The sequence below is a fragment of the Prinia subflava genome, chromosome 1 (genome assembly GCF_021018805.1).
Source record: "Prinia subflava isolate CZ2003 ecotype Zambia chromosome 1, Cam_Psub_1.2, whole genome shotgun sequence".
Lineage (NCBI taxonomy): Eukaryota > Metazoa > Chordata > Aves > Passeriformes > Cisticolidae > Prinia > Prinia subflava.
The window spans coordinates 23,585,183-23,851,068 of NC_086247.1; the positions used below are offsets into that span (position 1 = coordinate 23,585,183).

A 265,886-nucleotide genomic window follows, 5' to 3' on the forward strand; every position below is an offset into this window, starting at 1 on the left:
AGGGAGCAGATCTCACCTTCCAGCACATACTGCAGAAGTCCAATGGGAATCCGGTCAGGCTCAAGGACACCGCAAAAAGTGATTACATGGGCTTTGGTGGGACTTGACAGCAGGTGGATTTGGGGATGGGGTTCATCCAGGTTTGATGGACATGGTCTCCTCTACCTTCAGACAAGTGAGTCCGTTCCCCAGGAGTGGGACAGATTCTGCTGGAGTGGGCTGCATCATCCCATAAATGCAGCAGGATGGCATCTCTGGCCTGGAGATCTGGATTGTATTTACTCTGTTTTTTCAATGTTCAGGTTAGTCTCGCTGGATGTTTTAAATTCAGCAGCTCCAGGTTTTAATCCTTGGTGCAGTAATCCCACCTGCTTTGTGAAGTCCCAGCAGTCTGTCTGTGAAAGGCACCTGGTCATCTTCAAAATGTTGTCCCAGTGCTTACAAAGAGGGTATTGTACTCATGTGATCCTAGACTCTTGAGTTTTCCATCCTGGATTTTCCAACCTTGCCTTTACCTTTTGTTTTGCCCACATTTTTCTGCTCTCTCTACAACTAAAGTGACATGGAAATTCTTATGGATAAATATTCAGGACACTATTTAAATAGGCGGCTATATCTTGCAGATCATCGGCTTTGCTGTGTTGCAAATGTTGCATTTGTTATTGTGTAGTGTGGATATGTGTTGTACATAGTCTGGGATAGGCCCATACTTGTCAATAGATGGCAAGATATAATCAAACTGGGCCAGATTCACATTTCTTTCAATTCCTCAGCAGGGCTTACTTCTTTCTGAAAGCAATATATTGGCACATTATTCCCAGTTATGGGGATATCTGACCTTGCAAGAGAAGCACTTAGATGGCTGTAGCACACCTTATTCCTTATCACTTGTTCAGCTGTATTGGTAAATTAACCAGATGGACCCAAACTATCCTTCAGCCTAGTGTGAAGGAACATGCAAAACTCCAAATCCAGATTCCAGTCTGTTAGCAAACAACAAATTTGTGTGGTAAAATGCCAAACTAAACCCATGTCTTCAAAGCAGTCTTCCACTTGGATGTTCCAAAACCTTGGCCAAGTTGGGGCTGAGTGCTGGGACACTGAGCAGTGCTGTGATGTGTCCAGAAGCTGCTCATGGAAGCTTCCTCCAGAGACTGAACCCACGAGGTGCCAGACGATGCTGGGATCTGCATCTCTTCAGCCAACTCTTGGTGTAAACGCCCGTGTGGTGGGATGAATTAGGCCCTTAATGGCTACAGAAAGACATTGGAAATAAGAGTATATATTTACATAGTACATTTCATCCCAAAGGACCCTAAATCACACTGCACAAACTTTACATAAACAGCAGAACTGAAATGCAGCTGTGTCAGGAATGGAGGGTGGCAGCCAGCTGGCATGTGTTAGCAGGACAAAAATAAGCCACTATTTTTGGACAAGGACATCAGGGCAAACCCCTCTATTGCGAAAGGGCCTTCCAAACTTCAAAGTGCAGTTTTACTCTAAATAGTGATTGTGGATAAATAGATCTTTTGTAGTCAGTTGACTTGTTCCCAGGCACATCTGGGGAATTCACTCACTAAAATAAGGATTTGCTACATTTTATGCCAGCTAAGGCTGCAGAACTTCCTCACTCAAGATAGCACATTTCTATTCCAACTCCAGTCACATTTGCAGAATTGGAAGCCTTTTTTACACAGGCCTTACTACTGAGGGTGGGACACAGAAAAAGCTGCTCTGGCTTTCTCTGCTGAACTTACCCTGAACTGGCACATCTGGAAATTAACATTTTCAGTTATTAGCTGGGCAGATTTGTTGATTAGCAAGACAAATTTTCGCTATGCCTAACAAGGTAGCTTTTCAAGATACAACTGACCTTTAAATATCAGCGTGGAGAGGCCAAGGACATTTGAAGATCTTGCTATGAAGGCCCTCACAGAGCAGGCTGAGCACCAACTCTCAGGTCTCTGGGCTATCCAAACACTGCACAACACTGAAGGCATGGTTCCTTACAGCAATGTCATCTAGGAAATGCACAGTATTTTTACAGATACATATTTACTTTGGGGCCAGGAGAGTATCTATACTTACTGAGTGCAATACATCTTAGAGAACCCTGAATAACCCTCCAGGATAAGTTGCCCTGTGCCAGCTGGTGGTTCTCTGTGGGCCTCCTCCCATAGCTCATTTTGTGTTGCAGCTGAATCTACACTCTGGCATCCACCCTCCTGTGCCATCTCATTGCCCTGTCATGCCATTTAATTGCTATTAGAGCACTCTCCAGCATGATTTTGGTTCCATACTACAGTCCAGTCCAGTCTGGGGATATGAAAAATCCAGGGATCATTCCCCAAGAGGAATGATGGATAAGGAGAGGTTAGCCATGCCACCTGCCCTTAGGGCCAAGGAAGAAGCCCCCAGCCATTTGATTTATTAGCATGCCTGTGGCCTTTGAGCACCCCTTTGGCACTGCTCTGTGCATTGGATGGACAAGGAAGGAAGGAGCTGGCCAGCAGCCTGATGTCTTTCAAGGAGCCTTCCAAGCTGGGGCACAACCCTGCTGGGTTTGATGCTCCAGCCACCCTCGCTGTGTCCCAACCCAGCACTAACACTGGCACCAGTGCAATGACACAGTGACTGGGTGGGGGAGCTTGTTTTTCTGAAGACACATGGTGTTAGCTTTCAGCCAGCTCAGCTCCCTGCCAGCCCTGGCTGTGCAAGGCCAGTACAGCTGTGGCTGGAGAGGAGGATGCACCCCATGGCAGCTCCAGCTCAGACTGGTTTGTGGCACTGAGGAACAACTCCACATTGCAGTCTCCCCCGCTACAAACATGGAACGCAGGAGGGACCCTGCATGCTTCAGAGCCAGCCCTTCATCCTCTTCCCTGCCTCTCTCCCAGCACCTCATCACCATCCACAATCCTCATACAGTCCATTTTCCTGTCATCCAGCACACCTTGGCCAGTGTAAAACCCTATAATACTCACACAAGCATTTCCTATTGCTGACAATTTTAAGTGGCATTTCTGTCTCAGAAGAACTGTAGGGAGTCCAAGGACATAAATAGCAGAATCCTGTTAGTAAGGCTTTGATAAGGTTATTTCACAAGCCTTCAGATTCATTGAAAAGCAGCATTAAAGGCCATTTGGACTCAGAGCAGGGCTGCAAGGGAGGTAGGCAGCATTTCAGGTGCCCAAAGCACACTGCCTCTTCTGGGATCCCAAATCTATGACTATCTCCTACTATCTGGGGCAGAACATCAGCCTGTCTTTGTAGTAGAGGTACTCCATTCCTCTGACCATATTCATGGCCCTTCTCTAGACCCACTCTAACAGGTCCACACCTTACACTGTAAAGCTAAACAACTGGTATTTCCCCCAAGCAGACTTGCATCCATGGCAGTGTGAAAAATTAATAAAGGAGTACAAAGTGCATTAACAAAGGCTGACATATTTCCCACAGTTAATTGACATCCCCCATTTTATTTAAAATTAATAAAAGCTTTCCAAGCGTGCAGAACTTGCACATCATAGCAAAGGAGATGTCTTACACAGCTCATCAGGTCATGTCACTGTATCAGTGATACTGCATACCATAAATCATGACAAATTTTCCTAGTATTATGTCAGGCCTGTATCCAAGGTGTTGCTCGCAGCATCAGTGTAGGAGGGCTGTCTGACACATGCTCTGGAAATTTCCACTCTGATGGATGAACAACACAGGCTGCTAAGCCAGCCTTATAACATCTAAACCCTGGTCTCTAGCTGAAGCTAGTCCTTCTCTCTGGTGCCGTGAGGGGACTGATCGCCCTTAGCTCATGGATCCTGGCTGGTGTCTCCACACAGCTTGTGGTGATGGGAAACAGCACTGAGCTGCTGGCCTGTCACTGCTCCTGCAGCCATTAAATGGATTTTTCTATGGTCCAGATGTCCCACCAATATCTTACTGAGCCACACACAGAGGGTGCTCACAGAACCTTCTATAAACTAAAGAATAAAGCCTGGCAGTGCTAATGACACTCTTAAGTGGGATGGCAGTCCTCTTTTTTTCAGTAGTGGAGTCAGGTGACAATCTGGTGAATTGCATACACTGTAAATCTAAGACCTCTGTGAGGTTTCCAGAAGGCCTGAAGTAGTGCAGACAACTCCTAGATGAAGTTTTACTGGAAAACTGTGGGGCTTAAGCTACCATCAGTGACAAAGTTCAGGATGGGACTGGTCCAGGTAAGCAGGAGTGATCCTGTTCCTGGGTGGTCTGCCCCATGGAGGCCAGGGCTGCATGCAGTTACCCGTACATTGTGTTTGTTATGTGCAAGCCTTGGCTCAGAGATAACAACAGCGAGGGCTGTGTCAAGCCAGTGGAATTAGGGACCCTCATAGGTGACACTAACAACACTCCAAGACCTGGGGATTTCCACATGCTGCCCTGACAACGTTTCTGGATGGTGATGACTGTGTCCTTTTGAGTAGGAAGTCTGATGCAATATCTCTCAGGTAACTGGGGAAAAGTGCCTTTTCACACTTTGAAGCATGTTCAGTGGTGTCCCTCAGCATACTCCTCTCCACTCTCCCAAGCTCATGACAAGGAGGGAAGGTGTATGAAATGCAGTTCTATGAGAAGAACACCGTATTGAACTCCTTCTGCTTCTCCTCTGCATCCTTGTACTTGTGGCACTGCTGCTGGGTGAGGAAGAGGAAGCTGGGAAAATGGCAGCCAAAATTACATGGAAGAATTCTGCCTGTCTGGAAAACTTGAAGCTGTCTGACACTGGCATGCCAAGTATCCCCACAGTGATGGCCACCTTCGCTCAGTTACTTTGGGGAGAGCTGGTTTCTTCATTTGTTGGTAACTTGAACAATGATAACACCCAAAAGGTGAATCACAGAGATTTGATGGTGTGAACATCTGGGTGGAAATTCCTGACTTCTGGCTGTGCTCTGTCACCTGTCCCACTGGGTGCCACTAGAGCTATCCCACAGCCTAGCAACTCCACCAGGCACCCTGGTGTCCAGCTGAAGCATCCTCACTCTTTTTCTCCAAGCAGAAACAATTACTCAGGAAGAAGCTCTGTGTTCATTTGGAGACTGCTCCTGCACACTGTTGTAAATGAAGCAATTACATTGCAGCAGCACACATTTCAAAGTAAGCTTCTTTGTGTGACCAGCTCTGAAAAGAGAAAAGAGCTTCTCACATCTCAGCTGAGAATTGTACCTGCACTTCTGTGGGAGCTACTATCTCTTTTCATTTAGGCTGTGGTGAATTGGCTCCTTTAAAAAGGTACCAAGCTCCACTTTGATTTTCAGTTTCTAGTCTCTACACAGGGGCTGAATCAAAGTAACTTAAACTGTGACTTTGATTCCTGTTCCCAGAGCTGGCTTGTGATGTATTTTCATGGGCTTCCTGCTATTTGTTATCATCTGGCTGCTGGAGATTCATACCTGCCTGGTAGAGCTGGTGGACCTGGATGTGTGTGTATGTCTGGGCTTTGATGTTCACAGCTTCCCAAGAGAGTATTGAAACACAAGCACTTCTGATCAAGAATAATGGTGAGAGCTGATGAATTAACTTTATGCCTTGAAATGCTCCCAGTCTGTTCTCCAGGGTAACATGCTCAGTATTCTAATTTAGCAGTATTTACCTGTACTCTGATCCAGTTGTTTACCTCATACTTGGTAATTACCTTGATGGGGCTATTTGGTTGTTTCTGGCAATGATGTAATCTTTGCTTGTACTGCTTGCCTACATAGTTGGCTGTATTGAAGGGTTTTGGAGTACTTCCTCTGGTGATTTTATTTCACTGTCTCTTTAGAAAAAGCTGTAGTTATTTTCTCATCTAGCCCAGAACTTTTGTCTCAGGGAAGAATATGAGCTCAGCTGACTTCCTCCCATTATAACAGCTTCTCATTGTACAACTGGAGTTGATTTATTAAATCTACAAAATAGGCTGGATCTTGAGCTGTGCTCATGCTCTACTTAGTCTGAAAAAATGTCAGGACAAAGGTTTAAACAAACCTTTAGGCCCCTCTTCAGCCATTTTATTTCCCAGAGGTCATGGGGGTTTTTTGTTGTAGCCTATGTGTAATGTCTCATCAATTTAACCAGGAGGCAAGGTTGGTCTGGGATGAATAAACTGGTGTGTCTCAAAGCACAAACATGTCCCATCCCACTCCTCCAGTGTGTATGAGGGTGGGTGCAGTCATGCAAGGCCCTCTGTGTGTGATCTGGGTGGTGGAAGGGGGTCTAGGCAGGGATAGGACGGGTTTGGTTAAAATCTGACGCCTGGATAGGGGATAGGAGGAAGATGCAAGCATTAAACTATGGTGTGTCTGTGCCAGAGGAGTTCATAGTTGGAGGCACTGTGAAGTATGTGGATTGGTGGAAAGGGTCTAAGGTAACATTTTTTCCCAATTCTGCCACTTGCTTTCTAGATGACCTTCCTCATATCAACCACCTGCTCAATGCTATTGGTGCAGTGTCTATGAAATGGGTTTAAAACTATCTACCCCCAAAACCCCTTTGAGATCCACCAGTGGGAAGCGATACCTAAAGCCTCACTTTGCTCCTCCTGCCTAAATCTCGATTTCTTTCTTTTCAGCAGTTAAAAAATCATGGGATGAGACAGAGACAGCATTCCCTTCCTCCCTAGCTATCCCGCAGTCATGTGGCTTGGGCATAACGCTGGGGTGTGGGAGAGGAAGGGTTTGGAGTCCCTGGGGCTGTGGAGCAGCTGTGCTGACTGACCAAGTCTGACAACCCTTGCTGCTACGTTGGAGGAGTCCCCTCCTCAGGTGTTTACTCAGCGCTTGTGCTATCCTCATCATCCTGTGAGCTGGCAGAAACAAGCCTCCCTGTGCCCCAGTTCCTGCAGGGCAAAAGTTCAGTGTCCTCCCACAAGTGGCTGATGAAGGCAGGTAAGTGGGAAGGTGTGTGGGGTTTTTTTTTGCACAAAACCAGCTGTGACGAGCACCCAGGGCATGGGCCACCAGTTCTGCTGGGAGAGACAGACCTCTGGCAAGGGAATGGGAACAGAGACCTAGGAACCTGTGAAACCACACCGTGAACTGGCTCTGAGAATGCAAATCAAAGCCATGATAAATTGGTGCAGCTTCTGTGTTCAGCTGAGCCCTGTAATCTTTGGATTGCCAAAGGCTTTGAGGGATCATTAGGTCAGGTAGAGCCCACCAAAGGGCAGGTTGCTCCAGCCTCTTCTTGTCGTCTGCAGGTGTGAAGACACTGTGTGTGGGGTAGGTAGCAGGGATGGCACTGGTTCCCTTTTCAGAGGGATGCTTCCAGATGAAATGTAGAGGCAGCTTTCTGATCCTTTTCTTTCATCAAAATGGCACAGAGGAGCTCCCTGGGAAGCAAAAGCTTACCTGGGGTTTGGTTTTTTTTTTTTTTTTTTAGCTTTTAGAAGGATTAACACAGATTTATGTTTGAGAAAGCAGGCTAGTTCCAATCTAAAGTGCAGGACAATTCCCTCCAGTTCCCAGGAGGGTAACATCATAATCCATTATTAGCTGTGCCAGTTACAGTTATTTCCTTCCCACATTTCCTTTCAGGTGTCAGACTAGAATTCAATTGCTTTTCTTCCTAAGAGCACTATTTTTAAATCTGAAGAATTGAATGTTATTAATATGGTAGGTGTTGTACTGTGCAGCCCATTCCATAATGGGGTGTTTATAGCACCAAGGCTCTTACCCAGTCCATTTGTAATCAGAAGTAATAACACCACTTCACCACTTGCTCCGCTTGAAGACACTGCAATAAATTCCAATGAGCCATAGCTTGGCTGCAGCTGGTGACTGATGTAGAAGCTTTGTGCATTTTTACTTCTTTAATGTTTATAGCTCTTTTACATTATATGAATATTGCCAGTCCTGAGGATTCAGCTGTCATGAGTCAAGCCTCAGAAACTAATGAGATTTTACAAAATGTGTTCATTTGAAGTGTGTTTTATGGGCCTTCAAATGTTTCAGGCTTTGTGCCACACTGTCAGGCTTCCCTCACTTTCCTGCCACAAGCTTGCTTTAAGAAAGGAAAAGGAAAGCTGGGATTAACATCTGATTCCAACAGCTGGTCCCTACCAACATCACCTGATATCACAAAAGATAATTCTGTAAGAGCAGTCAGCACACACACACCCTCATCTGTGTGACGGGCCAACACAACTCAGCTGAAACAATGTCACCTCGAGCTTTTACACCCCTGGTTTTCTGTGGGAATAAAAACTTTCAACTCCAGCTGTTGTGAACTCCCCATGGGGAAGGAGGAAGGATGGGTTCATTTTGGAGAAGCACAACAGAAGCCACCAGCCAGCACGGCATGGGCTGAGCAGGCCACGGCACATCCACCTGCCACCCTTGTCCTTTTGGCAAGGAACGCTGGGCAGCACAGATCCCCCACCCACCAGTTCATTGCCATTGCCTGCTCCACTGGTACAAGTGTCTGTGAGGCTGCAGCATGAAGTGGGCAAGGGAATCAATCCAGGTTAAACAAGACCATGCTTCTACCTCCCTCTCTGCCAGTCTCCCAGTTTTAGAGCATTGCTTTACACCTGAATCAGTTTCCTATTCTGCTTGATGGCTGGCACTGCAGCAGTGGCGATGACACCTCTGGAGGGGCAGTGGGGATGCAGAGTGATCCAAGTTGACATCACTGAGTACCAAAGAGCTTTCTTAGGATTACAGACCAAAGGCTGCACGTGCATAGGAAATGGAAAGAAAGGAGAAAAATCAGAGAAGGGACGGTGTGTCATTGCTAGTGGAAGTAAGGAAGAAACTCAGATTTGGGAGGGGTGTTTTATGGAAGGACAGGCCTGGCTTTCTTGCACTGCTCAGGGAGAAATGACTTTGGAGAGCTATTTAGTAAGTGAGGAAAACTGCATCTAAGAAATGCCTGTCCCTGGCATCAGAAGCTCTTAGAACTCAAGAGGAAGAGTTCTAACTCAACACACCCAGATTTGGTTTGGAACTTCACTGAAATGAAGAACAACTGCAAATGGATTTACTCTGTATCTTGCATATTTCTCAGCACTGGGGTGCAGGATCGCCTGGATCAAGACAGGTGGTCTTAGGAGCAACTACTCAAAGAATAGTTAACAAAAGGGTGCTGCTGATGGGAAGGAGTGTGGGAGGGGGTGGCAGCATCCTCTTCTGTCCTTGCTCAGGTAGTGTCCCTGTCTTAGTGCCAGTCATCACCAGTTTCTTTCTGATGCCTCTAGAGCTCATGAAGCCAACATATACATGTTTAAAATTCTTACTATTTTTCATTCTTTTCCTAAACTACCAATGGCACTTGTCCCTGCTTTACACTGCAGTTCTCCTCTCTACTCTATAATCTCCCTATGCTAACGTTCTCAAATGACAAGCTTTCCTATTCCCCTTGCACTCATCTTCTTTCTTTCTGTTCCTTCTTTATTCCCACCTTCTTATTTTCTTATGCCCTTACTGATTAGCCCTTCCCTCCTCCTCATTTCTATTCTGATGAGCATTTTCTGATTAAAAAGCTGGATTTCTAAACAAAACACAACCAAGCAGGAAAGCCAAGATTAACAATTCTGCTATAAGTGTATTTTTCTGGGTGAGATCTATGAGCACGTGTATGAACTCTCATCAATATCTTGGCACATATTTGTAAGACAGAGTATAACTTTCCCCCAGACACATCCCTTTTATCTTTTAAAAATGTTCCCTAGTGACAGAGACTACATTATCCTATCAGTTTGTACAATTTCTAGCACATCTGATCACTCCTACAATATAAATGCTGTATAAATCATCAAAATAATGCATAAAGCACTCATTGCCTGCATTCTTGGGATGTCTGGAGTTGTGTACTTCCTAAGCATCTCTCTGTGATCGCCCATCTACCTGGCTCTGAGGAGCTTGGATGATCCTCCAGAGGTGAAATTACCCTAACACCACACATGAGCAACAGTGAAGTGACACAAGACGCACAACATGTCCCTACAGACCTGAGAACCAACTCTGCTGAACCCAAAAGCATTGTGCTGTGCTTTGATGCTTGGTCTCTGATCTTTCCACACAGTGATGGGAAGCAGGATGTAACTCCAGGGAAGCAAAGCCTCCATGGACCAGATGGTTTCATGAGACCCCCATGAACGCAGCCATGGAACTTGGTGGACTGTAAGGGGGGAAAGGAGATGAGAATAATGCAAAGTCCACCTCTGTTTGGTGACATCCTCTATTTATTTTTTAAACAATGCTCTGATCCAGTGTTTCCCAGGGGAGATCTGGAGGGAATCACTATCTCCACATGAACTCATGTAAGAAAGGAAGCAACTGGTCACTGATACTTATTGCTGTATATCAGCTTGGAAACCTTGGCTGAAACACTGCACAAACCCCCATTTCTCTGGGTTATTTTCATCCTCCCTCTTTTTGTTCAATTAAATAATTAATACTTCAAGAAAAAAAAAACTTCTGAAAGTTCATTTCGCTTAGGACATTTCACTTAGGACAGGGAGTGCTGGAGTATAACTGGAGGTAAGATGGAAGTGCTGTTGGACACAGGCTTATTCCTGTTCTTGTTTTAGCTGAACCAGTTCACCCTTCCCAACAAACCAGTGATAAGGCAGTGTGTTTATAGTGAGTATCCCGTGTGGCACAGCTGTACAATAGATTAGGTAATGCTGCTGACTCACTACAGAGTTATTGGGCCACCTCATTCCTTCCTTTCTCAGGGCTACAGACTTTACCACTTATACACTGATGGGCTTTACACACTAATCAAGCCTCAGAGCTTTTCTATTAGGTTAGGTGTAATTGTAAGCATTTTTCAGATAAAGGGACTGCAAAACAAATCTTCCTGCCAGACACATCAAGTTTTTTTCTCTGATCTTTTTTCTAGGGGTGCTTGAGACCTCCTTCCAAAGAACCAAGCCCTCAAAGGTTAATGCAGGAATTATCATTTGGTATCTTCACGCCTAGGGCGTTCCTGGCCAAAACTTTGATATTTGCACTGGATAGTGGGCACCTAGATTCAAAACAAGTTAAAAATAAACAAGATTTTAGTAATGCTGCTGTAGACAAGACCTACACCCCTAAAGGGCTCATTGTACTAACACCCACGTGTTGGACTTCCTTTGATGGATTTGGAGACTTGATCTTCATTTTGGTTTAATGCAAGAGGCTTTCAATGGATGTACTGACCTACCCAGATAGTCAAGTCCATGATGGCTTTTAGGGACCCAGCATGGGACTTTCTCTGCACAACTGCTGAAACAACACAATCACAGAGTATGTGGCCTAGCATGAGGAAGAAGACTGGATGCCCTCTTTCAGTGGACATGTCCCAGGCATCAAGGGCTTTTTTTCCCAGCCTGTGTTCTCAGCTGAGCTGGATGCATAGGAGCCTCTGTCAACCATGGGTTTTGATTTCCCCTATGGTTCAGATTGAAGGAACTTGCTTTCCTATAATTTTACAACATCCCTAGTCACAATAGAGACCATGGTGAATGAGCCAGGAAGTGGGATCAAAATCTATGGGTTTCTACCCTAATGATCTTTTAGTAACCACTCCAAATGCCCTCAGATGGGACCTTCATAGATAACATCAAAACTTAGGTAAGTTTCTTACTCTAAATACAAATCAATTGAAATCATGGGGAAAATAATTGTTCACTGATTTCAGTCTTACCAGGATTTGGGGTTCAGTAGGGGGACTAACTTGTTCACTGGAGCCAATGGAAAGGACTGTAAATGACTTGAGCCTGTGGTTTGGCTTCTGCTCTCACTACTGCTTTGGAACTGGCTGTAGCAGTTGCTGTTTACCCTGTCCCCATCAGCTGATCAGTTGTGCCTCCCTGCAGCCTCCTGAGTTGCACCAGCCCGACTGTTTGTGTAACCATGCAGTAAACGGCCTTAGGAAATGGCCCAGTGCAGGGATGTTCCCTGGCACAGCTCACTGCCTGCCTGCACAAACAGCTGTGCCAGCCCCACAGACAGGTGGCACGGGGTCCAGGGCAAGGCAGGAGAAACAGCTGCTCAATGCTGCTACCAACAAAATGCCCCCCTTGGAAGATTGGTGGTGATCCCAGGTTGGTGATGCAAAGGGAGAGCTACATCAGCAGATGCTGTCAACGGGGCCTTTGCTTGAGCCATTTCACTTGCTGTAGTATTTGAAGGCTTCACCAGAGGAACCAAGCTCACTAACCTGGCAGAAACTAGGCAGGCTGGGTAAAAAAGAGGCTAGTTTTCCACCAGGCTGTTAGAGGGTTTAGTTGTCTTGTGTGATATCAACCTCAGTGATCAGAGCCTTGATGCTTATCACTTACCCAAGGACACACAGTTGTATCCATGGTTGTCCTTATGCTTGATGAAAACAATCCATGTTTACAATGGAAATACCAGAGAGCACAAGTCAAGAATGTGGTGACTAATTATATTCCTTCAGCATTGCTATATCGGTGTTTTGTTTACTGAGCTCTTCCATTCTAGTTCAAGATTTAACACACAAGCTCATTCCCTGGCCTTTTCCAGGGCATCTGCCTCATGGAGGACATCTGCAGAAATGGCTTTGTACATCTTCCACTTGTTAGTCCAAAGCTGTTACTGAGATGGACATACCCATCCAATGCAATACTCCCAGCAGTTTAAAAGCAGAGTAGTCAGGGATGTGTTTTTTTCCTAGTTTCTCCCTTTAAATTCCAAGTCTGAGCCTGCAAAAATATTTACAGCTGTATTATATAAACTAACAAAAAACAATGTTTAAAATGAAACTGCTGGCACAACTTTATGGAGAACAGCAGTGAAAATGGCCATGTGGTAATAAACAGGCCACCTGATATGGTTTATTCTTTAACTCCTTGCTTACTTTTAAAAACTTAAGCTTGTGTTCTCAAATGCCTGAGTCCTCTGACACATGTACGTGTGTTGGGTTAATCACCAAACCCAAGTCCGGGTTCTCCTGTGAGTACACAGCCTAGGAGTAGATCAGTGAGTAAGGAGCCTTCTCAAGCAGGGACTGCCTGTATTTCCATGTGCTTCACAGCACAGAACACAATCCTAAACAAAGCCTCAGCTTCTAAGGTAAACAAGAAAAAAATCTGATTTTAAAAAAAGGGCAAGAAAATGTCTGGACATTAGCAAGTTTTCCTTCTTGCAACAATCCACCAGGAAAACAAAAGAGAGTGAGAGATTTTATGTTACTGCAGTGTTGCCTTTCTTGTGCATAGCTGTGATGGTTTCCTAGCCTGTGATCGTAATGGCATGATGAGATATTTATAACATGCTAGGAAAAATGTTTCCTTTTTAAAGCCCATCACAGTGGCATAATAACAAGCCTTGAAATCTGTCTTTCCTATATCCCCAAATCACTTGATGGAAATGACTTTTATGTGCTGACTGTTGGTGTGCATATTAAAGCCATTTCTAGGGAAAAGCTGTAAAACATACACGCGTACACTGCTCCCTGCACACATGACTGCACAACCAGATCAGGCCACACGGCAGTAAAAGTGCTCCTGCCTGGTCAAACAGGAGCTCCTGCAATTGTTACCACAAGTGAAGCCATGCTGGTACCAGAGCAAGGGTGGGAACAGCTCGAGTGCAGATAAGCCTTTACGGTAAATCAGCCATAACACGCTTTGGCGCCACGCCCAAGTAATAACTAACCAGCTTTATGTTAATTATTTGCTATCCTTCGACATATAGCAATAGTTACAAGCTTTACTAAGCATAAATGACTGCAGTGCGTAGTTGGCTTTCATAAAGTCTCTACTTTTTTTGACATACTGCATCACTTTCTAACTGACAGTTGTGAATTATTTCAGCTTTTCCTTTTGCTCTGGCTTCTTTCTTGCAGCTTCTCATGAAGTAATAGAGGCAGTCATACATTTGGATATTTAATTTTGTAGTTCCTGTGCATGTTACATGGCAACTCACCCTGACACACTGACTGAAAAGAGTCATTCTCTCTTGAGCACCCCAGTAAATCTGCTTCAGTCAGAATATATTCCCGTATCTGGAACACAACCACCAAGAAGATGGGTTGCAAAACCACGGAGCCCCTCTCTATCCCTCTCTATCCATCTTGATCAAAAGTCTCCAGTCCCCAAATCACAATGCAAGACTCCATTAGGGAAGCCAACCCAGCTCTTGGTGGGAGTGATTGAAAAACTGGTCCAGCTTTGAAAAGTCAGCAAATTATTTACCCCCGGGGTTACTTTTTTAAGCTGATAGACTGAAGAGCCAGCCTGCAGCAGCACTAGCAGGGGCAGAGACAAATGTCAGAGAAGCAAATACCTGCAGTTATCAGTGCCTTGATGATTCCTTTAGTGGAGCTGTGGTCTGAGACCCGTTTCCATCACAGAAAGATCACAGTAGGAACCCACTGGCTATGACATATGCTCACTCCCACACAATTCCACCAAGGGACTCTGTCCCCTTCAAAATCTCAACCACAAAAGTCCTTTAAGGGGACCTAAGTGCACAAACTTCTCTGAAGTGCTTGCAGAAGTGTTGCTTTAGGTCTCACCTGCTTTGGGCTCCACCGGTATGGATTTTGATTCTCCATCAAGAATTGTCTATTCCTGCAGGGCTGGTGTACATCTGGAAGGGTTGTGTACTTCTGTATACAGGTATGTCAGTCACCCCTGCAAGTGGGACACACCAAATGACAGCTTTGGCCAGAAGTACAGTACCTGCAGTCACTGCAGGTTTTTGTGGATGAAGGAAAAATGCTATTGAACCCCAAATATATACTCATCCTAATAGTGGATATACACCTTGCACAAGGATGAATGGCTAACAAGAAACCAAGATAGAGAGAATTATGCCAAGGGATAATTTTTAATAAGTTTTTAATATTAAAAACTTTAATAAGTTTTATTAAATCTGCAGTCTCCCCTGGGAGGTAATTTGTGCAGCCATTAAATAAAGTAAACACTACTGGAATTTCCCAAATAAATGATTCTCCCTTACCTGAGTGGCACATACATTCCTTCAATGATATTGTTACAGTGCAGGGAGACTGGAAAAAAATCAAGTTTTAATTAAAAGAAAATGTTATCAATGGAAGGCAAAGGAATCACAAAGTTTCCAGATTACTCCAGAAAGTACTGCTCTTGATAATGACAGGCAGAGCTCATTGTGGGAAAACGAAGTTGGGCAATTCAGAGGACATAAAAGTTGAATGGAAAAGGCTTTGAGTCAGGCTGACAGCTTGGTTGATAAAGTTATGTGCTAACAAATATTAGCACATATGTGGGCCCACCTAGGTGTTGAAGAGTTTGGATTGTGGAGTGAGGATTGACAAGTTTGCTACTGCCACAATGTACCTGTTTCCTTCTGAACCTGAGTTCCCTATTAACAGCAGACACTCCTGTAGTGTTAGAACACCAGCAAAACTGGAACAGAGCAGGACTTTGGAGAAATTATTCTACAATAAACTTTGGTTGTTTCTCTTTGGAGAAACATGGAGTGGTGAATGCTCCAAGTTCTTACAAGTTTCAATGACAGAGCAGCTCTCAGGTTATGAAAATTAATCCCCTGGTGCACAAATGGCAGGTGACCACTGAGGCACACCAAACACACTTGAAAAATTGCTGTGTCCTGACCCCACTAGCCATTTTGTCATGAGCTTTAAGAACTACATACCAGAGCCTTTCAGTAAACTACATCACAAGAAGAAATAGGACAGAGACTTGAGCGTGTGTTGTGCTGTGGAAAAGGCAGTGCCAAGATCTAGAGCTTGTATTACCCAACAAATGAAATGAAGACTTTGTAAAAAGAAAATATAGGAAGAGAGTTTGGAAAGAGCCCAGTTCTTGCGCTCATCATTTTTCTGAATGTTTTTATTTGCTTTATTCTATTTACAGCCTCTAGTTCTCAAATATGTGTGTCCAATAATGTTTCACCTTAGAGCTTCCCAGCTTTCAAATGCTGGAGCCTGGCTGCTGCCCAGCTGGCCTCTGCCCTAGTTACACTCAGTAACGCAGTGAGGGCTGTAGTATCAGTCCTTTTCGGGGCTAAACCGTGCCATGGACTTTTGATCATTAAAGGAAATGAACTTGGGATGACATAAAAAAAAGTAAATAAGACTTGTGTACAAGGACATTGAGATTACAAAGCAGCAGTCTCAAAGGTTGGAAGACACAGAGTGCAGAGCTGCTGCTTCAGTGATGTTCTTTGGCAGGAGTTTAAATGACAGCAAGAGGTGTGAGGCAATGAAGAATAAAATCCTGAGTATTTGGCTTTCAAAGAAATTTGCAAAAAACACTGTCTCAACAGCCAAGATTTACCATTCTTCCAAGAAAGAATTACTTTTTTCTGAGAAAGCAACCATCCCCTGCTGAGCTAATGATGTTAAAATAAGTCTGACAAGCCCAAGTCCCACAGTGACACTAGACAACCAACAAGAAAAAAGGGAATCCAAACAAACTACTGGTGACCAGAAAACAACTCAATGCAGATCACCAGCAATAAATCGTAACATGACATTGAAGCTGGGCTCATCTTACAAAGAGCAAAGAGTAGAGAGAGAATTGCTAAGGGCAGATGGCAGTGCCTTTCCTGGTGATATAAACACAGATGAATGCATATCACTTCTGAGTACTGTATGTGGCTCTGCCTATTTCAACAACATAAATAGCTGGTAAGAACTTTAACACATTTCTAGGGATTGAGTTCTAATTGTTCTGTGGTATACAACCATCTAATTATATTTAACATGGCTATGGCTTCAAAAATTCCACATTACAGAAATGATGAAGTTCAACTGGAAGTGTTTTACCTGCCAAGAGCTGAATTTCATGTTATCCTGCAGTAGCTGGTGGCAAAACAAACCTACTGCAGCATAACAGGAGGTTACGTCCTTTACGTGGTTATATTTAATCTCTCCTGATGCTTATCTGAGTTGTAGCTGAGTACAAGGAAAAACAATTCTGCATTCAAACTCTTGTAAGTACAAAAAGTAATGGCAACAGCCATAAGCATAATGCATAACTCTTGCATCTGCCTGTCCAAGGAACCAGGGATTTTTTTATATTTCACATGTAGTTTATCCTTTGTTCAAATATATTCCACAAAAGTTATGTGGGAAAATCTGTGAAAATCAGGAAATCTGCCTCTTTATAAGAAGTACTGGAAGAAATGTGAGCTTGATCATACCAAACATACGATCACATGCATAAAATTAACAAACTAAAAACTATGATATATAGTAGTTATATCTCTTACATAACTTCCTTAAAATTCCCTTTGGGATATCTGTAGCGATAAGATCTAGAAAAAATTAGACTGTTGTCTTGCCAAAAAAGTAAGTCCACACCATTACGCATTCATTTTTCTATACTATTTATAGGTACATTTGTTTGTAAACCTTTTAGAATGTTCTTTCCACTTCTTGAGATTTACTTCCACCATTTCATGCTTCTGTTGCACAAAGCTGACATATCCAGATGGCAAATATAAACATCAAAAGATGGACTGCCACTCAAAGACATGTGGGAAACATTTGCCAAAGCTAAATATGGTCTTAAAAGAATTTCAATATTAGTGTAAAAGTTCTTCTGAACATGCCATTAATAGTTGTGCAATAGATCTAGCTGACACATTGGAGGTGGTGAGCTGCACTCAAATACTTTGCTACCCACAAAATGGCACTTACTTCAGGATTGTTCCATACTCAGGAAATAATACAGTAAATCAAAGTAACAAGTTACACAAACTATGCTATAAAAAGCCGCGCACACTAAATAGTACACAAGAAACATGCACATGTGCACGGTGAAGGAAGAGTCTATAGGACTCAGCTTTTTTGCTGAATAAATACTTGAGGGTTTTACAGTTCTTCAGCATTTCATTTTATGTAATCAGATAACTGCATCTACAAATTCAACCTGGGGACTGACATTTTTACATTACAGTGGCATGTTTGTTGCTACAAACAGTAATATATATACAACAAATCAGTTCAGAGGGAAAATGTTTTCCATCGTACTTGGCTTTGTCTTGTGATTAGAATGAGAAACTATGGACATGAATTACTTTTACAAGCAGTATTAGCCTCCTTTTCATATTGGCAAGGGTGGAAGGGGCTCTGCTAAAATCCAAAATGCATTTTGTCTTGGCTGTAATAAGAGAAGGCGTCCATTGGGCACTGGGCAATTCAAATAGCCAAGGACAAAAGAAAGAGTTCGCTCATAGTGGACAATCAGTTCAAACTTTGACACACTTTCCAAACAGAAAATGCATTATAAGTAAAACATTTTACAATGTTTTCTTGGACAGAGAAGTCTAAAAAGTTTACTCATCCCTTACACCTGCCACAACAGAGATAGATCTTTATGGTGACTGGTCCTTGCCTCTGACACCACTTCTGCAAGTCATATAGTTGCATAGAGAATCACACTTTTTCGGAGACTTGACTGCATGCAAACTCCCAGTGGAACACTGAGACTACCCATGAAGACCATGCCTTCAGATGCTTTGGTCCAAGCCTAAATATAGGCACTCTTCAGGTGCTTTTTATCCCCAACATAACCTATGGTTTGTTGTCGGCATGGGAGAAACTAGATTTCTTTTTATTCCTAAAGCATGCTAAAAGCAATGGATTTTGAAGGTCTGTAACGTGAGCTAATGAGTCATTAGCTATTAGCTATACTGAGCCCATCAGCATGGCTCCATTCTGCAAAGGAGTTCTGTGACACCAGTAAGCCCCAGTAACTACACTGCTGTTGTAGCTGTGTCCCCTCTGCCAAGCTTGTCTGTGCTGCAAGACTGAATTATGGATAACCATTGCATCCTATACAAGCCCACAGTGCCATGCTACAATTTCTATGTGTTAGTTTGTTCCTTCAGCAGATTGTTTTCTGGGAAAAACACTGAATCCACTAGTGTAGCTGCCACACAAAGCATTTTCTTTAATTAAAAAGCACAGAGGAATTGCAGGTGCTGATCAGTTCAAGGAACACAAGCCATTGAGACCACTCCAAATGTAGTTTCATGAGAGACTGGCTGCAGCAACCAGTAAAGTTCCTGCCCTGTGACCTCCAGTTACTCACTGCTGCTGTTACACCACAGCTCATCACCTCTGCTCTTGCGTCAGAAGTTACGTACCTTGAGCCACAGCCCAGTTTATAGTCTAGCCTTGCAGAGATTGATTTCACAGACCCACCTGAGGAGGTGAGGAATTTCAGCACAAAGGCAGAAGCAGTCAGCCAGGCCTGGGGCATGGCAGGCACTGAGAGAGCTTCACTACTAAAGTCAGTGTATTGGGGAGACTTCTCCTGCAGGTTGATGATTCAGTTAAACCAGACTTAATAGCTGAAAGAAGTCCCACTCCCTCTCCTGCCTGCCAGCCATGCTTTCTGCAAGCTCTTTGCTAGGGATGTACATCAAACCATAAATAATCCAGAGCAGAAAGCGAAACTGATCTATAACTCAGTGCTTTTTTGCAGGCCTAGTTTTCTGCTGTCTGCAGAGACAGCACAAGGGATGTGTTAGAAACACAGAAAGGGGAGCAGGTGGGGAAGGGCTTTCAAAGGCAGCTTGGCATTATGTTGTCTTACTCAGATTTGGTCATTATCAAATGCCATCTCCACAATGAGGTGCCATCCAGACTACCCACAAGTTACACAAGTCACCTTGCAACACCCCTGTGAAAGCTGGGATACCTCAACACAGGAAATATTCATGTGGTCACTCCCTTCTGCTTGTCATTTTCAAGGGGTTCCTTATTGAGCAATGCAACCAACTTCCTCTTTTGGTATCTCAGAAGATGTTTTCTTTTGGGATTTTGGGACTGCACCATTCTTTCAGAATTATTTTGCGAAGGAAGATGAATTTAGATTCACATTATTGTCAAGAAATTATTTCAGTTTCAGTATATCCTACCTACTTCAGTTGCAGAGCCTTCAATGAGCACAGCACAGAGAATGAATGATGTCAGCAGTGATAATGAGCCCATATGGGAATCCCAGGAAAACTTTAATCGTCATCATTAATATTTTATTTTCTGCAGTGCAATTCCTACTCTGATGTACCACAATTTGCTGTAGCAGACTGCAATGCCCAGTACTGATAAATAGGAAAAGCAGCAAAGCCATGAGGAAGAAATTAATCACTAAGCTGGAACTGGCATGGTTGTTTACTGTTTTGATATATATGATATATATTTTTTATTGCTGTGCAAGTGTCTTTCAAGTCAGGTATGATTCTGAAGTAGAAGAAAGGTAGACTCAAGCACGTAGACAGATGATATCTAGTTTCCCTGGTTCCTGGCTTTGTTGCTCATTTATAGGTTTGTGTGCTCACAAACCATGTTGCAACTTCTGGTTTTAGTACTGTTTTGCCCAATTTACTATCTTATTCAAATGAACGTTAAAGGAACGTAATAAAACCCAGCAGGCTGCAACACCAACGAATTTTGGTAAATGCGGTGGAGTTTTCTTATTGCAGCTTGACAATCAGTAAGAAACACCAACTTTAAGCAGGGACCATTTGGAAATGGATCATGAAGATAAACTTGTGAAAACAGTAAAGGAGTGAACTTCTAAAATATATGAACTCATGATGCCAATGGTACATAATCTAAGTGATGACTTCCCAGCTGAAGATGCATTTTGTAGGAAAGTTATAGTGAAAGCTAACAATATTAAGTTCCTTATAAAGTGATTCATTAACTGAAAAGAGGCTTCTTTCTTGGACAAATTGCTTTAGAAATGTTGGCCTTAGGAGTCCTGTCATCCTTGCTAAAATAGCATAGTGCCAACAGAACTACTTTATACAGTTTAAAATCAATTTTGCAATCAAGAATTCTGTTTATAAGCTCTTTGAACTCAATTTCACTGCAAAGTTAACCTGAGTTGTAAGTTATTCCAGTTATAACTGGAATCCTTTCTACACAAAAAATATGAAACCCAAGCCTGTGGTGCTTTTGATTTGAGGCAGCCAGTTTAACGGGAGAATAAAGGCTGATACTGAAGTGTCTGTCTTGTCAGCTACTCAGTACTATGAGGATGTTTTTCCACCACTTGAATGATATTACTCTTCCAATGCCTTTTCATTCCTCCTTCCTTATTGCCAGAGGTCTCCTGCTCGTGTCTGCCACAGAATGAATAGCACCACCAGCTTGTGGTACTGCTAAGAACCTTTAAGGCTGGTAGAAATCCTGGAGTATGGTTTTATGCTGTGAAGTTTTTTGAGGGTAGAACCTACTTTTAGTGTTCCCATTTCAACATCCTTCCTCAGTCCTGCCCTCTTCTGCCCCTGCATTGCTCATTTCTGCTGATGCAGTATTTTTAGAGTCCTGAAAAAGATATGTTTCCAAAGAACAGCCCAGTGGCTCCTTGTGTGGCACAACACACGTCTCCAGCACAATGATGAGGGCTGCAACATGGGTGTAGCAATGGGCATGCAGGCTCAGAAAGCTTAAATTTTTTACAAAACATGTGGCATTGTGAAGCTGTGACAACTACAAGATACACAAGGGAAGGTATAAAGACACACTCCAGGGGCAGAGGCTGCAAATACCCCTTCATAAACTAGCAAGAGGCTTGAGGCAGCTGCTGCAAGAGCACATAGAACATTCTAAATCCCTCCAAAATGTGACCAGTGCTCAGGGAGTTATTGGGGAGGGCTAGTTGTAATTTTCCTGACCAAAAAACCCCCACTTGAATCCCCATGACTCATTTCTTTGAAATACAGTCACATCTTCCAGAAAAAAGGACATAACACAGGAATCAAAACGTCCAGTGGCAATCATAGTTGTCTCTAGCAGGCAGTGTGGGGAAAAGGAAACACAGAGTGAGACAGGAAATAGTTATTGTTATTTGGCTCTAAAGTGTAGAAAAGCTTTCTTCATAATTGGCAGGAATTCTTAGTTTAAGAGATGCTATACAGAAGAAAGGAGAATTATTCCAAAGTGTTGAATGTTTTCAAAGGTAGAAGAGCACATTTATCTAAAACAACAGTGGGAGTCCAAGAACAACACAGATCATGCAAAAAAGCAGTGGCTCCCCTAAGGATTTACCTATAAATCCTCATTCCAGAGATGAAGAATCCACTCAAACCAAGCATAGCCCTCCAACCCCAAGTGGGAAGGCAAAGCTCTCACTGAGATGGCTGAAAGAGCTTCTCCCTACCACTTCGGCACTGCACTGCAAGTTTTCCTGCTTCAGGGGCAACTCAGTCCACTCCTCTGCAGCTACAGAATTGCACAAATCCAAGTCTTGCTATAAAGGAAAATTAAATTTCAGGTTAACTGTGTGTTTCTGAGTCTGCTCAAAATGAAAATAAACAGTTCTTCAGATACATAAACAACAACCAGAAAGACAAAGAAAATACTGTCCCACTGGTAAGAGAGGTGAATTTGTCACTGACAATGCTGAAAAGGCAGAGGTTCTCAACACTTCCTTCACCTCTGTCTGCACCAGTACTGCTGGGTCCCCAGCCATGGGGACAAAAAAAAAATCCAGGCTGATGCATCCACAAGGGCATCACCAGCAGAGATCCAGAAGTCATTATCCCACTCTGCTCAGTGTTTATCAGGCCCCACTGGAATGCTGTGTTCATTTTTGGTCCCTGCTGTGCAGAAAAGACGTGGACAGGCTGGAGAAGGTACAGAGAAGAGCCACAAAGATGATCAAATGACTGCGAAGCTGTGACAGGGGGAAAGGCTGAGAGAACTGGTTTGTTCAGCCTTGAAAAAAGAAGGCTTAGGGGAGACCTCCTCATCGTGTTCCACTATTTGATGGTTGTTTACAAAGAAGATGGAGACTCCCTTTTTACAAGGAGTCACATGAAAAAGACGGGGTATTGGGTACAAGTTAATCCTGGGGAAGTTACAGCTATTCACACAAGGAAAACTTTTCACAATGAGATCAGCCACTGGAATAATCTCCCCAGGGAAGTGGTGGGTTCCCCAATACAATGCACTCCTGAGATTTGGCTGCCAGTGTGCTGGGCCATCTTATCTAGACTGTGCTTTTACCGAGAAAGGTTGCATGAAATGTTCCTTGAGGTCAGTTCTTTCCAGCCTGTATTCTATGATTCTGTAATTTAAAATCATGGCCAGTTTGTGTGCATGCCCCGGCTGTGAACTGTGGTGCTTCAGCAGGACCCTGGAGTGAGGAAAATTGAATGAGGCAGGAACATTCCCCATGTCTCTTATTGTGAGCCAAAGACTTTTTTGTACAAAGTCTTGATAACCCTACACCAGAAGGAAGTGACATGACCTGTGATACTTAGTCTAAATTATGCATGTATAATAGCACCCAAGGATATCATGAGATCTATTAAGATGAACATTATATGCTGAAAGGTTTGCAACATAAAAGGCTGTTTCTCATTATCCACTGAGGCTGAATTTAGCCCTAAACAAAATACACAGGAAAACACAGTTGTTAATGTGATGGGAATTATTATTGTGTAATAATTTATGGGTGTTGTTTGTTGACTTTGCTATTGGGAAATTCACTATCTGAATATATAGGCTTGATCTTAAAAAGGGGAAACCAGGCTAACATAACAGATGGTTGGAAGATAAAATAAGCAGATAGAGAAACAAAAACCCTCAAACCCCTCAAAATAATAACCCACTTCTTCACACTGTGACCAGCAGGTCGAGGAAGGTGATCCTGCTCCTCTACTCCACTCTTATGACATCCCACCTAGAGTGTGGCATCCAGCTCTGGGTCCCCCCAACACAAGGAAGATGTAGAACATAAGAAAGATGTAGACCTTTTGAAGAGAGTTCAGAGGCGGGTCATAAATGCTCCTGGGGTACCTCTCCTGTGAGTACAGGCTGAGAGAGTTGCCTTCCAGTACCTCAAGGGGGCTTAGAAGACGGCTGGAGAGCGACTTTTGACCAGGGTATGTAGTGACAGGACAAGGGAGAATGGCTTTAAACTGAAAGAGCATAGGTTTAGATTGGATACTAGGAAGAAATTCTTTACTGTGAGGGCGGTGAGACACTGGCACAGGTTGCCCAGAGAAGCTGTGGATGTCCCATCCCTGGAAGTGTTCAAGGCCAGGTTGCATGGAACTCTGAGCAACCACGTCTAGCAGAAGGTGTTCCTGCCCACAGTAGGGGGATTGGAACGAGATGATCTTTAAGGCCCATGCCAACCCAAATCATTACGTGATTCTATGAAATCTGCTTGGATATTTGGAAGTTACTGGAGAAAAAAATTAAAAAAGGAATAAAAGGACTGTAAGGAGATCAAAAGAACTATTTTAGGTAAAACAGAAAGGAACATGCGCAGTGGAATCAGGCTGTCATGGACATAATATTCTTAAAGAGAAGGAGGAAAGGTGTTTCTAAAGAAGCTAGATCTATCTGTCCCATTCTAAAGGGCTAATAAGTCTTGAGAAAAATGGATATGAAGTTTGTTGGATTTAAAATCTTTTACCAATCTCTCCCACAGGGAAAAATGGCAGAGATTAAATAAATGGTAGAGATTAAATATCATACTGAGTACCACAAGAGAATATCACAGTGCTCTGCAGGATTAGATTAAGGAGGAAAACTGTGGAATTTACAATGAGATGAGTAATACTGCCAAAAATTAAAGAAAAATAAAAAGTGAGCTGTGGTCGGGGAGCCAAAGAAGGAAATGTGACCACATCTATAACCACCATAGCTGCCCTGAGAGGTTTCTTACCTGAAGGTTGATCATGCTTCTGTGAGGAGCAAATCCAGGGCCTAAGTTGTGCTAACAGCATAGTTCAGATTCAAAACAAGGAGGAACTGTCATATCTCAGGTGGTGCCTGGTATTCATTTTTGTTTTTAAGTAACAGTCAACTTTTTCTAATGGCTTAATGTCAAAAGTAGGCTTGAAGGAAGAATTTCAATGAGGAAAGCTGGCAGTCCTGCCTGAGTTCCATTGATTCAGTGGAATTGGCTGCAGTCCTTGTGGGACAAGTACTCCCTTAATTTTAGACAAGTCTACTTCAAATATAATTAGACAGGAGGCTTTTTTTTTTCCCCTCTACATGCTGAGTGAGATGCATTACTTGTAATCATTATATACTAGTTTATTGATCGTGGCTTTTCAGTATTCACTGTAGATAGGCCTGTTTGAACAGAACTTTCAAGAGACATGTCTGGTTAACAAACAATTACCAACTGAAGGTATAGAAACAAGCACAGGGATTTTGTCATAAATGTGCAGGGTATATTGACAAAAGGTGTAAGAGCTTTTCTCTTGAATCTGGTATTTTTTAAGAGATGTTCCGAAAGTCCATTTAATGACATTTTAGGAGTGGTTCAATATATTGTTTTCATCTCTGCTCCCATATTTCAATATTTGAAAAGATTGAACCAATGGAAATTATTCTCAGGAAGTGCCTATATGGAAAACCTATGAGAGCCTACACAATGGATTACAGTGGCTCATTACTTATAATATAGGTTACCATCAAAATGTATTCCAGTTATTAGGAAAGCTGGAAGTGAGTCAATTATTTGAATAAACAAACAAAGTCTTGGTTGCCCCGAAGTTCAGTGCATCCCTGAGACGTCTGTAGGCTCCTTTCCCACGCCTCCTGTCTCATTCCTAAACTAGCAGAGGCTGTTGTGCAAGGCAACCTGGCAGCTCCTAATGAACAGGTAGCTCAGTGCATTCCTTGGAAGCAATTTCTGCACACTCTCCACTTCTGCACATTTGCTGCAGGTACGGGGATTCAACTGCACCTTGTGTGTATCAGAGGAGGAAGAAGAGGTTTTGAAGCTTAGGGAAAGGGAAGGATCAGCTTATCAGGCCAAAAGAAAGTTACTGTGGTCCCTCCAAAGGGCCCCTGTGTTCTGATTGCTTGGAGAAGCTGAAATACAGCAGTTTGGTGTGTCAGGCACTACAAGAAGGTGAGAAGACAGGAGAAGGTGCCAGCTTTTTGCTTTACCCAAAAGACTGGAGTGGGTTTTTCGTGTCTAAAAAAATATAAGAAACAGCGATAACTTCAGCAAAAAGAAGTAACTCAGCCTCACAATGGACAGCATAGTTCCCAGCCTTGTTAGGAAGCAGTATCCCTACATGCAAATTCTTAGGTAATTGAATGAGGATAAACAGAAACCATACATGAAAGAAACAAATCCCAAACACCCATTGGGACAAAGTATGCGTATTTCAATTCCTTAAGAGTGAAAGTCTGTATTTTCTAAAACAATTGATGTTTCCTGTTTCCATTAAGGTCTCAGACTGGGCATCCCAAACCATGGAAAGCTGCTGGCCAACAGGTTTATATTTACTCTGGGAATCAAAGTGAGATTCATGACACTGCTGCTTATTAAAGCTCTTGTTTTAATGTGCTTGGCTTTTGCAAGTTATGACACAGTAAATACATTGGTGTCACTTAGCAACCTCAGTTGTTTCTAAAGGAATGTCTTTTGTTCTTGGAAATCTATTATAAATACAGACTACAAAACAATTATTGGGGAATGTAAACTTGTCTTATTTGGATGGTGTTCTGGCCTTTCCCCATTCTGCATTTGAAGTGAGCACAGGAAATTAATTTACTTTGCACAAGCATGCTTCATTGACACTATTGTTATGAAGAGAAGCTCTGCATATTTAACAAATATGACAGAAGTTTCTGTAGAAAATAAAGGATGCGAGAAACGCCTGGAGAAAGAAAGGACTGGAAAGGACCTCCTAGTCACTGGGTTCACCCAGTTCAAAGCTGTCTTGCTGTTTTGTAAACAACACTATAAATACTTTAACACTGTGATGCAACACTGCATGGTCTCTATCATGAATTTATCAACCTGATTCATTTCTACACATACCAAAGTCTGAGATCATAGATCATGCAGCTCTAGCAAAAGGATTTGAAATGTAAACACCTGCATAAATGAAGTATTACTTATAATTTTCACATTTGACTGGGTTACAGGGCTTCCATAACAGATTAGAACACATGCATGATCCTGAACACATACAGGTAGTGGAATGACTAAGATTACACTGCATTGAAGATTTCAAAGGATGTAAGGGTTTTCTTTCTTTGCCTTTAATAAGCTTAAAGCTCAGAATTCACATCCAGTTGTCCATGTTGTCAGGATCAGCACAAAAGGTAAATATATAAAAATTATATTTATATAATTTATATTCTGAAATTAAAATGTATCCTCAGGAAACACAATAAAATTATGTCAAAATTTTATAGATAGACACATAATATGCTTAGTACTTGTTTATGAAACTCAGATTTTGTCCTCTGCTAGGAATATCTGAAAGACAAGTATTACTAAAAGTACCTTAAAGAGTGTTTTCTAAACATTTGAACAGATAAAGTGAGAGTGCAAGTGAACAATAATCATAAAGAGGGACAGATCACTCTTCTCAGCTGTAATGTCTTTCTAATAGAATGACGTAGATGACAAGTTGCTGTGAGAATTTTGGCAATCCCACTAGAGACGCAGACACTACACAGAAATGCATCCAGGAGAAAAAATTTACACCAATGGTCATTATCAAATTTCTGCTCAGAAAAATACTGTCAGAGTTCAGAAAAATTTTGTCAACAGTTTCGCAACTCTTTATACTTTTATTTTTAAAAGACCCTCCCCCTACCCTTAGTGTTCTATGCTTTGGGGCTTGGAGGATTTTTTAAATTGCAATTACTGTGGTAAACTGCTAAAGTAAAAGCAGTGCTGCAGAGCTCATCTCCAGTGGTAGAAGACCAAGTATGATAACCAGGCTGTGATTCTCCTAATTTAAAAGAGAATACAGTGAGTAAGCTTTAGCTTGGCCAAATTACCTGATAGTTACAACTGATGAGGCCTCAGCTTCCTTGGGGTCACCTGTCTGCCAACCCTGTCACTTATGCTCACACACTCTGCATCAGGCCACCTATGACAGCCCCTTTATTGCAAAACCCACTGTTGAAGTTCTCATTTCTATGGAGAGGCACTAGCAAACAGCTGCCTGTTCATGAACTGCTGAAGTGTTTGTGCCAGGAACATCCGATAATGGCTGCAGACAGGTTACATCTCCCCTAGCATGGATTGGGGTTTCATCCCAGAAAGGTCTCTGGGTGCTGACAGACTGAGATCCATTCCACAGATTTGATTATGATGCAAATTCATATTGAGCTCTCTTTGGAACACTTTTCCCACATAAACAAATCTTTGATGGAGAACTGCAGACACAGGATATACTGTCTTCTCCAGCACTTCAGCTCCTCTTTCATCATCCAGTGAAAAGAGCAGACAGTATCAAAGTAATGGCTGAGGTCCCCAATTCCTCTAGGAGGACATAATCTCAAACACCCTTCTCCTGAAGGTCCACAAATCTCATTTTGTTCAGCTGGTAAATCTATTAATCCTGATCAGCAGCATTAAGTGTAAACATTTGCAGTATGTTTAGTCCTAAACCCCTCAGCAGATACTCAGTCCATTGCCAACCAGTCATCTCTAAAACTTTGCATTTAAAAAGATCTGAGGACATCAGGATTCTGCTAATGACTGAGCTCTGAGCTGCCTGTCTGTGGCACTGATCTGCACGATCCTGCAAGCTTTTCCCAGCACTGCCGTTGGTTAGGGATGCAGTGAAGCACGATTTGCGATTATCATTCCCAGGCTCATGAAAGCCCCAGGTGTAGATGTAATCACAAGCAGCACTGAGCTTTTGCTGGTATAGCTTATTTTGCTTTTGTGGGAGAAGAAAAGGCTGGAATAAGCTGTACTGGTTTATTGCAGTTTTGCTTGTATAGAATACCAGATTACCTACTCAGAAGTGATCTGAATATAGATCTCCCTTGCAGCTGAAGAAGATCCATCCAGTGCATCTATGTAGGCCCGCTTCTATTGCTTTTGAATAGATAGTGCATAAATAAGGAATTAAGGTGAAAGTGTTCTCTTAAAAATATTTGGGGGCAGGTGGTGGGCAATGAAATATCACTTTTTCATCATCTGTAGAAAAATGTGATCTGAGTTTTAATTGACAGTTACCAAAAAGTGCTGAAAATAAGAAAGTATCAGTACCTTAAGTATGCACATGAATAAATACTATCAATTAGATAGCATGGTTTATGCCCAGCTCACATAAATCCAGGCAGGGGATGTAGCAATGGGCTTGGACACCTAGGCTGGAGTGATGAGCAGCATGTGCAGATAGCAAGCATGTTCACAAACACGGGCATTCATGCACACCGTCTCTTGCTCTGCACAGCAAGTGGAAGCAGCTCAGGAGAACATGAGGACAAAAGGACGAAAGCACATGAAAGGACATGCCCTCTCCTTGCCAGCCGCTTACTGATTAATCAAGGGCACAATGGTGAGAGCAGTTGCGTGTACGAGCAACTTACTTTACAAGCTGTTCCCAGCGGAGGCGACCGCATGCCCCGTCACGTGAATAAGCGTCCTCTGGACTATGTCCCCAGAGTTCCAACACCAGAAAGCCTTATTTAAGGCTCATCATAGAAGTTTTAGCACATGCTTGAATGATGCAAGTCTGTCACTGAATGATGCAGTGACAGAAACAAGGGAAGGAATGGGGCTGGGACATGAACAGACAGGGACAGAGCCTTGGTGCAGGTGATGAAGTAAACCGCAGGCTGAGAGAAATCCAGACAGAACACCTGCACAGAGTTGCTTCACTTCTGCTAGTTCTCGTGATGCGAAATAAGGCTCCTAAGTCATTTCTGTGTCAAGGAATTAAACCCCAAGCAATGCGCTGCCGGCTGTGGGCACACAGCGGCCATAGCAATGGGGGCACAGAGGCCGCCGAGAGCGAACCAAGCGGTCAGAGCCGGGCGCCGCGGTACGAGCGCGCCGCGGCGCCGGCACGGAACCTTGCGGGAGACTACGCGGGGCAATGGGGATGGCAGGGGCGATCCCGGGGGGCGGTGCGGGCCGGCCGCGCTCCGCTCCAGGCGCCAGCTCCGCTTCAGGCGCGGGGCTGCGGGAGAGCCGCACGCGCGCACCCGCCCGGCGCGCACGGGGACAGCGGCGCGCGCCCGCACCGGCGCCCCGCGGGCCGTTAACGGCGCGGCGGGAGCGGCACCGGCCCGGCCGTCACCGGGCGGTCACGGGGCGGTCGCGGGGCGGCCCCCGGGCGCCGCTCGCCCGCCGCGCTGCCCCCCATGCCCCCTCCAAGCGTTCGTCTCGAGGCGACGGGGCGGAGCGAGACCCTCGGCCGCGCCGCCCGCCCCGCCCCGTCCTGCCAATCACCGCGGCCCCGCCCCCGAGACCCGAGGTGCGGGGTTTGAAAGCGGGCCGGTCCACGCGGCGCGCAGACGGGGGGGGGAAGGGGAAGAAACGGGGAGCGTCGCCTTCGGTGGTCGCGGGGCGGCCTCGCCCGGCCGGCGGCGTCCGCCGGCGGAAGCCGCCCCCGCGCTGTTGGCCGAGCCCTCCCCGCGCGGGGCGCCGGCCCCGGGAGCGGCGGGTGAGCGGTTGGTCCGGAGGGCCGCCCCACTTCCCCCCCCGGCCGGCGCAGTGGGAGGCGCCCGGGCGCGCGCGTCACCCATTGTTTACAAACCAACGCCAGCGGGCCGAGCTCCAGCCGCGACCGCAGCGCCGGAGCCGCGTGTGCTCGCGCGCGCGCGGGGCGGCGGGCGGGCGGCGGCCCCGGTCCCGCTGCGGCGGCTGCGGCACGGCGGGGACCCGGCAGAGATGCCGTGCCGCCCGGGCGAGCGCTTCCTGCTGCTGGAGCGCCCGGTCGCCGTGGGACAGGCGGGCTCCAAGGAGGTGGACGCGCTGGTGGCCAAGCTGGGCGAGGTGCTGCAGCTGAGCGCCCAGCGGGCGCCGCCGCCGCCCCGCGCCCCCAAGCACCTGGGGCCGGGCAGCGCCCGCGACCGCGCCGCCCCCTACTCCCCGCGGTGCTGCAGCGGCGGCGGGGCCGGGGCCGGCCTGCTGGCGCCGCGGGGGCCGGCCCCGCCGCAAGCTCACTCGCAGCACGTTGAGCCTCCGCGTCCGGACCGGAGCGGCCAGCAGCGGGTGACCAAGCAGCTGTGCGGACGAGGCTGGCTGCGGAGCGCCGCCCGCCGGAGGAAGCAGCCTCCGCCGGGGCCGGGCGACGGGCCGGCGGAGGAGGAGGACCCGCACCGGCTCCTGCAGCAGCTCATCCTTTCCGGCAACCTCATCAAAGAAGCCGTCCGGCGGCTGCAGCTGGCGGCGGCGGCGGCGGCAGCAGCGGCATCCGCGGCCTCCAGCGGCAGCGCCTCGGCGGGGAGCGGCGGCGCGGACGGCGAGGCGGCGGCGGCGGTGGTGCAGCCCCTGCAGTAGCCGGCGGGGACGAGCGGCGGCGGTGACCGGGGCGAAGGAGCGCGGCCGCTGGCGGCGGTGGAGCCTCCGCCGGGCGGGCTGCGGGAGCGCGGTGCGGGCTCCGCCAGGCTGTAAGTGTATCCCGGCGGCGGGGCCCCGGGCCGGGGCCGGTTGGGGCGCGGAGGGTGCCCGAACCCCCCGCCCCAAGGTCACCGGCGGTGCAGACCCCGCGGAGCCGCAGCCGGCGAGGCCGCGCACGCCGCCCGCCCCGAGCTGTTGTTGTGCCCCCGTCCCTCCTCTGCTTCCCCGGGAGCTCCTCCTTCTCCTCCCCCCGCCGGGGCAGCCCGGCTGGGGCCGCGGACCCCCCCGCCGGTCCCCCGCTGCCGCGGAGCTCCTCGGTCTCCCAGGAGCCATTTGCAATAATCCTCGCTGACCCCGGCGGGAGGTGTTTTCTTTCCCCTCCCGGGCTGGTTTGGTTTTTTGTTGGGGGTTTATTTGTTGTTATTTTAACGTTTATTGTTATTATTTCTCGTTGTGACTGTATGAAGCAGTTTTAAAAAATGTGAATATCAAAGCTGTAAGGCAGCTGGACTTATAACAAATGAGTGAATGGAGCCTGAGATGCATTGTTCACATAAGGTAGCCGAAACAAGTTTTTTCTACCAAAAAGAAAAACCCTGAATCCACCCTTCCCCGACAAACTCAATGGCTCAAGTACAAGATGCAGCTGTTGATTTTAAATATATGCACTTCGTACCGGAGCGTTTGAAATGTGTTCCTGATTTGCAGGACTTACTGTCTTAATTAACCTGTCTGTATTGAATAAACGTGGTCTTGTTTTTATTTTTGGGTCTGTGTCTCATTGTTAAGGGGAAATGAATTCTGGTTCATAAGAACAAAACTGTGTAGGCACGTTCCCCCTTGATCTTCTTTCAGTTGTAAGATCTCCATTTTGCACGCAAAAAAAAAATCCCCACAACAATCCGCATAGTCTGATGCAGTGGGACACCGGTTATTAATGCACGGAGATGCAACTGAGCCCCTTTGTTTGCCAGCAGCGTTCATTTGTAAGCCGTGAGACGCCCCTTCGAGCAGCCGAGAATGTGGAATTTATAAGTCAAATTATTCTGAAACAAAAATTAGGTGTTTTGTACTGGGGAAGGAAGATGGCTTGTGTTGGTCACTTGTTCGGGTTGTTTTGGTTTTTTTTTTTCCTTTGAGGATAGAGTGGGGGAAAAAGACTCTGGAAGAGAGAGAAGAGGTCTAGGCAGCAATCAAAAAAATGTTTAAAAATCTGTAAACCAGAATTTTATAATGATGGTGGTCATTAAGTTCCAATACCTGTTTTGAATAGCTGCCTTTGTAAAATCCTATGTTGGGTTTTTAGGAGTCATTGAGCTTCAAGATCAGAACTGAACACATCAGACAGACTGGAGCTTAACAATCTCCCAACCCCCACTCAATTTGAGGTAAAAGCTTCTCCTTTGAAGAAGGTAGCAATCCCACATGAAAGAAAATGGAAGATGTTTGCCTTTGTCCAAGAGAGCAATTTGAGCAGCTACGTTTACTTGTGTGATTAGTTCTTTCATGAATACATTAAATCCACAAAATATTTTAGATTTCTTTCTCTGCCACAGCTGCTACTAGAAATTGATGCTGAGGGTTTTTAAGATGTCTCACTGAATTCCTCCTGCATTAGGACCAGTATTCGATGTTATTATTAGCTTTATCTTGACTAATTTATAAGTTGAATGCAGTTTTTCCACATCGAAGCATGTAAAATGCAAAAAAAGTAGTTCAGTGCATTTTAGAACCTCCTTAATTACTAACATCTGAAATCCTTTTTCTCATAACTTGCGCTGCTTTTGTGGCATTTTGCACAACTTGGAAAAGATTCAGATCTGCCATTAGTTCTTACTCTCTAATACAGTGATGTACTGTGTAGGCTATCCTTCAAATGAATTTTTATTTGCAATTTTCTTGTTTCTTTCTTTGGGAAAAAAAAAAAAAGTCCTGTAGCAGATACAAAGGATATAACCACTAGCCACAACTGAAGAACTAGTTATTCTTATATTTGTCCTTTAAATGCTCGGGGAGGTGGGTATTTGTTGTGCAGATGCTGAATTTGAACCCTGTGATGAGTAGTTTAATTACTAAAAAAGCTAGAGGAAACAAGCCAAAAGCTGGGCATGGCTGGTGGAACCTGGGTAGTTAACTGTGATTAAAAGTATATGGGAGGGGGTCAGCTGGAATTCTGAAAGCTGGCAAGTTTGACTTGAACTTTTTGGCACTGATAATTATGCATCGATTTTGCATCTCCTTTCCCTCCCCCCTTCCTCCTTCCCAAACCCGAGCCCCTGTATACTAATGAGAACAGCTAACTTTACAAGTGTCCTTTGTAGTCATTGAAAGCCTGGAGACATTCCTTTCAAGGATTTTACTAGAATAACACTTCTCAATAAAGTGGCAGTTGAAGTGAGGCGTAGAAAAGATGCTAATAAATTTCACTGTGACTGGCTGGTTTTTAAGCTTCCTAAATTACTTCTAAAATAGCTTTTACTTTCTCCTTTGTGCAAGGCTGGGAGATGTATATACATACAGGGTTATAGTAAGCTAAGTGTTAAGCAGAGTGTGATGATTCAGTAAAAGGAATTTTGGCCCTTGTTTCAGATAACTTGCTACTTACATCTTCCATATAAGTCATTGTCTTCTTCAAAATACAGAACATGTCACTCCTTCATAAGAGAACAGATCGAACATGGCTCATTTTGGGTTTGGAAGACACATTTTAAAAGATGTTGGAACAATTGAAGTATTGCCAGAAGGTTTCAGTTGATTCATTGCAAATTCAATTTTTCTTTGCCTTGTGCTACACTATGCAAGCATACAAACTGTGATATAAAAGTCATCATCTGCTTTGTTTCCCAAACAAAATAAAAAGTGTTGACCTGGGAAATAATAAGTTTTCTAAGTTTTATAGATCTGTGTTTCAAAAGTGGAGCTTCTTCAGTATACGAAGTCTGTGCCAGTCCTCAAATACCAGTTGTTGGTTTCTAGAGAAGCAAAATGGAAATACATTTGGCCTTCAAAATATGCTTAAACTTTCTTCATTCATAAGTGAAAATACAAGTTTACTTACTGGTTTAAATTTGGAATAAAATTGTGCTTTCATGATAGGTATTTAGCTAGGTTTTAGCTTTTTTTTTCCCCATACTGTGAAGAAAAAAGTTGTTCAAAACATAGAGATTTTTGCAGTGGGTGACATGAGCTGTAGGACCAAAAGTAAACCATTTACATTTTTGTAACAAGTAACATTTAAATGCATTGGGGAAGAAATTTAATTTCATTGTATCTACAGGAGGCTAGATGTTTTGAGGGTAAACTTGATTTTAAATAATGTTGTAAACAAGTGCACTGAAGGCTCACAACTGCATCTTTCAATGTGCCTCTCTGTGGTGTTCCACTAGCATGGCATTGGGCTGCCACAGATTTTTCATTCATAGTCTACATTGCTGCTTGGCTCCTCCTGAGTTTTCTCTATATGACAGGACAACTGCTTTCCTGACTGCCCAAAACTCAGCTTTGCATCCTAGTTACATCTTATTCTTTGTATTCCCGTGTTCCCTGAGCTCTTAGAAGTATCTCAATTTAGCCAGAAGTCTGGCAGGTAGAATGATTTTTGTCTGCTATTTCCCTCGTGTGACCCATCTCCCTTGTAGCTCACTATTGTGTATTGTACCAGCACATAGAATCTACTCTAAAAATTATGTTGGCATGGTACTTGGCATGATAAACATGATGGGAAAGTAGGGACTCCACCCTAAGTCCTTAAAATGAGGTTTTAAAGAAACCTTTAAAGCAAACAGCAAGCACATCTCATGGAAGGCATAAGGGAGAAGAAGGATTTGTGCTGGTTGATGCACAATTTAAGTTCTGGTCAGCTGGGGTCAGTCCCAGTGTTGGTGACTTCTCCTCCATCTCCACATAAAAAACATTTCTCATTCTCTCCTAGTCTCTGGCCCCATGATTTTCCTCTCTTCACCCCGCATTCTCTGCCTTAGCCAGGCCATTTTTTCAGCTTGTGGTTGAAGTATTTCACTTTTACATGACTTTTATCCATGTCATATTGCTCTTCCCAAATATTAAGTAGGTTTGTTCTCTTCAGCTGCTTTTTGGTGGGTGCTTTTGATGTGTTTGCTCACTTGACTTTCAAATATTGTTGCTCGGTCACTTCTTGGTTCCTACAATCTGGTTAACTCCATACAAACCTTGGAGTGTGAGTTGGAGGGCAAGTTATAAGTGTCCTTCAGTTTGCAGCATAGAGGAGAAATCCTAGCTGCAATGAAATGAACAGATGAAATTAACAGAAAAATTATTTTCAACTTCTGTGGGAATTTCTTCCTGGTTTTGTTTGTTTGTTGTTGTTTGGTTTGGTTTCTTGTTTTTGAAATTTTTTTTAGAAGTAGCTGGGAAATATCACTTCAAGTGGTACAATGACTACGTAAATGCCTTTGGGGGAACACAAAAATGACATCAGCAAACTCATTTCCTGAGTCAATGAGTTTGGTTCACTTTTCCAAAAATTATATTTTAGCTGTGTGACTAACCTCAGTCACCTTTGTCAAAGCTGCAGAAGTGCCATTATACAATTTCCTTGGCAAAAGGCAGCTGCTGGAAAAGAATTGGTGCCTGTAGAGGAAGGCTGCAGTGTGCCCAAGCTGCATTAGTAAACACTGTAAACTCCACAGCAGAGGAAGCTACAGGAAATCAGGCACCATAAATTCAGAGGCGTGCAGCATTAGCTGTTCCTTATGCAATATCCTGTATTTAAATTGTATTATTTTTGCTTCCCATTATATAATACGGTGGTGTCTGGTGGAGTAATGCAGCCAGCTAAGCATGCTCTTCATCACTGCAGGCATTAGGTAGGATATAAGCAATCAAAAGAAATTGTAAAAAACACTTTGTCTCTGTGTCTTCCTTGTAATTACCAACTTGGCAGGACTTCATTCATGAAGAGGTGCTAAGGATGTAAGCTCCTGAGTTATATGAAGAAGTATAATATGTTCAATTCCAACCCCAAGTACATATTTTATAGCAGCAACAATTTTAAAGCTAGGGGAAAAAGATCCTGCTGGAACTCTGAGCTTGGAAGCCAAGTGGTAAATTCAAGAATACATTGCTTCCATTTTCCTCCCATGTAGGTACTTCAGTCCTTATCCAAGGAACTTCACTCCTCTCTGGCACACTATGGGGCTTGTGTCATCAGCTGCCCCTCAGGAGATGATCTCTGATTGATTTTACAGTCCAGGGAAGTTGTAATCTTCCAGTCAATGGGATCACTTTCAGGAGCAGTGCTGACTTAAAAACATTTTTTGTTTGGTGGTAAGGGATGAAACAGCACTAGGATAAAAATGTTTTAATTAGAGGAAATGGATCCTGGCTGGCTTAATGGTAAATATTTACTGCTCCAAGCATTTTACCGTAAGAGATTGGGGCTTATTTTACCCACATCACAACAATTGTCCTAGTTTCAAGGCTTAAATCTACAGAAGCATGGGCTCACATTTAAAGTGCAAATTTGGGTTATTAGTGTTCTTAAATCCACATTGCAATGCCTTTTCTTGTTTACAAGACTAACTCAGTGTTCCAGAGGAAACCCCACAGGACTGAAGCAGGTGACTAAATGCATGTATGTACATCCCCAGCTTCTCCTGCAAAATGGAAGATGAGGGGGTACCTGATCCTGTCCTGTTGCCAGCAGTCACCAGGCTGCCTTGACAGCTGCTTTCCTCCAATGCCTCCAATGCAAACTTCCTCAGCTGCTGTCAGCTCTGACTTGAACTGTGGCTGGATTCTGGATCACAGGACACAGAAAACTTATTCCCATAAAAAAAGAAGTAAGTCAGCTCGGAGTATGCCAGACTGGTAGCAGGATGGAAATAAGAAACATAAATTTCCACATCTGCATTTGTATAGATCTGTTCTTCTGTTCTTCTCCCATCTTTTTTTTTTTCCTTTTTCTTTTTCCTTTTTCTTTTCCCTTTTAAGAGAAGCCACAGATGTCACGGATCTCTGGAAATCAAGCTGCCTACTTTTGCCAATCAGTAGGGGTTTAGAAGTGATCCATGGTCCCCATCCCTTGTTCACTTTTCCCCTTGTTTTCCTGGAGAGCCTTTCACAGCACATTTGGTTTGTGCAGATCCTGTTCTCCAATCTGCACTGAAACAAAGATGCTTTGGGGCTAAAGAGGAAACATGCTCAGCCTGGGTGCTGTGCATGTGCACACACAAACATGGATCAGATGTGACTTGCTGAAACAGTACTTATGTTCAGGGTCAAATGTGCAGATGCTTTATTGACACTAAGGATAAATATAGACTTATACAAAGGACATGTGCCATTAATAAGATTTAAAACTAATTTTTCAGGAAAAGAAATGTAGTAAAATCTATGAAGAATATAGTTGTGCTTTTTGTGTTGTTGTAAAAGTTAGGGCAAATGTGTTTTAGTGTAATATTGCCTATATCCTGCGTGTGTCTTGCCTTGATAACTGCTCCTGAAAAGGCCTTATCTTATCTTAGAAAAAGCAGATCAAACCCTACCAGAACTACCAAATTATTGTAGAAATAGAATTTCAAATGGATTTTGGTTTACCTGCTTCTTCCTAAACAAAACAAAGATCGTTATTGTAAGGTATATATCAATACTGAATGACTCTTTGAAGAATGTCTTCATGCCAGAGTGACTTAAGTTTGCAGCCAGCATAATACAGAGCTGCCTTATTATTGCAATGGCTTCAGCTTATCTTTTATTAAGTCTCAATTATTTTGGCTGCAGTAATTTTAAATATGGTTGCAGAGACACAGAAGTTGAAATTCTGTTATTCAGGACGCACTACTTTTAAGTTCACACACTTTAGAAAGTTTTAAATTAGCAAGGGGGAGTTAACTTGAATGGTAAAACTAAATAGAGTACTGATTTTCCACCAGTGATTTCAACTTCACAAGTTGTTCAGTTTATTTGAGCTCTCATGAACCAGCAGAGGAGATTAATAAATTGACATCAAATGTGATCTTTAGTAAGTGATAGTCATAGAATCACAGAATGGTTTGAGTGGGAAGGGGCCTTTAAGATCAACCAGTTGCAACTCTCCTGCCGTGGGCAGGGACGTTTTTCACTAGACCAGACTGCTCAAAGCCCATCAAACCTGGACTTGAATGCTTTTGGGGATGGGGCATCCACAGCTTTCCTGGGGAGCCTGTTCCAGTGCCTCACCCACCCTCACAGCAAAGAAAACGCCATTTCCCCTTGTCCTGTCATTACATGCCCTGGTCAAAAGTCCCCCTACAGCCTCCCTTAGTACTCCAGGTTTCAGGAGATCAGAGCAGTGGGGTAGAATCACCTCCCACATAAGTAAACCTTTAAAACTGTAGGGACTGTCACACTGGGTAAGACCTGAGCTCTGGGTAGCTCAGTATCTTGGATGCCAGTCAGTTGCTTCAGATCACCTGCTGTGTGGTAGAATTGCCCCCAGCAGCTCTTGTCCTGATGTCTGGCAGTTTGGCTCCTTCCTGCTTACAGTCCCTTCCATGCTGTTGGATTTTGGAGCTTTAGCCATGGTTACAGTTGATTTTCCTGATAGCTCTGCATGACGTTATGGATGTTCCAGTGCTTTCCAAGCCAGGAGAGCTGCCCTGATGTATGGCCTGTGTCTGCTCAGATTCAAAGCTGCGTTCTGTGGATGGTGGTGGGAGGGTGACCAACATGGTCAGGGAGCAAGGTTCTCCCTGTGAGAAGCAGAGGGGCTGCCCAGCCCATCAGACCCGACTGCCTTGACTTCTGTGTTTAAAGCTGAGGGCTGACAATCAAAGAGTAGGAATGGATGTTTCCCGTGGAAGCTGCCTCTGGAGAGGGATGTGGGACTGCAAGTCAGGCTCTACACGAAAAACTCCTCAGGACACATTGGAGCTGACCAGAAGAGAAAATGAAGATGAGAAAACACTGCACAGAGGTGAGATTTGAACCAACACAAAAATGGGAACAACTCTGGGGAAAAACACTTTTAGACACTCTAGATCAAAGGATCTACACTGAACCCAAAAGGGGACATAAGCTTCAATTCCCCTAACTCCTAGAGAAAGAGGTTACTGAAACTTTGACAGCAGATTATGGAGCCCCATCATGAGAGGAAAGACTGTTAGAGACCCATCTGGAGAACTGTAGGTAGAAACAAACTTCCTGATGGGAAAAAGCAGCTATATGGCAGAGAAAATTTAAGACAGGCTTGAATAGGTATCCCTGACTGCAAACAAAAGGGTGTGGAAATGTGGACACTGACTGTGGGCAGCACTGGCTGTTCCTTCTGTTCTGGTGTGCTGTTGGGCCTTGCTGGGGTTTTACCCTTTTCCTGTCACTGGTTGACTCTGGGGTTATGGGTTTGCAGGACAGATGGCAGGACAAAGTTTGGGGGCTTGCCCTGCATCAGTACTCCTCAACACCCCAGCACTTGAGACGTGAACCTTTTGTCTAATGCTCCCATTAGAAGTCTTGGTCTCTATGGGGAAGTGGGAGAAGTATAGCACTGCCCAGTGTGATTTCTGTAGTTGTGGCTATGAAAAACCTGTGTGGTTATTGACTCCTTGGTTGTTGCAAAATCGTTTTGAAAGCACTGGAGTTGTATTAGCTACACCTTCCTTTTCAATTTGCCTTTTTTTTTAATTTGTTTAAATTAGTTAGTTGCTACTGCACTTCTGCCCATATCACAGTGAACAAAATTAAGTATAAATAATATCTATTGGCTTGCTCCTCTTTTGACTATTCATTCAGCAACGGTGACAAAATGTTGGTACCAGAGACTTCAGCACTTAAGTTGTCATTTATAGCTCACAGCTGAAATTCATGCCCCTGGGTGTTCCTGGCATCAACAGCTTCCCTTGAATAACTGCTGTTACTCAGTTAACACTCACACTGTATTGGGTGATGTCTCTGGGGCACAGCAAAGCTGATTATATAATTTACCACATCCTTATGTCCTGGATAGAAGGATAAACCTCTTTCCCATGAAGAAGACAGCCAGATATTGGAACAGGTTGCCCAGAAGTTGTAGTGTCTCTCTTTGGTGGGTTTGATTAGACTGGAGAAAACACAGGGTAATATGGTCTGACTTCAGAGGTGTCCCTGCTTTGGACAGGTTTCTGGACTTGAGATCTCTTGAGAGATGCTTTTGACTCGAATTATCCTACAATCCCACAAAGCTGGCACATTTGTTCACAGCAAAATATTCTTTTCTAATGCAGTACATGGAATTCAACCAGGGTTTCCCTAAATCTCAACTAGGAATAAGGAATCCAGGCTATGTGACTGCAGTACTTAGCATTCATGCCATTTCAAGTCTTTTCCTGCCATAGGTTCATTCACTCTGACAACTACTCTCATTTAGGGTCCTATGCTTGAAAAGACCATTCTCCTCAGTTTTTTCTAGGTCTAGATTCTGGTATTTCTCCCTGAAATCTGTGAGGCTTCAAAAGCAATAGCATTCTTTCCCCAGGCACTGATTGCTCATCTAAGACAAGGAGGATGTCCACTGTTCAGCTGATATTGCTCAGGCAGACACATGCACTTTCTTCTCCAGCAGTAGAAAAGACAGACAAAAAGGACAGAAAGGATGGCAGATGTCATCTTTGTGGTTTGGGCATTCTTACTTTCCTCCATGGCTCACATCTGGATCATTTGGATCATACCTTTGGACTCAAGAGGAAACAAGCCACTGCAATGTTCATGTGTGCCCAAGGGCAAGGGTTATTCCTAAGAGGCCAAGAAAAAAGCCTTTTCCTGGATTTGAAGGACCCCAGTCCCCTCTATTCTTAGGACTGTGTTCATAGTGGCAGCTCTTGTCTCAGTAAACCCAGTGCCTTGGGACTTGACGAGAGCTGACACCACCCTCTGTATCAGGAAGCAGTTTCCTGTGTACCAGTGATTTCTCAGAAATTGTTCTAGGCCGGTGCCTGTGTGGGTGTTTCTGATCACCGTGCCTGGACAACAAAACCACTCCAATTCTGGTTGTTCAAAACAAAAATTGAATATGAGGTCAGGTTTCTCTTTGGTATATAATTAATAAATTCACATGCTTTGCTTCAGATAAACCTTGAGCCTGAGACCACCTTTCAGACTTTTCTGTGTGCCTGTACATCTCTGCTCCCCAGCATATACCTCCTGTTCTTCTTTTGGCAAGGGCATTAGGAAGTTCAGAAGAAAGCCCACATGGATGATCTTACCAGGGCATGGCCAGCCCAGGTAGTTCATCTGTCGGGATCTCCTGAAGCTCTCACTTTAATCTCCAACAGCATGGGCAAGTTGTTCAGTTTTTCTGAATGACAGCATCTCTGAATCTCACATGGAATATTGGTTGGTGACAGGGATGGGTTCTTCGAAGTTAAACTAAACTCCCCCAAGGTTTCAGTTACATAAGGCCAAATATTAAGAAAAAAGAGTGGGCGGGGGGGGATGTGTGGAATTTCCTATGGTGACAGAACAGACTGGCATTTCTTAGCAGAGTCAGACATCTGTAGCAGATGTGTGTATGCTCCCAGAGCAGAGTGTATATGGCCAACACTTCTCCAAGAGCCAACTCTGAGGAACTAACCATTCTTTCCCAATTAAATATCAAAAATGGGGAGTGATGGATGGTTTAATCTGGCCTGTTGCATAATTTCCTCTGGGGTAGACCATTCACATTTTTTTTCCAAATGTGTCTCTGCACAAGGGCTTCTCTTGATCCTTAATTCTTCTCCTCTCTCTTATCTGAAATGCCATTATTGTGTTGCTCTCTGTGGGAGGCGTGACCAGAGCCTCACATGGCAGTGCAGGCAGAAGCACTGCTGCCTGCTCTGAACCACCACAGTCCTCTCCCTTGTCTCCATCCCTGCCTTTCAGAAACTAGAAGAGCTTGTTTGGTTTTTTTAAACAAAACTGCTGAACTGTCTCCTGTAATACCCTATTATCCTATCCTGCTGCAATGCACTGCTTTTGATTTTTGCTTGGCTGGTTTGCTAGCAAACCCCTTTTACATGTATATGTACTGCTCTGGCGTGCCAAGAGGCGAGCAGAGATATGTCTATCCTGCTACGTGCTCGGCGAAAACAAACGAAACCTTTTATCACCAAACGAGATGTCATTATAGCCACCCTCTGGCCTGTCCCTCAGCAAAATGAGGCTTTAATAAAAAAGGCGAGCCTTCAGCCCGTCCTATTAGAGTCAGTGAGGAAGACTCGGTGGCAGTCGGCAGTGCGGGGCCCTCCCGCTGCCGAGGGGCTGCGGTGAGTCAGCAGCGGGGCCGGGCGGGCTCGGTGGGGATTCGCACCTCGCCGAGCCGGGCACCTCCTGCGCGGTTATCCTCGCACCTCCCCCGAGGGCCAAGGAGAGGGAGAGCGCTTACAAACTCCGTCTCTGAGTGTGGGGATTCAGGATCTGCGCCAGCGGCTCGTGTCAGCTGCGAGCCTCCGTTTTCCTGTGTGGTGGGCTCTGACAGGGCAGATGAGCGCTTCCCATTAGATACTCACAGACACCAAAAATAGACGCTCCATTACTGCAGCACGCTAGCTGACAGTAATGATAGGGCTCTGCTTACTAGTTCAGTTACATACTGGCAATCTGGCCTCTTTGCGTGCTTTATTTATCAGGCATTAATTGCAATTTCCACTTATCACCCCCAGTCTAAATCACTGTATCGTCTGTTGCAGCGGTCAGACATTTACTTATTTTTGCTTTTATTATTAGCATGAGAAAACTCAATTACAGGCGAGCAGGCATGCATACACAAACACACAGTAGTAGGTCTGTGCTGATGTTCTTAAAGATACACATCTGCTGATACTAAAAATAGCTCCTTGTCAGCAGCTTGGTAATTTTAGGCTCAATGAGAATTCATCCCCATGGTAACTGTACAGTTGTTGAATCATTTATTATTTGAGCTTCAAAATCACAACAGTGCCTGCAATTTTCATCCTCTGAACATTTTTAAGGACCTTTTGCAGTGTTGCAATACTCCTTGCTCCACACCATCAATATTTATCAAGTAAACAGCTGTAGTCCTTGAACTGACTACCTGCTTCTCCTTGGACGTAGTGGGATACTCGATAGCAGGATGACAGTTTAAAGAGTTTTCACTCTTGTGATAACAGCAGCCCCGTGGTGTGGCTGTTTGGCCAGGGATGGTACACACGAAACCCTGCAAATTCCCAACTGGCAAAACGAAACTTTAAAGTGTTCAACCTAAGCCTCGGTCTTTGTCTCGAGAGCCAGGAAACAAAATATCTCAGGTCTCTGTGTTGCAAGAGGTTTTGTAGATAAGAGGCTGTTAGTTTTTAACCTCTCAGATAGATGCTGTTGACCCCAAGCTGGTGGGGGGGACACACTGGCTGGCTTTGTGGAGATAAAAGCTGTTTGCACTTTCCCTCGCTTGCAGATAATGCTCATTAGCCATCCTGTGCTAAACCCAAGGAAGTCAGACCACTAGGCTAGCAAAGAGTAAGGTGAAACTCAGGTTCCCTGGGAGCAGGGCTTGCTCAGACTCTGCTGTCACTCCAGAGAGTGGGACCAGGGTTAGCTCTGCAGGGTGGGGCAGGATGTACAGACTGAACACTGTCAGGTTTGAAACAACAGAAATCACTCAACAGCAGAAACACTTCCATAGCACACAAATTGCAGTAAAATGGGGTGCCGGAGACTGATTTCATGATGGTCTAAATCACAGACACCAGCTCTCTCCCCAGCTGCACGCGTGACTTTTGTTGCACTGTTGCTTGGCCATTAGGTTTACTGGAGTGCACAGTGCAGAGAGAGCTGTTATGTTTTAGGTAGAAGAGGTTCAGTCCCTTTTAGTCTGACAAACTGGGATCTGAAAGGCTGACCCAGAAACACAGACACTATTCCCAGGTGCCAGCAGTTGTAACGTGATACACTTAACAGAGCCGATTCTCCTGGGTTAAAACATTGGAGCTATTACACACTGTCACGATTGATGCCGTATTTTTAGATCAAATGCACTTTAGTTGTGCGAGTCTTAAGAAGCTCTTGGACAAGGTAATCTGCAAGGCGCTTTGAAATTGCCTTTTGCCTTATTAGTTCAGTTGAGCTGAACACAACAAAATAAGAATGTGCAGGCGCCTTTTACAGCTGCTGTGCAGCTGCCTTCTACCTTAAGCAGCTTTCTGTAAATCTGTCAGTACCCAAAGTGTGTTGTGCATCACCCTGGCGGGATTTGTCAGGTGATCCTGGTGTGCACTGCAGGGAAAGCCAGCGTCTGCCATCAAGGAAAGCTCAGTTTTCCCTCCAGTGCAAAGGTATGATCACCACTGATGTCAGTTCAAGTCACCTACATGCCAAGAAACAATACAGTGGTTTTCTCACAGACAGGAGCAGGAGAAAGTGGCCCATCCACAAACCAGCCCCCGGCTCTGAGGTTATCTCCTGGAGAAGCAGTAGTTATTCTTTATTCTTTATTCTTTATTCTTTATTCTTTATTCTTTATTCTTTATTCTTTATTCTTTATTCTTTATTTATTCTTGCATCTGGTTCCTCAGCCTGCTCATTTAATTAAACCAAAATGTCCTTCCTTCCAGTTGGCTCAGCTGCTGTACATTTACCCCAGTGCACATACAGAGAGAGATTTGAAGACACTGCCTTTTTGTATTTCCACCTACCAGGCTCCATCTTCTCAGGCTGGGGAAGTGCTCTCTGTGGCCACAGCCTGAGCTGGTGGAGGCCATGCCAGGTCTCACTGTGCCACAGACATGTCAATAGCAGAATTACTTGCTTGTAGCAACAAAAAAGCTGGTCACAGCTCATAGATTTTATAATGAGTTGGGAGATGAAGAAAATCACCTGCACAATAGGCCAGAGGTGGAGTTTATTCTCAAACCCTTTGTGGCCAAGAGCTTGGTTTCAAGCAGTTTTCCCCACTTGCCACACTGCTGGGTGGGTGGTTTGATTCTGCCCAGCAGGGTGCTGCCCATGAAGATGGGGTGGCTGTGCCAGAGGCTCCCAGCTTTTCCCAAATATGTTTTCTTCTTTTTTCCTGACAAAGGATGATGATCTGATTAATGACCTCAAATATGCTGCTACTGTCCTGAGGTGTACAGCTAAGCACAGCACCCACTTTTACACTGTCACTATTTATTAATTTTTACCTCATTATACCTTTTTGATCCTGCTTGGGGAGCAGTGGGGGGAAGAACATCCACAGTGATGTTGTGTGATGCTCCAGCAGCACTGCAGACCAAGGGCCCCCACAGCCCATGAGCTCCCTGGGTGGTTGTAACCCAAGGGACCTGCACAGCCAGAAGCCTTCAGCAGGCACCAGCGAGGGTGTTCCTGAACCTGCAGAGCAGCTGCAATTGGTGACCACGCATGGAAAGGAGACCCAGCCTAGCTGAGACTTTGACTTCAGGTTTGGGTTTGAAACTTTGGGTAGTCTCCTTGAACATAGGATGCTTTTTAACCTGAAGTCAGAAAGAAATAATGAACATATCATGCCATTCCATACTATTTTTGCAGTTGCTGTCAGAAAAAGAATCAAGTGTTAAAGCTCGTGACTCAACTCTACCTTACCAGTTTTTCCCATCTGGTTGTAACTGTATTTCAGGGATGGCTCACAAGCTGTGGGGTGCTCTAGTAATGTCACTCTGTCACTTTGGGCTTACTTTGTGATAGCTTGTAAGTGACATTTTTTGCATGTAATATCCCTTCTAACTTCACCTGAAGGCAGACTTGCATAGGCTGAAACTTTTTTAATACATGGGCTGCTTTGTTCTGTATTTGGTCTGAATCTTGCACTCCAAGTTACACATCAGTCTCCTGAGAAATGCAGGTGAAGCTGCTGTGCGCCTTTCCATGTGGTGAGCACGTGCCAGACGCTGCTGCTGCCTGCGGAAAGCGGGGACTGCTGGGGAGCTTGCAGCACACACACCTTCCTCTGGAAACTTTGATGTAGAGGCTGAGACTGGAAGCTAAGCAAAGCCCTAGGTGATCCTTTGTTTCCTGGAAGCCAGCAGGGCAGGTGGAGGCACACATGGGCAGCACAGACAGAGCCAGCAGCCTCTGAATTGCAGCAGCCCATGCAACTGCCCCTGTGCATGGAAGGACACAAGACATGGGATTTGGTGGTAAAAATCTCAGAGCAAGCACTCACAAAATCCCATTCTGCTGCTGCTGCTTCTTTATACAGTGATGGATAGATTCTGTCTGCAGGCACCAATGTGTAGCAGCTCTCTAAAAAGCAAAACAGGCTTGCTGATTAAATAGGCCATCTTTAAATTTTTTTTTTGCATTCAGTTCTGTACATTCTCATTTCCTTCCCGTGCTATTATGGTGAGCTCTCACTGCTAAGTGCACTTAAATGTGACTGCAGCCATGTAAGAGAGGACTCTCCTCTGTCTCTTTCTCTCTTGTCCCTCCCCATCAAGGATCTCACTGCAGCTGAGTTCACACAGCTTCAGCTCCTGCCCAAACCTCCCAAACACCAGCAGCAGTCCACAGCACTCCCCCTCCAGGCTCCCTGAGTGTGCTGAGCCCAGGTCCATTCTTTTATTACCAGTCAGGCTCAGAAATCAGCATGCGATTAGTCATTAATTGCTTTGGCAGACAAGGCTTGTAGCTTTTGAGGTCCAAACCACTCCTGCATTTGTTTTCTCCTCTGTGGTGCAACAAGACTAGGTGGGATAAGCTTCTTCCCTCCACCTGGCCATCACGGGAAGCCTTGACTGAGCGTGGGATAATTTGCTGTGCTAGTGCTGTCAGCAGGGCGAGAGCCTCCAGCTCACCTGCCCTAAATTCCCCCTGGGTCCCCTCAGGCCGTTTCATTGCTGGTGACTCTCTAGTGACAGACCTGTGTTGTTGATGGTGCTCCTTGGTTCTGCACTGGCTCAGCACTGGGGCTCCCTTGTGTGTGCAGCCACCACTGTTGATCCAGCTCCAAACTGTGTTCAGTAATAACCAACTCTGGAGCAATTAAAGATCTCCATTGCTTCTCTATGCCCAAGAATGCCATGGACCCTCAGAGCTATGCCCAGGACCCAAGGTGGTGTGTGGTGGCACAGGGCTGGGTGCAAGCATGGCTGGTGAGGAAGAAGGGATTTCCAAAGGGGTTTGCTCTCATACTATGAAATCATAGGGGCATAGCTTGTAGGCAGAAGTGATACCTTTCATAAACTGAAGAGATAAAGTTGAGAAAACCCCCAAAGTTTGGGCATGAGATGGGATGATATTGGTGTGTTTCAGACAGTTTGTCACAGGCAATGAGAGCCAGGCAGGGTAGGGCTGACTGGAGTTCATGTGAGCCCCTTGCTCAGCTATAGCCACTCAATCAGTCATCTCCCTTGAGCCCAGCCAGGCTGATGTGTGCAGCCACATTGCTCACAGGATTTAATGAAGAAGTGGGATTGGTATTTAATAACTTTTTTTCAGTGCAGTGACAGTCAGCTTTTCCAGCTGTTTTCCAGCTTGGTTCTGTAGGCAATGCTTTGGCCATATGTCATTTCAGCAGGGTTTGCTGCAGCTCTGTTACTGCAGTGTCTCATTGCAGGAGCTCCCAGAGCAGACCAGAACTACAGTCCCTGGGAAGATGCAGGTAGTATGCCAAGGAACTGCCACACAACATGCAAGAGCCACAGAAGTTTTTATCACCACGCTCCATTTACACCATGAAAACAAATTTTTCCTTTGTTTCCTTTAGTACAGCATGACCTTCCATCAGCTTCATAAACCAAGCAGGGCAAAGGTGGCAATGGTGGATGAAAGCAAACTCCTCTTGCTTACACTCGCTCTGACAGGCCAGACGTGTTTGCCAAGTAGCCCGTCTGTGACCTATGGTGTGTAAAAGGATCACTTGGCTCCCTTCTGGGTGAGGATACAAGAGAGCACAGTTGTTTACGTGCCCCTCCAAGTGACTGATGATTAAACAACAACAAAACAAGGAGTTTGTGTGGCTCCAGGAGCTGACTGTGCCTGTCAGCACATGCTGAAATAACCAGCTGTTTTGAGGGGGTGGCAAGCCCAGCAAACACAGGCTCCTTGCCTGAGTACAGCACCAGAAAGGGACACAGTCTGCATGGGAGATGCTGGGGAGTGGACCATGCCTGCCCATTGCTGTCCGCTCTCCTGGGGCAGCACTTTGACATCCGCACAGGATGGTTGGTGCTTGGATCTCCTTTCCTCCCCTTCCCTCCCAGTGAGGGGCACAGCCCAACTCTACCCTATTCCCAACTCCAGAGAGGCCAAGCACATGACTCTGGGAAAAGCAGAACAAGTCAGAGGCGGGAGCACAGAAAAAGAGAATTCAAACACCTGAGCAATAGATTCACATCTCAAGTTCAATCAATACTCTTAACCTCAAGAAAGTTACATTGTAGAATTGGACTTTCATCTTTACTGATGGAGTCTCAGGCTTTCCTGCTTAAATAAATAAAATTGCCTCTAGCTGAGAGCCTGCCTAACTGAGATAATGGAGACATTAAGGGAGAGCAAAGCTGTGAGATTCACCAACTAATTTTGCAAAAAGAAAGAACATACACATTTCCCCTCTTTGTAGGAAACATTTCTAGTTTGTTTCCTAAAACATACACACATTATAAAGGGGAAATAGTGTTCTATTCAGCTTAAGGTTAAATGGTATTTAACCTTAATAATAACATTGTAATGAATTTAACATTGTAATGAATTTAAACAGAGACACTGAAAAGGAATATAAAGGATTCAGTTCTGAAAATATAGAAGCCAAAAATTCTCAAACATGAGAGAGCTCATGAAAAATAGCAAAACATATATGATCTGAGTTGGGGGGGCTAAGATATACAGCTAACTTTATAAAACCTGAGGTCAGGGTCCTAAGAAAAAAGCAGTATCATCACAAAGATGAACATCTGAAGAGGACATCTTGTCCACATCTGTGCCTGACAGTGGGACCAGTTATACCAGTGCCATTTCTGATAAGTGCTTACCCAACCAGTCCCAAAAGATTACCAGGGTGGAGACTGTGTTCCCTCCCCAGGCAGTTCAGATCAGTATTTAACTGCTGCTGGTAGGAGGTTTGTTCTGAACCCTTAATCCCTGCCTGTAACTCCATCCCTTGCTCCTGGTCCCATGCACAATGGGAAGAATTTATTCCTTCTCTCTTCGTAGCCACATTTTTTAATATACTGTTCTCATACCTCTCCCCAGCCTCCTTTCACTGAACTAAGTAATGCTAATGCCTTCAGCAGGTCTGGGGGAGCTGTTTTCACATTGTCTCCCTTCACTCTGCAGTTTTTGAGCAAATTGTTGGTTATAAGTTTTTGCTGAAGTTTTACAGTTACACTGTAGAGAATACTTGGAAAAATACAAAGACATCCCAAACAAGAAGCCCACTTGTGCAACCCAACATGAAGTTTCTTTTTGCAAAAGCATTTCATTATTTTTGCATTCAGTTTGGGATTTATATTTCCAAACCTTTTCTGGCCTAGTGCTACCCATCCCCTCATTGTCTGTCTCTATTTACACACTTGAGATATTCCTGCACAGTTAATAGGCAAAAATTCTGTTCCCCTATCACTGCCCTAGTGGCTTATAAAGGCTAATTTTCCTTATGCATAACTACTAATTTGTACTTGTGCTACATAATTAAAGGCAGAACCATTTCCTCAGAAGGAAAAATTTGAAATACCATTTAAAAGTATTTTGCATCAATTAATCATGTTCAGTGTACTCATGTTTACAGAATAATGACTTTTTAAAAAGTTTTAAAAATACTTTAGACTGTACCAGTATCAAGTTTTCCAGGATAAAATGTAAATCCAGATTACTATGGCTGTAGTGAGTAGGGGAGGGTTGCACTGAGGAAAGAGAAGGGCAAAGAAGAATTAAAGCAAGGGAGCAAAGATTGTGTTTTTTTAATTAGATACTAGAAATGAGATTATCACTTGCCTTGTCTAGAAGACTTTTTCTGCTTTGTCATCCCACCACCCTCTTTTGGTTTTTCTCCCCTTACGCTTACTTTCAGGGATACCAAGGCACTGCTGTGGATTTGGGTTCACAGTAACTAAGAACTCCTACAGCACCACCTACCTAAAGTGCTTGTACTTCTCAGTTCTGCAATATTTATTTTGAATGTGCCAAAGAACCTACACAATTTGCCACTTTTAGCCTCATACATCTCTTTATTTCAGGGTTTCCTTCCCCCTTTCTGCAGCACAAATGAGGATTATAATTGCCATAGAAAGGTGTAGTGAGGTACTCCTGTGCCTGAAGCCCAGTCCCAGGGCAGGCAGGGACAGCAGGGACTGCTAAAAGACAGCAGTTATTGAAGAGCATGTGGAGCATCCGATTTCTCTGGCAAGAGTGACAATTGTGGTGCTGGGTTACTTGCTATAGTCCAGAGAGACCAAGCTCAGACTACCTGCTCTGACTGACCCTCTCTCAAAGCAGACAAGGCACTGGGTCTTAACTACAGGTCACATTACTTTTCTTGCATAGAAGACAGTCAAACCCCAAGAAGGGTGGGGAGAGCATGAAGTGGAAATATAAAAATAAGACCACAGGAAAGAAGTTAACTGCATTTCTCATTTTCTGAGTATGCACTGTGGTGAAAGTTTGAAAATATCTACTCTTGTAAGCTTTTAAAAATTTAAATACCTGAGTGCATAGGAAAAATGTACAAGATAAGAATCAGAGACAAAGCATTTAACATCCCACACCTATTTTTACAAAATTACAGCATTTTTTTCTTAGATAATCCATTTTCATTCCTAATTATTTTTGCACTGTGTAAAATATGCATGCACATAAAGTTTACAGTGGCTTCTTTTGCCGAGATTAGACAAATATATACAAGACAAAAGATTTTTTTATTAAAATGTCAAATGCAAAATTAGAGGCTGTAAAACCCTTTAATTAAAATGAACTATTTTAAACTGTGTGCAAAATTATGTAAAAAAGACTTTTTTGCTGTTTCAAAGAATGAAAGAGATCAGACTTTGTACGTTCAGGCTGAACAATTTTTGTGTTAAGAGCAGCTTAATAGTTTCTTTATCAAGCAGAAACACCCTCAAGGACTTGCATGATTTCAGCACCTGTGCTCTCAGTGAAGGGCTTAGTAGTCTGCGTGCATATGTCTGAAAATTGTGCATGAACTTTAAAACAGTAAGAGATCCAGCTGGTCACTTCCAGAGTTCTGGTGGTTTTTCTCTTGAGCACAACTGGCTTGAGAAGCAGTAAAGCTGGAAACATAACCAAAATCTCCATCTAGGCTCGCTGTGTTTGTTCAAAACATCAGAAAGGGTAGAGGAATCTGCATGAAAGAGTTGTGCTGATCACTGAACACCATGATAAAAGCAAATGTTAATTTCTTGATTTCCTAAATTTAAAAGCTTTACAGAAGAATCAAAAGCTTTAGTTTTCACCTTATGCAAACACAGTTTAAATGATATTTTCTACTAAAGTTAAGAGTGCTTCACTAAGAGAATACCAGAATTTATTCACTATTACATGACCTTTTTCCTTCGGAGGTGAAGCTTTATAATCAAGTCCAACATGGCAATGCCATTACTATCTCTCAGTGCCTGCTTTCTGTCTCTGGGCCAACACAGGTACTAGCACTACTAACTGTAAACTGGCTGAAAACAAAGAAAAACCTCATGAGTTTTTCCAGCTGGATCAGCTTCCTGATCTAGTCACTGGATGGCAACACACTAAATGGATGGGAAATGATGCAGCATAGTTTAGGCCAGGAGTCTAGTAAACAGCTAGTTATGGCTCTGACTGTCAGTGCAGGGATAGGATTTAGCTTTACCAATCCAGCCAAAGGCTGGCTTGTTAGACAACAAGCTGAGATGGTCACTTTTACACATGCAAAAGTAGCACACTTGGAGCAGATGACAGAGAGGTGATGCTGCAGGTAAAGACTTTGACCAGAAGTAGATTACACCCTGGGCTAAGTTGTCTGTGTCAAAAGCAGAAGAATTAGAAAAAACGAACGGTTTTGTTGCTAGTTTTCAGAAGAAAAGCTGAAAAAATGAATAGAGGAAAAAAACAGGCATAAAAGAAATCTAATCTCTTCTTTGATTATGTATTTTTTCAAAGACTAGAGATTACAGACGCATTTTTTGCAAATACATTTCTATATATTCCTCTGAGACTACAATAGGATAAGTCACATGGTCCATCAATACACTGCTTTGCAGTCCAACTTACATTTTTCTGCACAAATGCTTTCTGGGTGACTTCACCCTTTGACTGTTCCTACATGGAAGATCAAGTAAATCCAATTCGAAAGGCTGAGGTGGCCTGATCAGAAAACTCACAAAAGCAAGAGAGTAGCTGCCATTATGAAAACTACTTCATTACTACAATTTTACATCAATGTGAAGCTTAGACACTGGATTCTGTAGTTGCCTAGAAAGTGGCTCATTCTGTCTAACCAACACCTCATCCTACTGGATTAGGAGAGTAACATCTCCACACTTTGCTCCACAGATAAAACCGTGTGTGAGAAGCTTTCTGCAGGCTCCCAGTACTGATATTAAAGCTTGAAGTAGCACGCATTTGAAGCCCTGGGAAATATGCAAAGCAGCAGCCCTTAAGATGACTTGAGTAGTTAAAATCCTTTAAACTGTGTCTTCATAGGGTTTTACGTATTGTAGTGTGACATTCTGGACACAGCAAAGTGTAGCCACCTTCTCAGGGCAGCAAGTGACAAATTATGTTGAGTATGGTGGTTATCTGAATAAAACACTATGATACCCCCAAACTCTAGCTCTTGGGGTTTGTTATCCTTACCTTCACTAAGGAACTCTAACTGCTGGGGCCTTTAAATGCAAATCCATTCTTTGGACACTGTCCTGGCCGCATCATTTGTGTGTACAAGTCCATCCTCTGCTGCATACTACAAACACAAGTTGAGATAGAAGCAATCAGAAGCCAAACTAGTGCAGAAGAGAGCCAGCAGCTGGCTATGCAACCTTAACCTTGTTTAAAGTGCTGGGCAGATATCAAAGTTCAGGCTGCAGAGTTAGGCATTCATAATGCTCCCACCACCATGGCATTAAGAGCAGTTCAACAACAGAAACAACACTGGTGTAATCAGCTTTCCCTAACAGCACAACACACGAGTACACACAGGATCTTGTTGAAGACCACTGTCTCCAGACTTTGGCAGCCCCAACTTACTGATCTCAAGAGAGTGTCCCTGGAGACAAACACCTCTTGCACAGCCACACATGCCTGAAGTCTCTAAAGGAAAAGTTAACAAGTTCACTACTAAACAGATTTGCATAGACCACTTACCCTTAAAGTTGTCCTAATACTGAAGGATGTCACTGCCTTCTCCTACTTACTCCATCATTTTATAAAAGTAAAAAAAAAATATTATGGACTCACTCCTCCAAGAGCCATGCTTCTTGCTCAAAGCTACTTCAATAATTTTGCTTTATCTTCGGAGCATGGTATCAAGCCATTTCCATCACCATTTCAATGCTATTCCTTAAACCTGGGATAACCTCTCCAAAACCACACTAGAGAGGTAGCTCCCAGAAAACCTCCACTTCTGTTCTCCCAGCTCAAGGCTACGAAAATATGAGAAATTTTCTACTGGGCTCCATCAGTCTTCTCTTTGCATCCTTACATCAGTGTTTCAATCCTTAGCTAAGTTGGTATTCATGAAGACTGACTTAGCCCAAAGGCTACTGTCCCAAGATGCCTTGTTGGAGAGTCCTCCCTCCACCTGAGTCCTACAGTGCTAGCCTATATTCCACCTCTCTAAATTAAAGCTCATCTTCTTGAGTGCCTCTGTAGCTTCCAAGTCCAGTAGGCACATTTTCCCCCAAGCATATGTTCTCATCATTTTTCAGTCTTGCCCTCACTGAGTCTCCATTATCTGCAAAGCCCTGAGCCATCTTTATGCAGTAGAGTATGGAAGGGAATAGTTTAATCACAGCAGGTAATGAGTAAATCCAGCAGACAAGTCATTCCTGGACACTATATATATATATATGTTCATAGCCTCCCTTCAGAGAAACCTCTTCAAGGTGTTTCAGGAAGTAAATTAAATTGGCTGAGGTTTTAACACTGCTGTTTCTAGAGGGAACAGCTATCCATATCTAGAAAGAGAGCTGCTTTTCCTTTTTCCATAAGAACTGCTTATAATGCTTGTTTATCCCCACAACTGTCTTCCCAGGTACCTTTGTGACAACATCTGCACTGGTGGTTCCACTAGATAGTAGAGATAGTCTGGTGCCAAGAACAACACTTGTAATCATTTTTGTCAATTTTCAGCCTATTGTCAAAAAAAAAAAAAACAGCTGTAGGCAAGACTTTATGTTGTAGAGTACCATCTTCATACAAACTTATCACAACACTTCCCACTAATCATTTCCTGCATGCCCTTTCTGTTACATTAATAGTCACACTAATTCCTAAAAAACTACTACCAAAGTCAATACACCTTTGTACTACTCAGCTTCTCAAATATAAGATCCAGGGGTCAGCTTATGACACTAATGAAGCTGAAAATAAGTCTTCCCCAAACAGTGTACCATTCAGCTTTGGAACTTATAGCCATCACATGCTGTTTCCGCCCTTCTTTTTTTTTTTTTTTTTTTTTTTTTTAATGTAGCTATAGAATAAGGATATGAATCCATGGCAGATATGCCCATCCATAGTTTGGATGCAAGCTCCAGGTCAGTATCTGCCAAATATATCTGGGGATGGAACACCCCCCAGCTGCCAGCAAGGCAGTATCTGCTTCCATTACTTATGCTTCATGGACTGTTTAGACACAGCATCTTTTGTGGTCAATGGCAGCTGCCAGGTATTAAAGGTTGGAGCCGCAAAGGGACAGGCTTGTCTTGTTTTAAAGCAATATTAATGCCACAATAATATAATTTATTCAGGAGTCATCAAGAAAAATCTTTTCTTATGCCCCAAAATATTAAATCTCTAGATGTTAGAAACTTTGATATTCTTTTTCAGGTCTTTCACAGCTTTTCTCAAAGGCTAAGGGTGCTACCTGCTCCAACTCCCTAAGAGAAGGTAACATATGGACTGTTCCCAGCCAATTCTATGTTCGCCCAGTCTGAGGGGTGACAACCTCCCAGAGGAACAGCAGCAAGTGACTTCGAGTGGTCATGTCTCCAAATGGAAAAGAAGTCAATAGAAGACACATGAACACACAGTGAAAAGTGTCCAGACAGGCATACAAGACAAGTATTCCAGCCTATATTCTCTAATCAAACAAGCCTCAGGAATAAATACTTGCACATTTAACATCAGGCCAGACAGAATTTCTACAGCTGTTCTTAGCAGGTGTATACCACTAGATAATGATACAATGCAAGAGCTTGAACTCTTTCTATATCCATCTAGTTCTTAAAATCAAATATGATATGAAGTACTTCCCAATGCAAACCTTTCTTCCTTATGAATTGATCCTTCTTGGATCTCATCAACAGGCAGATTGGATTTTCTCCAATCAATATTTCTGAGATTGTTGTATTCTCCAAAGAATCTCAAAACACAATTAAGTTTCAGGAATCAGTTCTGGATGCAAGAACAAGTTTTCACACATTCTAAAAGTTGATGTTGGCATTCAAGCAGCATTCATTTTTACACCTCAAGGGATCCCAAATATTCATCACTAAAATAATATGTGGAAACATTGAGGTTCATTGTCTCTCCTGATTTCCTAACAATTTATATTACAAGTGGGTGTGAGTTGAGAGCAGTCAGCATACATCACCAAGCATGTTTTCAGATCTCTGCCAAGGATCCTGCAGGTCCCTCAACAGAACCACAAACATTCCCAGCACTATTTGCACGTAGGAACAAATATGTGCATAGACACCATCTAGAGGTTTCAGTTCTCTCCCTGTAGATTTTCTATCCCTATTTTTCCTTTGACTTTTTAAAATTTGTAATCCATCCTGACAGTTTTTTATTTGTGAAGTATATCAACTATTTTCTTCTTTGTAACAGATACTGACAATATCCTTTCATCAAGCTACTGATTAGCAGCTTCTACTAATTTCAGGACTAATTCTCTGACTGAAGCCAGCAGGAGGAACAGAAAATATAAATGTGTGCACATTACCAAGTAGCCTTCAGAAAAACTCAAAAAAAGTGACAGATTATCCCAGGCTTCAGTGAAGAGCAGATCTTTTTAGAAACTGCTAGGGATTTTGAAATACTCCTTGGGCTAGTTATGGGACATGACTATAATGTGCACACATATACACAAGCTTACAGCATAATGCCTATACTTTCACTACTGGAAAGCAGCCCATGAGGAAATGCAGCTTCAATACAAAGCTTTTTTAGAAGTGGTTCATACAAAAGTTAATAGTAAGTTTTGTGGTATAGCCACTAAAGTTGAAAGTTTTAACACAGTACTTTGTTCACAAAAACTAACAAGACATGTTATTAGCAGAAGTATTTACATAGCCAGAATAATTTTCCTGTTCTAAGATTGGAATGTTTATGCACATTTAAAGAAAGGCTGCATAACTTGACAACAGCAGAAGTAGGAGCACTAAACCATCAGGTCACCTGTTAATCAAACAGAAACATTTAGATCCCTATAACTATATAATCATGGAAGAATATCACAGATGATATTTTCAACAAGGAAGACTTTTTAAATTAAAAAATAATGTTTTTAACAAAAAACCAAAACAAAACACAACACAAAACAAACAAACAAACAAACGCGCAAGCTTTCAGCTCTAAGAAGTCTTATTCCAATATCAACCCAGATCTATCCCTGGAAATACCCAAAGCTCCTTCAGTACAGGTGCTTTCCCACATTTAAACAGCTAACCTACTGCCCAGTCTGCCTACTGAAGTCAACTTCCCAGCTGGATAAGGGCACAATAGCACAACAATAAGCAGGGGAAATGGATCCAAAAGCTCTGCCACAGAGGACTGCAATAATCTGCCCTGGGTAGTGCTGGGACTTGCAACACACCCCTGTAGAAGGCTGCTTCTGAGTAAAGTGAAGCATCCAGCAAGGTACCTTGGTGCCATGAATAACATGAGATCATTGCAAATATTTTAAAAAACCACCTGTATGGATGACACATATGCCTTCAGGCACAAAAGGCAGATCTCTCCCACCATTGAACCATGTTGTAAATAGGCAAAAGGAAAAACTGTACTCAAACTGATCTCTGTAGCAAGCTTGCACAATGTTGCTGTAACAATTAATCCCTCATACAAATCCAAATTTTTACTAGGTATCAGAGGAACAGTCAGAAGATGACTGTAAGACCTGAAAATCAAGTCATTCAGTATATTAAAGAAACAAAAGGAAGAAGTCCCCACCAGTCTCCATGGCAGCATTTTGTATGGTGGGCTGAGTAAAAACTTGGACACTGCTACCAGCAACAACATTTTAACAAGCTTTCCAGCTTTGAAGAAAGGTGGGGTTTGTTTGGTTTGGTTTTTTAATTTAAATAATTTTACTATCCTGATATTCAGATAGCTGTTGATCAGAGCATTACTGTTCTGCTGCTTTCACATACCATGGCAGTTTTACTAATTAAAACCTACAAATGAAGGGATAATGACAGCCTATGGAGGCATGCCACAATTAGTCTTCCCTGCTAATGCACTCCTCCTCTAATGAAATATGGTAGTAGTTAAAGGCATCCCTGCTGTTCTAGTCCTTGGCAAGCTACATTTATTTTGAAAGTGAATCATGAAGTGTCCCCCCAAACATTCTGGTGGCAAATTTGTGACATTAACTAAAGAGTTAAGGTTATTTTGACAAATTCATGATAAAGAGCAGCTCAACAGAACAAGGACAGGTAATGAAGAGTCCCAGGTTCAGACACTCGATTTAAAACTTTTGAACTCAATTTGCTGGACAGCAACTAAAAACCACCATTATGCTTTTATATCCAGTGAGCTCATCACTGCAGATGTGATTTCATGCAATCCAAGCTGACATACATAGCATAAAAATAACAATAAAAACAAAAACACAAGAGTTTAAGAGCTGTGGTCCAGAGTGCTGATGTGATGCTGTTAGTACAACTAAAAGAGGTTTTGTTTCTGGCTGCTGCTGTTCTCCATCTGTGACAGAGCTCCCAGGCTAAATACACATATGGTTGTTTCCTAACCCAGTTCTGTCAAGTGGTGCTGGTTAGCCAGACACAGAGATACGTAAACAAAGCAGCTGGCAGCAGCTCTGAATGGTATCACCCACTTGTTTCTAGGTTTGCCAGTTTTAAAATCCCTGTAACTTAACTGTGCTGCAATAAGAATCTGAGCAATAATCAAGGTTAGAAAAGACTCACTTGTTTCTCATGATGATCATTATGGAGAATCTGACTCATCACAGAGAACAAGTGAGACTTTCTTCTAACCCTGGTTATTGTTCAGATTGGTCATTTTACTTTTATACATACATACTTCTGCATGTAGGCATACATAAATATTAATGCTATATGTATGTTGTACATGTACATACTGCTACAAGGCTATTAGTGTATAATGAGATAACCCACACCTCATCCAGAGTAGAAAGAGACATAAGCACACAGATGAGAACTCTAAGACATGACCCTGTATTTCCTTGTGCAGCAAATGCCAGAATCATCCCTTTATCACATAAAAAGAGCTTTTAACTCAAACCACTTCAATGGAGAGAACTGTACACACTGGCACAAGAGGGAGATAACCCAAACTTAGCCACTATTAGACAAACGCATTGGAACAGACCCATACTCTCAAGCAATGCCTGTATCTCTCAAGACAAGTCCCACAAACGTGAGAACAAGTTTACCTACCCACCTTGGTTCAACAGCACAAGAATTTACCATAGGACACAGAACACAAGAACACTCTCCCAGTTATTTTGAGTTCAAGGACTTCCTGAGCCAGGTGTGGTTTCTGTGTATTCACTAACTCACAATAAATTTCCTGCCATGGAATTTAACCAGTTTGAACCCACACCAGGTTTCAGTTTCCAAATCATGCTTTGGCTATCAGTCCCAAATTAAGAAGGTCCTCTTTCCACTATGCTATTTAAAATATTTTTTTAAAAAGTGAAAAGCATAAATGTATTACTACACGTATGGATTTTGACAGATACTTTTGAGGATTTAAAAGCACTGCTTAAAAGGGATAAAAATGGCATTAGAACTCAAATACAGTAAGATTCAACTTTGTTTTAAAACTGTTTACCCTGTAGCAATAGCTTTCAAGTTTGTATATGGTAAAAGTTTCTATAGGACACATCAGCAACTTCCAAGTAGTGCAGTTATTATTTCCAATGTACATACAGCACTTAGTACACCTAGGATTAGATAAAGGAAAACTCCTCCCTCACATGAATCCTATTGCTCTTTCTCAAAGGCTTGATACTAGACAGAGAGCAAGACCACTGACTTGCTGTCAGAACATGTTGCCAGATATAATTACAAGCTGAACAGTGATATCAAAGACTGACAGATCCCGAATAACTTGCTCTGCCTCCTTTTCATTAGGAGTTCACTAAAGCTATTTTAATAGCTTAGAAGGCATCCATTTCTTTACACCACTGGTTTCATCACTGAAGCTGTAAGAGCATTAAGACAAGTCTGAGAGTTTCACAATTTCTGATAGGTACTGAAGACCAAACCGGTATCTCCCTCCTTTCCACCATTTAAGTTGATTTCTGTGTGGAAAATTGAGTTGGACTATAACAAAGCAATTTGACCTTGCAAAACACAAGTTGTCGAAGCTTTTGGCAGCAGCTCAAATAAATTTTCCTTATTTCCATAAATCAGAGTTTCTCCAGTTAGATTTATCAACCATTGTCTGATTGTTACCTATTAGCTCTATATTACTTTTCCTGGACACACTTTTAAATGGAACACTTACTATAGAGGATACCCCTATCTTTCCTGCTGCACATACTTTTAATTTTTGAATTAAATTTCAGAACCAGAAAGCTATATTTAAGAGAGTTCTGATTGCTACTTCCAATGGACCCAATCATTTTTTGCATCCCGGACAAAGCACAGGAACTTGCCTGAAAAGCAGTAAGAATTAAAAACAAAACAAGCCCAAAACATCAGCTACAAAGAATCACTACATCTATCAGTATATACAAATTGTCTGTATATCAAACCTTTACTCTGGATGGAAAAATAATACCTAAACACCAAATCTCACAACAAAGAAAAAAGCCAACTTGACTCCAGAAATTTTTCCCTATTTTCTTTAAAAGGGCAGTAATTGTGATTGGCAGAAAAAACTATGTAATAATGGTTTCCTAAAAACAGCGAACAACTGCCAGTTAGACAAGAATATAAAAAGGGTATTTTGGGACTTGGGATTGATCAGTCTGTGACCAACATACATGCCCAACAGCCCAAACAGCCAGTGATGGGACTCATGTGGGATCTCCTTCAGTGAGAAATCTCTAGGACCTAAATTATTACATTTAGCCTGCAGTGGATAGTCTATTCTTATCTTCAGTAGTAAAATATGTCAGTAACCACAGACTATTACTGCTACTTTGTTTTCATGAAATATAGAACTGCTGTTGAGAACCTTGTTTTATATTGCCAGTGCAAGTTTGGAATTTTATTTTTCTCAATTTTACATTAACAAGACTGAGTTTGGTAATATTATCATAACTGTAAAACAGATATGGAAGGTATTATAGAAAATAACTCATGAGTGAAGAAAACATTTTAATAAAAAACCACAATAGTGAGTTCACAGATATATAGATAAAGTAATAAGAAAACCTTTGTTATCTTACAGGTATTGAAGAGCTCATATTGCTTAACTTCCTAAGTAGCTATTTGGTCCCTGCTGCAGAGATAAAAAAGTTGAGTTATGTAGCAGATTTCCTAACAGATGAGAAAGGGAAAATGGCTCCTTCCAAGGCCTCACAACTGCAGAGGGCAACAGGTATCCAGAGATTTTGTTCTGTAGCAGACAGCTAATATACCAGAACAACCAAAAGCCCTTTGTGAGAGGTGTTTACGAGGACAAGAATATATGCCTCTTACGCTTTACATATACATTCAATATGATACATATTCATTCATAGAAGTAAACAGTTTCTATCATAAGGTCAAAAGTTACTTTGTTACAAAAACAAGGAGGCAGTATTTCAGAAGTTAAGGCAGACCCCAGTCCACCCATTCCAATGAGGGGCTAAGGCCTTCTTTATGGACATGGGAAGGAGTACTGCACACATCAATTCCCACTGAGGGCATGAATAAGTTTAAGAGGAATGTTAGGTGAAACAAAAACAATAAAAAATATCCCATTTAAATGTGTGTTCTAGGTAAAACAAACAAACCCCAAAAAACAACAAACCAAAAATACTAACCCAACCCCCCTGCCCCCTCAAGCATTGCCACCTGCAATACTCTAAAACTTGGAAAATCCCTAGTTATCCTGAATTTTTCTCCCTGAACAATATACTGAACAAGCTGTTCTTGGTATCACAAGTCTTTAGTAGAGCAGACAGTGTTCTTTTGTGAGTTTTGTGCATTTGCTGGAGACAATTAAAAAAAGACTTCTTTGTTGCTGCTTGTGTTCTCCTCTGCTTTACCTGGGGTAATATGCTGTGTAGTTCATGAAGAGCTGAGCCCCAGCAGGGTAGTAGGCTGTGGAGGGCTGGAGTGTTCGTGGGTTCAGGAGCATGGATGGCTGATACAGAGCAGCTTCTGTTGGCACAACTGCAGCGGGAGCCGGAAAGGAGTAGGCAGGGGGAGAAAGGCCTACAGGGAGCAAACGGAAAATAGATTAGGACCTCTGAAATTCCAGAGCTATTGAAGACCATACATACACAACTCCACAGTACATCAAGAGACTTCGCAATCCCCTCATCCTTGCTCACCACAGAAAATAAATGTGAGCCACCAATGTGAGCGTGACTACAAAGTGTTGTCTCAGCCTCCAGTCAACAGTAAAGTCAAAAATACACAAAAAGCCACCTCTGGCTCTAGGAATAGGGTCTCTTTCTGATATACAGGTCAGTTTTGCTTGTCTACTCTCAGATTTTAATCAAGTCTGCATTCAAGAACTACAAGACTTCTCCACAGTGAGAAGAAAACTTCCTTGATAAAGATCTGTTTCATATTCAACAAAAGAGAGAAGACTTTCATCCTGGTATTACTTGTCCCTTAATTAATCAACAGGAGACTGAGAACAGTCATGGCTTTGTAGCTTGAAGTGTTAACACTAAATTTAAAAAAAGAACAAACCAAAAGTGCACTTTGTGCTGTTTTGACAAGATGTTAGGCCCTAAATGAACTCTCACTGATGAGAGTTCACTCTCCTCCTTTGCCTTCCTCTTTTCCTCCTCACTGCCAAATAAGTCAACAAAGTTTTAGATAAAGTAAGCCTTTCATTTTGCTTTTCAGAGTTACAGCCAGCATCTCACTGTACTGTAAGATGTGGAACAATAACCCCAAAAGGCCTTATCTGAGGAATACGTCACCGGCATTTGTAACTGGAAATGGGAACATTGATGCGTGTGTTCCCAAAGTTTGTGGCTCTGACCAAGAACCTGTCCTAGGAGCTCTCAGAATGTCCCAACACATCTGGAACAGCAGGGACTGTCACACATAGGACTGTCTATTGCTCACCCCTGCTCAAGATACTTTCATTAAAAGAAAAACCTCTACCAAGGATTAGTTGAAGATCTACTTGCACTCAAAAGAAACCATTCCCAGGAAGTTTGCTGCTGTGTTGGCAGCTCTGACTAGCACGTAGAGGACATTTCTTAAAAGGTCCACCACCAAAAAAAATACACTTGCATAGAGAGAGACAGAGAAAGCTAATACTTGACTACCTTGCCATTTATGATTTTGGAAGCAAAGTATTATTTTTCCCATAGGCTCAGATTTATGTGGCACAGATGCTTAGTAAATCAGCCCTTAAGCTCTTAAAGCATTTCTCCCAGAATTTTTTGTAGAAGTCAGTGCTCATCCTAGTAGCTCTGAGAATCAAAATTTAAAAGGAAATACAGATTTCCTTTTAAATCTGCAATTTTTTGAGGCAGAAGCCATGTGTATTTCACTCCCACAAAGCCAACCTGCATGCCACATGAACAACAAAAAGCAAAGGAAGAGTTCAGACAGTTGCAGTTCAAAAGGCAGAACATGTGATTAAGTCTCAAAGGGGAGCATTACCTATGGTTTCTCAAATTAAGTTTTGGAAGTGAAAAGGGACGGTCTTTTACTTGACATGTTCACCGTGACGAAAAATATAATATAAACAGATCAGTTTAAATGCAAACCAGTTCTTTAAGGTCTAGGCAGGGCTTAGAAATTACTTTTCAGAATCATCACTCACCCCAACCAAATAAAGTTTCAGAGAGAGGAGGGAAAATTTGCCACTGGAAAAGCCAAAGTATTTTTTCAGTCATAATAATTCACGACCAAAGGGAAAAATAATGATTGCAAGGTTGTGATGATTTAAGACAAAAGACCTTATTTTAACACCTCCATCTGACAATGCCTTCAAAGAACCAGGATCAGAGTCAGCAAAGCAGCTCCAATACCTACCCACACACAGTGCAGAGCGTAGTGGCAAGACCCAAGCATAACTTACATGGTAACTTACATGGTGGCGGGGACAAGCCATTTCGATTTAAAGTGCCCCCCATTAATACAAAGTTCATCTCTTCAGCAGAACACTGAAAGACTTCAACATATCTGTCCTTCATAGTCTTCTTGTGACACTTCTGTGCAGCCAGGAAAGCTCGATCTGCAGATTTCATCTGAATGAAAGCATCTCCTGATGGACGTCCCTACAAACAAGGCAGACAAAAAAGAAATGTTTCTGTAGGTTCCATGAAGGAGCAGCACAGCAATAATTTGTGCTGTTGTAAGCAATCTCTTCAGTCATAAAGACATTCATCTCCAAAGTAAAGTACAGTCAGTCATCCTGAGCACTCATCAGCATGTTTAAGCTCTCCTCTCCAAAGTTTTTCCCACTTGTGATAACTTGATTGTATTTATTCATCTCTTTTGATTAAGCTACATGATAGTTGGTTACTTCCATATCAAAAAAAAAACCAAAACCAAACAAAAAACCAAAAAAACCACACACCTATGTGAGAGACTGTAACTCAGGAGTACTTTGGTGCTTTGAGAACTGATCTTACAAATTTACTACTAATGCAGAATTAGAAGATCTAGCCTGCATTTATTACCTGTGATTTTTAAAATTCAAGGATAAATACAGTTAATTGCTAAACAATTTGTTTAAAATTTTATTTTCTGAAGACCAACATGGGCTGGGATGTTTTAGTAGAGTACTAACTAGCCTTGGTATGAGCTTGCAGAGAAAAAAAAAGACATCTTTATATCTGTAAAGGAGTGGGATACACCACTGGGAGGAGTTGTTTTAGCCACATGCAGCTGCTGATTTGAAACAGCCAAAACTAGAGAGAGAGATCTGAAGCCAGCTCTAATTCAATTTCTGGGCCAGTTCTTCTTGTTTTGGAGAGGACAACAACTTTATCAGCATCCTTTACACAGTCATTCATGATTAGAGGGTTGAAGCCTGGGAACATGGAGAAAGATAAAAATCCAGTAGTCAGGCAAAAGCAGTATTTGGGGAGAAAATAAAGTCTGATAGCTTTGCACAGGGCAAGGGTGGAAGACAGCCCTTAGGGTTATATGCACATACCAATTTCTTCATCCAGTTTCTTTCATTAGTGTTGCCAAGGGCTACTGATTTACTACTGTAAATCATTACTTGTGCTTTAATATCTGCACTTTTCTTAGTCTCTCCCAGCACTGCACATCCATAAGAGTTTTTTAGCTTTGTCTAGGTCAAGTCCCCATAGAACAGGAATATCTTTAGATAGACAGGTACTGAAATAACTACAGTCCCTTCTCCATCCCCATATTCCTGAAACACAGAAATCCTACTTTGGGACCAGGACGTATTTTTTAGTTTTGGTTGACATTAAGCCTAAGCTGAAACAACTTTAGAACTATCATTTTTATACAGCAATAATGAGCTTGTTCTATTGAACCACTCAGAGCATCTCCATAGAGTTAAAGGACTCCTTCCCCTGAAGTCACAAGAATAGGAAGATGAAGAGTACAAGAATGCACAGTCCTTTGTCTTAAAGATTTTGGTAGAAACTGCTTCCAGGAAACAATGGCAAAAATGTGACACTTTATACACATCAATGAGCTGTTAATCTTGGTGCTTAGCTGTGACTGTTTAAAGCAAGCAACAACACAGGAAAGGCAAAGCTTCTGTTTCTGACTTTTGACATAGGAATTCCTGTCTCTAGAGGGCTGCAGTCACATTTGTCCTCAAATATACTCGCAGCACATTGTTCAGCAAGGCAGGGACAAACCACTCCTTCGAGAGCTAACATTGCCCACACTTGTGTTTTGATGGCACTCCTCATGAGGCACAAGAGGAATCATGCATGCTGTTGAGCAAGACTCTTCAGTTCAATCTTCCTGCAGGTCAGGATCATGGCTGCTGTTCTGGGAGCATCAACCCCTCCAAGACTATGGCTTAGCTTTCAGCACGTGGATCTCAGTGAAATAAACCACTCTAGAGCAAATGCAGCAGCCAGCACAGCAGGGTTCAAGTCACCTGCTGCCAGTGCACTTTTAGAGGAGAGCTGGAGGTCCAGTAATACCATTAGAGCTAATCCCAAAGGTGCTTCCCTATGGATAACATCATCAGAACTGTATCCATATATACAAGCACTTGGCAGAGTGGCCAGACACGTGCTGCCTACCGACCTGGTGATTCAGTACCATGTGAACTCCATGGGTCCGAATATCTGTGGAAAACTCCCCCAGGAACTCCAGAATGTCCTCTATAGTAGCAGCATAGGGAAGACCACGCAAACGTATGCAGTCTCTGATGTTGGTGGGAGGCACAAATTGTTGAGGTAATACTGGAAGAACTGGAGGTGTTGGGAGAGGAATGAGAGGTGTAGAAGAGTACCTGTTCAGCACCTGTGCAATACAAAAACAGATTACAGAAGCCTCTTATTCATTCTTCAAATTAGAAGGGGTAAATGTAACCCCAATGCCACCCCAATGTTTTCATTCTGGGCAGTACTTTAAGAAGAAAATGAGCTATATACAAATATTAACTGTAAAACATCTGAATTCTAAGTGCTGTGCTGTGCTGTGGTTTAAGCTCAGAATCTAGCACAATTCTATAGTCATTCTATAATAAATGGTCATGCTACTGTTTTAAAAAAAATTGGGGTCATTTTTTTCCTTGCAAAACAGTTTTGTTTTGGGAAATTTACTCGAACAGTTAATGCAAGTCTCAGAGATCTTAGAACATGAAACCTGTATATCTACAGTATTTTTATTGTGAAACTATCCCAAAACATTCTACCATCTACAGAGTCAAGACGACACTTCTACCCAAAAATCCCCCCTCTGCAAAACTTTAGGAGAGTTTAAGAACTAGAAGCACATTTTACTACCACACATCCCTAACTGTGCCTGCCATAGTCCATTCAAGAAACATTCAAGGAGCATTACCAAGCCACAGTACCTATGATACTTACACTTTAAGATTTCGTGTTAATAATTTTAGCAGCAAAAACCTTGTTTGGTGAAAAGTTCCCTGAACATTCAATAACTACTTCTGAACTCCTTCTGAGCAAAGTTAAGATTTATTTATATTTAATTTATACAGCTATGAGAAGGTTTTACTAAACAAAGAAACATATGAGAGTACTTGAGAAAAATGCCATGAGTGAACACTGCAGCTCTGCCTTCTCATCACTAATGTCACCTTTCAAACAAGGAACTGAAATATCTACATATTGGGGAAAACATAGTTGCATAATTTCTCGGATACAATGACATGGCTATGATTTGCATCACAGATGATACCTTTTAGAATAATGTCTAGAAGTTATTTACCTCAACTGAAGCTCTGCAAATCTTTTTTGGAGACTTAAACAGTCCACTCAGCTCTCCTTCCTTTCCCTGACAGCTTAGCTGCAATTAATGGTCCACCAGGCCCTGTTAAGCCAGACTCTTCAGTTTTAAAGTCCTGCCACCCTCTGCTAGGTAGCCTGTGCTTGCAGAAGATGGCAGAGATCTGCCCTTAAAGACAATTTGTAGAATTCTTCAGATACATTACACTGGAGAGGACAACTACATCGAAAGGATTTGCTTTTTTGTGTCAACAACTTAAGATAAATATTTTAGCTCATGATTTGTTGCTAAATACTCCATCTGAATAGATCATCACTGGACTTGCTCAAATTCAGAATATGTAGTGTAAAGCACTAGACACACATCCACATTTTACAAAGCTATTGGAAGCCAAAACCCTAAAGGTTTGTATATGATTGAGAACACCCTATACCATAAGATCTTACATTTCAAGGGAGCAAAGTCTCACAGAAATTCACACAATACTCATCCCAGCAGAAGTCAAGAGTGAGAAAAATAAAAGAAAGTTTCAAGTGAAGGCCAAGCATTATTTGTTTCCTCTACTGCCAGCATAAAAGTTTGGACTACAAAAAGCCAGCATTTGAAAGGTTTGCACCTACCTGCTGAACTTCTGCTGCAGTGCTCCGGAAGAGTTCAATGTACCTTTTCCCCAGCAAATCCTTGTGCTTTTTCAGTGCATTTTGTGCATATTCCTCACAAGCAAACAAGACAAAGGCATCCCCTGTTGGCCTGCTGTCAGGGTAAGTTACAAACAGGACTCCCTCCTTTCCTCCTGTTACAGGGCAGTGCTGGCCAAAGAAAGTCAGCACTTCTTCTGTCGTCACATTGAAAGGAAGACCTCGCATCCTGACAATAACTTGGTTTTCTTTTGACAAGAACTGTGCAACCTCATTGGAAGTACCTTTAACAAGAAAAAGTACAGAAACACTTCAGTCTAGGCAACCATATAAAATCATGAGCACAGCTACATCCTCTCCACAGGCAGTTTTTGAGCAGGTAGAAAAATGTTTGCCTCTAAAGTCAGGGAAGATGATCCTCTGATAAACTAGATATATTGTATAGGACACGTCCTATTAAAGTATAATCATGTTACTCCATAATTTAGAGGAGATTAATCTTTATTCAAAAGGAAAATAGGAAATACTTGCAACATTCAAAGCCCAAGGAAAGCATAGTCTGTCAATCTTTTGTGTAAGCAACTGTGCCTTGTGTGCTACTGTGTCCCTTTGTCTAATTTTGGAACACCTCTAGCAAGCTCTGGTGCCATAATATATGGCAACCAAGTACCCAGATCATTGTGCTGGGAAAGAGTTGGAAGAGCATGTTGAAAACAGCTCAGGGATTTCATGCTATCCTAACAGAACTGTCAAAGTCTGCCAATTCTACTTTCAGTACCTTTAGAAGGCCAGTGATGCCAATAACACTACCTTATTTAAAGATACAAATTTGGTTAGCAGGTATCTTAATTCAGTCCTTTCTCTTAAAGCTCTCTTATTCCGCAAAGCCTGGTTTGGTACCAGACACACATCATTCTTCATAAGTGTCATTGTGCAATGGCTTTATTTTGAATGGTGTAACTACTACTAAACCTATCAGTCAGCTATGTAGTTGACAGCTTAACAGCCTCTTCTACTCTGCAGCCTCAACCTCAGATATCCAGTTAGCCACTTACAAACCTCAGCCCAAATCTCTGTCAGGAAGCACAGAGGACCTTAAAGTAGTGCAGATAAAATAGCTTACTGGTTCTTAATTCAAATTTTGTATGCTTGCAGACATAAAAGGAGGAAAAGAGATCAAGAGAGAGTTTGAAGAGCAAATTTTGCAGCCTTTCAATTATCAGCAAATATGTCAAGATTCCCCTTAAATAAGCATTCCCTCTAAATCCTCCCCATTAAGTCTGAGGCAAAGATTTGATTTGAAGAAAATCAGTTCCATAAATCCCTTGTATTTACACTGTGATATCTATGATTTGTTTTTATGTGCAAGCCTCCACAGTAACAGCAGTTACATTGTTTTGAAAAACTACTCTGGTTTCATTTTTTCAGCAATGAATAACATTTAGATTCCCACTATCATGAAGATGACCTAACAAATTAAGTTCATATACAAGATCACTTTGCCCAATCAAATCCTGATTGACAGGTTGCTTGAAATTGGCAATAACATGGAAGAGAGAGGCAGACACATAAATCACGGAACATCTTGGACGGCTGCTAGCAGAATACATAGTAATCAATACACCAACCAACTATTTGTTCAAAGACAGAAAAAAGGGCCACATTCAACAGGAGCAGTTTGCAGCCAAAAGTTAGAGATGCTGATGGAACAAACCATCCCTTTTCATCCCCTAAAAATTACCTCCTGCAATTTTAAGGAAGTCTTCACCTGTTGCCTTGTACACCTAAAGGGAAAAAAAGGGCATGTAAAAAATTGGCATGTAATTCGCTTTCCTTTTGAGAACAGGATTTCAAAGCCCATCATGTCACCCACCTCTATGTATCTGTTCCCCATGTGATGCTTGTGCCTTTGTAGTGCTAGATCTCTGTGCTCTTCACTTACGAACCTCACAAGAGCCTCCCCATTCCTCCTACCTTGGGCATTGAGACAGAGTGCAGCACCTCCTCTGCAAGAGTTAAATCAAGAGATGAAACTCCATTACCTACACAGCTGAAGAGCTACAAATGTACAAGTAAAATCTTCGCTACTAACTTGGCAATATTTAGACCTTTGAAGAATCTTGCTATGTCCTGGTCAGATGACTGCCATGGCAATCCTCTTGCTCGGATAACAGCATTGTCATCCACAAGTTCCATCTTGCTGCTGCAGGAACAGAAAGAAGTAGTAATGCAGAGACATCTGCCTCTAGTATCTGCCACACACCAACCTGTCTGTTTGTCATTTGTACTCTGGGAGCAGGCTTCTGTCCCTGCTCCATGTCTGCTGAACGGCAATGCCAAGGCAGTGAGGCCCAAGTGCCACCAACAATTGAAAGCCACTGTACAACTCTCTCCAAGGGAAAGTTTGCTTTGTTAAGTTGTCACTTTCCAAGTTCCCCTTTCCTGCTTTACCTCGTTTGCTCTTTGAGCTGTCACCTCTTTAATCATATTCCCAATTTACCTCCCTCTCCTGACATAATTTGTGCTTCTCTGTTATCTGAAGAGGGTTACTGGTATAAAAATCAAGTAATTGCTGTTCTAATCTAGGTTCTAATTTCTAGGTAGAAATTGAGGCAGAACAATTAGGTGTAACAGATTAGTGCTTATTACTTCTACTGTGACAGTGTGTAAAAACCAGTCACAAGCCAAGTCCAAATCTGTCCAGGACTGTACTCAGCACACACAGGACTCTGGCCTGAAGAGTCGAGCCTTAACACTGCTGGTTCAGGCCATCACTGTGCTGCTAGAGACTAATATAGCTAAAGGCTACATTGGCTGCTTAGCAAGGGAATAGCTCAGCCACAGAAAGCCAGGTTTAATTGGTCATTACTGCAGTCTCTTTTGTTCTCTTACTTCTGGAAAGTGTCAAGTACAACAAAACGCTCACAGCTACCCAAGCCTGCCTTTCTGGCTATGGAAGGAACAGCTTTTTTGCACAGAAGAGCTTAAGTGATTGATTAAGTAGATGAAGTGTTGTTCAGTAGTAGAGAACTCCCTCATACAAAAGGGCTGTGGTATGCCTGGAGGGTCATGTTTCTCACTCACATTTTAATTTCTCAGATGGCCTTTCTGTAGTTATCTATCTCAAACTGTTCCCCCTTGCCTCCTAGTTCTGTGCTTCTCATTATCTCAAATAAAATGTGAATCTTCAACTTCATCCCAGAATTTCATTAGTGAAAAGGAAAAAGCTTAGAACAAGGCTGAACATAGCCCCTGAGCTAATCTCTGTGGATACTTTCTGCCAGTGTTGAATTTTTTCTTACTTTTTTTGACTCAAAAGTATAAGCATCATCTACCATTATGACAGATCCTTAATGTGAAAGAGGGAAGTGTTTGTGCAAGATGGGAACACAAATAAAGTCAGTTTAACACCAGTATCTTGTGATATTGCAGAGAAATCAAGAAAACCACTGAAAAAAATCTATACTTGTACACAGAAAAAATGCAGTTACATTAAAAAAACCCACAACCACCCAAGTAACAAAGCAGGCATCAAAAGCAGATAAAGCTTTATGTTTAAAACATATTTGGCAATAAGAATCACCATTAGGTAAGAGTCATCATAAACAACTGAGTGGTAGCACAGTATTTCTGGCACAGTATCTTTATGAAAGTGTTTCTTCCCTATTAGAAAAAATTAAGTATATGCAGTACCCGCGTAGTAAATTGCAGGAAGAGTGCAAGAGTTAGTAACTAATAGGGTGGTTTCTGAAATACTGCTTACATTCTTTGTTAACAGCACAACACACTTAGTACCCATTATAAGCACTTATTAGTAGAAGAGACAATTCTCAGCAGCTAACAGGAAACACTGAAGCCTAACAAGAAAACAGGCTTGCATCTGATCACAGATTGTCTGTTCACTTTCCTATTTGAAGGACCTAATAGATTCCCACAGCAGTGGGAAGGTAAATAAATATAATGGTAACAACTACTGGCAAGTTAGGAAGAAAGAAGTACAGCTGATCTAAACAGTAACCTTAAACAAAAAGTGATGGGGGTTGAAACATGTGCAACAAGAAGAGGGAGGAACTACTTACCAAGGTCCACTTTCAAATTTGTAGTTCACCCTTTCTGGATCTGAAAATCGGTGATCTGTGAAATACAGCACAAGTTATTTCCTATTTTGTCAAGGTACACGACAGGCAGCCAAACCAAAGAAGAAACAAAGAACACTTACTCATCATAATCACTTACTGTATGGTTCAGATATTAATGTTAAAATAATATTTCCCATATCTTCAACTTGAGAGGCTCCATAGGAAAATGCTAGACTGTCCTTGTCAAGATTTAAATCTTTGTGCTGGAGTTAAGTCAATCATCAAACCAAACAGATTTCTAATTGATTTCCTGCTAGAGCAACACACTTTCACATTGTCCTTGTATGTTGCTTCTCAGAGGAAGATTTAATCCACCTTCCTGCTGGGATGCATTACCTGCTCTGCCTTGGCCTCTAGTTACTGCTACCTGCAGAAGCATAAGGTCACTCCAGAAGTGTCTGGGGACATAAGACTCCATAATAAGGACATGTATTTAATATGTCCATGAAATACGTATGTTTGACACACAACCTCTGCATGTGGAAGAGACTAGAGCCCTGTCCTCTTTAATCAACATCCTCTTTAATCTTCAGGGAAAGATTTGGGGCAGGAGAAGAAGCAAATAATCAACTAAAAGCTCCAGAAATGGAGGGATACACCACATGCCTTTTGACCAAGTAAATTCCAAAACAGAATAAGTATCTTACCACTTCAACAAAATTCATAAATGACACCTCGTCTAAACCTTGCCTATTAGAAGTTACAACCCAAGTTCTGTGCTGTTGCACAGAAGCATTTTGAGAATCTGGTTAGAGTCCACCAGTCATGTGTTTTGCCAAGAGGCAAAACAGAGCCCCTGAACCCATAGCTTCAGTCTGAAGGATTTTAGAAATGACTGCAATAGAGACCAGGGAGCATCCTGTCTTAGGAAGTCCACAGAAAGACAAAAGCCCCTGCCACATTTATAAAGAGAGGCTGATATAAGTTGCATATACCATCTTTTTTCAGACAAGTGTAAACAGTTTACTATGGTATCTCCTGCTTTCCATCACATTTGCCCTTCTCCAACACCATGCTACAGGACTGTAAGATTACTTGCAATTCTACTCCATTATTTATGAAGCAAAATTTTAAAAAACTTTTTCACTGAGGATTGAAGGGTAAAAAAAAAGTAATCAAGACTAGAACAAAAATCAAGGAAATCTGGGAATAAGCGTTGCACTTGTTACTTGCCTTATCAGTTTGCACCAAGACTTCATAGAAAAAAGAGAGTTTCTTAAACAAGACCCATCCTGACATGGAGGTACAGTAATGCAACACATTGAAAACAGCTAAGTGCACCAATTATTTGCCCACATGATCCCTAGACTACATTAAACACATTTCAAATGCTTCAGAGCCTGCATTATGATGTTCAAAGGTTGTTTTGTAGTCCAAGAGAGCTTTCCTCTTTTAACAGGAAACCTGCTTTCTCCACCTAGAGCTGAGTAACATTTGAGTTGTCAGATGCCTACATGAAGTGCAGGGAACAGAACAGTTTTTGTTAGAAACAAACACCTCATACCAGCTTTGTTGTAACATCTCATCAACAGGTGAGCCAGCACAAACTTCTTTGTGAGATAAAGTCTTCCCTATTATTTGTAGGGTGACTGCAAGTCAGTTCTACAAAACAGATATTTTAAAAACTGTTTAACAGTTGTCTTGTTGCAAGATGAAAAATAATGTGAACTGAATTAATGCATTCCTCTTCCACAGAAGGGACAGGAAAGCTGCTGTGCCAACAAAATACACTTCAGGCTAATTTGATTTTGAAGCTTTATTGGTTTTAAGTGTACATTGGAGTATAGAATGTGAGAGGATGATGTTTAATCTTAGAAGAACATTTGACGCTTAAGTGAATTATCTCAGTTTAAAAACCAGAATACTTAAACCAGTGATTCCTCTCCTCCAACTGCTTGACTATAAATAGTTTGCTAGTCATTGCCTTTACCCTCCACCTCCTAGTACCTTCTTTGGGGTAAAGTACTGTGAAAATTAAATAGTTTCTTAAAAACCAAGCCAAAAATCCTGAGCAACTCCAAAGCATGGTTGAAGAGATTACAACTATTTATGACAACAAAAAATTTCTTCATCGCACTCTCTCTTGCTAAGCTTTAAACAAACTCAAGCTCACCTCCTCCTCTGCCCCGTGGAAAGAGGGGTTGGAAAGAAAAACAACACACAGACTCTGACAGAGAGGGCGCCTAAGCAGCACCACACAGACGTTTGTGGGCACCTTGTGTATCAGCAGAGCAGTGCTTCTCCTCCCTTTCCTGACACTGTTCCCCCTGTAGCACCCAACAGCTGCACACTGGGCTTGGCCAAAGCTTCTGCTCTTCATACAGGGAACAAGAAGCTGCTGATGGTGCAGATGCTAGAACCCTGGTCTTGCCTGACCAAGTTTTATGAAGATTTTGGAAATGTGTTTCCTCTGTCAAAAGTCCAGAGAAATTGTGCAGGAGTTTCAATAGCTATTCCAGCAAGGGACATGCATACACATGTGCTTGGCTGTTAGACTGTGCTGTCAGAACTGAAAAGACATTTCAATATTTCCTTTGTGCTAAGCCAAAGATCCCTACAAGTGATCAGCAATCAGGGACAGGAATGCAGCAGTGTGAAAGGGGTGGGAATTTGAAGAGAGGCTATCACACAAGGAAAACAAACAAGGACCCCATTCCACAATAATTTCCTTCAGAAATTGTTTTCTGAAGACGCTCATCCATGGGAGTAGTTCCTGAAAATGCTCTAGTGCCAACAGAAGCTGGTACCATTGTCAAACACAGGGAGGCAGTTGTGCCAAACTCTAGAGAAATATTAACACAGTGGAGGGGACGAAGAAAGTCATCAACAGTATTGCAGACATAACCTCACACCTTCACCTTTGATTAGTTGGAAGGACAGCTTTTAGCCAAGATTTGAGAAGAAAATTAATAGTTTTCTGCATGCTTAAAGAGCATGCTAAGTAAAAAATCTGTATTCTAATGAACAAGATTGACTACACAAAAGTAGACACCTATGGACAGAGGCTCTAGAAATTATGGTACTTGGGAAAAAATATAAATGAAACAGTCTATAAACCCATCCCTTGTTCTGTGAAGGGATAGGAGACCACACTTGTGTCTCTGTACATTCACATTTAAAGGATGTCTCTCCCAGGCAATTGGAGAAAGACAATTACAGGGGATAATCCCAGTTCACATTTAAAGAAGTGTTAGAAACCAGGCTGTCCAGAGCTAATATATGCAGTAGCATCCACATGTATTTTCTTAATGAAGCAAAAGACAGTCCCAAATAAGGCAGGATGAGAAACAACAAACTACTTAATCTTGGTGTGCAGCTGTGGTACCACCTCTTGCAACACTCAGCAAGTTAAAGGGAGCAAGAAGGAAAGGCATATTTTATATTAGGGTGGCCTCTCTAACATGGAAGAAATTTCGAAATCATTTTCTCAGATGCATCACCACAGTTTCACCCACTGCCAGTGTCCTCTAAGACTTATTCCTTCACCCGGTCTCTTCTATTTCTCTGTCTCTTAACTCCTTTCTCATTGAACAACTAACTTAACCTGAGATGACATGAAACAGCATTGCAACTGTGCTCTGCACTCATCCTTTCCCCTTTGCTCTGTTTCTTATTTAAGCCCCTTTAGACAGAAGATCACATCTTTCTACATAATGCTTTGCATAAAGGTAATATAGTATTACCCAGTTCCTAAGTACTACCACAGGAAATACAAACAGCAATATCCAAGGTTCACAGCTAATATCCAATTATGGGCTTTTTTACTGCCAGTTAAGCTCTATTAGTTATAATTGTGCTCCACATTATTGATTCCAAGACACCCAGGTAAAAACACAGAAACAAACCAAACAACAAAACCCCAACAAACCAAGTTGTAGTACTACAATATCCAGCACATTAAACAAGCTGTTCTGGAATGCCCTGAGTTTCTACTGACAACATTGGCAAATACTCCTAGTAAAAAGTTATCCTCACACATCCAGTTCAGAAGTGAGTGGAACAAACCATGTACTGGAGGAAGCAAGAGCTATTTCCCATTTAATGGCTTCTGCACACCCAATCTCGAGGCAAAGGATGAGTCTTCTGCAAAACTAATAGGGATAGTCATGCAAGCTTTATTCACTCCACCCTGAAGGCACTCACAGGGTGAAAACTGGCTCAGCAAGCTTTGCAAATCAAGAAGTGTAGCAAGTATGGGAGGTACAGAGGGTGCAAGACCAACCTTGCTCCTTTTGTATGCTTACAAATTTTAAAAAAAGTCAATAGACCCAAGCTCTTTTCTCTGCTCGAACATGATCACTTCTCTCAAGTTTTATTACTCAAAATTTTTCATATTTATCTGTCTGTCATTACACTTACACAACTCTGACAGTCTGCCAGAAAACTGTCTCATACATAAGAACTGCTTTCACACCAAGCATTAGGCAGCAGTAGCACTCAGATAATTACAACTAGTCTCAGTTCTGCCTTGGTCCCTTGAATTTCATACCATATTAAACATTGCTTTACCTTTATCTAAAAGAAATGAGTGGCTGTTTGTTGTAAAATGTGTAACTTCTTGCAGGAGTTGGGAGTAAAGATTTGTAAAGCTTTCACCTGAGTTCTTGAGTTTGGCATGATTTCATTGCTGTACACAAATTTCAAGTAACCTCCTGAGAGAGTAAGTCCACAAAGTACTTTCTAAAAGAAGAACAACCTAGCCAGTTATTCAGTCTATTATCTCTCTGCTTTTTTACAAGATTGTGCTTGCCTTGTCTGCAAGAAATAAATAGCCAAGCACCTATAATCCAGTGTGCTGTATACTGAAATATGTACCTGGAATTGACTGTGCAGTAGGAAGTTATCTCCCCTGACAGCTGGGAACAGTAGTGTACCTTCCCCATTTGCCCGTAACTTGTTCTTTGATCAAAAGTGACCCATCAAAACAAAAGCTTTTAAAGACTTTAATAACTTAAATTACTCTAGATTAATACCCAGCTTTCTCCTAACTATTTCATATCATAAAAGTTTCCTCTTACTGATCACAACCAGGTTACACACATAAATGGATACGTAAGTACATGAAGGGATGTGCCCAAAAAATCATTCTACTCTTGCATCTATCAGTCTGGAAATGCAGGTCTCTTGAATATCTAGTCCGTATCTTAGCTCCATACTAAGACATTCTATCCTCACCAAATGCTAATTTATCTGGCACTCGATAGTTTCTGTAGCAGAAATCATGGAGGATTCATACAGACTCTTTAGCTGTGATGCCAAGAAGCTTCTTGGCCCACTTTCTACAAGAATAAAATGAGTTTGATCAGATTCTATGCACTAATCTGCAGCTTCATTTCAACCTACTGCACTTACTCTGATTTGTTTTTGTGTCCCCCATCCCAGCATATCCATACATGAAGGAAGAAAACCTAAATAGCTCTGGATACAACTTATGGAATGAGTCTTTAGACTCAGCACCTGCTTAAACAATCTTTTTATCTTAAACATGACATACATGTCCATGGTCTACAAGTGCAATTAACCTATACAGATTCTGACACTGAGGAGATTAGGTCGATGTATTTCAGCAAGGTGAGGAGAAAGAAAATTATCATATTTATCAATAAAAGAGACCAAAAATTGTTTTACCCTTTTTGGTCTCCACATCCTCTGCTCTCACACTATCACACAATAATAGGGGAGAGACAGATGGTTTCAGCCATGTTGCATAAACATAGCAAGTTTACAATAAGAGGCTCAGCAGTTACAAAACAAGACAAGACACAGAAATAAACATAAGACCAGAATGAAGTTACATTTATATACCTTAATAAGTATACTTTATCCAGAACTTGGACTCAAGCTAAGTGCATTTAGACAGACTTAGATAGCTTCTAGGAACTTGGAGAAAATATCATTGGCAACTGCCAAAACTACTCTCAGGTAGCACTGACTCTTCAGGGACTTCCTGACAGTCAGGTAACACAGGGTGGTCTGCCCCTCCTCTCCCAGCAGGCAGGGAACACACTGCCCATCACCATGCCTTAGCTGAGCAGTGACACTCCAGGCAGCTACAGTCATACAACTCCTTCCACAGTGGAAAGGCAGACCCCAGACATTCACATCAGGAGAAACCAAGGGCAACTCTCTGAAACAGCTGAAGTAGCTCATTGTCTTTAATTTCTCCAGATCATGTCAAAGCATTCCCTACACAATGTTTTCGACCATAACTTTAAGAAGTCTCCACCATCCAGTTTCTGTGCACCATCAGTTCCCTACATAAAGATTCAGATTCCTACTCTAAGTAGGATAACAAAGCAGAGCAGAATGGGAAAGCACAAAAATCCACCCCATATGTGTATTTTATGCCCCAGGCAATATTAGTCCTGCAGTGAAAGCCCAAAAAATTCTGAAGCCACAGACATTAGCTCTTAACGGTAACCACTCCATGGACACAATAAACAAGTCAGAGGAAAAGTTGTTAAAAACAATAGCAGCAAGATCAACCACCAAGAGCAAACACAAACGTCTCAAATTCCTTCATTCCTCCTTGGTACCTGAATTTTGTGACTACTACCTCAATAGCTCAGTAACTCTGTGTCCAAGAATATTTTTGGGATGAGGACTGAAGCTTGCAGCAATAGTGGAAACTGCCAGGGAAGCAAGGGAAGAAGGTATGGCCAAATCACAGCTTTAGCTCTCAAGCTCAGACTAGGAAAGAGCCAAACAGGATGGGGTTACAGACCACTTCACAAAGCAACTTTAGACATCCCTATAGCTGAAAATGGAAACACACCACTGACTGCATCTTGATGCCAGCCAAGCCTCACCCTGTGAGGTTAACATTTGCACCTTCTAGGAGACTGAATACCACATGTTCCAACAGCATCCCTGCCTTAGGTTCACCCTGTGCTAGAGATTCACTACCAGGTCACATCAAGAATAACCATCTCGTCTCCTGAAAATTGAGGTGGTCTCCCAACATTTGCTCTTGCCTAAAGTAAAAATCTAACTGATGCTATGAAACTCAACACCCAAAGTTTAATACTACAATTCACAACAGCAACTTGAAAAAAGTGTGCTGGTTACACTAAACTGTGATGTTTAAAGAGAGACAACTATAAAGAAGGTAAAGAAAATATACAGAAGTAAAGAAGAAATACAGGATTTTCTCCATGGAAGCATTCATCCTCACATGCTTTTATCTTTATCTTTGTGAGAAAACTCAGTACAGCTCCGAGTCACTCATTAAAGTTATACCATCCCTAAACATGTGTTGCAAGCATTACTCATGCACCTCTGTCCTAAAATTCAGCCAAGACTGTAACAGCAGCAGAGACACAATCACTGTTAAAAGGATACATTCTGTCATGGCTGCAACATCCAGTTTGCTAACTTCAGGTGAGCCAGGGCAACACTTCTTGAACTCTTTCCGCAAGTCAAAAAAGGAATAGAAGCATTCAGGCAGTAAAATATTCTGTAGAAGGAACAAAGTCAGTTAGGGTGTGTTTAACCTACTTTGTGACTAGATACCAAACTTTATAACAATACCTTTAGAATAGATAGGAAAACAAACAATCTTTGCTACAGAGAAACTCACATAGATCTTCTTAGCCAGGTAAGTACATTCATAAACAGCTTTCTCCTTATATTGTTTAATAGGAGAAATGTGTTTTTGCACAGCTAGAGAAGCATTTGCCATTATTACTAAAGCTTCAAATCCAATATATATGTAGCAGAGCAAATGCTTCCTACTGCAACATTTATCATCAATTCTTGATTGCAATTTTAACTGGATAAAGCCAGAGGTTAGCCCAGTTTGTAGAATCAAGCAAATTTTGCAAGCCTAGCAGATATTTTAGTTTATAGAAAAGGCTGCTTTCAGAGAATAGTCACACTTCAAATATTTATTTCTAATAAATAAAAAAATCTGTGCAAAAGGTTTGACATGGTGCAGAGGTTGTCAGCCTATGCATGGTAACTGCTTTAACTGCAGGATACAAAGCCAGAAGCAAGTTATATAGCCCACTATAAGTCAATGAAACCTTTCCTGCCCCACCACTACATCTACCACATACTTTTAATTTTTGAGGGAGTGGAAAGGAGAAGAAATGGAGAAGTCTTGGGGGCAGCTGTCAAAACCAATGCAAACCCTTACTCCTTCAGTTAGCTCTTCACCCCAGACAGAATACTACATATTCATTCTGGCTGTTTGTTGCCTGCAAGGCCTTTCTAGACTACACATAAAGGCTTTCTGGGATTTAACAACTAGTTGGCATGTTTGGCATTATAACACAGCAGCCTATGTGAAAGCACATTCAGGGAGCCCAAAGAATGCAGTTTAGGCTCTAAAACAAATTCTGCTTTGAAAACATTAGAGCTTATCTTAGCATATGGACAGGTGTTTTAGGCAAACGATACTCTTTAAAGGCTTATGAAAATATAGCTGGGCTTGCCAACATTTCCTGCTCTAGTTTTAGCATGATTTTCTTCCTTGATGTGGAATGAAGTTCTGTACTTCATTTATGTTCTTTTTTGAATGGCTGATGCCAATTTATTCTCTGAATACAAGGAGTTGCTAGATGGCTTCAGAATAGATATCTTAGAAATAAATATTTTCTCAAAAGCCTAGAGATTACTGGCTATTTGGATTTTAGTGATCCCACACTCCAATCCCTGCATTAGGATATTCATTAAAAATATTACAAGTGTCATAAGCATCTGGTTTATTTAATTCACAGGTAGCACAGAGCAAATTTCAAATGAACTTTTCTTAACAAAACAGCAACAGAATATTTTGATGAAGATTTGATTTCTGTCTGTGACTCTGTAATGATACAGAAAAAGGATCCCTGACATCAAACCAACTTTAATTGTAGGATGTGTCCCTTCTTTTATCCACATAATTTAAATGGATGACAGGTTTCACTTTATTAGCCAAGAAGAAAGTCTTTTAAAAACCAGTCTCCACATTTTCTCATATTATATGTCATAGAAGACAAGTTACATATATAACAACTGTCCCTTCACTGTGCATAATGCTCACTGTTTCTCCTCTAAGCCTTAAAAGCTACCAATACTTAAAGCACAAAGAAGTATTACAACCAAGCTCATTCAGTATCACTTTTTTAACAGCACACACTTGCAGCAGTGTCCCTTCAAAGATGGGGCAGCAAACTGATGCACACAGAAGTCAGGTACAATGAGAGGAGCAGAACAGCTCAGTTACAGAGCAATGCATGTTCATACCAAACCACAAAATGAGGTGTTATTAACATTAAGGCAGTTATTTCGGAACCAGAGAGACTCACATATTGCTGCAACCCTATCACTAAAAGCAGGCAGGCAGGACTTCATAACACTGTTAGCGATTTGGCAACTCTGAAGTTATGGAAAACTCCAGACTACAGGACTAATAATCACTCATAGCCTGCTTCAAACTTCTGTTCAGCTCCTTACAAATACTAACGCCGCCCTTGGAGTGTCAACCCAATACCCAAAGATTGAAAGCCGCTATAACTAGGCATGAATGTAAAATTTAAAAAAACAGTTCATGGTTATAATGGTTAATTATTTAGCAACAATCCCCCAAATCCCACCTGTTAACCCTGTAGAAGCTACAAGTACTGTCAATAAGTTGCTCCTTTCTCAGACATTTAAGAGCATCGTCCTTCTGATTTAACTTTAAAAGGCATTTCAAGACTGCATAAGGACAGGGCACTGTATGTGCCTTCCACACAGACAGGCTCTTTAGCCTGGTAAGCACATTACACATGAGCAATGTTTGTGCTATGGTTGTGTGGAGGTACCCTCATACTAGAGAGAAGTTCATTTGTTTTGCAAGAAGTCATAAAAAGCACATTAAGAGTCAAACTTAAGCTACAACTACATACCTTTTTAGAAGCTTCAGGGTGCAGAACCTGCCTAATGTGCAACTGTCCATCAGTGCAGAAACAGAAAGAAGTACCTACACCAATGTTCAGCTCATTGCTCACGGACTGATTAAACTGTTGGCAGGAACAAGAAAAGACATACATGTTATGTTATGAGATCAGAGTGGCTCCACTTGGCAGTGTCATCAGTTGATAACATGTTATTCCTGGGCAGCAGGAACATGGAGCTGAAATTCCTTTTCATATAAGCTTACTCCTTCACTTCTGTAAATTTGCTTCTTACTAGCTAAGCACGTGCTAACTTCCACGATAAATCTTTTCACAAGGACACCAGCCTTTTTCCCCTTCTAATGAGATATGTCTACACAGACAGACCACATCACAGAAGAAAATCTTTTTCACGGTTCGCAAGACCACTGCAACAGGACAAAGCTGAGTGCAGAGAGCTGAGGCAGTAATGGGGCAGGGCACTCAAGCATGTCAGAAAGAAGACTGGCTTTCAGCCCTACCCTCAATGGGAATCACACACGCTTCCTCGGTAATCTCGAGGCTACAGTACCATCACCCTCCCAGGACTGATGAGCACAAGCCTTAACAGAGGACACCTAAAGCTGGCTTCTTCCAACACTGATGAGGGCTCACCCTCAGCTGAGACTCAGGGTTCAGCACGGCAGGACAGCAGGGTAGGGAAATAGCTGCCCCCAACCTTCCTCTCTTGGGGTTCAGTTCCTCCCAAGGCAAATAAAGAAAAGGCAAGGAAAGAAGGCCCACAAAGCCCTGGACAGATAGGTTTCCTGGCCCACACATGTCTGTGATGCTCCCGTACCAGGCTCCACTGCTCTGCTGGTGGGGATAAGCAGACGATGGTACCACCTCTACCCCACGGGAGAGCGCCCAAGGGAGACCAGCACTCAACAGCCAGTTACGGTGTGTCACCTGTCTCAATGCCTGCTCCAGCGGTGGAGCCAGTGCCAGGCTCTCCACATCCACTTGGGTGATCTCCTGGCACTCAGCCGTCAGTTCTGTGTGGTCAGGCCGGACCAGCACGTCATGCAGGTGCCCCAGCTCCAGAGAAAGCAGAGGAGGGGGTGAGTCAGCTCTCCGGGCTGGAGGTCCCCACCTGCAGCACCAGCCCCTACCCTCCACCAGAGCTTGCTCCAGCCTGGGACACCCATTACCAGCCCAGCGCCGAGACCACCCTGCCCACATCCAGCATGGCAGGCGCCAAGGGGAGCAGCAGGTCGGGGTGCTCGCCCGTCGGGTGAAAATACCTCCTTACTCCTCAGGTCGACCACTTTCCACAGGAGCTGGAGCAGCTCTCGCTCGTCTGAGCCCAACCTTGCCCCGTTGGTGCCCGCCGTGGTCACGAAGAGAATCACCAGGTAGTCGGGGGACGCCGTCATGGTGCCACCGGGCCAGCAGAGAGGATAAAAAGGAGCAAAAGAAGTAGGGGGGAAAGAGAAGAAGCCGGAAACTTGGCTCGCCCCAGGCGCTCCCAAGCGAGACCCAAGCGGCAGAACCCCAGCTGCAGCCTCCCTCCCCAAGGACCTGGCGTGGGGGAGGCGACGGCTCCCCCCCTTCCCCACCCCTTTTTCCCCCGAGGTGGGTGGTAGCCGCTCCCACACCAACTGCACCCCTGGGAAAGGCGCAATGGCTGCGAGTTTTTCTGCGCGGGGCCGCGGCACTACCTGCCCACCCCCGGCCCACGTGGTGCAGGTAACACACACCTGGCGCCGCCGCCCATTGGCCCTGCCGGGCGGGGACGTGGCAGCGCGGCGGGGGCGGCAGCCGGAGCGCGGGGCCGGGATTGCGGGGCCGGGATTGCGGGGCCGCGATTGCGGGGCCGCGATTGCGGGGCCGGGATTGCGGGGCCGCGATTGCGGGGCCGCGATTGCGGGGCCGCGATTGCGGGGCCGCGATTGCGGGGCCGGGATTGCGGGGCCGGGATTGCGGGCAGGTTGCGGGGGCGCGGCGGCGGAGGAGCAGCCCCGGGCCCATGAGGAGCCTCAGCGTGCCCCGACGGCGCCCAGAGCCTGCCGCGCTGCGCCTTCCGCCGGCGAGGTGCGCTGCACCGGGATGTGCAACTCCTCAGCGACGGGGCGGTATCGCCCGGTCCTGCCGGGGCATGTCGCAGAGGGCAGCTCTGCCCTGCTCCGGGGAGCTCCGTTCCCCGGACTCAAGGGCAGGACAGATGGCCACTCCGCTCGTACCAGCCCCGGTATCCCGCTTTGGTCGGAGGCCGCAGGAGCTGAGTGTGGTGCCAGGGAGCGCTGTGGCGACCCGCGGGCCGGCTGCCCCCGGGGGCAGCTCCTGCTGAGGGACACCAGGGCGGTGAAGCCTTTTCCTCTGTCGCCCTCAGGGCGGCGCCGTCGCAGCTTCTGTACGGTTCTGGCATCCGTACGGATCCGGCGGATCAAGGCGCTGTTAACAGCCGGCTCGTGTGGCTGTCGCAGCCTGCCCTCCATGAGCTGGTGATTTTGGCCCGTGTGACAACCCCTCTTGTTTCACAGTGAAATCTCTATTCTAAAATCTCTGTTTTCAATGCATAATTCTCCAACACAATTTTGTTCATGACAAATCACGGAACGCAGGGTAAACAACACTAACTTTCTGCAGGAAAATCCTGTAATACACTTGATTCTTAAAGACCTCAGTTGCTCGTTTCCAACTTCATTGAGATGCTGCTTCTTGAAATTTTCACTGAGATCACAGAATCATGGAATATACTGAGTGAGAGGGTGATGCTGTTTTGGTTTTGCCTTTTTTTTCTTTTTTATGTTCTCTGTATTCTTCACACATATATTTGTAACTCTGTCACCTATTGTATTAGTAGGTAGTTTTCTCAGTACTTTTCCTAAGCAGAAAGACAAAACAAATTCCAGAGCTCTGAGCCCCGGGGGTACAAGGCCCCAGTGGTTCTGGTTCTTGGTTCTTTCTGGGAACCAAGACCAAGAGCAACTCTTCGAGATACATTCTCATGGACAAAATACAACTAGTGCTGAAGGGTGGGTTCCGGAGAAGGGGCTTGACCTGGAGGGGGGAATTGCATCACCACTTGTCTTCCTAATAGGTGCTTTTAATCAATTATGCTAATTTCCTAAAACCTATAAAAATGTACTCACCCCTGGAGAGGGTGGGCTTTTGTGGACATGTTTTCATAACTGCCCCTGAAGGCCTTCATTAAAGATCCTCTTTTATATTACCTCCTTACTAAAATTATCTCAAGTTTAATTTCCAGGTTGGGAAAAAGCCAGCAAGGTACCCATCAGGATCATCAAGTCTTGGCCCCGTTCTGGACACCCCAAAAATCACACCATGTGTCTGAGAGCATTGTCCAAATGCATCTTGAACTAATGAAGGCTTGGTGCTATGACCACTTGCCTGGGGAGCCTGTTCCAGTGCCCAGCAACCCTGTGTGTGAAAAACCTTTTCTTCATATCTAACATAAATCTCTCCTGACTCAGCTTCATGCTATTTCCTCAAGTTCTGTCACTGATCACAAGAGATCTGTACTTGCTTCTTGTGAGGATGTTGAGGACAGTCATGAGGTCTTGTCTCACTCTCCTCCTTTCTTCTCAGCTGCTCCTAATGAAGTTTCCCTTCAAGGCCTTTCACTATTCTCATGGCCCTCCTTTGAACACTCTCTAAGAGGTTTATATCTTTCTTATATTGTGGTGCCCAAAACTGCACACAACATTCAAGGCAAGGCTGCCCCAGTGCAGAGCAGAGCGGGACAATCCCCTCCCTTGCCCAGCTGGTGATGCTGTGCCCCCCAGGACATGGTTGGCCCTCCTGGCTACCAGGGCACTGCAGACTCACATTCAACTTTCCACTGACCAGGACCCCCAGGTCCCTTTCTGTGGCGCTGCTCTGCGGGCTCTCGTTCCCCAGGCTGTCTGTAAATCCAGGATTGCCCCATCCCAGGTAATCGGCATTTACTTTTGTTAAACTTCATACAGTTGGTGATTGCCCATCTCTCTTAATTTGTCGACATCCCTCTGCAGTGCCTCTTTGCTGTCAAAGGAGTTGACAGCTCCTCCCAGTTTGGTGGTGGTGTTGGTAAATTTACTTAGCATGACTTTGAGTCCCACGTCCAAGTTATCACTGCGAGCCTAACCAGAAAGACACACTGGAGCCGGAGTTCTGGGTTGATCAGAGCAGCAGGGCAGAAGCGATGCCTTGTTTATTCTTCCTATTTTATACCTCCAGCAAGGTGACCATGGGTTGGAGAGTGGGCATCCCCACCTCTTACCCACATTGGTCAAGGAGGCTGTCATTCAACCTTCCCTTCTCTTGGAGAAGGAATTCATAACAATGGCAATATTTACAAAACATGATCTTCTGTTTACATTAAGGAGCATGAGAAGCTGCACACTTCTACTTTAGTATGAACGCTCAGCAAACTAGGAAAATCTCATGGTGACACCAATTCTTTAATGAAGACATTGAAAAGAACTGGGCCAAGGATGGAGCCCTGTGGAACCCCACTAGTGACAGGTTGCCAGCCTGATGTCACCCCATTCACTGCAACTCTTTGCATCTGACCTGTGAGCCAGCTGCTCACCCATCATGTCACCTGGTTGTTCAGCTGTGTGCTGGAGATTTCTATGAAGGTGCATGTTGTGTGTTTCTCCATCACCATTCCTTATGCTGGTTCATAGCTTGCACCACTTTTTATTAACACATAGACATTGGTTTGGCAGGAAGGGAGCAGATGTGTTTCACCACTGCTGGGGATCCTGTCAGCCACTGACTTGTCCCCATAGTCCCTGGTGTCCTCTTCCTGCCTTACTGTGGTTTGGTGCAGCCTGGTTCTCCTTGTGAGGGCTGCCACCAAATTCAAGCCTGACACTTGATGGCTGGAGTAATTTTCACTTTCTCTGGTCCAAGATTTTATAATTGATATTCACTGATGCCAGAGACTGCAATTTAAGGCATTAAAATGTCAAATTAATCCCTCCAGTTTTTAAAAGCAGTAGCTGAAATTTGCCATGTGAACCTGGTCTCAGGAAACAACTAAGATAATTGTGCCCTATTAGTCAGAGGTTTAGAGTACCTGGTTTTCTTTGTGCATTTTTCTTCTGACTTTTGATGCATTGAGTAAAGCATTTGTGAAGTGGAGGTTTGTCCTCAGTAGTGGCTGCAGGTGATCTGTACTCAGCATCTGAGGAGTGAGGTTGGTCCTCACACAGGGAGTTTGCTTTGTGACCTCTGCTTGGCCTGGAGCAGAAGGATTCAACGGCATAAGATTTCTTTGTGCAGTTTCCGTTTCAGGTCTTAGTTTACTGCAGCTTCTTAGAAAAACATTTATACTTTAGTACAAAAACCCAGAACATTTCTGAAATGACTTCATGGTGGAGCACGCCAGACAGAGAGTTCTGGCTTGGCTGGCTGCTCGTCTTTCAGTGAAACTTAATCATCTGTCCTAGGCAGTTTCTTTCTCAGTGCCAGCTTGGCTATTGAGACGCAGCCCTTGTCTTTGTGAGAACGATTTTTGGATGGGCACCTGTTCCTTTACTTGTGATTTGTTCTGTTCTGGCTTATGCACTTTTTTCTTCTCTCTTCCATCCTATTGTCTCATCCTGTGTCTCTGTCCATCTAGGAGTATGAGACTCCCCAAATTATTGCTACAGCAGGCTGCATTATGTATAGTAACTCTTTTCAAAGGTGAAACTGTACCCTAGAAAGTATTTTTAATTCCCAGTATGTCTTTTGTGTCGCTGGCTAACCCTTGTTTTATTTATTCATTTGTTTATGAAGCCACTTGTCACTAATTGCTACTGTAGAGCTATTACTTTTTATTTTTCTCTTTCTTGGCTAATACATTCCCTAAAATACCTCTTATCCAGTCACAGTTCCCATTCCATCCTCTTTCCTGCCTGCTTGCAGCATCTGGTCTGACAGCATGCACCAATTGGTCAGGTTCCTGTGATGCGTTGCTGAGGCCGTTGGTATTTGTGTACTCCCATTCCAGTTGCTTGTCCCTGGCCATTCTGTTGTCTTGGGACTGGTTAAGCACAGTCTTTTCACGAAATGTCACCTTCCAGATGACATCGGTGTTGTTATCTACAGGCAGGTACTGGAGTGCTTTGAACCAAGGCAACCTCTCAGGGCTCCTCCCAGCACACTGTTGCTGTACTCACCTCCTCTCTGGCAATCCTTTTGTTTCCTGCCTGCTGTCTGCCCAGCCCTTTTGCTAATCTCAATGTAACTGTTTTTCTGTCATTTTGATATTAGTTCTGGTGATTTCCCAGACACATTTCCCATGTGTCCTTTTGTTTTACTTACTGTAATAGGACTGTTCTGAAACAACTCCTACCATTCTTTTTGCCAAGGAGCTCACATCCTCCCCGCCCTCTACAGTACAAGAGACTCATGTGTCATTTATTTCCTCCATTTTTCTGAATCTTCCTTCTTTCACCCATTGATCCCCTTCCTTACAAACAAACAACCTGTGACTTTGCACTTCTCAATATGTCCAGATTTTTTCTGTCAGTTCTGCATCTCCCGCCCTGCTCTATTCCACTACAGGAGGGTCTTCACCCCAATACCACCTGCAACTGTTATCCTTTCCTGCACAGACCTTTGGCTTCTGACAAGTATCCCACCTCTATAATTTTTCCCCAGTTTCCTTACAGAATATCAACTTCTTACAATTGAAATTAGAGAATCAGATGTATCATTATTTTTTGAATGTTAATGCTTACCACCGTTTTTTTAAATGTCTCTAAGATAACTGCTGTTCCTAACCAAATTCTGTTGTCTCCACTTTCATCAGTGGACAAAATACCCGCCAAAATACCCAAATTGCTTCTTGATACCATGCAACTGTGTGTGACATTCAAGCACTGCTGTTCTACCTTGCAGCAAGGAAATACCTGACCTGTAAGCCCAGCCACGTACTGAAGTCAATGACACTGCACTCAGAGCCGTCTAAATTTAATCCTGCAAAGCTGATTCTGTTCACATCCAAAGCTGCAGCTGTTCCCAGCAGCGAGGGAGTCACTGCAGATGAAAACACGGGGCTGGAATTCCCCTGCCAGGCACCGAAAGCACTCTCACTGGCTGCCCTGCTTGCAGCACTGTTGCAGGCTATCCCAGCAGAGAAGTCATCTGACAGGGACTGCGCTCCTCTGGCGCAATGGCACCCACGGCAATGCCCGTGTTTGGATTGTTGCAGAGCTACGCACAGAAGTCTCCAAAGAGCCCCTAAATATAATCAAGATAAGCTATGTCAAGTGTCAAAAGGCATTGTGCCACTTCAGTAAAATACATATAAAGGGGTTTTTCTTCTTTTCTACATAAAGATATTGTATTTTACATCAGGAGTTTAGATCTGGTAATTCATCAGGATGAGAGAGGGATCCACATTGGGGCAAAAATGACAGCAGATAAATCTGCCAGTGTAGCCAAAGATGCCCTTAGGTTTTCAAATTGTGAAATATTTCTTTAAAGGATTTGTACTTTAACTACATCTGTTCAAACAGTATGAGGCAGAACCATGTTTTCTGTGAACTGAGAAGAAATTCTAGCTGATGAGTATCCCTGCACTGCCAAAAATCACCTCTTCAGGTGTGCCAGTTGAACTGGTTGGGGAATTGCATGCTGTGGCCTGGCTCCCCAACACGTGCTGTGGGGACAGGAACTTCCTGAACTAGTTTCACCACCACAACTGGATATATTGAACCACAGCCTTGTTTAAAGTGATGCAACACTCTCATGTGGAGTACAACCTAGAGGACTGCTGCTCCTGGTATAAGTGAAAGTTTGGAGTGCTGAGAGAGCAGCAAGCTCAGCCATTGAAACAAAAAAGGGTCTTGTGAAGTTGTGATACACACATGAACCAATGTATTTCATACGCAGCTGTTTCAGACACAAGAGGCAGATAGCAAAGGATAATTATCACTGCTAAGGAAAGTGCAGGTATTTGTCTGAAGCTTCCATCCAGGGATGTAACACATCTTTTTACAGCTTCCTCCAAAGGCACATGGTGCAGCTTTGCTGTCAGGCATAGAGCTGGTACAGAAAACTTGTATAACCAACACCACTTGTGTGAGATTAATTTCACATCATTCTCCTGGCCACAGGCTGGCTTTGGCTTCATGTTCCCAGCGCTTGTACAACTTGATTGCTGTTGTAGAAGGGCAGTGGAAGCTGAACAGGTACATCTGGCGGTGGGGAAAGGTTTAAAGGAATTGTGCTACACGAACTTGAGAGAAGCGACAAGTTCTTCACCTGAAAAGATTTGTTTTAAGCACGGGAAAAGCTGCAAAGGAAATTTCTCAGGCGGGGCTGAAATTAACCGAGCTTGTGAAACCGAGCGGAGGCAAAGGCTCGGCGCGGACTGCGGTGACGCCCAGCGGCGACTGCGGTCTGTGGAGAGCGGAGGCACCGCCCCCGCTGCTCACAACCCCGACTCCGGCCCGAGTTTTAGCAGGTGAAAGGTTGGACTCGGCGATCTCACAGGTTTTTTCCAACCTAATTCATTCTGTGCGTCTGTGACTGCTGAGGCAACGCTCCCTGTGGCTCCCCTCACGGCGCTGAGGGCGGCGGGACCTGCCCCGCCCCGCCTCGGCCGGGCCCTGGCCCCGCCCCTCGGCCCCGCCCCTCGGCCCCGCCCCTCGGCCCCGCCCCTCGGCCCCGCCCCTCGGCCCCGCCCCTCGGCCCCGCCCCTCGGCCCCACCCCTCGGCCCCGCCCCTCGGCCCCGCCCGCGCTCGCGGCCCGGAAGCGCCGGCGCGCGCCGGAAGCGCGTCCCCCGCGGCCCGGCCAAGATGGCGGCGGATGCCGCCACCGAGCTGCTGTTCCTGGACACGTTCAAGCACCAGAGCGCGGAGGTAGAACGGGGTTGGGGTCCGCCTCTCCTCTCACCTTCCTCCTCCTCATCTCCCTTCCCTTGGGCTACTGCCGGCGCCCCCTTACTCGCGCTGAGGCTTCCCGGGCGTGCGGAGCCCGGGCGGGCCCCGGCGGCGGTCGGGCAGGAGCAGCCCGGGGCAGGTGCCCTCAAGGGCGGGCTGCCGCCTCCGTCCCGCCTCGCCTGACACGAAGCCTTGCTCGAGCCGCTGTCCTGGCAGCCCGGGGTGCTGCTGGCAGTGGGCGGGGTTGGTGGGAAAGGAGTGGGGATTTAGAGGTGACGGGGAGTAGAGGCTGGCGGAGAACAAAGAAGATGAGCGTGTTTTGAGAAGGCGATAATGGAAGACGTCGATTAGAGGGCTGTGCCCTGCCGCTTGTGAGATACCTGATGCTCTTGTGTAGCTGATGATGAGGAATGATATTTGTGTGTTTGTGAGATATTCCCTTAGATTTATTCACTTTACACAAAATGAGTATTTCAGGCTCTTTTGGCAGTGGTAGATCGTGCAAATATTGCACTTTGGGGCTGTTGGGATCCTAAGCGTCTTTGAAACTGCTGGTCTTGCAGCAGGTTTGTCCAGGGCTGAGCTCGATGTGCTGTTCAGGGAGGAAGAATGGGAGGGACTGGAAGGAGGAAAGTGATTGTGTACAGTAACGTGAGAAAGACGTGTCAGCTTCAGGGAGTAACTCGACTGTGTTCCTGGATAGGCATTAGGGAAAGAAATTGGAGTATTTTGAGCTCATGCTGCAATGAAATGCAGTTGAAAAGTTATTCAGGAGTCTTATAACTGTCCAGATCAGCTAGGCCCAATTGTGTTTTTAAATCCACTGTTTAGGACAGTGTTAGGCAGGGAATACTACCCAGTGCCATTCCCCTGGGTAGGAAGAGTAGCCCTCTTATTCCTCTCCAGGATGCTATGTTTTCTTGTTGAGCATTCTTTATTGTGTTTTTTTTTTAATCACTTTCTATCATTTTCATTGTTACAAGTGACATTGTGCAAACCTGAACCCGATGTATTTTATGTGGTTGTTCTTCTTTATGTTACGCTAATTCTTCTGTTTTGTGGATTGTGAGCATTGCACTGGAACTTACAGTTCTTGAAAAGTACTGCTGTGTTTCTGAATAAAACTATTTATTTGGCTCAGCTGTGCAGTTTAACTGCTGTTGAGCAGTTCTGATGCAGGGTCTGTTTCAATGTTTTGTAGGAAAAGTGGGTTGAATTCATTTGCTTTTTGGTGATGTTGATACATGGCTGTGAGGGCGTAAGCCTGTACCATTTCAAGAGGAATTTGTCTTTATCTGGGCAATGCTCCTAGGGATGAAGCTCCCCAGAGCAGCTCTTCCTCCAGAAATCTGAGTCTCCTGCATGACTCAGATCTTTTTTAGAGTCACAGATGAGCTCCCACAGCCCTCACTCCGTGCAGGCTGCACTCACCCTGTTCCTGTTTGTGCATCTGTGCTCCCTGTCCTAGCAGGATTCCTTTGGATCCATCTTCTAACACGTCAGCCCACAGGCCAGGATGTTATATTGTGTGCTAAAAAACGTCTGCATAGATTTTTTTTAGAAGACAGTAACACATGCCCAAAACTATATCTTAAAAACTGTTTTTAAAATCCCACTTTGTTTCATTGCTTACTAGCTTTCTTAAAATTTTAGTACTTGTTTTCTGCTGGTTTCATTTGTTTTCTGATTGTGGTGAAAGAGATACATTTCAACAGCAGATCAACTTGTTTTTTGATTTTCATTTTTCAGTTGTGTTAATAGACAGATCAGGGGTTTGGGTTTTTTTTCCCTATCAGTCTGCTAATTCAGCTTGCTAATTGGAAACTGAGCTTCTCAGCTTCTGTTAAGAAAGTCTTTATGTGTTTACAATTGAACATGAAGTTATATATGTGTATTGTTTTATGAGCATATCTATGCTAAAAGTGATGGATAAATGTAATAAGATCTAATGCAGTGAATTCAGTGAGAGATGATGTCCAGCATTAATTATTTAATAGCTGCTACATGGAAAGTCGCTGTAAGTTTGATAACTTTCTAGTTTGCTCAAACACATTTTTGGAGGGTGTAAGAATTCTTGTATTTGTTGTTTCGGTGGTAAACAGAAATGATACTTGCTAAAGGTTTCAGGTGTTGCAAAATTGGAAAAATAAACATCATATGGAATTTTTGTACAGACCTAAAAAAACTGACTTACAGCATTGTTATAATTTTTAATATATTTGAAATACGAAATTTGCAAATTTTTAGAATTACACCACACATACCTTCTGTCTGGGACAGAACAACCTGTTACTGTTTAAAAGATTCTTGCAAATAAAAGTAGTAAACTAAATAAATAAATCAGTAACACTTTCTATGAAAAAATAGTGTTAAATGTATGAAAAGTGTCAAGGTTATATTAAAGCCCCCATTTTTCTGTGTAACAGTGTTTATCAGTGTTTAACATTTTACAGAATTGAATTTTATTCTTAAGATTGCAACATAGTTCCTTAGTAGAGAATACAAGTGCATTGTTGTTTGTGTTTTACGTTTCTTAGACTTTGCTTCTTCTTTGTTTTGTAGCAAAGTACCAATATTGATGTGGTTCGTTTTCCGTGTGTGGTTTACATAAATGAAGTCCGAGTCATTCCTCCAGGAGTGAGAGCTCACACGAGTTTGCCTGACAACAGGGCCTATGGGTGAGTGAAAGATACCAGGTGTCAGATTCAGGAAAACCTTCCTGGTATTTTTTTTGTTGAGCTTTTGTATCTCAATAGACCTTCCTACATAAAAATGTAAAATACATTTATGTGTGTGCTGACCTTGTAATTATTTTGGGACGTTACTTAAACAGTATAATTTGATGGGGTTTTTTCCCTTGGTAGTCCTGCTTACTCTGATAAGGAAATCATCTAATTTAACTTTTCTTCTATTCTGTTCCTAGAGAGACATCTCCCCATTCATTTCAACTGGACTTGTTTTTCAACAATGTCAGCAAACCAAGTGCCCCTGTTTTTGATCGGCTGGGAAGGTAAGTTCTTGCAAGATTAGTGGATGACTTCATTATCTACCTTTTCTTCCTGAAAATCTTTGTAGTGCAGAGAATGCACAACAGAAAATCATGTATCTCTGATAACTTTCACGTTTACTTTGGATTTTGCTAGTTTGTGTTCTTATTCTTTTCCTCTGACCTGTTTGGAAGGATAGAGGTTTATGCTTAAAGTAAGAAAAGTTTTGGTTATTTTTAAATGTACAGAGCCCATATATATTAATGCAAAGAATTCTGTAGGAAGAAGTGATTTTTCACTCTTGTATGTATTTGTTCAGTGTTTCATTGTTGGCTTGTGTGATTATTTGCTCTGTTTTATTTCTGTAAACATGCTGTATATTGATGAAAACTGACTTTGTATCTTTCATTTAACAGCCTTGAATATGATGAAAACACTTCAATTATTTTCAGGCCCAATGCAAAGGTAATGCAGTGCCATTTAAACCTCTTCTTTCCCTGCATATCTGTCATTTAGGTGTAAATGGTTTCATGTGGTATGTTAGTACTGCATAAAGTGTTTATTGTTTCAAACCTGACCCTAAAACCTGCCTGTAGTTTAGATGCTCTTTCATTTAGATTCTTCTTGTGGTTTTTCGGTTTTTTGGGGGTTTTTTTGTTGTTGGTTTTTTTTTTTCATTAATACCGTGTAGTAGATTAGGGATCTATCTAGTAAGTGTATATACTGCAAGGAATTTAATGCTTTTAGAGGAAGATTATTTATTGCAATGGCTGCTATGTTTAACATTTTCTCAAAATGTGGGATAAAGAGGTATTTTAATGTTGGATTTTTCTTTTGGCTTTTACACAGATACTGATACAGTGATACTAGAGTTGACTGTTTTGAACTTGTCTTTAAGTGCTTTTTCTTTTTTCTTTTTTTTTTTTTTTAAATCAACAGGTCAACACAGATGGATTGGTTCTGAGAGGGTGGTACAACTGTCTGACTTTGGCAATATATGGCTCAGTTGACAGGGTAATAACTCATGAGAGAGAGTCACCTCCTCCACCACCCCCTCCCCCTCCACCTCCCCAGCAACAGCCTGGGTTGAAGAGGAATCCAAAACATGGTGAGTCTTGGGAGAAGACAGAGATTTTTTTGTTTTACAAATCAGTGTTACAGTATCTCATCAGAAAAACAAATCCCCAGTTCTTCCACATTTTAGATTACAGTGACTTTCATTTTTCTTCATTATGTCTTTAGTTTCTTATTTTCTTCTAGATTTATATTGAATGGTTTTAAGTAGGGTCTCATCTGGTGCTTTTATGAGAGTGGTTTATTTGATCTGTTGCTAGTTACTTTGGATGGTCATAATGCAGTTAAACTTGTGTGAACTCTTTACAATGTAGATGATTGGAATATTAAAAAAACAGTGATAAGAAAAGTATTAAAATCATAACAAGAAAATTTCACAGTCATAGTTAACTTTGCCCATCTGACTTGTATGAAATACATGACAGAAGAGTGCTCAGCACTGGTTTTAGACCAGCCATGAAAGGAATCCATGGTTAAGTTTCTGCTTCAATTTTGGTTTTAGATTTAAAATCAGAACTATTGTTCAAAGTATGGCTAGAAGATTGCAAAATTTGAGTGCTATATGTAGTAAAAACAATTGTAAACCATAAAAACCATTTGAGTAAAGTGTAAACTTTTCTTTTAAAAGCAATTCAGATATTATTGATAGAGTTAAATATGAGTAATGTCAAAACCAAAATTGGCAATTACTCATGTAGTTTTAAAGAAGTATTACATAAGAAAATCAATAGTGTTAATAAGCTTGTTTATTGATGTAGTTCTTGTTTACATCAAAAATTACTTAATCAAAAGTGACTTTAGAAAGTTGCCTCATGTAATGCAGAATATAGATAAAATAAAAGCTGAGCAATTGGATTCCTCAGTCAAAAGTAGCATTGAAACCCAACAATTTTCTGCTTTTATTCCTGTGGTTTCATTAAATGCAAGTTTTTATTTTCCCAAAAAATATAGTTGATGGAGAGAAAGAAGACCAATTCAATGGCAGTCCTCCAAGACCACAACCCAGGGGACCAAGGACACCTCCAGGCCCTCCTCCTCCTGATGATGATGAGGATGAACCTATGCCAGTGTCAGGTAAAATGAGAAGAGACTGTGTTTTATTTGCTGCATGTCACTGCTTAGAGGAGTCAAAATTCTGTGTTCCTGCCCAGTGTGAAGTTTGTTATCTGCTGTTACTTCTGCTGGACAGATTCAGTTTTAGGAAAGGGATTTGGGAAAAAAATGTTTTTGCTTTGTTAAATTGCATAATTTTAAAAGATAGTAGATGGAGAATATTGGCTGTTGACCAATACACTATTGAACATGCTGCTCATGTTTTACATAATTGTTCTGTTGGCTCTGGTGTCCATTGTCCTTCATTATTTTGCAGCATCTGCTGAGTTACCTTGTCTCTATATTGGTTAAAAGCACCAAGAACTCTGCATGTTCGTAGTCTTACTGAGCTAAGTGATTGTGTTCAGTCAAATCACGTGAACATTTTCAAGATGCTTTTTTGTATCCCTAGTAGATGTGATGCAGAAACTTAAAACATGTATACTGCCATTAAAGACAGTAAAAATATTTCTATAAATACATTAGCAAAAAAAAAGTGAGCTTAGGAGAATCTCTTTTATTCAGTGCAAGGGGATACATGGTGACAAAGGATGTGGAAAAGGCTGAGGTAGTTAATGACTTCTTTGCCTCAGTCTTTAAAAGGAAGATCAGTTACTCTCCAGGTACCCTGGGCTGGAAGACAGACACGGGGCAGATGAACCCTTAATAATCAAGGAGGGAATGGCCAGCCCAAGTGTTTGAGGCCAGATGGGATGCACTCATAGGACCAGTCCTGTTTAGTATCTTTGGAATTCAGAGAAGTGCTCTTATTTCTAGAACTCTGTATTTGTTTTTAGTGGTTGGGGAAAAAGAAGATGATGTGGACCATAGGGAGGATTACTTTGAGCCGATTTCCCCCGATCGAACATCCATTCATCAAGAAAGCCAATATTCCGATGATGGAGAAGCAGAGGAAGATCAGCCAGAAGAAGGGGATGATGATGATGACGTGGATGTTGAGGAGGAGGAGGATGAGGACGACGACGACGATGATGATGATGATGGTCATACAGTAGAGAGTATTGCTGATGAGGAAGAAGAGGAGGAGGAGGAAGATGATGAAGATGAAGAAGAGGGTGAAGAGGAGGAAGAAGGTGATGGTAAGCTGTAAAGAGATTATTAAAAAAAATTGAGGTTTATGAAATTTTGATGGCAGGTCCTTCATGATGAGTATGTGCAAAGGGATCTGAATATTTTTCCCTTGGTTATTGCAACATTGTCTTATTTGTAGTCGTGACATCTCTCAAGAGGAGTATTTTGCTGTGGAATATTTATACCTTTATAGTAAAACTTTCCATAAATACGGGAAAATAGATACAGTTGAATCGGTGAGAATGAACATTTAATCTTGTTGTGTTTTCTTTAAAAATATAGGAAAGTGGTGAAAGATTATATCTTCAGTAAAAACCAAATTAAGTTGTTTATGTAACAAAGTTAGTCATCATCTTCTTGTATTACTTAAAAAATCCCACCTATATCTATGCAAAAATTTCAGGCTAGAAGTTTTTTTGCTTTATACTTTCTCTTAAATGACTCCATTATTACATAAAAAAACCCTGTCAGATGGGACTTTCCACTCATACCTTGAAAGAAAGGCAGCTTTTTGTATGTTAGTGTGTGATTGTTCTCTAGCTAGTAATATTTGTGTAAAATGAATTGCTACTTTGTATTTGGAAGATATTTTCTGCAGTTATGAACTGGTTTATTCATAACTGATTTGGTAACTTAATCTTTCTCTTTTTAGGAGATGATGGCTATGAGCAGATTTCAAGTGATGAAGATGTAATTGCTGATCTGGAACGTGAAACATTTAAGTATCCAAGCTTTGATATTGAATATACTCCTGAGGATCTGGCATCTGTGCCTCCTGTGACATATGAACCTTTTGAAAAGGAGCTCGGACCGCTTTTATACTTCAGCTGCCCTTACAAGACTGTATTTGAAAATGAAGTTGTTAAAATAAAAGATCAAGAACCAGAAAAAGAAAATTCAGGGGCAGTGGAAGGCCCAGTTAAATTAACTGAACTGTTGGAATTATACCAAGAGGAAAGAGGTGCAAAGTGGGTCACTGCATTAGAAGAAATTCCAAGTTTAATAGTAAAAGAATTGAGCTACCTGCTGGTGAAAGACACAAAGCAAGGCTATATTACCCAGCTAGTAGACTGGACCCTGCAAGCTTTAAACCTCCAGGTGGCTCTCAAACAGCCCATTGCTTTGAATGTGCGACAACTCAAAGCTGGGACAAAGTTGGTGTCTTCATTAGCAGAATGTGGGACTCAAGGAATAACGGCACTCTTGCAGGCAGGAGTTATTAATGTGTTGTTTGAACTCTTGTTTGCAGATCACGTATCATCCTCCCTTAAACTTAATGCTTTTAAAGCTTTGGATAGTGTCATTAGTATGACTGAGGGAATGGAAATGTTTCTAAGAGGTGGCACAGATGTACATGAAAAAAGTGGTTATCAGAAACTCCTGGAACTCATACTGTTAGATCAGACTGTGCGAGTTGTTACAGCTGGTTCTGCAATTCTCCAGAAATGTCACTTCTATGAGATTCTGTCAGACATTAAAAAGGTGGTTGATCAGTTAGCAGAGAGCACCCCTCCTCTTCCTAATCACACAGAGCCAGAACAGGACCAGGACTTGGCAGGACTTGAAAGAACCAACCAAGAATATGAAAATGATGTGGAGGCTCCTATGGACATGGATCATCTTTTGGAATCTTCTAATATAAGCGAAGGAGAGATGGAAAAACTTGTTAGTCTTCTTGAAGAGATCTTCCATTTGATGGAAACTGCTCCTCATACAATGATCCAGCCACCTGTGAAATCTTTCCCTACCATGGCACGCATTACAGGCCCTCCAGAGAGGGATGATCCTTACCCTGTCCTGTTTAGGTATGGCAGTTGCAAATTCAGTTTCTAGAGTGTATTTCCTCCAGATTGATAGAGATATACTTCAAGGGTCACTTTTTTGAATAACACTTTGCTAGACATTTCACTTAATTCTTTATTCTAGATTCCAGACTGTGCATATAAGGTCTGAGAGAGTTTGATAAGTTAATGTACCTGTTATTTTGCTGGCTTTCAATCAACCTAGAATGCATGTAGCCAGTTAACATCTCCTTATTTCTGGTGATGTGCTCGCCCTTCAGTTGTGTCCATAGATGCTGACCAGTTATGCTAGGTGCTGTCCAGTTTGAAATCTAGAGTGTTTCATTTGACATCTTGGAACATTTCTATGTGTATGGATAAAATAGGTCTGGAATTCCTCAGTCTACATGTTGAGGTGGCAAGATGCAAACCAGCCTCAGATTCATGAAGAGGTCATGCAGTTGTGTCTCTGTAGCTCACTTTGACAGCACAGGCAGAGGACCTGAGGCCTGCCTTCAGCCAGTTAAAACATCCTATGAGTTCTTACTCTGTTAGCAAGTTTCAGCCTAGAAAGTATTTCTCTAAATGCTGACAGATTACTTTGATAGCAGTGGTGTAGGTCATGGCTGAATATAAGCATTGACTTGCAGAGAGTCTTCAGAAATTGCCTGCTACATATGCTATAATGATTGATTTCTTAGCTAAATCATTGAATCTGGCATTGATGACGATTCAGATGCAGCAAATTTAATAAAATACAGTGTCCTGTTTTGTGTGTAGATATGGTTGAGGATTTTTTTTTGTTTGGGTTTTTTTGTGGAGATCAGAATTTTAGGACTTATTTCTTGTAAATAGTATAGCAGTTACATTTTGTAAGGTTTAAATTTTGTGCTTATTTCACAATTAGTTATTATTTCTCGTAGTCCACAGAGCAATAAGTACTGAAGTTAGAAGATACATAGTTTTATATAATGTTATTATGCAGTGTTGACAAATATTTGTAGCATTGCTGATTATTTTCCTGGTTTTGGTTTGTTCTTTTTTCCAGATATCTTCACAGTCACCATTTCTTGGAATGCATTACTTTGCTGCTGTCTCTTCCGGTGACAGGTGCACATCCAGGTGTGCTTCAGGCTATCCGAGACATACTGCGTTTCCTGGCACAGTCACAGAAGGGTCTTCTGTTCTTTATTTCCGAGCACGAAGCAACAAACTTGCTGGTCAGAGCACTTTGTCAGTTTTCTGATGCAGATCAAGAGGAGGGTCTGCAGTCAGATGGTGCCAATGAGGACACGTTTGCCCTGTGGCTCCTGCATTCAACACAGACATTGCAGTGCATTTCAGAATTGTTCTGCCACTTCCAGCGGTGCACAGCCAGCGAGGAGACTGACCACTCAGACCTGCTGGGAACACTTCACAACCTCTACTTGATCACCTTTAACCCTGTGGGAAGATCTGCTGTGGCTCATGTATTCAGCCTGGAAAAAAATCTCCAAAGCCTTATTACTTTAATGGAGTACTATTCCAAAGAAGCTTTAGGGTAATGTATGCATTTATTTATTTCCTTTAGTTTTTTATTTTAAAAGTATCTATTTTTTATAAATAATTCAATCAATCTAAAATATTTTTCTTTTATATCCCGATGTTTTTATTTAAAACCAAAGCAATTTCCAAGTAGAAGTATGTAATACAAATCAAGCCTGTCATTTATAATCAGGTACTTAATACCCCAAATATGTGTAGGTCATCGGCAAAGTTCTTGTAATATATGTAGGGCAAACTTCTGGTTATGTGAAAAAATCAGTAAGTAGGCAGTTTTCATACTGCCTGTGAAGCAAGCAAAAGGCTTGACTGGGTACAAAGAATACTGCACACTACTCTGGAGTGGGAACCTCTCAGTTCTTGAAGTTCTTGTACACATTAAATGCAGTCATTTAACGTTAAATGCAGGGACAGGCAGTTGTACTACTTTAGGTCGCAGTGATTTTAAAATGATTTGTGAAACAGATGAAATTATGTAAAAATATTTGCATGCCACTTGACTGGATCTCATGGTTTGTTGATGCTGAAATAAATATGAATGTGTATAATGTGGCAGAAAGTGTCCACTTACAAAAGCACAGTAGGAAATTGTTTGGGTTTCTTTCATTGATTGTAGGGCGATCCTTGTTGAAGGTAAGAGTTCTACAGGTAGATTTTTAGGGGTCAGATAATGAAAATCTAACAAATCCAGTTGTATTAGCTGAGCTCTAAAGGAAATCCTTGTTGTTTCAGAGACTCAAAGTCTAAGAAGTCAGTTGCTTATAATTATGCCTGCATCCTTGTTTTGCTGGTGGTACAATCTTCCAGTGATGTCCAAATGCTGGAACAGCATTCAGCACCTTTGCTGAAGCTTTGTAAAGCAGACGAAAATAACACCAAGTTGCAAGGTACAGTATGTGTAATTATCAACTGAATTGTTTGAATGTATAGAAGAAATCTTTTTTTATATGACTAATTGGTGCTTCACAGTTGTCTGGCTTGGATAATGAAATTACTTTTCCAGTTGCATCTGATTAGTTGAGTCACTGAGATAATACACTTTTTTTTTTTCTGTTAATGAGGGTTAAATAGGAAATTATTTATAGTTAAATTATTTTTCAAGTAAAATAGCTACCATGAATTTTGGATAATTACAGGAAGCTTGAAGTTACTCAAACTGTGTTGATGATAGGGAGCAGATTTCTGTAAAAGTGGACTAACTAGTCAGTGTGCTGAGTCTTATTTTTGTTTACTATTGCTTATTGTTCTGGTTTAACCCCCACTGCACACTAAGTACCACACCACTGTTGCTCACTCCCCCACCCACCCCCAGTGGGATGAGGAGGAAAATCAGGGGAAAACAAGCAAAACTCATGGATTAAGATAAGAAGTTAAATAATTTAAAAAGTAACATATAATAATGCTAATGATAGCAACGATAATAATTGTAATAAAAAGGGGAGAAGAGATAAAACCCAAGAAAACAAGTGATGCACAGTGCAATTGCTCACCTGCTGATCAATGCCCGGCCCTCCCCAAGCAGTGATCAGCCCCTTCCAGGCAACTCCCATTTTTCATACTGAACATGATATCCTGTGATACAGAATATCCCTTTAGATAGTTTGGGGCTGTTCTCCTGGCTGTGCTTCCTCCCAGCTTCTTGCAGAGCTCTTTACTCACACAGCATGAGACAATGAAAGTTCTTGATTTAGGGTAAGCACTGCTTAGCAACAACCAAAACATCAATGTGTTATCCATGTTATTCTCATGCTGAATCCAAACCACAGCACTGAGGAGGAGGAAAACAAGCTCTATCCCAACTGGAACCAGGACAGTGAGGTAGTCTGACAGGATCTTTACTAATAAGTAATCCTGGGATTGTTTTAAGGTACCTGGGCAGCCACAGTCCATGTTACCCTGTTACTACATCTTTTGATGTCCAAGCTGTGTCTTGGTGTGTTCCCAGCTTGTGTTGACTTACAGATTAGGCCTGGGACACAGAAAAACCCTGCTGGGGATTATTCTGACACCTCAACATTGAAACCCTGATGTCAAAAGTTGTTCTGCACTGTTAACCGGCTCATAAAGACATACCAGTATTTTCTTGCAAAACTTAATTGTACTGAAAGAAATCGGAATTCTTCAAAGTTATAGTTTAAATCTCCCCTCTCTCGTGCCCTTATTTTTACTCCTTACCTAATCATCATGTTGCTTCATGAGAAGCAGGGCTAGTTTATTAAACCAAATCATGAAATCAGCCATCAATTCATATCCTTGATCTTCATGTTCTTATAAGTATTTTCAGGAACAATGGTTTTTAAGTCTTTAAATCTCTTATCCCAGGAACCTGGGATTTTCAGGTTATTCTAGGCTAAGAGAGAGACTGATAATCTGTAAGCACTTCTAGCATGAGAGCAGTGCAGGGCAGAGATTGGCTCTGTTTGGGCACTTAATAGAAGTTTTGTACTCACTTTGTAATAAGCTGTTCTGTACATTTAAGGGGAATGTGTTTTGGTTATTTTCTTTAGCTGACAGTGCCCCTTAGTGTCTTCTTTAAAAAGTGTTTAATTACAGATAATGCAGATAATGAGATGAAAATTAATTGTCTTCAGATTGACTTGAGCCAAATTTTGTCTGTGTGCATAATATATATTGCCTGTCCTGAAGTTCTATTTTTGTTGATGCTTTTCAGCTGGCTACAGCTGCACTGTGTGCCCCACAAATTTCACACCTGGCTTTAGTACCTATTGTGTAAATTAAGTGTATTTTGATTGAAAAAGGTTTTATGATCACAGATTCACTGACTTAAGTCCTTTTTTTTTCCCAGAGCTCAGCAAGTGGCTTGAACCTTTGAAAAATCTTAGATTTGAAATAAATTGTATTCCAAATCTTATTGAATATATCAAACAGGTCAGTAAAATACAGGTAGATGCTATCTTTTATTTATATTCTATAAGCTTAGACCTTTTGTTGTCTGATATTTTTTCTTTGATATGTACTAACATATGATATTTAAAAACACATACTGTTATTCAAAAGAGATGTTTCTGTTAAAGCTTATGATCAAGTCTGGGTCTTGCACTATTATATTTATCGAAACAAAATCTAAGGTAAATATGTGATGCAAAGACCTAATTATTTAAATCTTTCTGCTTCCTGTAAATCAGAATGCAAATATTGATTGCTTTTTTTTTTGTTTCTGTCTTATTTATGACTTCTTACCAAAAGGTGAAATAATTAGATTTTGTGACATACCTACAGTAACTAAATACAGAATTTGAAAAGTAAATGGCAATATACTCATAAAGTCCTTCCTCGTAATACAGACTCATTCCTTTTTTCTTTTTCTCTTCCCCTAAAAGAATATTGACAGTCTGATGACCCCAGATGGAGTTGGTCTTCCCACTGCACTTCGTGTTCTTTGTCATATTGCATGTCCACCACCTCTGGTAGAAGGTATGGCTGATGTATTTGTACAGCTTGAAGTGCAAACCTTTTCTGAGTCTTCTGCTTAAACCTGGCTAAAGTGTAACTGTGATTGCCCAGGAGAAATCAGAAATACAGAAATGTTATTTCTTTTCTGTACAGGTCAACAGAAAGACCTTAAATGGAATCTTGCAGTTATTCAGCTCTTCTCCTCTGAGGGGATGGACACCTTCATCCGGGTGTTGCAGAAGCTGAACAGCATCCTCATTCAGCCTTGGCGTCTCCACGTCAACATGGGCACCACGCTGCACAGAGTCACTACCATTTCCATGGCCCGCTGCACGCTGACACTCCTGAAAACAATGCTGACAGAGCTGCTGAGGGGCGGCTCCTTTGAATTCAAGGACATGCGTGTTCCTGCAGCACTTGTTTCTCTACACATGCTCCTCTGCTCTATTCCTCTCTCAGGCCGCTTAGATAGCGATGAACAAAGGATCCAGAATGACATTGTTGATATCTTACTGACTTTCACACAAGGTGTTAATGAAAAACTTACCATTTCTGAGGAAACTCTGGCGAACAATACGTGGTCTTTAATGCTGAAGGAAGTTCTCTCTTCAATTTTGAGAATTCCTGAAGGCTTTTTCTCTGGACTTATATTGCTTTCAGAATTGCTGCCTCTTCCACTGCCCATGCAGACTACTCAGGTATAACTTAGATGTTTTTAGTTTTTAAAGAATTTTTACTTATATATAACCCTTTGATCATTTTTGTAGTGGTGGAAAGAACAGATATGTGAAACAATGAATTAAAGTTGTTGTAAAGCATTTGTGCTCATACAGATTCTTTGTAGATAAGTCTTTCAGCAGAAACAAAATTGGTATTATTTGGAGCATTTTTCTTAGGTTAGCAGTCATATGTTCTTTTGTCCCTTGTGAGATTATGTAGACTCCTGTTCTGTTACTTAAATGACTGTCTCTAAGCTTTTGACTTAACTCTGAATGCTGAACTTGGTATATTCAGGCTCTTCTTTCTTTTGTCATGGATCTTGAATTTGTGATCTTTAATACGTAAGCATAAAAAGTGTGTGACAATCCGTGCTCCTGAAGGAATACCTCATTTGCTGGCTCACACCCTGTCATTTGATGACAATGAAAATTGGATTCCATGTTTTTAATGAGGACAGTACTTGTACTTCGTCTTTGTTTATACATTGTGGTAGAATTCAGGTCTTATCATGAAAATTGACAGGAAAAACCCTCCTGCCCTTCTGTTCCTGCAGGTAATTGAAGCCCATGATATTGCAGTGGCACTCAACACCAGGAAGCTGTGGAGCATGCACCTCCACGTGCAGGCCAAGCTGATCCAAGAGATCGTTCGCTCCTTCTCGGGCTCGTCTTGCCAGCCCATCCAGCACATGTTGAGGCGGATTTGTGTTCAGCTGTGTGACTTGGCTTCACCCACTGCTCTTCTCATCATGAGGACGGTATTGGATCTAATTGTAGAAGACCTCCAAAGGTATTTTTGTTTTCTCTTACTGAGATTTCATTAAAGAACTGTTAAATTCACCTTGCTTCTGCACAGTAGATTTCTTAGAAGGAGGAAAATGCTTTGGAGATATTATTCATTATGGGCTGAATGAATTCTCATTCCGGTGCTATATGCTGTGTCCTGATAATGCTTAAGATTGCCAGAGAACCAGCTCGTACCTCTTAAGTTTTGATGTGGACAGTTTCATGTTGCACATTTATGGTAAATATTTTAGGAAGATTTTCTTCAGGCTGGCCTTGCAAAGCCTCATCTCACCTGTGAATTGCTTTGAAGGACCTGTATGACATAAATGAGAAGAGTAGGCCAGTAAAGTTTGCTATACTGGGATTACATATGTGTGTACATGTTTGTAAACTGGAGGAAGTTGAATGATACAGGTTCAGAGGGTTTTGAAACTGAGTGCTCTTTCTTTAAAGCATAATTATCCACTTAGATATTGTTTATATAACAGCATATTTATCTTATACAATTAGATGCCCTACAGTATGTTAAATACATAATAGATTAATTAATGATGTGACCAGAAGTTCTTCAGTGAAAGTTGAGCAGTTTTCAAAAAATAAATGGAACTGTAAGGTTAAGTATGCAAACTAGGTGCATTTTTTCTAAAATGCAGAATTATATGACTCCTGTGATGGTTGTAAACTATAAAAATAGTTTCTTAGATTACTTTAAAACAGCTTTTTCACAGTGCACTGATACTCTTTCAGCAACACAGAAGATAAAGAGAAACAGTACACTGGACAGACCACTCGACTGCTTGCTTTATTGGATGCCCTGGCTTCACATAAAGCTTGTAAATTGGCTATTTTGCATCTTATCAATGGAAATACTAAAGGAGAGGAAAAGTATGCAGAGGTTTTCCAGGAGCTCTTGGCTTTGATGCGATCAGCTGGTGACAATGTCACTCATCAACAGTGTGCTGAATATGTAACTTCCCTTTTGCAGTCCCTCTGTGATCAGGTATTTGCTATATTTAATGCATAATGTGTGTTGATTATTGTAGGAGACAAATTAAATGAGGTTGTTTCTTAAGTACCCCTTTTTTTTCCCAAAATTTAAAAAAAGAATCAACATTGTTAAAACATGGACAGTGTGCATGGTTGGCTACTTTAGCAGATGTGCTGCCTTCTTGTTCTTGAATGTAAATACTTTGCATTTTATGACATGTCCTCTGCATTATATCCACTGTTCTGGTAGCTCATTAGAGACCAGAAACTGAATGGCACAAACATTTCCTGTCCCATCAGTTGAGAGAGGGATGCCATTTTTCCGTGTGGGCCCCTGACAAAACTTGAGCTGTCATGTTCACTTCTTACCTAGTTAAATAAATATGTATCTCTTAGTGGTCTAACTGAAACCTCTTGAAAATGTATTCCAAATATAAAGATATGTATGCTATACTGGTACTGTAAAACTCCTCCATTAAAAAAAGCAGAAGTTACTAGAGCAAGGTAAGAAATTTTAGTTGAAAATTGATTCATAGACTGGCCCTGTAGTTTCTCATTAATATGTGCACATATTTGCATGTCATTATTTGTCTCACTAGTGTACGTATTTATTTGGTCTAATGCTTACCCAGTTACACGAAAGACATTTGGATGTTGTTGGTCAGTACAGATAATCAGCCTTTGCATATAAACAAGATCTCTCTATCTGTACAAACTCATTGGGAAATTCAATCTTGTTTTATTTTATGTAAAATTTTATGTAAAATATGGAAGTGACAGAAGGTCCTAATCTTCTTAGATGGTAACTGCAGCCTCTTAATTTTCACAGAACTACAGAATCAAAGGATATCTAAAACTAAACCATGACTAAGAGTGTCATCCAGATGCTCTCTGAGCTCTGACAGGCTTCTTGCCTAATCACTTCCCTGAGGACCCTGTTCCAGTGACTGACCAGTCTCTCAGTGAAGAACCTTTTCCTAATGCCCAGCCTGAATGTCCCTTGATGCAGCTTCATCCCATTTCCCCGTATCCTGTTGCTGGTCACCAGAGGAAGGAGAGCACCTGCCCCTCTGCTGCTCCCCTTAAGGCACTCCTAGGTAGCTGTGAGGTCACCCCTCAGCCTTCTCTTCTCCAGGCTGAACCAGTCAAGAAGCATCAGCCTCTTTGACCAGTGTTTTTGAGATTGAGGGACACATTGACTATCTAGGCAGGAAACAGTGTGTGTTACCCAGTGACTCTCTGGCTTTAATTTTAGCTCTCCTATGATATTTCAGAATTTGAAGCTTTCATGTTTTAGAAGTAAATATTTGTAACCTTTAACAGAACTGAACAAAAAGGATACTCTAGATTAGTATTTTGCTGGTCAGTAATAATCGAAGTACTGGAATAAGATCATAAAGGTATAGTGAAAGAACCCAGTGCTTCATGTGTGGTTTATGTTTACTGTAGGCATACAGAATGCATTTTTACTATATGTATAATAATCATTCTTTTAGGATATTGCACTTATTTTACCAAGTTCATCAGAAGGCTCTGTGTCTGAATTAGAGCAGCTTTCCAACTCCTTACCAAGCAAAGAGCTAATGCCCTTAATTTGTGACTGTCTGATGGAAACATTAACGAATTCTGAGAGCAGTTACAGCTGTCTGCTGACATGCATCCGAACAATGATGTTCCTGACAGAGCATGACTATGGCTTCTACCACTTGAAGAGGTATGGTATTTTATGATCTCACTGACAGCTTAAAATTGTTTAAAACTGTAGTGTGAAATAATTTCCTACATGCTTAGTAGAAAATGTTGAGGATAAGGCACCTAAGCTTTTGTTTCCCTTTGGGGCTTCAGTGTTTTACTCAGTATTTTAGTCTTCCTTTGCCTTCTGAATAATTTCTGCAGTATGAATACAGAAGTGCTTCGTTTCAAAAAGGAGACATAGCATTGAAAACAGGTTTGTACATTCTGTTTCTGCACTCCAAGACTGGAGGATTAGATTGAGATATAGTGCTCTTGTTCTTTCCCTTTTGAGACACTCAAAGAGCTCTCATCTGGAACACTGGAGAACTGTCGGCAATTCCTCTGTTTTTATGGGATTCAGTTTGCACTTCCCCAAGTGTTCTGACCTCCAGACAATTAAGGCTTTTGAAATGAGTTGGTTTTTCCAAACTATTTTTGTTAAGTCCACTCGCTTTGAACAGAATGTATATATATATATATAGATAGCTATAGATGTATTGGACAATATTGTTTTGACACTTGATTCTTTGTCCTGTATTCGGACTCATTTCTGTTTGCTGAAGTTGAAGTGCAGAGGCAAAAAGGTGAGGTTTGCAGAGAGAAAAAGGGGCTGTGTCAATACAAGATTGTTCAAAACACTTTAAATCATGCTGTTGGATGTAAGAAGCCATACAACCAGCAATGAAAAATTAGCAAATTACAGATGCTGTTCTTTCTATGATCCTGTGTGTCCAGCTGTCAGCTTCATTGCACAGCCTTGCTATTTCTGTTCATGCTGCCTTGACAGTTTGTTTTCTGCAGTTAGGCATCATGGGATGGAGTGAAATTGCAGCTGCAAGCATGATCCTGCTTCATATGTAAGGTCCTTGTGCAAGCACATATTTCTGTACTTCAGTCTTTTTTCTGCTAAAGATGAAAATGTAATTTCTTGAATGTTTTGGAGGTGGTATATATAGCTGTATATGTGCAGTCTGAAATATCTGCAGACAGTACTGGTGCAAACAGGAGTAGTACAGGGAAAATAATGAAGTTCCAGTTTTGTAATCAAGGCTGAACTTGATAATTGTAAAATTTGCCAAGTTGATTTTGCATATATATTGTTTTCTTACAACCAGTTATGGTGGAATGGTCACAGTGTATGTAGTAATAAAGTATTTTCCCTCTTTTTGTTTTTAAAACAGCTCTCTAAGAAAACACAGCAATGCTCTGTACACGGTATTAAAGCGAGTAATAACTAGTTTCAGCAAAGACACGGGTGAGCTGGCCTCTTCATTTTTGGATTTTATGCGACAGATTCTCAACTCTGATACGCTGGTAAGTGAATATGTATTGAATGCTGAAACTCAGCTGCACTTCTCTGAAATCTGCAGTGTGAGACATTCAGGAACAATTATTGCAGAAAGCAGGTGATTCTGCAGATTGCTGGGGTGAGACTTTTCTTTCAGTAATGTTAGTGCCATCTTTAGTTTTTAATGAAATCTGTGAAAGCCAGGCAGGATGTGTGTTTAGTAAAAAAGAGGGTTTTTCAGTAGGAAGAATGGCCTTTCAGTTCATACTGATTTCTTAAGTGAACAGTATGCTGTGGTATCTCAGTTCTAGATTCACAGCATCCTGTTAGAGAGCTGCTGTATTGACATGTAGTAATGAAAGAATTATAAAATATTTGTCAATTCTGTGATACAGACCTCATCTTGTACAGAAAAGGGTTGCATTTGTCTTGATGAAGTATATAAACTTGCCTGTTGAAGTGTCCTTTGTTAAAATAATTTACATCATATGTTTTTAAATCAAGAGAGAACTCATTTTGCTAGATTTGCTCTAATGTGTGCTTGAATTCAAAGCAGTTTGCAATCCAGAAGTACTGAACATTTATGAGTACTTGTTCCCCAACTGTCAAATGTTTCAGGGATGTTGTGGAGATGATGGAAGCCTTATGGAAACAGATGGATCCCATTCAGGCAGAACACTGGGTCTTACCACTGCAGAGTTAAAACATCTACTGCAGAACAAAGAAGAGACCCCAGAAAGCCTGCTTCTTGATCTGGAGAAACATGTTATGGTAAAAGAATTCAAACAATCAGGTTGATGTTGCAGTTTTCTATTAGCACATCCAAAGAGCCCAGGCAGTTAACAGTATCGTGGAAGGCAGCGCATGCCTACAAGCAGAGGGTGTCGGGTAGTGGTGAAGTAGATCATTAATGTAATAAACAGGAACCCCACCTTAGCAGTGGCTCAGTGTTACTGGTGACTGGTAACAAGTGGAATTAATACTTCGAGATGGATATTGTTGGATGTTTTCATCAGAGGCCTGAACAGTGGATTCAGTGACTTTGTGAATGTCAGTGGGATGGGGGATGAGGGTGAGTAATCTACCATTTAGCAAACTCTCAATCCAGAGAGACCTCAATAAATGCTTTAGGATTGATTTAGCAGAATGTGTGGTTCATTAGGAAAAATGCAAAGGTCTGCAGTGAAAGCAGGCTAATCCCATGCCTTGTTGCAGGCTGGACTGAAAGGGCCAGGTTATGTTGGTTGATAGGTTAAATGTGGGCTGACAGTGCATGGTCACTAGAAACAGGTGAGTGTGTTCTGAGCCATCCTGGAAGGAGCATGGTCAGCACATCCAGAGGCCTTGTTGTCTCCCTCCATGAGATGCTGCTGAACTCTCATGTGGAGCATTGTGTTCACCTTTGACCAGCCTTGCTCTCTCACCTGTTGTGGAGAGACGTGGGGAAGCTGGAGGGGCTTTTACCAAGTTGGTCAGGGACCTAGAGCACATGTGCTAGAGAGAGAGGAGGAAGAAGCTGGGCTTGTTTAGCCTGAAGGTGAAGAGGGCTCAGGAGCTATTTCAGAGTTTGCCACAGCTGACTGGGGAGACAGCAACAAAGATGATTGAATCAAACTTCTTTTGGTAATTCCAGATGATAAATCAAGAGGCAATGACCCCAAGTTGTGGCTTCAGAGATTCAGGTTGATATTAGCCAAAAAAAAAAATTAATCACGGAGAGAGAAATGAAGCACTGAACAGAGTGGGGCTCTGTTTATATGCACTAAAACATTAAATTAATAGAATATAGACTTAATATTATCTAAATTTTATAAAACTTAATCTTACTAAAACTTTAAAGTAACTTAAATTTAACAGAGTGGGGCTGTGGTTCTCTATCACTGGAACTTTTTTTAGATGTGACTGGATAAAGTTGTGGCTGACCTGATTTGGCTTTGATGATAGTCCTGCTTCAAGCAGTGATGGTGGGGACTGGACTAGAGGACATGCAGAATTCAGTGCATCCAGCTTTTCTGTGGTTATAATTGCAAACTTAACTATAGTATTCAAATATGATTCTGTGTAACTGATGGCAGCTATGCAGTAGTAGGTGGTGAATTTAGGAGAGTCCATGAAACATTTGCTCTACAGCCTATTGATCACAAATGCCCTTCAAGTGCTGTATTCCCTGCTGTCCCTTCCCTGGCTGCCTACAGCTATTAGGTAAGAAATTAAAAGCCACAATTGATCTGAATGAGGAACAGCAGGACATTGGAACACTTATACAGAGAGCTTCTTAAATAAAACCTGGGGCAGTGTCTTCCTTGAGACTGTTATAAAGGAAGTTGCATCATCTGGGAATGAAACCTAGAATGTGCATGTGGTGACGTGGTTTATTTAATACCACACCTAGGAGCTCTCTGCTGTTGTGTAGTCAGGTGTCTTAGTGTCACTATTTGTGGCTGGACAGAGTGTTGTGCAGTACCTCCCCCTTTTTTTTCAATAAATAAGCAAAACATTATTCCTTCTCTGAGGAGGGGAAAAAATTCTGACTTGTTCTGTGTTGACACAGGATCATTCTAAAGAAGACGATGGCCTCGAATCCTTACTGGACAACATTGTTGGAGTAAGACAGATGTTGGAATCAGCAGGTGACTCTTGTCCACTGAGTGACCAAGATGTTGAGCCTACTCTTTCTGCACCAGACTCTCTTCAGAATTTGTTTAACAATAGGTAAAATGCTTGAGTGTGTCATCAGTCTACCTGTGATTTGAGAAAATGGAGTGATTTATGCATATGTAAATTAAGTATATTAAAAGCAGGATCTAAAGAGCACTGTTGTCACTACTACCCACCAGTCCCACTGTATTAAATGTCATGTGAGTATCAAGGGCAAGGCAGCAGTGTTCACCCCAGGTTCTGTGCTGCTGTGTAGACTTGCAGTAGGTTATGGTTCATAACCAAACAGGCCTTTGGCATTGTTTTGTTGTAGGACTACGTACGTGTTGGCAGATGTGATGGATGACCAGCTGAAGTCCATGTGGTTCTCACCCTTTCAGGCTGAAGAAATAGACACTGACCTGGATATGGTAAAGGGCTTCATTAACGTATCTGAAGTGGATTTAAAAATGAGGGTTAATCTGAAATAGTAGCATCAGAAACTCATATGGCCAAATGGTTTGTTTTCCTGAGCTCACCTTTCCAACTTGACCCAGACAGGGAGGTTGACATTTGTTAAAGGGTTTATCAAATGCCTTCTGATTGACTTGGAAGCCACTACAGAATTGGGATCTTTTGCAGTACCCTAGGGGAACAGTGGCTGTTTGTCAGTCCCAAACTACTCTTGCACTGCTGTTGAGGCTTTTCATCAGTTTGTATTAAACATAGAAAAGAATGTGATTCCATTTCTTTTCCTTGCTTGTCTTCTGTCATTGCAGTAATATCCACAAGAGCTCAATACCTTCACTTTTTTTATTTAAATATTTGCACTGTGACAAAAGTGGCAAACATGGCAGTAGTAAATGAAACTACGTGCACAAAAGCTTTTCACAGTTTTTGAAACTTTTATAATCTAAACTTTAAAGCTAATAGTGAAAAATACAGTAGCATTCCTGGTTTTTTAGAACTTAGGAATTAGCAGTGTCTAAATTTCTTGTGTGAAAAATAATCAGTTTCTGTTGACTTCATTTCCCTAATTCTTTTTTAGTTTTACTCTTTTAATTTATGTGCAAAGATAGTTATGTTTTAATTTCTTAAGCAAAACCAAAACTGTATAAAAGTGACATTAATAAATTTATAGGATTGTAGCTTAAGCAAGAGAATTGTCCCACTGCAGGTCAGTAAGTGATCAGACAGATGCCCATATTTGAGAGCTATGCCCTTCACTCCTTCTGTGTTCCGATCTGTCAAGATAATTTTGCTGCAGCTCTGCTACATAATTTGTTTTGTTACTGTTAGGTTGGGGTTTTTTTGAGGTGCTGGTAATGACCATTTTGATTAAACACTTTCTCTGAAGGTAAAAGTTGACTTAATTGAACTGTCAGAGAAGGGCTGCAGTGACTTTGACTTGCAAGCTGAATTGGAGAGGTCATTTTTGTCAGAACCATCATCTCCTGGACGCACAAAAACCACGAAAGGGTTCAAGCTCGGCAAGCACAAGCATGAGACCTTCATAACTTCAAGGTAAAAGGAGTTTAATGAGTTGACAATGTCTTCAGCATTGTTTTGTATGTTGTCAAAATGTCAAATACCTTTCAAATTGCATCTCCAGCGTGGAGAATGCCTGACCGTCAGTAGCACAGTGTTACATTAGCTAACTAAATCATGGTTTGTCATGACAGTGGGAAATCAGAGTACATAGAGCCTGCAAAGAGAGCTCATGTTGTGCCACCACCCAGAGGAAGAGGAAGGGGAGGATTTGGACAAGGAATTCGACCGCACGATATCTTCCGTCAGAGGAAGCAGAACACAAGCAGGCCACCCTCCATGCACGTGGATGATTTTGTTGCTGCAGAGAGCAAAGAAGTGGTTGCTCCAGATGGGATACCACCAGCCAAAAGGCCACCAAAAGTGTCACAGAAGATTTCTTCGCGTGGTGGGTTCTCAGGGAATCGTGGAGGACGAGGAGCTTTTCACAGTCAGAACAGGTTCTTTACGCCACCTGCGTCAAAAGGTATGTTGGTTCCTGTGTTAGAACTGGAGTAAATGCATGCTAAAATTGCTTCGGTAATACTAACCCAGTTTCCTAGCAGTTCATCATCCCCAGTGTGAGATCTTCCTGAAGAAATTTCTTTCATACATTGACAAGATCGCATTCCTTTTCCTTCCATCCCATAATTAGGCCAAGTCCTTGCAAAGTACAAACAGAAAATACTTCTATTTATAGAGTTATAAATACTAGGATTTATTTCACCACAGATTCTGAAAGTACAATAGTCTGTATTAATACGCCAGATAATGTGAATTCTTTCAAACTTGCGCCCTTGCCTGATAAATAGATCTGTTCCCTTGATTCTGTGCAGAATGGAGTAGCTTGTAGACTTCAAGTTGGAATACTGCAGGTATGTTGATGCAGAGTATCTTGGTCTATTGAAGGCTGTAAATATTATGTTACCACCCTGAGTATTGTAAAGATTGAAAGGAAAAAAAAACCGCCAAAGCCAGTGATGTTTGCTCAACGGTGTGTTGGTTTTTCTCTCCCTATCTAGGAAATTACAGTCGCCGTGAAGGTGCTCGAGGCTCGAGTTGGAGCGCACAGAGTACGCCCAGGGGAACCTACAATGACACTAGAGGTGGTCAAAGCAATTTTAACAGGGGTCCACTGCCACCACTGAGACCATTAAGTTCAGCAGGTACATGGTATTCATATGGGCATCGAACTGTAGAGAATTCCTTGAATTTCATTTTTGCTTTACAAATGAAACCATGCAAGGATGCTGCAGACACCTTGAAATTCAGCAAATGTTTTAAGCATATATGAACAGTTGTCACTGAGACTGTCAGATACGTGCTTTCGTACGAACTGCCCTGTAACCCATAAAACTTGCTGAATTGAACACTTGATCGCAGAATCTTAATTTTGCACTCAGACTTTTGTCATTCGATTGTCTTCGTACCTCCATGGTAATCGTAGCGCAATTAAAGCAGCAATGCTTGCCTAAAAGAAAAGTGAAAATTAAAAGGAGGAAACAGACGCTGTTTGTATCTCATCCTGATTTTGTTTCTTACGCTTTCGCAGCAGCTACTCCGCCTAGGGCTTTTTTTTTTTTTTTTTTCCAACTGAGTATACTTTTCTTTGCTTTAAGGCTACCGACCGAGTCCTCGCGATCGTGCTTCCAGAGGCCGTGGAGGAATTGGACCGTCTTGGACAAGTGCTAATAGTAGTAGCAGTGGTGGCTCAAGAGGGAAATTTGTTAGTGGAGGCAGTGGAAGAGGTCGGCATGTACGTTCCTTCACACGATAAAATAAGACCTAATGGTGGAACAGCTCAACCTTGTGGACTTCTGAGAAGATGACAAAGAAAGCAGCATCACTAATGGACCAATTCAGAGCTTCTGGTATCTAGAGGACACCAAGAGAATATTTTTGTCTGAAGAAAAAGCTTTTGTTTGATACAAGACTTGAAATTTCAATAAAATTCAAGACTTTTTGTGTACAGTTGTAAAATTTTTGTTCCTTTTGCAAGACTGTTTCTTTTTTTTTTGTGGATTTCAGTAGACAGTACTCAGTAAAGCACCTCTTTGAGTTAAGGCTTGAAGGACTTCTTAAATATTCATTGTGCCAAAAGAAAGGTGCAAGTGTTTTGTGTGTGACTTGTTACTGCAAGAAAATTAAAAACTATGTCTGTAAGACAATTTTGGTTTTTTCCTCTCAGGTTTAGAGCCATTAGCCCTTTTCTTCCTTTTTTTTTTTTGTTAGCTGGTCTGGGTTATTAATGAATGATGTGTATCTCCCAACAGATGAAGTAGCCAATGATAGAAGAATGACTAAAAGCAATTAATCTGTTAAAGAATACAAACATAAATGTAATTTTTGTAGGTTTTGTTGTACATCTTGGGTAATGAGAAACTTCCAAGTCTCGCACCAGGTAAAATCTGAATAAAATCTGTCTCTAGCTTCAGGGAGAGTAAGTCAACATTCCATCACTTACTTTACAATCCAGCTCCTGCATTAGGAGCACAAGTGTTATTTCATTGGACAGCAGTCTATACTGCAGTTAAAAAGGCAAGATAGTCATACCCTCAGAGGATTACCTGGATACCTGGAGTTAATTTGTTGCCTGCCTGTCCTCTGCCTAACATATTGAGGAGAGATCAGAGACACAGGTATATAGCCTGAGCAACCATGTAGTGAGGTAGTGATGTTAAACCTTGTCAATAAAGAGTTGGAGTTTTGTTCCTGTGATTAGACTGAGATGCAGTGCAAAAGGAACAACTGTGAGGAGTAGGAATTCATAAAGAAATGTCACTACTGGATTAAATTCTGAATGTATTTTCATATTGAATTCAGTTAAGTAAGGTTTTATGTGTTTGCATTCCTCTGGGCTCCATTGGTTTGAGAGAATTAACAGATTTTCAGTAGCCATTGCATTTTTGGACAGGGTGGGGTGTGGTAGCCTAAAGGCCACATGCAATCTTTGCAGATGAGCTCTGCTGTCAGACTTTGATTTTCACTTATGCTTGGTCTTTTGACATTACAGAAGTGCTTCAGAGGGGTCTTACTCTACTTAAATACGGCCCAATTCTTGGTTTATGTGATTTGGATTTCTTTTGGACAGCTTGTCTGCCTAGACTCATGAACTGAACACCCTAATTTAAATGTTTCCAAAGTATGGTAATACCTTGAATTGAAATTATTTAACCTTGATACTGCCTGACTAAATGAAGTAGGTTTTCATTTGATACACAGAAGGCCCCTATTAGCTGTATTTCTTCTGTGTGGAGGCTCTGTGCCTCTGCTTGGGAGGTGACTGAATAACCTATGCAAGTGGGAAACAACCATGAATTGACTGGGTGCACCTCCAGGGAACAACAGCAGTTCATAAAGGGTTCATCCTTATTTAAAATAACATGGACAGATTTGGATTGGAAACCAAACAATTTTCTGAATGGTAAAATAACAGGGAGATGTAATTTTACTAATAATTATGATGACTAAAATGGGTGGAGCTTTCACAGGCATTTCTGTTATTAATGCTATTTTTTTAAGGAGCACTGCATAAATATTTTTGAAGCTGACTCACTCCTTTATACCATGTGTTCAAGGTGGTTTTATTTTTTTAGAAATGTTCCTGTTTTTGAAACTAGCAGGGATTTAAATCATTTGGTTCTTGTCAGGGAATTTGAAATGAAAAGTAAAGTGTTAGGCATGGAATAAATATGTAAATATTCAGTATTGGTTCTTCAGAGTTTAAAATACAGAGCATGTCACGTTAGTAATTTTCAAACTAGGAGGAATTAAAGGGTTGGTTACATTAGTGTATGAAAGCTCTGAAATCTGTAAATTTAGATGAACTTGAAAAAATGTGTATATCATGTTTTTGGTTTGGGGTTTTGGTTTTTTTTTTAATACTAATGAATTTAGTTCTGTGACCCACTTTGCATTCAAAGTGTTTCCTTTCATGGATAAATTCTGCATGAAATAATGCTGTTCAAAATGCAGGTGTTAGTTGGTTTGCTCTTTAAAAGGGGAACGCTACCACGTTTAAATGAAAGTGTTCGATTTTTCTTTTGATACTCTGGCTAAAAAAAAGACATTTTCAAGTTTTGTTTCCTGACTGGAGGACCAGGAAGTTGCTAACTTTAGAGACTCCTGTGCTTGCTCGATGAGCAGAACAGTGGGAGGAGGGTGAGGCAGAGATCTCCAGTGAAGCAGGGACAAAGGCACCGTTTGTGTGTGGCATTAAAGGTGAGACAAGTTGTGTGCATTTGGTTTTGCTTCCATGATCTTTAGCTGCTGTGCAGTGTGTAATGTGGCTGAGGGTCAGATGCACATGGAGAGGTGTAGGAGATGAAAAGGTTATCAGCCCAGATCCTGGGCTGGTCTCTGGTTGTGCCATGTTGGCTTTCAGCCTTTTTTTGTTCTGCTGAGTAAGTTCTCCATCAGGTAAGAGAATGTGTCTAGACAGTGAAGGCAGAGGACTGCATGCAGCAAATTGCTGCTTGAGTGCTCCATGTCCAGATTGCTCCTTTTTAATCAAGGCCAACAGCTCTGTTTTGCTCTTCTTACATGTTCCCACCCGGGTTTTGTAGTGGACATAAAAAAACCTTGCATTGGGGGTGAGATCCCTGCAGTTGATGGACAGAAAATGAATTTTTCCCTTCTTGCCCTTCATTATGTTGTTGTCTGTGCAGCACTGAGTGCTGTACTCCAGTGTCTTGGTTTGAAAGACAGGTAACTGCTAGGAAGGGGGCAGGACCTCCCTAGAGATGGAGAATTCAAATCTCCTCCCTCCAAATTATTCTAATTTAGAAAATTAAAGGGGCTTTCAGGCAGAGGTATGGGGATAGGAATAACAGTTCTTTACTAGTATATATGACAAAGCAAACAAACAAACAGCAACTACAGCATTAATGATAAACAGAACCAGGAACCTCGAAGGCTTTCTTTCACAAAAGCCCGGGGCAGTTTGATCTCGGTGCCCCTGCAGGACTCCGAGAGGCTGAGCTGGAAGGGAGGAAAGTCCCGGGCTGGTGGATGAGATGAGGAGCTCTGCGCTGGCAGCTGGAGCAGCAGGGGTGTCCCGGCAGGGCTGGGCAGTGCAGGGCTACAGAGTAGCAGGGGAACCTCAAAGCTCCGAAGAAGCAGCGGTGGCGGGGGGGAAGGCTGGAGAAAACGAGCTCAGGATTCCCGGGTACACAAGCAGATGACGGTAGATTTCCCAGGACGAGGCAGAGTGATGGTCGTGAACTCTTCCTGCAGCGAGGGACAGCTTGACTGTGCTCCTCGATGCCGAGAGCAAGAGAGAGCAACTGCTCCCCCCAGCTCTGTCTTTTACCTTTCCCAAAGCTTGGTTATCTCTCCCCTCTGAGGAGAGCTCCAGGAGACTCAAAACTAGGTGTAGCCTTGTGCTGCCATGTCTTTCAACCACTCCCTTTGTTTTGGTTAAGCACTGTCGTTAAGCTTTCCTAGCAACTTATGAGACAAAATTCTGTAAGCGAAAAAGATGCAAATCTAACCCTCAACATCCAGGAATTCTCAAATTTCTGCCAGTGCTTTGCTGTCCAAGCAGCTGCTCATCCCATTCAGAAACTCCACTCTGTGAAGTGGGAGGGAAATCCTGGAGAAGGGGTAGTTTGACTGAACACCTGCTTTGTTTATGGCTCCCTCTAGAAGGGAAAATGGAGCCTCACCTCCTCCAGGGCCCCGAGCCTGTCATTGCATTTGTGACTCCCGTGCTCTGCAGGCCAGTGCACATAAAGGTTGCTACTCTGTCTGATGAAGAGGGCACTCAAACTTCTGTACAGAATGAAGCGAACAGCTTGTGTTAATTCTGGTGTAGACCCTTTATTAGTTCCACTTTTATACAAAGTGTGCTTCAAAGTGATACAAAGTGTTACCATTTCTTATACACACTAGAGATTAAGATCTGTTAAGCGCTGGTTTATCCTTGTGCATATAAAGGTAGAAATTGTAAATAGACTGGCAGCGACCCATAATGCTGGAAGACAGTTCAGTGTTTACTCAGTTAATAGAAAGTTGCATAGAATTGTAGGTCTTTAAAAAGGCATCTTGTACGTGGTAAAATCTCCCTGACCTACCGTACTCCCTCTGACAACAGTACAGGATAAAGGCAAGGCTAGTACTGCTCCCTGCCAGCACCACCCAGCACTTCTAAGGAAAGTGGCTGTGGAGAAGCACCATGCCAGAAACATCCGAGAGGACAGCACATGGAAAATTCCATTTGCAAGGCTACCAGTTTCTATCAATTATAGCAACTGCTTGCAGCCGGGTTCTATTACTACATCATACAAACACCTAAGAACATTTCAGATAAAACCACTTCTGGCCACTCAAAATACATCACTATAGCAGGTACTTTGCTTGACTGTGCAATTCCCTTCCCTTCTATGCTGACAAGAAACTCTCCTATAGGCAAGTTCCCACCAACCTGACTTAACTGCTTGCTCTGAGTTTTGTTCCTGACTCTCCCAGGCTTGGTACTGTGACACTGTGTACCCACCAACTGTGGATAAAGACTTAATGTCCTTTTAACTCTAATGCCAGGTCAACTCCCTGCCACACGCTGGCAGCTCACACTGGTGGAAAGCTGGCTGGAGGCACAAGCTGCTGCAGCCACATCTCTGCTTTTGGGCTGAAGGAACAGTCATACCACACTTGTTCTGTCTCTTTGCTCTCCTTCTTCCCACTGCAAAGAGCCAGAAGCAGTGTTATAAATGGCCAGTCAATTTCACAATTAATAAAATAATTTTTATTAATTAAAAAAATTACAAATAAAAAATTTAGGCAAACCAGCAATCGAAAATGCAATGTGGATAACCCGGGACCGGCACTGGGTGAACCACGGTCACAGACTCAGTCTCACTGAGACCACCCCCTGTTCACACATTTTACCCATTTTGGAGTCCCCTTAAATAGTCTTTATTTAGCCCACGGTCCCTCAGTTCTTTGTTCTATTCAGCAAAATCACCTGTTAAACGGACTCTCCAGAGAAAGATGAAGAATCATTTCAGTTTTTCATTCAGTTCCTTCCTTTGCTGAATAGAAGTTCAGGGGAAGATGAATACTAATGTAGGGATTTGAGTTGATGAATAGAGATGTGTCTCCTTTGATGCAGTTGCCGAGATAACTCTTAACGACCGAGCAATTAACTGTCCTCTTTGCTCAGAAGGAGGTGCTCTGTTGTCTTTTCTTCTAGTTAATGGCTGTAGTTCTTTGCTATTAACTACACCCAGCAAGGGTTTTGTTCTTCTGAAAAGCAATCTCTACAAGCCTGGGTTTACAAGATTTTTCTTGTTGCAAACCCCAGGTTGCATGTTATATTTATTTTATACATATAAACCGCACAAATATGTTAATAAAACACACATTCTCCTAGGTCATTTATAACAGCAGCAACTCCAAATCCAACAATTTGCACAGTTCCTGGTCCACTTGGAGCAGCAGTACCACTTGTGAGGAAATGAAACTAACTAAAGTGTGATTTAGCATGAGCATAGTAACATCAGTAATTCCATGCTGGAATCCCCCTGTAATGCAGTTTTAGTAGTGTCTCATATAATGCTCATGTATGATCATGACTAGGAAAGTAGCACTTTCAAGTCACTTTAACTTATGTCAAGTCTAGTACAATATGTGGACTCTTGCTTTTTGTGAACAGGATGAACAGATTACTCCAAAGAAAGAAAAAAATCCCTTGCTGCTGCCAACTGCTATTAAGAGCTGCATAATACATGAGACTGGAAAAGCAAGAAGTAAATGAAATACTACCATACTGGGCTATGTAATGTCAGTCTAGTCAATTTTAAGGCAGCTCAAATGCTGGTGATACTTCAGCAATGCCACCCTGTGAGGGCTTCATTAGCAGAGGAAAATCTCAAGTGCAGAACTGTTATCAACGCAGAGGAATGGCATAAAGCTTTAAGTCAGCAGAGGGACTGGATGCCATTAGCTACTTGTCTTGGGTTTCAATATGTAACCAAAAATGAATTCTATTTCCCATCTGTTGAAACTGGTTGGGGAGGTATTTTTTCTCGTGTATAACCCATTCCTCAGAACTCCAGGGAGAAGGAGGTAGCTGCCTTCTGTTAATGGGCCAGCTGTTAAAAGCAGGTGGGGCAATGTTCCTTATCTCTGCCATCCTCCATCCTCATCACCCATCCTCCCTGCAGGGGGATATCTGCTGTTAATGGGCCATTAAGGCTCACCACATGACTGATAACAGTACATCATCCCATTGTGAGATGCTCCACCCAGTGGGAGTGGCCAACCATTCTTATCTAGATAAAAAAGCAGAGTCAGAAACACCAGGACAGGCTGTTTTCCAAAGGATTCCCAGAACAAAGACTGGACCCTCCTTGTCACCACTGGACCCTGCTACAGGATCATCTCTGCTCTAACAGAACCACATCTGTTACTCCAGGAGGACTTCTGTGGACTGCTACCAACACCCTGACCAACAGGGTATCAGGTCGTATTCTGACTCTTGTTGGGTTTTCTAGGATTTTTGTTTGATTACTTGCTTGTATTTTTTTCCAGCTTTCCCTGACAGACGCCTGTCTTTCCAAACCAACACAGATTTTGGCTCCCAACAGCGGGGCTGAGAGGGCAGAGCGGGGTGGGCTCGGAGTGGCGAGCGGGGCAGAGCAGCAGTCGCCATGGCCAACTGCACAGTGAAGGATGCGCGCAGCATCCACAGCACCAACCCGCAGTACCTGGTGGAGAAGATTATCCGCACGCGCATCTACGAGTCCAGGTACTGGAAGGAGGAGTGCTTCGGCCTCACGGCCGAGCTGGTGGTGGACAAGGCCATGGAACTGAAGTATGTGGGGGGCATCTATGGAGGGAACATCAAACCCACGCCCTTCTTGTGCCTGACGCTGAAGATGCTGCAGATCCAGCCCGAGAAGGACATCATCGTGGAGTTCATAAAAAACAAAGACTTCAAGTATGTCCGAATGCTTGGAGCACTGTACATGAGACTGACAGGCACTGCCATCGACTGCTACAAGTACCTGGAACCGCTGTACAACGACTATCGGAAAATTAAAAGTCAGAAGAGAAATGGGGAATTTGAGCTGATGCATGTGGATGAATTTATTGATGAGCTACTCCACCAGGAACGTGTTTGTGACATCATCCTGCCTCGACTTCAGAAACGGTGTGTTCTGGAGGAGGCTGAGCAACTTGAACCTCGCGATAGTGCTCTGGAAGAAGACACGGATGATGTAGAATCTAGTGAGGAGGAGGAGGAAGAAGAAGATGAAAAGCTGGAATGGATCCCATCTTCTGACCACGGCAGAAGGGGCTACCGGGACATGGATAAGCTGTGCACATCTCCAGTGGTGTGGTACCAGTGGAGCCGGAGCAGGTCCCCAAGGAGGCGCAGCCACTCTCCGAAGAGAAGAAGCCCATCACCGTGCCAGAAGCGGCATCGCAGCAGAAGCCCGAGATGGCACCAAAGCACATCCCGGGACAGGCGGCACAGATCGAGATCCAAACCTCGAGGGCATCACCGTAGTCACAGACACAGAAGTCATTCCAAATCACCTGAAAGATCTAAGAAAAGTCACAAAAAGAGTCGGCGAGGGAATGAGTAACAAACAAAACACAGCTACCATGGAACGATCCAGGCTGCACCGGAGAAGGATGAGGCTCTGCAACATCTACAGTACATTGATGACATCATTGTGTGGGGGAATGTGGCAATGGAAGCGTTTGAGAGAGGACAGAAGATCATCCAGATCCTCCTGGAAGCTGCCTTCACCATCAAGAAGGGCAAAGTCAAGGGACCTGCACAAGAGATCCAGTTCCTGGGGGTAAAATGGCAGGATGGATGGCGTCAGATTCCCCCTGAGGTGTTGCAGTATGTTTTTAGGTCATATTTATCCATATTTTCATTTTACGGTTTAACCCAGCACACCCCTGTTTTTCCCCAGTTTTTGGTCCAACCCAGGTGTTGCAACCCTTCCCTTGCCTAATTTATTAGCATATACCCATGTTATTTCCCCTAATTCCCCTCTCATGCTCTGCCGTCATTGGGATGTCACCCTGACCCCTACCCCTTCTGCCTTCTGCATGCATAAAAGCGCTCTGCGCATGGGCAATAGGGTCTTGGATTCAACCATGCATTGAATAAACCACCTCTGTTCAACCCCAAGAACCATGCTGCAGTTCCATCTGTCCCTGCGTCGAAAGCGTCGATAACTGGGCCTGCAGAGCTCGCAAGGGGGTGTGTCACACAACGTTCAGTGCCTCCTCACCCACCTGAAGCACCCCTGGGGTACGGAGGTACCCCAGTGAAATGCTTCACTGAGGTCATCAATGAGGTTACTACAATGTCTCCACCTACCAGAAAGAGGGAAACACAAGTTTTCCTATGTGCCATAGGTTTTTGGAGAATGCACATTCCTGAGTACAGCCAGATTGTGAGCCCTCTCTGCCTGGTTATCCACAAGAAGAACAATGTCCACTGGGGCCCTGAACAGCAGCAAGCCTTTGCCCAGATCAAGCAGGAAATTGCTCATGTGGTAGCCCTTGGCCCAGTCAGAACGGGACCAGAGGTGAGTGTTGGTGGTTAGATTTATTTCTTTTTTACAAGTTGCTAGGAAACTAACTCCTGGGTACTTGTAGGTACTTAAGCAGAACAAAGGGCCCAGAGGGGAAAAGTTATAGCACCTGGCTACACTTTTTTGGGTCCTTGGGCGTTTCTCAAGGTGGTGGGGGCAGGGAGATAATGCAAGGTTTGGGGGCAGGTAAAGGACAGGGCTAGGGGCAGCTTCACTCTCTTGCTCTGGGCATGGGAGGGAGAACGGCCAGGCTGCTGCTTGCTCCAGGAGGAGTTCGCTCTTACCACCCCGTCCAGTCCTGGAAAATTGACCACCATCTGCTTGTGTGCCCCGGAACTCTGAGCTTTTCTCCTCCTGCCCTGCTGGGCTGGCCCTATCCCGCTGCCACCGTTTCTTCGGCGCTGCTCTGAGGCTTTCTACTGCTCTGTGGCCCTGCCCTGCCCAGCTCTGCAAGACATCCCTGCTGCTCCAGCTACCACCAACAGAGCTTCTGATATATCTCATCCACCAGCCTGGGATTTTCCACCGCTCCAGCTTGGTGCTCTCAGGGTTCCAAGAGATCAGACTGCCCCAGGCTTTGTGAAACCAAAGACCCTCAAGTTCCTAGTTCTGTTTATTGTTAATGCTGTAGTTGTTACTGTTTGTCTGCCTTGTTGATATACTAATAAAGAACTGTTACTCCTTTCCCCATACCTCTGCCTGAAAGCCCTTTAATTATTTAAGTTATAATAATTTGGAGGGAGGGGATGTGAATTCTCCTTTCCAAGGGATGTACTGCCCCCTCCCTAACAGACACCTGTCTTTCAAAGTGAAACAGTGAGGAATGTGCATCACTCCGCAGCCGGGAACAATGGCTTGTCCTGGAGCCTTTGGCAGAAGGTGCCTGGGGAGACTCGAGGCCAACCACGGGGATTCTGGAAGGTACAGACTACCTAAGACTACCCTGAAGGCACTTGGCGGGGGGACCTTCTAGAACTGGGAAATTAACTTAGCAAAAGCCACCTGGATGGTCAACACCTGAGGCTCCATCAATCGAGCTGGTCCTGCCCAGTCTGAACCCTTGACACAGTGGATGGAGATAAAGTCCCTGTGGTACACATGAAAGGTATTTTAGGAAAGACTTCTTGGATTAACCCCACCTCAGGCAAAGGCAGACCCATCTGTGCGATTGTTTTTGCTCAAGGACCTGGTTACACTTGGTGGGTAATGCAGAAAGATGGAGAAAACAGTTGTTTACCACAGGGAAACATAATCTTAAGTGAGAATTGGGTGTAAGGATTCATTGTGTATAGCAGAGTTTGTTGATTTAGGTATGATACAGATGGTAATAGAATAAGGGGTGCATAATGTCTTGAGTTGGGGAGATTTTTTTTTCCTTTATGCCTTGTAACTCCAGAGGGGAGGGGGGTAGAAGCCTTCTGATAATAGGCCAGCTGTTAAAACCAGGTGGGGCAGTATTTCTTATCTCTTTCACCACTGTCCACCCTAGGGGGAATATCTTCTGTTAATGGGCCATTAAGGCTCACCAATGACACGACACATTACAACATCCCATTGTGAAATGCACCACCCAGTACAGGGGGGGGCAACTTTTGCTACCAAGAAAAAAACTGAGGTGTGGGAACAAAAAGCATCCTCTTTTCCACTGGAATCCAGTAGATTCTCAGAGGAAGACCAGACTCATCTCACCACCACTACAGGATCATCTCTACTCCAAGAGAACCACATCTGTCACTCCAGGAGGACTTACTTGGACTGCTTCCAACACCCTGCTGACAGGGTGTCAGGTCGTATTCCTGACTCTGTCAGGGTTCTCTAGGACTTTTGTTTGTTTCCTTGCTTGTTGTTTTGTTACTGCATTAGCATTTTTTAATATTCCTTGTAAAGAACTGTTACTCTATTCCCATATTTTTGCCTGCAAGCTCCTAATTGCAAAATTGTAATAACTTGGAGGGAGGGGGGGGTTTTAAGTTATTCATTCCAAGGGAGACTACAGTTTGTCTTTCCAAACCAAGACAAACCATCTTGGACAAGTGCTAATAGTAGTAGCAGTGGTGGCTCAAGAGGGAAATTTGTTAGTGGAGGCAGTGGAAGAGGTCGGCATGTACGTTCCTTCACACGATAAAATAAGACCTAATGGTGGAACAGCTCAACCTTGTGGACTTCTGAGAAGATGACAAAGAAAGCAGCATCACTAATGGACCAATTCAGAGCTTCTGGTATCTAGAGGACACCAAGAGAATATTTTTGTCTGAAGAAAAAGCTTTTGTTTGATACAAGACTTGAAATTTCAATAAAATTCAAGACTTTTTGTGTACAGTTGTAAAATTTTTGTTCCTTTTGCAAGACTGTTTCTTTTTTTTTTGTGGATTTCAGTAGACAGTACTCAGTAAAGCACCTCTTTGAGTTAAGGCTTGAAGGACTTCTTAAATATTCATTGTGCCAAAAGAAAGGTGCAAGTGTTTTGTGTGTGACTTGTTACTGCAAGAAAATTAAAAACTATGTCTGTAAGACAATTTTGGTTTTTTCCTCTCAGGTTTAGAGCCATTAGCCCTTTTCTTCCTTTTTTTTTTTTTTTGTTAGCTGGTCTGGGTTATTAATGAATGATGTGTATCTCCCAACAGATGAAGTAGCCAATGATAGAAGAATGACTAAAAGCAATTAATCTGTTAAAGAATACAAACATAAATGTAATTTTTGTAGGTTTTGTTGTACATCTTGGGTAATGAGAAACTTCCAAGTCTCGCACCAGGTAAAATCTGAATAAAATCTGTCTCTAGCTTCAGGGAGAGTAAGTCAACATTCCATCACTTACTTTACAATCCAGCTCCTGCATTAGGAGCACAAGTGTTATTTCATTGGACAGCAGTCTATACTGCAGTTAAAAAGGCAAGATAGTCATACCCTCAGAGGATTACCTGGATACCTGGAGTTAATTTGTTGCCTGCCTGTCCTCTGCCTAACATATTGAGGAGAGATCAGAGACACAGGTATATAGCCTGAGCAACCATGTAGTGAGGTAGTGATGTTAAACCTTGTCAATAAAGAGTTGGAGTTTTGTTCCTGTGATTAGACTGAGATGCAGTGCAAAAGGAACAACTGTGAGGAGTAGGAATTCATAAAGAAATGTCACTACTGGATTAAATTCTGAATGTATTTTCATATTGAATTCAGTTAAGTAAGGTTTTGTGTGTTTGCATTCCTCTGGGCTCCATTGGTTTGAGAGAATTAACAGATTTTCAGTAGCCATTGCATTTTTGGACAGGGTGGGGTGTGGTAGCCTAAAGGCCACATGCAATCTTTGCAGATGAGCTCTGCTGTCAGACTTTGATTTTCACTTATGCTTGGTCTTTTGACATTACAGAAGTGCTTCAGAGGGGTCTTACTCTACTTAAATACGGCCCAATTCTTGGTTTATGTGATTTGGATTTCTTTTGGACAGCTTGTCTGCCTAGACTCATGAACTGAACACCCTAATTTAAATGTTTCCAAAGTATGGTAATACCTTGAATTGAAATTATTTAACCTTGATACTGCCTGACTAAATGAAGTAGGTTTTCATTTGATACACAGAAGGCCCCTATTAGCTGTATTTCTTCTGTGTGGAGGCTCTGTGCCACTGCTTGGGAGGTGACTGAATAACCTATGCAAGTGGGAAACAACCATGAATTGACTGGGTGCACCTCCAGGGAACAACAGCAGTTCATAAAGGGTTCATCCTTATTTAAAATAACATGGACGGATTTGGATTGGAAACCAAACAATTTTCTGAATGGTAAAATAACAGGGAGATGTAATTTTACTAATAATTATGATGACTAAAATGGGTGGAGCTTTCACAGGCATTTCTGTTATTAATGCTATTTTTTTAAGGAGCACTGCATAAATATTTTTGAAGCTGACTCACTCCTTTATACCATGTGTTCAAGGTGGTTTTATTTTTTTAGAAATGTTCCTGTTTTTGAAACTAGCAGGGATTTAAATCATTTGGTTTCTGTCAGGGAATTTGAAATGAAAAGTATTAGGCATGGAATAAATATGTAAACATTCAGTATTGGTTCTTCAGAGTTTAAAATACAGAGCATGTCACGTTAATAATTTTCAAACTAGGAGGAATTAAAGGGTTGGTTACAGTGGTGTATGAAAGCTCTGTAAATTAAGTTGAATTTTAATAAAGAAATGTGTGTATATAATTTTTTTTTTTAATACTAATGAATTTAGTTCTGCTTCAATTCAAAGTGTTTCCTTTCATGGATAAATTCTGCATGAAATAATGCTGTTCAAAATGCAGGTGTTAGTTGGTTTGCTCTTTAAAAGGGGAACGCTACCACGTTTAAGTGAAAGTGTTCGATTTTTCTTTTGATACTCTGGCTAAAAAAAAGACATTTTCAAGTTTTGTTTCCTGACTGGAGGACCAGGAAGTTGCTAACTTTAGAGACTCCTGTGCTTGCTCGATGAGCAGAACAGTGGGAGGAGGGTGAGGCAGAGATCTCCAGTGAAGCAGGGACAAAGGCACCGTTTGTGTGTGGCATTAAAGGTGAGACAAGTTGTGTGCATTTGGTTTTGCTTCCATGATCTTTAGCTGCTGTGCAGTGTGTAATGTGGCTGAGGGTCAGATGCACATGGAGAGGTGTAGGAGATGAAAAGGTTATCAGCCCAGATCCTGGGCTGGTCTCTGGTTGTGCCATGTTGGCTTTCAGCCTTTTTTTGTTCTGCTGAGTAAGTTCTCCATCAGGTAAGAGAATGTGTCTAGACAGTGAAGGCAGAGGACTGCATGCAGCAAATTGCTGCTTGAGTGCTCCATGTCCAGATTGCTCCTTTTTAATCAAGGCCAACAGCTCTGTTTTGCTCTTCTTACATGTTCCCACCCGGGTTTTGTAGTGGACATAAAAAAACCTTGCACTGGGGGTGAGATCCCTGCAGTTGATGGACAGAGAATGAATTTTTCCCTTCTTGCCCCTTCATTATGTTGTTGTCTGTGCAGCACTGAGTGCTGTACTCCAGGAATTCTCAAATTTCTGCCAGTGCTTTGCTGTCCAAGCAGCTGCTCATCCCATTCAGAAACTCCACTCTGTGAAGTGGGAGGGAAATCCTGGAGAAGGGGTAGTTTGACTGAACACCTGCTTTGTTTATGGCTCCCTCTAGAAGGGAAAATGGAGCCTCACCTCCTCCAGGGCCCCGAGCCTGTCATTGCATTTGTGACTCCCGTGCTCTGCAGGCCAGTGCACATAAAGGTTGCTACTCTGTCTGATGAAGAGGGCACTCAAACTTCTGTACAGAATGAAGCGAACAGCTTGTGTTAATTCTGGTGTAGACCCTTTATTAGTTCCACTTTTATACAAAGTGTGCTTCAAAGTGATACAAAGTGTTACCATTTCTTATACACACTAGAGATTAAGATCTGTTAAGCGCTGGTTTATCCTTGTGCATATAAAGGTAGAAATTGTAAATAGACTGGCAGCGACCCATAATGCTGGAAGACAGTTCAGTGTTTACTCAGTTAATAGAAAGTTGCATAGAATTGTAGGTCTTTAAAAAGGCATCTTGTACGTGGTAAAATCTCCCTGACCTACCGTACTCCCTCTGACAACAGTACAGGATAAAGGCAAGGCTAGTACTGCTCCCTGCCAGCACCACCCAGCACTTCTAAGGAAAGTGGCTGTGGAGAAGCACCATGCCAGAAACATCCGAGAGGACAGCACATGGAAAATTCCATTTGCAAGGCTACCAGTTTCTATCAATTATAGCAACTGCTTGCAGCCGGGTTCTATTACTACATCATACAAACACCTAAGAACATTTCAGATAAAACCACTTCTGGCCACTCAAAATACATCACTATAGCAGGTACTTTGCTTGACTGTGCAATTCCCTTCCCTTCTATGCTGACAAGAAACTCTCCTATAGGCACGTTCCCACCAACCTGACTTAACTGCTTGCTCTGAGTTTTGTTCCTGACTCTCCCAGGCTTGGTACTGTGACACTGTGTACCCACCAACTGTGGATAAAGACTTAATGTCCTTTTAACTCTAATGCCAGGTCAACTCCCTGCCACACGCTGGCAGCTCACACTGGTGGAAAGCTGGCTGGTGGCACAAACTGCTGCAGCCACATCTCTGCTTTTGGGCTGAAGGAACAGTCACACCACACTTGTTCTGTCTCTTTGCTCTCCTTCTTCCCACTGCAAAGAGCCAGAAGCAGCAACTCAAAATACAACAATTTGCACAGTTTCTCTCGACTTGGAGCAGCAGTACCACTTGTGAAGAAATGAAACTGATCAAAGTGTGATTTTGCACCAGTATAGTAATATCAGTAATTTCATGTTGGAATCCTCCTGTAATGCAGTTTTAGCAGTGTCTCATATAATGCTCATGTATGATCATGACTAGGAAAGTAGCACTTTCAAGTCACTTTAACTTATGTCAAGTCTAGTACAATATGTGGACTCTTGCTTTTTGTGAACAGGATGAACAGATTACTCCAAAGAAAGAAAAAAATCCCTTGCTGCTGCCAACTGCTATTAAGAGCTGCATAATACATGAGACTGGAAAAGCAAGAAGTAAATGAAATACTACCATACTGGGCTATGTAATGTCAGTCTAGTCAATTTTAAGGCAGCTCAAATGCTGGTGATACTTCAGCAATGCCACCCTGTGAGGGCTTCATTAGCAGAGGAAAATCTCAAGTGCAGAACTGTTATCAACGCAGAGGAATGGCATAAAGCTTTAAGTCAGCAGAGGGACTGGATGCCATTAGCTACTTGTCTTGGGTTTCAATATGTAACCAAAAATGAATTCTATTTCCCATCTGTTGAAACTGGTTGGGGAGGTATTTTTTCTCGTGTATAACCCATTCCTCAGAACTCCAGGGAGAAGGAGGTAGCTGCCTTCTGTTAATGGGCCAGCTGTTAAAAGCAGGTGGGGCAATGTTCCTTATCTCTGCCATCCTCCATCCTCATCACCCATCCTCCCTGCAGGGGGATATCTGCTGTTAATGGGCCATTAAGGCTCACCACATGACTGATAACAGTACATCATCCCATTGTGAGATGCTCCACCCAGTGGGAGTGGCCAACCATTCTTATCTAGATAAAAAAGCAGAGTCAGAAACACCAGGACAGGCTGTTTTCCAAAGGATTCCCAGAACAAAGACTGGACCCTCCTTGTCACCACTGGACCCTGCTACAGGATCATCTCTGCTCTGACAGAACCACATCTGTTACTCCAGGAGGACTTCTGTGGACTGCTACCAACAGGGTGTCAGGTCGTATTCTGACTCTTGTTGGGTTTTCTAGGATTTTTGTTTGATTCCCATTTTTTTATTGTACTACTACATTTATATTTCTAATATTCCTATTAAAACCTGCTATTCCTCTTCCCATATCTTTAACCAAATTCCTCTAATTTCCAAATTATAATAATTATGAGGGAGTGAGTTTACATTCTCCATTCCAAGGGAAGCTCCAGCTTTCCCTGACAGATACCTGTCTTTCCAAACCAAGACACTACTGTGTGCCTGTTTAAAACATCTCTGAAAGTGCTTCTTTGTTGCTAAAGGAAACCCAAACTGACAGTCCTTTCCAGAAGGCAGGGGGCCCAAAGTGTTGCCACATTTTTATGCTGGAAGTTGCGACTGTCAGTGCTGGACTGCACAGCAGAATGTCCTTCCTTACCACCTAAGACACTACTCATGTAGTGCAATGTCCATCACTTAGGGAAAAGACAGCTGAGAAAGGCTAAGTAAACCATAAATAAAGCCTATTTCCCATACTAGGAGGAATTTAGTCATGAATGTGTGGGTGAAGTTTCTAAAGCAATCAAATGCAGAAATCCCATTATGGGGAACACACAGAGCTAATATTGCTTTCTTCTGTGGTCAGAACAGAAAAGATTGGGTTACTGCTCTCTGACTGAGGAAAGAAAGATGATTCAGCTCATCTAGTTCCAAAGGATTTTGAAGTAATTTTCTTGTTTACATTAGGCAAAGTAGATAAAGCCACATCACAACCACACAGTTATAGTACACAGAAAAGCACTAGCTGAATCTAACAGCATGAAATCTGGTGTTGCTAAAAAGCTTGAAATTAGTGAATGCTGCAGTAACGTCACACAGAGCACAGACACTCACAGCTTGCTTGTTTAGAACACGAGAGTAACAGCATTCTTACTTTCTACCTATTGCTTTAATACACACACCAATGTAAGTGAACTGACCACTGAACACTTAGTGTGAATGAAGGTCTTCTCAAATGATACCTACTGGTTTACAGATTACTAAATATGACTGCTTAAAAGATATGCTGTGGCATGAATTGGTAATATTGCTAGTGCCCCAAATGCTCTCAATTACTTTGAATGAGGGTTTTTTCCCCTGAAAAAAATCCCTGCTTTTACAGAAGCGCTATTTATGTCAGTTTTTAAATACACAAGACCAGTTTTCAAATATGTGAGACCTGAATATGTGCACATCTGCCTCCGTGGGACTGAGCAGAAAGAAAGAAACAGCAAGTTAGAGGGATTTATTAATGCCCAAAATTCAGACAGCTCTGACCATAAATCTTCATAATGTAGACTATGTGCTAAAGAAGACTGCTGTCTCTCTCTTTGGTTATGCTATTAGCTATAAAAGCATTGCTCTGAGTGACAGCAAGGCATGCACAGTAATGCAGTTGCTTTTTAAAGTATAAAATAAACATATTTGGGTTGTTGAACCTGCATACATGTTGAACCTGCATACATGTTGAACCTGTTTTCCTGAGCCTGCAAAACTGATTGAACACATTCAGTAAACAGAAGGCCAGGTATCTCTATAGTTAGTCTACTGACGAGCTGAGAATATGGCTTAGTTATACCACTGAAAACAACATGAACAGGCTGTATAAAAAGTTTGGAGAAATTCTGTGAACAGATTTCTCATGCAGTGCTTACAGATAAATGCCTCCTTGATTGGTGGGTCTGTTAAAAAATACTATTGCAAACTTTGAATTATGGAATCATCAAGAGTGGAAGAGACCAAATTCAAATGTCATCCCAGAACTAGCCCTGCTAAACCATTGCTCAGCCCCAGATCCTGAACTCTTCAACACCTTCAGGGATGGTGACCCTATTCCTGACCACCCTAAACAGAAAACTTTTTTTCTAACATCTAATCTCCCCTGTCTGAGATTAAGGCCACATCCCCCTGTCCTCTCACTGTGTAGACACAGAAGTAGAGAAGTACAGACCAGTTCCCACCTGGCTATATTCTCCTTTCAGGGATTTGTAGAGAGTGAAGAGGTCTCCCCTGAGCATTCTCTTCTCTAGACTAAACAAACCCAGCTCTTTCAGATGCTCCTCACAAGACAAGCTCTCATGAGAGCTAGACTCCATTAGCTTTGTTGCCCTTTGCTGGACACCCTTCAGCATTTCAATTTCCTTTTTAAAGTGAAGGGCCAAAACTGGACACAGCACTCGAGGTGTGGCCTCACCAGGGCCAAATACAGAAGGACAATCACTGCCACAATACTTCTGATACAGGCCAGGATGCCATTTACCTTCTTGGTCACCTGGGCACACAAGCTCATATTAAGCCAGTTGTCAACCAGCACACCCAAGTCCCTTTCTGCCGAAGAGCTCTTGAGCCACTCAGCCCTCAGCACTGCATGGGGTTGCTGCAACCCAAGTGCAGCACCCAGCACTTTGACTTAGTGAAGCTCGTGCAGCTGTCCTTGGCACACTGATCAGGTCTGTCCAGGTCTGTCTGCAGAGCCCTCCTATCCCAGCAGACCAACACTTCCATCCACCTTGGCGTTGTCTGCAAATTTACTCAGGAGGCACTCAATTCCCACGTCCAGGTCATTAATAATGGTGTTAAATAGGTCTGGCCCAAATACCGAGCCCTGGGGAACACCACTAGTTACCAGCTGCCAACTGGACTTCGCTCCATTCCCCACCACTCTCTGGGCCTGACAACCAGCCAACTTTTTACCCATTGGAGAGTTCACCCATCCAAGTCCCAAGTAGCCAGGTTTTCTAGGAGGACACTGTGGAAGATGGTGTGAAATGCTTTACTGAAGTCTAGACAGACAACATCCACAGCCTCTCCTTCATCTTCTCAGCAGGCCACTTAGTCACAGGAGGTCAGATCAGTCAAGCAGGACCTGCTTTTCCTACATCTGTGTTGTCTGGGCTTGATCCCTTGGTTGTCCTGCACGTACCATGTAATGGCACTCAAGATGATCTCTTCCAGAATGTTGCCCAGAGCTGAGGTCAGGCTGGCTGCCCTGTAGTTCCCCAGATCATCCTTCCAACCATTCTTGTAGATGGGAGTTAAATCTGCTGATCTCCGGTCAGCTGGAACTTCTCCAGTTAAGCAGGACTGCTGATCAATGATTGAAAGTGTTTTGCCAGTTCCCTCATTACTCTGGGGTGGATCCCATAAGGGCCCATAGACCTGTGAGTGTCTAAGTGGCACAGCAGGTCATTAACCATCTCGTCCTGGGCTGTGGGGACTTCACTCATCTGCCTATCAACTTCCACCTCAGGGAGCTGGGTATCCTGAGGACAACTGATCCTGATCTTGAAGACTGAGGCAAAGAAGGCATTTTGTATCTCTGCCTTTTCCTCAACCCTGTAACTACACCACTCTGGATTCAAACAATGGCAGAGACACTCCTTGACCCTCCTTTTGCTGTCAACGTATTTATAGAAACTTTTCTTGTTGTCTTCAACTGTCATGGCCAAAACAAGTTCTAGTTGGGTTTTGTCCCTTTTAATCTTCTTCCTACATGATCTTGTGACATCCTTATAGTCCTCCCAAGTTACCTGACCCTCCTTCCAGAGGTAATATATTCTCTTTTTCCCATCTACATTTCAGCTTAAGTTCTCTGTTTAACCACGCTGGTCTTTTTCCCTGACAACTTGTCTTTTTACACATGGGGACAGTCTGTTCCTGAATATTTAACAATTCCTTTTCCACACAGAATCACTAAGTTGAAAGAGACCTTCAAGATCATTGAGTCCAACTCAGCCCTAACACCTCAACTAAACCATGGCACCGAGTGCCACATCCAGTCTTTTTTTAGACACATCCAGGAATGGTGACTCTACCACCTCCCTGGGCAAACCATTCCAGTACTTTATCACCCTTACTGTAAAAACCTTTTTCCTAACATCTAACCTATATTTCCCTCAGTGCAGCTTAAGACTGTGTCCTCTTGTTCTGTCAGCTGCTGCCTGGAGAAAGAGACCAACCCCCACCTGGCTACAGCCACCTTTCAGAAGGTTGTAGAGAGTGATAAGGTCACCTCTGAGTCTCTTTTTCTCCAGGCTAAAACAACCCCAACTCCCTCAGCCCTTCCTCATAAGGCTTGTGTTCCAAGCCCCTCTCCAGCCTCGTTGCCTCCTCTGGATGCGTTCAAGTGTCTCAATGTCCTTAAACTGCGGGGCCAGAACTGGGCACAGCACTCAAGCTGCAGCCTCACCAGTGCTGAGTACAGGGGAAGAATGACCTCCCTGCTCCTGCTGGCCACACTGTTCCTGATACAGGCCTGGATGCTGCTGGCCCTCTTGGCCCCCAGGGCACAGCCAGCTGTCACCAGTACCCTCAGCTCCCTTTCTGCCTGGGCACTGTCCAGCCACACCGTCCCCAGCCTGCAATGCTGTAGGTAGTTTTTGTGGCCAAAATGCAGAACTCAGCACTTGGACTTATTAAACTTCATCCTATTGGACTCTGCCGATCCATCCAACTGCTCCAGGTCTCTTTGCAGAGCCCTCCCTACCTTCCAGCAGATGAACACATTCTCCCAGCTTAGTGTTGTCCACAATTTACTGAAGACTCAATACCCTCATCCATGTTGTCAATAAAAACATTAAACCGAACTGGCCCCAGCACAGACCCCTGAGGAATACCACTGGTGAATGGCTGCCAGCTGGATGCAGCCCTGTTCACCACCACTCTCCGCGCCCAGCCATGCAGCCAGTTCTTAAGCCAGCAAAGAGTGCTCCTGTCCAAGCTGTGGGCTGGCAGCTTTTAAGCACCTCCAGCCTTCCTGGACTCCTTTACCTTTCAGGACTGACTTCCAAGGGACTTGGTCAATCAGTGTCCTAAACAGGCCAAAGTCTACTCACCAAAGTCCAAGGCAGAAGTCCTGCTGGTGCCCCTCCTTACTTCACCCAGAACAGAAAACCATAACAGTTCATGGTCACTCTGCCCAAGATGGCCACTGACCACCACATCACCCACCAGTCTTTCTTTGCCCACAAAAACCAGGGCCCCTGTGTTAGGCTCATTTACCAGTTGTGTTAGTTAGAAAGCTGTCTTCCACACATTCCAGGAACCCCCTAGGCTGCTTCCACTCTGCTGTATTTCCAGCAGACATCTGGCAAGTTGAAGTCCCCCACGAGTACAAAGGCTGGTGACTGTGACACCTCTGCCAGCTGCTTGTAGAACCTCTCATCAGTCTGTTCCTGGCTGGGTGGTTTCTAATGGACTACCACTATGACATCTGCCCTGCTGACCTTCCCTGTCATCCTCCCCCAGAGGCACTCAACCTTGTCATCTTCATCATCAATTTCAACACAATCAAAACACTCCGTATAGTACAGTGCTATCCACCACCTCTCCTGCTTTGCCTGTCTCTTCTAAAGAGCTTATATCCAGCCATTGCAGCAGTCCCATGATGACCGTCATCCCACCACGTTTCTGTGATGGTGACAACATCAAAACCTTCCTGCTGAACAATGGCTTCCAGCTCCTCCTGCTTGCTGCCCATACTGTGTGTTGGTGTAGATGTGCTTTTGCCAGGTCAACAGTTTTGCCCACGTCACCGACCTGGCACCCTAGGTTCACCTCTAGTGATCCTCCACTCTCTGAGGTGCATCTGGTGTATTTGCCTCAGGGGAGGTAGAGAATGGCTCTAACAATCCATCTCTTCCTCAGATGCTCTGATGTCCCTTACCCCTCCCACCTCCCTTTTGAGTTGTACTGCTAAGCAGAGCAGATCACTGACCTACTCACACTCACACAGGTGTTCTGTTCCCCTCTGACGCCAGTGCCAGGCTCTGGCACTCCCTGCAGCCTGCTTGAGCACTGACAGATATCTGAAGCCCAAGTGACTGTGCAAATATTCATCTCTTGTGCATATCAAGTAGCCTTAAACCTGCCACAAGAAAATAAGGATACTCTACGTATTTATACATACTTTAAAGACATTGAGTACCAAATGGACTGGTCTTATGCTTAAAAGAGTCTGTTGAAATACCCGATACTTTCACATACAAAAGCTTAAAATTTTTAAATGAGAAGTAGATCCATTCCCACAAACTCAGTTATTCACACACAGTAGATTATTCTACTACCTTGGGCTTTAGTATTAGTCTCTTAAGTGTGTATCAGCCTGGGAAATGAGAAGAAGCTCTAATGCAACAGTCAACCTCACCCAAAGCTGTTACACAGCAGAAGAATTACAATTTAAAGTGCTTGCTTTTCCACCTTTGAAATGAGACTTTCTACAGACTACAAACAAAATCTTATTAATTTCTATTACTGACTTACTGATTCTATTATTCACTTTTCCCCAAATTAAGTACATCCCAAATAGTCACATTTCCTTTTTTTGTTTGAAACAGAGATACTTAAATGTTTTTTTCTTCCTGGTCCATAATAGTCTGATTCTTTGACTTTAAAAAGCTGTAGCTTTCAGTCTTGAAACTTCCTGTAAGTGATGCAGTAAAGAGAGAATAAATCAAGTCTCCTTCCCCTTTTTATAAAAACATTAGCTAAAAAATATGTCTTACAATTGCTATTTTTAATGACCAGTATTCCCTCAGAAAAAAAAAATATTCTGTTTGTTTTTATGGCCCCAAAGGAAATACAGTAGTAATTCATACTTTAAAAGAAAATAAGTAAATTAGAAATTATATAAAGTTTACCAATCACTCAAAGAAAGTAGTTTACCAGAAGCCATTATTTGAAGAAAATGCTTTTTGAGCTTAGCACTATTTAGATAACTGTAACTTCCCTAGGTTTTCTTTTCACACTCTCTAGTCGTGTCAAAGGACGGAAATTTGACTTCCTGCTTCCCTCTGTAGTAGTTAACCTACAGTCCTTCTGCAGCCCCTTCAGCAGCTCCATCAGCTCCCGTTTTTCCAGCTCTGCCTGCTCCAGCTCTTGACGGTGCTGTCTCTCCGCAGCCATCAGAGACCGTACATCTGACATCATTCGTGACATCTGACTCTGAAATGCAAACACAGATTTACTGCAAGAAACAAACCCTCTTCTAATGATGGTGCAAGGAAGTCGAACTGGCCATGCAGGTAGGGCGACGGAGTCTTAGGAATAAAAAACACCAAAAAAGTTTTTTGATAGTGCAACAAATGTAAACAATTTGAGACACAATCCAGCATTCACCTTCTGGGATGGTCTTGTCCTAAAGATTCCAATATGTTTTTCAAAAATATTTTGTTTTCATATTTTGTTTCTTATAAAGTATGATAAGAAACAACCAATTTACCCACTTGCTGCTTCTATTTTCTGTTTCAAGAATCCAAACAAAATATGGTTGAGATTTTGTTCAGATACATTCTTGAAGGATTTAACATCAAATCCAGTAAACACAAAAATGTAAACTGTGAAGTTTTAAAATACTTTATAAAGCTTTTAAAAACTTCTATTAAAAACTTTTTAAAAGCTTTTATTGCTTTAAAAATCATTGTTCTGTGATATAATAAAAACAGGATGAAAGAAGGATAAGACAGCCTTGCTTGTCACTTGATGAAGTTCACTGTGAACCTTTCCAACCTGCTGACCACAGTGCAAATACCACTGTTGGCAGTAGGGCTCTGTGCCAGCTCTGGACTAAGCCACTTGGATAGCAATTATAAATGTTTAATTACATCCCATTTGTGATGTATACTCTACATTTAGACACTGAAACCAGTTTCAGATTGATCTGTTGACGATGTTACGCACACACAGAACACGGATGGAGTACCCAGGTGAGCTCCAGTGAACCTGAAGCAGATAAGCCACAGGAATACAGCATCCAGCCTGCTTCTCCACAGAGCTAACCTGGTAAAGCTTTGATGGTTCTGCTTCCCATACTTAATGTCATTTTCCTCTGTATGAGACTTTATTTACAAAATAAGAAACTGCTACTGGGAAAAGCAAGAAGCTAGACTGTTAAGAGAGACAAAAAAAAAGGATCGTATTTACCTTTAGTTCTTCAATTTCATTTTGCAGAATACTCTCTTTTTGGACCATATGCCTTCTCTGTGAATCTAACCTTGACTCCATCTCATGTTTTGCCTCCTCCACTCTGCAGATCATTTCTGACCTAAAAAGTTTATTTCTCCTTGTTAAGTCTTGTAAGCAGAGAAAAGAATGATCTTCAAAATCCAGAAAGCCTTCTTGCAGCCAAACACACTGAACTGATTCCCATCAAGCTCTACAGGATGCCCCTGTAGAGGCATGATTTATTAATTTAAAAAAAACCCCAACAAACTGGCATAAAAAAAGTGCATTGTGCCCAGGGGCACTAAAGTGCCCATGAGGAGCCTATAGAGGGACAATCATATCATATTTCTCAAGTGATTAATGAGCTCAAGGTGTATTTATGACTAAGTAATTTTCTGCTGTTTGCCTACACTATGTGCTTGCTAGGTGTTATGAAATAGAGGCAACCAAGATGAAAAATCTGAATCCTATAGGAGTGCTAAACCTGTAAGGAAGTGAGACAGCCTGAGTGTGTGGACACGATGGGCACTTACAGACACAGTTCTGTGCTGGCCTGGCAGTGCTGGATTAACAGCTGGACTCAATGCTTTTAAAACTCCTTTCCAATTTCAATGATTCCATGGTTCTGTGTAATCTTGTTCACTTTTATGGTGGACACCACATGACAGCATGCAGGAAACTGTTACAGCCTAGTCACTCACACAGCTCCACTGCCAAAACCAGATGGCACTACATTAACCTTTTGAGTTCAGAAACCAGGCAGCAGAATCCCTTGTGTCTCAACACATTTACACCATATTTGAGGTTGACTTCACAGCCATGTTCAAAAGCACAACACTTAGGGGCTGAAACATACAAATGGAAAGGAGCATGAAGGGGGGAAAAAAAAGTCCAACTGGAATATAATGAATAGGAAAAGCTACAGAAACATATGTAAGAGGAAAACAAGGATGCTGGTAAGAAGAGTCATATTCATTGATTGTTAATTTACCAGGACTTAAAAAAACCCAAAATTAGACCTTCAGTGGTTGAATCCAGCTGTATCTGCCAAAATAATTACAGATTTTTATCTTGATCTGTAAAACCATAAACTAAATACAATTATTGAATAATGTGATTTTGTGTCTATAACAGGCCACTGGAAAAATTAAATTGCCAACTTCAGTCTTCTTAGGTTTTTTTGTCATTTTAAATAGTAAGCTCGCAGTTTTGTTCAAGTGCAAGGAATGGTATTTTTAAGACTTAGACTAACTTGGAAAAAAACCCCAACAACAAAAGAATCAAAGCAGGAAGAATTTAAAGTCTACGCTGACACATAATAAATTTTGGCCTGTTAGCATCAAGTGATTAATGGCTCATTTAACACATACCAGAATCCAGTGCTAGTGTTTTAAGTGCTTCATGCGGTGAGTTTAAGCCCAGCCCCACACACACGAGAGAAAGGGAAGATCCGTACCGAAGCAGCTCCAGCTCGGTCCTGAGCTCTGCCACACAGTTGTGCTGCGTGTCCTCGGCGCTGAGGATGGTGTAGCCACAGCCATTGGGGCACTCGCGGCTCCGGTACTCGCACACCGCCAGGTGCCCGTCCAGGTTACGCCGCTCAATCTGCACGGTGCAGCCTGCGCGAGGGAGGGCGAGGCCACACGGCCATTAGAACAGAAGTGTTTTGAGTCATTCCAAACAAAAACACTCAGGAAAGGAAGCTGAGAAAAGGGATTTGCTTAGGATATGAAATATGACAGTTACACATACGTAGCTACTAGTACAATACTGTACAAGGTCTTATTAAGATACTTATTCATTAACTGAAAATACTGAAAGGTTGGAAGGAGGTATTTTCTGTAAAGTCTTCTACTGCTGGTCTGTCATTGAATCAACTTTAGTAATGACAATCCTGATGCCAAGCTAAGACACTAGCAGCTTGCCTGTGCTACCATCACAGATTGCAATGACTGGAACTGATAAAGAATACATGTGTCAAAAAATATTACGCTATCAAACTTAGGAAAAATCCAAAGATGTAGTAAAAAGATGTGGGTGAAAAGAAATGTAAACTTGTTTTGCAGACAATTTGTTGGTCCTGTCCATAATGTACTAGACCATATAAATAAGTCAGAACATTTATTTATGAACATTTAATAACTCATACTAAGACAGAAATATTTCCACAGAAATTCTAGGACACCTCCTTTGCAGTTCTGCAGTGATTAAAAGTAAAATGTAAAGAATCAAAAATAAGCACTATATAAATTATTGCTACATTTAACACTCTAAACTTGAAGTTTGTAGTTTTGACTTGTGAAGTCAAACTTAGGAAATTTGTAGTTTAATCTTTGAGGCTCTCTTTGTTGAAATACACAGTTGCATTTAATTTGAAGAGAATATCAACTTTAAGGAAATTGAAACAAGGAGTATTGAAACTTCCCAACAAACCATGCCAGAAAATGACAAATGGGTTCTCTAGGACAGCTTTACTAATAAAAATAATAATTTGTAATTGAGGTACTCAAAATACACTCCGTGTACTCTTGGGAAAGAGTTCAAGAGATGTAAGAGCCTTCACACCCCAAACACCAGACACCCAGTGTGGTATAAAAACATAAATCTGTACAACACTGTAAAATACATGAATCTGTAAAACACTACTGCTTCTGTAGCAAGTAGAACAGGTGAATCAAGCATCTGCAGAAGTCACTTACTTCTGAGAAACTGTAACTTCCAGCAGAGCAATTCTAGTACCTTAATCATCTCATAATTAATTACAATGGCAGACTCAACTATGCCCTTAGCATCATTAATTAGAAATTAACTTAATCTAGGAACATACAACATTTCGAATGAAATCAACTGGGAAATTTTAACAGTATGTTCCTTTTTAGAGGCATGTTTCTTTCTCAGGAGATACAGCCTTGTTTTAAATAAAAACCTCAACATGAACAATTCTAACCAGACTTCAGCTTAGAATAATTCTTATTTCCAAGATACCTTCTTGTTAAAACCATGTCACAGAGTTGGCAGCTGCACATGCACCAGGCAATCAGGTGTTTTATAAATAAATAATGACCCCTAGGTCTTCTGCAGGGGCTACTGCATTCATTCAAACATCAGAACATGCAGTCAGAATTGGAAAACAAACTCGTAACTTGACAGAAACAAAACTAAAGCACTACTACATTTTCACACATTCGAAATTCATCACAATCATTTTGGTTAGTTTTTGGATAAGAAACTGCTGCTAATCATCATGACTGCCATAAACTGCGACTACATTCTTTTCAAAAACACTGCTGCAAAGAGTAAATCACAGCAAAGTTTTGAATTTCTGTTAGAAAATAATGGCCATTATTGCAGTTCTGTCAAGGAAGATGACAAACATGTTTTCTAAATATAGTGGATTCAACTTGTTTGAATGTTACTCACCAGCATTGGAGCAAGGTATCTGACTGTACTCACACTCCCTTTCATGTCTGTCTATAGACTCCAGAGAACAAACCATTTCACAGCCATACTCTCTGTTTCTGCAATGTAGCTGAAGACGGTTTAAGTCATTTTTCATATATCTACATGCAAAGAAAAGAACTTGTTCTCAAATCTGGGAACATTATTGAAAAATTTGTATTTTCAACTTTTGGGGAAAGAAAGCAAGATTCTAATCTCCATTAGGAAAAGATGTGAGTAATTACCTTAATTTATTACTTTTTAAAGAATTCAAGTGACCATATCAGTAAAAATAAGCTTGAAAGAAACAATGTTAATGGAAAATCCAGTCTCCAAATTTAAATGTGCAAATGAAATCTTTATTTTTGAATTATTTTTAAATTGTGACCTTTCATTGGCTCAGCAGATATCATCAATAACAAAGACCAGGGCTACTCATTTACCATTTAAGTTCTATGTTTCTAAACTTGCCAGACTAAAGGACTACAGTGAGTACAGAAAAAACAATCTAAAAATTAAACGCTAGTGCTCTGTCTACGCTATAGTTGACTTCCAGATAATAAAATCTCATGAATGAAAAATTACATTGTGAGTACTAACAAAGTTACACTTACTGTAGTTGGAGACTTTAAATACATAACTGTTAGTCTGAGTTAGATTAGATAATGCAGGTGTTAAATAGCAAGCAGCATCTACTGTTGAAATGTTTTGTGCTGACACTCTCAGGAATTAACAGTTTAAAATAGAAGGACCAACAACAACCACATGGTCCAACAGCCTGATCAGTTATAAAAGCCATTTGTGAAAACTGCTTTACATGACAAAGTGGTTCACAATAGATATTCCTATGTCTACAGATCTTCTTTAAAAAGAATTTGAAGGTCAGAAATTTAGTTCATGTCTCCAGACATTGTTATTTACAAACCCCACTACAGCATCTGGATAAGAAAAGAAAAGAGATATAGATCATGTAGTGACTGCCATCAAGAGCTGCTTTGCTTGATTTCTCTAAAATAAAGTTTGGAAAAGTTTAAATGCCTTAAAGGACATTCAGAATAATATCCAGACAGATATCTAGAATCAGCATTAAAGATATAAAAAGGTGGAGAACAAACTAAGTGTTCTTTCAGTTTTGAAATCCTAACACCCTGAAAGTTAGTTACAATAAACAGAAAGTGCTGATGCTTTCATGCAAGTAGTTGGTGTCTGCCATGGGCATGCTGGACAAAGATAGCCTGAGTGACAGTATCGACAGATGAAGCTGTGCAAGCAAAACCAAGAAATCCTAAATTCATGTAATTTCAACATGAAGATTATTGGATACCTGTAGAGAGGTCGTAGCAGAGACACATCAATCACTTGTCTGTCTTCAGGGCAGTTACTGTGATGAACGAGCCAGCCATGGATACAGGCAGTGCAGAAAGCGTGTTCGCAAGGAGCCTGCAGTGGATCTTCCAACACGTCTCGGCAGATGGAGCACAACAGCCCCTCATTAACATAGCCCACGAAGCGCTCAATGTCATAACCCATGCTCTCCACACCTTCAACCTAGTCACAAACCCCAAAACACACAGAAAGAAAGCAATCTTTGGCCTGAATCTGTGTGGGTAGATCCACAAAGAGGCCTGAAAAACTCTAAAAGCATGGAGACCTTAAAGTGAATAAAGAAGTGAATGTGTGAATGCAAACAAACACACACTTTGCAGACTTTCATATTTAAGTGGGAATTTGAGAATTGTACTGCTGGATGTCAGACCTGCAATTTTCCATCAAGATATTCTGAACTCTGAAAGCAAAGACTTTGGCACAGTTGAGCTGAGCTTCTTTTGAATGCTGTTGTTGAACTTAATTGTAGCAGCCACTGTGAAACATACAGTTTCTAATGACATGAATTCTACCTCAAGCCAAAACATCACAGAAGTTCAAATGCAAAAATGTTTGCTTTCCATTTTAATACCTTTCATGTAATGCCTGTGATAAACGCAAATCACTCGGTTTTTTTGAAATTTATGAATATTTAATAAAGAATAAAAATTGGTTACAAAAATATTAATACAATAATAAAAGTTTAAAAAAAGTTTTCAGAGACAGGACAAATAATGAGACAACAAGAGCAAAGAAGGTAGCCCGGGCTTTTGTCCCCCCTCCCTCCCAGACAAAGGCTAGGAAGGAGAAGGGCCCCGAACAAAGAGAAGTCTTCTTTTTTAAGCCTTCAGTTTATGACTATTCATATCTTACGTAAAACGAGTAATTTTCAGCTGTTTCTTGTCACAAAAGTTTTCTGTTAATTAAAAGAACGCATGAGAGCATACGTCCTTGAGAAAGTTAGGTTCTGTGGATAAGAGGCCATAAATTCTTCTTCACTAGAAGGTTTAGAGGCCTCTGTAAGGTTTAGGGGCCTCTGTGAATGTTATCTCTGTGCTGAGGAATTTCTCTTCTTGAGCAAAAAAATATAACACACATACACAGCTTCTATTGTACTATAACTTACTGTTAATTACAAAACTACATTCACTATATTATTCTAATGTTAATATAGTATAACTTTTCTATCTATCAGATTACATATAGTAAATATCTGCGTAGAGCCACATATACAATATGCCTTTTTCACATGCCTAACCAACTTACAAAATGGTGTTCTTACTGACAACAGCTGTGGCACTTCCAGCTAACATATCCTGGATTTATACTGAAAAAAAATTCTCTACTCACTGTAGACCTCCATTTCAGAGGGAACAGCATGAAATCTCAACATGCCTAAAGATATACTTAATATTGAGGAAGTAAAAGACGCCCAAACTGCAGCTAATCCTGAAATCATGAAGAGCTACTGTCTTTCCTACATGATCTATTTTATAAAACTGAGAAGCTTTTGGATGGATTTGAAAGCTTTGTGAAGAAGAACTAATGGGCAATCTGCCTTCATCCAAATCCTTTCACAAAAAGCCTTGTGCAGTTTGGTAAGACTCCACAGAATTCCCTTGAAAGAGTAAGTTTTAGGCTCCACATTGCTCCTTGACATACAAAGTTACTTTTGTAAACCCACTGAGACTCATGAAAGAAGTTTGCATTAATTGTGAGGTTTTCTAAATAAAATAGAAAAGGAATAGAAAATCTTACCTTTGTAGATTTTACTACATGTATATGTAGTTTGCCCAAATACTTCAGAAACAGTTTTCTGATCAGTAAGGCGTGTAATACTTCCTTCAGTTTCTCTTCAGTGCTTTACTATGCCTATGAGAAAAATTAGAAAGAGTAAGGCTCAGAAGTGTTTCCTAAGTTACTGAGTCCTATGTCTAACAAGCCAGCTACTGAACAGATGCTGTCTTAACAGCCCATTAAAATCAAGTTTTCAAAGCAAGCCACTGAAAGCCTACAATTCAACACAGAAGAACTGAGTAGATTAGGGTGAAAATAATCATCAGTCTCTGTTTCAATTACTACTTATGCAAATATTTATCACAAAACTGACCACACTGCTGATGATTAATTTTGAAGCCAGTTTTGTTTGTAAAACTGAAGACAACAGAATTCAGTAATATTGAAAAGCAGAAACTGAAATCTGGTAAAATTATATTCCTCAAAAAGATGCAAGTTCCTTATCTACCTGTTCTTATCCAGTCATGACAGGCAGTCCATTTTTAAAATAAAACTATTACAGTCAAGTTTGTTGTATTGGCAAATATAATTGCTGTGATATGTAGCATAATTAGGGTTGCTCACTTAAAACATCATAAAAGATGTCACTACTTAAACCTCTTAAGTTATGCTGTAGGACTTAAACAGCACATACAGATTTGATATGAACTGTAAGTCTAACACTTTGATCGGGGTTGGTGGACCCCAGAGGATTCTGCATTTAGGAAACTTTCAAGGACAGATAAGAGAGCAAAACTAAGTACTTTTACTGTCCTAGAGTTTCTGTTCTACTGGAATTGTGGATGCTGTGAGCTACATTTTGCACAAACACTGCTAGTCCCTGAGGACCAAGTCTTCAAGACACTCTTCATCATATTTTAGCAAGCTTAAAGACTAACAATGCAGGAAAGCATATTTTTATCAAAGGGGAACAAAAACTTTATTTGTGCTTAACAGAGAAATGAAGTGCAACAGCAACAAAATATATATTACATACATATGCCTCTGTATAAAAATATATATGGATGTATAAAGCCCCAGGCAAACTGGAGTTCAAATGAAGAGTGGATGGGAACTTTGAGGCAAAAAATACAATTAAGAGGATTCTTCAAGACTCATGTTGGAGCAGCACAACATGGTGCTGGAACCCTGGTGGCCATGGATCTGAGACCTATGACAATAGCTGTTACTGAAGTCCCACACTTTTTCAAGCAGAAGTTTCCTGACCTGAAGAAACAGAGATGTTTTATTTTCTTGTCAACTTCAAGAGATGCACCTTGGTCAAGAGAAAAATACAGGGAGAGCACCTGATGAATGTCATGCACTTTAGCAGTACAGATCACTGTAACCAGTATCCTCACCACAAAATGAGATCACTTACAGCTTCTGCTTATTCCCAGAACCTTCTCTCTTCTCCATTTGGCCTCAAAACTTATTTTCCCAATTCCGCTACAATTCACCAATTGTCACATTCCTTTTTTGACTGCACCTAGAAATTACATTATCTTGTTGAGAGTTGTCAGTTGTTTAGCTTAAGCAAGTAATTTCTAAATAGAATAAGTCACTTAGAATTATAATACTGTGTGATTTAGAATGCTGTTTGCTTATATCTACTTGCTTACCATATGTAGCTTGGGTTGCTGGAAGCCTTAGGCTGAAAGCTGTGAACTTCTGCCTAGACATGCTTTTGGCTGGAAGTGAGGTAATTTCCTTAGCAATTTTCCCAGTAGCTGCTACTGGGAAAGAGCTGTGTTTTGCCTTTAGAATGAGAAGAATGTTCCCAACACACCAATGTCTTAGTTGTTGCTAAGTAATGTTTATCCTAAGTCTAGGACTTTATTTGGTTTCCCATGCTCTACCGGGGAGCAGGTGCACAAGTAGCACAAATCAGAAGATAAGGAGCTCAAGGTCATCAGCAGAAGCTCTAACTCAAGAACAGTTAATAGCCTGCCTGCATGGACATGGAGAGAGAATCCAATAAGCTGTCAGAAGATGCCAGACCAAAAATCACCACTGGAGTAAAAGAGCTGTGTGAAGAGCATGCAGGGGAAGGTGCATAAATTGTAATGGTATCATTGTGCAGGGATTTCTTTGGGAGAGAAAGCACACAAACTATGACATGCTGTTTGCTTTCTACTGCTTCACGTTTTATTTTTCCCTGCGGTTCTGGACAAGCAAAAATCTCCTCCAGACTTCACAGGTACCAAACAATTTTTCAACAGTTGTAATCCCACGTTGTTTGCCAGGCAGATGCAAATCCAAAACCAGCCTTGACTTGTAGACTTCACTGCCCTCAAACAGAGATTTGGTGTGGATACAATAACAGGGAGAATACAGGTGGGATGTAGCTCCCAGTAACATTGTCACATAGCTTGCTAAATGTCTGGCACCAACCAAAGCTATTCCACTGTGAAAGTCAGGACACTGAAATGAAATTAGTGAGCTTCATTTTTTCATGTGCAGTAGCTTCTGATTTTTAAAAAATGCTTCTCTTCCATATGACAAAACAAAGCATAACTGTTTGAAAGGCTGGAGTGAACCATGACAGCACTACAGATGTGAATGGCTAAGACAGCATTTTCAGAAACACTGGAGGAACAGAGTCTACGCAGGGCCCAGGGATGAGGTGACACTGAGACATGACACTTCTTCAGCTTTTATTTTCACAGAGACACACTGTGCTTTAAATCCTGCTATACAGAAGCAATATTTTAGTGTGTTTTTTTGCCACTCTGACACTGTAAACCACTTCAAGCCAGCATTAATGCCCAAAGGGGCAGATTCACCCCTTCAGTTGTGACTGTACAAGTGGTTTTTCAGGCACTTGATGCATCACTCTTGTTAACTGACCTATTTTAAGACTGAACTGCAGAAAAAAAATTAACTTTGGCAGTTTTCTTACAGTAGCCCAAGCCTATCTATCCACAAATTAATGTGCTCCTCACCTGTCTACACCTCCCTTTGAATCAGAGAGAACCTTTAATTTGCCCCTTTCTTGAACTGGCTCATGCAAATCACCATACAACTATGCCCTGATTAGATTTGGTAGGCACAGACCAGAGTCCGGAGAAGGGCAATGGAGCTGGTGAAGGGTCTGGAGCACAAGTCCAATGAGGAGCGGCTGAGGGAGCTGGGGTTGTTTAGCCTGGAGAAAAAGAGGCTCAGAAGGGCCTTTATCTGTCCACCTGAAAGGAGACTGTAGCCAGGTGAGGGCTGGTCTCTTCTCACAGGCGACCAGCAACAGGGTGAGAGGACATCGCCTCAAGCTGTGCCGGGGGCTGGGTTTCAGGTTGGACAGCAGGAAGAATTTCTGCACAGAAAGGGTGGTCAGCCTTTGGAATCGGCTTGATGATCTCAGTGGTCTTTTCCAACCTAATTAATTCTGTGACCGCCTTCGAGGCTGTGCAGGGCCGAGCTCTGCCCCCCCCGAGCCAAGCCCAGGGTCAGAGGAGCCCTCTCCCCTCGGAGCTGTGGGAGGGGGAATTCTGTACAACTAGCAGGGGAAAGGCCTCCGGATTTGGCCTGGAAAGGTGCTTCAGGGAGGGACAGCGATCCTGGTCACAGAGCACGGAGCTGGCCCGGAAACATCTGGAGAAGCGACCCGACACCAAGAAACAGCACCTGCGCGGCCTCAGGCAGTGACAAACACCCTTACAGATGCACACACCCTTGCCACTCCCTTCCCCACACCCAGCGATGCCGCCGCCAGCCCAGCACAGGGCCCTAACAAACGCCGAGCATAAACCCCGCGCACCACCTCCGGCCCCGGGCCCAGCCCCGCTCGGGCCCCGCAGCCCCTGGCCGCCCCTCGCCCCCGGCCCTCGGGGACGCCGCCCCGCTCACTCACCCCGCCCGCCGCCGCTCGCTGTCGCGCAGCCGAGGCTCCCTTTACGGCTGCTCTCGCTTGACGGCGGCGCGGCAGGCAGCCGCTCCGCCATGCTGTGTGTGGCACGGCCGGCACTGCGCCAGCGGCAAGGCCCCCGCGCACGCGCGCCCGGCGGGATGGGGAGGCTGCGCAGGGCGCATGCGCGGCGCGGCCGTGGGGCTGCCGGGAGAGCGCGGCGGGACAATTGAGCGCAGAGGCGAGATCGGCGGCGGGAGCGCAGGTACGGGAGCCACGGGCGGGGGGGCCCCGTGGAAGCGACCCTGGGAAAGACCCCAAAAATTATCTAGCTCCAACCCCCCTGCTGTGGCCAGGGATATCTTTCACTAGATCAGGTTGCTCAGAGCTTCATTCAGCCTGGCCTTGAGCGATGGGGCATCCACAAGTTCTCTGGGCAACCTGGTTCAGTACTTCACCATCTTTAGAGTGAAGAATTTCGGCCTTACATCTAATCTAAAGCCGTTCTCTCAGCCTGAAGCTATTGCCCCTTGTCCTGTCACTACACGCTCTTGTAAAAATTCCTTACAACTGCTTCTGATCTGAAGCGATTTTTCAGTAATGTTGATGTTCAAGGCGATGCACTCGCTGCCTGCAGTTTAACTGAGTAAAAGCTGATGCCGTGTCACGTCTCCGCGGTTGCCCACAGCCCTGTTCTGCCTCTCCGTCTGTGCCGGCAGGGCCTCCTCGAACACCCCGGGAGCAGCCTGCTAAGTTTGGGCATTGTAGCTGCCTTTAGCAGAGCACACCGTGTTGAGTTGGATGTGTAAAAATCTTGAAACATTCTTTGTATATGTATTTCATTTTTAATGCAGTTATCAATGTACCCTTAAGGACAGAAGTGCAGCCGAATTCAATGCCTGCCAGACCAGGTGCACCCCTGAGACGGTTTGGGCTGTGGTTTCGTGGTGCACGGGGTTTGGTCAGGCCTGGGTGCTAATAAAAGCGAGGAGCAGAGCTTTTTGCATTGCTTGCAGCTGTTCTGCTGCAGCCAGACTTAACAGTAAGGCAAGTACCAGGTTCCCTGGTGTATTGGGTGCTGTCTCTGAGGAAAGGGCATATTTGCATAGTCTTTCATTTAGTTTAGTCTGGCGCTGTTCCGTGCCTTGCAATATACCTGAATCTGATATTGCCTGAAAGATCTTGCATCAGTGCTTTGTTGTACATCCCTGATGTTCTATTTCTATTGTGTAGCAGTGTAAAGGGACAAAATATAAACATTTTGGTTATTTTTTTAGTATATTTTTGTTATATTTTATGACAACTTGTATTTTAAAAGACAAAGATGTATTTCTGGATGCAATACTTAATTTTAAAACCCACTAGCCCATAAGATTCTTTGTACTTGCAAGTAGGTAATACTGGTAACAGTGAAGTTACTAAATTATCACGAGTAGTGTCTTCAGATGTCTTGGTAATTTTCAAATCTCCTAAAGAGTCTGTTTTTATGGTTTAAGACCAAATGACAGTGCAGTGGCTGGGTGGATTTGGGAACCGGAGCACTTTAATCACAGATATGTGCAATTTAGGAATTGCGCAGCTTCTCAGTTCCACAGGACCTTGAGTGAATTGGGCAGGGTTAGTGCAGCCCTGCAGCCATGCATGTCCTTATGCAGAGCCCTGGGGTGTCTTATGTTGTTTTCCCAACAGTGCAGTGTAGGGCTGGGTAGAGAACTTGCTCAAATTCACGTGGCACCTTAAGCTGGCTGTGCTGAGCGCTGGCCTTGCAGTCTGCTCCTTCGGAGGGTTCTGAACACTTCTGCAGTGTTCACAGGGGTTCTTCACGCTGCAGATACTCCTGTTATAATAACCAACTACTCCCTTATTGCATAGGGCTAACTAAAATTCATATGCTATCAGTGTCAGGTAAGCCTAACTTAAGTGAACTGCTGTAGACACAGAGGCTTCTTTCCTTGTATTTTTAATAACAGCCACAGTGGAAGTGACAACAGTTGAGGCCATTTTGCCCCTGAGATTTATGTCTAGTAACAGCATCATATATATGTTAATTGTGCAGATATGGGGGAGAGAGCAGTATTCCTGCTACCACGATGTTTGCAAAGTGTTTCGGCAGTGCTCTGTCACCACTTCAGGGCAAACCTTGGAAAGAGAGGTGGTTGTGCTCCAGGAAGCCACTGGAGTGCAGAGTAGCACCAAAAAAGGTGCAGAAACACTGTCTGTTGCAGCAGGATGCAAACATGCTTTTGAGACTACACAGAAGTTTGATTCTACAGTCTGTATTATGGTTTATTTTTAACCTAGTAGTCAGGGGGATAATTTAAAATAAATGTGTGTAAATGGAGAATTAAACCTGTCACTGTAGTGTAAGTTGTGCTTGCCTTCTTCATTTCAGTTGATGTGTTATTCTGTTGGTGTTTTCTCCTTTTGTCTCTACTATTTGTTTCTACTTTTGTTTCTACTATCTAGATTTCTCTCTACTACTTTGAAGCGTTAAGATTATAACTTGTTTTTCTATTGGTTGCAAAGTAAACTTTGTCATATTAACATTGGCATATGTTTGGTTTTGTCCTAAGGTTGCTCAGGGTAATAAGGGTTTTATATTTTGAGGGAAAATCTGTAAGACATTGCTTCCACTGTTCAAGTGGACATAACATGTAGCAATAATACCTACTGTAATTCTGAGATAACTTTCTGCTGAGTGTTAATCTTATTAGGGTGAACCTGAATGACCAATGTATTTGACTGTTCAATGCAAAATGCTGGTCCCAGGTATGAGACATACCTTCAAGATTCATTGTTCATTGTGCACTAATAATGGGCTTTTCAAAATTATGTTTCAAGTGTATAGAATAGTAAGTTTTGCTTAAAATTGTCTTTTTTCTTATAAACTGGTGTAAGTTTGTTCAGCAGCCCTACACTGTGCATCTCTAGAGCATTTATTGCTATTGGGAACTGCATTAGTGGCTTTTTACATGAAAATCAAGGTGTTCAGCTGCAGAATTTGCTGTAGTTGATCTTTCTTAGTACTTAAACAAAGCATTGCAATGATACTACTTTTCCTTAAAGGTTATTATGCTTGTGAATGAATACTGTTATTTGAAGATCTTGTATGCTCTCTTATATTTTGAAATAGTGCTTTTGTTGTCATCTATGGATAAATTTTTATATTTAAAGCCTATCCTGACCACAGTTGTCTTTATCTGCTTCCTTCCTTCCTGTCCACCCTGCAGAGCAGTACAGCTAAATATGAGACGATCTGCAGCTCCGAGTCAAGTCCTAGGAAATGCAGGCAAAAAGCCAAGGTTTATCCCACCAGGAAAATGTACTGCTGTTGGTCTCAAGAATGACACTAAGGAGATGGGCCAAGAAATTAAGTTAAAGGAGGTAAACTGAACAGTGCACTAAAAAGTATTTTGTACAGTATTGTGATTAAAAGATAACATCTGAGTTTACCACAAACAATCTCTGCTTAATCTATTCAGAACAAATTTTGTTAGCGTTGCTGTCAGTGTCTTTGATCTTGCTTCTCAGGTTAGGCTTCTCTGACTGTGGAGTGGTTGCAGAAAAATGTTTTTCAAATAAATAAAATTGGTCAGTATTGAGCCCAAATGCAATTCTCAAGTGTAAAGGAGGTGGGGATTGCATCTTGGCATGGGCTTCATTGGATTTTTTTTTTGTAAGAGCAGTTAAAAAGCCAGGATACTTGTTGTGAAGTCTCAGTATGCCAGGTTGCTGTTCTGCTGCAAAGGTACTTTCTCTGAAACTTTTAATATTGACACAGAAAAGCAGCACAATTTCTATTTATTTATCTACAGAAGAGTTGTATTAAACTAAATTCATAACTATTTACACAAGTGTTTGGTATTGTGTGCACACGCTTTTTGTTGTGACTCATATAGTTTTGCAGAGATGTATACATTTATGTAAAGATTTCATAATGACAACTAATATGTCTTGAAATCCTTTGTTGTTGCTCTTTTCTCTATTTCTCTTCACCTGCTTGAAGAAAATACTCTGGTGAACTTCTCTTTTGCAGATAGGTGAGAAAGAGGGAGGTGCTTCATTGCTGTCTAAAATAAATGTCCAGAATCAAAATGAAAATCATACACAGTCTGTGGAGTCAAGTGAAAAAGTAAAGACAAAAGCATGTTTCAGCATTGACAAGTGTAGCAAGGGAGAAATGAAAATGCTACATGTGCCCAAACCTGGTAAGATGCTCTTTCTTTTTTACTACCACGTATCATAAGAGAATTTTAAATCTTATGAATCATAGACTGCATATACTAAACTTTTGCAAAGTGCTATTATTATTCTTAAGTTGTGCAGTGGTGGCATTATTTGGTGTTATACTGGATAGAGTGAAAGAAACAAGTGTTAAACAATTTTTTTTAATTAAAAAGGAAAGAACCAAGGTAAGGTGTTTTGGAAGCCAGTTGATAGTGTTGCTATTAAGGTTTCTTCCAGAAGAGCCTTCCAGTCAACTCACTCTAATCCACAGTTGGTGCAATACAGGAATTGTGACAGCTTAAATAGTGGGAAAGTGTTGTAATTTGGAGACCTTGCTGAGAAAGCTCATGCAGAGAAAGCTAACCATTCTGAATGGATTCAGGTTTCTTCAGAATTCATGAGGGTTTCTTTTCTTCATTGTCTCCAGTGGGCACTTAAGGTTTAAGCCAGCTTTAGCCACAGAGCAGACCTGGCTTTGCTCATTTGTGGGTGTGCACTTCATCAGCTGTGCCCTGGTAATGGATGCCTCCAAAAAACTGGGGTAGTAAGCACTGCAAAGACACTGGAGTGTCTCAGCTATAGCAAGTGCATTTGGATGGACCTGAGTGACATTGTGAGGTTGAGTGTCTTCATTTCCCAGTCTTGGTGTGCCCTGACCACAGGTGCAGCACAGTTCTGTGTTGTGTGAATGCAAGTGTATGACCTCAGGAGCCAAGTACATCTTGAAAGCCTGGCACTTGAGCTGGGTTACTAACAGTGATGGATGAAAATTGCTCCTTTTGAAGCCACCTCAGGCATTTTAAACACCTGTCTTACAGTTATTTCACTGTTGTTTCTTCATAATTAATTACACTGATAACGATGGTTTAAGGTTCATTTAATTAATAATACTTTGTCTAGTGAATGAAGTTTTAAAGGAGCATTTCAGGGCCACTTATCACCTTGAATTATTGGAAGGCTTTAACAGTTGTATTTAATTTTGTTTTCTATAAGACCTCTTAAATCTTGAAGCCTCATTGAAGCAAAAGTGACATAGCTCTGTGTCCCAAGGTCCAGCCAATAGTGAGGCTAATTCCCAAGAGGGAATTACACACATACACGTGTCTGGTCACATAGGCCAACACGGGTGTGGAACACAGCACTCAGGCAAGCACCAGCAGTGCCCATGGACACATCCCTTCCCTTCTCTGACTGCTGGGGGTGAAAGCCTGTTTGTGGAAAAACAAATGAATACACATGTATCTATATGTACAGACACATGCACACAGAGAATTTAGATCCCTCCAGTAAGTGGCTTTATGCACTCAGTCTGATCAGTGGCTGGCTCCTTGATTTGTTGGACACCCCAGCTGTGGGCACATGAGCCACAGAGGCCCACAGCTCCCAGTCCATTTGCTGGTTCACAGACCTGCACTCCCACAGGTACAGAACACTGTAGGTCCTGCCAGGAACTTGTCTTAGCTGCTTGGTCTGCTTAGGGGTGGGCTTCTGGATTCTGTGATCTCCCAGTTGCCTTGTGCCCGAGAGGTGCACACGTACAAACACTTGTGGCTGGTAGCTGAACTTACCAGGAGCCAACCCCCAGGATGTCCTGGTCTCTTGAGTAACTTGCATGGACTTCTTGGTCCCTGCAGTAGTCAAGTCTCAGACCCTCTGGTCTCTCCAATATCTGGCCCAGACTCACGGCTGCTCCAGTATTTGGCTTCCAAGCCTCTTACCCTGCTTGTCAGCCAGTCCACGCTGGTGTTCATTAGCAATCTCACACAGTATATCCAGTCAGTGTACTTGGTCTCTGGCCTCTCTGCTTGCTGACATATCCAGTACCTGAGCTCTGTGACCTGCGTCTGGTTCAACTCCAGCTTTCACCTGGGAAAATATTTAGTTTAGCAGAAAGATGGGTCTGGCAGTAGGATGCAGTGCATTGCTGAGGAAGCTTACTGACCTTCATCAGTTTAAAAGTGGCTGGCTTTTTCCTTTTATTGTTATGTGCTTGTTCCTGCCTGAACCATCCTTGTCTGTCCATTTTTCATGTTTTGGTAGTTTTTGATTCTTTCTTTCTCCATCAAAGCCCTTTCTAGCATCTGGAGATTGCACAGATTCCAGGCCTTGGTAGGCAGCAATCCCCTCCATTCTGTAAGGTGCTTTGGAGAGCCTTTCCCATTGACTCTCTTTTCTGGGTTTCAGTACCAGAAAATGGGAATGTGATAGCCCTGACAGGATGCTGCCACTGGCCTGGTATTATGTGACCCAGAGCATATGCTCTCTGTTTGGCAGAACTAATGTGAGGAAATTTAGCTTCCTTGTATGTTTTTAAGTCTTACAGCTTTCATGTCTATCTGCTGCATGCTGAAACTTCCAGTTGAAGCCTACACTTTAAGAAGATTTTCAGTGTCTATAGGACATGTTGTTTGAGGGGTCATGCTTCCCTATAGGTACACCTGCAAAAATTTGTATCTGCCAGTTCTGCTTAGCAGTGCACTTGAAAGATAAATAGTGGATTTAATTCCAAAATAATCTGGGATATCAGCAATCATTCCAGTAAAAATATTCTGAAGTGGAAGAGATATAAATGTCTTTTCCATATCATGAATTCTGGGTGCAGCTGGTCCTCTGTGATGACTTTGGAAAATTAGCCAAAAAGTTGTGGAGGGAAACCGGGTGAGCTGCTTCTGTTGATGTGCTGTTGCCTTTCTGAACAAGGCATTTTGTGCCAAAGCCCCTTCTATGCCTGCAGAATGAGGCTAACCCTGCAAGCCTTTGAAAAGCTGTCATGAAATGCGGTACACAAGAAGGAAGTCTAATGTCTGTGTTAATTACAGTTTTCAGGTTCACTGGTGATGCAAGCACTGTAGTGAGAAAACAATCCTGTGTTGAGTCTTCCTTAAATCTTAAGTAATTTCTTAATAACTTAGATTTTCCAAGACAGTTTCTGCCCTTTACGTCACTTTTGTCTGCTATTCATTACAACTAATGTTGCAATTACATTGATTTTGTAAATCATAACCGTCTTTGTAGTGTGAAGTTAAATTGTTTTGTCAAAGCTGGCTTTGGTATGAAATTCAGAAGTAATGGAAAACAGTTGTGAAAGCCAGAGTCAGTTGGAGGTTTTTATTACTATTAATATTGTAATGGAATTATATTTGACTATCAGTCTCTGGAGCCTCCTACTTCTCTATTAAAGGGGCATTAAAATAATTTTAAGATTGAAAAAGTCTGTGTGTATGCATTATTTTGGTTTACTGTCTCCATATCATTTAATGCAGATGATAAAGAGTTTAATAGTTATATATCACACTCAAAGCTGCTGTGTTTGGGTTTCCAGTGCAGCAGTGGAATGTGTAAATAAATACCCTAAGTTCCACTGAAATTCTTTTGAAACACCTGTGAACCACTGGACAACTGCACTGTTCATAGACCTAATCTTTGTGAAACCCAGCCTTGAGAATGCTGTGCATTCTTTCAAAAAAATAAAAAAAAAAAAAAAAAAAAAAAAAAGAAACAAACCAAAACTCAGTTATCTGACACACGGTGTCCATTTCTTGGAGCAGACAAATAAGGATTTTATTAGATGGAATCAATCTAAAAATTATAGCATATCTGCCTTAAAAAAGACTTGTTTTTCTAAGCTTCTTTAAAAAAAACCCTTTTCCCTAAAATGTCATTAATAAAAGTGAAGTGCAAGGGACTCTGAAATTCTGTGAGATGAGGTATTTCCAGAGATATTTAATAAATTCGTAGCAACAGTTGAATGAAACTTACATATGTGTTGTAATTTTTGGAGAGCTTGAACTGTAAGACATTGAACATGTTTCTTGGGCATTTTATAACGCGTGATTATAAGTTCTGAGTACTGGAAAATAATGTTACATGTTTCTTCATAGGAAAATGAACTTTACTACTGCTTTAAGAAATGGTATTTGCTTGTTTTCAAGAGGAATGACCATGGCAATCTCTTTGGCACCTTTGTTTTGTATTTAGAATATAATACTTGTTCACATAATGGATCTTCACACAATGGATCTTTGGGAGGGAGGTGATTCATTTGACATTGTCATTAATACTTTTTCTCACGTGCCTCCAAAGAATTCAGCTAAGTGTGCATGCTCTTTAAAAATGAAAATTATTTAAACATTCCTAAATTATTTACCAGTAACTGAAAACAAAACCATAAACGTGTTTGGAAGGATATTATTGCACCTCTCAAGTGCTCAGTTTCTACTTGCCCTCATGACATTCTCAGTTCTATTAGCAATAACAAGAAAATACAAATAATTTGCATTTGAAGAAACAATGGACAGGCAGATCCCTAAACTACCCTTAGTATTTCCTCAGTGTTGATGGTGAGTGAGATTGGCAAGAACTGAGGTTTTTACCCACATTGCCTTCAATTTAAAGATTAATATATATTTTTTTATTTATATAAAGCATACATAATTTAATTAAAGTTTATTATCTGAGTTTACAGGTTGCTTTCTGTTGATACTTTTAATCTAGGAGAATGTTGCTGTGTTTTGCCCTTTGGGTTTACTATTTTGTGTGTGGAAATGAACAGCTCTTTCACCTGAACACGTAGATGAAACGTTCCAGTTGGACTGGGATTTCATTGTTTGAACTGGATGTAGATGAACAGAAAAAATGGATAAAGAGTTTTATTCTGTTACAGCTCACCTCCTGTTTGGTTTTTGGTTCAAGAGTCTTTGTCTTTCATCCATCACTAACATCTGCTAATGCATTATCCAAGAGCAACCTTGCCAGAAGTCATGGTCAGATACTATCTTTGAGCTAACAATGAGGACAAATTGTAGCTGTATTTCATAACGGGGTTAATGTGCTCACCTAAGTCTCTAAATGGATGTTTCTGAATGTCTTTCATGCTCATGATATCAACTGTACTTATTATTTGCATATAGTTTTGAATATATTTTCTCTATCTTCTCTGGAATGTTAATGTTTACTGACTGCATTTGTCTGTAAGGTTTGGATGCTTTGCATACTTAAGCATTAATCATTTTTCATAATGTGGTTCCTTCAGCTTTCTAGAACATTGTTAAAGGTCTGTCTGATACCTCTTATCACTCGATATGAATAAAATCCTTTTAACCAATTAGTGTGAATATTAAGAGAAAATCCAGTGTTCATTTATGGCAGTAGCAATCAATTACCTGTCACTTTTAATCAGATGATTGGAAAATTTTTTTTTCAGGGCTTTCATATTGTGTAATTTCAGTCTAACTGCCTACTTATGGTTTCTAGGAACAGAACTAAAAACATTCATGCCTAGCATCTCATAATGAAACAGATTATTCCTAGAATTACTTTGATATCTGCAAAAGTACAAGTATTAATTTCTGTTGTTGCACTTCAAAGATGAACTAAAAAAGACATTTCAGTCAGTCTATTTTAGTGATGGAGCTGCATGTGTAGCTGCAGTTCTGTGTGTCCTTTAAATGTTTTTATAAACAGCTTGTAAAGCAGTTAAATTTTTGGGTAAAAGATACTCCGTAGCTCTTAATAATTAACAAGCACACTTTAGAACAGCTCTATGACTGGATGCCTGAGTGTAAGTAATTTATTACTACATTGTTTGGAAGTAAGATTTTACAAATCTATAAATTTTGTTGTAATTTCTTATTCAAAATAGTATCAAATTACTTAGATAGATCTTTATGATTTAAAATGTTCTTCTCCCTGCAATGTTCTAGAAGAACAGTTTATAATAGTGAATAGACAAATTTATAGACAAGTTTATTCTCAGTTCAGGATAGTTTCTTTAGTGTTCATGTGTCATCTGTGCCTGTTTGATCAGTCCATCTCAAGAGATGGGGATGGGTTAATAAAACTGGATTGATGTAAAAGCATCATAAGATAAATTGTCCATACCTGATTGGATGCTGGTTCCAGAAGTGTTCATTTATACATCGGTCACAGTAGGTCTTGTGTTTTCTGGTCTGTAGCTTTGGGATTCTTTCCCCTCCTCAGGACAGCAGCTTTTACTTGGTGCTCCTCCTTGGGGTGTGAAATGATGTTTTCTACTCTGCTGCTGTCTTAAGGCTCTCCCTTGTGTTTCCCCAGCTGATTGTGCACACTCGGTGTTCCCCTGGGCTGTGGTCACATTGCTAACTGGTTTATTCATCTTGAATTTGGGATGCCCACCAGCTGAGTGCTGAGATACACCATGCTGGTAGAGTTAGCAGCCAAGAGTGAGATGGAAAGAAGGAACTTCACAGCAGCTTCACTACCAAAGGCAGCATCTCATATAAAGTTCAGCAACTAGTTGCTTTCCTGGATGGGGCAGCCATCTGCAATGCTGCTGCAAAGCAAATCCAGACTTGCATAATTCTAGTGGCATATTTCCACAGTTAGTACAACCTAATTTATAATTTGGTATGATCATATCTTGCTGTCATATGAATAATTAGGCTTTATGTAATTATAGATGATATAACCAGGATATTCACACATTGGAGAAAAGAGCAGTGAATTGGCAGAGAAAGGTACTTTTCATTTGCCCCAGTTAAATATGCTTTGCATTTAAGCTAATGAAAATAATGAAGGAGAGGGGAAGCAAACCAGAAATCAGAAGGGTATTACATGATCAGAAAATAAAGAAAAAGAATTATATCAGATGTAAGATATTCAACATTTCCCAAAGAAGTTGGAGGGATTAAAATGAAAGTTTCACAGTAGCAACTTGTCTATTAAATGGAACTGTGGCTGCGTCTTTACAATGAAAAATATGACTTGTCATGTTCTTTAGTTTTGCGCACTGATATATCTGTTATTGAAGAAAGATGTGCTTCATGTAAAGATGATAATCTTTCATGCATTTTTACAAAAAGGTATTAAGTTATTGAAACTGAAAATTTATGAACAAACAAGCAAAAAGACTTACATACTTATTACAATTTAGCTCCTAGAGTTGCATGCAAGCACACAGCATATAGTCTGCAATATACAGAAAAAGAAATTATCTAATACTGTAACTTTAAAAAAGAGAAATTTGGAAAAAACCCTGTGCAGAGATTATCTTAAAGCATTCAAGTTTATCAGTAATAATTCTTTCTATTCCCTCATCCATTCTGAGGGGAGCTGGACACATAGTTTCTTCTTACTTATTTTTTGATTTTCAAAATCTGTTATCAGGCTATGTGAATGTAGGATGCGCAAAAGAGAAATACATGGCTATTCACATTTTCTGACATGTTTTTATCTTCCTTTCCCTCACTCTTTGTGAAGCCCTAGTTTGGAGTGTGGGGAGTTGGTGAGTGTGTATGTTCCCAGCTCTCCTGTCTCCAATAGATATGAAGGTGGACTTGGGGGAAAATGAGGGAATGCAGCTTATCAGGTGGAGGGACAAGAAATGCCTTACTGAAGGGAACTGGGAGGTTTTCTTGAGCCATCATGAGTATTATGACACACTAGGCCTGGATGCCTTCAAAGCTAGTTGTCAAATCTTTCTGTGGTTGTGCTCATTGTTTGGATCCCCTTTGTTACCATGTCAGCCTAACTAGAGTTCAGTCCTAGATTTTGGCTTTGGGCCTTAAGTTTTCCCTGAAACAGAAGCTTTGTCACAGTATAACTTTCCTTGAGCCAACAAGATAGTAAGATGGTTATCTCACAGTCTTTAAAATTCCCACTGAGCAAGATTAGAAGAATGGAGAAAGCTGTTTCTCTGTCAAATGCAAGGAATGGTGCACAGGGTAGTATTTTCAGGATAGTATGTAAAAGCACAATGTCCAAAATTTTAATCTATGAACAAAATGGGAGACTTGCAGAAACTTGGCTTCTCTTACACTATTTCTTTTCCTAGGGGATATCTTGCTGGTGAAGATGTGAGAATTTAGGGAAAATATCTTGGGAAAATCATACTTTCAAACCTTTCTGTATTTCTTAGCTGCTTCTGATTAGTCATCAAAAAACGTGTTGGAAGAGAGGATCAGAGAAGCTGTAAGCATGTGAGGAGTTGGCATGCTTCTTTGTAAATAATGGGGCTCTTAGCTTCTCTGTTTTTAAGGACACAACTTATAAAGTGAAGAGCTATTTCATGGAGCTGTACAGTCACATAGTGTTATAGAGTCCTGTAGCTTTAAGCCAAACTTAGTTTGAAGGATGGTTACTGATCTGAATGTGTGGGTGTTGGAATATCACACTGAGATGAAGATAAATTCTTTAAAATTTGGCATGGAGGGCATTTTAATTGGCTAATTCATGTATCCCCCATTTCAGTGGGTTAAATGTTGAAAGAATGCTTTATATCAGCAGAGGGGACAGAGTTGTATTTATCTTTTATGCTTGGAATTTTAGCTGATAAGAGCTCTGGAGCAGGCTGGAACCCTTGTTGCAGAAGTTTCAGTAACTTAGAGGTTGGAAGTTAATACATGATACATGCTAGATGCTGATCACAAAAACAGATGCCGGACAAAGAAAAGAGGTAAAGCTTTGCCTTATTTGTCTCACCTCCCATGCAGGACAGAGATTTAGAAATAAATGTGCAGGAGAAAGGAAAGGAGTGGTCTGAGAGGTCCAGGTACAGCAAAGATAAAAAAAATAAAGTATAAAACTGATGGTGGAAGTGCTGATGAAGAGGAGAAAAAAATCAATTGATATGAGAAAACCATTTGGAACACAAATGACCTAAAAGTATTATTTCTAAAGGGTCTGGTGCAAATGTATTTAAGCACTGTAACTTCAGGTGAAGTTGTATTAAACTTCTGGTTCACAAAACTTTGTCATCTTCAACCCTCTCTTTAGTGAATAATGCCTGCACCCCTTAGCTCTTGACACCACTCATGAAACAACTGTCCCTGTGAGAAACCTTCCAAGTTGAAAGTTTTCTTACCCACCCTTTGCTCAGCAGGCTCTTAAAGACAGGTGGATTGAATGACTTGGCACTGTCTTGCTGTCATGTCAGTGGAGAGGACTATATGATGACCTAATGGAAGTTTTGCAGCCCTTTCTACCTATAGACACTCTCATCTTATGCAGCTGCCAAATTCATTTGCAAGAGTGAGCAACTGCCTTGATACTTGCCAAATGTTTCCACTACCATAATAGCCCACTGTATTCAGTGATGTGTAACATACCCCATCCTAGCTGCTGAATCTTTCTACATTTTTTTGTGAGCACAGAGGTACCAGGGTTGCATTTTAGCTTTGATTCAAGTCTTGCAATCATCCTCTTGTTCTCGAGGACTTTCAGGCTCGTAGGTGATCGCAAATGCTAACCCCAGGTCCCTGCAGAGCTGGTTGGCTTGTGTATTACCAAATAAGAACAGAAGTCCTTCAGACTTATCCTGGGGCTACCACTTTGTGGGCAGAGCACCTTCACAGGCCTTAGCAGTCTGTTGATTTAATATTTTTTGCACTAGAGGGTCCCAGCCTGAATCACTTAAACTGGTGTCATTCCTTTGAACTTTCATGTTTGCTCTCTGTTCCAAATGGCATCTTTCAACAAACATTCTTTCTTAGGGCATCCTCAGTTTTCTCAGATGTCTTTTTTGCTTTGTCTCATGTACCTTATAGTGATTCTTTTTTTAAGTCTATCATGGAGAGATGCTTTCTCAGTTCTGTGTGACCAAAGATCCTCCCTCTCCCTCCAAATTGCTCCCCTGATTTAAGACATTCTCCTTTCCAGGGTGTTCTGTCTCATAATTTATCTAAATGTGCATGGGCCAATTGATGCAGTTAGTGGCTGTGATACAAACCTATCACTCGTAAAATTGGTGGCCATTGATCTTTTCCAGTAATTCATAGTGATTTGGCTACTTTAATTCCTGACTGTATTATAGCTGTGATTCATTCATCTCAATAGTTCTCCAGGATGCACTGTTTGTATAATTTTCTGCTATTAATTCTAGACTTTTTCACAGCAAAAATAGGAGGTATAGAAAGCAGTGAAGTGATATAAGGGGTGCATGTATGTTTATTTTCTTTGGTGATAAGCAGAATTTCTCTCCTGCTACCTGTGGTTTGCTGTCACCTCAGTTGTGGTAATACAAGTCTTTAGGAATATGGTTTGCAATTCACCCTACAATGATCCAGACAGAGTCTGAAGCCTTTTCAATACATTTCTTTCTGTGAGTTATTTGTCCTGTGGCATACTGGATTAGGGAACTGCTGGTGATTAAAACTAACCCAGCTCAGAAAAAAAATTATTAATACGAGTTGTCCAGATTTGTGAGTGCTCATATCAGCACAATGAAGGGGCAGGAACATGACACAGTTGAGGGGAGGCAGAAATGACTGTTTTGACAGTGTCCCACATCTATGTTGACTTAAGCCAATTATTAAATTCATATTAAATTCTTATGCTTGCAAAATAAATAGATTATTCTGTAGCTAGATCATCTTGCTGAACTGGCTGTGCACTGTCTTGCATAACTGCAAGTGTTACGGAAGGTGTAGGATGAAGGGTGGTTTGTGGCAACATCTTGGGTTTTTATAATTGTCTTGGTACGACACTTATTGTTTTAGCTTGAAGATGTCTATATGTATCATTAATATCCAGGCTTTTGACATTCTCTGATTTCTCATCCAAGTACTGATATGACCTTAGGCTGATGAGCAGAGCTATTTTAAAAAGGGAAAAAAAAAAAAAAAAAAGGAAGGAAAAAAATATTGATTGGTAGCCAGCTTCATTTTTACAAGGGTTATTTTACCCTCATGCAGAACAATATGTAATTCAGGCATTTCATCAGGCATTTGCTCAAAAGAAAACTTTATAGCAGTATTTTGCTATAATTACATTAGTGTGGAAACTTAGTCTCTCTAGCAACATTAAGCACTAAGGTAACAGAGTAATACAAGTTTAGATAAGTCTAATATTGGGAGTTGCTGAATCTGGTAGCCCGTTGTAGAGGAGACTGCTGCAGCTCCAAGTGGCCAGGACCACGAAGATGTATCCTCAGGACGCACTTGTGCACACTGTATGTGTATATACAGCCAGACATCAAAAAGTGCAGCACTCATGCAAACACAAGCAGCTTCAATGGCCTCATCCTTTCCATTCACTGGCTGACTGTGAAGAAAGCTTGTTTGTGGCAAATGCTTATGTATATAACATGGATCCTCCAGCAAGTGGCCTTAAATTCTTACTCTGCTCAGTTACTGGATCCCCTGGTCTCCCCGCTGATGCACAAACATGCACTGGGTCTGTCTGGCAGCTGCTCTGACCAGTGGCCTGTCCCCAGGTGTACTGGTGTGCCTCTACTAGCCCAACCTCAGACCTTCTGGTCTCTGCAGTATCTGGCCCAGACTCATTGTCGCTTGGCTCCCGAGCCTTCTGCGTGGCTAGTCTGCCTTGGAGTTTGCCCGAGGTTCCACAGTGACACGGGTATCCAGGCCGTGTGCCTGGGCTCCAGCCTCTGCCTTCTGGTGCCTCAAGCACCCTGGGCCCCTGTGACCTGTGGTGCTACAACTCCAACTGCTGGTATCTGTGTTTCCCTACATGGCTACCCTGAATGGAGACTTTCCCTCACCCAGGAAAACTGGCATTTTACAAAATGCAGTTACAAATGCAGTTTAACAAGCAGATAGGACAATGTGCCCTGCTCAGGTCCAGGGCATGGCTGAACAACCATCCTGGGCAGCCACCTGTTTACATGCACCTGGCCCCTGTTAGCCCTTTCCCCCCCTCTCCCAGTGTCCTTCTGTGCTTGTTCTTTCCCAAACCACTTTCGTGCTTCACTATTCTTTGTCTTGCCTTCAGTTCTTCCTCTAAATATCCTGTACTGCCTTCTGCAATCCCAAAATATTCTTTCTGGCATCTCACGAGTCCCATACCCCGTGGGTAGTAACCCCCTCCTTGAGTCTGTGAGGTGGTCTAGAGAGATCTTCTCCTGTGGACTCTGGGTCTCTCTCACTCCTGGGGTCTGGGAGCAGCTGGACTGAGGGCTTGGTTTCTTTCATTTGGATTATTGGGGTTCCTCTGCCTCACACTGTTCATCTGTGCTCTTTGTGTCTGTGAGAAGGAGCCTTTAATCACTGACTTATTTTTGTCACTAAAAATTCAAGAGTCTGGGTGGGCACTGCACAACTGCTTCAACAGCGGAGGATAGAGCATAGGCTCGCCTGTGACTCCTCAGTGCTGATACTGCCAGTTTAAACTGTGTAAAACACATCCAGGTTTTTTTCAGTTACTGAAGAACAACTAAGAACATAAATTAAAAAACCCCAAAACTCTAACCACCAGCTTTGTATTCTTAATATTAGTACAGTGCAAAGTGAGGGGAAATAGGAAAGGATTACGAGTTTATAAGTAATGGTTTTCATACAGTGCTTCTAACCACAAGAGAATTTTGTTTCTCAAATTTAAGTGTAATAGGCTTCAGACTATAAAATGCTTTATTTAATCTTGGCTTGAAAGCAATGCCAGTGGAGTGGACTGGTCACAATTTTGTTAGGTGGTACTGACTAGCCAAGTCTTAGAAATGGTTCCAAAGTGCTTGTTATTCTAAATGCTAATTGATTTTTAGCACTTAAAAGTCTCCCTTTGTTTAGCGTGAATTTCTTGTTTTGAATGCGGCTTGTGTCTGCTTTGGGTTTTTCCCCTTAGAGCAAACAAGTTTATACCGAGATCTTTATAGCCTTAGGATATTTCAACCTATAATTATTTCTTTCCTTCCCCTGCTTCTAGGCTCTCTTGTTTTCAAGGCTGGACATGTTAAGCTTAGGAAGCTGTTGCCACTATCTCAAGTGGTGTTTTGTTTCCACCCTCCGGACTCTGTCAGGGGAGTACGTCATTTTTCAAACTAGTTTTTGCTTTTTGTACTTGAGAACACCTTTCCTTCTATCTGCTGGGTTTTCCCTTTCTCCGATTTGTTGCTTTAGTTAGACCACAGAAATGTAAAGCCTTGCATGTGTTTTTATGTGAAGGCTTGCTTTAAGGGGATACGTTGTTGAGCAAGCATTAGAAATGGAGGCACATCTTGTTAATAAAAATCAGATTTTTTTTAATCCTTAAAATATGCCTGGATAAATATAATAAAAGTCAGTTGTTTTCTGGTGGATATTACGAAAACCGTAGTAACGCACAGAGTAAATCTGTCACGACTGCGGGCAGCCCCAGCCCTTGCGGTGCCGCCCCGCAGCCCCGGCCGAGGGGCGATGCCGGGATTCGCCCGGGAGCCGCCTCAGGGCCGGCGCGGCGGCGCTCGGGGCTCGCATCGAGGCGTTCGTGCCGCTCCCGCCGGTACCGGAGCTCGGCCGGGGAGCGCAGCGGGCTCTTTAAGAAGCCCCCGTGCCGTGGCTGTTGCCGGCTGCCAAGTGCGGGAGAAGCCGAGCTTTGCGGCGAAGGCCGAGCGTAAGCAGCCGGCTGGGGGAGATGCCGCCCCGCGGTGACTGACAGCAGGACCAGCTCTATGCAAATGGCGCCGGGGGCTCTGCCGGGGCTCTCCACACGCGCCGCCGCCTCTCGCCTCCCGCTCCCCGTAACGCGCCCTGCCTCGCTCAAAGCAATTGTTGCTTTTTGGGGGGGGGACCTGGTTACACGTAAAATCATCTCCAGCACGGTTTCAGTTTGAGACTGTGTGAGGGAGCTGGGAGATGTGTCAGAGCTTGTTACTCCAGCTAAATTAGGTAATTTTTAGCTGGGTAATGTGCTAATCTTTAAACCTTTATGTTTTTAAATCCTGCATATGTCTGGTCTCTTCATACAAAAGTGTATTTTGCTTGTTTCTTCTCGCCTTCTTCAGTCTGAAGCCTTATGTAGGTCAGGCTTGGCTTAAGCAGATTTCCTGAACCTGCGTCAGCTTAAGCTGAAGGAATTTTAATAAACCCTCCCTTGTAGGCGTGGGCCTAAATGAGACTAGCCTAGTTAAGCCTGATCTTTTTCTGTTTGTGAAAAAGAGCTGAGCAGAGCTAGGGACTGCATGGTGGCTCCAGGAACGGCTTCCTTAATTCAAAGATAACAATGGTTGGGAAGGCCAGATCTTCTAATTTTACCTTATCTGAAAAGCTCGATTTGCTAAAACTCGTGAAGCCATATGTTAAAATTCTCGAGGAACATACCAATAAGCATTCTGTAATAGTGGAAAAAAACAAATGCTGGGATATTATAGCTGATAACTACAATGCCATCGGAGTAGATCGCCCTCCTCGTACTGCACAGGGCCTGCGCACGCTGTACAAGAGGCTCAAAGAATATGCCAAACAGGAGCTATTGCAGCAAAAGGAGACTCACTCAGATTGTAAAAGCAGCATTTCCGAGCCAACCAAGAAAGTTGTGGAGATGATTCCACAGATTTCCAATGTGTGTTTAAGAGACAGGAGCGGTGTTCAAAGGTGAGACAATTCTTTTTATTTTGTTACTGAATGAAAATTATGGCGCCTCCTATCTACTTTGTAACGCTTTTGCTTGTGCTCAGGCACCTAAAGGAAGTGTTTATCAGAGAAAATTCCCAAATGGGAAACAATGACAAAAATAATACTGCTTTTGTTTTATGAGAAGCTTTATGTTGACTTAGCATTGCATTAATTTTTTCAGCTCTTTCAAAGCTTGTTTCAGAGTCTTTGTCATACTCTGGAAAGTGAGGGTTAAGACAGAATCAAAGAGAAATAGTAGCTCCAACCTCTACCCCTCCCCTACCTTTTAATAGGCAGATTATTCAAACACTGGCAAAGTGATGGCTATTCTCCTCCATTTAAGGTAATACTGCAGTCATTTTGCAACATATGGAACTGTTACCAATTTATATAGGATTTTTAGTAAAGTTAGTTCACAGAGCTAAGGAACATTATTCACCTTTTTTTTCTCTCATTTACTTTGGTGTTTGCATGATATGTTTTAGCTAATCCCAACCCTTTAAAGAAAAAAAAACCAAAAACGGTTCTCCACGCTGCAGTGCCTTTGTGAGTGCAAATGTTTTTTTAAATTATACTTTTCTTGCATTGACGGTGCTTCCCTGAAGCTGGAGCAAAGCTAATTGCAGTCTAAACTCCAAGCAGTTCTGTGTCGTATGTGAGGTAGTTTAAATACAGAGAAGAAACTGAGAGGTACAGCACAAGAAGTTTTCTTTTTTTTTCTTTTTGCAAGATTTCTTTTTTTTTACTGCTCAGTAAAGTGAGACACACTGTCTAGATTTGAGCCAGACATAATACAGGCAGGCACTGTGCAGGCTTTCTCCCACAGCTGGCTAATGCCCCTCGTATCTGACTTGCAACACTCTGCTGGTTCTGTATTGGTCCTTGAGGGATCAAAAAATGCCTGGGTCGAATTTTGGTTCCTCCAGATACAAAAACTAAGCTGAGGAGTGGGGGAGTGAAGTCAAATAACTCCACTGCAACCTTGAGAAAGCTCTGATTTTTCTTATTTTCCCAAGCAGATTAATGGGAAGCGAACTTTCCGTATTTTAATCAGATACACTGATAGTGAGTGCAGCAGCGTAACACTCTAAGAAAAGCTGGCATGCGCACACTCGCTGAATTGGATCCATGGTGCCACTGGTTGAACTGAATGGTAACAATTGTCTAAATCCCAACAAGCCAGATGCTCTAAAAATATTCTGTTGTGGGTTCTTTGCGTAAAGAAGTCTAAAGCAAATGGACTGGACTGCTGCTCCTGGTGAATGCCCCTGGAGGAACCATTCCAAAGAATTCTCTGGAACAAAATGAGGCTTTTAATTGCGCTAATAAAGGTTGCAGTGTCTTGACTACCAACTTTTGTAAGGAGGGGGAAAAAAAATAGTGTGAGAACTTTAGTTTGTAGATCGGCTTATAAAAAGCACTGACGCTTTTAGTGAATGATTAAGAGCTAATGATCTCCATAGTTTGTCTCCTGTAATTTAAACATTTTTTGCAGTTTTTTATGGGTCTGGGAACACTGACTTGATTACTGCTTACCCAAAATGGTTGTTCTTAGGAACAACCACTACACTGTGGGCTGAAGGAAAAGAACATAATTTAAAAGATTATTTTTTCCCTGCCCAAATACATAATTATTTGATAGCTCTCTGAGTTGCATTTTACCCTAATTTTATAAACCCAGTGTTGGGTTTTAACTCACCAGGATATGACTTAGATTTTGGAGGAGGGAAATATGACTTATAACGAGCCCAAATTCTTAATCGCACCTTTAAGCAATTTCTACCTTGCTGTGATTAAACAAAACCTGGTGAATCATGGGTGCCTGCAGGGTTATAAACACCATGCCCCAATTGTGGTAACTGTTGTTTGTCTTTCTTTCAGTCAAGTTGTCAGAAACAACATTAGTAACCACCATACAGGCAGCTCTTTTGTTTCTCAATTCCTTCTTTCTCTTTGCTGTCTAATTGTTTTCCTCTTAAGAGGCTGACTAAGAAAAAAAAAAACCAAGCCTCATCAGAGTTACCTGAAGATCTGATAATTATTTTAGTTCTGTGTTGATGACACTATTAAAAGCTGGATTTATTTTCACTGTTTGGAGGCTGTAGTCTATGCTACACAAAATCTTACCTTTCTTTCTTCTATTTAACCTCTCTTACTTTCTCTTTCTGCTGTCTCTCCATTTCCTTTTGTCAGAATGACCTGCTTCTCCTGCTGGTTGTTTCCACTTTTCTCAGGCTAGAAGCTGGCCAGGAGCCAGAAAATAAGGAGGAGAGAAGCTTTATTAGAAGCTGTGGTTGTGAAGAGGGGGGAAACTCAGAATTACACTCAGCACTGGGGAAAACAAGTGAAAATTTGTGTGCAGGATAATGCTTCCGATGCTGAGAGGACTAAAACAATATAAGAAAGAAGCATAGGAAAACGTGAAGCTTTGTGGCATGAGGTAGAAGAGAGTAAGGTGATATAATTGATACTCTATAGGCAGCTCAGGTAACAGTCAATAGAATTAAGATTATCTTGGTTTTTTTCTTCAGGGGATTAATGAAAGGTCAGTTTTCAATGCCTGCTTCAGATGGACAGTGGTTTTTAAAGAATCTTTAGTTTAAATAGTTTGTGTGGTTGACAGGCTTTATTTTTGGAAAATACATTGCTCTGATGAGCCTTTTTGCAACTGAGTACTGAGAAGCTCTCATGCTTTTATTATAGAAAATGCATTTTCATGTTAATAGATGGCAAGCTAAGTCAGGGTCCTTTAGAAATTAAATGCAATAAGCATTTAATTTCTGATTAGTTTCAACTATGATTGCTTATTTCTTTTAAACCAAGAGTTTTGAAGACCATGGGATTTCCAGAAGTTATGATCATGCCACCTTTTTGTTAAGGAGTTAGTGCATTTATGTGAGAACAGGATGTATAAATTACATTTCTTCTTTGCTTCTGGGAATTTGAACCTACATCTCTTACTAACCAGGATCATGTTTTAATAATCAGCTTCTCAGTGTGTGCCTTGCCTCTGATGGCATTTTAAGGTGTAGGAAAACTCCACAGCTCACCCCCAAATTTAAGATGGTGACTCAAGTCCTCCAGGGTTGGGGAGCATCTGTGAATGTTATGTTAATCATGGATCCTCTTGCTGCCTTTAACTGCTAGCAGCAGTTTTTGAAAGGTTCAGAAATGTCTTTAGTCTGCAACCACCAGTTACAGCTTCTGTTTTAGCCAGTCCTGGCCATGAGGGTGCACTGACTTGGCTGTCAATCCCAAGTTAATATATTCGTGTTCCCATGTAACTCTATACTGCCTTCCCAGTCATGCTGCAAGTATTCTTTGTAGATCTGTACAGTAATAGATCAAGAAGCTGATCTGGCTTAAAAAAGCATTACCTGAATAAAGGAATGATGTGCAGAAGTGTAGGGTTTCAAACACAACTGATGGTAGACAAGTGTCAGGAACAGCTTGAACCATTATTATCATCAAAGCCAGTGTAATGTCAAATCATGATTTGAGATGCTGCTGACTCAGGGGTTTACACAAAGACAGATGAGTCAAGTGGGTGTTGTTCTTTGAAAAAGAAATGCACAGAACTATAGGCTGTTCTTAATGGAAACATTTCTGTGTCTTGAAGCTTCAGAGGAAATATTAAGATCAACGGTTCAAACACGAGGAGCAAGGAGTAGCTTGATTCCCAAATCTGCTGGCAAGGGTTGTCTTTTAGGCTCTGGTTTCTTTTCCCAAGGCTCTTTGTGTAATTTTATTTAGTGATTATTTTACATGGAAAAAACCCCAAATACTTGTGTGCATGAATCAGAAACATAGAGAGCACATTAAAACAGGGGGAGACAAATTGGGAGATGGAAATGTTTCTGTGATAGTCCACTCTGTCTAAATTAATGTTGTTTTAAAATCAGATTTTATATAATATAAACTTTTTCCTCTGTTACTTGCATGACTTGGTGCTGCTTTTTAAAAAATATTTTCATTTGTCACTAGTAGCCCTTCTTGCTTCTTTAGTGTCAGATGAGCTCTCTGTGGGCTGTACTGCCTTTAGAGCAATAAAATCTGAGTAAGGACTGTGTGGTGGAAAGACAGAGGGGCACAAGTGGTGTTCAGGTAATGAAACAAAGTCCCAGGCATAGATAGCAGAGTAGTATTCAAACAAAGCTTTGGTTACTTACTGCTATGCCTTTTAAAATAGTTTTTAATGGATTATTTAAATATGATTTTGTGTGTTCTAGTGCTAGTATCGATAAAGAAACAATTCCTGGTACCAGTTCACCACAGGCAATGTTGGATCACCATCCTGCAACAGTCATGATGGACTTGCAGTCGGAAGAGGATGTCAAACCTCCTCCTTCTCTGATTATAGACTCACAGCAAAATGAGAAATTAGATCAAGAGGAAGACCACCAGCTGGTGCATATTATGGAAAGGTCTCCTTCAACATCAGTGTCTTCAGTTGACATGAGAGTGATGATGTCTCCTTCCCCTGTACCAAGAAGAGATGAGTTTTTTAGGCTTGAGGTTGGAGAACGCTTTAGACCAATGTGTGGTTATGACCCACAGATGTTACAAATGCTGAAAGAGGAGCATCAAATAATATTAGAAAACCAAAGAAAAATTGGTCTTTATGTCCAAGAAAAAAGGGATGGTTTGAAAAGAAAGCAGCAACTGGAAGAAGAACTGTTGCGAACAAAAATCAAAGTAGAGAAACTGAAGGCAATACGACTACGCCGTGATCTGCCAGAATACAGCAGTATCTAAATATTTTATTACTTCTGTCATATTCTTTGAAATACTTAATAATAAATGAAAAATTGCTTCTTATGTTAATATGGATGATCAAAATCGTGTCTTGAGACATGAAAGCATATGTTAAGTACCTTAGAAAAATACCTCATGTGGGTTTGAATGCACCAACTCTTCTGGCCTAAAGTATAATCAAATCCACATGTAAGTGTTTAGATTGATAAAAATCCAAACTTTAAAAATATTTCCACTTATCTCTAGAGTTGTGATGAGCTAATGGAAATTTAAGTCAGCTCTTGTTAAAAATTCTGGTCATATGCATTATTTTTTCAAATAATCACCTTTAGTATCTTAATAAAGTTGCAGGTAAATAAATGCATATAAGAAGGAGAAACAAGAGTCTGTGTTTAAATGTTTTATTCTTTTCAAGTTGGTAAATCTTATTACAGTAGTGACATTTTGCTGATATATCAGCTTGGAAAACAAAATTACTGGATTGTTATATTTTTTTAATGTTCAGTAGACAGTTGAATAAATGTACATCTTTTTGTTAACACTTTTTAATTGTTTCCAGTGGAGAAATGTTTCCATAGGATGTTATCAAAATAGAGACAATGAATGCAACACTTGGTTTTAAAAACTGCATGCATATGTAATTTGTGTGTATAGTTACCATGATTGTGTATTCAGTTATAGTGATTATACTGGTGATCAACCACATAAATATCTACTTTGCTCATTTGCATGCATAATTACTGCAGTGCATGTACAACCAAGACAGTTGCAGGTGCCTTTGATCAATATCACTATGACTATAAGCTACTGAAATAAAATAGTTTCTGTATGTAAGTAACATGTGACTTGAAATCAACAGAAGACTGTGTTATTCTGGGTCTCTTTTATAGATGCTGTTGTTCCGATATTTCAATTAGTTTCAAATAAAAAACCCCAAATGAAAACAAAATTGATTCTTCTTTCTGTCCTGGTAGCAGCTGTTTCCTCTCTAGTTATGATCAATGTGTGTTACTAGAAAAAAAATATGTGGAAAAGATCAGTCTTAGATGATTAATTTCCTCATAATTCTTAGTCTCCTGCCTGTTGTGAATGGATCCACAACTGCCTTAGACCTCGGGCTCCTTATTCCCTGTAACAAAGCTTTCCCCTTCCTCTAACCTTTACAGCAAGAAAAGGAAATGAAGGACAGTATCAAGGAAAAAGAGAGAACAAAGGAAATGTAATTCCTCTGGTGCCTCCTGTCTCAGAGGGCCCTAAGAACAAAATGAACAAAAGCAATAGGAAGGAGACTATTTCTTCCTCACTCCTGTCACCACCGTTTCGCAGTTTTGCTTCTTTCTCTACTCTGCATGCAGTGGGGCACTGGTCTGCATCAGCAGACTCTCAATGAGGTAAGCCTCACACGTCCTTGTTGGTCTTCTGAGTAAATCAGGTACCACAGGGGTAGGTACTTAATGAAAACTGAAGACTGGAAGCATGTAAGTGTAGTTGAGGAGACACTGAAGCTTAAAGAATTGTAGTAAATTTTATGATACAATAATCTTGACTGTCACTGCCCAGGTTAACTTTAACAGGTAGGAAAAGTAGAAGAAATAAGTATTTTGTTTACAAACTGAGGAAAAATAGAACTGTGAAAACAGGTGTTGGCAATGTGGAGTTCCTCAATACTTTTTCAGTTGTTTTCTCGAGAAGAGAGTATTGTAAGTGTTTTGTGAGTTTTTGTGTGTACTGAAAATGATGGTGCCTGGGTAAGTGGCCTTTGTTCCAGTACAATCCTTGGCTTTCTGCTGTGTTTCTTAGTTCAAGGACATTGATGTGTTTTTGTGTAGCTGGAAACGCTTCAAGGAGGTACTCACTTCCCTGAGTTTACAAGGATCAAAATGCTGGCTTTAATAAATAAATACAGTTTTATTTGTTCTGCTTCTCAGAAATGGGAAACAGCACAAAATTTTCTGCCCTTGTCTTGTAACTTGGAAATGTATGATCTTATCCTTTCAGTTGAAAGTCAGAATTCTGGTTTCCAGCGGTAAGGAATTAATTTCTAGTTTCCGTTCTTATATATTATGCAAATGAACAAGTTTCTAATAGTTCAGAAAACAATTCCGGTGTGGCTCATTGTCTTGCAGTGATTTTGAATTATAGGTACTCTTAACACTGGCCACCAAAATGCTGTGGAGACTTTAGGATGTTTCCTTTTGATACTAGAAGTAATTTTGATGAAGAGGTAATTCCCAGGGTTTCTACTAACATGTTTTTATTTTGAGGACTAGAACTAGAGGAATTTTCAGTCTTGGAAAGCTTATAGTTTTTTCTAAACTGGCAGGCAAAGTAGTTGCAAAAATAGGACTCTGTGTATAGCAGGCTCCCTTGTGTTCTTGATGTTGGAAGGAGAAGAATGCAAATGAGTAAAGAAATAAAATACACTGTCCCCTTATAGTTGATGCTCTTTTATGTTTTGTTATTCTGACTTTGTGCCACTTGTTAGTGGAAAACTTTTATCTGCAAGCAGCACCTCTAGTTCAGAGATCTCATGCTTTTCCTTTGCTGTGTTCTCAGTTTTGTTTCTTTTGACTTTTGGGGAGCTTGGGAAAAGGAGAGACATCTGTTGAGTGAGTGCCCATGGAGTTTGCTCTTTTCTTTACTAGTGAGATGATTATTTCCTTTCACTAGAGAAGTGTTTCCTCCTTCAGTGCCATTATATTGCTCTCTCAGTGCAGTGTGGTGCTGACTATATATTGTGCCCCTCTGTGTTGGTGGGTTTGCGTGTCTTTCTCACTCCACATCTGCTTTACAGTATCAGGTTATCTTTCTGAGTCAGACTTCTCACTTCTCCGTGCTTGTTCCTGCTTTTTTTTCCATGTATTCCTAATGTTGGGTACATGCACCACAGCTGTGGCTGGTCCTTCTGGACCATGAAGTGCTATGAATTTTTACTGTTCCAGCAAACGATACTGTGCTAGCATGTGTGAAGGGGATGGTAGGGAGCCCTTCCCTCCTTCACCCTCATTCTTATCCTCTTACTCCCTTTGCTACATCTGGCAGTGCCATTCCCTGTCTGCATGTTTATAATGTGCAGAGTAATTTTAGGCAAGGACGAATTTCTGCCATATGTTCATGTCCTTCTACTAAGATAACTGCAATAAACAGGCTGTAGGAGTAACTTAATTCCAAACATCTAATGGATTATGTTTAAGATTAGAATAAAAAACTGTACCTATGATAACTTTGTGATAATTGTGACAACATCTTGTGTAATTTCATCTGTCCAAGTAACTGGCCAACAATCAGTCTATAATTTCATTGCTGCTACCTATTTTTTTTTCTTTTTTTTTTTTTGTTCCTGCTTCCCCCTGTAAGCTTTTGATTCCTGTGGAATGCTTGCCTTAGATGACCATTCTTATCAGGTAAAAATGGTAAGAGAGAATACTCCAAGACTGGGAGAGAAGTAATTGTACTTGTCATATCCCTGTTTTCTAACATTTTCCACTTAACTAGCTTAGATTTATTTCTTTCATTTGTATTTCTACACATTTTCTGACTTGGGATTTTTCCCCCCATACAATGAAAATGTGTAAACTTGAGCTTGCATACTGTCTTGTTTGGACAAAGTTGTGCTCATTGGATTTCCTATAGTCAAAGCCATTAAATTCCTTGTAATTAAATGATAATTGTTTCTGAGTGGGAGGAAGAAACAAGAAATTGTGCTATCCAGGCTGCCTGGCTAAGCTGTCTTTTAAAATTTCTGGTCTTTTTTTAAAGTGCTTTAGGGTGCTTCCATGTCAATTTTAACTTTGGTAAAATAATAAAATGGTTACTCAAGTAGATGATAAAATGTTGTTTTCCTAAGATGTTGATTACTTTTCCATTTGGCCTATGAAAATAAAAAGAAGCCTCTAAAAAGAACACTTTTAGCATTAAAATGCATTTAATTTTGCTTCTCAGTGTGTATTCCTAACAAGTAAGTTTTCAATATCCAGGTCTTAAATCATTTGAGAAGTCTTACTCCCTGTGTCTTAGAGTAAAAAAAAAAAAAGGTGCTGTTTACAGTAGTTAAAATAATGTCTGTTAGCTGTCTGTATAACACAGAAATAAATTTCAATCATTCTGTGACCTCTGTTTCTGTGTTTTATCTCTGCTAAAACCAGAAGTATTTGCCTTGGTGTCAACCTGTGTGTAGTGGTGCTTGCTCTTAAATGGTATCTGGTTTGTCTGGGTAAAGTTTTCTCCATGCTAAAGATGCAGTTTCCCGAAGTTCCATTGAATGCTAACTAACAAAATGTGAATTCTTCCTGGTAAAACCAACAGTTGTCCAGTGGTAAAATAGTTGAAAACCTTGCATTTGATTTGTTTATGTGGGCAGGTGGAAGAGGGTCAGAGAACCCAAGGAAAGCTCAGCCATTCCGCACTGCCCCTGCCTTTCTTCCATGCTATGGGATTTTCACATTGTTTTATCCTAGTGATTACACAGAATGGTTTGTTGATACATCCAATATCTCTTCAGTATAACACCTTGTCTGACTCTCTATTACTCACACAAGAAGAATATATTATAATTTTAAGTGAATACTTAATCAGCAGTTACTCCACATAATTTATGATTTCTTTTTACTCTAATGAAACTGCAGACTTGGAAAATGCTACTGATTTTTTTGTATTTTACATATGCAATTATTTTTTTTTTTAAAAGAAGTCATTGTTTCTGGGCCATTCCCTTTTGGCTCTTGATTTTCTTTTATAGTTAGGCACAATAGTTAGCATCACTTGATATAAATATCATGAAAAAATAATTCCACTGGCTTACATCGCCCCTTCAGATTTGGTTAATTTCAGGACCCAGTTTGGTTAAGGCTTAGTCATTTTGTTTACAGTGTTCTGTGGGTCGCAGTTTGCTTGCTTTGTATGTGGTAAGAGCCTTGTCTGTATTGCTAATACATTCTCAAAAAATATGCATTTTCAAAGTTTGGAACTTTGTGCATGCTTGAAATAAGTAAACCAGTCTATAAATACTGATTTTTTGTTTTATTTTTTATTTTATTTTATTTTTTAGTTTTCACTTAACAGAAGCAATTGGACAAAGTGTTTACTAGTTTGGGGATGGGGAGAAGGGATGTTGGACTATCTGTGGTTAGTTGCTACAGTGTTGCTTGTGTCCTGCATTGCATCAGATAAAAACTTGCAGTAGTGTCGAGTTGTATTTCTCATTAATCACTGAGTATGTCATGTGAGTGAAGTAGTTTATCATAACTCAGCAGCAGTTTAATAAATTTTACATATTTTTACATAGGCCACTTGTCAATACTGTAATTTTGTGAAGTCAAAACATTTATGTGTGGTAGGTAACAGATACAGGATTAAAACCAGTATGTTACTATTGCTATTGCCCTGTTCTCTATTGTAATATGACATTTGTTTTGGACTGTGCTGTAAGCCACCCCCAAACAAAATTGACTTGTAAGCTCTACAGGTTTCACCCAAGGAATAGTTGCATTGCTTTGTGTTGTAAGGAGGCTTTGGCAGTAGGTTGTACATGACAAGATGACCTTAGTAGCATTAGCTGTCAGTTTGGCCAAGCTATTTTATGCTGTGTTACCTCCTCTCAGGCTATAATGTTTGTGTTCTCTGCATGTGCTTGTTGACTCATCTTTTTCCTGTGAAGCAAGTTGCAAGGAGAATACTCTGTTTAGCATGTATTGAATTTTTATCATCTTTCCTTTGTAGTATTCCAGTTTCTTTGTGCTTTTGAAAAAGTACTTGAAACATGGCATCAAGCTGGTCTTTGGCCATTTCGATAAAACCTCACTCAAGTTTGTCTTAATTTATAGGTCATTAACAAACACAGAAGGTGGTAATTTTCAGAACAAGTTTGTTACACTTTGGATGTAGTCCATAACAACGGATTCTTAGGAAATTCTGTCCAGCCTGAGCACTTTGCAGTCTTGAGAGTGAATCAGGGAGTTCTCAGCTGTGGCACCTTGAATGAAAGCAAGAAAATGCGTCTGTAGTGTTGCCAGTAATGGGACAGACAGCCTCAGTGAGGAAGCCACGTTGTTTAGATCCAGAGGGTGGCAGATGACAACAGGGATCTCAAGCACACATGGCCTTCTTTTGGAGCAGTAAGGATTTCAGACAGATGTTGGAGTGTTTTTCTGGATAGATAATGGTCAAGCTCTTATGCAAAAAGACGGGCAATAGCCTAGAAAATACGAGTTGTAGCTGTGTGATTCAGAATGCAGCACAGTGTGTGTGCAGAAAAGGACTGGACTAAGTTCGTTTACGGAATTTAGCCTTTGCTGTTTGTTATAATTACTTCTGCTAGATAAAATCTATTCCTTTCAGAATAGTTTTTGTTATGTAACTATGTGCTAATTTGCTGTACTTGAGTTTTGAAAATACACAATTCCTAAGTGAACTTTGAGATGGCACTAAAGATGTTTTTCAGCAGTGCAGAACTTAAATATACTTGGAGGGTTTCACATACTTCAGCTCTGAAGATCTAGTGGGCATCTCTAAAGCTTGTTTTCAGAGGACATAGAGGTAAATTTAATATTTTTTCCACATTTCCTTCTCTCATGAGGGTGCCCATTCACGTATGTTCATAGGCACACACAGCCCAACGAGATACACACAGGGGCAGTTGATAAGAAGAGCTGCACGTGCTGCAGAGGCTTTCCAGTGACACCAAGGGTCAAAGCTCTCCTTTGGGAATAGCAAGTAGAGCCGGTCTGCTGATGGAAAGCTGCCACATCTCCATGTCTTCTAGCGTTTCCTTATATAAGTGGTCATCTCAGGACCAAAAATAGGCAGGGTTGACATAAAGTAGGTTCTGTTAAAGCACCATTAATCTCAGGCTTCCTGCGTGGAATCATCTTATTAATTTGCATTGGGCTTTCTATGCCATTTAAGTTGTATTCAGTGTTCTTACATCCAGAGCCAGCAAAGGCAGCACAGTAAACATCTCGTACCTTCACATTGATGAATTTCTTCTCTTCCTTCCTTCATTTTCCCTGTTCTGTTTTGCTTTTCTAGTAAGAATTACAACTAAAGCTCTAGGCTTTTGTGTTTGGGCCCTAAATATTACTTTTCTGCTTGGACTACTGAATGGATTACATTTATGTAAATCAAAGTTATGTAACTTGATTTGGAAAGATTACTTTTTCCTTTTCCAAATATTTCGTCAGCTACTCTGCAAGTAATCATTGCTGCATAACACATGAAAATTCTAAAAAATATGACTCATCCTTTGTGTGCCTCTTCCCATGGTAATGTCATAAATTTTAAACAGTCCTGTTTAAATAATTTAGGACAGGAATATGTTGTGTTTCATGCTTGTGACAGTGGGCATAAATTTTATTGATTACTTGTATTTTAAGGACTCTTTACTGTAATCCAGGGAAATCAAAGATGGCTATTAACAAACACAAACAGGACATTAAAAGTTTTTTTACTTCCAGTATGTGCTAAAACAGATGTTAATATGAAGGATATGTAATCTTAATAAATCCCTTTCTGCCTGCTTGCTTTTTGTTACAGATCTAAGTGTTTGCGTTTTAGAAATAGGGATTTTGTACTGTACAGAAATAGTTATAGTTTTCTAAAAAATGACAGAAGTAATAAGAAATGCTTAAGAGAATGCCAAACCACATATTTTCAAAGTACTGCATATGGGTTTAGCTGAGTACCTTCCATTTCCATTTAAACACAAAAGGATGAACGCTTACATCTCTGCAAACTGCTTCCAAAAATGACTGCTTTTTGAGAAGGCTACAATTAGCCTGTGGTTATATAACAGTCTATTAAGTATTTTTTAATAGTGTGGGATTTTTTGTAATTTAAATATTTGGAATATTTTCATATTACATTTACACTATAATTTATTGCAATAACATCCAATATTTACAGAACCCAAGAATAAATTCTGCTTTTGGGTATCACTTCTGCATTTATTTTTTGACGTAAAAAATCCTTTACTTGACAAATTAATCAAAAGAACTCTCAGTGTGGATGGCAACATTGAGAAGTATAGTAAACAGTTGATTTGGATGGCATTTGACTGGTTCCAGTGTTTTACTGAGCTGATCTGGCTCACTGCACCGAATGATGCCTGCAGCCTTTCAGAATTCTCAATGATGCTGCTTTTTCCTTTGATAATAGGACTTGCACATCTATTTCTGTGGACCTGACAGAAGCTTTCAGCTTAGTTCATTAAATTTTTACCGTGAAAGCTGGAGTCAGTTGGATTTTTAGACAGCTGAGGGTTTAGGAAGAATAGTTTTCTGCCATGGAGCTGTAATTTTGAAAGTATGTGCTCTCCATCTCTCTCCTCTACAGCTGATACCCTTAAGAGGTAAATGTTTCATAAAATGGTGATGAGAGGATTGTTCCTACATGTTTGAATTAAATACATCTGCCAGCTCTGTTATTGTATATAGAAGGTTCCTATTTGAAAATAAAGGTTACATACTCAAGTGTTAAAAAACTCGCAAATAACACAACCTGAACCCAGTTTTCACATTCTGTTGGGTATAGTCATTAAGTACATGATTAAGGATTGTATTTCTGTAGGCTTCCTTACCAGTTCACAGAATGGACTGTGTCAACTCAGTGAGTCACTATTCAGTATTTTCTTTCCACCTCTTTGTTCAGTTACAGAGCTACGCCTTGTTCTCAGCACATTTTTCAAACTATTTTGAATTAATTAGCTATTTTTTTTCCTCTGGTGCTCATTGTGATAGTATCTGAGTGCCTATGAGATGCAATTACGTTTCACAACAGTACTTGTGAGACAAATAGTTGGTGTAATCTCCACTTTCTAGGAGATAAAGTGAGATAAAGTGCGAGTTGAGGCAGAGAATAACACCAAAAAGCCCTGCTTTTATGGAAGGTGCAGACTGAATCACGGAGGACTGCATTGTCTCAGTGCTTTAGGATACTGTGCAGTTAATCTTTCCCAACCACAACTTCCAGTTACACCCATGAGTGTTCACTACTAATACAAATGAGACTGAATCACAAGTTAGGCACTCAGACAAATGTTTATTGCTGAAAGTTGGGGTTAAGTGACTTTCTTTACATCACAGAGAAACTCCAGAAGACATGCAAGTAGAGTCCAGTTCTCTAAGGCATTATTCACTTATCTAACCACAAGACTGAGCTATCTGGCCTTGCAGCCTTGTTCATCCCACACCTTTTTCAATTAACAATAAAGCAGTGCAGAGATGGCAGAGGCAGCAGCAGCCTTTTTCCTGCCACTTTTCCTGCCTTTCCAGCAGTTCAGTTCTCTGCACTGAATAAGCAGGAGGTCCCACGGCAGTGTAGTGCAGCATGTCCTCTCTAAAGACTTTATCATAAATGTATATGCACAGTGGGGCAGATCAGTCACTGGAACACCGTGTTTTTGACATCTTCAAACTTTGCTTGACTTCACAACCTTAGAACTATTCACTTGATAGAAGATGGGTCATACGGGTGGTTGCAGGTGGGTAGTGTAGTTTTGTACCACAAGGTTGTTAATCTTTGGGGTTTTGGAGCAAATTAACATTTCTAAACAGATTATTCCATATAATATGACATTTTCATCTATGTGAGACGGTTGAAAACCGTATCTTCCTCCTTTAAAGTATTAAAGCAAATTACTGCATTAAAACATCACTGAATTCAGTGTACATCATTAATATCAAGGCATGCAGTGTTTTACTCAGTGAGTTTTGCACAACTTTGCTGACAGCAAAGAAATGGAAAGACCAAGAATTTTTCAAGTTGAAGAGCAGAAGGTACTGAGGGGACATCAGGGAAAGTGATACAATGATTCAAGCTTTAGCTCCTGCTCTGCTTATGTGGATTTGTCCACTAGAAGATACTTGTCTGATTCTTGGTCTTCTGCTGGTCCTAAACTCAGAATTGATTTGGGTTTGTCTTGCAGGGAATGATCTGTGAAATGGATCCGCTTCAAGAGCTTTATTACTTCCATCTCTTATATTGCACCTAAATCTTCCATTGCAGCTCTCTTCACCTGTAGAGCAGGTACCAAACCCGAGCCTATTACATTTTATAGAACAATGTAATAATTACAGTATTTTTCAGCTGACTACCTTTAAGACCACCATGGTAGTCTTAAAAATTTAATTAGAGAAAAAGTTGAAGGATGGGGTAAATGGGTCCTGTTTACCAGGACGTTGTGTTTATGTGAGTGCCCTTCATGTCTTTGTGCAGTCAGTGCCCTTCTGTGCTCGACTGCTTGCCATTTTTTATGTGACAATACCATGTTGTCTTTAGTTTGTTTCTTCTGTTGTCATTTTCTACTTCTATTTTCTCTAAATATTGCCTAATCAGCTCCTGTTCTCATTTTTTCTCCCAAGTTGTCCTGTGATTTCCTCAGTGTTTTCCATCTGTACATTTTTGTAGTGCGTCTTGCATTTTGAGGGTCAAAGATGAGATGCAGTAATTTTTTTTGCACCACCTCCTACTCAGAAAATTCCAATTCTCTGTCTGGTCCTTGATTCTTATATTGGACCCCAATCCCAGAGTGCCTGAGTGGTTCTCCCCAACCATTCTCCTAACGTATCCTGTTGTCTTCTTACTCTTTTACTCCCTGTCTGGTTTCTAGCCTTTCCCTGCATACTCTGCTTCCAGCTCAGACTTCTAGTCTTTTATCCAGTTGCCAATTTTCTACTGGTTCAACATCAACATCTTCCTTTCCAGCAATAGTCTTTCTTGTAAGTCTTCATCTCTGAAATAGCTTTTCCTTGTAGCCGGTCCTTATCCCTTCTGCCATTCTTATGTATTTGGTGCCAGGAGTGGGGAAGATGGTCTGAAGGATAGGACTGTTGAAAAATTCCCTGCTGGAATTGTGGGAGAAACTCAACTTTGGTCTGAGCAGTGAAAGCTGTGACTACAAAGAAACCTATTCTTGGCCTCAGTTAGACCATGTCCAGTGTATAATCCTCAAGCAATTAAGCTGTAGAGACTGCAAACTGCATTTATTTCTACGAGCTTTTAGCTTTCAGGAATGGTAGAAGTTTTACCTTAGAAAAAAACCAAACCCTGTTATCTCCTTTGCAGATTTTTAGATTCTTTTCCAGAGTATTGAGTTAGTAGAGCTTCTAAAAGGAGTAAGAGTTCATTGTGGCTAACACTGGATTAATCTGTGATTTTTTTCTTATAAACAGCGATTTTTCTTTCACTGCCAGTTTTTATGGACATTGTGCATGTGTGAATACGTGTCCTTGAACTGAGACATCTAGCATGGAAGAGATACTATGGACTCATGAAGGCCTGGCAAAGTTATTAGCTTTGTAACATAAAATCTACTGAAGGAAATCCCCATAGTATTGTGTGGTCAGGAATCTAGTGGCTAGTTTGATTGGCATTTCAGATTATTAAGGGATATTGGAAGAGAAGTTTAAAAAACTTTTTTATCATTTGCATTTTTGTTTAAAAATAATTTTGGATTTAGAACAATGATGTGTTTCCCAAAGGAAATAGTCCTGTTTGAAATATCAGTCTTTAGGTGAGTTTGTTATTTCTGCTCATACGTGCAAAATTAATTACAAATTATTTTGTCTTGGAAAGAGAGGTACAAGCACTGGGTTGTAATCAAATGACTCTGAAATGTAATCCCAAATGTCATTGATTCCTCAGGTTTAGGGCAAGCCAGCTTGACTCTTACTGTTTGCACCTCCTGAAGTCTCTCAGAAGTGCCTTGGGAAGTGTTACTACATATTTTTCCATCTTGGAGGCACACTGATATACATTTACATGTTAGCATAGTATTAAGTTTTTTATTAGACTGAAATAGCTTTGCAAGTGAAAGATAATGCTATTTGAGTCATATTTCTTTAAATATTCCTGGGATATCTTAGGAGTGTGTGACATATAGATCTTTCATAGGCACCTAGACATTTAACTGCTATGTAAACATCTGTTCTGAAAATGTTATGAATTGATTTAATTAAGGAACTTTTTGATTACTTCCTCTGCTCAGAAGAAAGAGATGGTGCTGGCTCCGTGGAGCAGACTGATGGCACCTGAGCAGAGTCACTGCAGAGGCTACAGCAGAGCACTGGCATTGAGTTTGGGCTGTGACCCATTCAAAGCCCCAGTCTCCTTTTACTGCAGTTCAGATTTTTTATTTGTCTCCCTCTGTTTCTTAATTGTTCCTTAAAGCTATAGAGTGCAACTTGAATCAAAGTTGTCCTCTCTAAGCTGTGTTTTTGCATTGTGACAGTACTTTTTACTGAGAAGGTTCAGAGCACTTAAGGGAAAACTTGCCTGTCGTTTCATACGTGCTTACATTGTGGAAGTTCAGGTGAGGAGATGATGGGTAAGACAGGACAGATGGTTTAAAAATCACCCCAACCTAACAGTAGCTGTTACAAAAAAATGGGCAAACTCCTTGGTCCAAACTGCACATACCCCTTTCCTAATTGACTGTAGTTGGTGGGATTCACTGAGCTGGCTTTCCTGCAGCTGGTGCATGAGAAGCAGAGCGGGAGAGGGGAGGAAAGCTGAGCTCATGGGCTTTGGCAGCAGCCTGCAGTTGGATGGGTTAAGCCATCCATTAAAGCACACCCGGGCCAAGGTGCCAGTGCCCGGGTCACTGGAGCATGCCCCTTTCTCCTCTCGTGTGTGCTTACGGTGCTGCAGCCCACAGTGCCCTGCAAAGGAGCGCTGAGTTACCTCGGGGAGTCTTTCATAGTGCAGCTGCTTTCTTGCTGCACTGGGAGTAACCTAATGCACTTAATCGATGCATTTTCTCTAAATCCGGCTCATCAGAAACTGGTTAAACTAGTTTGTCATTGGAATGCTCCCCGTCCCCTCTCCTGGATCCCGTCCCGATTTCTGTAAATCATCACCTTCCTGAGGCTGCTGAAACTTTTCCTCATATCAGCGAGGCTGTGGTTTATATCTTGAAACCTAAGCCCTTGTTTTCTCAACCACAGAGAGAAAGCTTTATTTGTGGGAGCTTTTCAAAGCCTTGTTAGCCACGTCTTTGAAGTTCCCAAGCCCTTCCTTTGGGAGGAGAGCCATGCCTCTTGCTACTGTTTCTTCATGGTGAAGCAAACCTCGCTGCCAGGCTGGGCTCCTGACTGCTTGGAGAGAAATGAGTGGGCATGATTTCCTGATGTTTCTCATACCACTGTGTATGCATGGTTGCTGTTACTTATTATTTTCACTCCCAACTGATTAACAGCAGAGCTCAGAAGGTACAATTGCAGTTTGTCTTCCAGGGTCTCAGCAAATCCAGTTCTGTTTCAGATACTGTCTATGGTCTCTGAGCAGCAATGGGTTTCTGTTATATCAAACACCGAACTTAGTTCCTGTGCGTAGCATACCATTCTCGTTTCAATTCCTGAAAAGCTCATGACCCTGTATTTATTGAATTTGAATATTCTGCTATTGCACTGGAACAATCTTTGAAGTTAAATAGGTGTGAAGCTGAATACAAACAAAACTGATAAGATAAAAAGAAGGTTGAATGCAAGTACCAAATCAGCATTGTTGGTGAACAGGTTTAGGTTTTCTACACAAGGAAATTATATGGAAGATAATTTTGAGAGAATGTCATTATTTTTACATAAAAATGTTTAATTAAAACAATTCACACTTTTATCTGAAACTATACTGTGGTTATTGGAAAAAGGAAGATAATTTATGTGGCATAGATGCAAATTGTTATTGAATATTTCTGTAAACAGAAGTTATGGTAGTTCAGAAGACAAATTGAGGGAATAAAGCAGAACATTGCAAAGGCTATACTTTTTCATTTTCCCCATAGGAACGTGGTAGTATTGCATAGAATATTGATGCCCAGTTTGCTTCTTACTGGGAACAGGTTGCTGTGGAAATCTTTTTCAGCAAAAGTCACTATTACAAAAGGCTGTCAATTTCCAGCTTTGTTTCTAAATTATTGGTTTTCTAATTATTTTAAATGAAGCAGGGATAAGATAAGTTTGAACACTTGAAAGTTAAGCTACTGGTGATTCAGATAATACCATCCAGGATGCCCTGAGTAAAAGAGCAATGACCATAAAACAGATCTCAGGGGTCACCAAACGCATGTGAGAGGTCAGTGAAGGAGACAAAGAGGTGGGCATTTGTTTATGGATGGCCATCCTTCAAGGGAGAAGAAGAAAATTCTGCAGTAAAATCTCCAGTTCTTGAAGTAATAGTTTAAAATCTTAATATAAGGAAACTAAGAGAATCAGTTTGAAAAACAAAAAGAAAACCGTCTTGTATTTTTCTGTTGCATCAATTTACAATTAGAAGCTCAGTATAGAATAAAATTAATCTTTTGCAAGGTACAGGTTTCCTTTCTTCCCGCCTCTCTCTTTCACTTTTCTTAGTCTTATCACTTGTGATTACTGAAGATCCAGTAGAACCTTTTAACTCTTTTACAGAGCTGCAAGGATTTTTTTGTTACTGTCTGGTTCATTTACCAAGATTCATCTACAAAGAATTCCCTACATTTCAAAAAAGGTTGCTCTGTTCCATATTCTTATCCATCTGTGAAATGCCAGCGCTCAGTAGCTGTTCTGTTAATTCCTTGGAGATGAGGACACATCTGCTGCATGAAGCTACAGATGTTGACTAATGCCCTGAAGGAACATCTACGTATGGAAAATCCTGTCTGCTTTAGGCACTGCGTTAGCATAGAGTTCTATACAGACAGTACAACTTCCTGAGAGTTTTGGAAAGAAAAATTAGCTCGATAAATACAGCATTTTTCATTTAGATAATACCTTTTTAGTAAACACTACTCCGAAAATTGGCACTCATTTTAGTTGTGTAACGTATGAGTATTTTGCAGTTTTAAGAATATGTGGACTTGATGTAGAAGTGGTAAAGCTGTTCCTTTGTCGGACTATTACTGTGAGCAAGAATTTCCTTTTGCTGCTTCTCCTTTAAATACCAGCACACTTGCAAATTTTTGGAAAGGTTAGTCTGTGGCATAAGTGCTTTTCTGTAACAGATTTGTATAGTGTTGAATCCCAGATGGAATCAATGGAGCAAACCGATTTAAGCTTTTAACCAGCATGCAAGGGTATTTTAATGAAAATTAGTCTGATTCTCCTTTTGAAGCTGTGCATGTGCTGAAAAGGAATGCTACAGATATTCACTTAGGTAATGCTGGTGACTTCTCTACCATTACTTGTCTCAGATTGCTAACTCTTGCTAAACTCTTGAAACCATGTGTTTGTTCTTAAATCGATGTTAAAATCAACTGCTGTCTGCTCTATTATCATTTCTTAACCTTATTAACCTAAATATTGCCTATTAATATTTACATCCATGACACTTATAACTGCGTAACTGCTGACAAATCTAAATCAATCTAAGCCTAGTAACAGTGTTTGAGTTGGTGCATACTCAAAAGATAGATTTCAAGATTTGCACAATTACTTATTTTTGAAGGGTGCAAGGAAAGGAATTGAAATTATGTTTTGTATTATTATAGTTATGGTTATTCTGCCACTTAGTACAGATGACTTCGGCTCCAGATCTGGTTCCTGGACTCATTTGTTTCCTTTTCTGAGTTCTGTGTTCCTGTCCTTCCTTTCAGACCATTGCCCAGCACCATCTCACAAGTACCCTGTTTTCATTTTCTCCTGTGGTCATTTCCCTTTTGCTTTTTTTCAGCCTTTCCTTTTATTCTTTTTCCTTTCTTATCACCTTGTATGTATGTTAGATTAGAAGGTCACTTACTAATGCAACAGGTAATCTGATTTCCCTGGAAGTACATACTTTCTGAAACAATGTAATGTTGTTTTGTTTTGGATTTTTTTTTCAGGATGAGTCTTTATGTGGTGTTCTGTCTCATTCCAAATTATATTTCCATAAGGACAGGAAATATACCACTTTGTTTATGTAGGATGAAATATGTAGATTGTCCTTGATTTTTTTGAAATGCAAAAGACTGTGCACTTTATCAGGAGAACCTGAGATATTCTTTGTTATTTTATTTCCCTTTTAGATGCACTATGTTTGCCTACATCACGGACTGCAAAGGAAGAGGCAGCTCAGGAAGCACCTGACTGCCTTGTGAAATATTTCAGTGTCGTGTGGTGTAAGGCATCAAAGAAAAAGCACAAGAAGTGGGAAGGCGATGCTATTCTTATTACAAAAGGAAAGTCAGTAATATTGAAAGATATGGAAGGCAAAGACATTGGCAGAGGTACTGTAGATTTGCATACTTGCTCAAGGGAACACCTGGCAGAAAATCACTGTGCTTTGAATTAACAGAGACACAGCTCTTTAGACATTTTAGTTTTTCATACCAGTGTTGACCACAGGATGAAAAAACAGTAGAGATTGGGTTTGCTTTTGGTTTGTCTTTTTTCTTGGGATGGAGGGGAAGACTGCAAGAAAGCTTTATGTTTATTACATATAAAGCAGATGCATGGGGGAGGCTAGAGCAGGCTGAATAACAGAATTCACAGAAACACCAAATGCTAGTCCAAAGAGAGAATCTGGAAATCAATGGCCGTACTAATTCATCAGAAATGCCAAATGACGGATGAGTGGTTGATTTTGGTTGCTCACATAATGCAGAAATGAAGGAGTTAAAATTTGGGGAAAAGATACAGTTAGGTTTCTTGTAAATGTTTCAGTCAGCAGTAGGGCAATCAGGAATTTCAGAGATTGGATCTCTACTTTTCAGCCAGTCAAACAGCTAAAAATATTATCTTTGTTGGAAAGACAGGCAAACAGCAACATTTTCCAGCCCAGCCAAAGTCAACTGTGTAGCAATTTTTAGTCTTGTAGTTTTAGCAGCAGCTGCTGCTGTAAGACATAGTTTGGGTTGATATCGGAGTTAAAAATAAGACTTGCAAACCATAGGCTGCCGTCAACATGAAGCACTAATTTTTTACTGAAAGCAAAGCAAGAATTAACTTTGCTAATGGAGCCAAAGATATTCTGTGAGGGATTAGGATTGGACAATGTTTATGCCAAGTATAATTTGATTTATTTTAGGTCAGAGATGGCTGCTCTGCTCTTTTGTTACAATCATGACATTGTGAGCCTCGTTAGGACCAGGCAGTTCTGATTTGCAAATCAGTCTGTGACTTACAAGTTAATTTGAATTTATTTATAGCAAAGCAATATATGTACAGACTTGCTTGTTTTTGGAAAAGGCAGAGTGAAAGAGAGTAATGCCTGGAATGCATCAGCCACCACCCTGTTGTTCTTGTGTTTTTTTCAAGTCCTGTCTTCTTGAATTAACAGCAAACACAATAGAAAAATGAACATTGTGATTTTCTCTGGTAAAAGTTTTTTTACCATGTTGGATGGTGTCAGAGAGCACAATACCAATGTCATTAGTGCTAACTTGCACATTCAGAGCTGCTTTCAATTCTTATTGATTCTAAGAAAATAATAAATTGACCAATTTAAGCAGTGTTAGTTTTAAATTTCTGCAATTATTTAGCTCACTGAGTGGGAAGGGAAGGTCCAGTTGTGGTGCTTACTTCCAAAATTGTATATAATACTGGGAAGTTTATAGGGAATGAGCCCTCAGGATTATTAGTTTTAAATGGAAAGAAGGCAAAGGAAGAATTTTTCTTTTTTCCTTAGGCTTGCCAGGGCTGGATCAAGGATAGCACAAGGGAACCTAAAATCAGCACAGATTATAGCTCATTTTTGAGGCTGCAGAAGATCTTTCTGTTCTCTGCAATGTCCTAATTCCTTAATAATGCATTGCAAAGAATTTAGGACATGCTGTCTTGTAAATTGCTGTATGTTACAGAAACGGTTATTTCTGGCAGCTGCATAAACAGTTGAGCTTTGTAGTTTTGCTTTTTGCCTTCCCAGTTTCCATCTACCCTTAAAGCCCATCCTGTCTTAGAATTAGACTTTTCTGATCAGGATCTGCACGGGGATACACCTGTATTCAGTATGTTCAGCCTGAAGCTATGTAGAGGTAATAAGAGAAAACAAAAGTGCAGAGCAAAGGAGATCATAAATGCCCTCCCTAAGCATCCTATTCAGGAAGATGCATGCATTCTTTTGTGTTCAGGCATCTTCAGCTCTTTCCTGAAAGCAAGTGTTCCTTCAAGAGCCAAACAAGGTTTGCTGTGTGCTTTCTGAATACTTTCAGAGGAGAGGAAGAAAAGTATCTCCCTTGCCCTTTTGGCAGACTATTTTTTCAGCACTTGCTTAGACTGTGAAACACCTCAGTAATTTTTTCCTCTTAAAGGAATTCAAATGCAGACCTTCACCTTCCAATCTTTCACATTCCTAGAAGCAGCAGACCTGAGCTTTGCAAACAGTTTCCAGGAGTCCTTATAGATGGTGTTTGTTGGAAAAAATGTACCTTGGGAGGCCTTGCTTCTTTCTTCACAGCTGAGTGATTTAACTGCTGGTCTACACAATCATGCTTTTTTTTAAATTTGTCCTAAGGATCCAAGCCTGTTTATCCAAATTTACACAAATTCAAGAATTGAGATAAAGAATTCTGAAACAGAGATGTGGCTTTGACCTCTCTGAGTTAAGAAAATAAATTATATATGTCCTTTGTTTCTTGTGTGAGAGCTTCAACCAGTAGAATGTATTTAAAAGAAGGAACCCCCACTATTTCCTACACTGTTGTCTTAAAAGGAAGTGGCAGCTGTAGCTGGATTTTGTAATGAGACCAGAAGGATTTGTAGCTGCACTGAGAATGCCCTCCTGACCAAGCCCAACAACTACTGAACTTAGAAACCTTGGCAATAATCAGAGCGTGTTCCAGAACACACGTAGAAGTGAAGATTTCAGATGCATCTGAGTCTTTAAGTATAAAAAAAACTAATTTAGAATTATTTTAAAAGTAGAATACACTGTTTAGATCAATAGCAAGAGGGGTTAGGAGACTTCTTTTGGGGGCATGAAAGAAGGGGAAAAGGACATAGGATGGGTATTAAGGCAAAGTGCTGGATTTTACCATATGCGGCTAATTTTTAAAAGTTCTCTTGAGCAGTTGTTTGACATTCAGTAGACTTGGTTGGTGATGAGGATGACTGAGTCTTTGCTTATATACTCTGCTATCTAATTCTGATTATTACCACTCATGTCACTATGTTAAGGAGGGAAAGACTTTGTGTAACAATTAAATGTTTCAGAATCTGTTACTTTTTCACAGTTTTTCCTTACTGCAGATGAGTACTGGTGTTAAGGAAGTAGTGCTTGCTGTGTTTTCCTAATTGTTTCATTTTTATGTTCTTTTAGGTACTGGATATAAAGCTAAAGAGCTAGACAGTCTTGATGAAGGTCAAACACTGATGGTTGGTGGAAAAGAAATTGAAGTGATGGGTGTAATTTCAGCTGATGATTTCAGCAGTGGCAGATGTTTTCAGGCTGGAATAGGGTCTCATGACACAGATGCAACTGCATTATCTCAAACTAATACAAAACTGTTCTGTAAACCATTCAAAAATGTCTGTCAACCAAGTACTAAAGACAATATGCTCAAAGGTTCTCAAAGCTGCAAACCTCGCCATGATCCAAATGCTTCAAGTAAGATTGAAATTTTTAAGTTTCTTTAAACATCCTCTGACTCTCAAAAGATACTGAATATGTAACCAAAACTTTTATGTTCCTTCATGTATTACTGAAGTATTTCTGACATACAGTACTAGTATCTAACCATGTTAGGATTTTGTCATGTATGTTTCTAACAAGTAAAATACTCTGCACTGCATAAAGTTTTTCAGAGTTGTTACAGATGGCTGTGGAAACACATTAGAGTAGTTTCTGAGAGTTTTGCCAAGGAAAATTAGTTTATTGCTCCTAGAAACAATCTGAGACATGCTAGAAGTTCTAGATGAGTTCCAGCTTCCCACTGGGGTCAGTGAAATACTGCCATAACATGGCAGCACAGTGGAGGATCAGTAATACACAGGTTGTGCCACTTTGAGAGAATTGCTTCTGTTGATGCCTGATCCTTCACAGCCAGTGGATGTAACTACTGTACTCAAACACAACCAGATATGTTTTGGAATAAATGTTTAAGTTTTATAGTGCTAGAAGCACTCTGTGCTAAAGAGCCACGAGAGTTCACATATTTTATAGGAACAGGCTGGTTGAGCATTTGTGTGAGAGGGACCCTATAAACATTTGATAGCTGCAGGAAGTGGTGTTGATTATCTAAGGAAGTGGTGTTGATTATCTAAGCAGAACTATTCTTTTGTCTACAAACCATTTAAGAGCTATATTCTGCTGATAGCTCTATCTTTCAGGTGGAAGATAAAAATGAATCTAAAAAAAAGTTGCTAAGCAGAGCAATGCATATTTAAAAAATAAAACTTTTTTCTACATTCCTACTATAATACCTCCATCTGAGTTCTTATCTCATATCCTGATACTATGGGACTTTTTGAAGCTGTTACCTGGCTGCTATGTAAATAAACAATGAAATCTTAATCAAGTGGTAATTAGTGATATCACTGGCCATTTTGAAGAGCATCCTTATTAACACCAGCTTCTGGTCTTAATTTAACTTGATTACATTTTATCTAAGAATGTTCGTTCCTGAGATTGCAAGATGATGCTGCATTCTAACTGAAAATCTGACCAAAAAAAGCCAATATATTCAGCACGGAATCAACTTCTTTGCTGTTTCTGCACTAGTTTGTTAAAATGTTACATTTTATTTTCTTTGTCTTCTGTGACTTCTGGTGAATTTGAATACCTCCTATCAGGTTTTGGGAGGCCTTAACACAGCAATAGGTTGGACTATCTCAGTCTTCAGGTTTGCTTACACAGGAGAATCATGTTATTTAATGCCTGATTGCATAACCTCTTGCAGAAGTTACTGAGATACTTTACAAGCCCTGGACCTTTATATTGGAACAGTCAGAGGATTTAATATTGAAGTCTGTGATTATAGTTGATTGAAATGCAGCTTCTACAGAATGGAAAGCCAGCAGAACAGAGCACAAAGACAAAGACATAAAGCTATGTATTCCACATACAATTTCTAAGCTTTTAGTCCAGTGTCTACCCAAGCCTTGTTCCTTCCTCATTTTCATCCCAATTTTTGTCAGAAAAGTTATCTTTTTGTCACCACTGGCTCTTAAATATATACACATGCAATTTGATTTAATCCATCAGAACTCAACCCTTTGTCAGTAGGAAATAAAATCTCCCTGCCTGATGCAAGCCTTCAACCAATCTATGCCCATGAATAAATTATCAGTATAGATCTAGTGACATAAATACACCAGAAGCCATAAATTGCTTTCTCAGTCTGTCCTCTGACAATACAGTTTTTCAGTGAAGGTGTGTAGCAGCAGCAGAAGCAACCCAGTATGGACATTGTCTAGCAAAATTATAATGTTTGTAAACAGATTATGGCAAGCAAAACTGTTATTCGGATGTTGCTCAATACTTCATTCTCTCTTTGCCTCTGTATGTCTTCAAACCTGTCACCTTCTTTTATTCATGCACTGTGGCAGTCTTTGTCAGCTCACACTCAATCCTTCCTTATTTTTCTTTAGCAAATCAGTGGCTTTTATCTCTGTTTCTTGGGCAGAGAAGTCTTTCTGGGCTACTGCAAGAATATCCTCTTGAAGTGTAGTATTTAGATTTTATGTAGGTTATTGTTTATGGTTTTTTCTTAGACTTTAAATTCAGAAGTATTTTGAATACTTTCTACTACTTTAACTCTATGAATTCAAAGTCATCAAGCAACTTCTATTAGGTCGGACCTAGAGGTTTCACCTCACCAGAAAAAAAATGCCTCCTATTTCTCAGTTTACCACCTTTACCTTTGAGAAAAATACAAACTATTTGGAAAACCTCTTTAAAAGAATGTTTTTATATAGAAGGCTATCTAGGTACTTATAAATGTCTTTTCAGTCTGAGAATGATCAATAAATTAAACAGTATTTTTAACAGTAATTGACTGTAACAGGTTTTGCTAACTGAAAGTAACTCTTTTGTGTAATACTTGATTATGCTTTGAACTTCAAGATTCTCTGGTTATGCCACGACCAAATGCAAGTCATCAGTGGATGTTCAATAAGGCTGGTTTACCTGTGGTGGATGTAGTTGTAGATCCTTACATTGCAAGTAATCTCCGCCCACATCAGAAAGAAGGAATTATATTTCTATATGAATGTGTAATGGGAATGAGGTAAGGTAATAATCATCCTTTTGGCTTTTAATATTTACAATATTTTCATGACCATGTTTGAAATGTGACATCTTGGGAAGTTTTGAGCAATTGTTCAGTTAATTAATACTAGTAAGTTTCTCCCAGAAGAGGCTGTACAAGTTTTTTCTGACCTAAATGTAACATCACACTTGCCATGAGCTTGCCAGATGTTATGAGAAGCTAATGAACCCAAAGGCCTGTCATTTCTACATACCAAATTTTATGAACACAGATATAATCAATGCCATGCTGAAGATCACTGCTTTCTGGGATTTATATTTCATTTAATTCAAAATTATTAATGTAATTTATAATTAAAAAAGATGTTATTTCAACTTGTTAAAAAAATACAGCATTATTTTCAAAAGTGTTTTCCCAAGTCATACATTCCTTAAGGTATTGGTTAATAATTCTAGTTCTAAAAGCAGATTTAAACTTTAGTTTTAGAGGACTAATGAGTTACTGTTGAAGATGAGAATTTTCATTCTAAGATCTTCTAGTACAACTGAATAAAAACCTACAGTAGGCGTAAATAGGTTCTCTGTACTTCAGAAAACAAGCACAGAAGCAAATCCCTAAAGCAGTTGTGAATAGTTATAGATATGTCTTTTAAAATGTTACCAGTGCCTCATTACATCTTCCAGAGTTAGTGGCAGATCTGGAGCTATTCTTGCTGATGAGATGGGCTTAGGAAAAACCCTGCAGTGCATTGCACTTGTCTGGACCCTTCTGCGTCAGGGGCCCTATGGATGCAAACCCATACTGAAGCGAGCACTAGTAGTCACCCCTGGGAGTCTGGTGAAAAACTGGAAAAAAGAATTTCAGAAATGGTTGGGAAGTGAAAGGATCAAAGTCTTTACAGTTGATCAGGTAAGATTTATTTCCAAAAGGGGATTAGGTCATTGGCTCAGATTATAGGAATTATGGGGGTTTTCCCTCTCTTTATCTTTTTTTTTTTTTTTTTTTTTTTTTTAACTAGAGACCAAGCCTAGTCATTCTCTGTTAATATTTATTTGTAGTTCTTTATTTCTTCTTCAGATAATTGTCCATATGGGTATTTTGCTGTCAGTCACCAGGTCATAGCCCAAGCTCACATGTAGTATAGTAGTCTGTCTTACCTTTCCTCTGGTTTCACCTGTGAAGTTCTAAAAAGTGACATCCTCCCTGTGCTTCTTCAGTTTAAGGAGTGTTCTGTTATGTATCAAAGTGCACACCTTCCCTGCTTTACATACCAAAGCATCTACCTTGTGCTCTGTTTCCGTGGTAGTTGCTTTTGTTCTGTGCTGGAAACTTCTGATTTGTTTTGGCTGCTTATTTTGGGGTACTTCAGAAGTTTATTCCCTTTACTGTCACTGTCAAGAGTTAGATCTCCGTCGGGATGATTTAAAGTCTCATGAGTTACCAAGCCTGGAGTCTCAGTGTTAGGTAATGGGACTGTCTCTGGTCTCTAGACAAGTACAAATCCTATTAACAAGCAGGATGATGCTGATCCCTGTCCCCTCCTATAGTGAAGCTGTTCTTGCTGGTATTAACATTCACAAGTTCCAGGGAAGTGGAGAGCTTGTAGTATCTCCATTGGTGCTTGCAACAAAGATAGAGATACTTATATTCCAAAATTATTTTTAATCTAATGATTCCATACAGGTAGATGGATGAAACAAATACTACTTTATTCTAAAAGTTATTCATTCTTACATCAACCAGATTTGCCTTTAGTTTCTTGCATTATTCTTATTGGAAGAATCTTATTGGAAGAATCTATGTTTCAAATGAAACAGAAGTTTTCAATGGAAGTTTACTTCTTGGTAATTACTTCTTTAAATTCTACTCATTACTGTCAAACTCTTGAAACTGCTGATCTTCAGTGAAGACAATGCATGTGTAATAGCTGCATTTTGCATCATTTGCTTTTCTTAGTAACTTGTTTCAGGTTGTGGAAATGAAGCAAACTGACTTGTCAGGAACTGTAATATAATATAGGTTAGGATGGGAGGTAGGAAATTTCCTGAAAGAAATGGATGCAAGTTATATGCATAGTATAATATGGCAACATTTTAACCTAAAAGGCTAGTAAGAGAATTAAAAGTTTTCTTTTAGTTTTTATGAATAATGTTGGGAGGAGAAAGCCTGAATGTGATGATAGTTACTATGCCCCAAAATGACAGTAGCTTTCATTTTCTTTAAATTTAAATAACTTTAAAACTCCTACTCATCTCATTGGACCTGTTTGACTGGGGACACTCAGAAGCTTTAACGACTGTTCCCAAATACCGCAGAATACACTGTCATGCGAAAGGAAGACACAATATGACTTGCCTGAGATATAATGAGATATTTCAAAATAATGTACTGTCTATCTTCTCTGGAAAACAGCAATTACCATACTGTTATTTCTCCAGTATAACTTAAAAGGAAGAGCTTGTCTCAAGCATTTTTTTTCTGTTCTTGTCTATAAGGAATGCGTTCAAAGAACTGGTAGACTTTTTGAAATGTTTTCCTCACTTTCACACTGAAACATCACAAAATTATCCTAACCCTTCAGCCTTCAGTAACAGACTTTTTAAAACACCAGGATATTATCTGCTTTTAAAATGTGATTACAATTTAATTATGTTGAAATGCAAACACCTTGTAGAGAACATTGCTTTTAAAATGAAGACATCCCCACAAAGGTTGTTTTTAGTTCTTGTTAATTCCTATTATAAGCATTTGTGATGTGTTTGAGAGAATAATTCCTTTATCTGTCTGCAGAGTATTGCTTCTTACTGGAGTTGTTTTAATTTGGTTTTTAAGTCAAAATATCTTGAAAAATTATTAATGACAGGTCTACATTGCTTTATGATTCAGCATTTTTGAATTTACAATTTACCAGCTACATTGGATTTGAACAAAGAATACTTGGAATAGCACAGAGAAAGGTCTGTTCAAAGAGGAAGTCTGGGACATTATGGACCTCTGATTCTGATTGACAACTGCTCCATATGTGGCTTCAGGCAACTCACTTAAACCTGTCAAGTCACTTTGGGTAATTGTTAAAGTGGAGGCTATAATATAGACGTAACTTGCAGCCAGTTAAGAGTATGAATTAATTACTTGAAATTAGCTTGTAAATTTATTTTAATTTTCCATCCATCATCCACTGCTGTTGTTACATACAGTGGGAAGTACATTATATTTGACTGGAAGAGTCTTGTATGTGACTGCTGCTTTTTTTTTTTCAAGGAGTTCAAGCTGTCCTGCGCACTTGATACTTTTCCAGGGTAGGGATATTGGTTGCTGTTCCCCAGTGCCTCAGCACTTTCCTCATCTCAGCTCATAGCCTGAAAGTGTAGGAAAATAAAATGGTTTCTAAACCCTGGGCATCTTCTAATTGCTCGACCATGCCAGGGGAAGTTCAGAGAGGCATTGCCTCTGTCTTCAAGGCTGCAATGTGGAGCCTGTATACTGGGCTGGGACAACACTGGGTCTTCCCTACAGGCTCCTCTGTGTCTCTGTTCCTGTGTTGGGAAATTTTCTGCTCGTGTTTTGAAAATGGCAGTAAAAATACAACAAGAAAACAGATTGTTAACTACAGTCCTGGAAACAACAGGAAAGCTCAAGTCCAGTCCCAAACACCTGGAGAAATGGGTGCATGTCCTTGTTCCTGGTCCTTACTACTCCTTGCTTCCTCTGATGTGCTGAGCCTCATCGTGAGCAGCATGTGGGGGACTGATCTCCTGCATGGTACTTTGTGAGATTGATGTGCTGGATTCATCCCATAGATCCAGCTGAATCACCTGCTAGGAGGCTCTAAAGGTTGTGATAATTAAGTAGTGCTGCTTTTACAATGTATTACACCATCTGGCTCCAGACTTAGTTGTCTGTGTTTGGTAACTGATCTTGTTTGGAAATAAAAATACCTTCTAAGGCTCTGATTTGCTTTCACAATTAAAGAGGTTCTTCAGCTTGTCAGCTGTACCCATAGTCTGCTTAGTTAGTGAACACTGTTAGGAGATAGGGAGAAGCACTCAGGAAATTAGCATCTGGAGCCAACTGGAAAGGTAAGGGACATGCCCAGTAGATTTTTCCAGTTTTATGCATAATTGCAAGATGGGTAAACAATCCTAGTACATTTACAAGTCTGCACAGAAATGTAGCTGTTCCTAGGAAACCTTTTTTGGAGGAAGCTCTCTGCCCCATTACAGTGAGTATTTAGTGTGTGCATTTCTTTCAATAGACATGAAAATTCTTGGTATCTTTTGAAGGAAAAGAGCTTGAGTGGTATATAAGAGAGGGGATGGTTGCAGTCATTTTCTGACCGGTAATACAGGGATTAAAAATCTGCCAGTACACAGCCATGTTTTCTGGGGCTGGTTATGGACTCTCATTTTTTGAGTCCCAGGGTGACCTTACCTATTGCCCAACCCATCAGTGTTAAGAACTAGTAACAAAGTTAATTACAGAATAATCATGAAATACTCCACTGAAAGGGACCTCAAGGATCATGTGGCCCAATCTTTCGTGGCAAAAGCACCATTTAGACAAGATGGCCTAGCATACTGTCCAGCCACATCTCCACCACTCCCCTGGGGAGATTATTCCGATGACTGGTGGTTCTCATTGTGAAATATTTTCCTTGTGTGCAATTGGAACTTCCTCAGGAGTGACCTTGTACCCATTATTCCTTAGTGTTTTCCATGTGACTTCTAAAAAGGGAGTCGCCATCTTCACTTTGAGTAGTGGAGCACAGTGAGGAGGTCTCCCCTAAGCCTTCTTTTCTCAAGGCTGAACAAACCAGTTCTCTCAGCCTTTCCCCCTGTCACAGCTTCGCAGTCATTTGATCATCTTTGTGGCTCTTCTCTGTACCTTCTCCAGCCTGTCCACCTCTTTTCTGCACAGCAGGGACCAAAACTGAGCACAGTATTCCAGTGTGACCTGATGAGCACTGAGCAGAGTGGGATAATGACTTCTGGATCTCTGCTGGTGATGCCCTTGTGGATGCAGTCCAGCATCCCGTTGGCTTTCTTTGCCAGCACAGCACTGTTTGCTCAGATTGATCAGATTGTCCACCTGCACCCCCAGATCCCTTTCCACAGAGGTGCTCCCCAGCTGGGGAGATCCCAGCCCGTGCTGCACACCTGGGTTATGTTTTCCAGGTGCAAGACCTTACACTGGCCCTTGCTGGGCTTCATCAGATTCTTGTTAGCCTCTCTCCACCTATCCAAATCTTCCTGCAGGGTGGCTGTCTCTTCCAAAGTGTTCACTTTCCCACCAGTTTGGTGTCATTGGGAAACTTCATCGTGGTACACTTGATCCCATCTTCCCGGTCCTTTATGAGGATATTAAACAGCGCTGGGCCCAGCATGGATCCCTGGGGGACCCGCCTGTGCCACGCTGCCCATTTGGAAAGGAGACATTTACCAGCACCCTCTGGGTGCTGCCTCTCAGCCAGTTCCCACCACCACAGGAGCACTCATCCACACCACAGCCCATCTGTTCCTCCAGAGGGAGGCTGTGGGAAACCTTGCTGAAAGCCTTGGAGAAATCCAGGAGGCAATGTCCACCACCCACCCCACATCAACCAAGCAGCTTACTTTGTCACAGAGGGTGATCAGGTTTGTCAAGCTCAATTTCTCTTTGGCAGTTTGTGTTGGCTTTTGCCAATCCCTTGCTTCATCTGTCGTGTGATAATTCCCATGAAGATTTGTTCCATAACTTAAAAGTTCCTCCTTTACACCCTGCTTGTAGGGTGGGATGATATTATTCTTCTAGTCCTCTGGGATATCCCCTGCTCTCCTTTGACTTCTCCAAAAGTTATGCAGACTGGCCTTGCAATGATGTCAGTCAGCTCTCTTAATAGCCCTGGGCAATGCAGGGCCCGTTAATCCATAAAGGTCAAGCTCCTGTAATAGCTCACCCCCACCCTTCCTTCACTGCACTGGTGGGTCTGTATTTGCAGTAGTCTGGATTTTTGTTCCCAGGGCTGGGGACCCAGCAGTGCTGGTGAAGACAGAGGTGAAGAAGATGCTGTGACTAATTCACCTCTCCTGTTTATTGGTGGGCCAATATTTTCCTTTTGTTTCTGCTTTTTACATACCTGAAGAAATGTTGCAGTTTTCAACATCTCTGGCTAAATTAATTTCTAGCTGAGCTTTTGCTTTTCTGTCTGCGTCTCTGCAGGCCCTGGCAATGCCCTTGTAGATCTCAACAGGTATTTATCTACATTTCAATCACTGGTACACTTTGCTTTTGATTTTGACTCAGAAGCTTGCAGTTAAGCCAAGGGGTCTCTTGCCCCACCTGTTTCTCCTATCTTTAAAGGGGATGAACTATTTTCATGCTTCCAGAAAAGCGTTCTTGAAAAACTCCCAGCACCAGGGAGTTCCTTTGGCCTCCATGAAAGCTCCCTGCAGAATCCCTCCCACCTGAGCTCTGAGCAAGCTGAACTTTGCTCTTCTACAATCTGATACCTCGAACCAATTCAATAGGTCAAATAATATCAATGTAATATCATGTTCAATAATATAAAATTCTATTAAAAACTACAAAGGGAATTCTAGTAGAATATGATAACTTCCTACTGGGCATTACCAGGCTGAGATCCAAAGTGAGTGTACAAGGAGCTACCTGTGGCCCTTCATTATCTGGGCTTTAATTATTCATTTGAAGCTTACCCAAATGCCAGCAGTGGGAAGCTATTACAGAAACTCTGTGCTTTTCACCTTCATAGTAATGTGTCTCAGAGGATTTGAAGGCTTAAAAGAATAATAAATTTTCTTTTAACGAAGTGGTAAAATTCTAAATTGCTGTATCAAGTCTCTTTTGCAAATTAGGAAAGAATCAATAATCTGAAGTCATGAAGGAGATACTAAATATCTTGTGACATGTGAGAAGAAATTTCTGTAGTTACTGTATTTTTAAGAAATGTGACGATTTTTAAAGATGTGATCTCCAATGAAATATTTGTATGGTGTATTTTTCTTTATGCCTGCAGGACCACAAAGTAGAAGAATTCATTGGTTCTCCACTTTATTCAGTTATGATAATCAGTTACGAGATGCTGTTGCGATCCTTGGATCAAATTCAGGCTGTAGAATTTAACCTCCTAATCTGTGATGAAGGACATCGTCTGAAAAACAGCACTATTAAGACAACTACAGCCCTTACTAGTCTGTCTTGTGAGAGGAGAATTATCCTTACTGGTTAGTATCTACTGTTACTTTTAGTATTTTTTTATGTTGATAGTGCTAGGTTGGGGTAGAAGAAAAAGATATTCTTAATACAGCATGAAATCAGTTGGAATTTCGGCAATGTGTATTAAATGAAAAAATCTCATGTCTTGTAAAAACAGGTTCTTTCCAATTTTTTTTACATAAAGGCAAAATTTGTCAGTTTTTCAGGGGAAAGCAAGGAGCCTTGGATCTTCTGTAAGGGAATTGGGTCTCTGCATACACTCAATGTTTTCCTTTGTAGTTATTTAATAAAATTGATTTAGAACTTCACTGTTAAGTTCCTTTGTCAGAACAATTATATCTGCAGTCTGTTTAGTTAGGAGTACAATATCTTGTTATTCATGGTAAAGTTTTAGATCAATTCAGGACTCTTTGTAATTCACGTCGAAATAAAACATCTGTTTTCAAGATACATTCCCAATATTAAAGCCTGCATTTAATGTACTTCTATCAGTTTAAGGAAAAAATAATCAATTGCATTCTTTTTTCCTCCCTGAAGGTACTCCGATCCAAAATGATTTGCAAGAATTTTATGCATTAATAGAATTTGTGAATCCAGGAATACTCGGGTCTTTATCCACATACAGAAAGATATATGAGGAACCAATTGTCAGATCTAGAGAACCTTCATCAACACAGGTATTTGGTTAAAAAATTCAGTTATAGAATAAAATTCCTAGTAAAGTGAAATTTGCCTTCTGTGGAGTAAAGTGAAGCTTGGGACTACTAATAGTAGCTGAATAGTATTTCACCTTCCTATTTGACATAAAGTCACTTGTTTTCCAAAGGGAGCAGAAGGAGAACACACGTGTTAGAATCACCTCATTTCAGCTGCCTATTAATTATCAGGTAACAACTATGCTTCCAACACCTGCATTCCCCAAAAGGCCGTGTGCATTGCCGTGTGACGATGCTTTATTCATCCTTAGCTTCTCCACAGTACTGCAAGGTCTGCATGCTTTCACTGCATCTTGAGGAATTCTAGAATATAATTCAAGCCTTGGATGTCATCTGGGACATTATTTTCCTTTTTTTAAGACTTTAGAAACCAGACATAGAACTAATGCAGTGGTACTAATTGGAGAAGAATTGGCCATTACAGTCCCGTGTCAGAAAGTGGTATCATACTTTTAAAAGGTTATTTAAATACCTCATTAAAATCATGCAGAACATTGTTCTGTTGAAATGCAAGATTATAATTAATTTTGTGCTTTGTTCTTTTAGGAGGAAAAGGAATTAGGAGAGAAAAGAGCAGCAGAACTCACACGCCTCACTGGACTCTTTATTCTAAGAAGAACACAGGAGGTTATAAACAAATTTCTGCCTCCAAAAAAGGAGAGCATAATCTTCTGCCGACCAACAGCACTGCAACTTGAATTGTATCGAAAACTGCTTAGTTCTCATGTTATTACATCCTGTCTACAAGGCAGGCTGGAAAATAGTCCACACCTAATATGTATAGGAGCTTTGAAAAAACTTTGCAATCATCCATGTCTGCTGTTTAAAGCTATAAAGGTATCTATTTGCAGGGGTGTGAGCTTGCAACTGATCATTTCAACAGACACAGGTCCCTAAAACTGTGTTATCAATGTGCATATTGCTTAAGGTCATTTCCATACTCTCACATACAACTTACTCTAGGAAGTCTGCTTTCGAAAGCACAAGTATTAGGAAATTTGAATGTACTCAGGAAAGGTATCTCACCAGTTTCCTATTACCTTATGCTGTTTTCTCTTTCTTAATGTATTTTCCATCTTAACCTTGTCTCTGCATATTTGTAAAAATACATATAAATGTGAATTTTACAAAGAACACTGTTAACTAGAGATTACTAGTCTAGATTACTGGTATGTACTTTGTCTACTGGCTTCTCTGAAACCTCTCTGTCCACATGTGATAATTTTACTTTTTCAAGCTTAATGACACTGGGAGGTCTAGGTTCAAGATGTCAATGGTGCTAGATGTCTCCATTACCACTTCTCTTGGGGTTGTACATAAAGAAATGTTCTTATTCCTATAGGCAAATAGTATGATAGTTAGAACTTGGTAATAGTAACTTCTGTGGCCACTAGCTGAAGTCCAAGTAAGGTGGGTGGAAATGTAAATCTTTCTTAAAAGACATACTTCATGACTTAGCTGGAATATCCACAGTGCAATATCCATGTAGCTTTCAGTGCTGCCAAGTAAAATTCATTGCCTCTACTTCATAGTATAAGCATTAGAGACTTTTCATATGCAAAAACACGAGCCTTTATTAAATATAGAGATGGAAAGGACTGTATGTGCAAGTCATTTATTGCAATTGTGGTTTTGGCATTTAAGTGATCTGGCTTTTTCCTCCCAGTGAAACATTGGTTTTCTAAGTACAGCAAAATACTACCTGTATTTCTGTTATTTTACTGGTTTTGCTTGCTAGCTTTTCTTCATTTCCAGTAGTATAACTGAATCTTAATGACAGTATTTTCCTAAACAGAGTGAATGATTGGGAAGTTTCATAATAAAATATTATGTGATTTAGAAAGAATAAATAGTGTATTGATTTCCTCCACACTCCTGAGATTTAGATATATCTTTACTGTGGAAATACATTTGTGTGGTTGTGTAAGTAGAGAAGTTGTACAGTTTTCACTTTTAAGTATTTCAACTTTCTACTTAGCTGCAAACAATGTCTTAGATTAGAGAGTGTAAACTAAAATAAACACTGTAGGTATTTTAAAACTTTGTTTTCAGTCCCATGTTGGGAGGTTGTCATGCTCATGCTCACATAATACATTGCTTTGTGGTAGCATTTTATGCCTCCTTTTATCTTTGTGATAAAAATAGATCGATCTTAAAAAAATATTTTAGATGAGATATGGAATTTTAATCCTTTTATTTTCAATAGGAAAAAAGCTGTGATCCTATGTCTGGGGAATATGATGAGTCTAGCCTCTATGAAGGTGTAATAGATGTCTTCCCACAAGACTATACTTCAGACACTTTCTCTGAAACTGATTCAGGAAAATTGCAGGTGCTGGTGAAGTTGTTAGCAGCAATCCATGAGCTCAACTCTTCTGAAAGGCAAGTGTGAAAGAAAGGTGGAAGGGAGGTAATGGGAGCGACCTTCTGCATATTGATTTGCTTTTCAAATGCATTCAAAATATTCAAAATGCATTCAGTAACATTCAAAATAAAGGTATTGCAGCTGTTAGGGGTGCCAAATTAATTTAAGCATTGTAGTCCTGGCTTTCTTGTTAAATTGTGAAACTAGAATTTGCAGCTGACATAATTTTTAAAGATGCTCTTCATATTTTTTTCCAGATAGTGGTACTTGTATTTTTTGCACCATAAAGCAAGTAATGTGTTTTGATACAGCCCTTGTGCTGTACTCTGTACTTGCAGAGACTTTCCATTGCTTTGCATCTTTATGAGAAATGTGTTAATCTATTAAATTGCACTGAAATATTTTCATTACTAGATTATAAGTTATTTCCTTTTTAATCACACTTAACTGCTCACTGCTTGATGCCTTTTCTAAAGTTCGGGGCAAACATTTTCAACAGATGAACTTGCCCAGCAACTGCTTATTTTCCCTATGGTAAATGCCACTGACATGTAAAAACTTCTGTTTGTCATGGGGTAATAGGGTGCACATGATTAATTACTGTGCAGTTGCTGATTTGTGGGAACCTCACATGACCTGGTGTCCCAGGATGATTTTTTATGGACTCATGCCTTAAAGCTCAACTATTCCAAAAGTATTTAACTTTTAATTTTTATTTCAACTGATGTTTAAATAGGACATAATGTAATTCAGTAGTGGGAAGTAACAACAGATCTCTTGACACTGATGTAATGAAATATGAAGATCCTTTCATTTTACAAATCAGAAAGTTGAGCCTGTTGCTGGAGTTTATATACTTAGCATCCATTGTAGCTAATGACAGCTGAATATCTAAATATACAGGCCTTATTTCGTGTAGGTCAGCAGAACCAGGGGTGTCAGTAAAACCCATATTTCTCTGTAGCAATACTTTAAGAGCTGCTGAGTTGAGGCATTACTTTATGCCTTTTTGTTGCATTAATTCAGTGCAACTCATGTTTATTTTTCTTTGATTTCTCTACTTTCATTGGTACTGAATAGTTTTTGCAATATACAGACTCAATTCCAGTCCTAATCTGAAGTTTATATTCTATTTTTGAGTGCAGAAAAAGCTCTGAATGTTGTGTTGATTGACAAAAAAATAAGTCTTGCAAAGTCATTACAGACAAGTCATGGATGTAGTTCATTTGTAAAGTGTAATAATAAAAATATTCTAAAACACTTGTAAAATGTTAATATTTTCATTTTCCACTGAAATTATTTTTCTGGTTCTTCAGAACTTGTTTTTAATCAAAATTATTTTTTAAAAAATAATGACATATATTACATTTACTTTAGATTACAAAAGACCTCCAAACAAGATCTGCCAGAAAATGCCCTGTTCTTTTACTTATGGCTTAAATGCAAAAGATGTTTGTCTACTTATTAGAATCATCCTCAATATTTGGGAGAATAGGAATCCTAGATTTTCAGACCTTTGAAACCTAATTAGTCAAAATTACAGAGAAAATAGATCAACATAGCTTGGACCATTACTGTAAGAGATCAGATTGATTTTGCTTTCTAAAAAACCCAGTGTCTGTCTTTCACTAGTCTTCATCCCCATTCTTTTCAGCAATAAAATGTAGGAAAGAATCTCTGCTTTCCTACTCCACTTCAATTATGATTTTTGTTAGAATTTTCTGAGGTTTTCTGTAGAAATTCATAGTAGCTTTTTCAGTAAGTAGAGTTATATATGTATTATCTATTAGCTCCTACACATCCTCTGCAAATGCTGTCTTAACAACAGTTATTTTGCATAAACAGAGATTTTAAAGAAATCTGTCTTTGTGATTGGTTCTGAATGCCTGCAATCTGTGCATTCTGTCAAATTCTGTTGCAAAAGGAGACAATTATTTAACATTTGAATGCTTGACACTAGGTATAATGCTTCCAGTTCTGGTATATGCTTCTAATTAATTGGAAATGTTTTATTTCATAGAAAGTAAAAGTACCCCTGGGTTGATGTGTAATTTTTCACTCTTAATTTTGTTTTCTTAGATGTCTTCAGTAATTTGTTATTGGACTTTAATTTTGCCAAGGTCTAGGATGATGATTTTGTTTTACTCTTTGACAGGGTTGTGTTGGTATCCAATTACACTCAAACATTAAACGTACTACAAGACGTATGCAAATATTATGGATACTCCTATACCAGACTTGATGGACATACTCCTGTCTCCCAGAGGCAACATATTGTTGATACTTTCAATAGTAAATGCAGCCCAGCTTTTATCTTTTTGCTGAGTTCAAAGGCTGGTGGAGTGGGACTGAACCTGGTTGGAGCATCTCATTTGATCCTGTATGATATTGACTGGAATCCAGCTACAGATATTCAGGTCTGGTAACAACTGTGTACATGTGGGTTGGGACGGGCATCAAGTGAGTTCTTGACTGATTTTGTTGCCTGGCTTTACATGTCTTACTGCTACCAATTACCACATTGTATCTGGGCAAGTACAACAATGAGGAAAACTCTTTCTGAGAAGAAAAGAAGAAATATTTCTCTGACATATTATATATATTGGGATCAGTAGAAATCCTCTTACAGTAAAAAATAAAAAGATTAAATTCTAGTTTCTTCAGAGGACTGAATCATGTATCATCTTTGTCTCTTGATGTCTTTTTATCTTGAGAGTTGCTGTGTTTCTAAAAAGAAAGGGAAAATAGGATTAGATTGCATAGCAAATGTTGCTGTTGCTTTGCAATCCCTGAGAAAAAGGGACTCTGATCAGAATTGCAAGAATGAGAAAATCACATGGCAGTGATGCCAAAAGAAAGAAAAGAAAGCCAGTGCTGTGCTATTCTTATAAAGGCACTGTTGGCCTCAAGGGATTATTTAGTTGGCATAAGAGTCCTCAGTTAAAATAGTCCTTAAAAATAACAATTAAAAATATCTTTTCATGAACTCAGTAAGAAACTTTTTATTGTAGAGTAATGCTATGTCCTTAATACTTGAAATAAGCCCTGATTCTTGGCCTTGCTCCTCTTCCAAGGGTGAATTAGTACCCTCATGTGGTCACTTGCCTTGTTGCTTGAAAAAGTCTGCTAAGTCAGACAAAATTGCTACAGGTTGCCAGAGACTGCAAACCCTGTTGTGTGTGTTTGTACTGAGGATATAGGTGTAACCTATACATTTTTGAAAAAAAAGATCATATAACAGTACTCAGTTTTACATTTTGTTTGTTTAAGAAATAAAGAAAGTGCAATCATTTTTAGAATTTCAATAGAAACGTAAAAGTCACTTTTAAAGAAGTATTGTGGCAGAAAAACAAATTTGGAGATGGGGAAGAATGACCAGTATTCCTGAAATATTAAATAGTGGTTAATGCTTAGAAAACAAATATGAAGAGGAGTTTTCTTTCAGGAAATAAATGAAACACCTACTTTCCTACTTTGGTGTACAGAAAGGAAGAGAATCATAAATGGCAGGAAGTAAATTATATTTTCAAAACTGTTTACAAGTAATACCAATAAATTTACACAATCACAGAGAGTTATTCGGGAATGCATTATCCAGACAACATCTCTTTGAACAACGGAGCAGAACTGGGAATTTGATCAGTGAAGGCTACAAGCTTTAGTAAATTATCCTTGTCTAGCAGGCTGTTAATGCTCTTCATCTTCTTGCTTTCCTCAGGCAATGGCTAGAGTGTGGAGAGATGGTCAGAAACATACTGTCCATATCTACAGGCTGCTAACCACAGGTCAGAGATGGTGCTCAACTTACTCAGAGTGAGACAGATGTTGACATTTTGTCCATAAAAGAAAGAAAGGGAATGTTTTTGGAAATAATTTGTTCTTTAAAAATATATATATTTTGTTCTTTAAAAATACATATTCGTTCTGAATTCAGTTAAGATGGAGACATCACATTTGTTCACTTGCCTTTGCTTTGCTTTTTCTTAACTAACTGAAAATAGTGATTTAGCGTTTCCTGTGTATGCTGTTATCAAGAAATTGATTTGACTTCTTTGTAAATACTGGTCAAAAATGATCTCAGTTTGTCTGTTTTTGTTTTCAATACAGGCTCAATAGAAGAAAAGATTTATCAAAGACAGATCAGCAAACAAGACCTTTCTGGGGCAGTTGTAGACCTTTCCAAGACATCTGAACACACACATTTTTCTATTGAGGAGCTTAAAAATCTCTTTACTCTACATGAAGATTCCAGCTGTGTTACTCACGACTTGCTTGAGTGCGACTGTATGGGAAAGATTGACCATCAAAGTGAGTTTGTTTTTCATTATTTCTGGCCACTGCTGAGGAATCCATTCTTAATATGTAGTCTATCTCTGGAGAAAACGTTGATGCTCAGTAAAAGAGGATCGAAATAATGAGGTTCATTATGGAGTCTTGCACATACTGGCTGATTTATCTAATCCATGGGAGTCCTTCATGAAAGGAGGAGGAGGAAGATTAATTCCTTGCAGTAACAACTAGTTCATTTATCATGCAAGTTGCAAATATTCATATCTATTCTTTCTGTAGGAACCTGTCTCCTGTTCTTTTGGCATATCGAAGTTGCTCTCATACCTTGCTGTGTGCAGGTATATATGTTTAGGTTGGAAACAGAATTAAAAAAAATAAATGATCATAAGTTATATGCATCTTATCCATTTTAGTTTTTATAGCTCATCTAGTCTCTCAAAGGAAAGAATGTCTATTGCCTTGGTATGTTTCTCTTTTGGGGCATGAAACATCCATGTACATTATTTACAGGAGTGATAGTGTGGTACCAATACTGATGTCAGCTAAATGCACACAGAAACGTCAATAAAATAACTCAAGAAATGGGTACAAGACTGTGTGTTCTCAATAGACAGGAGCAGGAAAACAAGTAATGCAAATCAAATACTTTTTTGCTTGATGGTTTACATGTTCCCAGGTAATAAGTTAGACTTGTACTTCTTTCTCATCTCATTCCACCCAAAATGGGGAGGACTTGGCTAGTGGTAGCACAGGGTTTCTGCAGCCATAAGAATTTGAATAAGCCATAAGAACTATCTCCTTTATTTTTGCTCCATACACTGATTGATTCATCTTTCTATCTTTCTTTAATGATTGAAAAATTAGAACTTCTCTTTCTGCATAAGTGATTTTCTAAATTTACCATACTCCACTTAGGTACTATTACAGGATCTGTGTGGGATAGGCACCTTGTGTGCCAAATATTAGCCACATTTTCCCAGTGGTATGCAGTGAGGCAGGTGTGGCTCCTGGATTGCAGAAATCCAGAGAAATTTTGTGTTGCTACTGTGATGAGCACTGGTGGTTGTAATTTTATGTAGCCGCTTGCAATTGTCTTAACATCTTGACATCTTATGCTTTGAACACACTTTGGTTTCATCAATTCAGTCACAACATTGCTGGGGCCTCTTGGGTTCTGTGACTTTTTCAAGGGTAGTTCCTGGTCCCAGTGGACAAAACCTTTGGGCAGTAAATCAAGGAAAAGCCTGAAGGTCATTATCAGACTTAAGTGGTGGTAATGATAGAGTAAGGGGAAGGAGGGTTTGACTTTCTAAAGAGCAGAGGACAAGCTGGCTCATTGTCTGCCCAGTCAAGTTGTTCTGAGTCATGGCCTTCTGTTTGATCACCCCAGAATGCAGCTACCACTAGCTGGTCTCTTTGCCTTTCCTAAGATCAGAAAACTGTCAAATTACTGCATCAAGGAACCAGATTCCAGGTTACTGGGGATAGATTCTGCTGCACAGAATAGCAAAGCACTTTCAATGATTTGTCTCCTCCATTTCTAGCAAGTATGACTCAAAAGAAAAACTAAAGAGGAGCCAAACAATATAATATAGGTCTCACAATTATCATCTCCTGTTGTCCATTCACACTAGGGTCATCTTTAGAAAACAGGGGTCTTGAAAGGAGGAAATTTCCTGTGCATGGATCATGCAGATGGGTTGATTGCTATTCTGCTGGCCTTCACATCAGCTACAAAGCTATAAGCCTGTTGTTTTACCTTATCATTGTGTAGTTTAGGAGTTAGGAAGGCAGAATGTGTCAATGCATCTATTCTAAATTTTATTCTGGCCAGTAAAAAAATATATTTCAAATCTACTTCACATGTCATATGTCAGTTAAAAGGAAAGTTTTGTGTTTATGGGTCTTTATGGGCTCTCAGAAATTTAAAAAGACCAGGAATAGTCTGAGTCATGCTGCTCATAGCACTGGTCTTTCCTAACGAGCTCATAATACTGCTATGAAGATATTTGATGACAAGTTTTAAACCAGTAACAGTAATGATGCAATTTTTTTCCATACAAAATTATTTATTCATTTATCCCAGGCATCAGGTGAATCATAAAGCCATCAGTGTGTGACGTGCACTGCAATGACATGATACTATTTGGGGCTTTAGGATCTTGGCTTAAAAGTGAATTAATCTCACAGCAATAGTCTTTTCCTTACTGTGATATACAGTATTGTGTATATTGAACAACTTGGCATGATCTGGATGTACAGACTGTACAGATCTAGTGTGCTGAGTCAATGAAACAGCTACTCAAATTATTCTTAGCTTGCTGGAGTGATTCCTCTGGGAGCAAATTTAAGCTAGCATGAATTTTGCTGCAACATACATCTAGATTCAGATTTACTTAAAGAATGAGAGCAGGCAAATGTCACAGAATTAGGAAGACACAGAAAAGGAAATTGGCAGATATTTCCTTTCCCATCCATGTGTAAAAGGATTTGTCTTTATGCTAGCATATGGTAATTTTGATAACCTCAATCACTGAGCAACGAACAGCCTTCCCTTTCTTACTGCAGATATATGTTTGGATTTTGTTGGTACAGAATAATTATATGTGCTGTTCTATTTTCCTTCATTTGTTACCACCAACTGTCTTATTGATTCAGGCTGAAATTTTGTCTTAGTTTTCCCTGATTAGTCTACTGCATCATTTTTTGCAGATACTTCCTCAGAAAAGGCTCCCATATCTAGAAGCTGCCAGCTTGAACAGAACCATGGGAAGCCTAATTCAAAGAAACCACTCTCCATGTCACAGTTGATGCAATGGAAGCATTTCTCCGGGCAGCATCAGACTCTTGCTGATCCTTTCCTTGAACGGATAAAAGAGAATGTTTCTTTCATTTTCCAGAATGTAACCAATCCTACTTCCCCACCCAATAGAACCTGAGTGTCTTTTTCTCCATCCTTCTTGTCATAGGTCTTGTGCAACTGATTTGCAGTCACCTGTTGTTCTTTTTGCCCAGTTCTGTTTTGTGTTTCTCGTGACATTACTGGGTAAATGTGATTCCTGTTGTTTATACAAAGTTACAGTTATTACTAAGTTAATCTCACTCACTGTAATTATAATACAGATATTTAAAACTAACTTTGCTTTCCAGTATTCTCTTCCTTTGATATAATAATTAATAAGATTGTTTTTATGCACATTCCTACTTTAAGTCTACTTTGGTTTATAGTTTTCATTTGATCACAATGATTTATTGCTTGTAAAGCTGGCAACTCTTCAGCCAAATTTTATAAATTAGTCAATGCTACGTACATGTAGATGCTGTTAACAAGACTCTGGTTGAATTTCTGTTATAACAATGTTATGTGTCTGTATAAATGCAGCTTTATTGCAAAGTAGATGATTTTTTCCATTGAATTTACAATTTAATGAAATTTATAGCAATAGTCACTAATGTCCAAAAATCTGAGGGCATGGCTTGATACTGTGTCAAAATATTCTAAAATTCTCCTATTGCTTTTGCTTGGGAAAATAAACTTTATTTCTCAGACATATGTAGTACAGGATTATCTTCTTTTTGTTAACTCCTTTTCAGGATGTGTGTTGCCAGACTGAAGAACTGAGCATTTTTATGGTATGTTTTTTAATGACTCTATTTCCCTTCTTTAAAGACACAAACATTGAAAATGAGTTTGTAGCTTTTAAGTGAGGTACTTAGAAATGCCCACAAGAGCAGAAGGATGGATAATTTTCATAAATACTGCAAACTTACAGAATTTGAAAGACCTTGAGCAAGACAAGGACTCCATTGTCATAATCCTGCACTGTGTCACGTGATGATATTTGGTATATGTGGCAACAGACCCTAAGTGTCCAACCAAATTTCAGAAAAAATTAAAATTATTCTCTGTGTTATTGTTAGTACTGCCTCTTTCCCCAGACTGGCATTGAATTCACAGCCCATCCTAACCCATCATCAGACATTCTTCTTGCATTTTGATGCACTTTTGGAACTTGAAAGCCATGTGCACTGAACTCTATTTGCCATCCATATTTATTTCAGAGGGGTTTTTTGAGTTTCCTTTGACTCTAACGCAGGAAGACACCAGGAAGTAATGAAGACCAAAGTGAGAGAATGATTGAGAAAGTCATCAATTCTGAACATCTTTTGGCATGCATATTGTGTTCTTGGTAGTAATTAGAATCATGCTAATAATAACATTATTAAATAAATAATTAACATTTTAGGCTGGGTGCTAAAGACCTTGTTCTTCACCCTGTGAGTGATGGTGTGGTGGTCACGCTTACCGAACTACTGTGGTGCCCATTTGCTGTCAGGCAAAGTTCAAACAGCTTATTTTTCTTAGCAAGGACAAGGTTTGTAAGTCAAGCTGGAGATTCTAGGCACTGTGTACAGTGATGGTTATTGTAATTAATAATTATCAGAGGCTGATGATACTTAGATCTGTGCTGCCCATAAATCTCTGCAAGTTCACTCCTGTCCCTGTCTGTAGGAGCATGTGCTGGCCCTCTCTGCTGATGCTGTCACACGAGGTAATGTTGCTTCGAGGTCGAGAAGGCCAAAACAGCCCACACAAACACACTCAGTGCCAGTGCCCAGCTATGCCAAGCTGCCCCAGATCTCTGGCAGTGGCAGCTGCAAGGTGCTGCTCAGGGGGCAGCTCCTCCAGCATCCACCCTGCCAGCCAAGGGTGTCTCCCCTTCACCTGTCACGACTTGAAGGCATGATGGAAGTATGCATGTGCTTCTTGGCTGTGACAACACTATCCAAGGAACAGGCTGCACGTGGCATTCCACGTGATGCAGATTGAAAATCTGATTCAGAAATTTTATTTATCCTGAAAAATCATCTTTCTCACTGGAAGAATAGGTTGTGGAAAATATAGGAAGCATGAATACAGACTCAAATTTACTGTGCCATCTGTGATTCCCTCACAGTAGTCTGCAAGTCTTCATAGTGAGACCAGCCCATCCTGCTCATGCTTTATCCTGGTATAATAATCAGTGTTTCCATACAGACTGTAGCAAGTGGACATGAATTTCTTCAGCCTTAGGAGAGAAATGTCTCCTAGGAAAAGCCCCTGTAGTGAATTTACCCTAATCTAACTGTTTAACTAGTAAGATATGTTGGGGATTTCAAGTCTCCAGCTATGCCACGTTGCCCATTCTCTTAACAAGTGTGAAACCCTAGAGAATGGGGAAGTGGCTGGTGCTGAAAGACAAATATCAGGAGGACCTGATACTTGGTCTAGCAGATGGTCTCAGATGCAGCTTCTGGATTCCTTGCCAGTGATGCCAGCTCTAGAATCCTATGTGGTTTTTGTTGCATGGTGTCACAAATCAAGTCTTAGATCAAAGACATGCTCTGCAGAAAGGGGGAGGCAAGGAATGTTGAAGCAATGGCTGTGTTCCAGTGCAATGCTTGAAATACCAGGTGTTAATTAATGTACTTGGTTGCCTTTTCCAGTTTTTGAAGGACATAAGCATTAATTAGTGCTATGGGAACAGTATAGAGGTATGCCTGGGGCAGCAGGTGATGAGTGCAGTGCCAGCTGAACATCCTAGTGCCTTTATAGGTGTGAGATGTTGAGGGTTATCAGGTCAGGGTGTGCTCCACCTGAGCTGAGGCTGTTTTGGGGCACTCCCTGGAATAACATTGATTTCAGCTGGTTTTCACCACTGGCCCAGACAGGAGTGCTCACTCTTTCAGAAGAGAGATCAGGAAGATGCACTCTTTAGGGAATGGTCTGCTGATCTCAGAATAGCTGCTGCAGGTCTCTGAATCACACTGGGCAGGGAGGCCTGTCAGCCAGTCTAGATACAGCAATCAATACTGTGTTTGTTCCTCGCCAGGTCTTAGATGGGAGGAGGGGATTTTTGAGAATTTCAATTACTTCTGGTACAGGGCATGCTGCCAGAGAGACAAGTGTACTGCGTGTTCCTGCCTGAGACCAACCCTGATTTTAAAAAGCACAGGGAGTGGTGTTTTATTTATTTCTCTATACTGCAGCAAAGGGGTTTTTTTTTAATGGGTTTCATATGACTGTTTTTGTTGATTCAGCTTTTAACCATCTTGGCATGAGTTTTCTTGTCACTGAGATGGTGGCCTTTAATCATAACTGAATCTTAAAGAATAGCAAGCTGAATTATAATTCCATTCACTTGGGTGTCATAGAAGTTTTTAAGGCAACTGCCATAGATATCTTGCACTCTGACAAGAGGTTGACATCAGGTGCGGTTAAGGGTCTGCCTTTTTCAGACGTCATAAAGTTCTTTCACTTGTCATCTGGTACTGAGAGGTGCCAAATGGTGACTGAATGATTCTGTAATGGAAAAAAACTCATGGGAAGTTCATAAAATGCCAAATATGGAACAAGCTTTGACAACTGCTTGGGTTTACCACCAGGAATTTGGATAGACATCCTCCAGCCCTTGTAGGCAAGTTACACACAGAAGGAAAGTAGTTCTTTCATGTGCTTTCCATTGAATGAAAAGTTGACGTAAATCATGGCTGTTTATGTGTGGCTTAAATGAATTATGTGTTTGTGGCTAAAAGATCTGGGAAGGCCATAAAGAACAGTGAGAGAAACCACTTGGGGCTTTATGAAGTAACTGAAGAATAAGCTGAATTGAGAACAGTTTTTAACGAGGCCTTGTGTGCTTTTCCTTGGTACAAAAGCAAGACTGCTTTTGTAGGCATAGGTGCTCACAGGACTTGTGAGTACCTTGTAAAATGTATAATGCAGTGTTTCACTCCTGCAAGGTGGTACATGTTTGCACAAGCAGCATCAGTCAGGACCAGATAAGTAATCCTGAACACTGCAACCAACTTGTGAGTTTTGTGCTAGAAATTTCCCTTCACGAGTACACTGGTTGCTGCTACCTTCTTCCAGGCTTTTCATCAACATGTGGAAATATCAGCAGATTTGAAGGAAATATGTCTGTCTAAATGCCTCTGTGGTTGTTGCCGCTTCCAGCCTTTTCTTCTCTCTCAGCCTTGATGTCAGCCTGAGTTCTCTCTGTACTCCTTTGTTTGCTTAGTTTGATTTACACCCACTTGACAACATATGCTCTTCATTCTCTAATTAATTTCCTTCCAAGCAGGCAAAATGTCAGTCACTGTGACAAAAGCCTGGGCCCCTGTGAGCTAGCTTTTTGGGTGTTTTCTGTCAGTTAGTCATAGATCTTTTCCCTCTGTTCACGTATCACTACCTTGGCCCAGGTTTTAGTTTTCTAGAGTGGGAGGTACGGCATGTAATAGTGAGTTCTCTATTGACTCTTGACTTTTCAAGGTTCCTTTTCAGGCACAGATTTACTCAGCAATAGAAGTGCAGTCTGAAATTTCCTCTCTCCACCTGGAACATGTTGCCTGTGCTGGGGTTTTCATCCTGTGGGTGGTTTGGGCAGACAGATCTCCACAGCCTCGTTCAGTCAAGAGAGAGTTCTGTGCAGGAGTCAAGGCTTATCCAAAACCTTGCAGACCCAAGATCTAAATTCAATTCCCAGAGCAATGAGTTAAGATGAACCTTTGTGTGTTATTCATGCTAATGTCACGTTTGATGTATGTACTACAAATGTAGAAGGGGTTAACAGTACTTCCTAATGCTGAAGCTGGCCAGAACCTCCTACTATACACCACTTTCCTATTTCCTTTGCTACTATGAAACCTTTCCTCTTTTTTCCTCATCAGTTTTGTGCTCTCAGGCTGATTTGTGTTTGTGTTGCATCAAAAGCTTCAGCAAAAATATCTGATCTGTTCCTAAGACTGGGTAGGAGAAAACACTTTGTTTTGTCCTTATTCCAGAACTGGAAACCCTTCTGCTGAAATGTCTTCTTGCCTTCATATTTTGGATAAGGACTTAAAATAGAGGTGGGAAAAAACAGGAGGAAAAAGCATAGCTTCTGCACTAGCATTTTTTTCTGTTTTCATGCCACTAGCACTGTTCCCCTTAGTTTCTGCACCAGTTTATAAATATTTGCAAAAAAACAGGCAGTAGGAATATTCTTTCTTTTGAGCAGCTAAAATGTCCCCCTATTTCTTCTACACTAGGCTTTTATGGGACTCAGAACTGCAGTGTTACCAGTCTGAAGCAAGCTGCATTCCCTCAGAGCTTTCCCTGAATGCCCCACATCTCACAGAGTGACTAAATGCAGTCTGACCAGAGTTGTTTCAAGAGATTCTTTCTGCAATTCTTGTTTCCAGTTGCTCTCTGCTGGGCAGGGCACAGTGCCACAGTTGACAGCAAGGAACTGTCTCATCTGTGTCCTAAATCAGCCACCCCATCCACCTCCAGGAGGCAAAAAGAACCACTCAGTGCAGTAACACTATAGCCAAGGTGGTATGGGATAGGGAAACTGGAGAGATCAGGATTGTCATGGAGAGAGAAAATGAAGTGGAGGGGACTTAGGAATGCAAGGAGATGATAGGAGAGAGGACCAAGACTGAGCAAACAAAGGCTTAAATGGTGACATTCTGACTGAGCAGGATGTGTGGGGACAAAAGGTTAAAAAACAAACAAACAAACAAACAAACGAACAACCAAAAAACCAAAAAACCAAAAAACCAAAAAACCAAAATAAAACAAACAAAAACCCCCCAAACAAACAAACAAACAAACAAAACACCACCAAGATTGGAACCAGATAACGCTACTAAACAGAAAGAAGGATTGAGTTTGGTGAAAGGAGCGAGAGTGCTTCATTCCCGGTCTCACATTCTGCTTTTGATAAGTGCTCATTGTGGTTGGTTAACCTTGGTTGGAGACCAGGTGCCCACCAAAGCTGCTCTTTCACTCCTCAGCTGGACAAGGGTGTGAAAATATGACAAAAAGTTCATGGGTTGACATAAGGACAGGGAGAAATCACTCACTGATTTCTGTCATGGGCAAAACAGACTTGGCTTGCAGAAATCAAGTGAATTTATTGCTAATCGAGTTCCAAATAGGATAAGGAGAAATAAGTCTTAAAACAACTTCCTACACCTTCAGTTGTCCTGGGCTCAACTTCACACCCATTTTTCTCTTCCTGCTCGCTCCCAGCAGTGCGGGAGGACAGGGGTTGCAGTCAGTTCATCACAGGTTGTCATGCCACTCCTTCCTCTTCAGAGACAGAACTGCTCACACTCTGCTCTCTTTTCAGCATGGGTCTCTCCCACGGGAGACAATCCTTCACAAACTGCTCCAATGTTAGTCCTTCCCATAGGCTGCAGTTCTTCACAAGCTGCTTCAGAGTGGGTCCCTTCCACAGGGTACAGTCCTTCAGGAACAGGCTGCGCCACTGTTGGTCCCCTGCAGGGTCACACGTCCTGCCAGCAAACCTGCTCCACATGGGCTGCCCTCACAATGGGCCCACAGGTCCTGCCAGGGGCCTGCTCCAATGTGGGCTTTCCATGCAGCCACAGTCTCCTTCAGGAATGCACCTGCTCTGGCATAGGGTCCTCCAGAGACTGCAGATGGATCTCTGCTCTACTGTGGACCTTCACGCTCTGACCATGCGTTCCAGGGGAACCTCAGCTTCGGCACCTGGAACACCTCCTCCTCATCCTCTCTGCCAGTGTTTCTCTCACATGCTCTCATTCCTCTCCTCCAGCTGCGGTTCTACATTTCCAGTCCCTTCTTTTCTGCCCCCCCTTAAGCACATTCCCCCAGAGGTGTCACCACCATTCCTTGGTGACTCACCTTGGCCAGCTGTGGGTCTGTCTTGGAGCTGGCTGGCATTGGCTCTATCAGACATGAAGGAAGCTTTAAGCAGCTTCTCACAGAAGCCACACCTGGAGCCTGGAGCCCCCCTGCTGCCAAAATCTTACTACGCAAACCCAATACACCAGTGGAGTCACTGGCAAAGCAATTGTTTCCTCTCAGCTCATGTCTGTAAGCTTTGAGAGTCATTGACTTCTTTGCTATTGATTTGTGAATCACTGGAAATTTGAAAGTATAATCCGGATGAAAAAGTTTGCAACCTTTGTTGCAGCATGACCTCTTAAAGGACACAGGTACTGTTTTGCAAGCTGTGGACATTCAGGATTAGTGTTGCCCTGTGGACATTTAATGACCTTGTACATATGCATTAGAGTGAAGTCTTGTGTGCACACGTATTCTGTTTCTTTGCTTCATCCAGCTAAGAGGACAGACAGAAACCTGGGAATAAATTGTGTTGCAGCTGATGTGAATGGAATTGATTTCTACATATGGAATGGAATATTTTCTACATATACAGAAATCTAGTATCATTTCATAGTGGTCATTCCAAATTAGCCAATGTTTTGGTCACCACAATATATGAAAGATACTAGAGTATTAGAGAACATCCAACGGAGGGCAACAAAGATGATAAAGAGCCATGAGGGGAAGCTGAGTGAGGGGCAGCTGAGGTCACTTGGTCTGTTCAGCCTGGAGGAGACTGAGGGGAGACCTCATTGCAGTCTGCAATTCCCTTGTGAGGGGAAGAAGAGAGCCAGGCACTGATCTCTTCCCTCTGGTGACCAGTGACAGGATGTGAGGGATGGCCTGTAGTTGTTTCAGAGGAGGTTTAGGTTGGATGTCAGGAAGAGGTTCTTTACCCAGAGGGGACTGGAACAGGCTCCCCAGAGAAGTGGTCACAGCACCAAGCCTGACAGAGTTCAGAAAGTGTTTGGAAAACACGCTCAGGCACAGGGTGTGACTATTGGGGATGGTCCTGTGCAGGGCCAGGAGCTGGACTCCCTGATCTTTACACTCACTTCCAACTCAGATTATTCTGTGATTCTGTGACTTTCAATTGCTGTCTTTAGTATCTATGCTCCACCTCATAAGAGCTAGGAACTCTTCATCAGATAGCAGTGATGTGAAGATAAATTAGTCAAGTTCTGTGCAACACTTGGCTGTATATGGGAGAAATCAGTAATCCAACATGAGGTTTAGAGAGAAGGGGGATCTGAACTCTTATCAGAGGTGCACAACAAAGGAGTGGGAGGAGACAGTATTGACAGTAGAATGAGAAAGTCTGATATCTGACTGGAAATAACAACAACAACAACTACTACTACTACTACTACTACTACTACCCCACATAGCAAAAGAGATTAACATTGAAAGAGACTTCCCAGAAGTCTGTGGAAGCTCTATCCTTAGCAGTTTTTAAAACCAGACTGAAACAAAATCCTAAGTAACCTGATCTAATATTGAAGTTGGTCCTCTTCTCAGTAAAAGATTAAATTAGAGGACCTCCTAAGGCTCCTTCCAATGAAAGGGATCTCCTGGACTGTATTAGGAATATGGAGAAAGTACAGATCTGCAAGGCATGTGCCTATTGTCAAGGGCTCCTTGGGCTCTAAAATCTGGGATAGATGCAGAACAAAATAATATGTTCAGGAGCAGTGAGGTTTTAAAACCTGATATGAAACTCCTGAAAGAGTTCAGGAATCCTGCTTTGTGGAGGAAAACTCAATATGAGCAGGATGAAATCAGTAGCCTGAAAAGAGTTGTTAGGTCTTTTACAAACTGTGTATTGGCAGCTTCCAGAAGCCAGGGTTAACCAAGGAGCCTGTGGCATGCAGAAGGACAGTGGAAGATTGCCCAAACCCGAGAGCCTCTTGAAGCACCAGCTTTCTTCAAGGTGCTTTTAGCAATACTCTACTCTATGTCTAGCCATTGACAAACTGTTGTTTTGCATAGCTGTACAATAAAGAGAAGCTTAACTCAAAAGCAATACTAATCTCTGTATCTCCTCCCAAAGGCATTGCAAGATTTAATGGTCTGAGAAGCTGCTGAAGTGTTGCAAAAAATGTCACCTTTGATTTGAAAGATAAACACAGCCCAGAAATTACTTTGATGGTCTCAGAAACCAGACACTGTATTAGAAGGAAAGAACATGCTGGAGATGAAAATATTGCTGAACTTGACACTCCTACAAACAAAACTTATTTGGAAAATAATTTCTGCTTTCCACCTACTTTGGCATGCAAACAACTTCTGGAAAGAAGCTTCCAAGAAAAATCTTACTCACCAGCATTCACCTGGAGCATACATCTTCAAGAGGACGTGAAATTTCCCCCAGGACATGGCATAGTTAATTCTGCACTGAGATGTGCCTGTAAAAGTTATCCTCAGACAATTTCTTTTCCTCTCCCTAGGAGAATTGCAGAGGTATCATGGTGCTGGAAAGAGCACAGGTGTAGCAGGAGAGCAATAAGAGCAAAGATTTGACCTGCCTTCAAGTTGGTGTTTTTTTTTAACTGACTAGGCAGTAAAAGCCCAGCCCCTGTTGCAAAGGACTGCCATAAGCCAAGTTCTCTCCACCAGGCTCATCCCTCCTCCTGCAGTGCAGCAGCTCTGGAAGTGAGCAGGTGCATTGCTTGCCTTTGGAGCGATACCCTGCCTCAGCACTGGAAGTTCTCTCACCTCACCTTTGTCAAGGCCTGTGCCCCTCAGCTGGTACAAGCTGATGTAAGTGGTGCCTGGTGGCATAAATGCAAGCAGAACACTTGTTAAAAAGCAATTAGGATTTCTTGATGCTGTGCTTTTGTCCAGCTTTGGCCACAGCAGTGGTTATAGCTGCAAATGCAAAACTATTTGCTGGGTAAGAGAAGTGTAAGGGTGTGAGTGTCTAATTTCAGCTGGGGATTTACCTGGAGCGTTGGTAGTGGGGAATTAAGGTGACTTGAGGCCACTCCCTTCCCTAGCTCTGGTTTCAGTTTCCCTCCTGTAGCTCCAGTCCTTGCAGATACCACGCTCCTGGGGCAGGCACAGCTTGTTTTGAACTCTGTGTTCCCGCAGGCTGGATGCAGTTGCCTGGCTGGCTGCCCAGGTGTGCTGGGCTGGTTTTGGGAGAGCTGAGGCATCATGCAGCAGAGGGACTGTGTGCTGCTCCTGCCTCTAGGTCTGCCCTGCAGCCCCATCCCTGGACCTGAAAATCAGTCGTGAGGGTTCTCAAGCACTGGAACAATCTGCCTGGGAAAGAGATGGGGTGGCACTTGGGGACATGATTTTTGCTGTACTTGGCAGTGCCAGTTTAATACCTCGAATTTATGATCTTGGAGGTCTCTCCAACTTAAGCAATTCTTTGATTCTGTGACCGTGGCCCCGCTGGTCCTCCTGCTCCACCCTTTTATGTCAGAGATGTCTCTGCTCCTGCTCCTCCATGGAACATGTTGCATTAACCCTGTTGGCGCATCCACAGGAAGCAATGCCAACACGAATGAGATGTGAGAGTCCTATCAGCAGCAGCTCTGCTGTGCTCGCTGTTCATTTCCCTTCCTTTTAGAGAGCCTCCAGCAAAGGCAGAAAGCGAGGTTTCCCGAGAGGTGACCTGAGGGTGGCAGCAGCTGCTCACGGTCCGGCGGTCCCGGTGCTGCCGGCGAGGAGAGCGCCGCGTTACCGAGACTGGCACTCGCAAAGGTGACAGAAGATCAGTGTGCATCGGGAGGCTCTTACCGGGAGGGTCACTTTGCTACAATGCAGACTTTGTGGGGATCTGATCGCTCCTTCCAGGCAGCAGTAAAGCACAGTCTCTGTGTTACTGCTTTGAAATCAGTGATGTCTCGATCTGTGATGGGCCCAGTCCTGAGTTGTGATGGGATCGCACCTCCCGGCGAGGAATAGTCCAGCCATGCAGGCTGATAACTGATGGGAATGACCAGAGTTTGTAAATCAAAGCTGCAGCTGACACCTGACCTTGGGGACCTGACAGCTCCAGGAAACAAGTGCAGACCCTGTGGGTTACAGAAACAAAGGAATTTGGGTACCTAAGTACTGCCCTAGTCCTGCTATAGGCACTGAAAACTCAGAGTCCTGAAACCACTTTGCAGCTGCAGGCTGAGCTGTGAGACATCTGAACATGCTAAACATCTACCCCAACCAATAAATTCCCTGAGCACAATCTCAGGTCGATGTTTAGTTGTCAAAGACTTGGCACCATGATTAAAATGCCCTTGTGTCTTTCCTTTCTCCTCATGCTGTAGGCATTTATGGACCCCAGCTGAGGTACTCAGCTCTCCCCAGGCGTTGCAGAGTATGCCTGTGCACTCATCTTGGGGCTGTGATTTCTGAACACGGGGAGAACACTGAAAAGCTTCACTCTATAATACTGAGTTTCAGAGCATTTGTGTCTCTGCACATCTGGCTGATGCTGGCATCCTTCTCCAAGGTTTGGTTACAAGCCAAGAGGAAAAAGTAAAAATGACTGCATAGAACGGCTCTATTCCTTTCATTTCCAGGGCCAACAGAAGCCAGTAGGATCTTGTAAGTGATTTAAGCCTGAGTACTTCTATAAATACAATGTCTTGTAATAGTTTGGAGAGGTTGTTCCATCACGACATTATAACCTTCAAACCTTCCCTCAGTGTGGTTAAGACCATGGAAGGTCCACACTCCATCCATTACCAAATTTGGCCACTTTGCATCATTCTATCAGGATCCAGGATCTTGGAGTTTCATTTGGGAGGGTCAGAGTCCCATGGGACTTAATTAATTCTTACTGCATTACAGTCAAGCAATAAAATCTTGAGACCACACACAAAATTTCTTTCAGGCCACTCTTCTCTTGGAATCCTTGGGTAAGAATGGAGCAGAAGAGGGTCAGTGCTTCAAGTTTGGCCTTTTGTATTTTTGCTGAATCATGAGTGTGCCCAGAGTCAGTTCAAGCAAGCCTGGGATTCTCTAGTTGATTTTTCCTGTTACCTGTGAGCACCTTAGGAGTGCTCAGCTGCAAATAGAATTCAAGATACAGGTGGCTGACCTGCTCTGGAAGGTATCTGAAACTACTGTGTTTTGCTTGTTTAGTCTCTTCAGATATGACCACTTTATTCCACCTCCAGGTGCTCACCATGTAGTCATTATACATGCCATTAAGACACATCTTCCACAGTATCCAAACCCAAACTGGGTTGATTTCAGTGTGATGACATTTGAAGTGGATTTGTAAGAACTGAGGCTGTATCACCTGAGAAAGGTCATGAGGAAAAGTCTGGTACAATGTGAGGAAACATTCTTTTGCATCACTGATAACTGCCTATCAGAGTGGCTGCTGTTTCCTTTTCATTTGGCAGTGTGCTGAGCAGATAACTTCTGCTGACCAGAAATCCCATGCAGAAGCTGTTCATTATCAGCCAAAGCTGTGTGCTGCTCTGCTTTGCCCAACCCCCTGAGAACCTGCTGAGCTGCCTGGAGCTGAGACTGATGAGAGCTTGTGTTTGAATGAGTACAACTTTTAGACAGTCTCTGCCAGTGAGGCTGATGCACAGACTAGTTTAATGAAAAGTTGAAAATTAATTACCCAATGTCCAGCCCCTGGCTGTTACCAGCAGCTGTCAACAGCAGGTCTTGTTTTGGTGTGGCTGAGGGTGGTTGTGCTGCCAGAGCAGCAGGAGCTGTGCCTGGACCCACTACAGGCTTCTGCTGAGCCCTGAAGAATGTCTGCAATAGGAACCCTTTCTCTCTCCTTTGTCCTTTCTTACAAAGAAATAGGTCAGGAAGCAAAAAATCAGGAGCTGGGAAGGAGGATGAGAAGTTTCAGAGAAAAAGTGTTCCTCTTAGAGTGGAAACTGTGCACTCTCAGTGCTGAGCTCCTTTGACTCTCTCCAGTTCCTCTCAGGCTGTTGGAGCACCCCTTCTGCTTGTGGCTATGGGCAGCAAGGAGCTGCACCCAGGTCAGGTGTGGAGAGCCATGCCAGCCCTGGGCATGGCAGAGAAAGGCAGGGTGGGAAGGGTAATGGCTTCCTTTCAATCACACAATATTCAAAGTAATTTCTCTCCCCTCCTCCAGCTTCCCACATGATTTGTCAGGCCGGAAAACATATAGACCTTTGTCCTTAGGGAGTCTGATGAAAGAATTCAGTGTGTGATTTGCAATGAACAACAGTTGTGCTGGTGAGTCGTGCTGATAAGGAGCTCTGATCCTGCACTGCCTTGGAGCAAGGGCAGCAGTCCCTGGTCCCCAGCCCAGTTCCTGAGGACTGTCCCAGTGCACCTGTGGCCTGGCACTGGGCTGGGGGGCTGCGTGGGATGCTGCTGGTGTGACCCAGCCCAGGCTGCTGCTTTCTGACCCCCCACTGTAAAACCCATCCCACTGTAAAACCCATCCCACTGTAAAACCCACCCCAGTATCTTCCCACTCCCTCGAGTTTTCCACCTAATGCTGCTGTGATTGGTTGGACTTGGGAAAGAGCAACTTTCCTCAATCTTTTGTCTGGCTATCCTCAATAAAGGGTCTCTCTGCCTTTTTGAGGAGGGGAGACATGCATCTGTGGTGCTGGAAATGGGTGTGAGAGGAGACCTGCAGAGAAGATGAGGTTATAGCTGCTGACAAGTTCTACTGCTCAGAGAAGACAAGTCTGATGAGGAACCATGCCAATCTCCTAAGTGGGTAGTGCAGTGCTGCCTGGAGGGAGGGGTGCCAGCATTTCCCAGACCACTTTGACATGCCTCCCATAACCAGAGAAGAGTTCAGTGACAATAAAATGCATTTTATTATGTTTAAATGAAAAACTTATAAAACCAGATTGCTAGAATTTAAAAATTATTTGCAAGAGTTAGAACAGAAACATCAATTTATAACCAGTGTAATATGGGTGAGGACTCCTGCTACACCCCTTTATGCACACTGGGCTCACAGAATTAGTCTGCAGCTGTTAAGGTTGTCCCAGTCTATCAGGTACAATTTCATGCTCCAGTATGTGATGCCAGGCAGGAGCCTTAATCTTGAATATTCTCTGTCTATATTCTTATTTCCTGGAGATCCATTGGTTATAAACATTCCTTGGGCTTTCTGGTAATGTAACATGTTGAAAAATAACTAATTACTATTTAAATTTCTGCCCTCGTGTTAATTCATTTCAGCAAAGAACATGTAAACTGACCTTCTGTAGCTGGGGCAGCACTGCAGGTGGATGTGCACTCCAGTGTAAAGCAGTTACTGGAGGTAAATCAACAGCTTTGCTGGCAGAGCCTCCTGGTTTGTCTCAAGTGTAAGTGCTGGAGACAGATACTTTGCTCCTCAGACTTCAGGATGGCTGAGATGCCTCTCTCTGCTAACTTTGCTTGACTAATATTTTCTAGTAAAAGTTATATTTTAAAAACACAAGGTTACAGACATTCTGAAGTAGCACCTTAAAAACCTGTAGATGCCAAGTCAGGCAGGGGGATTTAATCTAATACTGCAGGAAGTGGTGAGATGTGACATTGCCCTCACATGCAATGTGAGAAGCTTCTGTGGTGGAAGATCCTGTGGTGCTGGAATGGAGCCTGAAGACTTCTGTCACACAGATGGCATATGTCAGAGTGACAAAAATCCATGGAGGTAGTGAATTTCCCTGCTCATCCTGGATGAGCATGTCTCCCGCTGTTTATCAGCACTTAATGCTGTACAAACTCACTGACACAAACTCAGTGGTTTAGATGCCTTCCAAAGAGGCCAGTCATCTCTGGAATTCCTTGTCATTTGCTGCAGTGGACACAGAACTAAAGCCTGAGTGTGTGGCTTCATCAGCCTTTTGGAAGAATGGACGAGTTGCTAATTGACTACGTATTTTAGTATCAGACCTTCTCTTCCTGCCTGCTGTGACTGTCTGTTGGTCATGCTGTGTGTCCAGACACTGATGGCATCTCAGAGAAAGCGTTGAGGTGGGTAAGGTTTCCTTTAAACCCTTCTGAGCTCATGAGAGTGAGCCAGTGCATTCCCATGTGGTTAAGTTATACACTTACAAGCTCTGGCTAGAAGCGTTAGCACAACAGCCTTGGGTTGCTAGGAGGTGCTGTGTGGGGATTAATTAATCAGGATGGTTGTGCCTTCTGTTTGCCATCATTGCTGATACAGAGGAGAGGTTTTCAAAGCCAACAGCTGTGATGGACTCTTGTCAGGCCGACAGATTTGCATACAGAAACACACATTAAGGCCGTTGTGGCAAACGTTAGTCATTGCAAAATCCTGCACAGGGAAAAATCTCAGCTGTGAGGCCCACAAGAGGTTCTGTCTGCTCTAGGCTGCTCCTCTGTCACACTGTTACAGGCAGCAGCAACACAGAAACAGCTGAGACTGCTGTACCAAAAGACTTTCCTGTTGCACTAAATGGGTTTAAAAGGCTGATATTTACCTCACAGATTTTTGGTCCAGTTTTGTAGCAACATCCTAAATTTTCTTAGTGCACGAGTAAGAGATTTGGCTTGTCCCTTGTAAGAGCAGGGGATGCTACCTCAGGTTGCATCTCCTTTACTGTAGCTGATTGAGCTGCCCAGGTGGTCACTTTCTGATGTAGTTCCACCCATATGGTTTGAAGCAATAGATGGGAAGGAGATTGGATAACAGTAAGTCAGCAGACAAAACAGAAAATCCATGAAGAGATAAAATCTAAAGGAGCTTGGAGCAGTCTCTTCAGCTGGACAGTGATGAGTGCCCAAAGCTCCAAACTGTTGTAGATACAAGACAGTTTTGATCACACACACACAGAGGACTGAATCCACACAGCTTTTAAATGATTTTAGACTCTAAATTCATTGGACAAGCAAGCTTGCTGCTAGTTGTCTCCAAACATCAATTCTCTGGGAGGTACTATGCAAACAAAAATATTTAGTTTCCCTTCAGATGAAGTCAGGTATCTATTCAGCTCTTTGAGAAGAGTGTAAAGAAGGCAGGCACAGTGTTCAGATTCCAAAAGCCCTTTGCAGGTGACTCTGCACGAGGAACTGAAGGACAACTGGCCCCAAGGGTCCCCTATTCAATTTGCCCCTAACCAGGGATGAGTGCTCTAATTCTCCAATGCTTCTCAGAACTGATGCCTGCTAAGGGTTGTGTGAGACTGGGGTTCAGAGTCCCGCACCTATAGTCTGGTGACTGAAGAGCTGAGTGAGTGCATTCAAGCAGCATGTTCAGCACTTGCTGGGAGTGTCAGAAAGGCAGAAGGCTGGATCCAAAAATGAACATGTGAACTCTTCTGCTGCAGTGTAGGGGAAGCATGGGGGCCTAGCCTTAATAGAACAACCCACAAAATCACACCTAATGCCTGTGTGCACCCTGCTCTGTTATCTTTGTCTCTCTCTCAGCCATGAACAGAGGGACCTGCATGAAAGGTAAGGCAACCTTTTGGTTAATAATCAGTTCCTTTCACCATTTTTCCATAGGGGAGCTCCATATTCTGAAGGAATTCAGCTTTGTGGCTTCCTCTTCTCAGGAGCATGCTTGACCCTCTGGTTCATAGAGGAATTGCAGGTGAACAAGAGCAGCTGTATGCCAAAACTCACACACTGGGCTGATAATCTGCATGGAAACAGTCTAATACATAAAAGCAGGAATGTAGTGTAGTAGTCAAAAGACTGAGTTTGGAAAGGAGGATTTGAGCTTCCTCTTGGGGCCTGTGCCATTTCCATGGGGGTACAGTGCAGCAGCAGCCCAGGGTGTACATGGCTCTGAGTCCCTGCCAGGGAAAGAGAGGAGTACCTACTGCTTTCCCTTTCTGCAAGAGTGCTGAGTCCAGAAGGATACTATGAAAACCCTGTTGGAATTAATTTCAGGACAGAAATGACAACTGTTTGGGGTGGGGTTTTTGTTTCTTTTCGAAATGGATATTGCTGAATACTTTAGGTGTGTGCTAGGAGCCCCTAAGGGACCAGACTGTCAAGACAGTGACCAGTCTGTGATTCTCAGCAGAAGAGTTATGATAATGGCCACAGCAGTGGCACCCAAGGGCACACATAGTGCAGAATTTTAAGCACCTGAGAACATTTTTAAGGCAAAATCCTCTGTGCCTATACCCCTCAGGTACTGTCATTCTAGTGGGGTTTGGAAGCTTGTTTTGGTAGTGTTGGTCACCCAAATTCACACTTGGATTGCATTAAAGAACTCATGCACACATTTTTCTCCTGTGCACCATTGCTAGACACGAGGACAGACACAGTCATTGCCTTCTCGGTACTCACAGTAATGTGCAGGTTCCAAGTGCTGGATGTGACCCTAGTAACTTCCCCTCCTGTACACTGCACACCTCCTCAACAGCCTCAGTGCAGAACAGCCCCTGCCTAAAGCTGAGAGGGGGTAGGGCAGAGCAGGATTTGTTTTGTTCCCTCCAAGGGGTTTGAGCCCAGGCAATGCAGGATCATGTCCCTGCTGCTGCTCTGCAGCACTGGAGTAGCAGAGTGTTGCTCCTGTGATAAGCTGTTTCTCAGCCTGCAGCGACACTCTGTGCTGTTTATAATGAACAGGGTTACTGGAATATTTGAGACAGCAGTCACAGACCTGCAGAGCAGGCACTGGAGCTACTGTAAATTAGGCTGTGGGGTCACGTGTGCATTTCCAGGAAAAGAAGGTTATGCTGGTGCCAGAATGACACATTTCCCCACTGGTGCTGGCACCTCTCTCTGGGCACTGTAGCTTCTAGCAGAAGGTTTACATGAGAGAGTTGTTACTGTACGGCTTCTGTTTCATACCTGTGGTTACCTGCACCCACTGGGCTTGTTTCTGTATGCCCACCTGTATGCCAGGGTCATGGCAAAGCTGGGGCTTGTGGAACTCTGATCAGTGCCGATGCTGAGGTCTAAGAGCCACTGCTAATGGTGGCTTTTAATGCAGATGGTTGCAAACTGTTTGTTGTTTTTTTTTTTTCACTTTGTACCTCTTTAGTCAGTGATGGTAGCCCTGATTCTGCAAGTTATTTAGGTTTCTGCTACTGAAATCTATGGGGACATAATGTCTAAATTTAATTTTTCAGAAGGTGGGACTGTTCTGCTTGCTGCAATTCAAATACATAGAAGGATCCCTATAAATATTTCATGGCCTTAGGGACAAACTCTAACGTAGCTGCAAAACTAGGCACCCATACATCTCCACAAGAAAAATCACATTGCAGCAGCAATGGAGAAACTGTGCTCCTAACCTGTCAGAAGTTACAGCTGACAGATGCAAGAAGAAAAAATATAGTTAACATTTTAGAAATAGGCTTTGCACCAATATAGGTTTTCAGTTTCCAATATGTTTTTAAATGAAGCAGAAATTACATGCCTATCTGCCCTCAGATTTTCCTCGTTAGCATTAATCAAGAACACGACTCACAGATGAATTTGATTAGGATCATGTATACTCTTAGGAACTAAAAATAATGAATCATGACTAGAGTGTACGTGCTGTTACAGCCAACATTGTTGCTTGGTGCCTGCTGCAGCAGTGAACTACTAGAAAGCTCCTAGAACTGGGTTCCAAACCACTGGCAACAGGAGGTGGTAAATGGCATACATGAAATAAAGCAAGATCACGGAAAATGGAAAGCTATAAAGTGCACAGCTATTTAAATGTTTAATTGGTTAAAATTCTTTATTTTCTCACATAGGAAAAGTTAGAATGGAAATTTGACTATGTCTACATGAATACACAAATATTTTTGCATATGTTCCAGCCTCTGGCCCACAGTGGTAGCTTCTAAATCTGTGAGCTCACTTAAATGTCTCATTTTATAATGCCAACAGATTCTTCTACTCATCTTTTAGCACTATGGAAAAATATTCCAAAAAAACACCCCAAAACCCAAAAAACTATGCACAGTAGTATAGCTCTGCGTGTAAATCTCATTTTAGAGATTCACTGCTGCACATGTAAATTCATGCAAAACCCATGTGCTCAAGCACTGGTTCAGAAGCAGCCAGAGGATGCAGCATTCCACTGCCTGTAAAAATATTTGTTGATAAAAACCAAACACAGAAAACTGTTTCTGTTGTGACTCTTTATTGATACTCCACATAATTTAATCTGACCTTCTGTCATCCTCCTTTTTTTTTCTTCTTTTACAGTTAGTTTTATTGTGCAGTAATTCTTTTTACACTCATCTCACCAGCAAGGTCCATAAGGACCATCTGTGTGATAAAAGAATATGTAATGTCTGCTATCTCTATTATCATGACAACTGCCTGGGCCTTTGACAGTTCTGCAATCTACTTAATCATTTACCTAAGTGCCAGGAAATGACTGTAAGAGGAAAAGTAGACATATGAAAAGGGAATAATACATAAAGAAACATCTGCATTGAGATAATTTGTCATTTTTGGAAAGGCTTTGGAGAGTGATGCATACATTTAGTATAGTGTCATGCTCATGACACTGTGGCTCTTTTATTCTGCTTGCAGGCCTTATCTGGCGTGTATTGAGCTTTTATCATGTCTGTGAGATCTCTCCTGTGTGCCCTGGCTGCAGGGCCCTCCCTGACCCTGCCCATTTCTTGCACTGGGTGAGGAGGGACTGCCCTCCATACTATCCCATGCTTAGCAATGCTTAGTTTGCAGCAGGTGCCTTTTTCATTAGCTGTTTGCTTTTTTTCTCCTGCCATCTCCTGTATGCCAAGCAAGCCCCTGGGGCTCCCCGTGCTGTCACTGCTCTCCAGTCTCTGTCACATTGCTGCAAACCTGGCTGCAGGGTGGTTTCTCCCCAAGCCCCCTCTGTCACAAGGGCGTCCTGTGCCTTCAGGTCCTCCAAAGCATGTTTTGAGGATTGGCTTTTCAGGAGCAAGAAATGCCTGTGCCAATATATGCCATGACCAGAGAAGGTAACTGTGCTGCTGAGGAGCAGAGGATGCCCAGGCAGTGAGCATTGGTAAAAGAATTTATTCAGATCCCTGCCAGGGAGTTGCAGTTATCTTGAATTCTCTTTGTGATAGCAGCAACAGAAGAACTCCTTCACTCCCACTGCTTGCTGGTTTATGGAACACTGAAATGGCCTTGGAGTTAGGTCACTGGCAATTATCGAGATATTAGGAGAATACACAAAGCAAGGAAAAGCATAAACATATTTCATGCAAGGTTTTTATGGACATTTTCAAGGGTAGATGTGCCAAAATGTTTCCACTGGAAACTTTACATAAAATTATTGAGGTAAAGGGGTTCTGCAATCCTGGCATCTCTCTCCCCTCTCCTGAGAGCTGTCGTAGCTCATGACAACTCTGTTCTGTGTACTGGGAGCATCAGCAGCTGGAATTTATTATCTGTTAGTATTAGACTTTATGTAGCTCATTTTAGAGACTCCTCTGGTAATGACAGCTCTTGCCCTTTTACCTTCAGGACAGCTTGGAATTCATCTCTTAGGGTCAGAAATCACTCTAGCATCAAGTTTATAACAAGAAGAAAAAGAACCATTTGGTACAGTATCAGACCAGAATTTTTTGGCATTCCTTTAATTCCTTCAAAGGACAGTCAGAGGTACAGATGTGTCATTGCAGATCTGGGCTCTCTTTCACCCCTGCTCTGCAATTGGTGTGACACTCTTCTCAAAAGCTTCCCTTTGCTTTTTCACTCTTCCTTGCCCATCTAAAGATTTTACCCAAGAGTTTTCTGATGCCTTATGGACTAATAGTTGCCTTTTAACCCCAGGGCTTCCTAATAAAATCCAAATTTCTTTTTGAAGTGATGAGCTGCCTTGGAGGTATGACTGCCCTTGGCTGTCCACTGCAGTTCCTGAGCTGGTTTCCTGATTTGGTGGCCATGCAGTGGAAGGGAGAGGGGGAGTTTGGGGATCTGCAAGTTCAGGAAACACATCTCCCAGGGCTTCTGATAAGGTGGCTTGTGGGACATTTATTTTGATTACACCTTTACCATAATGTCAAGCTCTACTGGACAGAGGGTTTTCCTGGTGGCTATTTGCCTTCCCAAGAGGGTGGGAAGAATATATTTTCTCTTCTTGCTTGGCTCATAAGAACTATTTCCATGAAAAGGCTGACACAAATTGCATCCTTACATAGTAACTGGAGGGACTGCAGTGATGGTGTCAGTCCTATTCTGCCAGCACGTGCTACATGTCAGAGTTCTTAGAATAAACAGGGTTTATTCAACAGAGACTAAAGCTGTCAGCTACAGCCAGTGGCAGCCAACAAGGTGGCCTTTCTTTCCTCACATTCCACTGAGCCTGTGCTCACTCTGCCTCCCGATGGCTGAGTGTGTCCTCTTGAGGGGCACAGCATCCTGAGGTCCTCATGCCCCAGTGTTTTAGACCCAGGAAGCCTCATGGCTCATGAGTATCTCCATGTGTGGAATCTCCTTCCAGATGGGAGAGGATGCACATCCATGCCTTGGCCCCAGGCAGTTTCCAGCCTATGCTGCCCGTGGGAGGGCAGTGAGTGACACTGCCAGCAGGGACCCCGCTGCCATGGGGATCCCCCCGTGCCAAACAGTTCTTTCCAGCCCTTTTTTCTACTGATGCCAGGGATGTCTGTTTAAGGAGCCAATGAATCTGCCACAGGAATCTATTGTATTGGGATTACATGTGCTATTAATAAAAATTGCCTTCAACTTCTAAATCGAGGCACTTAAAAACCCACAATGAATGCATTCTGCAGTAACGAAAAAAAAAACCCAACTTTTTTGTTGAAATTTAAATAGAACCATGAACTTTTGTATCATGCATGCTATTTTAAAACTGTAAATCTATTCCATTTTTTCCATTGTGGTTGTTTTTATGTTTCATTGTGCTCTTACATAGGAAAGTCTTTGGTCTTTTAATAGAAAAAAAATTATGTTTCCAGGCACAGGTTTTTGTGCCTAGCTCAATGGGCTTGGTAAAGAAACTAGTTTTTTGACACTCCTTTTTCTATGGTACAAGATTTAAGAAAGGAGTTAAAGAAAGTATTAAAGTACAAGGGCATCAAGAAGTTATTGTTAACTTCTGGAAACTTAGATTAAGGTGTTCTAAACATTTCTTTTAAATAAAAAAAAGGTACAAAAATCTAAATAGTGGCAAGGTGTTCTTTTCTGTGATTCCTATTTCTGAGAAATCCAAGCATGACTCAGACTAACAAACTGAGACCAAATGTTGTGTTATTACAAACATGGCCTAAAACTGGATAATAAATTCTATCGGTAATGTAAAGGTGTTCTGAAAGCCCCAAAGCTATTTAGAATTCTGCTAGAAAATGTACTACACTCTGCTCCCCCACCAAAATCTCTTATCTGTAGCAATGAAGGAGAATTTATCTAGTATTCATTCTTGCATACCTCTTTGTCTGCTGTCCTTTGTGCCTAAAAGATCCTTACAAGATCACAGATCTATTTCGTTTTCTGTTAGTTTGCATAAGTAATTGACTATTCTGTGTCTATTTGATGCCTGTTGTGATGTTGATTTGCTCTGGGCATTGCCTTTCCTGTTGACCAGTGCTCTCTCTTTTTCTTTCTGTTTCCCATGCCTCTGGTTTAATAATGAGGTTGACAGTTGCCTGGGACAATGGTTATATTTTTGATATATGTTTGTATAGTGCTTGGCACAATGCAGCTTAGTCTCTGACTCTGTATGTCAACCAATAATAACGCTGTTTCCAATTGTTTCAGTCTCCAGCATTGTAACTATTTCAGAAGTCCTCTTTTAAACAGTTAGAAGCAATTATTATTTAAACAATATTTTCCACATCAGTTATGATTTCTTTAAATAATTTAAGTGCTTTTTCCAATACTCCTTACAAGCACTGTGTTATGCCTGTGTCATTACTGATTTAAAGCCAAAGACCTAATGACACAGAGATCTGCTCCAGATGTCTGAACAAAACTGTGCAGTGCAGCCACTGCAAACCAAGTGCTGCTGCTCTGAAGGGAGTGCCTTGCTAATGAGAGGCAGCACGAGGAGGGCAACAGGTGCCTTCTAACACCTGGAGTATGCCCTCGGTGTCAGCAATAATTAATCTTCAGCATTATTCCCTTGGAGTATTTACCTGTCTCGTAATACTTAAGGGATGCCGTTTTTAAGCACAGGAAATGACACAAACAGCAGAGATGTCAGACCAGATGTCAGACTGTCAATGACAAACAACCCTGAGGAGGGAAATCCGCGACGCGCTGGTTCGTCACTGTGTGTGAGCTCTGTTGTTGTTGTCAAGTTAATCTCTTTCTATTTCCAAAGTGGAAAGCAGGATCTACTCCTGTGTAAAGCCTCTAATCCCTGTTCCCAGCTAAACATAACAACAATCTATTTATATATTGGGCTATCCCCAATTAAACAACAAAAAAAAGTATAACCTAGTTCAGCTGTTGGGTAACTCCAAGTATTAGTAGTGGTTATTTATATCGTTAAGATGTTTTAGGCTCGCTGCATTAAATAAAAGCTTATACTGAGCTTTTTAATGTTTGCTATCTCTTACAAGCGCATTGGCTTGAATATGTAACAATATGATGATGACCCCCAAATTTTCTGGGCTGGCCATGGCCTCCTTCATGTTCCCAGTCAGGCAGAACCTGGCTTGCCTGAGCCCTGCAGGAGACAGTGCCTGTGGCAGCTGCGAGTGTTTTCATGAAGCTTTGAACTTGGCAGCTCCTTCCCTCCACTGCAGCTGGCCAGGTGACAGCAAGCAGGAGGGTCTGTTCAACCTGCTCGGGAATTTCTCCATGTATGCTGGGGTTTGACAAATCACTTTTCCCTCAAATGCATATGGGAGAGTTTGTGTATTTAAACAGGTGGGTTTTGGGAACTTGCTGCTCCATTTGCAGGAAGGTATACACTCCACAAGTACATCATGGAAAGGCAATAACTAAAGTAGTGACGCAGGCTTTAAATAAATAAAAAGGTTACTACGAGGTGATTTGTACAGCTCTAACATAATTAGTAATTAATATTAGAGACAGTGCATTGTATTTGACTCTGCACGGCACTGTGTCCTAGTTTCTCGTGTCTGAGGTTTGGTTTATTCTGTCTTTTGCATTGCTACAGGATGCACAGGACTGGTGTGGCTGTCAGACTTCACACATGACTGTCACTGTCACTGTCACTGTCACTGTTTTTTTCTTTTTTTTTTTTTTTTTTTAATGATATGTGATTGCTACTTCCATTACTTCTAGACCAAGCCAGGACCAGGATAAGGCAGCTCCCTTAGTACTGAACTGGGGAAAGTGGAGAGAAATCTTCAGGAGGGACCAGTGATACATGCAGCTGCCACTGAGAAAACACTGGTATGGTCTGGAGATGAACTTAGTGTTAAGGCCAACAGCAGAGTGTTGCTGAGTACATTCAAGATATGGAGCAACCCATTAAATAGTTCACTTCTCACATGTTGTCTGTTAAGTATCTGCCCTTTCACTTCCATGACTTTTTATTGCATTTTTCTAAATTTCAGGAACTTTTCTCCTCACTGAGCAAAATGTTTTCCACTGTTCTTCAGACGTGGAAAATAAAAAATCCAAAAACCAGTGGCATGAAAGCCAGGCATGTCCTTCACAGAAGGTTGCATTTTGTGTCTGATATCTCCAAAACCTGACTGCCTCCTGAGTGAGAGAGAAGTAACCTCATCTTGTCTCAACTCTCATCACTGATAAAATGCTGTTGGTGGAGGCTGTTCTCATCTCCACAGCCTCATCCCCACTTTATCCCAGTTCCATAGACTTTCAGTCCCAAGTTGACTGAATGTGCAGGTTCCCTTTCCTGTTGAATTTGAACATTCTGTTGAATTTTGAAGCCCACACATGACTTTGTACATTTGCTCCTCAGCCCCCGATGTGAGCAGAGCAGCTGATGATCACTTCAGGTAGAGCTGCAAGGGTTTTGGAGTCAGCCAGTGCAAGGGGACCCATGGGAAAACTTCTGGTTTATCAGGAAGCTGAAGAAATTCCTCCCCTGTCTGTGTGCTGGGTGAAAAGGGACTGTTATGTTCATGGTGATTGAGAAACACTTTGGAAGGCTGGAGTGGTGCAGCAGCTGGGTCTCTCCTAGCTCCTTTGGGCTCAGAAGGTTCAGTTCCTTACTATAGTCACACAGTCACATGGCTGTAAGCAATAAGAGACTGGGAACTGGAAGTCTAAGGGCCTCCAAAGAGAGCACTTTCCCGGGATCCTGACAATGTAAAAAGTGTGAATGACACTCTGAAGATGATATACTATCTGCAAATTAGGGACACTTGTTGAACCTACATGGTCTCAAGAAGTCTACTGTACAAGTAGGACTTGTGTCTCTCTGTCACTCTGTCTCTTGACCTCTTTCTCTCTTTAGTTTTTAATTTTTTTATTCAGATAGAAGGTTAACAAGTGTCCTGGTTTAGGGCAAATTTGGGAGGAAACCTCTGAAGGGGTCCCTCTAAAAAGCAAATTCAAGTGGCCATTCCCTCGACCTGTTTGGGAGATAAACATCCTTTGAAAAAAGTGGAAAAAACTTTATTTAACAAGCGAAGCATTCACAAACATGAGAAAATGAATGATATTAAACAATGGAACCCCTCATCATTCTGAAGAGATGGCAAATACAGAGAGAGCCCTTTTGTGGTTCAGTCCTTTCTGTGGGTGTGTCTTTGCCTTTCTCTCAGCCTCTCCAGGGCTTGGGTTCAGTGTCTCAACCTCAGTGCAGCTTGGGAGGCCCCCGGACAATAATCCTGGTGTTCCTGGACTGAAAAGTGCCTGCACAGTTCCAAAAAAACCTTCTGGCCTCAGATAATGAGAGAAAAACCAGAGAAAACAGCAAGGGAAAGCTCCCCATCTGTCTGTAGAGCGGAGTATTCCAATAGCACTGCTTATCTCTATGTTTTGAATGCAGCTGTGAAAAAATTTCACCACTTCTCCTTTTCCCCCTCTGTGCTTTCAGATCTAGTTTTAAAGATGCAGAACTTATTTCTGGGCTAAATGGATGAATGGGGATACAATTCAGTATCATAAAGTCACCCCAGGACAACAAGTTAACAATCTACATGCAGTGTAATCAGAAAATAATCCAGTGTGATGTTGAAGACCTCCAATGAGGCAAGCAAAGACAACGGAGAGAGTCCAGGGTAGTGAAGGCAGTAGATACGTTCTGTTCTCTGTGAGAAGTGTGAGCATCCAGCCCAGGTGTTGTGCAATATTGTTGAAATAGAAATGTGCAGGTATATGGGGCACAGAGTCTTCATCCCCTGTCGAACACATGGACTTTTACTGCTGTTTTGCCTTTCCATAATTCAGACATGTTTTAAAATCTCAGTTATGTTTGACTCTGACTAAATTTAAGGGTGGCTTCTGGTGTATACCAGTGTGAGAGAAGAAAGAGTTATTTCATTGGAGCAGATATTTGAAGATGTTCAGGTACACATCAGACAGAGTTTTTCCATGTGATCCTCTAACAAAAGAATGTTTTGTACCCCAAAGGTGCTTCTCATTTTAGCTTCATCTTTTCCTTAAGCTGGGAGGGAGGGAGAGCACGGGAGGCAGTCCAGTGCCAAATCCTACCTAGCTGCTCTGCTCTCCTTGCTGAAGGAGCCCATTTCCTTCCACTGAGATGAAGTTGCTTTTCTGCATACCCTGCTAACGAGGCAAAGAGCTACTGGAAGCAGCGTTATACTGGCCAGGAGAGGTGATGTAATTGTCAGCAGCAGAGTCTTGGGTCAGAAGTCAACCAGGAGTAGGCTTGTAGCTAGGAGATCAAAATATTTTCTCTGCCTTTTGCAAAGGGATGTGTCCGTATTGTTCCCCCTTGCTTCTGTCTTTGTTCACTCTGGTATGTTTTATCATCTCAGTTCATGTTTGTGGGTCTTACTTTACAGCATGACAGAATTGTTTAAAATCTGTCAGACCAGGGCTGCAGAGAGGGCACGGTGCAGTGGGAGGGGCAGTGGGGCCGTGTGGCTGCCTCGCTTGCTCAGCTCCAAATGTGAGCTCATAGAACTGAGATTTGTAGAACACCAACAAGCAGATCTAGTTTATAAGTCATGCTAGAAATACATTCCTTGAGCTTGTGACTTTGAATTAGCTATTTTGTTTTTAGCTTCTAAAACTGCCAGCCTGACCAGTGGTAAAACTTCCAGTAACACAGAGGATCTGTGAAAAACAGGGCTTAATCTACATCCACAGGCTCAAAAAATCAGAACTTTTCCCTGCTAGTTTCTCAGATGTTGTACTTCATGGTGCATTGCATGTCAGGTACCCAGTTCAGTGCAGCTCACCTGAGAAATGGGCTTGACACACAAGTGACACATTTTCTTTTCTAGTCACTTATGTCTTTTAATCTGTAGTATGCTCAGTGAGATGATGAGAAAAAGTCCTCCCTTATTTGTGAGAAATTTTAGTGTAGAAAATTCTCAGAAAGTATTAAATGATGTGTTAATTGCTGTGAAGGAGGAAAAACATGACAGAGACCTTGCAGAGTCCACTGCTGAGAAGGATGGTGGTGTCCTGCACACTAGCACAGAACAGCACATTTTGTAGGGATGTGATTTGCACTGCAGCACAATGCAATGAAACTATTGGAAGTTCTGTTAGTCATCACGATGGTTGATTAGAATTATTAATGATGACTTTTCTTTCTATGCCCAGCTCCTCTGTTTACTGCCTGCTTTCAAAATTAATAAATTTGATTAAAGCAATAGAGAGAAAGCAAAAGACAAAGTAGCAGTTGTTGTAGGAGGTCACTCAGAAGCTTGAGCATTATCATACATGTGTCCTGGCTAGAGGGCTCAAGAAGATCCTGCTGCAGCTGTGCCACCCCTTTCTGGCTCCTACAGAATGCAAGAGCCTTCAGTGGCAAGAAACTGGCTTTACAGTGTAATATTGAAGCTGACAGCATTGTAACTGCTGCTGTTTTGTTGAGTATGCTCCCTGAAAAACATGCTGGCTGTGATCTCCCTTTTGCAGGAGGCTGTTTGGATGGAGCAAGGACATGTCCGTAGTGAAGCACTGACAGCGTGCACTGGATTGCAGAAGCAGGGCAGAAAACTCCACAAGCCATGTTTCCATATGTCTGAGGCTGTGAAGAAACAGCAGTTGGTGCTTGGTCACTGTGGAGGGCAGCAGAAGTAATTCCTCCCCAGAAGTGTCTCAGCAGCTACTGGGAAAAAAACCATGTTGCCATCCATGGTGAACATGGCACATGTACGGGTTTCTCCCGTTTTATAGCCAAGTTGCTTGTGTATTTATGCACCTTCTGTACTGGAGGAGGGAAGTTCTAACCATGTGCAATTATTAAACCTTAAACCTTGTTTTACTTACTGCCCACTTGAAAAGGACATCACTAAAAATCATCATAAAAGTTAACCTTTAGGCCATTAGGGATTTCTTCATTTCACTTGACTGCCAGTACAGCTTTCAGCCAGTGCAGTTTAAAACCAGCATTACTGCAGAGAGACTTATCTCCCTAACCCTCTATTGTCAGTGGGGAGAGAGGCATCTCCATGACTCATGCAACCTGTGTTAGATGAATCACCCTTGATAGAAGGGGTGATTGTGTTAGATGAATCACCTGGAGCTACTGGAGCAAAGCAGCCACCTGCCTGCTTTGCTCTGGGAAACAAGGCAGGCAGTTTAACTGAGGTGAAATGAATCCTACCTGCAGGGCCCAGTGATCAGTTGAATTGCCAGGAACACAGTACAACAGAGATGAAGAACTAGATCTTCAAAAAGAAAAGAACATATCTTCAGTTATATGTTCATTATCACATCTTACATTTTGGAAAGTGGAAAGTACATGATGAATGACATAAGGGTAAAGCCATGTAAATAAAAGAGGTGCTGTTGTTCAATTAAATAGACATTATTTACGCCTGACTGCATAGAGCATCTTGCTCAAAGGCATTTTGTATGGCTCCAATCCGCTTAGAGCCTGACACTGGAGAGTGTGTGTTTTGCTGATAAACATGAGCCCAGGAGCCAGAAAATCCAAACAAGGCAGTGAATCACTGAGCAATCACATGAAGCACCACTTTACTAGGTGCTAGTGTGGCAAGCAGGCAGCCGAACGCTGAACCAGGGACACTGGGGGGACGATACTGCAAACGGGGAGGGATGAGAGCTCCCTCCAGAAGACCATATTTAGCTGTGGTTTTGTTCCTGCTGGTTGACTGCACAGTAAAGAGAGCTGGGGATGGGTATGACACCCAGACACCACACCCCAGCTGTGACCCGATGTTTTGGAGGAAGAGCTGGTTTAGCCACTGCCATGTGTTTTTTGTGACTTATGTTTTAGCATGTCACTTCTCTCCTGGTGCAAACGTGAGTGGCAGACTCAGTGTGACCTGGACAGAACCAGCCCAAGCAAACTCAGCTCTGCGTCAATCATGTGCCACCACCCTTCCTCAAGGAGGGCACCAAGTGGGGGTTGGGGTCCTGAAGAGACCCACAACCCTGCCCACCCTCCCAGGGCTCCTCCACCCTGCCTGGGACCCCATGTCAGCCCCAACCCAGCAATGGGACCTCACTCAGACAACAAGTCCAAAACATTTTTTGATGATGCAAGACAGAAAGTGTTTTGCAAGCCAAGGTGTGTCAGAGAGCTCAGTGGTGCTGTCTTCTCATCCCAGGTTGGCTTGTTGTATAGATAAATGCTATCAGGACCTGAAAGTGAAGATCTGGCCAAAACATGGAATATTTTTGAAGTAGATTTTCTTCTATTGGCAGGGTTGTGAAGGCTTCCTTTGTGGTATGCCTGAGTGTTGATAATTATTGTTGGCTGCACTCATTGTAAGAGTCTTGGACACCACAGTGAAGAAGAAATTGCTTTTGGAGCAAAATACCTTTTTCTGGATCTCCCTCCAACAGTTCTGAAGATCAGAACAAGATCATTGTTCTGCTGAAGTTTCTAACCTTTGGTTTGCTGATGCAGCAGTTGCCTATTTTTAATTACCATCTTCACTTAATGGTGTAAAATCAAGATATAAAATTCTGTGAATCCTGCATTTGCAAAGGACACAGTGGCTCCTGAACTTGATTGCATGGAGGTCTGTGGCATACTATAAAGATCCCAGCTGCAAAAAATCTTCTGTGCTACTGCCATTCATCTAAAGGTTTTTTTGGCTCAGTATTTGAAGAACATTTATGGCTAGCTCACATCCTACTATTATTAGGTTATTATGATTTTTTAAAAATGTGCATTGAAAAGGACATGTATTTATGTAATAGCTGACTTAATCCCATTCCCTGAACAATTATTGGCAGAATTCATTAACGTCATTGAGAGCAAGGCTGGGAAATAAGCAGTCCTTTTGCTGAGTAACTCTCACTGAAATAATCCAGTTTTGCCATTTACTCTCTATTATTGCTCATTTTTCTCCCCTCAAAGCTGACAGTTGTTTTAATTTCTTTTCAGTTAACTAGACTAAAAGGTAACTTGTATTTTATTATGGACTGAACAACATTGCTTCCCCTGGCTACTCATTTCTCATTTTGTGCTGAGTCTTCCACTGTGCTGGCTTAATGCATTAATGGGGAAAATACCTTTGGACCCTGGTTATAGTCAACAAAGCTCTGCAGTGCACAGATATAGAGCACATGTTCCTTTTGGTCCACCAGAATCCAGATTATCTGCAAGTAATAGACTAATAAGGGGTTCTCCAATGAGTCAGCTGATTAAAGGCAATCCTATTCCCTGAGAGCTCTAATGTTGGCTTTTACAGCTAACTTGTGCACAAGGAGTGCAGATCAGGGCTTCTTCCCTATCCTTTTGCTCATCACCAGAGGGTTGTGTTCTGCTTTTAGTGCTCAGTTAAAGAATTGTAACAATGCTGCTGTGATGTGGAAGGAAAGAAGCTGGTGGAACAAATTCAGTACTCCCTGGAAGCCACTCCAGGAACAGGGTCTACCAAATCTACTCCAATGAAAAGAGCAATGGCTATTTTTTATATTGGATGCTGGCACTTTCAGGTGCTTCTGATTGTTTCCCTTAATATGAATCAATGTTTTATTTATTATTCCTTAATTTCTTGGTGTCTTTCTCTGTCCTATCCCCCTCTTAAGACTCTCAGTAATTTACCTTAGGCACATAATCCTTCCTTTCCCTACCTCATCCATCCCAGTCTCAGAGTGTTTGATCCCTTGTACTTTTTCAGTCAGTATGAAACTTCATACCAAGTCATTGGCTGTGAATTGGGATAGGCAAAGGCATAGCTGCAGACATCAGTTGGTGTAAATAATCCAAGGATCCCGTTGCTGTGGGCCCAGTGCTGCTTCATCCCACATCTATTTTTGCCTTTTGTTCTACATTTGCTCACCAAGCTGCCTGTGGCTGCCTTTGCAGTAGGAATGAATGGGGACAATGGAGCAGTTTCCCTAGGGCATGCAGTGACTGTGGGCACTCCCCGTGTGTCCAGTACCATCCAGCCCAGCACCCAAATTAATTTCTGTCCATAGCTGCTGTTGTTGGTAGGGTTGAGAATAGCCAGGGGCCTGCCAGCACTGCCAGATGTGAGAAGCAGAGCAAAATGTGAAATGCCACAATGGTCTGGAGGAGAATAAGGCAGGCAGACCTCATTCATTGCCTGTGCAGGCAACTCACTATTGGGAACAAAGTCTACTAAGTCAGGCCTTCTGAGGGAAAAGATGAAGGTGAACTCCTCTGCTGGATTGTATAGGGAGAAAGTGCACTTTCAAACACACTGCATTCAGTTTTCATTGAAAGAAATTTGAATTTTGTTTTTCCTCCCTTTTTTATTTTTTTCCTCCCTTGAATTTACCTCCTACTCCAAGATGATTTATGTCCTCTCTGTGGCCAACACTTACATCAGAAGGTTTGAGGAACTACTTTTCCCATAATATACATAAATTCAAACTGGCTAATTAAGTGTGAGCTAAAAAGCATTGCTTTTATATCCAGTGGAAATTTTCTGCCTAGTTGCTCTGGGCATCACCTGGTCTAATTGTAATTGGCTGGGGAAGGATTGCAGAGCTGCTACTCTGCAGCTGCAAAGTTTACTTCATCCTGGCTGGGGAGAATTCCTTTAAGATGTGATTAATGAAAGATGGAGTGGATAAGATGGAAGAAAAACAATGCCTCTGAATTTTGATACTGCACCAGGCAGTTACGTTCAAGCCCTCGTGTGCCTTGCGACAGCACTGGCCTTATGGTTTGTCTCTTCCCGTGCCTGTGCCTTGGGCAGGCACAGACTTGCAGAGGTGTTGACCAGCAAAGAGTGCAAAAGGGCTGAACAGACTGGGACTGCACAGTATCCATCAATCTGTGGGATTGCTTTTTGTCCCTGAGAAGGGCTCAGTTCACATATTCAGTAATCAACCTGCTGTTATCCCTTGTAAGTAAGTACCCAGAGGCTAAAAAGGCTGAACCTCTCCCCAGCTTTAAAAACAAGTAAGAAAGGTTTTCCCCCACAGATACAGTGAGTGAAGTTCCTGAGTGCTGACGGCATTCCCTGAGGAGCAACAACGCTTCATCCTGTGGATGTGTGGTGCAGAATGGGACCTGGAGAGTTAATTGTCCAGTTGGAAAATCAGAGTAGGCTCGGAAGAGACAGTACAAAGGAGAGCACATGTGCAAGTTCCCCAAGTACAAGCTCTTCATGCCATGTAGGGACAACCCTTCTGGATGGCTTTATGGAAGAGATATAGCGTACAGTTCTGGAGAGACTGTACACTACATCTTCTGTCTGCCTTGAATTTTATGAAGAGGATATGAAAGATGACATCTAGCCATTCCTAATCTAATGGTAACTACAACTAAACACAAAGGCTTTTCTGACTTGGGTTTATTTCTTCTGTCTGAACTTTCTGCTGTGATATATGTTAAACATTTGGGTGAAACATTAGAGCCTGCAGCTCTGCTGCAATCACTCTGGCCATAAATCTCTCCAGTCCTGCAGCGGACAGGTTTTGCTTTTTTACTCAGTGGTGACAAATTACAGACAACTCATACAGAGCTATGCAAACCTGAGGTGCAGAGCATAGTACTCCAACCACCCACTCACCCTCACGGTTTACAGCATATTTCAAATAAACGAGCAACTTCGGTTGAGTATGCCAACAGGAAAAGTATTTTTGCTAAGTACTGTCCATGACACAAACCTTCCTGGAGAGAGATGGAGTTACATTTTGTGCAGTAAGTATTACAAGCCCCTCTGCACACAGAGGGATGTGGCACTTTGTGCTCTTTGGGATGATCACTCAGCAGCAGAGGCCCAGAGCCTGATGTGTACGAGACAGGTGAGGTGAAGATGCAGGACCTGGGGCCAGTTTAGCTGCTGCCAAGCACTGAAATACAGGTGAGGGAAAATCAGGCATATTTTTGCTAAATTCTACCCTTGGTAGATCTGCATAATTTCCATGTACACTGATGAGCACCTATTACTTTGTGAAAAGCTCTTGGCTTTTAAAACTTGAGAATGGCTCAGGAGGTCTATGAAAATTCTCATGGAAGACACAAGAATACAATAAAGCCAAAGGGGAAACAAAGCAAGGAGATTTCAATTGCAGTGTTAACAAGAGGTGTTTTCTGCACATCAGTGTTCCCTTCAATAAAGGTAAATTGTCAGTTAAAGATTTGCTTGCTTGTAACATGGAAAAAAAATTATTTTCCCCTGTTTAAAGTGAAAGTTGTTCAGACTTTCTAGGATAAGAACTTGTCATATTAGATTCAGGGACCAGGAGATTGTAAATATAAATGTAAATATAAAATGTAACTATAAAAGAAAGCTGTAGGACCTCATTATATTTAATCCAGAGTCTGGATAATTGGGAGCTGACTACAGGGTTTATGTATACTTATATAAAAGTTGAAGTAGCCCTACCAAGTAATTCTGAAACAGTTTCTTACTCTGCCTTTGTTAATGAAGAAGTATGTTGTTACGAGTTTCAACAGGTTTGGATATTTTTCCTTCTGGCAGAATTTCTTCTGCCAATCCGCAATGAGGCTATAAAAATCTAAGGACCAGACCCTGGGTTTGTGGCATGTGCATGATATAGTGATTGTTCCTGTGCACAGCATCAGCGCTGTGGCATCGTGCAGACTTTGAGTCCTGATGCATCTTTCGACATCCAGCTGCAGTAACCCTGAATTCATAGCTGGATGCCTTTTCAAGCCCTTGGTAGTAAAATATTGAAGCAGAAATGAGAGAGAGATGATTATATACAGTTCAGGAGACTGGGTGCAGTCACTTGGAGGCTGACAGAGAATAACAGGTTTGTAAATATTGGATCTTTGAAAACAAAGAAGCAAACAAAACCCCAACAAAGCCCCTAGAATATTCCTACTTCTAAAAAATTTAAAAATAACATTCAAGTATTTTATTCCAGAAAAATATTTTGTCCAGCAGGGGGTTATATGTGTTTTGTAGACAGAGAACAGATACATAATACATTTACAGAATTTCATGCATTAAATAAACTTAAGTAATTTAAAAATCATCATTAATTTTGATAACATTTGAATTAAAAGTTGTCAGAGGCAAAATGCCATGTATTATTTGTTTTTGTTCCACTTTCCCGTTTTCATCATGCAAGAACCAAAAGTGTTTATTTTACTGGCAATATTAAAACAATCACATGATTTTGAGTAAGTCTTTTGAGATTGTTTGCAAGTTTTTTTTCTCTCCTGCATGTCTGCTTCCTCCCAGCTGGGGGCTGGCTGTTGTATGGAAAGGCCAGCCACGTCACGGAAAAGCCCTGTCTCTGTTCAGATGGGCTTAATATAAACCAGGTTTGCTGAGAAAGAATTAAAGAGGCAGCCTCAAAGCAGGGGAGGATTTACTTCGGCAGAGCTGCTCAGTGTGTCACAGCCCACCGAGAGAGAGGAGCTGTGGGAGCAAAGGACGGGACTGGCTGCAGGAGCCTGGCACAAGTAAGAGTGGATTTGGACCCAGTCTTTTCCTGGAGGTGCTGGAGACCCAGGCAGCTACAGGCAGTATGGGGTAGCAAAACCAGTTTGAACTTGGAGCACAGAGTGTGACAGGGACTCTTTTGGGTTTTTTTTAATGAAGGATGACAATTTGTTAGAGGCTAAGTTGTAAAATATTTGTGTTTGTGAGTGACTGCTTGTTGCAGAGTGTGAGTTGCTCTCTGTCGTTTGACTGAATGAGATCTGACTTTTTCATCTGGTCTTTTCAATGGGGATACTTCAAGGAAAAAGTGCATTTTAGAATTCAACCACAGTAAATATTTAATTTTCTTTGCAAAGCAGCCTTTGCTTAGTGCATGATATCTTCTTTAGATCTATTTCTTGCTGACAAACTTACTGTGACCAGGACTGCGCAAACAATCTCATTTTGCCCCAAAGTACTGTACATCACTGAGAAAATATTGTGTATGCTGTAATAAGTTCAGACAGAGCTTCTTCTATATATTTGTCCTAGGTTCTGCTGGAAATCTATTCACAGAAGTTTTCAGGCAGATTTTTATGAAGAAGACTAGCAATTTGTATGTGTTGCTTTACTGTAGTTTTTATTGTTCATCACCTATTATTGAGGTTTGAAAGTGGTTGGGTGGATTTTATGGACAATTTACTGATATGGAAGAGAGAAACATCAGATAAAGGGCAAAAAAGAAAAATGTCTAAATAATGGTCACTTTGGGAGCTGGAATGCATCAAAGTAACTTTCCTAAAAATGGTAGCTATTGGCATCGGAGAATGACATCACTCTTCTCTGCCTCCAAGCAAGGTAAAATAGAGTTTGCTGAGTAAAATGTAATTAAGAGCTATGCTTATGTAAGAAGAGTGAACTTATCTAATTAATTGTGCAGTAATGAAGTTATTGATTTAATATCTATAAATTAATGAGCCTTTTTTCCCAGTTATATCTCCTGTAGAGACTATAAATTATACCTCCTCAGAAAGCTGCTGGATTTCACTATGTCCTCCCTCTTACCAGCCAAAACCTCACTGTCTGAGGCAGAATCATTCTTTGTTTACCTGGCCACAGACAAGACCCAAATCCACCCCATCACAGCAAGACTTGCTTGCATGACTTCTTGTACCAGGGCTGTCTAAGAGTGCAGTGAATTATGCCTTATTTCTTTGCCAAGAGTTTCAGCTCTTAACTGTGACAGTGAGAGATGCTGTACACCCAGCTGCACTGGCAGTTGGAGGCAACTGAGACCAGTGTCTGTTTGTCCCCAGCCAAGCCAAAAGGAGGTGAACATTGCCTGTACCACAGGCAGTCTCTCGGCAGCAGCCGCTGTGTAGGACTGGAGTGGTGAGCACTGTCCCTTCCTTCTCCTCCTGAGAGAGGATACACAGCAATGCCTCCCTCTTTCCAGGACTGGGCTACACCTAGCACAGCCCTGAGCTAGTAAAGGCTAAACAAGATAGGATTCAGCATGTAAGGGTGGTATTATCCCTAGGAAACAGGCTCTGTTTCATTAGCTAATAACCAAAATATTTCTTTGTGCACCACCAAGTACACAAGAGTGCAGAAAGGATGATTTTTCTTTTCTCACATATTAGGTCTCTACAGAGGAGCATGATGTGGCCCCTTGAAGCTAGTAAGACAGCATTTCTAAATATTTTGTGGGTAACATTTGTGATTTCCCTATTTTTCACTAGGGGTTAAAAATGACACTCAACAACGTTACCATGCGTCGCACCCACAACAGCAGTCTGCACCAGCAGCAGCAGCGATGGAGCATCCCTGCTGATGGAAAGAACCTGCTGGTCCAGAAAGACTCCAATGAGTACAACCCGCAGAAACGATACACCATCAGCCCTGATGAATATTACAGGAGGAGCTGGTCCTCGGAGTCATCCGACTCCGTCATCTCCTCCGAGTCTGGCAGCAGCTGCTACCGGGTGGTGCTGATCGGGGAGCACGGCGTGGGGAAGTCCTCGCTGGCCAACATCTTTGCAGGGGTGCACGATAGCATTGACAGTGACTGTGAGGTGCTGGGAGGTAGGTAATTATGTCCTGGGGTGTTGGTGTTTGCTTGCAGTCAGCTCTGCCTGTAGTAACTGGCACAGAAAAAGAGAGAGGCCATTTAATATAAAGCAGAGGTAACAACCATTTGGGTCTGATCATCAAAACTGAACTCAAGCACCTCTTTTAAGAGGACAAGAAAGCAAAATAAGCTGAGTAAGATACTCTCCAACAATGACTGAAAGCCACTGAAAGAGAGCAGTTCAGATTCCCATGCTATTTCATTCCAAAATACCTGTTGGAAACTGCCTCATTCCTGAATGTGATGATGCTACACTAGAGTCTTCAGCTTTCCTGCTGGTCCAACATTCATGTCACCACTGGCATCACAGGGCTGACTTGAGCTTTCCTTGTGGGAGAGAAAACAACTGAAGGTCCTCCTGATTTACAAGAATTAAATACTTTAAAATCATATATAAAGAGAAAGCCACTTCCAAAATATTTGCTATTGGAAGTCATCTCAGCCTTTCTGTATAAACACACTGCCTTAGCACAAGCTGTATGACTTTGAGTAAAATATATAAAAATTTGAACAAAAACCTTGCTTCATGTTACTTGCACAGTATGGGCTTCTTCAGGAGGAAAAAAGATGAAGGTCCTTCAACAGAGTAGGAAAGCTCCTGTTGCCCATCGTCCAAAAGACACAAGCTGTAGGTGTCATTATTATTTTAAGGATGGTATGGAACATAATGACATGTAGGGCTCATTTTGATGTTTCCTCCTTGCAATGTTTAGGATTACAAAGTGTTCTTTAATCCCAAAGATCAGACCATGCAGAAGGCAAAGCTGTAGCACCAAGTCCTGAGCTATATTGTGTGCAAGATGTTGATGTGGCAGGGTTGTGCTGCCACAGAATTCTGCTGTGTCTCTAAGGACGTGGTCGCTGTTGCTTTCAGGGGACATGCAGTTTGCTGTTGGGTTTTATTTGTCACTATGAAGGGCTTTCTTTGTCTCTCCCATATCCCTTCTGTCTCCTGCCTATATTCCCTAGGTGTCATGGTGCCAGTGCTATTACAGAGAATTTCTGGGCTTCTCTTCCAGCCTTCAGAGGGGCATAGGCAGGACAGCTTCTTTTTGTGTGTTTAACTCTCCAGTTAGGGGAAGCTTTGCCCAGGATTTCAAAAAGCCAGTATCAGGAAGGTTGGGCTCACATTTTCATTGCTTGCTGTCTCAGATTGGCTACACAGAGATTTGTGCCTTTGGGGGGATTTGAAATTCACTGATTTAGGTGTGCTCTGCCTTCAGCAGAGCCTTTCCATTGCCTTTCCATTGTTCTACCGGCTCCTCAGCCTGGAGTATCTCTGATAAAAGTTTTTCTAGTGCTAAACAACTGAAGTAGAGTAGGATCCTTGGACAAGCCAGCAGGAAGTGCAGCTGATTTGCTTTGCACACCCCTGTCAGGCAGTTTTATTTTCCTTCATGTGAAGCTGTGTAGTTTCCTCTTTCCATTGCACCCCTAGCAGCATTTCTTGGAGCATAGCAGTGACAGATTCTCAAGGCCAGCTCTGAAGAGATAATTGGAAGTCTTGCTGTTGTTACCTCTCTCCTTTTTTAGTGTCAGCTTTGATAACAGCATGAAATTAACTAAGAACTCACTTTCAGTGTGTTCTATATTCTACAGAAGTTCCTTAGAACTGACCAAGGTGCAAATCAGTGCTGAGTATGACTATTTAGACATAGTATTTTCAAGGAGTGTGATTATGCATTTGTAGCTTCTCCATATGTAATGCAGTGCAGAAAGACTCTTCTGGATTTTGTCATCTGGTATGAAGGGAGCTTGTTCTCACACAGATGCTCGGTCACTTGAAGAAACTATTTACTTTAGCTTTACAAACTGGAACTTTAGCTTACACACTGGAAATTTTATTACATGAGAGGACAGGTTTTAGGGTAGCCAGTTCACAGAGGAGTACAGCTGCTTTTATGGAGAGGCTTTGCTACTGACTGTAAGATGAAGCTAACTCATGAACACAAGTCTTACTTATACTCTTGGGATGTCAAGGGAAACCACTCCTAGTGATTAGCTCTGTCTTTTTAGTCTTGACATTTTAAGCATGGGCTCCATTTGACTTTATTTTAAATATGTAATATTTTCAGCTTATTCTTTTGCTGGGATGTAGATCCCTATCTTTGAGGAAAGGCTCTGATTAAAATTTAGGGGAAAGTTCACTTCATTAGTGCACAGCAGAAGTCTTATGAGGCACAGATTAGACACAACCCTATCTGTGTGATTGGGACAGATCCTTTAAATGCTGCAGTACCTTAAGACTTTTTTTTTCACTGACCAGCAGTGTGAGATTAGAAATGGGTCCAAACCCCTCATTGCTCATCCCCCCAGCTGTGGGGAGAAGAAAGATTGATATTTGAAGCAGATTTTACAGCAAGGGTTGATCAAAATTCAGAGTAGCAACAGCCCCCTTAAATCTAGGCAAAATTTTGCCATATGACATTTATAATCTAGGTATGAATTTTTATGGCTGCAGTACAAAATAACTGACCTGTGCTTTTTAAATTTTTCTGCTATTTAACATCAAAGCTGATGTGGAAATTGTGGGAGACAGTGTGCAACAGAAGTCTCAGTCTCTCTCAAACTCCACAGCTGTAGTCTCACAACACCCTGTCCTCCTCACTTGGTAGGCTGTTCACTTTATCGCTCTCAGCACAGTGACTGTTCACCCGTAAATTGTCCATGCTAAAGTGAAAGCAAATATTTTCCATTACTCAGCCTCGCTGGACTCTGCTGCTCCCATGGGGCAAATGTTCAGCCTTTGGTTATTTCTTCCACTGGTTCTATTTTCTCTCTCCCACATAAGATAGAGAGACTATCAGCCAAAATAATGAACATTTTGTTTCCTGATCTTTCAGCCTCCTTCATCTATCATGGAAAGTAAGGCAACCAATAATGAACAGAGTGCAGATTCAATGCTGATGGAAATGAGGGAAGAACTGGATGTGAGCTGGCCTAAAATTTGGCTCAATAGCTCTGTGAACAAATCCTCCACATTCAACAACTTGGAATTTTGTAATGTATATGATGACACAAAATAATAATATATCACCAATCTTTCTGCTTTTCTTTCCAGAGGACACGTATGAGAGAGCTCTGATGGTGGATGGGGAAAGTGCGACTGTTATACTGCTGGACATGTGGGATAATAAGGTACTTTAATTTGTTCTAGTCAAATGCTGAAAGGAAAGTGTATATGAATAACTGCTAATGTAAAAAGTCAGTTTCCTTTGGGAAAGAAAATAGGTGTTTCCATACAGCAGAACCAGGGAAGAGATAGGGTTAACCCTTCTGTGCATCAAGGCAAGCATGCCTAATGGCTCTGCACAGTGAGCTTGAGAAGTGCAAGTCTTCATTTTTTTAATGGTAAAACAAAACATTCAAGCTTTCTTTCCAGACTGTGTTCATTCCAGTCTAAAGCCAGAACAATAAATTATCTGGGGCAAGTTTTTGCCCTCCTTTGTGGTGAAGTATTCATACCATCACCACATTGGAATTACTTGCAGTATAACTGTGATTCAAACCATACATACCCATTACAGTTTACAGCAGGAATGCGTTTGGACTCTCTAATGTTTTACTTTCTAAGTAAAATCTGCTCTGGGCATAACGATGTCTGACCATTTCCTTTGAACAGCGTGAGGGAGAATGGATTCGAGACCACTGCATGCAAGTGGGAGACGCCTACTTGATCGTCTACTCCATCACAGACCGAGCCAGCTTTGAGAAGGCCTCTGAACTCCGAATACAGCTCCGCAGGGCACGCCAGAAGGAGGATATCCCCATCATTTTGGTTGGCAACAAAAGTGACCTTGTCAGGTGCCGTGAAGTTTCAGTGGCAGGTAAGGAAATGATGAACATAAACCTGAGATAAATGTTAAAAGTCACCTAGTAGCTTTTGGACAAGCTGCAGTGCTCTGGCTGAGGGAGTACATTGTGATCAGGACTGGGCAATAAAAGAGTAATAAAATAAAAGAGGACTGGAACAGAGGGCAGAGGACTGAGAAGGGTCTGCCAGGTCCTTAAGCCTTCCTTGGTAACACTGTTGTATGTCAGATAATACCTTCTATATTTATTAAGTACCATCATAAATGGGATTTCTTCCCTTCCAGCTCCTAGTATAAGACCACTGCAATATGTGATTTCTCTGGTAGCTGGAAACCCTTTGGATTCCCGCTGCTTATTTATGCTTAACAAGTTTAGCCCCCTTTCTCCTGCTGCCAAAAATTCTCTTCTTTGTAATCAGTTTTCCCTGATGAATTAGAATTCCCTCTAAATCTTTGTTTTGCTACTCTGGGCAGGAACTGTGCAGCCTTTCAGAAGAGGTCTCCTTACTGCCTGGCTTTGGGATGCTAAATCAGCCTTCCCTTGGCTGCACACAAATGAATAACCACCAAGCCCATAAATAGGAATGGAGAGACTGCTGGGAGCGCTGCTGCTGGCTCTCAACATCTGTAGTCAGTGAAATCTCTTCTTGGAGAGTCTTCCCTAAGGCTGAGGTGGCACACCGTAATACACAGCCATGCATTAGATGTTCTTGTCTTGGCCCATCAGAAACATGGGTTCTGCTCAGCATTTTCCTCTCTCTCCAGCTGTTCTGCTCTTCTGTTTCCCAGATGAGCTAGACTTTTTTCCCTTTCTCTGTGGGTGTGTGCTGTTCCTCTGGCTCCTGTCACAGCTGCCCCAAGTGAAGAGCTTGAGCTGAGGGGTTCATAGGGAGTCCAGGGTTGCCTTCTCGTTCCTCTTTGCCCTGCTTGGAAGATCTTTAGAAAGAAGGCAGGTGAATCCATGTCACTTTAGTGGCCCTGGCAATGAATTCACAGCAAGCCAGAAGACAATAGATTGGCTTGTGTGGGAAAGACAGCTGTCAGGTTTAGCTTAGACTCAGGTAGTTGAGAATGAGAACTATGCTTTCAGATGTACCCCTAAAGCCATAGACTTTTGTTAAAGGTTATGTACACATGCCTGTTCTCACTGAAACTGCCACAGTTCCAAGGCTCTGGTTTACACCCATGGCCCATCAAGGAGGAGAGTGCCCTGCTTCCAGTGCTGTATGCCTGGAGAGTGCCAGCATCACCCTTCAGTGCAGCTTGAGGGAGTCTTCATCCAAGATGGCCAGGTGCATTGAGGCACTGCTGACCCCCAGCCGTCAGTGTCTCTGCTCAAGTCCATCATTCTGTGCTACCTTCAAAGCCAGCAGCACGGGCTGGGCTTTACTGGGAGGGGATTTACCTCCCCATGCCCCCCCCCCCCACTTCCTCTGGGAAGCAGCTGTGACACGGGGCAGATGGATCATGGGCTAGCAGGGAGCATCAAGTGATTAAAGACTTATCTGTGCCTATATCAGGCTTGAGGAATTCCCTGGTGGCTCTGACTCCCCCACACGTGGCAGCTTGTCCCCGCTCCCCCCACTCCCTGGGCCTTGTGACCCCATGTCACACTTGTGATTTTGCAGAGGGGCGAGCCTGTGCCGTCGTGTTTGACTGCAAGTTCATTGAGACCTCGGCAGCCGTGCAGCACAACGTGAAGGAGCTCTTCGAGGGCATCGTGCGGCAGGTCCGGCTCCGGAGGGACAGCAAGGAGAAGAACGAGAAGCGACTGGCACTGCAGAAACGGAGGGAGAGCATCCCCAAGAAAGCCCGGCGGTTTTGGGGCAAAATAGTTGCCAAGAACAACAAGAACATGGCCTTCAAACTCAAGTCCAAGTCCTGCCATGACCTATCAGTACTTTAAGAACACTGGACTCTGCCAGAGCTTGTGGCATTTTGTGGACATTATCTAACTTTGTCATAGGACAATCAATCAATCTATATTAGATTGGGCTATCAGTGACTTAGGTTCACAGCTGTGATGATATGTGCTGGCATAAGAACAGCACAGTGCATGCAAATATCTCTTCCTTTTTTTTTTTTTTTTTTTTTTTCCTTTGTCAGTAATTTTAAAAGGAAAGTATAGACCAGAATGACCCTAAGTTATGCTGGGAACTGTTCTGGAATACACCTGCTCTTTCTCCTCTCACCTTTGGATAATAGTGTAAGAACCTCAAATGCCGTAACTTGGGAAGTGAATACTACTGTCTTTACTCTTTCTCCTTGTTATTAATATTTCTTTTGCAAAACTGTGTAAAGAATTGAGGAACTGACTGGAGATTGGTCCCTTGTCAGTTGACTGGTCAGGCTTGAGCACCCACAGCTGAAAGAAAATGTATTTTTGTAGATTAACCACAAAGACACCTATTCAGTATTTTTTTTTATTTCGAGGATTAGTTTCAGTGAGCTTACACATCTCTTACTTTGGAAATATTTAAAGAAAAATTCCTATAATCAAACAAATTTTCCTCTCATACTTTTGTATTATGGGGCTGTTTAAAAATCATAGTAAAATTAAAATTAAAGTGCAAGTTGTATCAACGTGCATCAAGTGCAGGATGCCAAACCTTTAAAAATCACCTGAGCTTTTTTATGCCACCACATGGACTTCTTGTATCCATCTTTGGCCTTTCTCTATGCTGGAGCTATGCTGTATTTATTGTTGTGCAAAATAACAAGCATTTTAATGTTGAGGGGAAATGTATTTATTACCAATTTTCTTAAGATAATAATGTTAATTTTATTACTGTTTTCTATCTATTATCTTTTTTTCAGATATGCAAATTTTTACTTACATGACTTGTAATAAAATAAATAAAATATATGACTGCCTTTGAGCCTCAGTAGAAAATCCCTAAGAAAGTTTTCAAGTAGACAAAACATTGTGCATGCTGGGCGAGTTTGCTGCTTGAGAAGTCTCTGAACACAGGCTGCATAGCAAGCCAGGATCTCAAGGTAGGAAGAACCGGGAGCCTCAAAGACTAGTGCACAATATCCTTCACATAAAAATGGGGTTGTGGTGACTGAGTTAAAAATAAATCACTCCTAGAAAAGGTGTTTGGCCTTTAGAAACACTTTCGAAATGTAGATGAGTACTGTTACCCCAATTTGGGAGGTGAAGAGAAGTGAAATGATACATTCAAGGATAGAAAGCGGGGAGCTGGCATGGTGTGCCCCAATCCTCACTTACTGTTGGGCATACTTGTGCTATTTTCCTCTTGGCTAGCTTGGTCAGAGGTACAGCCATTACATTTTTGGCCACGTGACTCAGAAAAGCCAAATCTCCAGCCTGGTAACTCATCTTCCCAGATGATGAAGGCAAAAACATGCAATAGTAATAAGGTGAAAATAAGTCCCCATTTTGGACTGCACAGTTTTCATGTACTGAAGGCTCTGGACAGGAATGAGCATGCTGAGTGTTTGCCCACAATTTCCTCTGGTGAGAAGATGACTTCTAGCAGCTCTCTAAGGGTAAAACAACCCATTGTAGAATGAGTCAATGCTTGTATGGTATTAAGATTTCCCTGGAAGGAAAATTTTGATCTAGAATGAAGTGTTGACAAGAACAAAGAAACCTCTTGAAACAAGCACAGGCAAGCTCCATGTTGCTGGATTTTGGATGAGCGCTTTTGAGCTGTCAGTGTACAGTGTAAGCTAAGGTCAACCCAGAGCAATCTAGAGAATTTAGATTTCAGAACCTTTCCCCCATTTAAAAATGAAAACAAAATTGCACAAATTAGTTTTTAAGATTATATTTATGAACTGAAAGTATAGCTGTATGCAACCAGCACATTTCCTTAGTCTATTCTATATCTGTGTAGCTGCACATCTAAACCAAGTAGATTTTGAAGAAATGCAAAATGTCCATGTTGATCATACAGCCCTTAGGAGTAAAAGCCATCCACATTCCTAACATCATTATGATATCAGTATACACAGATGGTATGATAAAAATTTGGAATTGCCCAGTAAGTTTTATATCTTCACTCATCTCCTTCCATCCTTCCAGAATAACAGAATTTCTTTCTAAAACATGATTTTTCCAAGAAAAAAACAGTGAGGTGAGCCCATTCCCCCAGGATGTCACAAAATGCCACAAAGAGCTGTGCAGTGGGCATGGCATGTCACCTAACTTTTCCTGTTCATAGCCAGCAGACATCACTGCAGTTCTATCTTCTGGGGCTGCTGCTAGTCTCTGAACAGCACAACACTGCCTTTGGACCAAAACAATTTAAATATGTCTCCACCTTTCATGTGCCTGTCAACCTCTCACTGGCCCTTTTGGTTCACCCTGCAGGATCCATGCTTACCATAATTTTTTGGACAGAGGATGGGGGAAGCTGTAGGGTGAAAATCCACAAGCAATAGCATCTCCTCCATGGAACTGTAGCTCAGACACCACCAGGCTGTGTTACTTTTGACCTGTGGATGTGGAGTGTGTTGCTAAGCATCTAAACTTCGCACATTTCAGGGCTTTTCTTGTTTTCAGCCTGGTCTAGTCTTGTCCTGTGGGTTGAATGTCCACCTGGGACTGCAGTGCCTGAGATGCACTCCTGAAGGGCACTGTGAGTTCCACCTGAAGGAACCCAAATCATATGCTCTCCTCCTAATGGCTACAGCAAGCTGGGCATGGACGAAGGGCTGGGGCTTTCCCTTGCGGCTCATGAGATTAATCTGAGTCATGGTTTTAGCTGATCATCACCAGATTACCAAATACAGCAACTCTTACTATATATAAAAGCTAGTTACCTGGAATGACTGATTAATACTAATTTACTCTGGAATGCTAATATTTCAAGTCTTTAATAGCTTAAACAGTCCCTCTGTTCACCTCAGATGTGAGTGTCCAGAACTGTGGAATGGATCAATCAGCGATTCTAATCACTGTTCTGCTCTTTATTAAGTCAGGGCTACAATGACAGATCCCAAGGTGATAATTACAGTGCTGGACCCAGAGATTTGGCAGTGGCTGTGGAATACGTGAGTCACAGCACTGAGCACACCAAGGCCAAAATGGCAAAACTCACACAGTCCAAATAAAATAAAAGAAAGTAAGTACAGGAAAAAAAAGTCTAAGAACACACAAAATGCCAATTATAGTGAAATAGCTGTTATAAAAAGCTCTCTTTGAGAAGATAGATCAGATTTGTAAGAGGAGTTACAGAGCATGTCCAGCTTTGTAATCTTTAATCGTGACAGATGAACTGTCATGAAGAAAAGTTTACTTATGCTTTGGGAGAAAATACACTTATTCATTATTATGGCACTGTGTGGATTTCCACTGTGATACAGGATTTTGGGCTTAGGACAATAATAGGTATAACTTAGTCAAATAAAAGAAAGATATTTTCAATAAAATCAATGGATGTATGGTGGATTTGACCCTCACATATACAAGACTTTCAACATCAACCCCATGAAAAGACCTGAGTTCTCTCTCTTGGACTTTTTGGCGTTCAGATACAAATGGGAGAAAGGGCTTCTTACAGCAGCACTACTGGTGAAGATAATGGGATCTATAGAGGGCAGCTGCAGAGGAAGGAAGCAGTTGAATTCTGTGTCTTTACAATCTGCTACAGCTCTTCCTTCTCCCCGGGAAGGCTTTTTAGAGAAAGCTGTGGCACACAGAGAAGAGACAATGCACTGATGAAATCCCTGGACTAATAAACAACTGATTTTCCAAAAGTGAAACCTGCAACTCGTTTCTTGCCACACCTCTGAAGACTGTAGAGCTGAATGCATCATGTAAATCATTCCTGTGTCTGTCTCACAAGCACAGGAGGTAAATGCTGGTGTGTGCTCTGGGGCTGGTCCTCCTCTGGCTCTCTTTCCTGGACTAATTAATTGCTTAGTTAGGAAGGCAAATGCTGTGGGCTGAGGTGGTGTTCAACACACTGTAAGTTTCATATTATTTAAAAGAGATCTGTCTGCCTTGCCTGCAGTCCCCACCAGTTCTGGTTTATTGTGGTAGCACAGGACAGAGAGGGCAGGACAAAACACTTTCCTTTGTGTTTTTCACTTATAGGACCCATGCAACAGTAGATTTGCAGTAGCACCCGAGACACACGTGGCATCTTGTGTTAAAATCTTGCTAAAATGTCACATTGTTGGTCATACACTGCCAGCACTTTTGAACATGGCAGACTCTGTGGGAGGTTTATAGAGTGACTTCTAATTCTCTAAATGTAACCCCCTGCAATTAAAAAAAGGGAACACCATGTTATCCTCCACACTGTGCTCCAGAAAGCTGTGGAGAAGCCTTGTTTCTGCCGTTGCTTCCAGAAGGGACCGTGGGCCAGAGGTAGGGATGCACTGCAGGGTAAGGATGGCTGCAGGGAAAAGGGTGAATGCCAGTCTATGGCATGACCAGAGAACCCATGACCTTAGTGTGAAATGTGACAGCTTCCCCACCTGCCCCCCTGGAACTGTCACCCCAAAAATCTCCCTACAGGCTGCAGCAAGCCCTGCTCCTCCCTCAGTGACCACCTCACACAGAGGCCTGCAATACTTCTGCATTTATCCTCTGTAACCACAAATGTGAGATCAGCAAGGTAATACTTTTTTTTTTTTTTTTTTTTTTTTTTTTTTTTTTTTTTTTTTTTTTTTTGCTGAAATTCAGTGTGCAAATTATTTGTGATTTTAGCAATTTTGCTGAGACAGGTTCCTTGCTGTCAGACAGTGGGGACAACACACCCACAAGAGAGCACTCAGGTCCTGTGTACTTCATTTTACAGTGCTACCTGCAATATGGTTAATAATTTGCTGGGAAAATGATTAGTGTAACAGACTTCCTCCAAGTCTTGAAATTTGTGCATGAGTCATTTTAAAATGAAATTACTTTCTAAATAGGAGTTGTTTCTGATACTCTGCATGTGTACACTCGAAAGGTGGCCCAGAGCAGACCTTTGACTGCTCTTCAGGCCAACAGGAGAAAGGCAGGTGGGAACTTTCAGTGAGAAAATTCAGACTGTCACATGGATGCTGATGTCACATCACACTGCAGGATGGCTGACTTCAGCTCCTGCATCTGTACTAACTGCATACAGGGACCAGGCTTTCTTCCCCACTTGCACTCAGTGGGTGTGGCAAGCCCGGGACACCGTGTCCCCCCCAAGATCTGGCACTGCCCTCCCGAGCGTGGTGAGCAGGGGGAGAGCAGGGGGAGCAGCAGGAAGGCACTGGGGTCATGGCCCTCCCCTGCCGGGATGAGGGGGAGCTTGGTGGCTGCTCCCCTGGAGGAGGGACCTCCAGCTCTGCTGAGCTTTGCACCCATTCTTTGATAATGTGTGTTTCACTGAATTGCTCACTGGTCTGACTTCCACTGGGCTCAAAATAGACCACAGTAATTTTGGCCACTGTTTCTGTATCCACCTGTGGCTTTCAGTAACATATGTGTATTTCTACAATCCACAGCTTTGCTCTCACATTGTTCAGGGTGTATTCCCTCTCTCCACACCTTGAATCCCTGAGCAGTGCCCAGTGGGGAGCTCTCAAGCTTTGCTGCCACAATGCCATTTTAGTTTCTTTTTAACTTTATTCTCAGTCTTCTGTGCTTTGAGGTTTTTCTCCTCCTCTTGGTGTAATCTTGTGTCATGAATGGCTGCATTTGCTCCTCCTCACCGTGCTCCATTCAGAAGTAAGCCACTGGAGCTGGAATGCTCCCTTAGCACCCATGGTAGGACTTTTGCCAGCAGTAGTACTTGGAAGTTGCCCAGCCACACCAGGATGTGTGGCACATGGACTTTGACAGAGGCAGCTCCACTGGCATCTCCGCTGGGGCTGGGATGGGGAGCCCAGCTGATGAAAACCTGGGAACAGAGGTTGCCAGTGCAGCTTGGCAAAGCAAATTGATATTAGTTCACGGACTTCAGACTGCCCCTGGATAATTATAAAAAAAGAATCTAAGGACCCAGAGAGAAGAAATGCTCTATCACCTTGGTTCTTCAGATCTGTGCTGTCTCTGAAAGAAGCAATAGAGATGCTGGTAAGAATAGGGGACCTTGTGAGCATCACTTTTTCACTCGCTTTCCCCACTAGGTTTGTAAAACTGAAATTATCTGCCATTTCATCCTCAGCCTTCTCCTTTCCACACTGAAAAGTCCAAAACCTGTTAGTATTTCCCTTAAGGCAGCTACTGCAACCACTTAACTGTGTTTGTTGCCCTTCACTGTTCTTTCTTTAATACTCTGCAAGAGAGAGAGAGAGAGAGAGAGAGAGGCTGCAGTTCATTCTGCTGTAGATGCTAAGTTTTAAAACGTGATAAAACATAATTCTCTCTCCTGTGTCAGAGAGTGATAAAACATAATTTTCTTTCCTGCTTTCAGTCCACTTTTTGACTAAGTACCATGTTTGTTGGCATGTTTGGCTGCCGCACACCACATTCAGACCACAGTAAACTGTGACTGCTCACCTGCCATCTTTCTACCCACTCAGTCTTAAGAGATCCTTCCTCACCAAAAATAGTTTTTATTTTAACTATGCTCCATTTAAATACATTGAGCATCTCTTTCATGCAATATTTTGAAAATTGCCAATTTTTAATGCACAGCTCTTGTCCTAATTATGGATTTAAATACATATGTTTGGTTACAGATTACAATTTCTATAGGCTGAGTGCAACAAGACTTTTCTTCATAAGTATTATCAGATTAAGACCTTTTTGTAGATAAGTATCTTATATGGAAACCTTAAAAGTAGTGACAAGTTGGTAAAGGCAGCTCTGTCATTCCTGACAGTGTTTGGGGTTGCATCATGCAATGAAGAGGAAGACAGCTGCCTGCAGCAAATACGCTTGCAGGTCTTTGCTCAAGCAAGTAGTCTGGCTGATGTTACTCACACTAATGACATTCTGAGGACCAGACAGTGTCCTTTTTATCAAATCAAGAAAGCATGAGGTGCCAAAAAAAGATCTGTTGTTTTGCTTGTGAGTAAGAAGTTATGACATTCTCCTGCATGAGAAGGAAACATGTCATGGTTTCACCTGGTCCTTCTGCCACTTCCTTTCATGTGTACTCTTATCTCCCATGGGTGGGGGCCTGGAAATGCTCTGTACTTTGGCACACACAGAAACAAGATTGTATTGACAATAGGCACAGACTTTTCTCTAAACAGCTCAGAACTAGAGGTATGTTGGATGAAGAAAAATGAAATTTCTGTGCAAGTATAATTTTCCATTTAGTTTGTGAAGGCAACTTCTTGAATAACTTGTGGTCCAGATTACCAAAAACCATTAAAAATAGCTACAATCCATGTGACAGCATGTAGATCTACTAGTTGACTCTCATTTTCCCTGAAAAAGTAATTTCATGAATAGAATTTGGTTGGAAAGAGATCCCTCTGATCTTAAGCAACTTCAGTGTGAAAGATGACGTCTTAATTTTAGTTGTAATCCCTTGCTTGACTTCACATCGAGTTATAGACAGTCTGCTTAACAACCATGTGTCTCTTCATGCCCTCTTCCTGCTGAGTGCAGTACTGCCTTCTTTTCTGCCATGTGTGGTTGAAAGGTGTAATTTTGAGTGCCCGTGCAGGGCTCCATGGTGCCTGCTATGTTTTGGGAGGCACGTTCCTCAGGAAGAGGTAGGTGACCTCCAGCCCTGCCATCCGCATGGGGAGCATGGTGCATTTGCTCTACATGAAGATGATAACTAACGTGGGCTCTGCCATGAGAAGGCTGAGGACTTGCAGACCTACTAGGAGGGGTCCAGACAAATCTTGTTTATGGTCCAGCTCAACATCTGAAGGCCACTACTTTAAAGTTTCTACTTGCAGTACTACCAGTGTAGTGATTGAGAATTCCTTAATTAAATTGGTAAGACAAGTTACCAGAGTGCTTCAGATCCACCAAAAGATTTAAATACTTTTCCCTGGAAAGCAAGATTTGCTGTGAGTGCCACAGGGACTGTGCAGAACATCTGCATCCCTGGTGGATGGCACCTGCTGCAGTGCTGAAGTACAAGCTATCAGTGACAACTCTGGCTTCTGGAGGGAAAATCCTTGTTCCTGGTCCACCTGTGGGTGGTTACAACACTCTGGAGTGATGTATGCTACATGGCAGAGAAAACCCTTCTGCAGAACTGCAGCCTCAGACAACGTGGAGGCTCTGCCATTGTGCAGTGATTCTGTCTATCCTTGGCAAAAGCTTTGCCAACATTTACTGCAATACAAGTAATCTGCAAACTCTTCCCTCTCTAATTAAAAAAAAATTTAGCATGATGGCAAGTGAATGCATGTAAGACATAAAGTTATACGGTGGTGTTGAGATTTTGACCTTGAAACATGAAATTAAAAATCACACTTGTCTTCAGAAGTTACGTTGTTGCCTGCATGCAATATATATTTGAAGCAGTTCCAGAAATATTTACCACATTTACAGAAATAAAATAACCTTGGTCAAATGTTTACACGTATGCCAAAATCTATGATGAATACCAGTGTGGGTATTCTACTTTAAATAAGAAAATACTGCAGTGTTTCTACTGTGCAGATCCCCAGACCTGCATGGATTTGGGCATAGCAGAAGCCTCCCAGCACAGCACCTCTGAACATCCCCTGGAAGATCCTGTAGCACCGTGGCCCTGCCTTGCCTGCTGAGGTCCTGTCCTCGTGGGCCGTGTCAGTAGCTCTAATGCAGCTCTCTCCACCACAATATTTGCTGTGTTTTGCCTGTTTTGCATCAAAAGTTATCAGTAGACCCATGAGTCCAGTGGTGCTGCCCAGCTGCCGTCAGCTGGTCTGACAACAACCCCAGCAGCTCGTTGAGGAAACTTCCCTGTCAGACCACTCAATGCCACTCTGGCAGTCACACACCCAGCACCACAGGCTGGCACCGACCCTCTCCACAGCAGGCAGCCCCTGTGACCCAGGGTGTACCCCTAACTCCCTGCACATCCCACTGTCATGCAGCCAGAGTGGATTTCCTTAGCAGCTTGATTCCAGGAGTCCCATGGCACCATCTCAGAGCTCTAATTGCTGAAAGTGATTTAATAGCAGTACAACAGCATAACAGAGCTGTTCAGAGTCAGAGGGATCCTGAACAAAGGAAACCCTGGAGTTCTATGCCCTGACAGTCTATGTGGGTGTTACTCTGGGTTCTTCCTTGCTGAGTCCTCAATTCCTGCAGGCTCTGAGTCTCCCTGACTGCCTGATCACCTGGCTGGTGCCACAGGTCCCCTGGCCTGAGCTGCTTGCATTGAATATATTCCTCAAAGCCTCAGCTAGAAGCTGACCCCTGAAGGAAAAATCACCTTCAGAGATCCCCAATGATATGAAAATATATTTCTGGAAGATCTTTGACAAAATATTAGAGTTTTTTTCAGATGGGGTAAAAATTAGTAACGAAAATTTAGAACAGGTACAGGTACTGTTATACAGGTATAATGGAATTGTGCTAGAGATATGAAGTGTTTGTATTATGTATATGAGATAAAGAACAAATATGTAAAAATAAATTAAGGACATATGAATTTATATGTTATATGAATAAAATATTTATTATTTATAATAGACAATAAAGAGATGCTATTTAAACAGGATTTATTTAAAATTTATATAGCTTTCCCTTATACTTCCTCAACAAATTGCTCCTCTTTCTGTAGGCAACCTAGAACATATCTCCATAAAAATATGGACACATAACTTCATAGCTGCAAAAAGCTAAGAAAAACAAACCTAAATCCATTAAAACTGACATTCTCTCTTAAAGAGTAGCAGGAAGTCTGCAAATGGGACATATTTGAAAGACGACTCCATAAACAGCAAAACATAAAGAACAAGAAGAAAATGAAGAAAATAAATTTGTTTCTTTCATTCTCACCAAGCTGAATTCAGCAAAAGCTTGCAGAGACATGAAGTTACCAATTCTAAGAGTAGTTAGTACTTTGTAGGAATTAACTGTAAAATTTTCATTGTAGTGGAACTATACACAGACAATATCAGCTTTTACTTTTACTTGAAATGCTATACCATTGTCAAAATCTGCTACTTCTCTTGAGGCTGCTTTTGAAAACAACTAGAACATCAAATGCATTATTAGGGTTGTGCATCTCTCTTTCTTTCTGAGTTAAAACAATTTGTATTTTTTTATGTAAAGAAAATCAAATTTTTTGTAAAAAGATACCTTTAAAACAAAACTTCAGTTAAAAAGAGAATGAATAAAAGAGTCAATGTCTTACCAAGGTGATCTTGCAGTGAGTTGATGCCATGGCAGCTGAGTCTTAATGGGAACACCCTCCCTCCAGCAAAGCTGGCAGGGGTGAGCAGGGTGCACACCAGTTCCACCTGGGAGTGCCTGTGCAGTGGGTGGGGCTGGGGAATGCCTGTCCCCCTACACCACCACCACAAGGGGAACAGTGATGGACACACCTCTTAAATACAGGATATAATTTGAAAAATTAGACACTTTTTTATAAGTAGTGAAGCACTATAACCCAAAAAATGCAAATAGATAAAGACTCCAGGTCCATCTGAGGGCTACAAAGATGGTTAAGGGACTGGAGCATCTTCCTTAAAGCTCTTAACAGAGCTGGGCCTGTTCAGCCTCAGGAAGAGACAACTGAGAGGGGACCTCACCAATGTCTATCATCTTTGAAGGGAGGGAATAAGGAGGATGGAGCCAAGCTCTTGTCTGTGGCGTTAAGCGATAGGACAAGAGGCAATGGGCAGAAACTGATGCACCGTGAGTTCCACCTGAACATGAGGAAGAACTTCTTTACTGTGTGAATGACTGTGCACTGGAAGAGATTGTCCAGAGACATTGTGGAGTCTCCCTCACTGTAGGTGTGGAGGGAGGTTGGACCAGATAACCCACTGTGGTCTGGTCCCTTCCAGCCTTACCAGTTCTGTGATTCTAAGAGAAAATCAGCAAAGAGCTATAAAACACAGAAATCTAAGGACTGAAGTAAAGTAAAATGTTTTAAAAGTATATAGGAATGTAGCTAAACATATTTTGGGCAATGGAAGACAAACCCGCCTCTGGTTCTATTAAAAGAATGTGGACAAGTACCACAAAGAGCAATATTCCATCCTCATCCCATCTCTCCTCTCTGTGATCTAGTTACAGTAGGTTGCATGAATATCAAAGACGTTGGACTTGTTTCTT

At 41.7% G+C, this 265,886-nt stretch overlaps 7 protein-coding genes across 15 annotated transcripts; 5 read left to right on the plus strand and 2 right to left on the minus strand.

Moving 5' to 3' along the window:
* Positions 1-37,888: 37,888 nt before the first annotated feature.
* On the minus strand, positions 37,889-83,140 carry ESRP1 (epithelial splicing regulatory protein 1). 4 transcript variants are annotated; one of them, XM_063390998.1, is made up of 15 exons: positions 83,007-83,140; positions 82,672-82,800; positions 81,736-81,849; positions 79,205-79,319; positions 71,961-72,059; positions 71,804-71,858; positions 69,817-69,927; positions 69,598-69,730; positions 69,466-69,508; positions 67,707-68,008; positions 65,920-66,138; positions 63,752-63,950; positions 61,746-61,914; positions 52,973-53,078; positions 37,889-39,136 (listed from the first exon to the last, which is right to left on the minus strand). In XM_063390998.1, exons 1-14 carry the CDS (start codon positions 83,136-83,138, stop codon positions 52,988-52,990), a joined length of 1,911 nt encoding a protein of 636 aa, XP_063247068.1. In that variant the 5' UTR covers positions 83,139-83,140; the 3' UTR covers positions 37,889-39,136; positions 52,973-52,987. The 4 variants fall into 4 exon arrangements, with proteins under 4 accessions (XP_063247068.1, XP_063247077.1, XP_063247059.1 ...); XM_063391007.1 differs by lacking the exon at positions 37,889-39,136 and adding an exon at positions 49,868-51,485 and having other exon boundaries at positions 63,764-63,950; XM_063390989.1 differs by lacking the exon at positions 37,889-39,136 and adding an exon at positions 50,175-51,485.
* Positions 83,141-90,441: 7,301 nt separating this feature from the next.
* On the plus strand, positions 90,442-116,956 carry VIRMA (vir like m6A methyltransferase associated). Its single transcript, XM_063391027.1, has 24 exons — positions 90,442-90,570; positions 93,154-93,269; positions 93,515-93,601; positions 93,995-94,043; positions 94,518-94,686; positions 95,604-95,726; positions 96,542-96,844; positions 97,489-98,641; positions 99,666-100,157; positions 100,892-101,046; positions 102,966-103,048; positions 103,501-103,594; positions 103,727-104,271; positions 104,847-105,082; positions 105,826-106,078; positions 107,562-107,779; positions 108,981-109,113; positions 109,706-109,858; positions 111,639-111,799; positions 112,059-112,155; positions 113,082-113,248; positions 113,407-113,738; positions 114,274-114,417; positions 114,871-116,956. Exons 1-24 carry the CDS (start codon positions 90,508-90,510, stop codon positions 115,026-115,028), a joined length of 5,484 nt encoding a protein of 1,827 aa, XP_063247097.1. The 5' UTR covers positions 90,442-90,507; the 3' UTR covers positions 115,029-116,956.
* A 3,751-nt stretch (positions 116,957-120,707) lies between these two features.
* On the plus strand, positions 120,708-124,414 carry LOC134547279 (pre-mRNA-splicing factor 38A-like). Its single transcript, XM_063391036.1, has one exon. The coding sequence runs from the start codon at positions 121,903-121,905 to the stop codon at positions 122,842-122,844; it is 942 nt and encodes a 313-aa protein (XP_063247106.1). The 5' UTR covers positions 120,708-121,902; the 3' UTR covers positions 122,845-124,414.
* Positions 124,415-129,107: 4,693 nt separating this feature from the next.
* On the minus strand, positions 129,108-149,587 carry LOC134547287 (RING finger protein 151-like). Of its 3 annotated transcripts, XM_063391057.1 has the most exons (9): positions 149,453-149,571; positions 146,987-147,094; positions 146,833-146,881; positions 145,588-145,701; positions 143,789-144,012; positions 142,447-142,586; positions 140,483-140,645; positions 139,006-139,126; positions 129,108-138,027 (listed from the first exon to the last, which is right to left on the minus strand). In XM_063391057.1, the coding sequence occupies exons 5-9, from the start codon at positions 143,992-143,994 to the stop codon at positions 137,794-137,796; spliced, it is 864 nt and encodes a 287-aa protein (XP_063247127.1). In that variant the 5' UTR covers positions 143,995-144,012; positions 145,588-145,701; positions 146,833-146,881; positions 146,987-147,094; positions 149,453-149,571; the 3' UTR covers positions 129,108-137,793. The 3 variants fall into 3 exon arrangements, with proteins under 3 accessions (XP_063247127.1, XP_063247117.1, XP_063247135.1); XM_063391047.1 differs by lacking the exon at positions 146,833-146,881; XM_063391065.1 differs by lacking the exons at positions 146,833-146,881; positions 146,987-147,094 and having other exon boundaries at positions 149,453-149,587.
* A 28-nt stretch (positions 149,588-149,615) lies between these two features.
* RAD54B (RAD54 homolog B) lies at positions 149,616-212,950 on the plus strand. Of its 4 annotated transcripts, XM_063391170.1 has the most exons (15): positions 149,616-149,711; positions 152,677-152,830; positions 153,483-153,654; positions 188,699-188,899; positions 191,929-192,216; positions 194,674-194,836; positions 195,502-195,727; positions 201,831-202,038; positions 202,568-202,707; positions 203,293-203,583; positions 204,953-205,128; positions 207,267-207,528; positions 208,830-208,896; positions 209,219-209,419; positions 212,114-212,950. In XM_063391170.1, the coding sequence occupies exons 2-15, from the start codon at positions 152,693-152,695 to the stop codon at positions 212,338-212,340; spliced, it is 2,760 nt and encodes a 919-aa protein (XP_063247240.1). In that variant the 5' UTR covers positions 149,616-149,711; positions 152,677-152,692; the 3' UTR covers positions 212,341-212,950. The 4 variants fall into 4 exon arrangements, with proteins under 4 accessions (XP_063247240.1, XP_063247250.1, XP_063247259.1 ...); XM_063391180.1 differs by lacking the exon at positions 188,699-188,899; XM_063391189.1 differs by lacking the exons at positions 149,616-149,711; positions 152,677-152,830; positions 153,483-153,654 and adding an exon at positions 181,694-185,930.
* FSBP (fibrinogen silencer binding protein) lies at positions 167,508-176,086 on the plus strand. The gene is made up of 2 exons (XM_063391239.1): positions 167,508-167,952; positions 172,203-176,086. Exons 1-2 carry the CDS (start codon positions 167,582-167,584, stop codon positions 172,726-172,728), a joined length of 897 nt encoding a protein of 298 aa, XP_063247309.1. The 5' UTR covers positions 167,508-167,581; the 3' UTR covers positions 172,729-176,086.
* Positions 212,951-246,685: 33,735 nt separating the features above from the next.
* On the plus strand, positions 246,686-255,619 carry GEM (GTP binding protein overexpressed in skeletal muscle). The gene is made up of 5 exons (XM_063391076.1): positions 246,686-246,843; positions 248,545-248,887; positions 251,995-252,071; positions 252,556-252,760; positions 254,374-255,619. Exons 2-5 carry the CDS (start codon positions 248,554-248,556, stop codon positions 254,649-254,651), a joined length of 894 nt encoding a protein of 297 aa, XP_063247146.1. The 5' UTR covers positions 246,686-246,843; positions 248,545-248,553; the 3' UTR covers positions 254,652-255,619.
* The last annotated feature ends 10,267 nt before the right edge of the window (positions 255,620-265,886 follow it).

Coding starts and splice junctions, on each gene's coding strand:
- ESRP1 (XM_063390998.1), bottom strand. CDS start 83,138: ATGACGGCGTCCCCCGACTACCTGGTGATTCTCTTCGTGACCACGGCG. Junction 82,801..83,006: donor TCGACCTGAGGAGTAAGGAG/GTATTTTCACCC, acceptor CTTTCTCTGGAG/CTGGGGCACCTGCATGACGT. Junction 81,850..82,671: donor TGGAGCAGGCATTGAGACAG/GTGACACACCGT, acceptor TCCTGCCAACAG/TTTAATCAGTCCGTGAGCAA.
- VIRMA (XM_063391027.1), top strand. CDS start 90,508: ATGGCGGCGGATGCCGCCACCGAGCTGCTGTTCCTGGACACGTTCAAG. Junction 107,780..108,980: donor GGCTTCTACCACTTGAAGAG/GTATGGTATTTT, acceptor TTTTTAAAACAG/CTCTCTAAGAAAACACAGCA. Junction 113,249..113,406: donor GAGACCTTCATAACTTCAAG/GTAAAAGGAGTT, acceptor TTGTCATGACAG/TGGGAAATCAGAGTACATAG.
- LOC134547279 (XM_063391036.1), top strand. CDS start 121,903: ATGGCCAACTGCACAGTGAAGGATGCGCGCAGCATCCACAGCACCAAC.
- LOC134547287 (XM_063391065.1), bottom strand. CDS start 143,994: ATGGGTTATGACATTGAGCGCTTCGTGGGCTATGTTAATGAGGGGCTG. Junction 139,127..140,482: donor ACCGAGCTGGAGCTGCTTCG/GTACGGATCTTC, acceptor TAAACTTTTTAG/GTCAGAAATGATCTGCAGAG. Junction 138,028..139,005: donor ATGAAATTGAAGAACTAAAG/GTAAATACGATC, acceptor TTTGCATTTCAG/AGTCAGATGTCACGAATGAT.
- RAD54B (XM_063391170.1), top strand. CDS start 152,693: ATGAGACGATCTGCAGCTCCGAGTCAAGTCCTAGGAAATGCAGGCAAA. Junction 194,837..195,501: donor GAATGTGTAATGGGAATGAG/GTAAGGTAATAA, acceptor TACATCTTCCAG/AGTTAGTGGCAGATCTGGAG. Junction 207,529..208,829: donor ATCCAGCTACAGATATTCAG/GTCTGGTAACAA, acceptor TGCTTTCCTCAG/GCAATGGCTAGAGTGTGGAG.
- FSBP (XM_063391239.1), top strand. CDS start 167,582: ATGGTTGGGAAGGCCAGATCTTCTAATTTTACCTTATCTGAAAAGCTC. Junction 167,953..172,202: donor GACAGGAGCGGTGTTCAAAG/GTGAGACAATTC, acceptor TGTGTGTTCTAG/TGCTAGTATCGATAAAGAAA.
- GEM (XM_063391076.1), top strand. CDS start 248,554: ATGACACTCAACAACGTTACCATGCGTCGCACCCACAACAGCAGTCTG. Junction 248,888..251,994: donor TGACTGTGAGGTGCTGGGAG/GTAGGTAATTAT, acceptor TTTTCTTTCCAG/AGGACACGTATGAGAGAGCT. Junction 252,072..252,555: donor TGGACATGTGGGATAATAAG/GTACTTTAATTT, acceptor TCCTTTGAACAG/CGTGAGGGAGAATGGATTCG.